The sequence below is a fragment of the Ornithorhynchus anatinus genome, chromosome 13 (assembly GCF_004115215.2).
Source record: "Ornithorhynchus anatinus isolate Pmale09 chromosome 13, mOrnAna1.pri.v4, whole genome shotgun sequence".
Taxonomy (NCBI): Eukaryota; Metazoa; Chordata; class Mammalia; order Monotremata; family Ornithorhynchidae; genus Ornithorhynchus; species Ornithorhynchus anatinus.
Window position 1 is genome coordinate 40,646,310 of NC_041740.1, and position 255,886 is coordinate 40,902,195.

Below are 255,886 nucleotides of genomic sequence, written 5' to 3' on the forward strand. Positions count from 1 at the left end.
CCCCGCTTGGCTTGCAGAGGGGCGGCAGGAAGAGGCTCCGGCTGGGACGGGCAAGTCCGCGCCGTTCCTCCTTCAGGCCGGGAGGGGGCGCCAAAGCGCAGGGGATTTTTTTTTTCGGAGGGGAGGACGCCGCTGCTCCTCCGGGCCGCGAGGGGGCGCCAGAGGGAGCGGGCCGGCAGGGCGGAAGGAGGGGGAAGAGGCGGGCGGAAGGGGAGCGGAAGTCCCGCCTCCGCCGGGGCGTCATTTCCGGCGGAGGGAGCTGGAGCCGCTGCAGCCATGGTCCTGCTGGAGAGCGAGCAGGTAGGGCTAAGGGCCTGGGGGAAACTGAGGCCCAACCCCTTTGACCCTTTACTTCTTTTGCTGTCTTTGCTTCCCCCCCCCCCCAAGAGTAGGAGCCCACTGTGAGCAGGGATTGTCTCTCTTTCTTAATAATAATCATAATAATGGCATTTTGTTAAGCGCTTACTCTGTGCCAAGCACTGGTCTAAGCGCTGGGGGTGGGGGGGGGGCACAAGGTCGTCAGGATGTGGGGCTCACGGTCTTCATCCTCCTTTGACAGATGAGGGAACTGAGGTTGCATTGTACTTTCTCAGCGCGTAGGACAGTGCTCTGCACCCAGTAGGCGCTCAGTAAATCCGATTGAATGATTGAATGCATTTCTGTCACCCCTCCATCTGGATTGTAAGCTTGTTGTGGGCAGGGGTCGCCTCTCTCTGTCGCTGCATGGTACTTTCCAAGCGCTTAGGGCAGTGCTCTGCACACACAGTAAGCGCTCAGTCATTACGATTGAATGAATGTCTTCCCTCCATCTGGATTGTCAGCTTGTTGTGGGCAGGGATTGTCTCGTTGTCGCAGCATTGTACTTTCCAAGCGCTTAGGACAGTGCTCTGCACACACAGTAAGCGCTCAATCATTACGATCGATTGAATGTCTCCCCTCCATCTGGACTGTAAGCTTGTTGTGGGCGGGGGTTGTCTCTCTTTGTCGCTTGCATTGTACTTTCCAAGCGCTTAGTACAGGGCTCTGCGCACACAGTAAGCGCCCAATAATTACGATTGATTGTCTCCCCTCCATCTGGACTGCAAGCTTGTTGTGGGCGGCGATTGTCTCTCTTTGTCGCTGCATTGTCCTTTCCAAGCGCTTAGGACAGTGCTCTGCACACAGTAAGTGCTCAATAAATACGATTGAATGAGTGGATGAAGGTGTCTTCCCTCCCTCTAGACTGTAAGCCTGTTGTGGTCAGGAATTGTCTCTCTTTATTGGTGTATTGTAGTTGCCGAGCGCCCGGTACAGCGCTCTGCGGACAGTAAGCGCCCACTAAATAGGATCGAGTGACTGAGTGAATGAATGACCGGGCCGCGGGTCTTGTCTTCCAGTTCCTGACGGAGCTGACGAGGCTCTTCCAGAAGTGCCGGTCGTCGGGCAGCGTGTTTATCACCCTGAAGAAGTGTAAGGACCCCCCCTGACCCCCGGCTACCTCTTCTGTTTTGCCGTCTCCCCCTTTTAGACCGTGAGCCCGTTGTCGGGCAGGGATGGTGTCTGTCTGTTGGTGAGTTGTTCATTCCAAGCGCTTAGTACAGTGCTCCGTACACGGTAAGGGCTCAATAAATACGATCGAATGAATGACCCTTGATCCCGCGCGGGGCCGCTGCTCCCGCCCTCCCGCCCGTTCCCCCCAAATCCGTTTGGGCCCCAGCACCCTCCTCCCCCACCACAGCCCAGCCAACGAAATGGGGCCGTGGTGCTTGAGCCGGACATTCATTCAATCGCATTTATTGAGCCCTTCCTGTGTGCAGGGCACTGTACTGAGCGCTTGGAATGTTCGGTACAGCAATAGAGAGACAATCCCTGCTCACGACGGGCTCGTTTCAGCCCTTGTGTAAAAGCAATCAGTGGCTCCTGTCGATCAGTGAGGGGCACTTATTCTCTGTAGACCAATAATGGTAATTGGGGTATTTGTTCAGCGCTTACTACGTACAAGGCACCCTATTAAGCGCCGGGGTGGATACAAGCAAATCAGGTTGGACACAGTCCCTGCCCCACAGGGGGCTCCCAGTCTTTATCCCCACTTTGCAGATGTGGTAACTGAGGCCTAGAGAAGTGACTTGCCCAGGGTCACACGGCAGATAAATGGTGGAGTCAGGATTAGAACCCACATCCTTCCGACTCGCAGACCCGTGCTCTATCCAGTAGGCCACGCTGCTTCTTAAACCTGGAACGTGCCTACCGGCTTTATATTATACTCTCCCACGCGCTTAGAGAAGCAGCGTGGCTCAGTGGAAAGAGCCCGGGCTTTGGAGTCAGAGGTCATGGGTTCGAATCCCGGCTCGGCCACTTGTCAGCTGTGTGACTTTGGGCAAGTCACTTCACTTCTCGGGGCCTCAGTGACCTCATCTGTAAAATGGGGATGAAGACTGTGAGCCCCACGTGGGACAACCTGATTCCCCTCTGTCTCCCCCAGCGCTTAGAACAGCGCTCGGCCCATAGTAAGCGCTCAACGAATACCCACATTACGATTATTAATACAGTACAGTTCTCTGCCGTGTGCAGAGCACTATATAAAACGCTCAGAATAGCCTTTGTCCCCGGGTGCTTCCTATCGAACAGAGGCGGCACGTGGGCACAAGCTACTAACAAAAATCCGGAAGGCCGAAATCTGTTAATGGGTAATTAATGGCAAATATTTAAGGACGTAAGGGGAGGCTGTGGGGAGGTGGGCTTTCAGGGGGCTGGTGTGTACAATGCTCTGCACACAGTAAGCGCTCGATAAATACCATTGAAGGGTCCTTCTAATCAAGGAGGAAGGCCAGGTGGGAGCCCTGGGTGAGGAAGGATCGGAGATGGGATGGACCCACCCCTTAAGCACCCAGTGGTCAGAGAACGTGTCTACCAAGTTGGTATTTCCCCAAGCATTTAGTACAGTCCTTTGTACACAGTAAGTGCTCAAAAAGCACTCGGGACTAGCCGTTGGGTGCCTACAGGGGGTTGTGCCCTCTAAGCTCCAGAGGCAAGAGCTGCGCTCGCTGCCCTCGAGGAGCCTCCGGTCTAGGCGGGGAGACAGGATGACGGGCCCGCGTCTCCCTGCAGATGACGGTCGGACGAAACCCGTTCCCCGGAAGGGCTACGCGGAGGGCTTCGAGCCGGCCGACAACAAGTGTCTGCTGCGAGCGACGGACGGGAAGAAGAAGATCAGCACTGTGGTGAGGCTGTCGGGACTGCGTTCCCCTCCCCGGGGCGGGCGGGATGTGCTGAGGAACGTACTCTATTACTAGAAGACAGCATCCCTTGCCCTCAAGGAGCTTAGACACGTAATCCCATTGCTGTTTTACTGGTCAGGCTGATGATCCAGACCAGGTCGTGGAGGAGAGATGGAGGGTGAAATTATTGAAGTATCGATGAGCTCACCACAGTTCTTCCCCCGTTGGAGGGTGGGGGAAGGCCGCTGCAAGTCCTAGAGATCCCAGGAGGTCTGGCCTAGCTGGAGTCCGGTCCCCAGTAGCGGGCCGGGAATGGGTCCGGATGACTGCCCTTGGGAAAGAGGTACTCTTTTTGCTCCGCTCTGTCCCTTCGGCTACTGAGGAGGCAGGCTTGGTGACCAGGGAGAAGGCTGTGATCTCAGCACGGGTAATGGTGCCCTTTGTTTTCCTCTGGGCAGGTGAGCTCCAAAGAAGTGAATAAGTTCCAGATGGTGAGTGTTTGGTGCTAAGGGTGGGGCTGACCATCGCTTCCCCCCGGGGATACTGCCCCATCTCCCCTGGCTCCCCCCAAACCCCCGGCTATTCCTCTGAAACGGTGCTGTCTGTCCCAGGCCTATTCCAATCTGCTGAGAGCCAACATGGATGGGCTGAAGAAACGGGACAAGAAGAGCAAAAACAAGAAGAGCAAAGCCACCCAGTGAGGGGCCCGGCCCCCGCCCCTTCCTGCCCAGAGTGTGGGAATGGCAAAATGGACTTCAGGGGCCGGGGTCCCCTCGCAGCTTGGGTTCTGAGCGGGGGTGGGGGGTGGGGAGGGGGTGAGGGCACGGTTTGGGAGTAGGGGGGGAGATCCAGTCTCTTCATTCCATCCCAGTGAAGGGGCTCACAGGTGAGGGGAGCCTGTGCTGGTCACACACGGGGCTGCAACACACCCCTGGCCCCCACGTTATCACGGTATTAAATTCCTCTAGCCATTACGGTGACGTTTCTTCTTGTGGCGGTGGGATGTATGGGGGCGGCGGGCGGCCCCCAGCGCTCCAGCCAAGCTGGAAACTCCATCCTGGGGCTGAGGGATCGGGCAGGGGGCCCCAGCCGAAATGGGAGGGAGGGAGGGAGGTGCGTGCTCCCGTTTCCACCCTCTTCAAGAACGGGTGGATGGGGACCGCTCGGCTCTCACATCCCTTTCTCTCGCCCCCGTCCCCGAAGGAGAGGTTTTTCACCCCATCCCCGACACGGGCAAGGCGGCACTTGACCGAAAAGGTTTACTCCGTAGTTCAAAAAAGCTCGCTGGCCTTATCTTACAGACCCCCCAGACAGTCCGTGGGGTTCGGCTGGGTCGGCTTTTCCGCCTTCCTCTGGGCGGGTGACGGGGGGATGGCTCCAAGGGCCCCGTTCTGGAGCCCTGCCGGCGTTGTCCTCTAAAACAAGATGCGGTAATAATCGTCTCGGTAGCTATACAGGAACAGCACCGAAACCCTGCGGGGGAAAGAAGAGGAGGAGGGGGAGGCTCAGTTCCCTTTTATGCTCCACGGGACAACAGAGCAGCAGGCCCCGGCTTCCTCTGGAGCCAACTGGCACGGGCAGCGTGGGGCTGGACCCGGGCCCCCTGGGGAAAGTCCGCGGCTCCGCCCCCGGCGCCCGGCTCCCTCACTTTTTTTCCATCTTGATGCTGTAGATTTCGTCACAGACGAGCTTGAGGTAGCGTTGTTTGGGCAGGCGGGACAGCAGCTGCTTCACGGTGGTGTTGAAGGCCTGTTCGTCCGCGTCCCACTGTGGGAGGGGAGAGGAGTGAACGAGCTGGGGGTGGCTACCGCGCCTGCTGGTTCGTTACCGCCCGTGGGCCGAGGGTAGGAGCCGGGGGCAGAACTGCGTGGCGGCCGGCTGGGCCCTGCAGGGGCCCAGAATGGGGTCGGGGGGGAGGTGGACGGGAGACCACCCCGCAACCTCGGGTGGTCAGCGGAGGCCCAGGACCTGGGTCCGAGTTCCTAGACTAGGCCAGGCCTGCTCCTGGCTCACAGGCTGTTGACTGGGGCTGGTAGTTGGCAGAGGGCGGCTCGCTCGCCACTAGAAGGGCTGGGTCCGGCTGATGCCATCTGCTGCCCTTTGCACTCTGAGCCTGGCCAGTGGTCAAAAGACACTGCCCTGGTTTGGGGGCTCAGGGACCACGCGGGGACACGTGGACGCGCACCCCGACTCACCTCCAGAGTTAAAAACTGTAAGATGGTTTCCTTTGGCAGGTCCACCTGGGAAGACACACGCATGTCATGCATTCAGTTGAGTCTGAGCGCTTACCGTGTGCACAGCACCGTACCGAGCGCACGTCGGTGCCGAGCTGCCCACATCCCCCAGCCCCGTGGCCCCTGCCGTGCAGGCTAAGTGGAGGGTCTCTCCCTTCCTCTGGTGGGTCCCGTGCTTGGCTTCACCCAGAGAAGGAGACCATCCCGGGGAGGGGCAGACAACCGCCTTTCCTGAGAGGGGGGCACCCTCCAGCCCCCCGGCTGGGGTCAGTGACCCCGCGATACTCACGGCCAGAATTTCGATCTCACTGCTTTTCTGGTGCAGGTTGGCCAGTGAGGACTGGAGCCTGGCTTGTACCTGTGAGGAGAGGCTGGCGATCAGGGTGGTGGGCTGGGCCCCCCGCCCTAAGGCCGACATCCATCACAACACCCCTCCCTCCCTTGCACCCGCCAGCGGAGGAGGGGCAGGAGCCAGCAGGCCCCATCCAGAATCTCCCGGGCAGGTGGACGGCTGGTTTTGGAGGCCTTGGAGGAAGGGAGATCTCAAAGCCCTCACGGGAGCAGGTTCAGCGCTCCGCCTTCAAATGCGCGTGGTTGCCTACAGGGCAGGAACTCGGGTTGGGGGTCCTCAGGCCTAGGTATGTTTGAGTGTGTCGGGGGGGCTCAGGAGAGAAGGGAAGACACGGCCGGCCCTCTGGGAGCATGTGATTTTTGACCGCGGAGCCCGTAGGAGAAGCCCTCCTGCCGGGGGGGGGGGGCGGTCCGGCCCGGGTCAGGTAATGATAAACAGTAATGATAATTGTGGTTTCTGTTAAGTGCTTACTATGGGCTATGTACTAAGCGCTGGGGATGGAATACAAGCAAATTGGGTTGGACACAGTCCACACTTAATCCCGTTTTACAGATGAGGTAACGGAGGCACCGAGAAATGCCGAGGTCACACGGCAGACAAGTGGCGGAGCCGGGAACGGAACCCATGACCTACTGACTCCCGGGCCCGTGCTCTATCCCCTGGGCCGTGCTGCTTCTCCAGAGGGAAGGGGGAAGGTAACGGGCGGCTCCGGCCCCCACCCCCAGGCTGCACCTGAGTCTCGCAGCGGCGCCTGGCGCTGGCCGACAGCTTCTCGGGCGCCAGGATGCTCACGCTGGGCACGACCGTGGTGCCGTGGATCTCAAATAGACCTGAAACAGAGGCAGGGTTGGGCTCTGGGCAGCTGGGCCACGACGGGCTGCCCCCACCCCGGCCCCTCGGCTTGGGTCACTGTCTACCCTAGGGAGTCGTTCACGCCAACGCCCCCTTCCCTTGCCCGCCCAGTTGGCCCGGAACAGGGACAGGGCTAAGAGCAGCCCCCCAACCCTTGGCCACACCCCCCCCCCCAATCCGCCACCAGGGCCACAGACCGGATAGAGCCCAGGGCCTGCCTCCTATCAATCAATCAATCCACCCTATTTAGTGACTGCTTACTGTGTGCAGAGCACTGTACTACGCACTTGGGAGCGTATAACAGAGTTGGTAAATAGGTTTCCTGCCCCCAGTGAGCTTAAAGTCTAGTCTAGAAGGGGAGACAGACACTAATACAGATGAATCAGTGACGGATATATCCACAGATGCCGAGGGAGGGTTGGATAAAGGAGCAAATCCTAGTGCAAGGGTGACGCGGAAGGGAGTGGGGGGAAGAGGAAATGAGAGCTTAAGCAAGGAAGGCCTCTTGGAGGAGACATGCCTTCCTTCAGGGAGCCTCCACTGCACCCTCTAGAAGGAGCGGTGGTAGGGGAAACTGATCCCTGGCCACGGGTTCCCCCCCGGGGCTCCACACCCCACACCTGACACGCTCTCCTCCGCCTCCGCTCCACACTGTGGCGCAGAGCAAGGCCCGGGGACGGTCACGATGGGGGTCTGGTGTGCTGGTGCCGGGCCGTACCTGAGGTGTTCGAAGACGGTCCCTTCACATTCTGTCCCACCAGGCTGTCGGGTGCTTCCCTAGGAACAAGCAGACAGGGGCAATAATAATAATGATGATGATCGTGGCATTCGTTAAGTGCTTACTATGCGCTAGGCACTGTACTGAGCTCTGGGGTGAATACCAGCACATTGGGTTGGACGCAGTCCCTGTCCCATGTGGGGCTCAGAGTCTCAATCCCCATTTGCCAGATGAGGTAACAGGCACAGAGAAGTGACTTGTCCAAGGTCACACAGCAGACAAGTGGCGGAGCCGGGATTAGAACCCATGTCCTCTGATCCTTCTGCTGCCCCGCAATGCCCCCCCCGCAACGTTCCCCGCCAGACCTACCTGAGACTTCTTTCATCGCACACTCTTGTCCTCAGCCTCTGGGTCACGTGGTCGACGAGGTCGGACTCCAGCACCCGCTTCTCCGTCTGCCGCTCCTTCTCGAAGTGCTTCACCTGGAAGCGGGGGGCCGGGGGTAGGGCCATGAGGGGGCTCCCGAGCGGGAAGTCCAGCGCCTGACCCTCTGCCCGCAAGGTCACCCCCGGAGCCGCTCTCACCTTCACGTAGCTCCCCTCCTTGTCGGAGACCAGGGCCGCGAAGGAGATCTCGTGGAGCCTGCAGTGCAGCTGCAGCTCCTCCTGGGACTGGCAAGGGAGGAAAAGACGTCAGCCGGGTGCGGCCGCGTGCTGCCCGTGTCCGAAGCTGCTGCGCTCGGGGGGGGCGGCCCAAGCTGTCTTTCGCCGCGGAAGCTGCCCTGCCCCTTCCGCGGAAACACGGATGGGTCCGGGGAGGGTAGGGGAACGGGCCCGAAGGGCAGAAGCTGGGCGCGGGCCGGGAGCACGATGCCGACCGTCGTGCCGCCGACCCCGCCGTGACCCGAGTGTAAAGGACCGGACGACGGGGGAAGGACCGGCCGCTCCGGGGAAGGGGAGCCAATCGGGGGGACGAGAAACGTGACGGCCGCCTGCCGCCGTCTCCTCACCTGGGACCAGTCGTACATGATGTCGGCCGCGATGCCCGCCGTCCAAAGTTTCTGGGTGATGCCGATGGCCCTCGGCATGGACAGCTGGCCGGCACTCACGACCAGGAGGTCGCAGGAGCTCACGGTGACCTGGGCCGGGCATGGAGGAGCTCGGTTTGGGCGGGGCACCGGAATGCCCCCCGGGGCCGCCACAGGGAGGGACCCCCATCCCCGATCACATCCGTAGCCCCCCAAGATTACACCGTCCACCGTGCTCTTTGACGACTGGCATCCCCTCCGAACTCCGTTTCTAGCCCACGGATGCAGATGGAGTCCCCCGGAGTCACCCCAGGGGAAACACTGGTTTCTCGGTGGCATTTTTAGCGGTGGGGCAATCCTGACTTCGGGGTCCCTAGGGGCAAGGGCACCAACTGAGCTGGATCAGGGGATTGCCCGCCCCGCCCCCGTTCCTGCTGTGTGACCTTGAGTAAGTCACTTAACTTCTCGGTGCCTCAGTTAACTCATTCGTAAAATGGGAATTACATCCTACTCCTCCCTACTTAGACTGAGAGCCCATGTGGGCCAGGGACTGGGTACAATCTGATTAGCTTGTATCTGCCCCAGTGCTTAAAACACTGCTTGGCACGGAGTAAGTGCTTAATAAGTACCATAATTATCGTTCTTCTTCTTCTTCTCCTCATAACTGAGGCCAGCCAGTCAGCAGACCGAGCCAGTCTGCTCAGTCAGCGGACCCTCGGCACTGAGTAACTCCGGCGGAAGCCCTGGCAGCGCAGGGCGGGAAGAGTATTTACTGAGCGCCCTTAGAGGGGGCAGCACCCCGTCCCGAACACTCCCAGGCGGCGGCGAGAGCCGGCACTTACCGACTCCTCCATGCTGGCGACGACAGCGGCCATCCGATCGATGGCCACGCTGACCCCGATGGCGGAGGGGACCGGTCCCAGGGCCTGGGGGCCTCGGAACTGGGGGATCTGTGGGACGAGAGCGGCCCCGGCAGTGAGGGGAGGCGGGCCGGGAGCGAGACCCTCCCTCGGTGGTGGTGGGGAGGACGGGGCGGAGGGGTGCCCGTGGGGCCGCTGCCCACCAGGTGGTCGTATCTGCCGCCGGCCGCCAGGATCTCGGGCACCGTCTTCTGTCGGCGCTTGATGAACGCCACGAACTGGAAGATCACGCCGTGGTGTTGCTGGACCTTGTACACCAGGCCCAGGTTCACAGACACCTGGGAAACCAGGGGCGCTCTGAGACCACCGCTTCCCCGCCGATCCGTCCGGGCGCCGGGGGTCTGCTGTCGGGGACCGGGCCAGCGCCAACCCAGAGCTCCGCTCGAGGGCGGACGTTCCCCTGGATGCTGGCAGGTGGGCGTGGGGCCAGGGTGGGAACCTCTGTGCCCCTGGGAGCCCCAGGTGCTCAATACAACACTCGGCACGCAGCGGGCAACTGGTACAGAGCTCAGCATACAGTAGACGCTCAAATCCGTTGGATCGATTCCTGACCACGGGGCAACTGGAGACCGTAGGCCCGTTGCGGGCTGGGAACATATCTACCAACTCGGTTGGACTCTCCCAAGCGCTTAGTACAGTGTTCTGCCCACAGCAAGTGCTCAATAAATACCACTGATCGATCAGGGAACCCCTGCTCAATTCACGGGGGCCAATCTATCTTTTTGATAGTTCTCTTTCTCTCCAGTTGAGAGCATAAGCTCTCCGTGGACAGGGGATGAGTCCCGCGTTCCTCCCGGGTCTCCCCAGCGTTTAGTCCAGCGCACTGCACCCAGGGGCCACTCAGCAACTGCCATCCCCACCACGGCACCCCAACCAGGAGCACAGCATGCTTCTCCGGGGACCCTGTCCCGGGGCAGGGTGACGGAACAGGTCCCTCTCTACCCCGGCCAGCTCTCCGGAGGAGACCGACCGCCAGCATCATACTGTCGTCAAGAGACCGGGCCCCCGGCGGCCCCGCACCTGCAGTTTTACTCCGAGCTTCTTCAGGAGCCCCACGACCTCCTCCAGATCCTTCACGCCATGCTTCACCAGCTGGGCCACCCCGCTTTTCTGGGTGGCCACCTGGTTAAGGGTCCGGCTCAGGTCCCGCAAGTCTCCCTTCTGCTCGATGAACGTGTACAGCCGACGCAGCTGGAAACCAAACGGCCCCTTCTCGGTCTGGCACCCGGGGCCCTCGGGCTCCCCGCTGCGGCCCGGCAAACGGCCGAGCTTCTGCCTCCCCCGGGGCCAGCCGGTCCCCCCACACGGGGCCATCGGCTGAGTTAACACCTCTCGCTGCAGGGTGTGCCCCGGCGGTTGGGTGACCCAGTCCCCTCGCCGCCCCCTAAACCTCTCTTCTCCTCCGGGCCGGGAAAACGGGTTATGGGTTCCTTTTGTTATTATTATTATCTGTGTAACGTTCATATAATTATTACTAAACGACGGTCCCGATGAAGCACGGCCGGCGTGCCAAGCACAATGCTAAATCTCTACCTGCCCGGCGCTGACTATACGGGACGTCGTCGCACCCCTCGGACCTGGGGTGCTGTGCGCTGCCGGCGTGAAGAGGGGGCAGAGGCGGAAATTGGCAAGGGGCAGGGCACAGAACACGGCAGGCCGGGGTAGCCCGCGCCCTTTCCACCCCGGCCAGGCCCGAGCCGGTGGGCGGCCAGGGCGTCGGAGCCGCTTGAAGGGCGGCCTGGCCCCAGAGGGAAGGTACTGTTGGGCCCCCGCTCCCGCCTGCGGGATCCAACTACTCACGCTGTTGGGAGACAGGGAGAGGTTGCAGAACTTGGCTTCCACTTCTCGCCGGGTCAGCCTCTCCGTCTAGGCAAAGCCCGAAAGGCCCCGTTCAGACTCACCCCGCCGGGCGGCTACGAGACCGGGTCGGAGCCCAGGTACCCTCGGCGAGTGCTACCGTGTGAGGTTCGGTAAGAACGCGCCGCGGGGGCCTCGAGGGGCCGGGCGTTGCCGCTGCCCATCCCGGCCGCCCCGCGTCCTCCCCGGGCAGGGCAGGGGCGCTCACCACCGCGTCGTTCAGGATGACGTAGACTTGACCGAGCTTGTCCTCCGGGACCCCGCAGTGCAGGAGGATGGCCCTGAGCAGGGCTGTGTGGTTCAGGAAGACATTGTAGTTTCTCTCCTACCCGTACGGGGGAAGACAAGTAAGGTGACGCCTGACCCCCTCCAAAGCCCCAGGCCTGCCCTCCTTCCCCTGGGCCGGACCCCGGCCGGCTCCTCCGTGGGGGCTCTGGCCTCCGACTGACAGCAGAGACCCCAGACTCCTCGTCTGGACAGCGTCGGGGAGCCGGGAGAAAGTTCCCGCCGCCAAGCGCTGTCTCGGGGAGGCAGACGCTCCCTGGGGCAGTAGCTGTGGGGGCCCTTCTGGCCGCTGGGGCAGGTCAGCGGCAGGGGTAGCAACTCTGCGAAGGGCCATGGGGTCTGGGGAGAATTCACACAGCCTCTTGAGCTAGCTGCCCGGGCAGCCGCCTGTGTGGCACAGGGGTACGCCGGCTAGGTCAGAAATGGTCTGGGAAATCCGGCAGGGACATTTCTGGAAGCCCGTGGCGTCTACCACCCGATCCTGCTACTCATGGTACCCCCCACTGCCCACCAGTACCCTCTTTGGGGCTCATCCTCTCTCTCTCTCTGCATGCCCTTGGCCGGGGTAATCTGGTGCCGGGACCTTACGCCACCATTACCCCCCAGGGGAAGACCTTCAGGCCTTTCCTGAACCTTTTCCTCAGTCCAGGGTTTCTGCTGCTTAAAACTTGAGAAGCAACTTCCTGTTTCCCTATTGCTCCCTAAATTTACCAAGGAGGAGAGTCTGAGTTACACTTCAGCATTCAGGAGGGAAAGAGGGGGAGAGGGAGAAAAGGAGAAAGGGAGGGGAGGAATTGGGCGGTGGGAGGAGAGGCGAGAAAGAAAGCATGCACGTGGCCAAGGAAAATAGTGGGGGAGGGTTCAAGGAAGTTGGGGAAGACAGGCCGGGAGGAAAGGACCTGCAGCCCTGGAAACTCTTGGATGATCTCATAGATGGTGTAGATGACTTCAGTGACGGGCAAGAAGCTGCTGGCCGTGCAAGTGACGACGTCGAACGCGCATTCCAGTAACTCCTTGGGGTGGCATCGATCTAGCTTGCGGGGTCGGAAGACCCGCTCTATGCAGTACCTGGAGGGGAGAGCCCGCGTTTCCAAGGTTATCGCTTCTTGGGAAGGGGAACTGGGCAGAGCGGAGATGGGGTGCCAGTTCCAGGTGCTTGGGCCCTGCATTCTGATGCCCAGTGTGACCTCTGACCAGGCAGGTGACGGCAACCGGTAGGGTCTCAGGGTCTCAAGAGGAGAACTGGGGGACGGTGGTTCTAGAGTAACTCCGTCTGCCAACGGGCGACCCCATGACACCAGACACCATCTCTCATGAGGCCCGTGGCCCCTGTCCCCTCGACAGCTTACCGGAAGGTGTCAAACCAGGCCCCGAGATGGCCCTTTTCCGGTCTTCCCAAAGCCCTTTCGTATGCGCCATCTCACTTTGAGACTCAGGACTGGCAGGGACCGGGAAAATGAGGACACTGGTTCAGCTCAGTCCTGTGCTCGCTCCACTAGGCCATACTAACACCCGGTTCCTTACCGTTTCAGGTTTGAGATGTTATTTCTTGCCACATATCTGGCAAAAGGGATCTGCAAAATAAATCCACAAAGAGCTCTGAGAATGATAAGCGGAGAAGCAGCATGGCGTAGCGGATGGAGCAAGGGCCTGGGAGTCAGAAAGTCACGGGGTCCTAATCCCGACTTTGCCCCTTGTCTACTGTGTGACAGAGGGCAAGTCACTTCACTTCTCTGTGCCTCAGGTCCCTTATCTATAAAATGGAGATTTAAGATTTTGAGCCCCATGTGGGACAGGGACCCTGTCCAATCTGATTTGCTTGTATTCACCCCAGTGCCTGGCACATAGTAAGCGTTTAAATACCATATAATAATAATAATTTTTAAGTGCTTACTGTGTGCCAGGCACTGTAGCTATAAGCCCAAACAACCAAAGCTGGTGAACTTTTGCCCTGTCGAGTTTTCTACTGCCCACGTAGCAGGGCCGAGGTACTCTGCCCTGCCAGTTAAGCATAAAGCTGGCGTCCAGCACGGCATTCTGCATACACCGGGCACCTGTCGCGTAGCTCTGCACACACTAGATGCCCAGCCCAGGCTCCGTTGTAGTAGGTGTGCGGTGATAAATCCCTCCAAGCAGTTTTCTGTGGGTCAGCGGGTGGGAAACTCACCCTGAGGTCATAGGGGAGCATCACCAGCGTGCCGCTGGGGTCCATGAACAAGGCCGCCTCGTTATGCTCGTAGATCTGCCTGTTGCGGGGCAACAGCAGGGGGGTGGGCAGCTCCACCGCTCCTACGCCAGACAGGCAGAGCCCCCGATCACCCGCTGGCCCCCTGGCACCCGCAGGTTCGGTGCCCGGTCCCGGGGGCCGCGAGAGCGTGGGGAAGCCAACTCGGGATCGGGGGGGGGGGGGGGGGGGGGGGGGGCGCGGCTCGGTCACCTTCTTCCACCGAACAGCAGACCCGGAGCCCCTTAAAGCCACTCCTCCAGAAGCTGATGGGCGGTGTGAGATTGGAGGCTGGGCCTTTGCCCTCCCATCTTAGTTGTCACCACGCCCCAGGGGGATGATGGGGAGGAAGAGGAGGGAGTTGGGGCTATTGGAGTGTCCTGTCGGGCCCCACCCCTGCCTGACAACAGCCAGACAGAATGGTTCGGTGCAGAGGAGGAGATGGGATCGGAGAACACTTTACCGTGTCTCTTAAAGATGCGAGCGACGGTCTCGCACACATGCTGCTGGATCTTAGCTGCGCGGATTGAGAAGCTGCCCTGCAACACAACCGCCGACGCCGTCGACACCCTCTCCGAAGGGGAGACGCGCTTCGGCTGCCTGTCCGGGGCCCCGCAGGGCTGGCTGCCAAGTCGGAGGGCCGGAAGACCTCCGCGAGTCCCCAGCCTGGCTCCTGGGCTCCCCCAGGCCCAGGCGCCGGGGAGCCGGGGTGGGTTCGGGGTTGACCAACGGGGAGGGAGACTGGGGGTGGAGAACCAGCAGGTTCGTCCGGACCGGTGGTGGTACCACGGCACAGAGCTGGACCACGGAGGGGATGGTGGAGGACGGTGGAGAGGGCGGGCCAATGCTGCTGTCCGGGCGGCCCTGGCCCCGCAGTCTCCCTCCGAACGCCGGTGGCTCCAGAACCAACCGCAGAATGAGGGGCAGCGGGGCGATGTTCTCCCTGAGAAATTCATCACTCTTGGCCGAGCCCGGGGGGGACCCCGGCGGCCCACGCACCCACCTTAAGGACGTCGCTGTCGTAGGTGTAGTCGATGGCGGGCGAGACGCGCTGGGCGAAGAGGCGCGCCAGCACGGTCCGGTAGGCCTTGCCGTCGGGGTTGGCCAGCGTGTGGTGCAGGACCTCGTGCAGCTCCGACTCCTCCAGCTGAGGCGGGGGCAGCAGCTCGCTCTTCAGCAGCTCCATGGCCGTCGGCCGCTTGGCCGGGTCGTGGTTCAGGAGCCAGGAGACGACCGCTTTCTGCCAACGAGAGCCAAGCGCCCCGCTGCCGCCGCGGTGGTCCCGGGGCTCGCGGTCGAGGGCTCCCCTCATCAAACTCCCTGTCGTCAAACTTCTCTGTGCCTCAGTTTCTTCATCTAAGATCTCTATTATTAGTGACCCCCCTCAGCACTGTACTCGTCTGCTCAACTGTATATATCTTTATCACCCTATTTATCAAAAGCACAACTTAGAGGACATTCTTTTCTTCCAGCCCCAGGTCCGAGTTGTATTCTCTCCCGCTCGCCGGCCTCCCGGGTTGAAACCCCAGCTAATCAATCAATGGTATCTGCTGATCGCTTACCGTGTACAGAGAACTGCACTAAGTCGCCGGGAGAGTACGATGCAACCGAGTCGGTAGAAACGTCCCCCGACCACGAGGAGCTTAGAGTCTAGAGGGCAGAGGGTCAAACCCTCCCACCGCCTCAATCTCTGGGTCGGAACTGGACCGGAAGCCACTGGGCCAGCTGCGGTCTGTCGCTCCCCTCCTCGGCCCCGCTCTGAGGAACTCTGAGAGAATGTTTCCTAATGTTTTCATCCCCTGCCTTCGCCTACGATTTTCCTCTCCCCTCTGGAACGGAACGGTGGGGAGGGGCTGTCGACAGAGACAGACCTAAGAGCGAAGACCTGGCAATTAAAACCTCGGGAAAATCACCTGCTTCGCGTGCTTCCCGTCGTCAAAATCTTCTGGAAACTTGGGAGAAGTAGGCTGGAGGGGAAACGACATTCCAATTAGCAGAGGAAGCCAGTCAAACTCCGGCAAGCCACCGGATGTGTCTTTGTCAGACGGGCTCAGACCGGCCGCATCAACACCTTTTTAAAAAATTTTTTCTTGAAAAGCGCTATGTGTTAGGCACTGTACTAAGCACTGGCTGAGCCCTCCCCACAACCTGACGACTCTCAGACTCTTGCGGAGTTCCCAAACGGTGAATCAGGGAGATGCTAGGCTCCTATGACTCTTGTGGTCTGGAGAGTGCCGAGCATTTTAAACCTTAACAGCCGAAGCATCTGTCCTGATTTCGGAGAGAGAGGCTCTGGGCCTTGTGGGCTTTGACTTTAAAAACATCCAAACCTCCCGACGAACGGCAGCCCCTCCCAACGAAGACCCAGCGGGAAACCCGATCTCTCTGGTAAAGAAGGTCGTGCTAGCCAGCGCCGCCGGCAACGGGCCGGGAGGCTGACCGACTGAGGCAGATGCAGCGGCTCCTCGACCCCGCGTGGCCCGCGACGGGCGCAGAGAGGCCGAGCTGCGGAGGGAACAAGCTAATGATTTTATGTCCTGGGGGAGAACGGAGGGAGGTGTCCGGCAGCCGAGCTGACTGCACGGGAGGGAGAGTGTTTGCAGACTCTCCAGGCCGAGGCAAGGCCCCTGACCCCAGAAGGCACAGAGCCGGAGCAGCCAGGGGTCCCGGACGAGCCTAGGTGCTGCTTTTCGAGGCCAGGGAGGAGAAAGGAGACGGGGATGAGGAGAGGCCGGGTTTCGTAGAGTGAAGAGCCAAAGGGCAGTCATTTTGAGTCCTTTCGGTCCTGGTGGGACACTGTCAGGCAGGACGCCGTCTCGCACCGTGGTGTAGGCTTCTCCACCGATACCATAACCAACCAAGAAATGAAATCCTCCCACTTGGAGGGGGCCTGGCTCGGTTTCCTGGTGCCAGTCCAGCTGCCCGGAGTAGGGTCAGGCCTATCGGCCCCTCCGATTACGGTAGCTCCACGCCGGCCATTAAAATGTCGCTGCCCGCCGTCGCCTAGGCTTCGAGACTCCCCCTCCCCGGGCACCAGGGTAGCAGCCCCTAAGTGGACACCCCCTCCCCCAGTCACCACAATTCACCCGCCCCCTTCCTGGAGCTTCCCGGAGGCAGAACTTCTCCTCGGGGCTCAACCCAGAACCCAAACCTCTGCCCCGGCTCCGCCCGACAAAGCCCGTCCCCAGGGAGAGGGCGCCTTGGAGGAGAGGGCCCCCGAGGGCGGCCATCGCCGCTACCTACCTCTCTGAGTCGGCCGAGGACGAAGATCCGCTCCGACGCCGTGGCCATGGGCCGATAGCACATCTCAAAGAAGATGATGCCGAGGCTGAACAGATCCACTTTCTACGGGAGGAGGAGGAGAATCACAAATGCCCTCTTTGGCCCGGGCCGATCTTCCCAGACTTCCATTTTCCGGGAGGCTGCGTCTGACCGAGCTTCCTGCCCCCGGGCCCGGGTCCCGTGCCGCCCCCCGGCTTCCCCCCGCAACGCAGTCACGAGCAAGTCGCTGAATTTCTCTGGGCTTCTGTTTCTTCACCTGGAAGAAGGGGCCTCGATGCCTGTTCTCCCTCCCCCTTCGACCGTGAGCCCCATGCAGGGACTCTAGCCGAGCTGATGAGCTTGAGTCCACCCCAGTGCTTAGCGCCGAGCTGATTACCTGGTTGTACGCCGACCTGGTGCTGCCCTGAACCTCCGGGCTCACATAGAGCGCCGTGCCCACCATCCCCGTCAGGTTGCCTGTCCGGACAAGGTCAGAGGAAGACGCCTTTTAGTGCCAGACCCTCCCCGGGGGTGGCGGAGGCTGGTGGCGAGGAAACGACCCACCGCCACCCAACAGTAGGATGAGCCAATCAAATAACAGTATCTACTGAATGCCTGCTGTGAGCACTGTTCTAAGCACCCACTGAAGGAAGGGCATTCATTATTTATTGAGCGCTTACTGCGCGCAGTGCACAGCACTCAGCACTCGGGAGAGTACTGTACTGGAAGCCACCATACACAGCACTATACTGAGCAAGTGCTATAGGAAGGACGCTTGGATCTGTGACCTTCAGACATGTGATATTCGCTGAATCCCAGCGCGGCCACTTGTCAGCTGGGTGACTTTGGGCAAGTCACTTAACTTCTCGGTGCCTCAGTTACCTCATCTCTAAAATGGGGATGAAGCCTGCGAGCCCCACGTGGGACAACCCGATTCCCCTGTGTCTACCCCAGCGCTGAGAACGGTGCTCGGCACATAGTAGGCGCTTAACCAATACCAACATTATTATTATCGCTTACGTATATATCTGTATATTAGAAATTATTTATATTAAAGCCTGCCTCCCCCTCTAGACCGTAAGCTCACTGTTGGCAGGGGACAGGCCTACCAACTCTGGTAGACCGTACCCTCCCAAAGCGCTTAATACAGTGTCCTCCAAACAGTAAGCGCCCAATAAATACCACCGATGATGACGATGAGTCTGTACTGTTACAGAGCTCTGGATAGAGCACTATTCTTAATACCCGCTATAGGAAAAGTTCCGTACTGGATGCCTGTGTACAGAGCATTATATTGAACACCTGCTGTAGGAAGGGCACTGTATTGGGCACCTGCTGCAGACAGAGCAATGTAATGGGGCTAATCCCCCAGCACACGGAGAGAAAATTTCATCAGCGTCTGCTCCCAGTCTGGCTTCCCCTTTCGGGTCCCCCCCGTTTCCGGGAGAGAATTGGCTCCCTGGACGTCGGCTCCCCAGGGACGAGAGGCATTTCCACCGTTACCTGAAGGGTCCGACTTGATCAGTCGATCGCCCGCCCCATCTTCCCCTTTGGCTTCTGCCTACGGTGGAAAAGAACCAAATTCCCGAAGTCTGAAGTCACGCCGTGGGGGAGCCGGGGGACAGTGCTGGTTTCTGGACTTCCCTTGGAATCCGAAGACTCACCGTGGAGAACGGGTGGTCCGTGGCCAAGCCAAAGTCCCCGATTTTCACATGGTCGTCGCTATCCAAAAAAATGTTCACCGGCTTCAAATCCCTGTGAATCATCCCCTGCGGGAAAGAAAAGTTGGGAGGATGAAATGACGGCCTTGCACAGCTTGCGCCTCTGGGGCGGAAAAGGGGTGGTCGGCTTCTCCGGCTGTGCGGACGGCACCGCGATCCACAGAGACCCAGGCCGCACGACCGGTGACAGAGATGGGCTTCGAAAGTAAGATTCGCGCTGCCCTGGGGCAATCGGAGTCTAGTTTGGGGGCGGCGAAAGTCATCAGGTTTTCTTGCCCTTTCTCCACCTTGACCTCATCCTTTGCTTTCATTGGCAACTGCACCAATTTTTTTCTACGGTATTTATCAAATGCTTACTACGTGGCACACACTGTACTAACAGCTGGGGTAGATAAGAGATAATCAGGATGGATACAGTCCCACGTGGGGCTCACAGTCTTAATCCCCATTTTACAAATGAGGTAACCGAGGCACAGAAGTGAAGTGGCTTCCCCAAGGTCACGCAGCAGACAAGTGGCGGAGCCGGGATTGGAACCTAAGTGCTCTGATTTCCAGGCCTGTGCTCTTTCCACTAGGCCATGCTGCTAGCCAATGTCTTGGTCTTCATGGCCCCATCTCCGAGGCTCTTATTATTTCTCTGAGGCTCTTATTATTAGTAGTATTAATAATAATACTCCAGTACTTGTTAAGATGAGATTTCTTAGATTGGAAGCCGCCACTGAGGGCAGGGACTATGTCTAATTCCCACCTGTGTATTCTCTCCCGGCACTGAAAAGCGCTCTGCCCACAGTAAGCGCTCAATAAATACTATTAATGCTACTTACCGAACCACTCTGGCCCTCCGTCTGGTGGGGGATAGGAGTTCCTCCTCTCCCCGGGAGAACCCTCCCAATTTGGGCATCTCAAAGTTCCCCTGCACTTTCCCCCAGGACCCACACCCGGGAACGGAATGGGCCCAGCAGGAGCAACTGGTCCCCCGAAGGTAAATGGCATCAGTGGGACCACTGACTTTCTCATGGATGTACGTTAATCCGTCCAGGATTTCCCGGAAAAGCCTCCAGAGTCGGACAGGATCTTGGTACAGGCCCTGGTCGATGGTGTCCCGGAGGGTGCTCTTCTCACAATACTCCATCTGTGAACAGGAGGGGGGAAAAGGTCAGAGCCGTGGGCGCAGCCCAGGGGCATCATCTAGACTCTGTTCAATTATTATTATTATTATTATCAGATTGTTAAGCGCTGTCCGAGGCACCAAGGTAGCTGCAAGTTAACCAGCGGCCAACCGAGGTTTGTGGATTTCCCTCCCCTTAATGCTTTCCCCCTTTTTAGGGTACCTGTTAAGCATTAACCCTGTGTTAGGCACTGGGGTAGATACAAGTTAAAAGACTGGATACAGTCCCTGTCCCACATGGGGGTCACAGACGTAGACAGTCTACGTAGGAGTCTTTCACAAGGGCCTCCGTCTGTCACCCTGTTGCCCCCCGGTACTCGCCTGGATGTAAAGGTAGTGGACAGTCTGCGTCACTGAGGACACACTGCCTTTGTGGACGCCGTTCTTTTCGGCACCCTCTTCTTCCTGGGCCGTGAGGAACACGACAAACGCATTATGTTAATTATATTATCACGTGCTATATTAATTATACATTTTTTTACAACTACTCTATTATCATTTCCATCAGTGTCTGTCTCCCCCTCTACTCTGTAAGCTCTAGGGGGCAGGGAACGTGTTCGTTGTTGCATTGTACTCTCCCAAGCGCTTAGCACGGCACCCTGCCTTCATTCATTTCATCATACTTATTGAGCACTTACCGTGTGCAAACCACCGTACTACGCACTTGGGAGAGTACAATATAACGACACATTACTGCCCGCAATGAGCTCACAGTCTAGAGGGGGAGACAGACATTAATTTAATATAATATGTGCTGTGGGGATGGGAGGGAGGATGAACGAAGAAGCAATTTAAAAGCGGCGCAGAAGGGAGTGGGAGAAAGGAGGGCTTCGTCAGGGAAGGCTTCTCGGAGACGTGCCTTCAATAAGCACACGGATCTGCACACCGTAAGCGCTCGATAAATACGACTGACCGACGCTCGGTGGGTTTGCGCCCGCAGAATTTTCATCCAAGGCCTATACGAGCGAATGAATATACGCAAACACTGATGGGGCTGGGGGAGTCCCAGACCAGGTCCCTGCCAAACGGGCACAGTCCCCTCCCCGGGGAGATTACCATCCCAAACCCAGCTCCACACGACACCATTTGGAGATCGTCGCCGTGTCCCCGCTGCTTCCTCTCAGATGGCTGCAGCCCCCGGGGCCCGGCCAGACCTGCGGCTTCCACCTGGGCTCACTTACCGGGCTGGCGCTTTTACTGTTCTCGTCTTCGTTGTCGAAGATGATGTCGCTATCAGAATCTGTGGCGGGGCTGAGAAGCAGGGAAAATGACAAAAAAGGAGAGCTAAGTCATATATATATTTTTTAAAATGGTATTTATTAAGCGCTTACTATGTGCCAGGCACTGTACTGAGCCTGGGGTAGCTACAAGCTAATCGGATCGGACGCGGTCCACAACCCCCCGTGCAGATCACGGTCTTAATCCTATTTTACGGATGAGGGAACTGAGGGACAGAGCAAGTGAAACGAGTTGCCCAAGGTCATCCAGCTGACAAGTGACGGAACCAGGATTAGAACCTGTGTCCTCCTGCCTCCCAGGCCTGTGCTCTGTCCACTAGGCCACACTACTTCTCTGCCAGTTTCGATGCTTTGACCTTACAGACCACTCTGCTTCTCTTTCCCACAGCGCTTTCACATTGCTGGTGTCATTTCTGTCCTCAAACACCCCTGCGAGGAAGGGAGAGGTGGGTAGAGAAGCAAAGTGGATAGAGTTGACCTGGGAGTCAAAGGACCTGGGTTCTAATCCCGGCTCTGCCACGGGTCAGCTCTGTAACCTTTGGGCAAGTCACTTCACTGGGCCTCAGTTACCTCATCTGGATTAAGACGGTGAGCCCTGTGTGGGTTCAGGGACTGGGTGCAACCTGATTATCTTGTGTCTACCTCAGCGCTTAGTACAGTGCCTGGCACATAATAAGTGCTTAACAAATACCACAATTATTATAATTATTAGCATGATTATTATTATTATTATGCCCGTCTGACGGAGGAGGAAACAGAAGCCCAGACGGCTTAAGTGACTCAGAAGGCAGGCCAGTGGCAGAGCCGCTTCTAGGACCTGGGTCCTCTGACGCCCCGTCCCCTGCTCTCTCCCCGCCCCCTCCCTCTAACCATCCCTCGTCAGAGAACTCACGGCTCTCTGGGCAATGTCGACTCCCTGCCAAAGCGCCTGGGGGGTCGGGCACGGTGCCAGACGCCCCGGGCTGCGGCCCCGCCAGGCCCCCGCGGCCACCAGGCCCAGAATTCATCTCCACCACCCAACCGGCGGCTCGATCCGACTCCCCCGACAATCGCCGATTGCCATGATGGGACTCGGTCCAGGTGGGATATATCGTGTTACCCTAGTCCCGGCTGGATTCCACTCATTCGGGATCGCGAATCCGCCTTGGTTCGCGATCCCGTCTGTCACCTTGGGAGTCGATTTGGGAGCCTGCCCTGGGCCGTGAATCCTCCCGATTCCACTCCTGTCATCCGGCTCGCCCGACCAGGGGCGGGCAAGGGAGGCCCCTCTCGCTATGGCCGCTGGGCCAGCCACACGGGCCCCAAGCAGACTCACAGAAACGACTGGGAGAAGACGCCGTCCCGGCCGTCTTCATCGTCATCGTCCTCGTCCTCGTCGCTGGACTCCGGGCCGGTCCCCGCGAAGGCCCCGGGGGACCGCTCGCACGAGGTGCTCCACTCCACCGAGCTGGTCAGCACCGGGGGCGGGGCGCTGGTTTCCACGTCGCCCGCCGGGAGCCCCATCCCATCCAGGTGGGGCCCGGGGCGGGCCGGCTTCCCCTCCGCCGGGGCGGGCCCCGGCGAGCCGGGCAGCGGCCTCTCGTGTCTCTCGATCCAGGCGTTGTAGTAGCGCACGATGTTCTCATGGTTCAGGCGGGAGAGCAGCGTCACCTCCCCCTTGATGCGCCGGAACTGCTTGCTGGCGGGGCTGATGGAGACGCGCTTCACCGCGTAGCAGCAGCCGTCCAGCTTGTTCTGGACCTGCCGGGGGGCGGAGACAGGGACCGATGGGCCGCCCGTGCGGACCTCGCTCCCTCCCCGCCTCGGACTAGGACAACCCGCAGGCAGACCCCATCTGCGGAGAGAATGCCCTGTCCCGACCTCGGGCAGGCAGGGGAAACCGATGCCACTGGGAAAAATAATGGTCATGATAAATGAGAATGGTATTTGTGGCATTTGTTAAATGCTTACTACGTGCCAAGCACTGCGGTACGTACGAGATAAGCAGGGCCCACATGGGGCTCACAGTCTAATGGAGGAGAGGGAGAACAGGTTTTGAATCTCCATTTTGCAGATGAGGGAAACAAGGCATAGAGAAGGGAAGTGACTTGCCCGTGGTCATGCAGCAGGTAAGCGGCGGAACGAGGACTAGAACCCAGGTCCTCTGACTGCAGGGCCCGGGTTCTTTCCACTAGGCCACGCTACTTCTCCATAATAATAATTACCATTATTGTTACATCCAGCACTTAGCACTACGCCTGTCACATGGAAAGCGCTTACAAGTACCACGATAATGAGGATAATGATGACGGCACATTTATTAAGTGCTGTTTACGCGTCGATCACTGGGCTAAGGGTCGGGGCAGATACAGGATTATCTCATCAGACACAAGGGGCTCGCAGTCTAAGAAGGAAAGAAGAGGCACTTAAGTCCCATTTTACAAATGAGGAAAGCGGCACAGAAAGGTTAATAGAATCGCTCAAGATCACGCAATGGCCAAGTGGCACAGTGGGGGCTCGAACCCACGTCTCCCGACTCCCGACAGAGTGCTCTTTCCATCAGGCCACGCTTCTTCATCAATCATCATCATCGATGACATTTACTGAGAGCTTACTGCGTGCTGAGCATTGAACTGAGGGCGTGGGACGGCAGAAAACGACAGGGTCGGCAGACTCTCCCAAGCGCTTGGTCCGGTGCTTTGCACACAGAAAGTGCTCAGCAAATACCGACTGATCGGTTGACTGACATCAGGTCAGTCACTGAACCTCAGTAAAACGCCCAGGCAGGTGGGCAGGATGACGCGCCACCGGCTGGGGACTGGACCACCGCCCGCCCGCCTCACCTTGATCACGGCGCCGAACGCTCCCTTCCCGAGGAGCTGCAGCTCTTCGAACTCGGTGAAGTAGCGAGAAAACTGGCGCTGCGTCTCGCTGAGGCAGGCCGCGCTGGGGAGAAGGCTCCTGGGGATGACGGTGTCGATGCAGTCGACCTCTGCCGAATCTGGGAGGCGGAGGGCGGGCGGGGATGTCGGGTCAGAGTCGGGTTCCCCTTCCCCTCCGGGCCCCGTCCTGCGGCAAACAATGACTCTCCCCTTCTGCTTCGAAGCCTTCATGAAGGCACATCTCCCCCACTTTCATCCTTTCCTCTTCTCCCACTCCTTTCTGCATCCCCGTGACTTGCTCCCTTTATTCATCTCCCCTCCCAGCCCCACGGCATTTCTGTTCATATCTGTAATTTATTTATTTTTATAAATGTCCGATCTCCCTCTCTGGACTGTAAGCTCACTGTGGACAGGGAATGTGTCCGTTTACTGTTGCGCTGTACTCTTAAGGACCGAGTACACTACTCTGCCCCCAGTAAGCGCTCGATAAATACGACCGTATGAACGAATGGATATACGAATGGCTGAGGCCTTTACCGTCGCTGTCTTCCACCGCGGGTGTGTTCGGCGGAGGGGGGTTGAGGAAGCGATGTGTCAACAGCTGCTGGGGACTCCACCGCTCCTTGTCCTCCGAGCAGACGCACCTGGAGGGAAGACTCCCCGGTTGGCCACAAGACACCGTCGGGGGGAGGGAAGGACTGCCGTGCCATCCCCGACCCTTGCCCCGCTTCCCCAAAATGGCGCCAGCCGGGACTCCCCCCCCCGCCGCCCCCTCTGGCTATTGAGATGGAAGGGGGCCGGCCCGGGGAGTCGCGTACTTTTTCAGGAAATCCCGGAAGTCGGCCGGCAGGTCTCGGGGCACGGTGACTGGGAACTCCTTGGCTTCCCGGCCCTGGCTGAGCGAGAGCAGCAGGAGGCCCAGCTGCCAGATGTCACCCTTCTTCCCGGGCCGGCCGGGCAGGGGGTCCTCGCTGAAGCGCACCCGGGCCGGCTCCGGCGCCCCGTCCCTGCAGATGTCCGCCAGGCGCTTGGAGATGCTGTGGTCCGTCATCCTGACGTGGCCCTCGGGGTCCACCAGGACCCGCGCGGGGCCCAGGGCCTTGTGCACCACCGAGTTGCGATGCAGGTAGTCCAAGCCGGCCAGGAGCTGGGCGGCGTAACGGCGCAGCCGGTCGCCGGGTACCGGGGTCCCGCGGCTCAGGGGGGCAGACAAGGGGAGGCCGCCGCCGTGCTCCACCAGGACGGCCACCACCGTCGCGTCGGCCTGCTCCCGCAGCGACATCGCCAGGTAGCGCACGAGGTTCGGGTGGCTCAGCTTCACCAGCGAACTGAACTCCGTCTCCGCTCCCTGGATCTGGCGGGAGAGACGGGACGTGAGCGACGGGGGGGGCCTCCCTCCCCGCCCCGGTGATCCCGGGAGGAGACGCCGCACTGCGACTTTTCACACGGCGGGAGCCCGGGCGGCCTCTCTGCCCCGAAGAGCCAGGCCAAGGACTCCAGGATGTGTCCGGCTCTGACCATTCGGGTCTCGGAGTGAAGACCGGGTCCCGTCTTCCCTGCCGGAGTCCCCGTTTGCCCTCCCCTCTCACTCTCAAAAGGGCAGGGGTCCACTCTCCCCGTCTTCAAAGCCCTTCTGAAATATCTCCTCCCGGATGCCTTTCTGGATTAAGCTTTCGTCCCCTCCCCACCCTATTTTTCCCTCCCTAAGGCCCCTCTCATGCACTTGGCCCCACAGCAGTAACGTACGCAGCGGTCGGTTTTTTTTTATATTAATACCTGTCTAGATTGTAAGCTTGCTGTGGGCAGGGAATATGTCTTTCATTGTTGTATTTTACTCCCCCAAGCGCTTACTACAGTGCTTTGCACGCAGTAAGTGCTCGATAAATATGACTGACTGAATGAAATTAGACACATTCTCCTCCTGGCCCCACCCCCATCCCCTCTGCTCTTTGGTCCATATCCCTATATTTGTTACTTCCCCCACCCGTAAATTTATTTTAATCAACCCACCAATCAGTGGTATTTACTGAGCGCTTACTGTGTGCAGAGCACCGTACTAAGCGTTCGGGAGTAGGATAGAACGGGTAGGTAGACACGTCCCCCGCCCACAAGGTTAAATGTCTGTCTCCCCAGTTAGATTTAAGCTCCTCGAGGGCACGGATCGTGTCTATTAACTGTACTGTGCTTGCCCGAGCGTTTAGTACACAGTAAGCACTCAATAAATACTACTTTTTGTCTGATCGAAAAGCCTCCGGCCACTTCTCCCCCAAAATCACGCAGGCACGAGGGAGAGCCGTGTCCTCAGTTCCCCTGAACGGAGGCATCACCAAATTGGACTCCTTGTTTGGCTCCCAGAGCCCTCTACCCCCAGTTCTCCTTCCCCTCCAAGCCCCTCTGGATGCCCACCCTGAGGGCCACAGTGGGGAAGATGGCCTGCCGCAGGCGGAGAGCTGCGACGTCAACTCCCACGCCTCTCTCGCAGCCCGCGGGGCGGGAGGGGGAGGACCGGTGTTGCCTCGGCAGGCCGGGGCCGCCGAGCCGAGCGGAGAGATAATAACGATGATGATGATATTTCCTTCATTCAACTGTACTTATTGAGTGCCTGCTGTGTACAAAGCATTGTACTAAGCACTAGGGTGGATACGAGCTGATCAGGTTGGCCAGAGTCCCCGTCCCACATGGGGCTCATAGTCTTTATCCCCATTTTACAGACGAAGCCCAGAGAAGCGAGGTGACTTGCACAGGGTCACACAGCAGACAAGTAGCAGAGCCAGGATTAGAACCCAGGTCCTTCTGATTCCCAGGCCCGGGTTTTTTTCACTAGGCCACGTTGCTTCTAGGGACCAGTGACCCCAGCGTCACCCACCCCAAGTTGTCGGGGCCCGGCCAGGCTGGCCTCCGCCTTCCCAGCCCACGGCCCGGTCTGGGTGGCTCCAGTCGTCTCGAGAGACCGACCCCACCCGACCCGGCCCAGAAACTCGAACGCTTCCGACCTGCTTCCGGTATTTCTCCACTTTCTCCTTCTCTTGGCTCGTGAGGAACGGTCCCTTGGTTTTGGGCCACCGCAGGACCCACTCGTAGACCAGGACGAAGTTCCCCGTGGTCACTTCCAAGGCGTTGTAGACCTGCTTCTCCAACTCCGCGTCGTTCTCTGAAGGCAGGGCGACAAACGGAGAGAGAAAATTCAGTTAAAACTCCCCCGAATGGGAACGGCCCTGGTATTTTTCCCAAGCGCTTTCGTGTTCCTTACCTTATTTTATCCTCACCACGTCCCTGTGAGGTAGGGAGAGGCAGGTATTAAAATCCCCATTTAACAGCTGAGGAAACTGAGGAACAGAGAGGTCAAGCGATTCGGCCGAAGCCGGCCGGGGGCAGAGCTGAGTTTAGAACCCGGGTGTCCTGACTCCCAGACCCGTGCTCTTTCCCCTTGGCCACACTGCTATTAGATCGCCCTTCCAGGGACCAAACAAATGATCTCCAAGGAAAGAAAAGGAAAGGAAAGGAAAGGAAAGAAGAGGGGAGATTTGGGGAGCAAGGAAAGACAGGTTGGTTCCCCTTTTAAGCCATAAGCCCTCTGTGGGCAGGGAAAATATAGTTAGCGTTTATTCTTCTTTATTCTGCCTTCTCAAGCACCTAGTACAGTGCCCTGCTTTAAATGGGTGCTCAATAAATACAACCACCACCACCTTTATCCACGATTCGTCTGTTTACTCCCTGCCTATCCGACCTCTATCGTCCTCTCTCCCCAGCACACAAGCACAGTGCTCTTCACACAGTGACCACTGAGGGAGGAGTCTGATGCGCCGCATCATCATCATCCGTCATCATCTTTTCAGGCTGCCCCCGTCGAGGGAGGGTGCACAGGGTGAGGGTTAACGGGTTACAGCTCCGCCGTAATCACTGAGAGGTCTTTGAGCACGAGGGGACTTTTGAGTTGGGAATTTTTACGCCCTCGCCCGAGGACAGAGCCAGCCCCTCTCCCGGTTTTCCGGGCAGGCACAGTCGGCCCCACCGGTGGTGCCGACCGCCCACCAGATCTGCGGCAGAGCTGGCCCCCGGGGTCCTGGTTCCGATTCCGCCGGGGTTCCTGTCTTGACAGAACACGGGGCACGCGGCATTCCACACCCCTATCTCCTTCAACCGGGCGGACCTCTATGCCCATTTCACAGACGCGGAAACCGAGGCGCGGGGACATGAAGAGTCTCGACCGGGGAAGGCCCGCGTTAAAGGCTGGGACGGGGGCCCGAGTCTGCCGCCTCTTCCCAGCGGACTGCTCCACCCCGCCCCGCCGGGCCCGGACTTTCCCCGCTCCTCTCGCCGGGACCGACGTCCCGTCTCTGGAATTTCGGAGACGGACGCGGCGCGCTGACTCACCGATACATTTCCCTTTGTGCACGGTGAGCTGGCAGGGGGAGCCCGCGTTGAAATACAGGACTTCACCGCAGCCCGGGGAATCTTCACTGCTACACACCGAATGATGCCGGTCTCGCCTGAAGAGAACGGGGACAGAGATTTTTCTTCGATTCAGAAGGACAGACACCGGCGGCCCTTTAGCAGCCTGAAGGATCCATTCAGTCGATCAGTCAGTCATCGATTGGTTGATATTTACTGAGCGCCTACTTGAGCGGAACACCGTACCCGATCCTTGGGACAATACAACAGATTAGGTCGACATGATCCCCGACCATAATCGATCAATCGGTGGGATTTCTGTGCGAGCCCCATGTGGCTCAGGGATCGCGTCCAACCTGATTAGCTTGGACCTACCCCGGCGCTCAGAACAGTGCTTGACACAGAGTAAGCGCTTAACAAATGCCATTATTATTACTCAGAGCTCGGAGAGCACAATACAACAGAGTTGGTAGACGTGTTCCCTGCCCACGACGAGTTTGCAGCCCAGAGGAAGAGACGAAGAGCTTTCGGCGTAGAGTTCAGCTCTCTCAAATCCTGCTTAGCTCCTCTGGGCCTCAGTTTCCCCATCTGTCAAACGGGGTAAACTCAGAGTGGGATGCCAGGACGGCGTCCGATTATCCCGTAGGGTTTTCCGAGTTTACCCCGGGGAGCTGTGCTCTACCCGGCCGTCCAAGGAACACGTACAAATAACAAGCACATAAATACTGTGAAAAATAATCCAAGTGAGTAATGGGGGCTCAGAGCGAGCAACCAAGGGAGCGACGGAGGGAGCTGAACTGGAGGTACACCTAGGCAGGGACCATCACCAGTCTCCCGGGGGTGAAGAGTGTGAGCCTCACGTGGAACAACCTTGTATCTAACCCAGGGCTTGGAAGAGTGCTCGGCACACAGTAAGGGCTTAAAAAATACCAACATCATCAAACTGCTCCTCGTCGGCTGCCGAGAGACCCTGGGGAGATGGACAGGCACACGGCTGGGCAGTTCTCCCCAGAAGGAGGCCCCGAAGGGCCTCATTAATGTTCCTGCGATTTAATTAGCCTTTGCCAGTGGCTCCCAAGAGACCGTTCCGTCCGCTCCAGGGGAACCCCGCCTGGTGGGGTGTTGGGACCCGAAGGAGCCTCGGGGGCTCCCTGTTTCCCACCCAGCAAAGGCTCAGTTACGCGGGGCTCTCCCTGCACCCCCTACCATCCGGGGACCATAAACTGTGAGCTCGATGTGGGCAGGAAATGTCACTGTTTATTGTTATAAGGTATTTTCCCAATTGCTTAGCACAGCGTTACGTACAGAGTCGGTGCTTAATAAATACAACTGAATGAATGAGAGACTCGGGCAAAGACAGCCCCAATCTGGGCTCAGAGCCCTGGGCCTCCCTCCGAGCTCGGTCTTCCCCGGGGCCCTCATCGTTTCTCCAGACAGACGCTAGGGCGTCGGCAACAGAAGCAGCGCGGCTCAGTGGAAAGAGGACGGGCTTGGGAGTTTGAGGTCACGGGTTCTAATCCCGGCTCCACCACTTGTCAGCTGTGTGACTTGGGGCAAGTCGCTTAACTTCTCTGGGCCTGTTACCTCATCTGTAAAACGGGGATTAAGACCGTGAGCCCCATGTGGGACAACCTGATATCCTTATATCTAACTCCGTGCTTAGAACAGTGCTTGGCACGTAGTAAGCGCTTAACAAATATCATCATCATCATTCTGGAATCGATTAGCTTCTCTACTGAGTCGGAAAGTACTTCTCGAGGGGCAGCACGGCCCAGTGGAAAGAGTCCGGGCCAGGGAGGCAAAGCCCCACTGTTCTAATCCCGGCTCTGCCTCTTGTCAGCTGTGTGACCTTGCGCAAGTCGCTTGGCTTCCCTGCCTCAGTTTCCTCATCTGCAAAATGGGGATCCAATACCTGTTCTCCCTCCCACTTAGATTGGTGAGGTCCGTGTGGGACCTGATGTTCTTCTTTCTACCCCGGCACTGAGTACAGTGCTTGACACACAGTAAGCACTTAACAAATGCCACTGATATCATTATGTTCTCCTCCACTGCGTCACGGATGAAATCGAAAGGAATCATCGCGCTGTGGATGAAATCCAAAAGAACCTTCTGTTCTCACTGCATTTAATGTCCTTGTTTCTCATGTTGGCTTTATGGTCTTTCTGTCTCATTTTTCCCTGCATGTCTATCGCCAATCCCCTTTCCTCTCCACTCTTGGAGTTGGGAGCCCCTCGAGGGCCAGCGACCGTCTCTAAATCTCACCCGGATACGTTTTTTCCCAGCACCTAAAACGACGCTCTGCGCAGAGCGGATGCTCAATAAATACCACCACTATGGCTACTAGAGTGGGCAGCTGGAGGGGCTCGGCTTCCACAGCTGCCCATCACCTGATGCCTCTCACTCCCGGGACGGCAGTGTTCACCGGCCACCCCCACCCCAGGACAGACCAAGAGCTTCGTCTCGCTTTTTGGAAGAGCAGATCTTGGAAGGGAAGTTTCGAGAAATGAAACAGCGGGAGAGGGACCCCGCATGAGACATTTCCGGCCGCTCGGTAGAATTTCCCAAACTAGCGGGGGCATCTTAAAGACCCGTGTGATCTGCCTGCTTCGGAACCCAAGCCGGAGCCTTGGTCATGTCAGTGGATCTTTAAAATCCCAAAGCAGTAAACCAGTGATCTGGATCCAGCTTGGGGGAGGGCAGGCCTGGGGACCACTGAGGGGACGTTCCTCCTGGGGCCGAACAGAGGGAGGGAACATTCCCCTTTCACGTGACTGTACCTCAGTCTTGTCTATCTTGCCACTGAGCTCTCGTCCACAGCCTGCTCCTGGTCTGGAATGCCCTCCCTTCCCATATCCGACAGACAACTGCTCTTCCCCTCTTCACAGCCTCACTGAAGGCACGTCTCCGCCAAGACGCCTCCCCTGACTGAGCCCTCCTTTCCTCTTCTCCCTCTTTCTTCTGCATCACCCTGACTTACTCCCTTCACTCATCCCCCTCCCCGGCCCCACAAGATTCTTGTACATATCCGTAATTTATTTTTATTAATGTCTGTCTCCCCCCACGGACTGGAAGCTCATTGAAGGTGGGGAATGTGTCTGTTTATTGTTATATCGTCCTCTCTCAGGTGCTTAGTAAGGGGCTTAATAAATACGATAAAAATGACCGACAGATACTGCTAGCAGCGTGGGGCTCCCAGACTCAAGAGACGGACGGACTGGCTTCAGGGTGGATTTTCCAGGCCCCGGATGATGCCCCCGGCCCGTCCCAGAAGCAGAGGCATCTCCCGCCTCCGGGGCCGAAGGGCCACACCTTGCACGCACCTGGATCGCCCGGTGGAGTTGGCCCGGTGTTTGACCTGTCCTCCCTGCTCCTTAGTTCCGCCATTCAGGTTCACGCCTGCTCTGGGCCTTGCCGGCTCTTTCCTGGTAGTGGCATCTTGGTGCGTGGAACTGGCCACCTCCAGACGCTCCTGTTGGAAAAACGGTCAATCGTATTTATTGAGCGCTGTGTGCAGATCCCTATACTAAGTGCTTGGGAGAGTGCAATATAACAATATTACAATATAACAATATAATTGAATGAATAAATATTACAGACACATTCTCTGCCCAGAGCGAGCTGTCTTGAGGGGAAGACAGACATTAATATAAATAAATAGATTACAGATACCAATTAATCTGATTGCAACCCTCCCATTCCAACCTCTTATCAAAGCTCAGAGATTCTGGCAAGGGGAATCGCCAAAGGGGGCAATTTTCACAGCTGGCTCTTAAACGTGTCCGACTATACGCAGGCTAAACGTTCGTACGCCCACATTACCTGCTTTGCCATTTCCTTCCTTTTTTTTTCTTCTCTTTTCTCCTCTTCCCTTCTCTGAATTTCATCAAGGATTTCCCGTTGCTGCAATAAATCAAACTCCCGTCACCTTCCCTGTTTCCCCAAGCCCGGAGGCGGAACATCCACAAGATCAGATCCAATGTGTGGGTGGGCACCAGCCCCCTTCTCTGGAGGAGGCCCTGCTCGAAAGGGCGGCGACTTCACCGGCCCCGGCGGGCGGCGACAAGGGGTAGCGTATCTCCGCCCTCCGGCTTAGGGCTGCCGGGCTCACAGATGGAATACGCGGCTCCAATCTGGGCAAGCCATCTGAGGTTGAGGGGCGGCAGAGCCGCTCACCAAAACGATAGAGCTCGGCGGGACGGCGAGGAACCTGGGACCTGCAGCTTCACACCAGGACGGGGCTGACGGGGAGCATTACTAGGGAGAGAGGCCGCTCACGGGTGAGGGTAAGGGATAGGAGGGTCTCCTCCGCCCTCCGCAAAAGTGATCCAAGGGTCAGACAGTCAAGGAAAAGCTTTAGGGAACTGCACGGGGCCACTTGAAAGGAATCTCTGTTCGGGGTCAGATGGAGTTTCAGATTCGCTCAGGGGCCGGGCCACCACTGACTCCGTCTCTTGCAGAACCTGGGGGGGGGGGGGGCACAACCCTGAAAGATGCCAACTGGGCGCTCTGAGGAGCGATGCGGTGGCGGTCTGGAGCCAAAGACAGGGCCTCAGGCTGAGAGGGTCTTGGGGAGGCCCCTTCCGTGGCTACTTCTCTCTTCACCCACCTCCCTATTCCCCTCACCCCTGAGTCTTGCCTCTAGTTCATTCTAAACACTCTTCTAAGCCCTGCGTTAGATATCAGATACCCAGCTGGGAGATAGATACCCAGCTGGGACCCAGCCCTAGTTCCCCTGGGGGCTCACAATCTGAGAGGGAGGGAGAGCAGGGATCTGACTCTCCAACTGACAGTGGAGGAAACGACGGCCCTGCGAGGTCGGCTGATTTGCCCGAGGTCACGCAGCGGGTGAGCCGCGCTGGAAATACCATAAACACAACTATTTTGATACCTTGGTGGGGAAGAGATGCACAGTGGAGAAGATGCCCGCGTGAAGGGCAGGGGCAGGGGCCAGGAGACAGAGCCCTAGAGCCTGGGAGGCGGGGCGGCAAGCGGAACGTCTCTTACCCTCTGCTCCTCTTGCCGCTCGGCTTCCAGCATCCTCTGTTGCTCCTCCCAGGCCTGTCTCTCCTGCAGCTTTTGTTGATTCTTCAGCATCTCATCATGGAAAGACTTGGAAGGCGGCTTGTTGTGCTCGCTGAGGAACGACTGCACGTGATCGGCCAACTCAAATATCATCACCTGCGGGGCAGAGGGGGACGGGGAGTCGGCGGGAGGAAGGGTGTCGGTGGAAATGAGCCTCAGAGCGGGGAACCCCGCCCGCCCCCCCATCTGGAGAACGGCCCGGTGGCGGAACAGGACAGCCACCTGATGACTGAGGTCAGGGGACCCTTCGTTTAAAAAAACATCCCTTCACTGAGGCTACAGACTAATAACGGGGATGTTTGTTAAGTGCTATGTGCCAGGCACTGTACTAAGCGCTGGGGTGGGCACAAGATAATCGGGTTGGGCAGAGTCCTTGTCTCACCTGGGGCTCACGGTCTGAATCCCCACTTTACAGACGAGGGAACTGAGGTCCAGAGGAGTGAAGAAGTGAGTTGCCCAAGGTGAGCCAGGAGACGGATAGCCAGGTCTGACTCCCAGGTCCGGGCTCTATCCACTAGGCATCGCTGCTTGTCATACGAAAAGCAAATGCCTCTCCATGGCCCCAAAATGCCTCCCTCGGTTTCCTGTCCTTTCTCTCTTTCCTGATCCAGCTCCTTGCAGATATAAACTCTGAACCGCTGGCTCACAGTTCCTAGAGGACACAGCTCTACCAATTCTACGGTGCCCTCCCTAGGGCTTGGGACAGTGCTCTGCATTCAGTAGATGCTCACTAAGGACCGATTACTGTGAGCTCCTCAAAGGCGGGGGATCATGATTTCTCAACTCCGCTGTCTTCTGCCGAGCACCTACCACAGAGCCCCACGCACAGTAAGTGGTCCGTCTATCCTCCCGACGGATAGATTGGCCAAGCTGTTGGAACGGCTGTCTAAAGTCGCTTTATAGCTTTTCTCACTCAACTGCAGGAAACTCCGCCAGGCATCTCTTCCGGGCCTGCCTCGTTTCCTGTGGCGGCTTCCCAGTTCTGAAAAGAGCCCCCGGGGACCCAAGAAGCGGTCCTGGAGTGTTTATGTCTCCTGAAGGTGAGAGAAGATCAGTAAAATTTAATTCTGCTCGGGCCATTCCTCAGGATTTCCTTTCGTGAAACACACCCAGGCGCCGGGTTATTCTGGAAGCAGAATCCAATTGACAAATCCTCCCTAGGATGACGTGTCACACCGGGCTTCGGGACCCCAGCTGGATGTCTTCCGAGCCCAAGGAGAAGAGGTCGCTCTGCGGGGCCCGCTGTCCTGCTCCGGGGAAGCCCTTTCTCGCCCCATCCCCTGAGAGACACCCGATACCCTCAGTCTCCACCCCAAGACTCTGGGCCGGGAGCCACGGTCACAGAAACACCGGTCATTTTCCAGCCTGGCGTGGGAGAGGAGCCGGCGGGAGTAAACAATTTTCCTTGCACCGTGAGGGACGTCGATCCCTGGAGTTTTGAAATCCCCGGCCAGGACCAGGGAGGTGGTGCCCCTTTCTCCTGCCCCCAAAACGATATGATCTTGGGCAAGTCATTTCACTTTTCTGTGCCTGAGTTCCCTCATCTGGAAAATGGAGATTAAGTCTGTGAGCCCCATGGGGGGAAAGGAACTGTGTTCCACCTGATTAGCTTGGATCTGTGCCAGCGCTCAGAACAGTGCTCGACACATAGTCAGCGCTTAAGAAATACCATCATTATCTACTCCCGCCTCCGCCACTTATCTGCTGGGTGACCTCGGGCAAGACATTTCACTTCTCTGTGCCCCAGTTACCTCATGTGCAAAATGGGCATTAAATTCATTCAACAGTATTTATTGAGCGCTTACTATGTGCAGAGCATTGTACTAAGCACTTGGAATGTATAATTCCTACTCCCTCCTTCTTAGACTGTGAGCTCCGCATGGGACAGGGACTGACCTGATTTGCTTCTATCCACCCTACCGCCGAGCACAGTGCCTGGCACAGGGTAAGCTCTTAACAAATACCAGGTATTACCATCTCCAAGTTTTAAGAGCCTAGAATTCAGCAGTGGTTGACTCACTTGGGCCAAGCTCAAAAACCTTTCCTACTACTTCAACATCGTGTTTCCCCGCCCCTCTCAACCGGTGTCCCCTAATTTCCGCCAACGCTCCGGCCCAAATGTGCTCTGGGGGAGCTCACTGGTTTTTTGCCGGCCTGTTGCTCTCCAATCCGGCCCAGAGGCCGGAGAGGCCCGTCACAAGGCCTCTCTAGGAGTCTTGCACGTGGACCGGGCGGACGCTTGTAACGGCCCTTTGATTTACGCCTGCCGTGCCCCCGGGAGGCTGATCCGAGGCACCATGGTTTTCTGACTCGCCGCTTTTATGCAGCTGGTGTTCTGTCTCGCCGATGATTTTGGGAGACAGCTGTTCCTCAGCTGCTCTTCATACAGAGGCCCCTCAGGGGCCTCAGGCCCCAAGGCTTGGGACTGAGTCCGGCGGGAACCCGCGAAGCAGCCGATAAGGTCCCCTTGGATGAAGACGACCGCAATCTACCCCGAGGGGAACCCAGGCTTGGGGCTAATATGGAGAACCTTCCCCATTTCCAACCTCCCAAAGGCCACCTCTCCGGCGTCCGCTCGTTGCAATGTACAACTCGAGGACGCAGCTACTGGTAACCCCACGCCCCGTCCCGCCCGGTAGCGTGGAATGCCCGCACGGGTCACTGCCCAGCTGAGGCGTGACGGAGAGGAGGAAGGTTCCTGAGGGGGAGCCCGAAGGAGGCTGCGGGTTCAATGGCAAAAAGGTCATCCCCCAACCCGTGGAGACAGATTCCACGGGTTCTCCCGAAATGACAAACTCCCCACCTCTCCACAGCGCTCCTTGGCCAGTTCTTCCAAGCTGGATTTTAATGCATTGATGCTTTCATTGGAAAGACCCTTTGTGTTCTCCAGCTCGATTTCGGGGACTCTGGAAGGAAGGAAAGATGGGGGGGGTTAATATGGCATGCTCCGCGTAGCAGTAAAAATAACAATAATAACTGTGATATTTGTTAGGTGCTTACTATGTGCCAACCACTGCGGTAGGTACAAGTAATCGTGTCAGACACAGTCCCTGCCCGACATAGGGCTCTTAGTCTAAGTAGGAGGGAGAAGAGGGATTGAATCCCTATTTTACAGATGAGGAAACTGAGGGGCAGAGAAGTGAAGTGACTTGGCCAAGCTCACGCAGTAGACAAGTGGAAGAGTTGGGATTAGAACCGCGGTCCTCCGCCTCCCAAGCCTCCCCCTTTCATTTCCGACAGACCCCCAGTCTCCCCACCTTCAAAGCCTTATTAAAATCACGTCTCCTCCGAGAGACCTTTGCCGTCCAAGCGCTCCTAGTGGGAAGAGCCCCAGCTTGGGAGTCAGAGGACCTGGGTTCTAATTCTGGCTCCGCCACTTGTCTTTCTCTCTGTCTCAGTGACCTCGCCCGTAAATGGGGATTCAGACTGGGACCCCCAAGTGGCTCTGCCATTTGTCTCCTGGCTGGCCTTGGGCAACTCATTTCTTCACTTCTCTGGACCTCAGTTCCTTTGTCTCTCAAATGGGGATTAAGACCGTGAGCCCCTGGAGGGATTGGAACTGTGTCCATCATTCATTCATTCATTCAATTGTATTTATTGAGCGCTTACTATGTGCAGAGCACTGTACTAAGCGCTTGGAACGGACAATTCCCGATTAGCTTGTAACCACCCCAGCGCTTAGTGCGGTAAAGGGAAGGAGCTCTAGGTCAGAGGGGAGATGTGGGCGAGGGGTCGACGGCGAGAAAGACGAGATTCAGGTACAGTGAAGAGGTTGGCATCAGAGGTTTCTGTTATTATCGAGGGGTGATTAACATTAACAACAGCATGCTCCGCTCTATGTCGTCACCCCGTTCATTCATTCGTTCAGCAGTATTTATCGAGCCCTTACTATGTGTGGAGCACTGTACTAAGCGCTCGGAATGGACAATTCGGCAACAGATGGAGACCATCCCTGCCCAGAGACGGGCTCACGGTCTAAACGGGGGAGACAGACCGCAAAGATATAGCAACTGTAAAGATGATGCTCAACTGTATATATTTTCATTACCCTATTTATTTTGTTAATGAGATGTACATCCCCTTCATTCTATTTATTTGCTATTGTTTTAATGAGATGTTCATCCCCTTGATTCTATTTATTGCTACTGTTCTCGTCTGTCCGTCTCCCCCGATTAGACCGTAAGCCCGTCAAAGGGCAGGGACTGTCTCTGTTACCGATTTGTCCATTCCAAGCGCTTAGTCCGGTGCTCTGCACATAGTAAGCTCTCAATAAATACTATTGAATGAATGAATGAATAGCAGGGAGAGGAGGGGTTCACACTGCTCGTATCCGCCCCGGAGCTCAGAAGGGCGCCTGGCACATAGTAAGGGCTTTAACCAATACCAAAATTATTATTCTTAAATTGTTCCTTGCAGTTTCTGTGGCTCAGGAGAAAGCCCCTTTACAACCGTTACTCACACATCTGGATAGTTCTGCGGACACTTGACCCTCAGGTCCACTTTCACGTAGATTTCGTTGTCGCCGGTCAGCCCTTGAGGGCGGAGCACTAAATTGATTTCGGGCGGCTCCTTCGCCTGGGAGTGAAAAACAGAAGGTTGTCCTAAAAGGCCACCTTGTGAATGAGACCGTGCTTTTTAATTCTCTAATAATTATAATATTTGGAGTACTGGATAAGCGCTTACTCTCAATCAGTCGGTGGTATTTACTGAGCGCTTACTGGGTGCAGAGCATTAGACTAAGAGCTCAGGAGAGAACAATACAACACATGGTAGACATGTTCCCCGCCCACAAGAAGCTCAAAGTCTAGAGCGGGGGAGACAGACATTAAAATAAATTACAGAATAATTAATAATAATTATAAAAAAGATAATTACAGAACAAATTAAATGCAAATAAGCGCCATGGGGCTGAGGGTGGGGTGAGCATCAAGGGTGCCGAGTACTGTATGAAGTGCTGGGGTAGACGCGAGATAATCAGATGGATCGAACACAGTCCCCCTCCCTCACGGGGCTCACGGTCTTACTGCCCATTTTAGAGATGAAGGAACTGAGACGCAGAGAAGTGAAATGACTTGCCCGAGGTCACACTGCAGACAAGCGTTGGAGGCGGGATCAGAATCCAGGTCTTTGTGACTCCCAGGCCTGTTTTTCTACTAGGTCCCGCTGCTTCTCTGAACAGGGCCACCTTCAAGCTTTACCTGCGCTCCCCTCACCCTGATGCTGGGGGGTTTGGTGGGGTCCTGCTCCCTCCTACCTGGACTGTGAGCCCTCTGTGGGACCGGGTTCAAACTGATTAACTTCTATCTACCATCTATCTTATATCTATTAACTTATATCTAGAACAGTGCTTGGCACACTGGAACCACTTAAACACAACAATAATAATAAGAGAAATTCCATATTTGCCCCTGCCCACACCTCCACCCTTCCTGGTTTTGTAAACTTTGAGCCCCTCCTCCTCTCCCCTCGGCGTCTTTCCAGGCGTGGAGGCCATTTGGCCCCAAGACAGGCCCTGGGGCCGGGAAGACTTTTGTCCTGGGGATTTATCATTTTCTGAGCAGGGGTGTTACAGCAGTTTGGCCTAGTAGAAAGAGCCTGGGAGTCAGAGGACTGGCTTCTAATCCCGGCTCCACACCTCGTCTGCTGTGTGACCCTGGACAAGTCACTTCACTTCTCGGTAACTCCGCTCCCTCACCCGCCGAGTGGGGATTCGATACCTCTTTTGCCGAATTCCATACCTTTTCTGCCTTCTACTGGAACCGAGTCCCATGGGGGACCTGATGATTTTATATCTACTCCAGTGCTTAACGCATAATAAGCGCTTACCAAATACCGCAATAAGCATGATAATAATAATAATCAGGAAGATGAGAATGCATCTGCACCACAGTATTTCCCTTCCAGTTTAGAAGCAGCTGTTGGAGGGGTGTGGGATCAGGGGATGAAGAGAACACGCTCTCTCTGCTGCCGATCTCACTGGAGAAAAAATGTGGTTCAGAGGATGGGGCCGGCGAGGATGGATTTAACAACTTTTTTTTACGACAACGCCCAGAGGGAGCTAAATTTGGCGGCTTCACCTCCTGAGGTGGAGTCAGACCCGCCAATCCCAGAAGATTGAGGCGGCCCTGGAACCCCAACCCTCGCAACGTGGGCCAGGTCACTGTTCCAGGCGGGGGAAATTAAAAAAAAACCACCGAAACTCGACTTTGCTCTCAGCTTTTCTAAAGGGAACGCTGGGGGAAAGGGGCTGGCTGGGGCAATGTCCTCCGGAGGACACTCCCATGCGCTTAGTATAGTGCTCGGCGCTCAGTATATGCTCTGATTGAGGGGGGAGAGGAATATCATCCCATGAGGAGGGGGACTGGGGAAGTGTGATGGGGAACGCGGGGGGAAATCGGGGCTCGGAGAGGGGACGAGGAAGATGCTAACCTTCTCACCGTGCCTCGACCTCCCCTGCCTCGCTGACGACCCCTCGTCCACGTCCTGCCTCTGTCCTGGAACGCTCTCCCTCCTCAAATCTGACCACTCTCTCCCCCTTCAAAGCCTTACTGAGGGCACATCTCCTCCAAGAGGCCTTCCCAGACTAAGCCCCGATTTTCCTCATCTCCCGCTCCTTTCTGGGTCGCCGTGACTTGCTCCCTTTGCTCTTCCCCGTTCCCAGCCCCAAAGCACTTATGAACACATCTCTAACTTTATTTATTTGTATTGATGTCTGTCTCCCCCCACGCAACTGTAAGCTCATTATGGGCAGGGAATGTCACGGTTTATTGCTGCACTGTACAGAAGCAGCGTGGCTCCGTGGAAAGAGCCCGGGCTTAGGAGTCAGAGGTCCTGGGTTCTAATCCCGGCTCCGCCGCTTGTCAGCTGGGTGACTTTGGGCAAGTCACTTCACTTCTCTGGGCCTCAGTTACGTCATCTATCAAATGGGGATGAAGACTGGGAGCCCCACGTGGGACAACCTGATTACCCTGTATCCCCCCAGTGCTTAGACAGGTGCTTGGCACATAGTAAGCGCTTAACAGATGCCAAGCCCGGGTTTGGGAGTCAGAGGTCATGGGTTCGAATCCCCGCTCTGCCACCTGTCAGCCGTGTGACTGTGGGCAGGTCACTTCTCTGGGCCTCAGTTTCCTCGTCTGCAAAAGGGGGATTAACTGTGAGCCTCCCGTGGGACCACCTGATGACCCTCTATCCACCCCGGCGCTTAGCACAGTGCTTGGCACATACTAACAAATACCAACATGATCATCATTATTACTATGTGCCAAGCACTGTACTGAGCGCTGGGAGAGATCCAAGGGGTTAAGGTTGCCCCGCGTGGGGTTCCCACTCTCAATCCCCATTTTACCGAGGAGGAAGCAGCGTGGCTCAGGGGAAAGAGCCCGGGCTTGGGAGTCAGAGGTCATGGGTTCGAATCCCAACTCTGCCCCTTGTCAGCTGTGGGACTTTGGGCAAGTCACTTCACTTCTCTGGGCCTCAGTTGCCTCCTCTGTAAAATGGGGATGAAGACCGTGAGCCCCACGTGGGCCAACCTGATGACCCCGTATCTCCCCCAGCGCTTAGCACAGTGCTCGGCACCTAGGAAGCGCTTAAATACCCTCTTTAATAATAATAATGCGCTTAACAAATACCGACGTTATTATTATTAAGGAGGGTATTTAAGCGCTTCCTAGGTGCCGAGCACTGTGCTAAGCGCTGCGGGGGGTGCAAGGAGATCGGGTTGTCCCGCGTGGACAGGATCTGCAGGAGCCTCACGAGGGACAAGGTGATGACCCCGGGTCTGCCCCAGCGCTTAGCACAGTGCTCGGCACCTAGGAAGCGCTTAACAGATCCCAAGGTTATGCTGCTTATTACCTGTGCCGGGCAGCCCCGCCTTAGGTCTCGGAAGTCGTGCCCGTAGATGGCCTCCAGCACCTGCAGCTCGTGGCCCTGGCGCAGCGCGTAGGACTCGGCCTGCTCGGCGTCGCGCGCCCCGCCCGGCCCGCTCCGGCTCCCGCCGCCCGCCATGCCAGCGGGACGGGGGGAGGGGGGAGGGGCAAGGTAGGGGGGGAGGAGGAGGAGGAGGAGGAGGAGCCCCGGGCGATGACGTCACCACGCACGCCGCGCAGACACGCCCACTCGCGGTGGCCTCGCCCACTCCTCGATCCCGCCCGGTGACGTGGCCCCGCCCACCCGCGTTGGCCCCGCCCACTCCCTGCCCATGTGACGTAGTCACGCCCGCCCCGTGACGTGAGCCCGTCCCCTCGCTGTGGCCCCGCCCACTCCTCGATCCCTTCCAGTGACGTGGCCCCGCCTAGTGACGTGGCCACGCCCACTCCCTGTGACCCCCCCGCCCACTCCCAGGCCCACGTGCGGTAGCCCCGCCCACTCCGCGATCCCGCCCAGTGACGTGGCCCCGCCCATCCCAGGCCCACGTGATGTAGCCCCGCCCACTCCGCGATCACTCCCAGTGACGTGGCCCCGCCCATTCTCCCGATCCCGCCCAATGACGCGGTCCCCCCAATGACGTGGCCCCGCCCACCTGCCGTGGCCCCGCCCACTCCCCTGCCCACGTGCTGCAGCCCCCTCCCCACTCCTCGGCCCCGCCCAGCGCCGTCGCCCTATGGGCAGAGCATTCATTCATTCATTCATTCATTCATTCATTCATTCATTCATTCATTCGTATTTATTGAGCGCTTACTATGTTCAGAGCACTGTACTAAGCGCTTGGAATGGACAAATCGGTAACAGAGACAGTACTAAGCGTTTGGAAGAGTACACTATAACAGTTCAGTCCTTCAATCGTATTTATTGAGCGCTTACTATGTACAGAGCACTGGACTAAGCGCCTGGAATGGACAATTCGGCAACAAAGACCAGCCCTGCCCATTATGGGCTTTTAGTCTAATCATTCATTCAATAGTGTTTATTGAGCGCTTACTATGTACGGAGCACTGGACTAAGCACGGAGAAGCAGCGTGGCTCAGTGGAAAGAGCACGGGCTTTGGAGTCAGGGCTCATGAGTTCGAATCCCAGCTCTGCCACTTGTCGACTGTGTGACTGTGGGCAAGTCACTTAACTTCTCTGTGCCTCAGTTCCCTCATCTGTAAAATGGGGATTAAGACTGTGAGCCCCACGTGGGACAACCTGATTCCCCTGTGTCTCCCCCAGCGCTTAGAACAGTGCTCGGCACATAGTAAGCGCTTAATAAATACCAACATTATCACTTGGAATGGACAATTCGGCAACAGAGAGAGACCAGCCCTGCCCATTATGGGCTTTCAGTCTAATCATTCATTCAATAGTATTTATTGAGCGCTTACTATGTACGGAGCACTGGACTAAGCACTTGGAATGGACAATTCGGCAACAGAGAGAGACCAGCCCTGCCCATTATGGGCTTTCAGTCTAATCATTCATTCAATAGTATTTATTGAGCGCTTACTATGTGCGGAGCACTGGACTAAGCGCTTGGAATGGACAAATCGGCAACAGATAGAGACAGTCCCTGCTCACTGAGGGGCTTACGGTCTAATCGGGGAAGACAGACAAAAACAATAGCAATCAATAGAATCAAGGGGATATACATGAAATGACTTTGCCAGGGTCACACATGTCTTTTTTATTTAATCGGGGGAGACAGACAAAAACAATAGCAATCAACAGAATCAAGGGGATATACATGGAATGACTTCGCCAGGGTCACACATGTATTTTTTATTTATTTAAGACATGTGGCAGAGCTGGATTTCAAACCCAGGTCCTTCTGACTCCCAGACCTGGGATCTCTCTGTTATGCCACTCTGTTTTACCCCTGCGGGGTCTTGCCCGCTTGAGCAACTTCCCTCCCAGTTGCACTGGAGCAACAGGGACTGGTGTGTGCCCACTGCCACCTCACTGGCCCAGCTCTGAAGTTTCAAGGAGATGCCCTTGGCCCACAATAACAATGTTGATATTTGTTAAGCGCTTACTACGTGCAGAGCACTGTTCTAAGCGCTGGGTTAGATACAGGGTGATCAGGTTGTCCCACGTGAGGCTCACAGTCTTTATCCCCATTTTGCAGATGAGGTAACTGAGGCACAGAGAAGTTCAGTGACTTGCCCAGAGTCACAGAGTTGACAAGCGGCAGAGCTGGAATTCGAACCCATGACCTCTGACTTCCCAGCCCGTGCTCGTTCCACTGAGCCACGCTGCTTCTCTGAGACCGTGTGCCAGTGGCAAATGCATTTCTGGCAGTCCTTCTGCACCGGGAGCTGGCACTTGCATCCTTTTAATTCCCAATTAAGCTGGATTGGAACCATTCTCTTCATTCTGGGAATCTTGCTTCACATTCAACTGCTCCTCTTAAAGTCATTTTGCACTTTGGTTTGCCTTTTTCCCCAGTCATTGGTGGGAGTTTAAAGGGGTGTGTTACGATCCTCAGCAAACCTGCCACCCCCCTCCTTGGTGTCCCTTCCTTAGGTTGCTTGGGTCACGTTAACCTGGGTTATCTGACACCCAAATTGCTTCTCGGGGTGTTAAAATGGACCCGTGGACACTTTCAGGCTTTGAAAATCCCTTACGTACTTGTTAAGGGCTATGTGCCAACCACCGTTGTAAGCATTGGTGTAGCTATAAGCTTAGTGGATAGGGCACAGGCCTGGAAATCAGAAGGACGTGGGTTCTAATCCCACCCGTCTGCTGTGAGACACCGGGCACATCACTTCAGGTCTCTGGGCCTCCCTCACCTCATCTGTAAAATGGGGGTGAGAGTGTGAGCCCGGGGGGGACGGGGACTGTGTCCGACCCGGTGAACTTGCATCTACCCCGGGGATTAGGGCAGTGCTTGCCACACAGTGGAAGCTTAAGGACAATGCGAATAATAACACCGACAATGGTGGAAACCGTGGTTGTCAGCCAGGATGGCGTCGCTCGCGTCAAGCTCTGGCTTCGGTGCGGGGGTGGGCGGGAAGCAGAAGGAGTCACGTGATCCCCTAGGCGGTGGGCGCTTAGGTGTGGCCTGCTGCTGCCCGCCCCCCGGCCCTCTCTAATAATAATGATGATGATGATGACATTTGTTAAGCACTTACTATGTGCAGAGCACTGTTCTAAGCGCTGGGGGTAGATACAGGGTAATCCAGGCTGTCCCACGTGAGGCTCACAGTCTTCATCCCCATTTTACAGATGAGGTAACTGAGGCACCGAGAGGTTAAGTGACTTGCCCACAGTCACACAGCTGACAGGTGGCGGAGCCGGAATTAGAACCCATGACCTCTGACTCCTAAGCCCGGGCTCTCTCCACCGAGCCACGCTGCCCCCCCTCCCTGCTTCTCTCCCCTGTTCTCCCTTCTCCTCTCCCCCTATTTCCTCTCCTCTTTCCTGCTCTTCCTTCTCCTCTCCCGTCTTCTCTGTTTTCCTTTCATTCATTCATTTGTATTTATTGAGCACTTACTGTGTGCAAAGCACTGTACTAAGTGCTTGGGAGAGTACAATATAACATCAGACATATTCCCTGCCCATAACGAGCTCACAGTCTAGAGCTCTCTCCTATTCTGCCGTCTCCTCTCCCCTCTCTCCTGTTCTTTCTCTTCTCCACCTCCTCTGCTCTCCCTTCTCCCCTGTTTTCTCTCCCACTCTCCTTTCTTCCCATTCCCTCTCTTGCTCTCCCTTCTTCCCTTTCTCTCTCCCTTCTCCCCTACTCGCTCTCCCCCTTCTTCCCTATCCCCTTTCCCCCTATTCCCTTCTCCCCTTTCTCCCCTATTCCCTCTCCCGCTCTACCTTCTCCCCAATTCCCTCTCCCACTCTCCCTTCTCCCCAGGTCTCTCTCTCCCTTCTTCCCAATTCTGTCTCCCCCGCTCCCCTATTTCCTCTCCCTTTTTCCCCTATTCCCTCTCCCCCTTTCCCCTATTGTCTTCTCCCCTTTCTCCCCAATTCCCTTTCCCCTTCTCCCCTATTCCCTCTCCTGCTCTCCCTTCTCCCCACTTCTCTCTCTCCCTTCTCCCCAATTCCCTCTCCCCTTCTCCCCTATTCCCTCTCCCCCTTTCCCCTAGTCTCTTCTCCCCCTTCTCCCCAATTCCCTCTCCCCTTCTCCCCTATTCCCTCTCCCTCTTTCTCCTATTCCCTCTCCCCCTTTCCCCTATTCTCTTCTCCCCTTTCTCCCCAATTCCCTCTCCCCTTCTCCCTCTCCCCCTTCTCCCCTATTCGCTCTTCTGCTCTCCCTTATTCCCTCTCCCTTCTCCCCACTCCCTCTCCCCCTTCTCCCCTATTCCCTCTCCCCCTTTACCTCTATTCCCTTCTCCCCTTTCTCCCCAATTCCCTCTCCCCTTCTCCCCTATTCCCTCTTCTGCTCTCCCTTTCACCCTATTCCCTTTTGCCCCAATCCCTCTCCCCCTTCTCCCCGATTCCCTTCTCCCCCATTCCCTCTCCCCCTTCTCCCCTATTCCCTCTCCCACTCTCCCTTCTCCCCCATCCCCTCTCCCCCTTTTCCCCAATTCCCTTCTCCCCCTTCCCCCCCCTTCCCTCTCCCGCTCTCCCTTCTCCCCTCCCCTTCTCCCCTGCTCTCATTCATTCATTCATTCATTCATTCATTCATTCATTCATCCATCCATCCATCCATCCATCCATCCATCCATCCATCCATCCATCCATCCGTATGGAGCGCAGACTGTGCGCAGAGCACTGTGCCCCGACCGCTGGGGAGACCAACCTAGCCCAGCGACCCGGCCCATTTTCCCTGCCCGCAAAGAGCGGCTGGTCCGGCGGTCTGCCTCCTCCTCCCCCGGTGGGCGACGCCCCCCATCCTTGGGCGGACCCCTCCCGGGGTGGGGGGGGGGGAGGAGGACCCAGGCGGGGGAGGGGGCGCCTCGCCGGCATCCACCGTGCCCCCTTCTTCTTCTTCTTCCTCGTCGTCGTCGTCGTCGCCTCCCCCACGTGGGTGTCCTCCTCCCGTCCCGGGCGGGCCCGGGGACCCCGGCGTCCCGGTGTCCCACCCCTCCCGCTAAGCCGGGAGGCCGGAGGGACAGGAGCCACCCTCGCCACCAGCCTCGCCACCCTCGCCACCAGCCTCGCCATGGGGCACGACGAGAGCTGGCTGGGCCGGCCCCCCGGCGATCGGGGCTTCCCCCGAGCCCAGGCCGCCTGGGGCAACCGCAGCGGGCCGGGGGGCGACCCCGAGTCCAGCGAGGCCCGGACCTACCGACACTTCACCACCATCGTGCAGGTCGTCATCTTCGTCGGCTCCCTGCTGGGTAAGGAAGGGGGCACCCGCCCCCCCCGCCCCCCCCGCCCCCCCTGCCCCCCTTGGGCCCACGCTCAGCCGGCCCCGGGTGCCCCTGCACCCCCAGCTGCCCGCCGGCCGGGGGCTGGGGAGGGGGAGGGTCTTCGGAGGCTCCACCGATGGGGGGGTGGGCTTCCGAGTCTCGGACGACCCGTTGGGGGAAGCCCCCACCCCCACCGGGGGCACCGGGCGGGGCTCACCCCCCCCCCCCCCGGCCATGCCATCCCCCACCCTCGGGGATAATAATAAGAATAATAATAAGGATGACATTCGTGCAGCGCTCACTAATAATAATGCTGGTATCGGTCAAGCCCTTGATAATAACGTTGGTATTTGTTAAGCGCTTACTCTGTGCAGAACACTGTTCTAAGCGCTGGGGGAGAGACAGGGGAATCAGGTTGTCCCACGGGAGGCTCACAGTTACCATGTGCCCAACACCATTCTAAGCGCCGGGATGGGTCCGAGGTGAGCTCGTCCCACGCGGGGCTCACAGTCTTCATCCCCAGGAGGTCGCCGAGGCACCGAGAAGTGAAGTGACTTGCCCAAAGTCACGCAGCCGACAGGTGGCGGAGGAGGGATTAGAACCCACGACTTTTCACTCCCAAGCCCGGGCTCTTTCCACTGTGCTAAGCGCTGGAGCGGATACAAGGTCGTCAGGTTGTCCCACGTGGGGCCTGCGGTCCCCATTTGAGGTAACTGAGGCCCAGAGAAGCGAAGTGGCTTGCCCGAGGTCCCGCGGCAGACAAGTGGCGGAGCCGGGATTAGAACCCACGACCTCAGACTCCCAAGTCTGTGCTCTTGCCGCTAATAATAATAATGATGATGGCATTTGTTAAGCGCTCACTATGTGCAAGGTACCGTTCTAAGCGCTGGGACGGGGATACAAGGTGATCAGCTTGTCCCACGTGAGGCTCACAGTCTTGATCCCCATTTTACAGGTGAGGTAACTGAGGCTCGGAGACGTGAAGTGACTTGCCTAAGGTCACACAGCAGATAGGTGGTGGAGCTGGGATTAGAGCCCATGCAGAGCACTGTACTAAGCGATTGGAAGAGTCCAATATGACAGTAAACACATTCCTTGCCTAAAATGAGCTTACAGTCTAGAGGGTGAGACAGATATTAATAGAAATAGATAAATCACAGATATGGACATATAATAATAAGCGTGGTATTTTTTTCAAGCGTTTACTATGTGCCAGGCACTGTACTAAGCGCTGGAGTAGATACAAGCAAATCGGGTTGGTCACAGTCCCTGTCCCACCTAGGATTTTTCAGTCTTAATCCCCATTTTACAGATGAGGTCACCGAAGCGCCGAGAAGCAAAGTGACTCACCCGGCAGACAAGTGGTGGAGGGGAATTAGAACCCAGATCTTCTGACTCCCAGGCCTGGGCTCTACCCACTAGGCCACGCAGCTTCGCTAGTGTTGCTCGACCGACCTGCTGGCAAGTTTGGCGCGGAATAACAACCGGGGATTTGGGATGGTGTTTGAAAACAACCCAAACCAACGTCTTCTGACTTGCTGTTTCGTAGGTTTGCCTTCTGCCGAGGAAGGAGAGCCACTGGCATGTGGGTCGGGGGTATTTATTAGCCTTATTGGCCCCGCAAACAAAAACAGATCAATAACTGGAATTCTGCTGGTAGTTTGGCTAATGAACGAACTGCCTCTAGACTATAAACTCTCTGTGGGCAGGGAAAGCGACTGTTATATTGTTATATTGCACACTCCCAAACGTTTAGTATAGTGCTCTGTACGCAGCAAGTGCTCAGCAAACACAATTAGCCGACTGACTGAAACACATCTCCCAACTCTGTTATATCGTACCCTCCCGAGGGCTTAGTACAGTGCTCTGCACATAGTAAGCGCTCAATAAATACTATTGAACGAATGAATAAGACGTTGAAATGCATTGTTGGCCTGAAGGGCCCGGTGACGGCGTTGTGAATTTCGGTGCTGCTTTTTGCCTTGAAATCTTTTTCCCTTTGGGAAAACAACGTGCCCCTTTAAATGTTAATACCGCAATGGATGATTTACAGGGACCTGAGGGTGTGTGTATGAAATGGAGTGTGTGAGTGTTTTTGTGTAGCTGAAGCAGACAACATCTTTTCGTCTTGAAGTTTCAAGGCGGGGAAGGTTCTGAGTTTGTCTCTTGATACTTGACCTGCTTTTTTTTTTAAAAAAAAAAAAGGAAAAAATCTTTTATTCCAGGTACCAGAGACAAGGCGTTAGTATCGCAAAGATTCTGAATGATACAGCGTTTCCCTCCAAAATATCATTAATCATCATCTCCCATCCCCTAGGCTAGAGGCTGGGCAAGAAAAGCCTTCCTTTTTTTTTTCAGCATAGGAAATATTAAAAATCCACATGGATTCTTATGTAAAGCAGAAAATGTCAGACCGTGTACAAGTGTGATTAGTAGGTGGGTAATTAGATGGACAGTGAAGGGCTATTGTTTAGGGTTTTTTTTTCCTATCAAACTTGGTATCATCAACTTGCTCAATTAGATTGTAAACTAGAACTTGGAAAGCTGGGGATTTATTGGCTCAGAAAGTATATGAGCTCCATTTCCATTTCTGAGAGTGTCTCTCGCTAATTCTCTCCGTTCAAATCCTAGTACTTTATTATCCCGTATTACCCTGTTTTATACCATAGTGATGAGTAGAACTGAAATGGAATTTGTTAAGGTCATATTCTGTGCTGTCGCCCTGACTTGCTGCCTTTATTCATCCTCTCTCCCAGCCCCACGGCACTTATGCACGTATCTTTCAATTATTTATGTTAATGTCCGTCTTCCCCTCTAGACTTTAAGCTCGTTGTGGGCAGGGAATGTGTCTGTTATATTGTTCTTACCCAAATGCTAGGTACAGTGCTCTGCATTCAATAAGTGCGCAATAAATACACAATTGATTGATTGTGCCCGATACGGTACTAAGCACTGGGGTAGATCCAAGCTAATCAGGTTTTTCTTTGCAGGGGGCGGGGAGGTGTGCCGTATTTGTTAAGCTCTTACCCTGTATCAAACACTAAGCGCTGGGCTAAGTACAAGTTAATTAGATCAGACACAGTTCTCATCCTAAATGGGGCTCTCAGGCTAAGTAGGAGGAGAATAGGTATTTAATTCCCATTTTACAATTGAGAAAACTGAGACATAGGCAAGTTAAGCGACTTGCCTAAGGTCACCCAGCAGACAAATGACAGATCCAAGATTAGAACCCAGATCCTCCTGACTCCCAGACCCGTGCTCTTTCCACTAGGCCACCCTGCTTGGACAAAGTCCATGTCCCACAGGGAGCTCACAGTCTTAATCCCCATTTTACAGATGAGTTGACTGAGGTACAGAGTAGTAATAATGTTAATAATAATAATGTTGGTATTTGTTAAGCGCTTACTATGTGCAGAGCACTGTTCTAAGCGCTGGGGTAGACACAGGGGAATCAGGTTGTCCCACGTGGGGCTCACAGTCTTCATCCTCATTTTACAGATGAGGTAACTGAGGCACAGAGAAGTTAAGTGACTTGCCCACAGTCACACAGCTGACAGGTGGCAGAGCTGGGATTCGAACTCATGAGCTCTGACTCCAAAGCCCAGGCTCTTTCCACTGAGCCACGCTGCTTCTCAAATGACGTGAAATGACGTGAAATGACGTGACTTGCCCAAGGTCACGCGGCGGACTAGTGGCAGAGCTGGGATTAGAACCCAGATCCTGCTATCTCCTAGGCCCATGCTGATTCCACTAGACCACACTGCGGTTCCTCTTCAAGGAACCCTCCCAAGGTAAAAAGTGGGGCTAATTTGTGAGAAATCCACCATTCCTTAAAGAAACTTTGGCTGTCCAAAACCATCCAACTTTGCAGAGGGGCAAAAAAGCTGGAAGCGTTTGGCCAATTTTCTTCAGTCAATCGATCAATCATATTTATTGAGCGCTTACTGTGTGTAGGGGACCCTATTAAGGTCTTGGGAGAATACAAACAGCAATAGAACAGACATATCCCCTGCCTACAATGAGCTTTACAGTCTCTTCGGTTCTTCCCGTCGTTACCGTTACAAAAGTCCTTTTGGCAGTGCGATGAGAACTGTGAATTGGGAGCCCGAAGCAGAAGCAGTCGGATGGCTGAGGGACGGCTCTCCAGTTCTTGGAATAATAATGTTGGTATTTGTTAAGCGCTTACTATGTGCCGAGCACTGTTCTAAGCGCTGGGTAGACATAGGGGAATCAGGTTGTCCCACGTGGGGCTCCCAGTCTTAATCCCCATTTTACAGATGAGGGAACTGAGGCACAGAGAAGTTAAGTGACTCGCCCACAGTCACACAGCCGACAAGTGGCAGAGCTGGGATTCGAACTCATGAGCCCTGACTCCAAAGCTCGTGCTCTTTCCACTGAGCCACGCTGTGGAATTTCTCTGCAACCCAATTCCTCGGAAGTGCTACCGTGAAAATCCAAGCGCTTATCCTATCCCGCCTTCATTACTGCATCAGCCTCCCCGCTGACCTATCTGACCCCTGTCTCTCCCCACTCCTGACTATGCACTTGGCTGTGTACCCCTTAAGCACTCTGATACTCATCCCAGCACTAAATGTCCATATAATAATAATAATAATGGTATTTTTAAGCGCTTACTACGTGTCGGGCAATGTACTGGGGTGTATTCAAGCAAATCGGGTTGGACACGGTCTCGTCCCACATGGGGCTCACAGTCTCAATCTCCATTTTACAGATGAGATAACTGAGGCCCAGAGAAGTGAAGCGATTTACCAAAGACAAGTGGCAGAGTCGCAATTAGAACCCATGACCTTCTGACTCCCAGGCCCGTGCTGTAGCCACTGTGCCGTGATGGTTCTCTTTTCATAGCCTTATACTCCACTATTTTCCCCTCTCTGTAATTGGTTTTAATGTCCGTTTCCCTTACTAGATTATAAGGTTCCGAGAGCAAGGATCGTGGCGACCGGCTCTATTGTATCGAACTGCCCCAAGTGCTTAGTACAGTGTTGTGCACCACAGTAAGTGTCTCTATCTGTTGCCCACTTGTTCATCCCAAGCGCTTAGTACAGTGCTCTGCCCATAGTAAGCGCTCAATAAATACTATTGAATGAATGCTTAGTAAATTGATTAATTGACTCAGCCAATTTGGGGTAGATTCCAGGTCACCGGGCTGGCATTGGTCCGGATCTGTCGTCCCAAACGGAACAGGGGGTTGGGTCTTGTGGCACCGATTAGACTGTGAGCCCGTCACTGGGCAGGGATTGTCTCTATCTGTTGCCGAATTGTTTATTCCAAGTGCTTAGTACAGTGTTCTGCACATAGTAAGCGCTCAATAAATAGTATTGAATGAATGAATGAATCATCTTTTACATCCACTCAGCTCCTTCCAAGCTGGACATGGAAACATTTCACAAGCCTCATCCCGTTTATCATCCCACCCCTTAGGGTCAGGGGAAGGGCAGGAGGAAGAGAGTGTGGCCCAGAAGCAGTGTAGCCCAGTGGAAACAACATGAGCCGGGGGTGTCAGAGGACCTGGGTTCTAATCCCAGCGCCACCACTTTTCTACTGTGTGACTTGGGGCACCCCCCTCTATCCTTCAGCTCCCACATCTGTAAAATGGGGATTAAATCCTCAACCAGTCAATCGATCGTATTTATGGAGTGCTCATTGTGTGCAGAGCACTACCGTAAGCGCTTGGGAGAGTGCAGTAAAACAGAGTTGGAGTTCCCTGCCCAAGGTGAGCTTACAGTCCCCACCCACCATCTTAGACTGTGAACCCCAGGTGGGACAGGGACCGTGTCCAACCAGGTTATCTCGTATCTTCCTCAGGGCCCGGCATATAGTAAGCGCTTAACAAGTACCATTAAAAAAAGAAAAAGAAAAGGGGCCTCACCATTTAGTACAGTGGACTGCACTCAGTGAGAGCTCAATAAATACCATCAACTGAATGACTGACCCTCCACTTATCCCAATGCTCCTCGAACGCCAGCTTCCCCCCCCCCCCCCCCCCCGGCCCCTCCAAGGTACCACCGAGGCAGGGGCCGACTTCCGAGGCCTGGCAGTGAAGCTGACTAAATGGGAAACCAGCAGGAGTCACTCTCCGAACATCACTGGGTTTCTATCGCCATGGAAACCCCCTCTTTCCCAGGAGTTTTCTACAGGGCTGCCTTATTTAGAGCTTGGCTGGAGAGGGATTCAAGTAGACTCGTGCGAGGAAGCAGCAGGGAGGAAAATCGTTTCCAAATTGACCACAACACAACAGACCTGATTACCTTGTTTCTACCCCAGTGCTTAGAACAGTTCTAGGCACATAGGAAGCGCTTAACAAATACCAAAATTATGATTATTTTTATTAATAGCAGAGATGACCCTCACCACACCAGAGCAGGGCAGACTGCACTAAAATCCTGGCTGAAGAATGATGCCGGGAGCCTAAAATGGCACCTCCAAATGGACCACTGGGTCCCCCCTCACTCTTCCCGCCCACCGCCCCAGGGAGTTTGGGGTGCCCGGGGAGCTGGGAAGCTCCCCCAAAGCTGGTTGGGTTTAGGAGTTCCTTTTCCTGGATAGTGAGTCTACCGCGGTCCTTATTTTGGGCTCTTTGGCTCCAAGTAGTGAGATTTTCGTAGTTGTCAGCCATTCAATCAATCATATTTATTGAGTACTTACTGTGTGCAGAGCACTGTACTGAGCGCTTGGGAGAGGGCAATATAACAAACCCATTCTCTGCCCTCAGTGAGCTTACAGGCTAGAGGGAGAGACGGGCATGAATAGAAATACATTACGGATAGGTACCTAAGTGCTGTGGGGCTGCGAGGGGGGGATGAATAAAGGGAGCAAGTCAGGGTGACGCAGAAGGAAGTGGGAGAAGGGTTGGGGGGGCTTAGTGAGGGAAGGCGTCTTGAAGGAGATGTGCCTTCAATAAGGCTTTGAAGGGGGAGAGAGTCGCTGTCTGTCGGATATGAGGATGGAGGGCGTTCGGGGCCAGAGGCAGGATGTGGGCGAGAGGTCGCGATAGACGAGGCCCTCCCTGTCCCCGGCTTCCCCAGCCCGGGGTGCATCGTGGCTGACTCCATGCCTACAAACTCCATTATATCGTTCTATTCTCCCAAGCGCACAGTACAGTGTTCTGCACACCATAAACGCTCAATAAATACAATCGATTGGTGTCCGGGTTGGGGGCTTCTCATACCCCAGGTTGGCTGACGGATTGGCACAAAGGTAAGCATTTCACTTCTGCCTCTCAGAAAAGAGGCCAGCAATTATCTGCTGTGCACAAAGTTGGGAGCTTCGAGAGGAAGCCGGGAGAGAGGAATACTCAGTTTTTCCTACCGGAGGCTCCTGGGTGAGGGAAATGCCAGCTCCTCCATGCCAAGGGAGAGGTGTGACATGCTTTCTCAGACCATCGAGAGACCAGATTCAGACCTGGACTTGATGAGCCCTGCATTTATTCAGGATTAATTACTTACTGTATGCCAATGGTGTGGCAAAGCCCACAGTCAGTCAGTCGTTTGTATTTATTAAGCGCTTCCCGTGTGCAGAGTACTGTATCGAGCACTCGGCAAAGTACAATATAACACAGTGTAAATACAATCCAGGATTTGTGCAATCGTACAAATAGTGATAAAGGATGAATGAGAGTCAATCCTGGGCCCTCACGGGCCTGGCAGTCAGAAGGACCTGGGTTCTAATCCCAACTTCGCCACCTGTCAGCTGTGTGACCGTGGGAGAGCCACTTCACTTCTCTGTGCCTCAGCTACGCCGTCTGTCAAATGGGCATTAAGATTGTGAGCTCCATGTGGGCCAGGGACTACTTCCAATCTGATTACCTGGGATCTACCCAGTGCTTAGTACAGTGCCCGGCACGTAGTAGGCGCTTAACAAATACCATTAAAAAAATTTGCATGGATGGGGCACCCGGGGCCCAAGGGTCTCGGTGTCCTTTGGTAAAAGGCCCAGTCCAACCTGGACAGGTGGGGAGGGGATGGGAGTAGAGTTGGTCGTTGGGGGCGAGAGAGGGGGTGGGGGTCAACTGCATTCAGCCTTCAGGGGAAGGAGGGTGGCCGGGGCTCCCTCTGTGGCAAAATTCAGACCCCTGGACAACAGTGGAAATGCTTCCAGGAGCTGAGTTTGGAACCAGAACCCTCTTTTGGGGCTACTAAGATGGCCCCCAGAATGCAATAACTCTACTCCTGCCTACCTAGACTGTGAGCCCCATGCGGGCAGGGACTGTTTCCGACCTGATTAACGTGTATCTACCTCAGTGTTTGACACCACATAATTAGGGTTAGTTAGGGTTAGAATTGAACGTCTCTGAAGATGGCATCTTGGGGCCTATGCACACCCCATTCCAGAGCCGGGGAGGGGGAACTACAGCCATCGCCACGGCGACGGTTTTTAACTTCGTTCAGGGCCGGGAGCTACTGGGAGCTGGGGGAATGCGCCGTCTGTCTGTCTGGAGAGCGGGTGGTCCTGGGGGTCCTGGGCGGGGTTTGTAGACAGGTGGCCCTCCTTATTGTGATATTGAACTCTCCCAAGTGCTTAGTTTGGTGTTCAGTACACAGTAAGGGCTCCATAAATAGGACTGACTGACAGACATTTCGGAGGGGCTTGGCTGCCCTCATCCACCCTGGAGTCTGGCAGGGGAATCATTGCCCGTAGGTCGGTAACTCATTTCCTGACCCTTCAGGGTAGGTATGTGGCTCAAAGTGGGTTTTTCATTAACACCTATCTGTGTGGGGAAGGACCCAATGGAGATCATGAGGTGAGTTTGAGCTATTTTGGATTTCTGCCGGGCAGGGGGGACGAGGAGTGCCAATTCCGCTCCAGGTAAACACGGAAACCATCATTATCATCGAGACACAGAGTCGCAGCATGATACCTCAGAGAGCTGAGCTGGGGAAGGGGGCTCGTTTGGGGGTGGGTGTCCCCTTGCCGCAGCTGAGTTGGGGAATGTATAAAAGGGACATAAATTAACACCCGCTTTTTAATGGTATTCGTTAAGCACTTATTATGTGGTGTTAAGCACTGGCGTAGATACAAGGTAATCAGGTCGGATACACGCCCTGTCCACGTGGGGCTCAAAGTTTAGGTAGGCGGAGAACAGATATTGCATCCCCATTTTATAGATGAGGGAACCGAGGCGCAGAGAAGTCGTGAGACTGTAAGCTTGCTGTGGATAGGGAATGTGTCTGTTTATTGTTGTATTGTACTCTCCTTCTCTGGGCCTCGGTTTCCTCATCTGTAAAAGGGGTTTGCGATTATGAGCCCCACATGGGACCGGCTGGGTCTAAGCTGGTTAGCTTATACCCGCTCCAGCGCTTAGTACAGTGCCTGGCTCATAGTAAATGCTTAACAAATACCACAATGATTATTATTAGCCTCCCAAGTACTTAGTACAGTGTTCTGCACACAGAAGCACTCAATAAAGACATTTGACTGACCGAATGACTTGGCTCAGGTCACCTGGTAGCAAGCGGCAAAGCCAGGACTAGAACTCAGGTCTCAAGATTCAGTCCTATGCTCTTTCCATCCGGGCTGCACCGCTCCACCGTTTTCTTCTAGCCAAGTGAGAGAATCCCAATTTCTGCCCTCAAGGCACTTGCAGGCAAAGGGGGATGACAAGAAATTGCAGGAGACAAATTCATGTTTTCGAGTTAAAAACATGAAGCGCTTAATGAGAGCGAGGAGGGAAACGTTCACAAGGTGAACAGTTGGCACGGAAGCGTCCGTGCGAGAGCTGGGGACTCCTCTGGGTCTTTGGTTTCGGCTGGATAATTAAAAAATGCTGCTTTGCATTTCACTGAAACCTTTCATCAGGTTTCTCAAGGAACTTAGTGTGTCTGCCCTGCCAGGATCAATCGATCAATGGTATTTATTGAGTGCTTACTATGTGCAGAGCGCTGTACTAAGCGCTTGGGAAAGTACAATCTAACAGGATTAATAGACGCGTTCCCTGCCCATAATGAGCTTTCAGTCTAAAAGGGGAGTTCTGTGAGTTCAGGGCCAGATCTCTGGCTTCTTTGACCCTTGGGATAATGACAAGAGTTCGTTTTTCCCTCCCCGCACAGCTCCTTAGGATGAGACACAATTTATTTTATGGTATTTCTTAAGTACTTACTATGTGCCAGGCACCGTACTAAGCCTGGGGTAGATAGAGGCTAATCAGGTTGGACACAAACCACGAGTCCGACCCAATTTGCTTGTATCCACCCCAGTGCCTGACACATAGTAAGCGCTTAACAAATTCCAAGGTTCTTATTTTGGCGGGGTGACGATCTTAAACCTGATCTTACGGAGGAGGTAACTGAGGCACCTCCTGAAGAACTGAACTGAAGAAGCAGCGTGGCTCAGTGGAAAGAGCATGGGCTTTGGAGTCAGGGCTCATGAGTTTGAATCCCAGCTCTGCCACTTGTCGGCTGTGTGACTGTGGGCAAGTCACTTCACTTCTCCGTGCCTCAGTTCCCTCATCTGTAAAATGGGGATTAAGACTGTGAGCCCCACGTGGGACAACCTGATTCCCCTATGTCTACCCCAGCGCTTAGAACAGTGCTCGGCACATAGTAAGCGCTTAACAAATACCAACATTATAGAGGCACAGAGCACAGCAGGCCCAAGGTCACATGGCAAAATGGTGGAGCTGGGGTTAGAACTCTCTGTCTGGGAAAGCAGGAAGGAGAGAATGACTCTTCCAGGTGTCGGGGATCGTGAACCTCATTTCCAGGAACACACAGCGCAAGGGAGATTCAAGCGGAGAGGAATAATCAAATTTCCCTTTGCAGATCTCATCAGAGTTTGTTATAAACAACGTGTTGCCTCTGGATCCTGCTGTCTTAGGCTTCCGGCTCTTATGGGGGCCTCAAAATTCCCTTGAAGGATGGGCTGCGGACCGAGGAGTTAACAGCTCGGTCTCAAGAGGTGGGGTGCTGGGGGTGGGATCATCATGGCAACTCCCACTCCAAGGGCTGTTGTCCAAATCCCCCCCAAGTCTGTGGCTCTTGTTAGTGATGGATCATTGGCTGTGCCATCTGCCTGCCGGGTGACCTTGGCCAAATCACTGAACTTCTCAGGGCCTCAGTGTCCTCATCTGTAAAATGGGGATTCAATACCTGTTCTTCTCTCTTACTTAGACTGTGAGCCCTCACTGGGTCAGGGATTGTGTCTGACCTGATTATCTTGTATCTATCCCAGTGCTTAGTACTGTGCTCGGCACAGAGTAAGCACTTAATATTATTATTATTATCAAAAGGCATCTGGCTGTGGGTTTGGGAGGGTGAGAGAAGGAGTTTATCCTCTGCCCTGTCGTTGGAGGAGGTTACAGGAAAGAATTGAGGGCTTAGCTGTGGAAGGGAAGATGGAAGGGGCCTGAATTACCTCCTGATGAAGGGGAGCATGGGGATAAGATAATAATAATAATAATGATGTGCTTACTCTGTGCCAAGCACTATACTAAGCACCAAGGTGGATAGTATAGATAACGATTGGATACAGCCCCTGTCCCATATGGGACTCACAGTCTAGTGGGGAGGGAGAATAAGTATTTCAGCCCATTTTATGGATGAGAAAACTGTGGCAAGGAAAAGTCACGTGACTTGCCCAGTGTCCCATGGCTGTTAATTTCCCGAACCAGGATTAGTACCCAGGTCCTCAGACTTCCAGGATGGGCAGACCTCAGACCTCAGAGACCTCAGCTCTGCCACTTGTCTGCTGTGTGACCTTGGGTAAGTCACTTACCTACTCTGGGCCTCAGTTATGACACATCATAAAGGCTTAATAAATACCATTACAAAAAAGCGTTCTTCCCCAGCCCGCCATTTACTAGCCGTTATCTCTCGTCTTCCCCTGGCACTGGCTTCCTCCGGGGCTTTTAGATCTTTCATGCTAGACCCCCAGTTGTCCCCTTGTCCTGGAGGAACTTGATCTTTCTTTTTAATGGCCAGTAAGGGAAGTGATTTGCCCAAGGTCACACAGCTGAGAAAAGGTGGAAGATGATCCTATGTCTCAGAACCCCCAGAATGTAGATATCATCATCATCATCATCAACGATATTTATTGAGCTCTTACTATGTGCAGGGCACTAAGCACTTAGAGGAGTGCAGTACAACGGAGTTGGTATCCCTCTGACTTCCACCAGCTCGACAGACCCATGACCCCAAAGCCTTTTTTTTTTTAACAGCATTTGTTAAGCGCTTACTGTGTGCCAGATACTGTACTAAGCACTGGAGTAGATGCAAACTAATCAGTTTGGACACATGGGGTTCAAAGTGTTAACCCCTACTTTACAAATGAGGTAACTGAGGGACAGAGAAGTGAAATGACTTGCCTAAAGTCACACAGCAGACAAGCGGTGGAACTGGGATTAGAACCCAGAGCCTTCTGACTCCCTGGACCAGGCTTAGGTGATGCGGAGCTAAATTGGGAAAAACTGGGCAAAAGGGAAGGGGACCTGGAAGAGAGGGACTGACTTTTCTCTCTTACGCCTTTTATTGTCTGGCTTTTGGGCTCGTTGGAAATTTCTCCAGCTTTATTTTCCTTTCTGAGAGCCCAATTACAGTTAGTAGAGCAGAGTTAGTAGAGCAGAGGCAGTAAGAAAGGAACAGCGGAGCACCGGAGTACACCGTGTGCATTTTGTAAACTAATTACAGTATAATGTGCCGTGGGATCATTAGATTCAGTAGCACCCCGGCTGCCTTGCCGTGGTGTAAAGAGGGGGGAATGTACACGTCGCCGATAAGTCGACGGACAGATTGTCGGCACGAGCAAAATGTAAAGCCAGAGGCGGAGGGGACAGATAGAATGTTTCTACTCCGCCATGCAGCTGGCTAATATGGGCAAAGACCAACAGGCACTTTGAAAGTGGTGGCATAATAATTGTGGTATTTATTAAGCATTTACTACGTGTCAAGGACTGTACTATATACTGGGATACATGATAATCATGGTGGGAGGGAGAACAGGTATTAAATCCCCACAAAATAATAATTGTGGATTTGTTAAGCACCTACTATGTGCCAGGCACCGTACTAACCACTGGGGTAGAAGGGAGGGTGAGAAAAGCTCGTCAGGATATTCCGGCACTGCTGTGAATTTCTTCGTCAATAATCAGTCTCAAATTCTTCCCCAGAGCTCCGATGGTTGGGCTTCTTCTTTAACAAGGAGTCAGTTACAGTTTCTTTATAGCTTAATGTTCCCTCCCGGGTATCTCTCAGCTCCAAACAAGATACCTTTCCTTTTTCTGCAAAGGAAATAGGTCTCCGACTGTGATCGCACAGTGAATAAGTAACACACATTTAATAGAAAAAGGCCTCTTTCCATTTCTTCGGCAATAATAGCCCTCCAACTCAGAGCGCTTGATGTATTTTGTCTTAATAGTTTCCCCCAACATCCCGGAGAGAGAAGTGATTTGGTGTCAGGGTGTCAGTAATTTCACAGGACCTCTACAGGGGGACCAAAGAGATCCAAATCCGGCACAAGATGGAGAAGGGGGGACGGGGAGGTGTGCAGAGATGGAGAGGTTGTGGGGAGCAGAGGGGATGTTTCCAGAGATGGAGAAGCGAGGCATATAGTAAATGCTTAACAAATACCACAATTATTCGGCGGGAACCGGTTCAGAAAGGTCACCCAGCAGACAAGTGGGACTAGAACCCAGATCCTTCTGACTCCCAGGCCCGGGCTCTATCCACTAGCCCACGCTGCGTCTCTGTGAAGGTGAATTAGCTCTTTAGGTCACCAAGTGTCTAAGGCAGGGAGTTCTCCTCAGCCCAGGAAGCCCTCCCCACTCCAGTCCATACTCCTTCAAAAACGTTCAGCCCATGTTTCCCCCACTCCTCAAGAAACTCCAGTGGTTGCCCATCCGCCTCTTCATCAGACAAAAACTTCTCACCATTGGCTTTAAAGCAGTCAATTCCCTTGGCCCCCTTCCTACCTCACCTCGCCACTCTCCAGCTACAACCCAGCCCGCACATTTTGTTCTTCTAGTGCTAACCTTCTCCCTGGACCTCGATCTCATCCATCTCACCGCTGACCTCTTGCTTGCATCCTACCTCTCTCCTGGGACGCTCTCCCTCCCCATAGCAGACAGATAATTGCTCTCTCCCACATCAAAGCCTTATTAAAGGCATATCTCCTCCAAGAAGCCTTCCCTGACTAAGCCCTCCTCTCCTCTTCACCCACTCCTTTCTGTGTCGCCCTGACTTGTTGCCTTTATTCACCCTCCGTCCCGTTCCCACAGCATATATGTAATTTATTTATTTATGTTATATTAATGTCTGTCTCCCCCTCTAGACTGTGAGCTCATCGTGGGCAGGGAACTTGTCTGTTTGTTGTTATATTGTACTCTCCCAAGCGCTTAGTAGAGTGCTTTGTACACAGTAAGTGCTCAATAAATACGATCGAATGAATGAAAGAATGAAAAGATTCATATCACCTATTGGTCCTTTGAAACCGTGGAGTTAATTGAATTGGAAAGACCACCGGGCGGAAATCGTTACTTTCCAGCCTCCTGTTTTTTCGCGCTGAAGCCCCGCGGAGGCCATGGATTACTTTTCGATTTTCTGTCCCCTTGTGGTTCTTAATCCACCGTGACTCCGTACGAAGATGTTTAATGTCGGACTGTTGCAGCGGGGTGTTCATTTTATGTTTTAAATTAGTCCTGGCATTGTAATAACCGGTGGTGCCAGAACCGGATGGGAAAATAAATGAAGTACTTTGCTCCGCTAAAATTGCAGATTCTTAGCCTGCACTGAGATTTACGAAGGGCACCTAGATCCTTTTGGGAGTCGGACAGAACGGGTGGTCCGTAGCCCACAGTTGAGCCTCCCTGCCTCCTTAATGCCCCGGGACTTTGGCTACTGTATGCCTTTCTGGGTCACTCTCATCAAGTCCCCAACAAAGGAAAGTGAATAATAATAATAATAATAAGTGTGGTATTTGTTAAGCGCTTACTATACGCCAAGCACCATACCAAGTGCTGGGGTAGATACAAGTTAAACAGGTTGGGCACAGTCCCTGTCGCACATGGAGCTCACAGTCTTAATCCCTATTTTACAGATGAGGGAGCTGAGGCACAGAGAAGTGAAGTGAGTTGCCCAAGATCACACAGCAGACAAGCGGGGGAGCTGGGTTTACAACACAGGTCCTTCTGGCGACCAGGCCCGTGCTCTATCCACCAGGCCATGCTGCTTCTCGTTACTAGGTCCCAGCTCATCCATGACCTACCCTTCAAATACGGTGTCCCCGCCCATCTCAGACTCTCTTTATGGACGATCAAACTGGTCTGGTGCAATTTTGCGTTGCCAGAGGTGTATTGCTTGAGAGCTCTATGCCAGGGCCTTCTGCTCCCCCTATTTAAGGGCCTATTATTTTATCAGAAGAGTAAATGAGGTTTGTCCATCATTAATTATTTTGGCGTATTTGTGTTGGCACTTCTTTATACCTCATTCTCCCCCACATGTGTACAAAATGTTCTTTTTTCATCAACTGCTCTCGAGTCTTTCTAGGCGCCGTTAAATAAATGGTGCTCTAATGTCCTGGGGCAACAGTGCCGTATTTCATTAAAAACAAAACAAAAAAACAAAACACCACAAAATACACTTCCCTTTTCCATTTGGCTGTGAGCTCCTTAGGTCTCTTTTAAATCTCCCAAGGTAATTTTTAATGCCACCTTGTAAATCCATACCAAAATTTGACAGAACACCAGATTCTTTTTTTTCAGCTCTGACTCTAGCTCTTCCTTTCCACAAAACGGAAGTGAATTCACAATTGAAAACTTAATCGGTTCCTCATTTTGCTCACCCTCCAATGACTCTCTTAGTTTGTTCTTCCCCCTGCCTCTGGCTTGTGCATTAAAAAAAAAAAAATGTTTTCTTGTTAACCTTTAGGGCCCTGGCTAATTTTAACTTGTTTTTTAACCATGACCTGTCTGACCTCTCAGTCTGCATGTACAGTCTGTTCTTAGTCCTTCTTCTTGCTAATTTGCCAGTGCTTTCAATTTCTAAATGCTTGTGTTTTGGAATTCAGAGCTTGGAATTTTCCAAAGGGATTGTTTTAGTTTTTGTTTCCCCCCGACTCCCCCCACAGTGGCCACAGCCTTCTGATTACTAGTGGTAATCAATGGTATTTATTGAGTGCTTACTGTGTGCAGAGCACTGTGCAAAGCCTTCGGGAGTGTACACTGCGATAGAGTTGATAGACTTGTTCCCTCCCCACAATGAGTTTACAGCCTAGAAGGTAGCTGTAGTATTTTATTAAGCTCCCACCGTGTGCAAAACACTGGAATAAAGAGATGATAAAAATACTCCGTGGAGAATCGAACCCAGTCCTGCTCCCCGCTCCCCTCCAAGAGGCTCACAGTCTAAGAAGATTGGAGAGGAGGGGATTGGAGGCAAACACAGGGAAAGACAGATAAAAACACAAAACTAAAATGTCAAGGCCAAAGATAAATAGATTAAGAGCAGTAGGGTCTAGAGTCTTATAATCGCCACAGACACAGCTGTGACCTTTACCGTGTTTGAAAAGTTTAGAGGAATAGTGTGCCTCAGGGGAGAGGACACGAGTCTGGGAGTCAGAGGACCTGGGTTCTCATCCCAGGTCCGCCCCATGCCTGCTAGGTGACCCTGGTCAAGTCATTTTTTAAAAAAATGCTATTTGTTAAGCACTTACTATGTTCTGGCCACTGTACTAAGTGCTGGGGTAGATACAGATTGATCAGGTTGGACACAGTCCCTGTCCCATATAGGGCTCAGAGTCTTAATCCCCATTTTACAGATGAGGTAAGTGAGGCCCAGAGAAGTTAATGACTTGCCCAGGGTCACACAGCAGACAAGTGGCAGAATCGGGATTAGAACCCAGGTCCTTCTGACTCCCAGGCCCATGCTCTATCCATTAGGTCACACTGTACTTCACTTCTCTGGGCCTCAGTTTCCTCATCTCTAAAATGGGGAATTCAATATCTGTCCTCTCTTCCACTTAGATTACTTAGTCCCTCCTGTGTGGGATGGGATTGGGTCTGACCTGATTATCTCGTATCGTCCCCAGCACTTAGAACAGTGTTTGTCACATAGTAAGTGCCATATCAGATTCCATAATTAATAAGGCCCCACGCTGCAGTTGGCTTCTCTTTTTATTTTTTTACTGTATTTATTAAGCGCTTACTATGTATCAAACACTATTCCGAGCCCTGGGGCAGATACAAGTGAATTAGGTCCGACGCAGTCCCTGCCCCACATGGCGCTCACAGTCTAAGTAGGAGGGAGAACAGGTATCGAATCCCCATTTTACAGTTGAGGAACTGAAGCACAGAGAAGTAAAGTGATTTACCCGGGGTCACACCGCAAGCAACTGGCAGAGCTGGGATTAGAACCCAGGTCCCCTGGCCCCCAGGCCCGTGCTCTTTCCAGTAGGCCACGCTGCTTCTCTTTCTTTCCGGGCGGGAGCGGGGGCCGATGGCCAGTTCTGAGGATGTGGGGGCTGGGCCGCTTCTCCCATCAGCATGCAAACTGGCATTCCTCGAAGGAAGAGAAAGTCTGTTCTAATAACAGATTTCTCCTGGGCCCATTATCTGCCATCATTCCATTACGATGTGTCTGACTTTTTAGTTATTAGACTGCTCAGCTTACCCAGATTATCACCCTTAGCAGTGCCAAGCCGATAAACCAGCCGAGAAGCGATATTCTTCCTAAACCCGCACAGGGTCAGAGACGTGACCGTTGCCAAAAGAGTTGACTCTCTTTCATCGGAGAGTAGGTATGGAAGTGACTAGTCCTGGCTCCGCCATTCCCCTGCTGCGTGACCGTGGGCAAGTTGCCGAACGTCCCTGGGCGTCAGTTACCATATCCGGAAAATGGGGATAAAGACTCCGCTTGCCCCCTCCATCTCACCTAACTGATTTCCTACTACAACCCAGCACACTCGCCTTTTGTTTCTAATGCCAACCTGCTCACGGAACCTCCATCTCGTCGACCACCCCTCTCCCACATCCTGCCTCTGGCCCCGAAGTCCCTCCCAGTCCATATCTGCCGGACCACCACCCTCCCCGTCTTCAAAGCCTTTTTAAAGCACATCTCCTCCAAGAGGCCTTCCCCGACTGCGCCCTCATTTCCTCTTCCTCCACTCCCTTCTGTGTTGAATTTACCCCCTGTGTTCCCCCCTCAGTCCCCCAGCACTTATGTACATATCCCTAATTTATTTCTTTTAAGGTCTGCTTCCCCCTCTAGACTCCAAGCTCCTTACGGGCAAGGAACGTGTCTACCGACTCTATCATATTGTACTCTCCCGAGCGCGTAGTACATTACGCTGCATATAGTAAGCACTCGATAAATATTATTGACTGAGCAGGGATCATTTTTACTCTCTTGTCCTCTTTCAAGCACTTAGAATGGTGATCTAGGCACAGTAGTTATTTATTAAATACCAGGACTTGCTTAATCCACTGATTGACCTAGCCAGTAAATCACAGAGAGAGTAAAAATCAGAAGTCTGGTCCCTCCGATTTCTTTGAAATATGCCTGTGGGTCGCTCTGTGTTTGTGTGTGTGTGTATTTTTTTGATTTATTCTTAGAGTCTTTTTGGTGTGGTTAGTACAGCGCTCTGCACACAATAAGTACTCGATAAATACGATCGCATGAACGAATTAATGAGCTGCAATGTCCAGCACATCCTCAAGAGTCCCGTTTCACTAATGCAGATTCGAACCACTATGAATGTATAATTTTCATACCTCTTTTTTATTTTCCCTCTTCTGTCATTTTATATTTTTGGTCCCTGGCCAGGCAACGTCATGGTTTTGTGGTCGACCTGTCGCACAACCGTGTTCAAAGCCGTCACCAACAGGTTCATTAGAAACCTGGCCTGCTCGGGCATCTGTGCCAGCCTCGTCTGTGTGCCTTTCGACATCGTCCTCAGCACCAGCCCTCACTGCTGCTGGTGGATCTACACCGTGCTCTTCTGCAAAGTGGTCAAGTTCTTGCACAAAGTCTTCTGCTCGGTGACCATCCTCAGCTTCCCCGCCATCGCCCTGGACAGGTAAGATCGGGGTCCCCAGGGCCCGGCTCCTGGGCCACGGCGGGAGGCGACGGGAGATGGGCGGGGACCCCCACCCTGCCGGAGCGCCGTGGCATCCGCGGGTCGGTTGGCGGGATGGGAAGCGTCGTGGGAAACCGTGTGCGGATGAAGGGAAACGCGGCGTGGACGGAGGGGAGAGAAGCGCCCAGAACGGTGCTTGACACGTTGTACGTGCTCCACAGATACCTTGAAAGGAGAATGAAGAGGCTCTTGGTGTCCCAGTCCAACAGGTTAGGTGGGACCGCGAGATGGCACAGTTAGGATAACGGAGGGCACCCCAGCGGGCGATGTGGGGAAATCACGTCAGTCAGGTTGTGCTTGGCCGATGAGCCGCTCTGATTTGATCCATCAATCCATCGATAGTACTTATTGATCGCTTACTGGGTGCAGAACACTATACTACGCGCTTGAGAAAGTACAATAGGACATTTTATTGTAGCATAACAAGATAATACAACAGTGATGACTACGATTAAGGAATTAGAGAAGTAGCATGGTGTAGTGGAGAGAGCACAGACCGTGGGTTGTGATCCCGCCTCTGCCGCTTGTCTACTGTGGGTCCTTGGGCGAGACGCTTCACTTCCCTGTGCCTCAGTTATTTCGCCTGTAAAATGGGAATTGAGACTGTGGGCCTCACGTGGGACAGGGACTGTGTCCCACCCGATCTGCTTGCGTCCACCGCAGGACCCCAGCGTACCAAATACCACAGTTATCGTTATAAGGCTGGAATGCCGTGTCTCACAGGATTTCCGTGGGGAGGAAGATGATGGAGGGAGGTTTAAGCAAATGGGTGGCTGGATGTGGCTAGACCCGGCTGGAAACTTGGGCATCCCTCGAATGGCTTTCAGGCCCGACTCCGCAGAGCTCGGTCAGACGAGGTGGCGGGCGCTGCAGCCGTGACGGCGGCCGGAATGATTCACTCTTGCCAATGCTGTCGACCTCCGATGCCCGGGTTGGATGAGACCCCCGGGCACAAATGAACAAAGTCGGGGCAGAACTTCTTTTATCTTATGGTATTCGTTCAGTGCTTACTACATTCCGGGTACCGTACTAAGCGCTGGGGTAGATACAAGCGAATCAGGGTGGATAGAGTCCCACAAGGGGCTCACGGTCTTAATCCCATTTTACCGATGTGGGAACCGAGGCACTGGAGCAGTTAAATGACTTGCCCGAGGTCACACAGAAGGCGAGTGGCGGAGCAAGGATTAGAATCCAGGTCCTTCTGACTCCGAGGCCCAGTCCGTCCACTAAGCCTCACTGCTTCTCAGCAGACTTTCCTATAAGATTCCTAGAGCTTTGGAAGCAGCCTCCATGGGGGCTGCCCGCGTTCCACAAAGAGGGATTGGTGGCAGGGGAGGGGGAAGAGGATTCCCCCTTCCTCGCCGGTGACGGAGCCGGTGTGGAACCCAAGAGTTCGGACTCCCAGCCAGGTTCTACCAGAGGTTCCTCATGGCACACGACTGATTTGGCCCTAGCTGCCTTTACAGCTGTTTGGTTAGGGTACGGATTCAGCGCTTCCTCTGCGCCCAGCACTGTGTCCATCCAAAATATTGAGACCGGTCACAGTCCCTGTCCCTCTCGGGAAACCGAGGCCCAGGGAGTTTCAGGGACATGCCCGGGGTCCTGAGCTGGCCAGGGGCAGATCTGGGTCTTCTAGACTGTAAGCCCGCTGAGGGCAGGGATCTTTTCTCTTTGTTGCGCTTTGCACACAGTAAGCACTCAATAAATATGATCGAATGAATAAATGAACCCGGGACTCCCGACTCCTAGCCTCATGCTCTTAATAATAATAATAATAATGGCATTTGTTAAGTGCTTACTGTGTGCAAACACTGTTCTAAGCGCTGGGGAGGATACAAGGTGATCAGGTTATCCCACCTGGGGCTCACACTCTGAATGCCCATTTTCCAGATGAGGTAACTGAGGCCCAGGGAAATGAGGCGACTTGCCCAAAGTCACACAGCTGACAAGCGGCGGATCCGGGATTTGAACCCATGACCTCTGACTCCCCAGCCCGGGCTCTTTCCGCTGAGCTACGCTGCTTCTCTTCCGCTAGGGACCACCCCCGCCGAGCCACCAAACCTCCCCCGTTCCCGAACCTGGCCACAGGGTCGAGGGCGGAATCCGGCCCCCTCCCGCCTTAGCGTCAGTCCTCTCTGGCCTCTGACTGCGAGAGGACTGTGACGTGCGTGTTTGCGTGTGTGTGTCCGTCTGTCTGTCCCTCGCAGGTACTATTCCGTCCTCTACCCCCTGGAGCGGAAAATCTCGGAGGCCAAATCCCGCGACCTGGTCATTTACATCTGGGCCCACGCGGTGATGGCCAGCGTCCCCGCGTTTGCCGTGACCAACGTGGCCGACATCTACGCCACGTCCAGCTGCACGGAGGCCTGGAGCTACTCCCTGGGCCAGCTGGTTTACGCCCTGGTGTACAACGTGACCACCGTGATCGTGCCGGTGGCGCTGGCCTTCCTCTTCATGGCGCTCATCCGCCGGGCGCTGAGCGCCAGCCGGAAGAAGAAGGTGGTGATGGCGGCCCTGCGCACGCCGCGCGACACCGTGTCCATCCCGTACGCCTCGCCGCGGGAGGTCCAGCTGCACGCCACCCTACTCTCCATGGTGCTGGTCTTCCTCTTCTGCAGCGTCCCCTACGCCACCCTGGTGGTCTACCGGGCCGTGCTCCGCGACCCCGACACGTCCGTCTTCCTGCTGCTCACGGCCATCTGGCTGCCCAAGGTCTCGCTCCTGGCCAACCCCGTGCTCTTCCTGACGGTCAACAAGTCGGTCCGCAAGTGCCTGGCGGGGAGCCTGGCGCGGCTGCACCGGCGCTACAGCCGGCGCAACGTCGTGGGCTCCGGGGTCGGGGCCGCGGGGGCCGGGGCCGGCCCGGACGCGGGCCCGGACGTGGGCCTGGAGGCGGGCCTGCGCTCGGGCAGTCAGCTCCTGGAGATGTTTCACATCGGGCAGCAGCAGATCTTCAAGCCCACCGAGGACGAGGAGGAGAACGAGGACGAGGCCGCCGACCCGGCCCCCTCGCCGGCCCGGGCCCCCGTCGCCCGCAGCCCGGACCCCCGACCGCCTCCCGCTCCCTGCCCCCGGCCGGAGGGGCCTCCCGCCACCGACCGCTACGCCCTGCAGTTTGGCTTCGGGCCCTTCGAGCTGCCCCCGCAGTGGCGCTCCGAGACCCGGGGCAGCAAGAGGCGGCTGCTGCCCCCGCTGGGGAACACCCCCGAGGAGCTCATCCAGACCAAGCCTCCCAAGGCCGGCAGGGCGGAACGCAAGATCAGCCGCAACAATAAAGTCAGCGTCTTTCCCGAGGCGGAATCCTAGCCGCGGTCCGACCCTTCTCCGTCCACCCGTCCGCGGCCCATCCCGCCCCCCGCGCCCTGCCCCGCGCCCCGCCTCCCGCGCCGCCTCCCCGGGGCAGGCCGGGCCCAGCCGGCGGATCGACCGCGCACACTGTTAGGGGCTGAAATGTCGGGGACCAGATTCAGATTCCCAGAGAGGGAAATGCGTAGAACCAAGTGCTCCTTATGGCAGGGTTTGCCCCTCTTTCCCCCGAGACCGCCCCGCTGCGGGGGCCACCCTCACCCCCCTCCCGTGGCGGCTGCTGGGGAGCAGTGGCCTTAGCATTTCCCGAGGGCCCGCCGGGGGCAACCCACTGTTCCAAGCCCTCGGGAAGAATGAAACCAGCAGGACAAATGGGAATCAACGTATGTTTCTCCCGGGATTTCCTCTTCTCCTTCTCCTCCTCCTCCTTTCCCTGTTTCCGGCAGGGAGTTCTGGGTTCCTGGGGAATGGGCTCGGACCCGTTAGGGGGAACAGTAAGAGAGCCGACAGGAACAAACCCCAAAGTGAAGAGGCGGCAGAGAGGTCGTGAAGAAGCGGCCTGTTCGTTACCCCCAGATAAGACTCTGCCCAGCTGGCACCGGCCCCTCAGGCACAAGGAAAAGATTTACAGGGAGGGAGTGTCTCTTGATGATCCTTCTGTCCCGTGGCCACAAGGTAGGTGGTAGAAAAGCCTTCGCTTCCGGTGGTACAGACGGGAGAACTGAGGGTGACGGAAGAGGCAGGGAGATGACCAGTCAGTCAAATGAATTTATTGAGCACTTACCGTGTGCCGAGCACTGGACTAAGCGCTCGAGCGAGCGAAATACCACGGAATGCAACGATTCAGAAGGAACGGCGAGAAGAGAAGCAGCATGGCCTAGTGAGAAGAGCACGGGCTTGGAGTCAGAGGACACGGGTTCTAATCTCAACTCTGCCACTAGTGTGCTGTGTGACCTTGGGCATGTCACTTAACTTCTCTGTGCCTCAATTATCTCATATTTAAAATGGAGATTAAATCATCGTCCCTCCAACTTAGACTGAAAGCCCCACGTGGGGCAGGGACAGTGTCCATCCTGAAAAACCTGTATCTATCCCAGCGCTTAGGTCTGTAGTTTATTTATTTGTATTGATGTCTGTCTCCCCTCACTCTAGACTGTAAGCTCATTGTGGGCAGGGAATGTGTTTTATTGTTATATTGTACTCTTCCCAAGCGCCTAGTACAGTGCTCTGGACACGGTAAGTGCTCAATAAATACGATTGAATGAATGAATGAACAGTGCTTGACGCAGAGTAAGCGCTTAACAAATATCATAAGCTTCCAGTCTAGAGAGGGAGATAGACATGAACAGAAATGAACGAATTGTGGATAGGTATGTAGGTGCCGGGCTGCTAAGGCTGGGGCGAGCATCAAGGGAATGGGTGGGAATGCGATGGACTGGGAAATGTGTGACTGTCAAAGTCAGAGCCCACCACTCTCCCGTAGCCCAATCCCTGGAATGTCCCAGTAACATCCATTCGGGACACAGATGGAGACCGAGTGCAGAGTCTCTCCGAGAGAAAAAATTTCCAAGGGCCCAAGGTCTCTCCAGCTGGGCCCTCTCCTCTGCCAGCGCGGCCCAGAGCCCAGATGCTAATCAAATGCCAGTTTAAAAACATTAAAAATATATCGAGAAATAAGAGGAATTCTTTTAATGGTTTTTATGCAGGAACGCCAGCTCCCCCGGGCCACAGGCACAGGATTCCCTGAAAACGAGAAGGGACAGACCTCGGCCCAGGAACAGTCGCTTTCCGCAGAGCCGGGATGAATCAGAGGGGGAAGAGGAAACGCAGGACCCCGAGGTGCGGATGTCCTGCCGTCAGTCTGTGTGTCAGTCTGTTTGTCCGTCCGCACGCTCAGAGTTGTCCCTTTGCACAGCCGGACCGGGGGAAGGGAAGGGGAAGAAGCAAGCCCTGACTGTTGGCGGTGTGGAGCCGTGGGGTCCGGTGGCCCCCGAGTCCTGGGGCGTTGATCCCCATCACCTCCCGGGAGGGTTTCGCCACAGGGCTGAAGAGGTAGCGGGCGCCCCTGGCTTGGCCCCGGTGTCTACACTGGAGCCCTCAGATCATCTCAAACAAGGGGCCTTTTGGCAGACTCCAGCAGGCCAAGGGCCCTCTCCTCCATCAGAGGGCCAAGTTTGCCCACCCAGATGCCTCCTGAGGTGCCACCGGCTCCCATTAATGCTCCCCAAATCCCCTTGGGTTCCTCGAACCGATCGACTCTCCACGTGATGGCACTTGGCAGACCCAAGACCCAGTGCCTCCACCCCTCAGACCTCCTCCCCCTGCCCTCTCTTGTTCCTGTCTGCCTGAGGCAGGACTGTCAGTCAGCACCCCGGGCCCCCTCCTTCCCTTCCTGGGGTTGTTTTGTCTCCTGTGTATCCAAAGTATGACCTCGAGGCCTTCAACTCTCCATCCTCCAGAATCCAGCCCTCACCCGCTTTTGTCCTCTTCCCCTTCACCCAGGCCGGCGCCTTGCCCGGAACCCAAACCGATCACCCGCATCTCCCGGCGGGGGCTGTCTAAACCACTTGACCCCCCGCTACTTGCCCGTCCCCCAGTTGAATCGGATCCCTGGATGTAGCTTCAAAAAAAATCCAAGCCAGGAAGCTGTCGAAAAGAGGCAGGGAGTTGGCCGACCCAGCCGGCATCGGCTTTCCCAACGTTGCCCGGGTACGAATGTGTGGACGACAATTCGCTCTGCTGAGGCAGAGTCCGGTTAAGGCGGCCAATCCATCACTGTGGTTCCTCCTAAGACGTGCGGACTGATGGCTTCTGACCGGTGGCTTCTGACCGACGGCTCCTGATGGGTCTGGGGGCAGGATGCGTTTCTCCAGGATCTTCAAGAGAAGCATCTCCATGAAGACATGGAAGCAGTTTCTAAACCCAAGCAGAGCACTGTGGGCTTTCAGGTTTCCTTTCCTTCTCTCGTGTCTTTTCCAGTGGAGTTTTGTGACCAGATTCACTTCTGGCCCCAGGGTTAGGAGCCTGGTTTTAGGCACTGTTTCCTGGCGGTGTTTGCTGCCCAGGGAAATGCTCGAGGAAGAAAGAGATTTAGAGCAGAGCCAGTGGTGGAAGGAGAGGCGGGAGGCGTTGGCTACGCTCAGATTCTCTTTCCTCCGAGCCTCTAGGCCCCCCAGTACCACTCTCCCCACCCCCTGAAGCACCTTCTGCTCACCCAAGCAAGCAGGAAGAGAAAGCTCAGTCCATAGCCAGAAAGGGCCTCTAATTCTGGGTTCTGATCCCAGCTTCACCATTATTTTACATCTGTAAAATGGGGATTGAGATCGTGAGCCCTATAAGGGGCCGGGACTGTGTCCAATCTGATTAGCTTTTATCTACCCCAACACTCAGTACACTGCCCGGCAGATAATAATCTCTTAACAAACACCAAAAAAGGGGTGTTCCCTTTTTGAGGGGCGTCAGTTTCCTCAACTGTAAAATGGGGATGATACTAGCTGCCTTTCCCTCTCTCACAGCAGTGATAATAATATTTACATTTACTCTGTGCTGAGCACTGTACTAAGCCCCGGGAAAGAATACACAGTTGAGAATTACACACAATCAACAGTTATTGAATCCCCATTTTGCCATCGAGAAAACTGAGGCACAGAGAAGTGAAGTGACTTGCCCAAGGCCACACAGCAGGCAAATGGTGGAACTGAGATTAGAACCCAGGTCCTCTGGCTCCCAAGCCAGTCTGTATTCCTGAAGTTGTGCTACTTCCCTACATCATAACGATGATGATGATATTTATGAAGTCTGTGTGGAAAGTCCTGGCATGGTTACAGGATAATTGGACCAGATATCATCCCAATCCCACACAGGGCTCCCAGGATAACAGGTGGGCAAGCAGGTGTTTTAACCACATTTTATAAATGGGGAAACTGAGGCCAAAAGAAGTTAGGTGACTTGCCCAAGGTCACACAGCAGCCCCGGGTTAGAGGTTGGACTACAGGCTGGGTCTTGAGTTCCAATCCCAGGTCCTTTCAGTTAGGCTACTCTGCCCCCCACCATGGTAGTATTATTTAATGGACAAGGGGACAGTTTGAGAGAAACAGGAAAGGCTAGGTCGTCCCAGAAAAACAGACACCGATTGTATGACTATATATTAAAAATTATTTATTTAATGTCTGTCTCCCCTCTAGACTGTAAGCTCACTGTGGGCAGGGAACCTGTCTACCAACTCTGTTGTATTGTACTCTCCCAAGCGCTTACCATAGCGCTCAATAAATACCATTGATTAGCCGATCTACTGATTGATGACTCCAAATTTGGTGTGCTGGACAACGGCCATCTTGCTTGTGGGAAGACCAGAAATACTCAGAGAGCAACTGAGAAGGGAAAACTCGGACCATGGACTCTCCCACCTCTTTTCAGAGGAAATCCCAGCAGGATTTGGTGGAGTTTGAGGAAAAACTCAAACTGCAGGGAACTAGAACAGGCAGCCACGAGGGATGTTCGAGTCCGAGCACCTTTTGTTTTGCGTCGTTTGGTCGTGAGTTGAGTCTCATCCCGAGTGGCATGGAGAGGACCAATCGTTTTGGTGTCCATGGAGACTAGATTCTAATCGTGAGTTCTGTCTCAGTTTGGCGTGACGAGGACCAGTGAATTTGGTCTCCGAGGAAACTCTGTTCTGGTTGTGAGTTCTGTCCCGGTCTGTGTGGTGAGGACCAATGAATTTGGTCTTCACGGAGGCTAGATTCTGGTCGTGAGTTCTGAATTTGGCGTGGCAAGGACCAATGAATTTGGTCTCCATGGCAACTCTATTTGGGTCGTGAGTTCTGTCTCGGTTTGGCGAGGCCCGATGAATTTGGTCTCCATGGAGATGGATTCTGGTTGTGAGTCGAGTCCCAGTTTGGTGCGAAGAAGGCCCAGGAATTCAATTTCCATGGAGTCTAAATTCTGAAAAGCCCCTGAAGACGTGTATGACCATGTCCTAGTGATAATCTAACCCATCATTTAGTATGAAGGGCGCATTTTGGAGTGCTCTCGTTTTTGATGGCTTGACAAAATAAGCCTTGTCAAATTAACTTCCTCTTCCAACCACAGCCTTGCCTCTCTCTGGCAGGTCGCGCTGTTTGCAGCCGAAGCAAAAAATTCTCAGAGCAAAATAAGCATTTCCTAATCCAGACTGGCCTGGTAAAGCCTGGAGACGATTGTTTGGATCCCCCCATCTAGACTGTAAGCTAGAGGATGAGTTTACAGCCTAGTTGTCTTAGTATTACTATTTGTGACCTTGGGCAAGTCACTTAACTTCTATGAGCCCCACGTGGGACAACCTGATCACCTTGTATCCTCCCCAGAGCTTAGAACAGTGCTCTGCACATAGTAAAAGCTTAACAAATGCCATGATGATTAATTATTATTATTAAATCTCTTAAAAACCAAGTAAGGTTGGCAGGATTGGAGTTTATTGGGAGGTAGACACCACCATCTAGTGAGTAGAGGGAATTCGCAACAAGTTTCATTCGACTAAGCAGAGCACTCTCTATTCAGGACTTTCTCCAACACGGTCCTGGCTCTTGGGCAAACATCTGATGCCAGCCCCAAACAGAGCCAAAGAAAGATCCTTACTCTTCCTTCCTCACGGACTCGGAGTCCTATGTGTGGGACCAAGACTGTTCAGATCGGATCGGGTTATCTCGTAGCTGTCGTAGAGCTCGGCGCCGAGTAAGTGCTTGCTATCATCATTATTATTAATAATACTAAATGAAAGTATTCGGTAAGTGTTGACTCTGTGCTTTACGCTCAGTAATCAGGTCCGGACAGAGGTTCTCACTCTAACCCAGAGAGAGAACAAATAATTGTAAGTAGAAGGGACAACAGGTATTGAATCCCCCCTTTACAGTTGAGGAAGTTAAGGTTCAGAGAAGTTCAGTGATCTGTCCAAAGTCATTCAGCAAACAAGGGGCAGAGCCGGGTTTAGAACCCAAGTCTTCTGACTACCAGGCCCCCACTCTTCCTACTAGGCAACACCGCTTTATCATATCCTTGTCGTCGTTATTATTATCAACAACAAATTAATACCATTATTATGATAATCACCTTATGATCATTATTGTTATTTGTCATTATCAATTCTGTTGTTAATAATAGTCGATGATAGTATCAAATCTGTTTACTCAAGAAGAGAGACTCTTGGTAGCAGTTAGTTTTTAAACAAGTATAAGGAGATGTTCCCTGGCACTTGAATATGAATCTTTTCGAGCGCTCACCTTCCACAGGAGCTGAAATGGAAAACGTTTTTGAAAATTATGAAATAAATACCTGAAAAGTGTTTTATTAAAGCTTGCCCTGGGGTCTCACACAGCCTCTCAGCAGAGGCATGAACAAAAGCAGAATGGCACAAAAGGCAGAAAAGGAATCAGATGGGAGTTGTGTTTTATGAAAGGAAAAAAACAACCAAAAACCCCGCTCCTTGCAGAGCAAGGACAGAGAGGCAGGCACACCTGGAGTTTCTTTAAAGCAGAATGAACAAGGAACAAAGGCCAGAAACGAACAGGCAAAGAAAAATCTAGTGTGGGAACAACTGTTCAAGGAACAGGGAGTGCGCGCAGAGGATAAGCAGCCTAATGGGGGCTCACTAAGATCTAAAAACGAGCACGTGTTCAACGTCGCCGGAAAGGTAGTCGGCAATTTTTATCCTGCGGTGTTCTGGGCCCGGGTAATTAGCCTTCAAAAAGGCTGGGCAAATGTCAAGAACAGCCCGGTCGTGGGACCTGGAGAGAGGACAGTGAAAGAGATCCACATCCCGTCTACCCAGTGCAAACGATGGAGCGTCCAGCGTGTCGGAAGGCCGTGGGGGTTTGGGGGCTGCGCGCGGAGCTGTGTCCTTGGGATCGAAGGCGACCCCATCGACGGTGAAGCTACAGCTGGGAGTGTGAGTATCTCTGAGGGAGAATCTCTTGCACACCTGTGCACATGGTCCCTCAAATATGCTAGGACCCCATTCCTGGGCTCTTCATTCGGGGTCATCACTACTCAGACCCCGCTGGTTAAGCGGGACACGGGCTTGAATGGCTTTTGCAGCGGCGGAGACTGTTTGCTGTGAGCCATCCACTCTTAATCGATCAGTCAATCAGTGGCTAAGTCGATAGAGCACGGGCCTGGGAGTCAGAAGGACCGGCGTTCTAAACTTAATAATGTTGGTATTTGTTAAACGCTTACTATGCGCAGAGCACTGTTCTAAGCGCTGGGGTAGACACAGGGGGATCAGGTTGTCCCACCATTGGACAGATGAGGGAACTGAGGCACAGAGAAGTTAAGTGGACTTGCCCACAGTCACACAGCTGACAAGTGGCAGAGCCCGGATTCGAACTCATGAGTCCTGACTCCAAAGCCCGTGCACTTTCCACTGAGCCACGCTGCTTCTCTAAACTTCATTCCTTTGGTCGCTCAATCGTATTTACTGAGCGCTTACTGTGTGCCGAGCACTGTAATAATAATGTTGGTATTTGTTAAGCGCTTACTATGTGCAGAGCACCGTTCTAAGCCCTGGGGGAGATACAGGGTCATCAGGTTGCCCCACGTGAGGCTCACGGTCTTAATCCCCATTTTACAGTTGAGGTAACTGAGGCACAGAGAAGTGAAGTGACTTGCTCACAGTCACACAGCTGACAGGTGGCAGTCTGGATTCGAACCCACGACCTCTGACTCCCAAAGCCAGGCTCTTTCCACTAAGCCAACGCTCTTTCCCAAGCGCTTAACACAGTGTTCTGCGCACAGTAAACGTAAAGCAGCGTGGCTCGGTGCCTTAGGGTTTGGGAGTCAGAGGTCGTGGGAGCCCGGGCTTTGGAGTCAGAGGTCATGGGTTCGAATGCCGGCTCGGTCACTTGTCAGCTGCGTGACTTTAGGCAAGTCACTTAACTTCTCGGTGCCTCAGTGACCTCATCTGTAAAATGGGGATGCAGACTGTGAACCCCAGATGGGACAACCTGATTCCCCTGTGTCTACCCCAGCGCTTAGAACAGTGCTCGGCGCATAGTAAGCGCTTAACAAATACCAACATTATTATTATTATTATTAATCCCGGCTCTGCCACTTGTCCGCTGTGTGACTTTGGGCAGGTCACTTAACTTCTCTGGGCCTTACTCTTTACTTCTCCGTGCCTCAGGTCCCTCATCTGTAAAATGGGGATGAAGACTGTGAGCCCCACGTGGGACAACCTGATCACCTTGTATCAACCCCAGCGCTTAGAACAGTGCTCGACACCGAGTAAGTGCTTAAGAAATACTATTATTATTATCAATAATAATAATAAACTATCAATCAGTACGATTAAACGAATGCATACAGGGCTTGGCACATAGTATGCGCTTCACACCGGCCTCCCTGCCAGGCCCGCACGTGGGCGCGCCCTCTCCCTGCGCGCGCTCCCGCCGCTCACGTGGACCCGCCCCGCCCCCCCTCCCACAAGTGGTCGCGTCCGCTAGGCGCCGCCCCCGACTCCGAGCCGCTGCCCCCCTCCCGCCTTCACTTGGATTCGCCCGTCCCCGCCCCCCGGCGCGCGACCCCGCCCTCTCCCTCGCGCTGGGCGCGCGACCCCGCCCCTTTCCCGCCTCGGGCCGCGCGCGGACACGCCCCCCCCCCCGCCCCACGCCGTTTCCCGGGCGACGCGGCGGCGCTCCCTGCCGCCCCCTGCCGCCCCCTGCCGCCCCCTGCCGCCCCCTGCCGCCCCCTGCCGCCCCCTGCCGCCCCCTGCCGCCCCCTGCCGCCCAGGTGAGCGCTGCCCCGGCCGAGCGCGGCCCAGGCTGGTCCCCCACTGACCCCTCGTGCCACCGGGGAAAAGGCTCCCATAGCCCTTCCCGACGGGAACGAGATCCTCCTCCGGCCCCTCCCTTACCCTCCTGCCTTCTCCTCCTCCACCCCTTCTCTTCCCCTCATGGGTCAGAGGTCATGGGTTCGAATCCCAGCTCGGCCACTTGTCAGCTGTGTGACTTTGGGCAAGTCACTTAACTTCTCGGGGCCTCAGTTCCCTCATCTGTCAAATGGGGATTAAGACTGTGAGCCCCACGTGGGACAACCTGATTCCCCCTGTGTCTACTCCAGCGCTTAGAACAGTGCTCGGCACATAGTAAGCGCTTAACAAATACCAACATTATTATTATTATTATTCCCCCTCTCTTCTCCTCTACCCCTTCCTTCGCCTCCCCTCTCTCCTCCTTCCTTCTCTTCCTTCTCTTCCCCTTCCTTCTCCCCTTCTCTTCCCCTCTTTCCTCCTCCTCTACTCCTTCCTCTCCTCCTTCTCTGCCCCCTCACCTCCTTCTCTACCCCTTCCTTCTCCCCTTCTCTTCCCCCCTCTCCTCCTTCTCTACCCCTTCTCCCCTTCTTCCCCCCTCTCTCTTCCTTCTCTTCCCCTCTCTCCTCCTTCTCTACCCCTTCTCCTCCCCTTCCCTTCCCTCCTTCTCTTCCCCTCTCTCCTCCTTCTCTACCCCTTCTCCCCTTCTTTCCCCCCTCTCTTCCTTCTCTTCCCCTCTCTCCTCCTTCTCTCCCCCTTCTCCCCTTCTTTTCCCCTCTCTCTTCCTTCCCTTCCCCTCTCTCCTCCTTCTCTCCCCCTTCTCCCCTTCTCTCCCCCTACTCTTCCTCTCTCTCCTCCTTCTTTTTCCCCTCCGTCCCCCTTCAATTCCCTCTCCTTCTCCCTTTTCTTCCCCTTCCTTCTCTTCCCCCTCCTCACCATCTCTTCCCCCTTCGTCTCCTGCTTTCTCCACTTTTCTTCCCTCTCCCCTTCCCCTTCTATTCTCCCTCCTTCTCCCCTTCAACCTTCCCACTTCTCCCCTTCTCTTCCCCCTCTTTTGCCCCTTCTCTTCCCCCTCTTTTGCCCCTTCTCTCCCCCTTCTCTTCCCCCCTTTCCTCCTTTCCTCCCCTCTTCTCTCCCCCCTCCTTCCCCCTTCTTCTCCTCCCTCCTTCCCTTTCCCTTCCTTCCCCTTTCCCCTCCCCTTCCATACTCCCCACTCCCATCCCCAGGACCCCCAGGCCAGGCGACCACCCCTGTGCCGGCCGCCCCGAGAGTGGGGCAGGACTGGGCAGAATTTGAGTCTAAGCCGCACACCCACGTCAGGCATTGACCAGTGAGGAGCAGATGGGGATGATGGAGACGCAGGTACCCCGAGGAAGACCGTCTGCCTATCACGGGGTCTCACAGAGTCTCACGAGGCTGCCTCCTGGCACCTTCAGGTCTGGTCACCCCCACTCAAGACACCATCCAGGGCCGGGGTAAGACCTGGCCTCTCGGAAGCAGGGAGTGTATGTGTTATATTGTTATCTCTCCCAAGTGCTTAGTACGGGGCCGTGCACTCAGGAAGCACTCAGTAAATAGGATCGACTGCCTTTCTTTCTCCACAGCCTATCAATGGACATCATAAGGGGGAGTCTGGAGGAAATTTCACGCCCCGCGTCCAGCGCCAGGGTCCATCTTGGGACCCCGGGGTCGAGCACTTCCTTGGAGGTGCTGACGCCGGAGCCAAGTCTGCCCAAGGTAACTCCCAGCCCCTCCGCCCCCACCAACTCCTCCCCATCCTCCAGCACTCCACCAGACAGACAGGCGTCTGAATTTGGATATCGTTTGCAGGCCATCGCCACGGTTGAGTCTCCCCCCGCTGACCGACGCCTCAGCCCTGAGAGCCGTCGGGCAGAGGGAAGCGGCGGGAGCGATCAAGGCGAGAGAGAGCAATGCTCTCGTCTCAGTGGCCCGCACCAAGGCTGTTCAGAGGATGGGACTGGCAGCGATTGCCCCCGGCTGATCCAGAGTCCTCGTGAGTGTTGGGGTGTGAGGACGGTGATAAATAATAATGATAATAGTAATTCTGGTATGGGTTAAGCGCGCACCGCGTGCCGAGCGTTGTACCGAGCGCCAGGATGGATATAAGATAATCGGGTCAGAGTCAGTCCCGGGTTGTATGGTAATAAATAGCATAAAAAATTAACGATCTAAGGGAGAGGGCTGTCCTGGGCCCCCCTCCATTCTCATCGACAGGAGAGGTCCTTGGGGCTCCACCGGGGCTCGCTGGAACCCCCCCGCACCATCCCAACTCTGCGTGGCTCAGTGGAAAGAGCCCGGGCTGGGGAGTCAGAGGTCGTGGGTTTGAATCTCGGCTCCGCCACTTGTCAGCTATGTGACTGTGGACGAGTCACTTGGCTTCTCTGGGCCTCAGTTACCTCATCTGGAAAATGGGGATGAAGACTGTGAGCCTCATGTGGGACAACCTGATTACCCTGTATCTACCCCAGCGCTTAGAACGGCCTCCTACCCATCAGGGAGGGTCACGGGAGGGAGTTCCAGGAAGCCCCGGCCCGGCAACCCAAATCGGTTCTCCCTCCAGCCTAGATTGAGCTCCCCTTGCGGGATAGGGACTGTGTCTGACCGGTTCACTTGTACCTACCCCAGCGCTTAGAACAGTGCTTGACATCTAGTAAGCAATTAACAAATACCACAATAATAGTAATAATAATGAAAATAAGTGGAAATGACCCCGTGGGGATGTCAAGGATGGACCGCCCTTGTCATGAGAGGGCAGGCCCAGGTTATCCCAAAGCTATGACTGGTGGTGGGAGAGAGCAGAAGCCCCTCCAGGCCGATCTGCTGGGCTTGCTGGTTTGGAGACGGTAGTTGTTGAAATGAACCTTTCTGTCTAGTGCCCTCGGACTCCGGTTCCAGCCTGGGGGACTCGGAAGACGACTGCGCCACCGTGGCCTCGTCCACACCCAGGAAGCCGTCACCGGAGCCCCGGATTCACGTGGCAGAAGGTGCCGGGGTCGGGTCTGGCTTTGGGCCTCAGTGCCGGCCAACGGTTTCCCACTGCATTTGTCTGGTTGTTTTAACGACTGAGTGAGGGGAGGCTCACGTGGCTACAAGTGGGACTGCTTGAAACTGAGGGTCTGAAGCGGTGGATTAGGCAATAATGATGATAACAAAGATATTAAGCACTTACTGAGGGCCAGACACTGGGGTAGATGCAGGGAGTCAGATCGGACACAGTCCCTGTCTCACCTAGGCCTGAGAGTCTGAGGGAGGGTGAGTGGAAAACCGAGGCCCAGGGTCATACGGCCAGGTTTCAAACCTAGATTCATTCATTCACGGATCCTCTGACTCCCAGCCTTGTGCTCTTTCCTCTGCACCGCGCTGCCTCCCAAGCGAGGGACACCGCCCAGCGCTCCTCTTTCCACCACCGCGGATGTGCATCAAGGAAGAATAAACCCTCCCCGGACCTGACCCGAGAGCTAACAGAGCGCTTGGTTGCGCTCCTTTGGGCTTTTCCCAGGTTGTCCAAGGGCCTGTCCTGCCCCAGTCGATTTGTGTCAGAGCTGCTTGCTTGGTATCTGGCCAGAAGCACTCTTGCAGGGAAGCCCCACATCCTAGAATGCAAAGCAATCAATCGATCGTATTTATTGAGTGCTTACCATATGCAGAGCACTGTTCTAAGTGCTTGGGAGAGTATAGTATAACTATATAACAGACACATTCCCTGCCCACAGTGAGCTTAGAGTCTAAAGGGGGAGACAGATATTAATATAAATAAATACATTTCGGATATGAACATAAGGGCTGAGGAGCTGAGGGCAGGGCTGAATAAAGGGAGCAAATCCAAGAACAAGGGAAGCGCAAAAGAACGTGGGAGAAAAGGAAATGAGGCATAGTTGGGGAAGGTTCTTGGAGGAGATGTGCCTTCAACAAGGTTTTGAAGGTGGGGGAGAGTGACTGTCTGTTGGATATGAAGAGGGAGGGTGTTCCGGGGCCGAGGCAGCATGTGTGCGGCAGGTCGGCGGCGAGATGGACAAGATCGAGATACAGTGAGTTGGCATCAGAGGAGGGAAGTGTGCAGGCTGGGTTGTAATAGGAGAGCAGCTAGGTGAGGTAAGAGGCGGCAAGGTGATTGGAGGCTTTAAAGCCGATGGTGGGGAGTTTTGTTTGATGCGGAGGTGGATGGGCAACCACAGTCATAATGCAAACCTCGAGGGGAAGGCTTTGGAACTTCTCCCTCTGCTCTTACAGTTCATTTCTTTTCTCCCCTAGGCACTCTCAAGGTCAAAGAGGCAGACCCTCGGCTCCAGGCGGCCATACAGAAGATGAAGAGCCTGGATAAGCTGCTGGTGAAGAGACTGTCTCAGGAAAAGGAAATCAAAAAGCAAGGCCAAGAAATGAGGATAAAGCTGTGGGCAGATCTTCGGGTAAGATCATCTGGGATTGAGCCTGCGGGGTAGTTCACGCAGTTGAGGAGAGAAGCATTTTGGGCAAACTTGCAATCAAACCGGCAGTGGTATTTATTAACGGCCTACTGGTGCAGAGCATTGTACAACAGAGTTGGTAAATACATTCCCTGCCCACAAGGAGCTTACAGTCTAGAGGGGTAGACTGATGTTAAAATAAATGATGGATATGGGGCAGGAGGGACAAGGTGATTGAGTGCCTTAAAGCCAATCCTACAGAGTCTGCAGAAAGTCCAGCTCAATTTACCAGCCTGCTACATTTCACCGAGGAGGAGATTGCCCAGGCATAGGCACTACTACTCTCCTGCTCTCCGCTCCTCTCTAAGGAGATTCCTGAGGTCCTTCGGTAGGACTGGGGGACCGGAACTCTGTGTCACAGAGTCCTCTGGATCGGGTAAAGCTCCCCATAGTTTCAGCAAAAGAAGCCTCATTTGCCTGAAAATGACGTGCAAAAATATGTAAACTCGGAGCAGAAAGCTGCTCCGAAAATCCTCCCAGGTGCCCAGGGACACGTCTTCGAAGCCGTCCCAGAAGAAAATGGCAGATAGAGACTCCGGGCAACTCAGCACTGCCGAAAGACTTGCTGAAACCTCATGGAGTGTCGGGCAGGGGGGCCTGTGGCCGATGGGGCTGTGCGCCGATTTTCAATAAGATCTTGCCGCGCTGGCTTCAAAATGATCAGAAAGTCAGCTTGGTAGGGCACTCCAGATTCGTTACTGGCCGCAGGTAACTTACCGCCGGCCACAGAACTCTACTCCACCCCGTAAGATCCCATCCTTCACATCTTCATCATGAGTAGAATTTGCAGAGCACTGGACCGAGCACCTGGGAGAGTCCAGTAGGGTTAGTAAACATGATGCCTGCCCTCAACGAGCTTGCGCTCTAACAAGGGAGACTGACACTTAAATAGCAGATAAGAAGAAATAATAGCCTAAATAAGGGGTTTAGGGTTGTGAGTACTTTGTGAGTACTCTCTCACACACACATTCTCTCTCACATTTTCTCTCTCCCTCCCTCTTAATAGTTGGTCACATATCCAGGAGATTTAGGAAGAAATGAGGAGATAGAAAATACAAGAAAGTTTTGGGCTTTGACCGCATCATCTGAAGAAGCAGCAGCAGCTGGTGAGTGTGAAGAAATGGTCATTCTCTCTCCTGGCCTTTGAAACCTTCACTTACTCAGTCACAGAATTCCCCCAGATGGATCTGCCTTCCGTGGGCTTGGCACTGGTGTCTGGCCGGTTTGGCCTCACCGGGGCCCTGAAAATTGGGAGCCATTTTCCAATGTGGGAGGGTTAGAGGGGAGAGTTGCTTGTGGGTGTCTGGTCGAAAGAGAGATTAGTCATAGCTGTTGACGTTCCCCAGCGCTGATCTTTGAAAGGGCCTCTGTTTGTTATCTTCTGGCCTCCCTGGTGTTCTCCTCTGGGCAGAATTCAGGATTTCCCCGAGACGGGGCCAGCAGCCGATAGGGGCTTGGAGAACCGAGCTCTACTGTGGGCCGAAGTAGAGTTCCTTCCTCCACCAGGTGGTTGCCCCTACCCACGTGACAGATGGATGTCCCTTCTGAGGGGGAAGGGACAACCAATCAATCAATCAATCAATCGTCTTTATTGCGTACTTACTCTGTGCAGAGCACTGGTAGTGAACCTGTCCCCCGCCCACGAGAAGCTTACAGTCTAGAGGGGGAAACAGACATTAATGTAAATAAATTACAGATAAGAATTGTACATTCCAAGCGCTTAGTACAGTCCTCTGCACATAGTAAGTGCTCAGTAAATGCTATTGAATGCATAAGTACTTAAGTGTGGAGGAGCTGAGGATGGGGTGGATCAAGGGTGCACAGACAAGTGGCGGAGTCAGGATTAGAACGCAGGACATTCTGACTCCCAGGCCCGCTCTCTATCCTCTGTGCCATGCTACTTCTATATTAAAAAAAAAAAGTTGATATTTGTTAAGCGCTTACTCTGTGCCGAGCACTCTTCTAAGCTCTGGGGTAGATACAGGGTCACCAGGTTGTCCCACGTGGGGCTCATAGTCTTCATCCCCATTTTACAGATGAGGGAACCGGGGCCCAGAGAAGGAAGTGACTTGCCCAAGGTCACACAGCTGACGAGGGGCAGGGCGGGGATTAGAACCCACGACCTGTGACTCCCAAGCCCGGGCTCTTTCCTCTAAGCCTCGCCGCTTCTCAGCCTTGGTGGGGCCTTGGGTTTTGCCTCGTTCTGGTGGCCCTGGGCATCAGCAGGACCGTCACGGGCCCTCCGGCACCGTTTTCCAGCCGATGGAAATCTTCCGGGGGAGGGTGTGAGGAGAATGAATCCTCCAGTGCCCAGTGCCTGCTGGGTTTGTGAATAAGAGGTGCTCAATAGGTGGCAGCAGACAACTGGATGACTCTCGAAGCTGCCGCTTATGGAACAGGGCACCCTCGGCTCTCCTAGAGAACCCCGAGCCAAGGACCGTCCTATCCATCCTGCTTATCTTGCACCTACTCCAGCGCTCAGTACAGTGGCTGACGTGGTAAACACTTAACGGCGTGGCTCGGTGGAAAGAGCCCGGGCTTGGGAGTCAGAGGTCGTGGGTTCTAACCCCGGCTCCGCCACTTGTCAGCTGTGTGACTTTGGGCAAATCACTTGACTTCTCTGGGCCTCAGTTACCTCATCTGTAAAATGGGGATGAAGACTGTGCGCCCCATGTGGGACAACCTGATGACCTTGTAACTACCCCCGCGCTTAGAACAGTGCTTGGCACGTAGTAAGCGCTTAACAAATACCGTAATTATTATTAGTATTATTATTAAGAAGCACCGCTATTTTTAAAATAGGAAGACGCGCGCTTGGATTTGATGCCTCTCGTCACCTCTCCCTCAGCCCCACTTACCCGTAATTTATTTCTATTAATGTCAATCACCCCTATAGACCGTAGGTTAGTTGTGGTCAGGGAATGTGTCTACGACTCTCTAGTACTCTTCCAAGTGCTCAGTACCGTACTCGGTGCACTGTAGGTGCTCAATAAATGGCATTGATTTATTGCCGTCACCGCCCAGGTAGAAGATTTTTTCTTCTCCCACGCTCGATCCGCCGTGTCCAGACGTCGCACGTCCAACTCCGTAACCTCATTCTAGCCGGGGCTTGTGGCAAACACTCATGCCCTGGAAGAACTGTGTGACTGAATTATTTGTCCAGTGAAGGGACAAGAATGGTTCCTTTCCCCTTCAGCCAACTGACCCGCTGTTGGGGCCTTCTCCTGGCCGGGCTGCTAGGGGCCACGTGGTTGCAGTGTCTTGATCGCGTGCTCTTTAATCGACAGCTCCTTCCCGCTGTGAGGAAGACGGTGCTGTGTTCCACTCAGTGTTCCACACCCAGCTTCCTCCCGGAGACTACGAGAACAGAGGAGGAGGAGGAGCCGGGCTGGGTAGGTCTCCGCACGGGGCCGTTTTGATCGCGTGGCTTCGACTCCCGGGGCACCCTGCCCTCATGGCCTCAGCCACATAGTACCATCAGAGCCCCCTCCTTTGGCTGGGCGGCCCGTTAGCAGATTTGGTAGCCCTAGGCTCATCCTGGTTCAGCCCTGGCTGTAAGCCGGGATCACGGCCTCAGGTTGGGAGAGGCACTTACCTCTCGAATGCGGGACAGCAAGAGCATTTCATTGCATGTCCAAGGGGCTTGGTCTCCTCCCTCCCCCGTCCCACGCCAAATGAGTTGTTAAAGGAATGAAGATTCTGTGGTTTAGCTGGGGCGGGGAACAGACCCTCCCTTTCCCTGCTGGCTTCTGGTATGGGGATCCCTCTTCCCCCCAACTCAGCCTCTGAAAAGCAGCCTCTGCTCTCTTCCCCACCACCTCTCACTCCCCATTTCTATCAAGGAACCCTCCCTTTCTCTTTGTACTCCAAGGCCCGTGCATTTCTTAGTGCCGAGGTAGTGCCCTTTCAGGAGTGGCTGGCACTGGGCAGGCAGGCAGGGATTTTTAACTTTGCCCCTACCTTTGGGCAGGCCTTCCTCCGCCCACCCCCCCGGAGCATCTTTGGAGCCCGGCCTGCCACTCTGGGGACGGAAGGTGCCGCCCGATGGGGCGGCGGCCCGGGCAAACCTCCTAGCCTTGTATCGGCCACACCTATGGAGGGTCGGTGGAAGGGCCTTCTCGGAGGGTTGGTGACGGGTGGGGTGGGATGATGACCAATGCATCTGTGAGGTGACCAGAAACCGTCTGGATGTTGGAGCCAAACCGAAACCGGCTTGCGTCGGAGCGGCTTGAACTGAAACATCCAGGCCGTAAAATCCGGGCGCTCCTGTGGTCCGCCGAGGGTTCGCTTGGGGCCCTCTTGGCCCATATTTGCATAACAAGAGGGTTTACATGAGCCTGATTTGGAAAGTCCTGGTAATGCTTGTAATGTATTTGTAGAGAAATCTGCCAGCGGAACAATTTAACCTTCCAGAAACGCAAATCTGGGCGCTCTTTCCTCTCTCGGTATTCTGACGAGCCTTTAAACTTGTATTTGTTTGAACTTCCCATTAAGAATAGCTCCTTCTATTTAAGCAGAGCGGGCTCTAATTGTATTTAGTGACTCTCTTGGGATTTGAACTTGAACCCCAGATCCCGAAAGCGAAAGGGAAGCCGGCGAGTCTTCAGACAAAGCCGGAGAGAAGCCGTCATCCCGAGGCGAGAGCGAGCTCAGGGCAAACACGTGTCAGGATTTCATCAAGAGGAACATCGAGGTAAGAGCTCTTAAGGCAGCTGGCGGGAGCCACGGAAGTTGCAAGAACGGTTATACGCGGACGTTGCAACAATGTGAAGTCACTTTGGCCGTGACATCCTGGCAACAGACAATTAGTGGATGGTATTCATTCATTCATTCAATAATATTTATTGAGCACTTATTATGTGCACAACACTGTACTAAGCGCTTGGAATATACAATTTGGCAACAGATAGAGACAATCCCTGCCCACAGAGGGGCTTCTTGACTGAGTGCCTACTGTACAGAGCACAGGAGAGAGTTCAGTAGTGTAAGCAGACCCCATTCCTGTCAGCAAGGAGCTTACCGTCTACTGTGTGCTGAGCGCTTGGGAGAGAGTATGTTAGTTCATAGACCCGATCCCTGCTCTCAAGCTTACAGTCTACTGTGTCCTGGGCACTGTACTGAGCACTTGGGAGAGTCCAATAGTGTTCGTAGAAATGATCCCTTCCCTCAAGGGGCAGTGTGGCCTAGTGGATAGGCCCCGGGCCCAGGAGTCAGGTGGACCTGGGTTGCAATCCTAGCTCCACCACCTGTCTGCTCTGTGACCATGGGCAAGTCATTTTTACTTCTCTGGGCCTCAGTTACTGCATCGTAAAGTGGGGATATGAGACTGTGAGCCCCAGGTGCGATGGGGACTGTGTCCAACCCGGTTTGTCTGTATCCACCCAAGCGCTCAATACAGTGCCTGGCACGTAGTGCTTAATACATACCACAATTATAATTGTTATCATTACAGTCTACTGTGTGTAGAACACTGTATTGAGTGGTTGGGAATTCCAGTAGAGAGAGCCGACGTGATCCTTGCCTTCAAGGAGCTTAGGTCTGGGAAATCCACATTTCCTTTCCTCCGTTTTCCAAAACATTAATCAAACCGAGAGATGTGGGGCTGAAAAATCTGAAGCAGCTCAGTTCCTGGAAGTGTCCATTGGGAGCATGTGGCTACAGAAGCTTCCCTCACCGGGGCCCGCAGAGAATTGTCGCTCTCCCTAGCTGGAGGACGCCCCCACCCCCGCCACAGCTCTTTTCCCTCCCCGAAGGCTCCAGGCCTCCAGCCGCTACTGGCAGATTTGTCCCCCTCCAGCTCACTGGATGAGGCCGGGGCGGAGTTTTGAGGTGGGGGGTCCTCCCCTCCCACTCATGTTTACGTGACCCGTTCATAGCCCCGGCCACTGAATGTTTTCCATTCACAAATTCTGCAGCTGGCCAAGGATGCAGGGGGCCAATTAGTGATGATGGATGAGGAGAAGAAGAGGCTGGTTGAACTATTGAAAGCCAGTGAAGACGAAGGCGGTGACTTTCCGGCCACGGAGGTAAGGGCCCTCCGCCGCTCTCCGTGACCCCACGGCCAACTCCTCCAGCTCCAAGTTGGAACCTCATTCACACCTCCGAGGTCTTCCCGGGAAGTTATGGTAACCTCCTAGATGCGGTTCGGGCTGGCCCCGATGATGAGTTCCGCAGGGCTGGAGGTTCTCGCCGTTTGGACGGGCCCGTTCCGGTTTCTTGGGAGCAGAATCTGGAAGTTCAGGCGGGATTCTGGAAGGAGCCGGTGGCAGGTGCTCGGACCCCGGGTCGCCGACTGGACGGGGACGGATCTGGTTCTGGACCCGCTTCGGCCCTCGAGCTGACCCTAGTCAGTGTCTGCCTCAGTCGCTTGACCTCAGTCAGTCAGTGGTATTTATTGAGCACTTACTATGTGCAGAGCACTGTACTAAGTGCTTGGGAGAGGACAATACAGCAGAATTAGCAGAGACGTTCCTTGTCTCTATTGATCTTACAGTCTAGAGGAGGAGAGGGGAGAGGCAAATTCTCCTCTCCCAATTCGGCGAGATGTCACCGTGCCTTGATGCACACAATGACCTCATTCAGCAGTCCCCCTGTACCCCCACGCCTAGAGCAATTCTTTGGGGAAGCCCCTGCCATCCGCCTCCCCAACCCAGGTGTCACAGAGCCGATGGGATTCCCCTCCCTGGCCCAGGTTCCCCTGCGGGTTCAGTGCCCACTTGCCCTCCAGAGCCGGGTCTGGCTCTGGGGCTGCCCTGTGCCCCCACAGGAACTGGGGGCGGTGAGTGGGCACGAGAGCCTTTCTACTTCCTCACCCTCTGCTCCTTTATCTCCGTGGCAAAGAGGAGGGAGGGGTGCGGTTCAGAGGGGGGCTCCGGGCTAAGGGTGTCCTCTCCCAGAGCTCCATTTCTCCACCTGCCGCACTGGTCAGCGAGGAGATAAAAATAGGGAGCCACGGGAAGCACTTTGAGCTATTCAGCAGAGTGGGCCTCGGGTATCCATCCCTTGGCTGAGCACTTCTTCTCTGCAGAACACCGAACTAAGCACTTGGGAAAGTACAGTACAATGGAGATGATAGACACAATCCCTGCCCACAAGGAGCTTACAGTCCAGAGGGGGAGATGGACGTTAAAATATAAATGAGCGATGGGGAGAATGGGAGAGTATAGGGATGTGCACATCAGTGGTGAAGGGGAGGTGAAGATCAGATCTCAGGTCACATAGAAAGGAGATGACAAAGAGGAAATGAGGGCTTAGGGAAGGCCACTTGGAGGAGTTGTGATTTGAGCAGAAGCAGGTTGGCCTAGTGTAAAAAGCACGGGCGTGGGAGTCAGAAGACCTGGGTTCTAATCCCAGCTCTGCCACTTGCCTACTCTGGGACCATGCGCAAGTCACTTCACTTCTTTGTGCCTCAGTTACCTCCTCCTTAAAATGTGGATCAAGACTGAGCCCCATGTGAGACAGGCACTATGTCCAACCTGATTACCTTGTACCTACCCCAGTGCTTAGAATAGTGCTTGGCACGTAGTAAGAGCTTAAATGCCACAGTTATTATTTATTATTATGCTCTGGGCCTCATTTTCCTCCTCTATAATATGGGGATTCAATTTTTGTTCTCCCTCCTCCTTAAATTTCCCTTGTGGGACAGGGACTGTGGCCAACCTGATAAATTTGTAGATCTACACCTGCACGTAGAGCAGTGTTTAGCACCCAGTAAGTTCTTAACAAAATACCACTATTATTACTAGGAGGACTTTCGAGGTGGGGGACGTGGTGAACCCTGGGAAGCCGAGGGTTATGAGGGGGAGACCCTTTACCACAGTTCCCTTTCGGAGCAGGCACGCGCCTGTTGGGCAGGAATGCTGAGTGATGCCAAGCAAGGGGCCACTTAAGGGCCATGAGATACCTGGCATCTATACTAGGTCTGGACACCTACAGGTGCTAATCAATAAGCATTGATCAGGTGCTTACTATGCGCAAAGTACTGTGGTAGATACAAGGTGATGAGATTGGGCATGGTTTTTGTCTCCCCACAAGGTTCATGATTTATTTTCTCCCCATTTTGCAGAGGACACTGAGGCCCAGCGAGGTTCAGCAGCTTGCCCTAGTCACCCAGCAGCCCTATGTTGGAGCTTCCTGCCTCCCAGTCCTGTTTCCTTCCCACTAGCTCACACTGACTCATTGCTGATAATAATAATAATGATCATAATTCCGGTACTTAAGTTCTTACTGTGCGCCAGGCACTGTACTAAGCACTGAGGTGGAAAGGAGCAAATCAGGTTGGGCACGGTCCCTGTCCTACATGGGGCTCACGCTCCTCGTTCCCCATTTTACAGATGAGGAAACTGAGGTACAGAAGTGAAGTGACTTGCCCAGAGTCACACAGCAGAGAAGTGTGTACTGTGTGATTGCTGCTTGACCTCAGCAATCATTTTGGTGGTCATAGTGTATATTAAGCGCTTTAAGCTCATGTGCAGAACTCTGTACTGAGCACTGGGAGAGAATACACAGGGGGGAATTAGACACGGTTCCTGTCCCTCAGGGGGCCCCCAATCTCAGCGTCCAAGTGGGGCGGAGGGATTGGAGACGGACACTTTAGGGATGAGGAAACATCAAAAGACAACACAAACAAATGGTCCACCTGAATTTGAGCGCGACCCAATCTGACAGGCATTCTCCTCCACGTGACCGTTCTCTGTGGGAATTCCGGGGGTGGGGATTTATTAGCTATTTGCGGTGGGAAAGCCAAAATAGCAGAACATCTCTGGCAGTAAACTGAGGTTCTGTGAGGGGCCAGCGGATACCATCGCGGGCTTTCCCACAGAATAAGATTTGAAGCTGCCCTGCCTCATCATCGTTCGGTGCTCCGATCCGGTCCCCGCAAAGGCGCCGAGCGGAGGCTTGCTCCCTGGAGACGTGGCTGTCCGTTGCCAGCTGGCGCCGGTGGCCCCGTGGGGCGCAGGGTAGTTTTCCAGAGTGTTCCTGCTGAGTCCCCCTCGGTTTGGGCTCTTTCAGGAGGAGGGGTCTGGCTGGACCGTGCCGGGAGAAGGCTACACCCCCGAGCCCACCGTCTGCCGGCAGCTGGCGGAAATAGACGCCAAGCTCCGGGAAGTCGTCTCGGAGACCGTCTCAGAGGTTCCCAGCTTTTCCTCAAGACTCCAGGGCCACCTGGACCAGGTTTGCAGCTTGGGAGATTTGTTGCCTTAATTAAGCCCCCGGGGAGCTAGGCCCAGGGCGCTGAACCCCTCCCTCCTTAGCACCAGCACCCATTCCCACTCCTCCGGCCTGACTGCTGTTGCCAGGCTCCAGAATCAGGTGGTGAGTGGTCCTTCCTCTCCTCCCCTGCTGAAAACAGTGGTGTAGGCGGGGGAGATGGAGGAGAGGAAGGCGGACGGTGAATCTGATTTCTGCCCAAAGGCCTAGCCAGCTGCGAATGTGGAGGTGTGAAGGTTTTCCGTTCTGAGCATCCGGGCACCCGGGGACTCCGCGTGCTTCTCCCCTCCCCACCATACGAGTGTCAGATGCTGGCTGAGGAGCCGAAGGGACCGGAAAGCCCCTCTGGATGGTCTTGTTTGAACAAGGCCCTGGGTCTCGGGCCTCTGGCCGGGGCCCTGCCGCCCATATCGGTGGGTAGCTAGAGCCCACGGCACCAAGATGACCTACGGTCACTACCTCCGAGGAGCCTGCAGTTTGTTTCCTTAGCGGGCAGCCTCCTGTGAAACTGACCCACGTCTCCCTCCCTCAGAGAGTCTCGTGCTTTCCTCCTCCTCCCTCGTGGCCTTGGTTAAACGGGGTTCTTCGAAACCCACCGCTCTCGGGGACAAAAAGAACCGAGCCGGCTTTCGGGCACTATCAGGGCTTCTGTGAACCTGAGGATGCCTCCTTGTCCCAGCGATTTCGGGCACTTCCGCAGGGCATTGGCAGTATCTGCAGACTCCCCAGGTTCTGTCACGTTTCAGGTGGAAGATACTTCCCTGGCCTTTCCTGGGGTTTAACCAGTAAGCGGGTCAGCCTCCCATCTCCAGCCACGGAGTCCCATCTAGGGGCAAGGCGGAGACCCTCCCTCCGGAGAGTCCTTGGATGAGGGTTGCCTAGGAGGAGGAGAAAGAGAACATCAAGCACATTGCCAGTCCACAGTATTGGCTGGGCCAGAAGCAGCTGAGGGAAGTTCAGCGGAGTTGAGACGGGACCCCCAGCTGAGGACTGGTCCAAGCACCCTTCCCTTCTGGTGGGTGAGCTGGGTTCCAGGAGCCCGGGAACTGGGCCCCTGGTACCTGTCGGGGTGAGGATTGGGGCGGGAGGGAGGCACCCCTGCAGGTGACTTTCAGGTGGGCAGATTTCCATCTTCGAGCGTGCTTTCCTCTGGAGGCGCGGGAGAGGGATGTTGCTCGGCGAAGGCTGTCTTATCACCGCAGCCTCCCCTGCCATCATCTTCTGGCAGCGGGTCCGGAGCCACTCACTGCCGCGGTAGCGACTTCAGTGTATTCGGAATAACCCTCCTCAGTAATTCAGCGAGTGCACTCTTGGTGGATTGTCCTGCTGAAGGCCCTGGAAAAGTTCTAAAGGACCTGGTCCTACCCTCAAAGAGCATATCCTCGGAGGAGGAGAGTTGTATTATTATTACTAGTAGAAATAGCAATACTACTCTTAATATGCTCTCCCTTTTCATATCCAACAGGCAATTACTCTCCCCCTCTTCAAAGCTTATCAAAAGCACATCTTCTCCAAGAGGGCTTCTCTAAGCCTCCTTTTCTCTTTTCCCTTCTCCGTTGGCCTGTCTTGCTGCCTCTATTCACCACCCCGCCCTCAGCCCCAAAGCGCTTATGTCCATAGCCGTAATTTATTTATATTAATGTCTCTCTCCCCTCTAGATTGTAAACTCGTTGTGAGAGGAAAATGTGTCTGCTATATTGTCTTGTTGTATTCTCCGAATTCCTTAGTACAAAGCCCTGCACACCTCCTAAGCTCTCAATAGATACTATTGATTGCTAATGGTATTTAAGTGCTTATTATGTGTCAAGCACTGTTCTAAGTGCTGGGGTGTTAATACAAGTTAATTAGGTCAGACTCAGTCCCTGCCCCACATAGGGGGCTCCGTCTAAGAGGGAGAACAGGTATTGAATCCCCATTTTCCAGGTGAGAAAACTGAGGCTCAGAGAAGTGAAGTGACTTGCCCGAGATCACATAAACCCAGGTCCTTCTGATTCCCAGCCTGTTCTTTCTCCACTAGGCTGCTCTGCTTCCTCTGTTATTAAAAGATTCATTACACAGGCATCGAGAATAATTAAGGTTGTTGAAATTCAAAGCCCCGGCAAAGGACTCTGGAGGGCAACTGTTGGATTTTTTTCTTGTCAAAAACCCACAAAAAATTCAGCCTTTCAGGATGCAGGGCCTGTGGGGCTTGGCTCTCCCTCTATCCCAGCATTTGAATCCTAGCTTCAGAAATCACTTTCACAGTCTAGCTAAACCACTGTGCATCCCGCCTGTGGCCGAAGAGAGCAAACCGGCCCCTTCCTGTTTGTGTTTAAAAGTCTCTGAGCCCCGACACGCTGAGAGAGGAACCAGCTGCGGGGTTGAGACGCTCCTGGCCGTGGCCCTGCGGTGCCGCGTGGCCCTAGCGGGGGAAATCTGACCCTCCTTGGGAGGAACTGAGATGGACTTTGCAGGCACTGCCCAGCCGTCTCCCGGCCTTCCCGGCTGAAACCAGGGAGCTTCTGAAGCCAAGTCCTCGACGGCAGTGAGGCGGCCTCTTCCCCGGGCCCTCGGCGCCCTCCGCCCCGGACCGGCGTTCTGACCAGGCGGCCGCTGGAGTGGGAACGGTAAAGGTGGCCGGGAGGGCTCACTTGATCCGACTGGCTGCCCCCCGTGGTTCTCTTCTAGCTAGCCAGGCGGCCCGGAAACGGTGCCTTTTCTGTCTCTTTCAGTCTCTGGACTGATGGAGGGAGCCCTGGCTAACCTGTCAGTATGGCAGGGGAACGAGTTAACAGGTGAGGGTGACCTCGGGTCATGACTCACGGTGCTGAGGTCAGAACCAAAGCCTCTTCACTAGGTGGTCTATCGCCCCCGCGCCACCCAATTCTCCCAGTTGGCTCCTTGGCTACAGGACCAGAGGAGAACTGGGGCTCAGCTAGTTCCTCCCCTCCCAGGGTGGACCCAAAGCAAGGGAGCAGGCTGAGAAGATAAAAGATGCATTAATGTACTGCAGTAGGGCAAATAACATCACTGGTTGTCCAACAGCTCTTTGTTCTCATCTTATCTTCGAGAACCAGTTGAAGCTAATTATCCTCGAGCTGTGTGGCACGACTGCTTTTTGTACCAAGCCCTCTCAACATAGTCCACTCCCTCCTCCCCCGAGCTCCCCCTCCCCACCTCCATCCAAATGGGTCGGGGTCCCTAATTGAATAATAATATTTATTATGACATTTGTTGAACATTTACTATGTGTCAAGCATTATTCTAAGCACTGGGGTAGGTATGAGCCAGTCAGATTGTAAACTCTCCCTGTCCCATGTACAGCTCACAGTCTAGGTTGAAGGGGGACCAGGTATTTAATCCCTAATTTACAGATGAGGGAACTGAGGCCCAGAGAAACCAAGTGACTTGTCCACAGGCCACTCAGCAGAGCTGGGATTAGAACCCAGGTCCTCTGACTCCCTGACCCTTGCTCTCTCCGTTAGGTCACGCTACTTCTTCGGTTCCACGTGGTCCGTTGACAAGTGGCTTGGATTCCAGTCCCTCCCAGCTGAATCGGAGGGAATGGAGAAGCTGCACTGTGAAACTGTTTCTCAAAGCCGTAGCAACTGGCTTTAACAAATTCCACTCCAATTTGGCTGTCAGAGAGGCGGATAATTTATTAATCTTTCTGGCAATCCATTCAGCTGGGTCCAGAGCGCCAGCCCCCGGTGGGTTCTCGCTTGGACTCAGAAACGCTCATCACCCGCACCGCTATCGAGCAGAAGCGTTTCTTTGTTCGTGCGCCAACCCTCTTAAATATTTATATGAATGTCCCCCCTAACTTGATTTATTTGGTCTTCCTGTCAGACGATGCCCCGTCAGTCGTGTACAGTTTGGGGAGACTGAAAAGCGGTCCAGTAGATTCCACGACAAGGAGACTGGGTGAGAATGAGCCCGGTCTTGGACAAGCGGAATGATTCGTTCCTGACGTCTCCTCCTCGCCTTGCATCGGGCCACCCCCCGACCGGTGGGACCGCATCCTGGGCCTGGTCGGGATGGGGGAGACTGGTTCCAGTGGGCCTTGGGTCCCAACATCTGAGAGAGGAGGTGGAGTCCTTCCTTGGAAAACCGTCCTCTAGTCCCAATTGTCCCTGGGTCCGGAGTGCGACCTGTTATTAGGCACAAGGGCCTGCTGGACAGTGAAGCCTGTTTGATATAAGCCCGACCGTTCATGGCGGTGGCTTAGGTGTAGGGAAGCCCCCCTCGTTCCCCTACACCCAGGAATTTGCTGGATCTCCCCAGCGGTGGTTGGGAAAGGGGTGACCCCTTGATGGCTTGGGTGGAGAAGGAAGCAATCAGGTTCCTGTTGCTTGGCTCCTGTGACCTGAAGAGGCTTCTGGCCATTCCCAGGTTCCCCCTGATGCCAGCGCTTTCCCTGCTCCCCTCGGAGCGTCCAGACCAATCGCCTTTGGTCGGATCCATAGGGACAATGGAGCTGCTGGCGGATATCTTCTGAGAGACATGGCTTTACATCCAGATACCCCATTTCTTCTTTCTTCTCCCCACGGGCAATGTGACGCCCCGATGTTTTGAGGCTCCTAAGACATCTCTCACCTGGGCCTGTGAAAAATTCCAAGGATTAATGAAAACCGGTTGAAAGTTTTCATCCGCAAGGAGCTTGCCTCCAGAATGAAACCGATTTGAACGTTGCGTGGGGGCCGGGCCAGTTCCCACTGCCTTTGGGATCCCCGCTGAGCGTTCAGTAAATCCCATCATCACTGCACACATCCGGGGCAACCCTCTGGCCGACAGGCTGGATGCGGCAGCAGATGCGGAGGGAAAATGAGGGCCGAAATGGAGTTGGAGCGAGAGACCCAGTTCCCCCCAACAGCTTGCTAGCGGCAAGAGCACTGCCCTCGGAGTTAGAGGACCTGGGTTCTAATCCACCACTTGCCTACTGTGTCACCTTGAGCAAATCACTTAACTTCTCTGTGCCTCAGTTTCTTCATCTATAAAGGCCAATACCTGTTTCCCGCCTACTTAGACCGTGAGCCCCGTGTGGGACCTAATTAAATTGTATCCACCCCAGTGCTTAGAAATGCTTGACATAGAGTAAGTGCTTAACAAATACCATCATCGTTATTGTTGTTATTATGGCTAATGGGGGCCGAGATCCACCGAGCAGAGCCGGATGAGGGAGAATTTGAGGGTCACCTCCCTGGCCAGCGAGGGGATCCCCTTGGACCTTTGATGTGGGTTGCCTGGGTTATAGCGGCGATTGTCCATCCTCCTCAGTGTTGGAAGAGGATGTCGCTGAGAGGGTGGCCTGCGGGTGGGCCGCTCCTGATCCTCCTGGAGCGGAAGCTCCTCATTGGCATCTGCTGTACTTTCCCAAGCTCTTTGTACCAGGCATTTCCCTTAGTAGGTGCCCGGCAAACGGCCACGACGATGACGACCGCAAATTCCTTGCCTTAGCCGAGCGGATGATCCCTTCTCTCGGGCACGTTCTCACAGGCTTCATTTTCCCGGTTAGATGTCTTCCTCCCTAATCCAAGCTGCCGTTGAGACCAGAGTGTGTGCTTGGGGGCTTTGTTTTGAAAACGCAATAGGTGATTTGGCTTCTAAACATTGGAGAAAGCAGAAGATGATAAATCACATCATGTGTTTTCACTGAGGATGCTCTCTGCTTCCCTTTTAATGATTAAAACAACCATCTTCCTGTAACGGTTAGACCATACTTGACCTTTTGTTAATTTTCGGTTGCCAAATATTAATTGACTCGCTCAAGGAGCTCCAGCAGGAATGAAACAATAACAGGACTAGAAGAAGGAGAGCAAATCCATTCACCCTCACAGTGTTTTTCTCCTCTCCACCAAGTAACCTTTTCCCTCAGCCGGGAGCAATGTGTCTTGTCTCTCTGCCATTTTTCTCTCTCCAGGCTCTAACCCAAGCCTTCTAAAGGCTCTGGATCTTGGCTCGGCGAGGCACCATTCTAAAGTACTGGGGCAGAGACAAGCCGATCGGGTTGGACGCAGTCCCTGTCCCGCATGGGACTGACAGTCTTAATCCCCAGTTTACAGATGAAGTAACCGAGGCAGAGAAAAGTGCAGTGACTTGCCCAAGGTCACGCAGCAGACACGCGGCGGGGCCGGGATGAGAACCCAGACTCCCAGGCTCGAGCTCTACCCGTTAGGCGACACGGTTTCTCTGCGCAGTGACGGTGGAGGGGACCCAGTTGATTGGGGCTTAACTGGGTGGAACGAAGGGAAGGAAATGGAGAGTGGGAGGTTTTCAAGGCAAGATTGGTAGATCAGTTTGAGAAACACTGCATTTGGCACTTGGAAGAAAGGAGCAGAGCAAGAGATATGACTCCTCCCCTCCAGGAGCTTGTACTCTAGTAGGGGAAGACGGTTTGGACCAGTTAGCCAATTCGGAGCTGTTGCCCGCTAAAAGACATCAGGTAGGGGTTTGAGCCGTTTCATCTGGGAAGGGCTCCGGCCGGGCTTCCTGATCAAAATTGGTCACTCACGGATCCACTGGAATAGCAGTAGAAATCCCTTGAAAAGGCATGGGGGGGGCCCCGGCTCAGGGGTTCAGGATCGTGGTCCAGATTCCGACCGGCCTGGCCGAGGATCCCGAGGACCTTCCCAGCCCTGGGGAGACTCCGGGGTCGGTAGCGATCGTGGGACTGTGAATGGACGCCAGGCAAAGTCAAGCCTTCGGGGCAGAATTTGATAAGCTCTCCAGCTGCAGGGGACTGGAATTGGCTTTCTTCCTTTGACGTAGAGTGGCCTAGTGGAAAGACCCCGGGCCTGGGAGTCGGAAAGACCTGGGTTCTAATCCCGGCTCTGCCATGTACCTGCCGTGTGACCTCGGGCAAGTCGCTTCACTTCTCTGGGCCTCAGTTCCCTCATCTGCAAAATGGGGATTCATAATCTGTTCTCCCTCTTATAGACTGTGAGCCCCATGTGGGGTTGTGAGCCCACGTGGGACAACCTGATTACCCTGTATCTACCCCAGCACTTAGAACAGTGCTTGGCACATAGTAAGCACTTAATAAATACTGTAATAATACTAATGATCTTATTATTTTGTATCTACCCTAGCACTTAGTACAGTGACTGGCAAATAGTACTTAACAAATATCACAATAATTATTATTATCATTTTTATTATTGTAAGCACTTAAATACTATTATTATTTTTATCATCATCATCATTAAGGGACTAGGACCGTGTCTAATTCCCACCTGTTTGTTCTTTCTCAGTGCTTAATAATAATAATAACGTTGGTGTTTGTTAAGCGCTTACTATGTGCCGAGCAGTGTTCTAAGCACTGGGGTAGATGCAGGGTAATCAGATTATCTCACGTGAAGCTCACAGTCTTAATCGCCATTTTACAGATGAGGTAACTGAGGCACTGAGAAGTGAAGTGACTTGCCCAAAGTCACACAGCTGACAGAGGGTGGAGCCAGAATTAGAACCCACGACCTCTGACCCGTAAACCCGGGCTCTTTCCACTGAGCCGTAATAATAATAATAATAATAATGTTGGTATTTATTAAGCGCTTACTATGTGCCGAGCACTGTTCTAAGCGCTGGGGTAGACACAGGGGAATCAGGTTGTCCCACGTGGGGCTCACAGTCTTAATCCCCATTTTACAGATGAGGGAACTGAGGCACCGAGAAGTTAAGTGACTCGCCCACAGTCACACAGCCGACAAGTGGCAGAGCTGGGATTCGAACTCATGAGCCCTGACTCCAAAGCCCGTGCTCTTTCCACTGAGCCACGCTGCTTCTCCGTACTGCTTAATACAGTGCTCTGCACCCAGTAGGCATTTAGTCAAGACTATTACTATTATTTTTGGAACCACCATATTGTTTCAATGGTGGAAATAGTACAAACTCATCAAGTCTTCCTCTTCCCCCTCCCCCCACTCATCCCATTTAAGCAGGACTCATAAATCTCGCCCTGTTTTTAAACATGCGTCCAGCTCTTCAGTCTTGAGCTGTTTTTGGTTTTGGACTTTGTCTTAATGATGTTTTTGTCTGTAGTAAAAAGAAGGGCTGGAGCGTTCCAGAATCCATCGGTATTTTCTGTCCAAAGAGAGGGACGGTTCACTCGGCCTTCTAGCCAGATGGCAGACTGGGGTGGGGCGGGGACGTCGGCCGGCTTTAGCCGGCGGGTCTGGCAGGAAATGGAGTCGTGGCCATGCAGAGCTGGGTGAGCGACTTGCCCCGGGTAGGAAATGGAGCCACGGCTGTCCAGAGCTAGGTGGGTAACTTGCCCCTGGTAGAAAATGGAGCTACGGCCATCCAGAGCTGGATGGGTAACCTGCCTCCATTTTTATTTATTTATTGGCATTTGTTAAGCGCTTGCTATGAGCCAGACGCTGTACTAAGCACTGAGGTAGATACAGGTTAATTATTTTGGAGACAGACCCTGGCCCACAAAAGGCTCACTGTCTTAATCCCCGGTTTACAGATGAGGCAACTGAGGTCCAGAGAAGTGAAGTGACTCGGCTAAGGTCATCCAGCAGACATGTGGTGGAGTTGGAATAGAACTCAGGTCCTTCTTACTCCCAGGCCCACGCTCTATCCGAGAGAGAGAGAAAAAAAGAAAGAGAAAAAGAAAGAGAAGGAGCCGGGTCGGGGTGGGAGGACAGGAGACCCGGCCCGACTTCTTGGCCTATCCCTGACTCTCTGGGTGAACTGCGGTATCTCTCCTGGGCCTCGGTTTTTCCGCATCTAAAAGGGGAGGGGAAATCACGTAGCCCTTCTCGACCTCACAGGACGAGGAAAAAATGGGGTAAAACTGTGAGAGGTGTCCTGGGTCCTTGGAAGAAGAATTCAGGGACTTCCGGGCTTTTCTGTAGTTGGGAGGCCCAGTTGGGAAGCCGTTAATCCCGAAGTGGCAGGCGGTGTCCCAGGGCAGGCAGCGGACAACTTGCAGGTAGCGGTCGGTGGAGTTTTGTAGCTTCCGTTGTCCTTGGATCGTAACACTTTTCATATTTACGTCGGTAACCTTCCGTTGATTTTCACACTAACCTGGGGAGGGGGCACCTTCTTAGTCTCCATCGGTGGAGTCGACAAGTCCGGAGATGGAGAGCAGGAAGCCTTTCAGGAGGTGTGGTTGGGGGGAAAGGTGCTGGAGGCAGGATAAGGTAAGAGAGGGCAAGTTGATGGATGAGAGAGCCCCGCGGGAGACAAAAGGAGCGGGTTATGGGCGTCCTCGTTTTGGGCTTGTGGTGGGCGGTGATTTACGACAAGTCACGGTGCCATTGTCTTTTCAACAGGGCGACCCGACTCCGGGTGTGGTTCCCGGGGACAAGGCCCTCCAACGCAATAAAGAGGAACGGGACCAGCGAAATCGGCTGAGAGAGATAGACCGGCAGCTGAGAGCCCTGAAAGGAGACCCTGTAAGTCTTCTCTTTTTTGTAACTCGGGGAGCCCAACGACGCGGGCCTGTACGGGGAACTCCAGGGGCGGACACCAGGCCGTTCAGGGTCTGAGAACCATCGGGGGCCAGCCGCACGAATAAGTGTCGGGGGTCAGCCTTGGGACCTCCACGGCGTCGGGATTGGTGGTCTCCCCAGGGGACACTTGCCCCCGGGGCTGGTCCCAGTGCCAGCTGCGGGTTGACTGGCACCAGGGAGTCCGGACCTCCGTAGTGGCTTGGCTCCGGGGTGCCGGGGCCGCACGTGGGGCAGGGGGAGGTTTGCAGGTTGGTAAACAGTCAGACGAGGTGTTTTTTCTGATGCAGGCCACTCAGTTCCCAGGCATGGAGATGTCTAAGCTGCACGGCCCAAATCCATCCAATCATTTTTATTTATTGAGTACTTTGTGCAGAGCAATAACAGCGTGTGCGAGAGTACAGTATAACAGAGTTGGTAGACACGTTTCCTGCCCACACGGAGCTTACAGTGTAGTCGGGGAGACAGATATTACTATAAATAAGTTACGGATACGTACAGAAAGTGCTGTGGGTCTGACGGTGGGGTAAATATCAAACTCTTAATGGATGTAGATCCAAGTGCCAAGATGATGCAGAAGGGAGAGGGAGCAGAGGAAAAGAGGGCTTAATCGCGGAAGGCCTCTTGGAAGAAGTGTGATTTTAATAAGGCTCTGAAGGTGGGGAGAGTCGTGATCTAACATATGGATGGGGAGGCGTTCTGGGTCAGAGGGAGGGCGTGGGCATGGGGTCAGTGACGAAATAGACAAGATCGAGCAACCGTGAGTAGGTGGCTTTAGCTGAGCGAAGTGTGCGGACTGGTCGTGGTAGGAAATCGTCAAGATAAGGTAGGAGCCGCACAGCCTAATGGATAGAGCACGGACCTGGGAGTCAGAAGGTCATGGGTTCCAATCCCAGCTCCACCACTTCTCTGCTCTGTGGCCTTGGGCAAGTCACTTCACTTCTCTGTGCCTCAGTTATCTCATCTGTAAGATGGGGATTAAGACTGTAAGCCTCATGTGGGACAGGGACGGTGTCCAACCCAATTTGCTTGTAAGCAACCCAGCCTTTAGTACAGTGCCTGGCACAGAGTAAGCACTTAACATATACCGTAATAATAATAAGCGAGGGGAATAGCGTCTCGAGGGCTTTGAAGCCAATGGTAAAGAATTTCTCTTCGATGCGGAGGTGGATGGGTGACTGGAAGTTCTTGAGGAGTGGGGAAGATGCAGCCTGACCCTTTTTTTTATAACTTGCCCCGGGCAGCAGAGTGAAGTACGGACTGGAGTCGGGGATTCAGACCAAACCCTTCGGAGATGTGTTGGCTTGTTCGGTGTGGGAGGAGACTACGGCATCTGAGCTTCATTGTAGTTTCCAACAAGCCCCTCCCTCTCTCCCTCATTCCTCCCCCTCCCTCCTCCTCCTCCTCATCCTCCTTCCCTCATGACGGCTCCCAGAGGAAGAGTGGGAGCCAGAGGAGTGGGGTCAGAGATCAGCTGGCTCTGTTGCTATCTTGGCAGTGGCCAGAAAGAGGGAAGGCAAAACCCCGCTGCATCTTCTCAGATTTCTGTCCTTTGAGGGGCGCTAGAAAGCAGGCCGAAGGAACCCGAATGCCTGGGACTGTGAAGGCAGAAAGAAGGGTCTGGCTGGCAGAACGGTGATTTTTTTCACCATAGCCTGAAAGTGGTTAGGGTTGCCCAGACCGCCACTCTCTGTCTCAAACCCTGGCGAGCCAAAAGGTGACCGGAATGCCACAACCTTTGAAAAAGAGGTTGGAGGCTGGCCAAGCCCACCCATCGGACCATTCACCCTGACGGTAGCCCACGGAACATTAACTCATCACTCCGAGACACCCAGATCTTCCAGGGTGAGCGTAGGATTTCTCACCACCCCTAGCTTGTTGGATTGCAATACCACATCCAGAATGCCTTGGTGACGATTGTAAACGAGCACGGACGAAGCAAAGAGTTCTGCTCCATCCACTGTGGGCCAACGACGGCCAACGCTCACTGGGCGTGAGCCCTTCACCGAAGGGTATGTCCGGTCGTTGAAGAGCGGAGCTGGATTTGCCCACCGAATGTTGGTTTGAAAGGCCTGGAGCCCAGTTCCAGGCAGCCATCGGGAATACCGGCTTCTATGGGCCAGGAAGGGACGCAGTCGATGGGGCGAATACCAGATAATGGCATGCTGATGGCCGTGGCCCCCAGCTTCGGGTGCACCGAAGGCTTGGTGATTAAGTCCGGGGGCAGCCCGTTGCAAAATGGCAGGACCCAGGGCTGAGGAGGAAGGGGAATCTCGGCTTAGCCTCTCGCTAGACCCCCCCGGCGTACGGCGGCCCCTGAACGGCTTGAACCTGCTCAGCACCATCTTGGATTTCTTTGACAGTGCTTTGAGATCCCCGGAGGGAAAGAATTCGGAGAAGCAGCGTGGCCCGGTGAAAAGAGCCCAGGCCTAGGATTCAGGAAGTCCTGAATTCCGATCCCACCTCGGTCAAGTCGATTATCGTCTCTGGGCCTCCATTTTCTCCCCGTAAATGGGTATTAAGTCCGTGCTCTCTCCCTCCCACTCAGACAGTGAGTCCCGTGTTGGACAAGGGCTGGATTTGATTGTACTGAATCTACCCCAGCGCTCAGTACAGAATTTGGCAGAGTAAGCACTTAACAAAGACCACAGTTGTAAAGCAACCTCGGGAATTCACTGTTGTCAGTCGATCGTATTTATTGAGCACTTACTGTGTACAGAGCACTGTACTAAGCACCTGGGAGACTCCAGCATAACAATATAACGGACACATTCCCTGCCCACAACAAGCATTCAGTCTAGAGGGGGGAATCGGGGAATCAGCTGGACCCTGGAAGCGGGGGTCCTTCGGTACAGTCCTCAGCCTCACCGAAGGCTGAACTCTTTGGTTCAGATCTCCAGGACAGGAGATTTTCCAAGCCCTCCTTGGACCCCTCTCCTGGGTTTGGACAAGAATGTCTGTTGCACACACACACATACACGCATACATATACGTATGTTCGGTCTGTTAGAGTTGGCCGCCCCTGGTTGAAGCTATTCCAGGACCGGAGGGTGGTCCGTGTCAACGCGTTGAGCTGTGGAACGGATCCAGGCCCCCGTCCAGAGGTTTTGGATGCTGATGGGTTGGGGCTAAGGCTTGATCAGGGAGACTGGGCAGGACTGTGGGGACTGTGGGTGGCATCTCACTCATTCCCCTGCAGCATACCAGGCATTTTTCTGGGGCTAGACCATTTGTGCCCAAGACCTTATATGGAGCGACTCGCTCCCCTGCCGTAACGGGCTGGGTTTTCTGAGGGCAGCAAGAGCCGCAGAGAAGGAAGATTTCGGCGCGGAACGGGCTCCTTGTGGAGAAGGGAGAGTTTCATTCATTCATTCTGTAGTACTTATTGAGCGCTGACTATGCGCAGAGCACTGTATAAGCGCTTGGAATGTACAATTCAGACAATCCCTGCCCCGTGTTTTCTCCGCATCCCAAGCTCCGGCAGAGGCCAGCTTCTCTTGAGCCATTTAAAGGGCCCCTTCGTGTTCATTTTCAAAGGGCTTTAACCCCGATGAACATAAGATGTCCTTCATGTTTTTCCAGGCCCCGCCCCCCGAGTTCTGAACAGACTAAACGTGACCAACTCTATGGCCCGTTTGGAACCGAGCTCATTTCGGGAGGCGGGAGAGCGGCCCGGGACTCCCGGGCCCCAGCTCTGCCACGGAGGTGGCGTTCAGGGATGTCGCTCAGACCCTGCTCCGCCACTGGCTCAGAGAGCGGGCCCGGGAGCTCCCCTCAGGCTTGTAGTTTTGCACTCAGAGGGGAAAGGCTATGTGTGCTTTGATTCACTTGAAGAACAGGGGCTCTCTACACGGTGACATTCCGAGTGCACCTCAGTTTCCCTCAGTGAGCTGAATTTCCTCGTTGCCCTTAAAGTCCCAGATATTGTGGAAGGCGCTAGCCAGAGTCAGCAGTCCCAGGAATGGGCTACAGCCCCCAAGGGGGAGGAATGCTGCGTCTTGCCCAGGACCTGATTTTCTTGGAGTCTGTCGGTCAGTCGGACCCGGTGGAGCACGGACTTTGGGTGGCTGGGGGTAAAAATCCATCCCGAGAACTGGAAAAATGAACTTGGCCACCCCTCGGGGCCAGCACCTCTCCTGATGGCAAAAACCAGAGGGAAGCCTTGGTGTCAGGGAAGGGCCACAGTGCATGAAGGCTCAGTTATGGTCCCTGAGGGGAGCCCCAGAAGCCCGGTGATCAAGAGCGAGCAGAAGGCCGAGAGCAGTTCTCCGTCCACCTCCACAGCCGCGGCAGGCCGAGGCGTCCGGCGATCGATGCTGCCGCCACGCCGGGCCTTTGGTCTCCACTGTGGCCTCAGGGCTTCCGGTGTGGCTCGGTGAACGGTTCAGATGCCCTCCCCGGGATCGGCCCCAAATGAGAAGACTCGTCAAACGGGGGGTCATCCCCTCCCGGGCCTCGGTGACAGCAGACTCCGGGGACCGGGCCTCTCGGCCCCTCGGGGTTCCTCTTCGGGGCCCGCTTTGACCTCCACTCCCTCGCCCTGCACCCAAAGCCATTGCTGCTACTGCTGTCCACATTCCTTCCCCTCCAGTTTCCTGGAAACCTCGGAGCCTCGCCTGGCTGGGCGGCCCGCACCGTCACCCTTGCGTCAGGACGGGCAGCTTCCGCAGGCCTGGTTGCCAAGCGCCGGGAGCAAGAATTTTGTGTACAAAGGATGATCCATCTGCCGGGGGCCAGACTGGGGCTCAATTCTCCTCTGGAGATAGGTCTTCCGCGAGACCAGCCAGCCGGGTATAATAGCCCCCGGGCCCTAATGGGGAAAGAAGGTGGACAGGTTTCCCCTCCTCCATGTGCGACGGCTCCCGCTTCCACGCCCTGACGGACCCTCCGTTAATCACAGTCGACTTCCTGTCCCGCTCGGTGCCCCACGCCCATCTTAAACCGTTCCATGCTGCCTCAGGGGCTGCATTTCCACCCGTGGCAACCTATAGGCTGGTGGACTGTGCCCACCGGGTGAGGTCCGGCTCCCTGAGGCCCCGGGCGGACCGTGGGGCTCGAGTTTGACTCGGTTTCCTTCTCTCCTCGGAGCACTGTCCGGACACCCAATTGGCAGACCCGGAGCGGCGTCTCCCTGAGGGGGGCTCTTAAGGAGACCCGGGAAAGGAGGGGTGAAGGTGCTCAACCCGCTCTGGTTCCTCTAGGAAATTCAAGAAAACATAGTAGTTCTTTCCAAAGCCATACAATTATGGGATCAAAGAGCAATGTAAATATGTGCCAGTAATAAGCGATTTTTGCAGCAAACGGTTTTGTGTGTACCTCTGTAAATACCCGATTGTCTCATAGCCGATTCAGCTACAAGGCACCTACTCCTAACGGACTAGTTACCCGCCCCTGTCTGTGCTAAATTGAGGTGGGCTTTGATCATACTCTTCCCGTCAGAGGTTGAAGAGGAAAAGAAGGGTGGTGTTTCTGAGCCAAAGTGCACTCTGCTTACAGGGTCACCTCAAGGGGAGATGATCCCGTAAGAAGTGCCGGTGGTCAAAGTTAAGAGTGCTATCGGGAAAGGATGCTGAAAGGAGAGCCGTGTAAAAGGGAAGGTTGCGAGTTTTTCTCCGGAGCGGGGCGGGAGCTCTCCTGGGTCTCTTTCAGGGAAAGCGACAACAGGAGCCCGGATGGTGATCTAATAGCTGCATCCATCCCCTCTTCCCTTGCCTCCCACCACTTCACCCCAGACCCTTGCAAAATCAGGGGCGCCGGCCGGGCCACCCGAAAATGCTCCAAGTGATGACCTCGGAGTGACCCTCCCATCACACCAAGCCTGCTTTTCCCTCTTGACCAAGAAGTGGCAGAACAGGGCTGCGGCGGGACCTCGAGCCTAATATAAACCTTGGCCCCGCTGTACCGGTCCTGGCAGAAGCCCTGGCCACGATGATTCACCGCCCAGCGAGCCAGCAGCCGAGCCAGTGGCCTTTCATGGTCTCGGAATGGCCCACGGACTCCGGCCAAAAGCACTGGGCGAACGCGGCCGTGGAGTCCCGAAACCCGTCAGGCCGGTTATCAGCCCCCCGCCCCCGGACCCGGCCGCATCCCAGATAACGTCGACCTGGGGCAGCGGGATGGGAGAGGAGGAGAGGCCAAAGAATGGGATTCTCCTTGGGAATGTTATCGTTGAAATATCCGAGGAAGAGAATGTACCAGACAGAGTTTGGTCAAGAAGAAACCGATTATTTTGTCTAGGGGGGACCCCGCGCTGCATCTTGGGTAAAACCCCAAAAGGGACCGATTGGCTTTGGTCCCGTGAAGTTAGAATGTTTCAGTACCCTCGCTCGGGGGCTGTCATGGCTTAGCGGAAAGATCCTGGGCTTGGGAGTCAGAGGTCATGGGTTCCAATCCCGCTCCTCCACTTGTCAGCTGTGTGACTTTGGGCAAGTCACTTAACTTCTCTGTGCCTCAGTTACCTGGAAAATGGGGATTAAGACTTTAAATCCCACGTGGGACAACCTGTTTACCTTGTATCTACCCCAGCACTTAGAACGGTGCTTGGCACACAGTAAGCACTTAACAAATACCATTATTATCATTATTATCATTATTACTAAAAAGTGGCACGGGGGAAGCGGCCAGGAGGTGTCTTGATGTTCACAGAGCTGGTCTTTTTTCTTTAATAATGTTGGTATTTGTGAAGCGCTTACTCTGTGCAGAGCACTGTTCAGAGCGCTGGGGTAGATACAGGGTAATCAGGTTGTCCCACGTGAGGCTCTCAGTTAATCCCCATTTGACAGATGAGGTAACTGAGGCACAGAGAAGTGAAGTGACCTGCCCACAGTCACTTTAGAAGAGGCAGTCATCTTTCCCTTTGAGCAAAGGGGGCCCTTGGGTCTGTACCTCTTAAATACTTTGGTCGTCACCCCACCCACCCAGGACTTGTTTCCGAACCCTGATACTCCGGCGCTTCCCCTAGGTGCGCACTGCCTGAGGGCAGGAACTGTGTCCACCAACTCTATTGCACTGTACTCCCCTGCACTCTGCACACAGGAAGCGCTCAGTAAATACCATCGATCGATCCATCGGGGCAACCGGGCCCTGGTTTCCTCCCAGCTCGGTGGGGTCCCTGCCGGAACCCTACGGCTGACCCTGCATGGTGCTTTAAAGCCCTCCATCGCCTTGCCCCCCACACCTCCACTCCCTGATTTCCCCATGCACACTTTACTCCTCTAACGCCAGCCTTCTCGGTGTACCCCAATCTTGTCTCTCTCACCGCCATCCTCTCGCCTACGTCCTGCCTCTGTCCTGGAACGCCCTCCCTCTTCATATCAGGCAGACAATCCATCTCCCTGCCTTCAAAGCCTTTTTGAAACTCTTATGGCCGTATCCGTAATTTATATTAATGTCCATCTCCCCGCTAGACTGTAAGCTCATGATGGGCAGGGAGTGTGTCTACCGACTCTCTTACATACTACTCTCCCAAGCGCTTAGTACGGTGCCCTGCACGCAGTAAGCACTCAATTCATAAGACCGAGTGATTGCCCACAGAAAGCCTCCCGGGAAATTCCATGAACATCTTGGGAGAAGCCGCTACTGCTTTGCTTTTCAGCGATGCCTGCGAGTTGCAATCCACAGATGCTACACGGCGTCAGATGAGTCTGGACTTTCTCACTGAGAGGCTCAGTAGAGCTTCGCGCCAGTAAGGTTTCTTACATTCATTCGTTCAGTCGCATTTATTGAACACTTAGCGGGCGCAAAGCATCGTACTAGGCACTTGGGAGAGTCCAATATAAACAGACACGTTCCCTGCTCACAACGAGCTTCCAGTCTAGCGGGGAAGGCAAACACTAATACAGATCAATACGTAAATTACAGGTACGGACATAAGTTTCTTATCCCGTCACCCTGGTTTCAGGGAAATGTCATTTTTCCAACTGCCCAGTTCCCAAAAGGCTTCTAAATGAGCACGTGCTCCCCCCCAGAAATCGTCGGGTGAGGAGCCGGCGGTGCTTTGAACAAAGAGCCGGTCTTCCAGGCTGGGCCGGGGCACGGGCTTCCCGCCCGACGGGACGCGCTCCTTGTTTACGGCCTGGCGTTCCAAGCGCTCCCTTTTAACTTTCAAGTGGCCCATGCAGGACATTTGGTTTTCGGTGAAAGTAATTGCTTCCAGGAGGGGGCCCCTCTCGCTGCCGCCTCCGATTCTCAAAACGCCTCTGCGTGCCACATGAAGGCGAGACCGGCCCGGGGTTGCATAACCCGCCCAGAAATCTGGCAGGAGCATTCCCGGCTGTTGATCGGACCCCGATTCCCGCGGGCGGGGCGAGATGGGGGTGAGATCAAACGCGAGGCAGGAAACGGCTCACCGTCTTGGGCAGACGGAGTCGTTCTCCCCGGCTCGCGGAGCGAGGCACCGAGGGGGAGTGATGATAATCGCCCCCTCCCCAGGAACCTCTAAGCCGAAGTGGGCCTCTCTTAGGATTCCAGATGGTCCGTGTGCCTGGCGTCTTGGAAGGTGATTTGAAAATAAATGGTAGCCACCTCCCAAGTGAGGGGATTATGCATGTGGAAAGCCCGTGTCCAGCCAACCTTCAGATGCCCGGAGGCGGTGTACCACTCACTGGCCATAGCAGTGGTAATGGTATTTATTGGGCACCTAGGGTGTGCGAGGCGGTGCTGGGAAAAAAATTGATTCCACATAGAAAGCTCGGGCAAATAATAACCCATCAGTGGTATTTATTGAGAGCTTATCACATGCAGAGCACTGTACCAAGCGCTTGGGAGAGTACAGAATTGGTAGACACATCAACACCGTGGTTTCCTATGGTGCTTTTATTCCCAAAGCACTCTCATCTGAACTCACTGTAACTGCAAGGTAGGAAGGAAAAGCAGGCATTATCATCCCCATTTTGCCAATGAGGAAACTGAGGTACCGGGAAGTCCCGGCCCCGTGGCCGGTTGGTGGCTTCTGGTGGCCTCCGCCCCCCAGATCGGCGCCTTGCCATTTTGCCACTCTGCTTCCCCAGTCTTGGCTGATCGTCGAATGGATTCAGTCGATCTATGGGACTGATTGAGCACCTAGTTTGTGCAGAGCACTGTACTGACCGTCTTGGGAGAGCACGCTAGATTCCACTGCCTAGGGGACAGGAGGTGGCTCGGCCGCACCCGGAGCTTAAGGTGCAGCAGTCTGAGGCTCTCGGGCCCCTGGGGAGACTGACGCTCCCAACCCTGGCCCGGGAATCAGCCCTCTCCTTTGGGGCCAGCTCAGGATGGCGGAATTCGGGATCGACCGAGCCAAGCAGCTTCTGCGGGAATTAGGTGGCGTGTGGTGCTTTAAGGAATGGCGTCGTGAGTAGCTTTGGCCATAAAATAGAGCCCCGAAGTCTAGGGAGAGGAGGAGGAGGAGTATTAATTGAGCGCAAACTGTGTGCAGAGCGCTGTCTTAGGCGCTGGGCGAGAATACACAAGTGGGAGAGGAGACCCGGTGACCCCGAGGAAGTCGTTTTCAAGGAGCTGAGAGATGCATCGTGCCTACGTGATTCACAGGGTCACTACTGTTCCCTCCCATTCCCGCACCGGAGGACCTCGATAAAAATAAGATGAATCATGGTGGTATTTACTGAGCACCCACCGGGTACCCGGTACTGTGCTAAGCACTGGGGTAGCGACAAGATAATCAGGTCAGACGCAGTCCTAGTTCCACCCGAGTCTCCTAGTCAAAGAAGGAGAGCAGGGTGTTTAATCCCTATTTTCCAGATGAGTACACTGAAGCCCACAGAGGTGGAAGTGACTTGCCTGAGGTCACACACCAGGCTGGTGGCCGAACTGAGACTCGAACCTGGGTCCCCTGACTCCCAGCCCCGTGCTCCATTCATTGAGCCACGCTGCCTCCTTTTCATTCCCCCTTCTCTTCTGCACCACTTTCACCGTGGTACCAAGCCCCACTCGGCCCCCCGTCCTCTGGGGATCTGAGCGTCCTCCCGCTCTGCCCCAGCAGCTGACTGGCCACCCCCGCTCCATTCCCTCACCCCCAAGCTGACGTAGCCTTCCTCGAGCGGGCGCACTGCCCACTCTTCCCACCAGCTTCCGGTTTCTTGGATGGAAGTCTCTGCCTCCCATCGTCACGCTGAGCCCCAACGGCCTGCTTCCTCACCCTCACCTGGTCTCCTTTTGTCTGCGTTTTGCGTGTGGAGTTTGCCGTCCGCCACACACCCCCACTCTCCCACCCCCCGCAACCCAGAAGAGAACAACTTGGCTAACCCCACCTCGGCACGGCTCCGGGTTTCTGTGGGGGCTTGACGGTATTAAAGATGGTCTTCTCTCAGGCCTTGGAAATATCGGGTCTGTGGCGAGCTTTCCTCACGCCTACCCTGAGCCGTCTCTGAGCTCTCCCCGTAACTGGAAGGAGGTCTGTCGACTTCCTACGGCAGTTAGCTTTTCCTCTTAAGGCTGGTTGTCACGCCTAATTCCCAAGTAAAATAAGAGCTCCCAAGTGAACCATGCTGCAGGCTTTCAAGGAATTCTTCCCTTGTTTTTTGCAACGTGATCTGCTGCTGACCTCTGTCTCTCCCCTCCGGGGGGAAAACACGAACTCCCTGACCTGCTCTTGGCGGGCGGAACCGACATTGACACACAGCCCACGACCCGGGGTTACGTTAGCTCCCGGGACCGCCGCGAAAGCGCTTTCCCCTCTGGAGTTCTGCCATCCAAAATGGCGGAGCCCTGGGACAGCCAAGCCCCCCAGCCCCGTCATCCCCACCAAGTTGGGGGTCTCGAACAAAGCGGTTACTGGTTCCTCTGGACCTTCCCACAGGGTCGTAGGCCAGAGTTCCGCCCTGGAGTCCCATCGGCGCTCGGTGTCACCCTCTTTATTGTTGTTCAAATTCAGGGATGCTTTTCCCGGGTCGAAGCCCTGTACGTCTCGCCCTGACTGGCGCCTCCCTCCCACTCCAATCGCTTTCGTCATGCGGAAGTGATGAGGCGGCAGGAGGGAGGGTATATGTGGTGGGGAGATGAGAGATTCAGCGGGGAAGGCCTCGTGGAGGAGATGGGCTTTCAGAAGGGTGTCGAAGATGGGGAGAGCTGGAGACGGTCGGATATGAAGGGAGAGGGAGAGTCAGTAAGCTCTCTGAGGGCAGGAAACGTGTCTACCGACTCTTTTATGTTGTACTCTCCCAAGCGCTTAGTACGGTGCCCTGCACACAGTGGGTGCTCAGTAAATATGAACGTTTGATTGATCGATTGAAACTGATCGACTGATTCCGGGCAGGAGGGAAAGTGGGAATAGGAGGCTGGAAGAAGTTGAGCCAAAAGTCGGGCTCAGGGAATAGGTTGGCTTGGGAGGAGTGAAGAGTGTGAGCTGGGGTGTAGCGGGACAGGAGCGAGGATAAATAACGGGGTGAGAGATAACGCCTAGGTGCTGGGAGAGAATACACAGGTGGGAGAGTGGGCCTGGTGAGCCGGAGGGAGTCGCGTTCAAGGGGTGGAGAGATCGGTTGTGCCTATGTGATTCGCGGGGTGCATCAAAATAAGAATAAAATAAGGAAATGAGAATCACGGCGGTATTTGTTGAGCAGCCACTAGGTAGCAGGTGATGTGCTAAGCACTAGGATAGAGACCAGCTGGGTTTGTATGACTGAGAATGGGGAGCAAACCAGAGCGCCGCCCCCCCCCCCCCAAAAGCCCCCGGGAGTGGGGCTTTTCCAGTGCGGCTGCAAAGGGAGGGAGAAAAGACACTAGAAGCCGATGCCAAAAAGCGTCGGATCCCACCCCTTTCCCTCACAATCAGAGTTCTTCCCATGAGCTCATCCTCTAGGCCCTAAGCTCGTTGTGGGCCGGGACTGTATCCACCAACTCTGTTGCACTGTACTCCCCAAGTGCCGAGTACAGTGCTCTGCCCACGGTAAGCGCCAATAAATGCCACTGATTGATTGATGTAATGGGAACGTGGTGGCCAGGAGATGGAAATCAAACATTTAGTGGAACCATATGCGCCGTCTTGGAAGCGGAAAAGAATCGTCTAAATGACACCTCTCGGGGTCGGCCGGGAACTGGGAAAATATTTGCGGTTCTCGGAATTCGCCATTTTTACTTTAAAACGGTGAAAATGCGTTCCATTTGAGCGGCCTTCTGTAACCCGACTCCTCCCCGCCCTCCGGGACGGGGTGGGGGGCTCACACGGTCTTCGGGGCGGGGGAGGGAATTAGCAGTCTCATTTTACAGCCGTCCGTGCGGCTGGCCGCTTTCCACGAGCACCGCGCCGGGCCTCCCCCTCCCTTGCAGGCCCAGGAAAAAGCCTTCCTTCCGACCGAGTGGGCTTCCTCCCGTGGCCACGCGGGTCCTGGCTGTCTTCGGTTCTGACCCGGCAGCAGCCCGAGCTGACCAGCGCTCGCTCACCTCGGGCCCGCCACCTCTGGAACAGGCCAGGGGAAGACGTGCCTCTGGGTGTGACTGGCTTTGTGCGAGAGGAGCTGGCCACCTGGAAAGGTTGCCCCTGAGGAGACCGGGAAGATCTTGAGTCTGCTGGTCTGTCCTTCTGGGAGCTTCGGGCTCCAGGCGGGGTTGGCTTTTACTGGGGCCCGGCGGTCCCGGCAGGGGGTCCAGGGTATCCTGGGGTCGGGGAGGGGGTTCACGTTAATGGTGGTTCTCATCCCGCCCCCTGAGCCAGACTGTGAGGTGATATTACTTAATGGTGGGCGAGGAGGCAGGGGACGCTGAGTCCTCGGAGGAGGAGATGGCAGGAGGTGGGAGGCGGTTCGTTTCGCTGCTGGAAATGCCCATTGGCACCCCCGCCCCGGCGAGCAGGCGGAGCCGCCCCAGGGGACAGGCCTGGGGGGTTGCCCAGAGCCAAGGAGCCAGTGGCCTCTGAGAAGCAGGCTGGGTGACAGTTCAACGGTGGACAGAGGTTCTGGTCCCTCCCAGGGAATCCTACTGAGGGCCAAACAGGCCACCGGCGGGAGCGATAGTGGAACACGTGACGCTCCCACTGGCTACGGAGCACCGTACTGGGAAAATACCACAGATGCACGAGCCACCTTCCCATCCCAGAAGGAGCGTTCATTCTCCGATGCGGGGAGATGAACCTGAAAATCTCTCCGCATATCATCATGTAGATAGATTGCAACAGTAGAGATGTGACAGGGAGAGCGAGGGAAGTGGTGGCGGGCGCGGCCTCAGCAGAGAGCCGGACTTGGACCGCCACGGGATTTGGTGCCTCAGGCTGCGACCCGCCCTGGGCCTCTCCCGGAGGGAGCCTGGCCACCAGCATACTTGAGAATCCAGAAGTGGGCCCGGGTCTTCGCGTCTTTGTGCCCCAGGACTGTTCCAGGCGAGTGTCGTCCACAACGCCGAGCATCCGGGGGGAAAAAAATGCGTTCCTCTCTCGGTAGGCGCTTTCCAACATTTCCCAAACCGGGGAAATATCTTCCCTGGAGTCTCTGTTAGAAAGGTAAAAAGACAAGATGAAATGGAGGCCCTCTGGAATGAAGAGAAGCAGCCTAATGGATAGAGCACAGACATGGGAACCAGAAGGATCTGGGTTCTAATCCCTGCTCCGCCATTTGTCTGCCAGGTGACCTGGGCCAAGTCACTAATCTGTGCCTCAGTTACCTCGTCTGTAAGATGGGGATAAAGACTATGAGCCCCATGATGGACAACCTGATTAGCTTGTTTCTACCCTAGCTCTTACTAAGTGCCAGACTCTGTACTAAGTGCTTAACAAATGCCATTAAAGCAAACAAAGAGGGTAGAGTTAGCAGAATCACAGCCTCGTCAGCAAGCGGGCCATTTCTGCCCCCTCCCCTGGTAGAAGAAGCGCTTTCTAATGGTCCGCGATCACAGGCCCGGGTGGCCGGCCCCCGCTCCTTCACTCGTTCTGCCCGGGCCCACAGTGAGTTGCTTCTAGTCGTCTTTTCTGCCGCTTTGGTGTTTGGTGTCCTTGGCCATTCTGGAGGTCAGATGGAGCTACCAGACCATAAAATCCAGCCGGTGAGGGGGGCTGGGGCTCAGGAAGCCGCAGGATTTATTAAGCGATGTGAAACGCTATTGTTCTGCACATGTGTTACATAATTGCAGTCCACGAATGGCCGTTAGAATGCCCGGCTTGTCATAACACGAATATGCCACTCTCTGGGTGCTGGGGGAGAGAGAGAGAGAGAGAGAGAGTTTCTTAGTCAGCACTTGCCCTGTCTCCAAACACAGGGCAACTGGGAACCGCGTGGCCCCGGTGGGGCCTGGCCCTTCCGGCTGCAGTGGACGAGGGCAAAGTCGGAGGCGGGGGCCGTCTCCTCCGGCCTCCTGTCCCCGGGCCAGGAGGCCCAGGTGCAAGACTGGCTCGATGCAGGCCGCCTGGGTGCCGAAGGGCTCTCGTTCAGCCTGACCGGAATCGATCAGGAGTCAACTGAAGCGCTTTAGCGGCCGGGCGTACAGAAGGATCATTCTCTCAGCCCAGAGGAAGTCTTCCGGGAATTAAGTTAATCCGCTCAGTCTTAATTCTGAGGTGCTAATTACCCTGCCCGTACATTCTTTAGCAGGAAATTATATGTGTCCTCGCTTTAATGGATCGTAAGGAGCCCCTGAATCGGAGGCTGCACCCCTTCCTTTCGGGCACGACGTCATCCGGGGGGTTTGGCTGGGGTAACTGGGTGAGGACGGGGCTGTTTCAGAGGTGGGGTCAGAGTGGGAGAGGAGATGAGTCTCTGGCTGGGCATTAGCAGGGGTGACGGGACTGGCACGGCCGGGTGCCGAAAACCACATCCACGCGGGTGTCGTGCACGGAGAAGGGGGTGGTGGCGGGGCCGGGGGTGGAAAAACTGGACCGGAGCCGCTCCGGTCAGCCCTCCGGCCCCGTGAGGAAATGGCAGCTGGAGCGTGGGCCGGCTTGCCCCCGCCTGCACCCCAGAGCCGTGCCAGCTTGTGGCCGGGGCCGACTGGCTGGTTGGCACCGTGCAGCCCGGGCCATGCCCGAGTCCGCTCGTCGCAGAGGCGAGCAAAGGATCCCGAGGAGTTGAAGGAGGAACCCTTGTTTCTGACCGTCCTGCGGCGTCCTCCCTCTCTGTGTCGGACAGACCATCGCTCTCCCCTTCAGAGCCTTATTCAAAGCACATCTCCTCCCAGGGGCCTTTCCCTACTAAGTCCTCATTTCCACTTGTCCCACTCCCTCTGTGTTCCCCTTGAGTTTGGATTTGCACCTTTTATTCACTCCTCCCACAGCCCCCAACACCTCTGGACAGAGCCATCATTTATTTACATTAATGTCTCTCTCCCAATCTAGACTGGAAGTTGGTTGTGGGCAGGGAACTTGTCTACCGATTCCATTACGTTGTAGTCTCCCGAGCGCTTAGTACAGTGCCGGGCACACCGTAGCACTTAATAAATACCCTTGATTCCACCTGGCAGAGGGTCTGTGCTTCCCTTTCTTGGGCCCCCCCGGCCCTGTGGGATAGGGCCGGGGCCGGGCCAGTGTTCGCGGGTTTTCCCAAGTCCTGAATCCGGTCCTTGGCACGAGATTATCGTTTAGTTGATTCATTCATTGTCAGTCCTATTTATTGAGCGCTTACTGTGCTCAGTACTCCGTACTACGTGCTTGGAAAGTACACTTTGGCAATAAGTAGAGACAATCCCTGCCCACAGTGGGCTCACGGTCTAGAGGACAGCCATCAGACGGGCATCAGTGGCAGCGTTATAAATGAATAGAATTATAGATATGTACACATCGTATTAATAAAAATAAATAGAATTATCATTATACATATGTACCTATATGTGCAAGTGCTGTGGGGGGGGCGGGTAGAGCAAAGGGAGCGAGTCGGGGCGATGGGGAGGGGAGGGGGAGCAGAGGAAGAGGGGGGCTTAGTCTGGGAAGGCCTCCTGGAGGAGGTGAGCTTTCAGTAGAGCTTTGAAGGGGGAAGTGTGCTAGTGTGGCGGATGTGAGGAGGGAGGGCATGCCGGGCCAGAGGTAGGACGTGGGGCAGGGGTTGACGACAGGACGGGCGAGAACAAGGCACAGAGAGAAGTTTAGTACCAGAGGAGCGGAGTGTGCCGGCTGGGATGTAGAAAGAGAGAAGGGAGGTGAGGTAAGAAGGGTCAAGGCGATGGAGAGCTTTGAAGCCAAGAATGAGGAGTTTTTGCTTGATTGCTCTTTACAACTCCTGTCTCCTTTTACTAGCTAGTGGTCCTTTTTCTTGCCCACTTTATTTATCTGGTTTTCAAATCCTCCAAGATGCCCCTTTAGGTGTCAGTGTTTCAAAAGGCCAGGGGCTTCATAAATTATGTTTCACCATTAGAGTGGAAGGTCCTTGAAGGCAGGGCATGGGTGCTTTACCTCTGTCGCACTTTCCCCAACGTTCAGTATGGTGAGGTAGGCTCGGTAAAAACCATCACCACTACCGGACCCGCAAACTCATCTGGGGAGGAAAAAAAGCAGAGGCTGCTGACTTTTTCCTTCCATCGACCGTATGTCGGAGTTCGGGTTATTCACCTTTAGCGTTGGGAGTGAGTGTTTTTAAGTATTTCTCAATGAAGCTTTGGGAAGTAGGGAATCCCAGTTTTCAGGCCCAGTTCGAGGATCAGAGAGGCCCAGTGGTCTGCCTCAGGGCCCCCAGCAGGGCCCCGGCCCTTTGCTTTCTCCTCCTCCTTTGTTCCAGGGCTTGTCTGCTAGACCCTCCTGAGGTCTTTAAGCTGTGAAACAGGTCCCAGACGCCCCGGGCCCAACTCGGCCGGCCTCTTGTGGCTCAAGCCCTCCCCCATTTTGCCGAGAAGAGTGCCCCGTTGACAGCCAGATCCAGCCAAATAGATTTTTAAATATGGGCCCATCCGACTGCCGGAGGGAGCTCAGGTTTCGTGGCGGCTTTTAGTACTCTCAAGTAGGAGCGTGGACGATGCCCAGGCCAGACCGCCGTGGGCCCGGGTCCCGATGGTTCGAGCCGGGGACCGTGCGGCCTGTGAGATGGGGGAACTCAGTTGATGCGATGCCTGCCCTCGAGAAGCTTACGATCCAATCGGGGAGACAGGTGAGAGAAGGAAAAAGGGGCGTGGATAGGAGATAGCGGCTAAGTGATGGGGTGAGGAAGATGCAGCCGACTGTGGGTGCATCACGTCTCCTATGGGAGGGTTTCTGAGCCCCCTGGAGACAGCGACGCTGTTAAGGCATGACTGCCTCTGCGGCCTCCGTAGAAAATGTTTCCGATCCTGGTCCTGCAGGCCCTCTCTGTGCACTACGGACTTTGCCGGCCCCCGGACGGAGCCGAGAGATGGCCGGAGCGAGATCTCGGCGACGCTCCCGCCCGAGTTCTCCGTTTCCTATCTGGAAACGTGGAAACCCCACTAGGACAAGAAGGGCCAGGGCCCGGAAAGGCTGGCGGAGAGTTGGCCGTCCGGCCCCGCCGGCTCTGAGCCGAGTTTGGACGCTGCTGGGTTTGAATGGATGAATGGAATTGGAGTCGAGGCTCTCAGGAAGTCACACCCACCCACTCTCATTCCGTTACCTATTTTTTTTTTTTAATGGTTCTTTTTCTCCCCCCTTTTTCTTTTGTCCCAGAGGAACCCTGGTGGGCCTTGCCTCGTAGGACAGCGTAGCGCGGGGTTCGGATAATCGGTTTCCCGCCGCCCCGCAGGGCAGTGCCATCTAGTGGTGGTTTCAGTAATACCGGGTGAGGACCGAGCGAGGCAACTGGGCCGACCCCGAGAGGAACATGCAGGGAATAATAATAATAAAAATAATCATAATGATGTTGGTATTTGTTAAGCACTTACTATGTGCAGAGCACTGTTCTAAGCACTGGGGTAGATACAGGGTCGTCAGGTTGTCCCACGTGAGGCTCACAGCCTTAACCCCCGTTTTAAAGACGAGGTAACTGAGGCCCAGAGAAGTGAAGTGACTTGCCCAAAGTCACACAACTGCCAAGTGGCAGAACCTGGATTCGAACCCATGGCCTCTGACTCCCAAGCCCGAGGTCCTTCCACTGAGCCACGCGCTCATCCCGCACCCCGAAGCAGGTCCCCAGGTAGGGGCTTTCCACCTCTTTGTGGCCCCCTCTGACGTCAGTCCAGATGGGGACCCTCCCCAGACCTCTTTCGTGCCCGGAGCAAGTTTCCCCCAAGCCATGCCCGCAGCCGGGGGAACCGGAGCCGGCTCCAAGGGGCAGAGCGGGGACAGAGAGGTCCTGGGCATCCCGGGTTTGCCAAGCGGAAGCCCGGGGTTTCGGTGTGGGTGAGCTCCGGTGCCACAGCCCTTCCTAATGGCTGAATTGAGCGACCACGGGTCCCCGGGGCGGAAATGAAGGGTCCCAGTCGGGGTCTGGTACCACAGCTGGGGACCAGGGGATGTTGCGTTGACCCATGTCCCCGAGGGCCCCGGTGTGCCCAGGTCCGAGAGGGTGAGTGGGGTCTCTCCGGTTCTTTTGTGGGGGCAACCTCCCCCCAGCCCCAGGTTCAGGTAGCGTGCTTTTCAAGAGAAAATCGGCTGGGTGGGAAAGAACAACGGCAGCTATCGTCACGCTGTTCTTCCTCCTCCTCAAGTTTCAACCCGGCTTTTCCTTGTCTGACCCCGGGAGGGATGGCCACAGCTGGACATTGTTCTCCACCCAAGGCCCACCCCCTCGGATGCTTCCGGAGCACCAGTCCCTTCTCCAGATCCCAGGCCACTAGTCCCCATGCCCGTCGCCCATTGGCCGGCCCTCTAGGCTGGGCTGCTGCTGCCCTCCAGACCCTCATCGACCCCTAGTCCGGGTCCCTTTACTGCCGGACCCGTTGCTCTAGCGAGAGGCAGTCGAGGGCAGAGGTTCAGGCGAGGGGGTGTCCGTCTCGTCCCTTCAGGGCTCCTGACCCTGATTGTGGCCGGAGCCATCGGAAGGCGGTGGGGTTCAGCTAGAAAACACATTTGCTCACTGGAAAACACGGACCGGCGGGGGGGATGGAAAAACATTCGCCCGGCCTGCCTCTGAGACCGCCTTCCGCCCGATCAAAGGCAAACCAATGCGTGGCCCTCCCTGGCCGTTCTGTAAACACGCAGGCTTTTCAGGCGGGAGACGATTTCACACTGCTGAGATTCTGGAAGCCAACCGGGAACCCGCTGGGGAGCAACGTAAATGTTTTTACTGTCATGACTGGGATTTGTTTAGTCCACGTTCCAGAAGGACCGAGTTTCCAGAGGATCGTGGAGCCGGCCCGGGGACGTCGGCCGACCCCGGCGGCTAAGCGAGGGGGCCCAGGGGTCTCTGTCAAGTGGGGGGGGGGGGGGCGCAGGGACGCCCGCCCCCCTCCCCGCCAGCCTCCCACCCCCGGCCGGCCTAGGCCTCCAGAGGGCTCACTTCCACTATCAGCCCTGGAAAAGTCCCTTTGAGCAGGCCGGGCTGGTTGACGGGTTTGATTTCTTGGCTTGGGCTCACGCTCGGTGGTTAAGTAAATGTGTGGGGTTTTGTATTTCCAGCTAGCATATTTCGGTGAAAATATGTGGGCTTGGTTTTCAGCAGGCCGCATTTCATTTAATAAAAATAGATGGAGTAAAATGTGTTTTTATGAGCACATCAAAATGTCAGACTATAATGATTTCAGCGATGCACTGTATTTAAAAAACATCCCCCGAGTCTGCAGGATCCCAGCAAGTGAAGAACCGTGGGCCAGTAGAGGAAATGACCTGCAGGGAGCAAATAACTGGATCTGGTTTGGTTGTTGGGGGGTTGTGGGGGAGAGGAAGCGAAGGGCTCATCGTGTAGGTTTGGGACCAGAAGGAACGGGTCCAGACAGCGAGAGGACGGTCAGTGGTGTTGACTCATCTTGGGGAGTGTCCCCTTCACATCAAGGGGATCAGTCAGGGACCGGGCCCAGAAATGGGCCATCCTCCGGAACGCGAGATTTGAATGGATCGGACGTGGCATCCAGAGGTGGTCCTGAGGGGTCCAGGTGGCTATATCAGCCCGGTCTCCCTCCCTCTCTAGCCCCCTTAGACTGGAAACTCCTCGAGGGCAGGACTGGCTCTTCTCTCTCCAGTTGCCCACAGCTTTAGTACAATCCTCTTCTCGCAGAGGGCGGTGTCAGTTAGATAAGCAGGATTGAACCTTGGAGCCAAAGAGCAGGGAACGGCTCAGACCCGAGACCTTTTCTTTATCTTCCTGGGGCAACGGGCAGTGGCCCCGGCCATCCCTCCGTGGCTCCAGACACCCCTTTACTCTAGGCACGAGGCCTGGAAGGAGTCGGGTTATCTGAGGTTCTCAGGGTCTGAGCCGGGCACCCCTGGAGTAACAGAGGACCAGTTTCTCACCGGATCCTTAAGGTCTATTGGATTATCCATGTGATGGACGGGGACCCTGCCCCAGTCAACAGGTGTGGACGAAAGGCGTTGTCCAATGAAGAACTCTTGGCCCTGTGGAGTTACAGCCACCATGTTTTTCAGGGTAGCGGTGGTCATCAATCCAGGGTGGTGGGGTCAACTGGAGACTTTACAGGGGAGGCTGTTTCCTTGCGACGCTTCTGCACAACTCCAAGATAGTGTTCATTATTACTATAACTTAAATAGCAACGCTCCTGTAATTTAAACAAAATATTCCCCAGAGTGTATTTTTCCAAGGGGATGTGGAATGCCAATTCCTGTTTTTCAGCATTTGCGTGTTCAGAGGGTGAGGGGCTGATGGGATTTGCATGTTTGCCTTTCCCCTCCGAAAGCCGGTTTTCTGGCTTATCACTGAGAGCAAACTCAAGAGGCTTGTAAAATGATTTTTTGAGCAAAGAGGAAGAATGCGCCCCGGATGATGGGGAAATGAGGCAGAACGGCCCTTCAGAGGGGGCTAATTAGGGTTTCATTTGGAAGATGGGTAAGGCAGAGTAATTGTGCTACGCCTCCCCACCTCCAGCTGATGAGAAACGGTTAAAGGAGGCTTGTTCCAAGGAAGCGGGGAAGGAGGAACTCCAGCAAATTGGCCTGAAAATAGCTTGTGTAACGTTCCTGGCGAAGAAACTGCTCACCGCTGCACAGGGCAGGGGGCGAGGAGATCGGGCACCGGCTGGATACCTGGATGGCAGCTGAAGGGTCAGCTGGAGTGGGGGTCACCGGAGGTCAGGAGCGAAGAGGGAAAGTGTAAACACAGTCCCAGACAATGCTGCACCCCAGCTGACTACGGAGAATCAGATGCCGTGGGTAGACCAGCGTGGCGTGTGGCGATGGAGAAAAGAGCGGCCGCTTTCGAGCAGAAGCCCTGTAAGGACCATGAGTTGAGGAGGCAAGAGCAAAAACAGTGCCAGGCATTGTGAACAACAAGCGCGTCAACACAGTGGAGGACAGTCTGTGGGAGTTTGTGTGCACTGTCGGGACCGGGTGTCCTGAAATGGCCGTTACAGTGGCACCTGCATGCATGAAGAAATTGCACCATCAGTGACGCCTTCTTGGACTAGACAGTCATTCAGTCGTTTTTAAGGCGTCTCTACTGTGTGCAGAGCACTGTACTAAGCACTTAGACATGTCAGCTACATTCAGTCCATATGGAAGTCACATTGAGAAGGAGCGTGGCTCAGTGGAAAGAGCACGGGCTTGGGAGTCAGAAGACACGGGTTCTAATCCCCGCTCCGCCACTTGTCAGCTGTGTGACTTTGGGCAAGTCACTTCATTTCTCTGAGCCTCTGTTCCCTCATCTGTAAAATGGGGATGAAGACTGTGAGCCCCATGTGGGACAACCTGGTTACCGTGTATCCCGTCCCCCAGCGCTTTGAACAGTGCTTGGCACATAATAAGCACTTAAATGTCATTATTATTATTATTGTTTCTCAGTGTAAAGCACTTTTCATTGCATGAAATATCCATGCTCCTTCCCCCTTAGTCTAAGCCCTGTGTGGGACGTGGACCACCTCTGACCTGACTGGGTTGAATTTACTCCAGCGCATCACGTGGTTCAGTGGTTGACAGGTACGAGGTGCTTATCAAATACCCCAGTTACTACTGTCGTTCTTTTTAGTAGGGGGTTGGGAGGCAGGGGAAATGGAAGGTTGGTCATGTCGCTGAGGGCTTCTGAGTTGCTAATTTTTTGGTTTATTTATGGTATCTGTTAAACGTTTACTATGTACTGTACCGAGTGCTGGGATAGAATCAAGGTAATCAGATTGGACCCAGCCCGTGTCCCACATGGGACTCACAGCTTTAATCTCCATTTGACAGCTGAGGTAACTGATGTACAGAGAAGTGAAGTGACTTGTTCCAGTTCATGCAGCAGATGAGTGGTGGAGCCAGGATCAGAACACGAGTCCCTCTGACTTCCAGGGCAGGGCTCTTTCCACTAGGCCACGCTGCTTTTCAATGGGCTAATGTGCCAAATCGGGCATTCCCGGAGCAGGTTTCAGACTGAGGTGTCGGGCCAGGGTCTCGGGGACCACCCCGGTCCTTAGCGTGATGTTCCAGGTCGTAGTTGTCCCGGGAACATCAGGTTTCCATATCCCGGGGGAATCGGTGGCTCCGGTGTCCTGGTACCGACAATATCCGGAAACTGCGGGGCCGGCTATTTGTCAGCAAACTGCCTCGAGGGCTCCTGGAAAGGAAGAACAAAAGCCCATTTCTAGTCCACCCGGGCGAGGGAAAAGCCTGAGGCTGTGGCCACGGGGAGCCCGCCCCAGGGGGCGCACGGCAGAGCCCGGGCCCGGAGCGCCGCCCGGGCCCAGGGAAGAATCGGCCCATTCATCGCGGATTGTTTTTCCACATGTGCAAGCTGCCGCCGCTCCTCCGGACTCGGATCGGGAGTCAAAGGGATTTCCTTCCCCGGCTCAGAAAGCAATCTGGGCGCGAAGCCTCCGGCACCTCCGTCACTCACAGACCGTGAATGAGTGGATTCAGGCCTCGGGCTGACGTGCCCCCGCGGGGGCTGCTGGGATGACAACGAGCGATGTCACCTACCACTGCCCGGCCTCTCCCGCCCCGCCTCTGTCACTTCCCTGGCCCGCCGGACCCTCGCGCACTGGGGACAGCTCCAACTCATTCCACTCCGACCGAGGCTTCGCGGGGCGGGTCTTCGGAGAACTAAATGCAAGTGGTGTCCGCGGCGGCATCTGACTCTCGGGAGCCCGGGGGGGCTGGGGCGCCCCCAGAGAGCCCGCTGTGCTTCTGGTTCCGCTCCACGCTGAGGGAGGCAAAGCACATCCACCCGCCCATCTGTGAAGAGATCAGTGGGCTAAGGACGTTGGCTGCTGGATCGGCCCAAGGGCGGGGGGCAACCCGTCCTCTGCCGGGACCCCACTCGGGTCCCAGGGAATCGCGCCCCGGCCTCTAAACTCTGAGGACACTGACTTTGCGGCTGCAGCCGCAGTCACATTTTTTTCGTAGTAAGCCTCTGGGGCAGCTGCCGCCGGGGGAAGGTCTTGCCCATGGGGGCCAAAGGCAGGCCCGGCTTGGCAAGTCCAGCGGCTGAGAGAGGGGCCATGCTTGGTCTCATCTGGCTTTGCTTGCCTGCAGGGCTCAGGGGGCAGGAGAGGGAATCCCAATGGGGACACACTCCCGGAGTCAAGGTAAGGGATCCCCTCTGCCTTCCACTCTGCCCATCCTGCTCTCAGGTATCCTCCATGCCCACAAGACCCTCATCTCTCCCAGGTTGCGTGAGAGTGAGAGGAAGCCGTGCCTTGAGCTCAGGAAGAGCCCTCGAGGGTCGATCCTTTGACCAGGGGTGGTCCAGAGACTCTGCAGCCGCCACGGCCTTGCTCTTGGCCCTCTAGATTGAAAGTTCATTTTGGGCAGGGAATATGTCTGTTAATTCTCTTGATCGTACTCTCCCGAGTTCTTAGAACAGTGGCCTCTAGTAAATGCCTAGTAAATGCCACTGATTGACCGACTGGCCCTGCGCCGTGGCCACCTTGACGGTGGGGTTTGGTTGCCGAAAAGCTTGGGCAGGGTCGGGCCAGGCCACTCTAGCCTAGGGATTTGTCCCCGAGGACTTTTCTCCGGGGTGAGCTGCGTCACCCTCGGAATGTGGCGGGGAGGGGAAGGATTCCACCAGGTGTTTTTCCCCACAGAGGGGGCCAGGCCCGGGGCCTTAGGAGAGGTCATTAAACATCCCTCCCCGCCCCCATGCCTGCCCTCCCCCGCCCACTTACCCCCTGCGCTGCTCCGGTTAATAGAAAATGCCTGAAAAGCAGTCAGCGTGCACCTCCCAGCTCGGTGAACACGTCCATCCCCCGGAGAGGAAATCTGGTCGGCCGGTCAGTGACTCAACGCGGAGCAGAACAGTGGAAAACGAATCCGCGCCAGCAGCTCCTCAATCGGTCGGCCGGCCGGCAGGGGACGCGATTGGACGGTCCGCGGAGCGTTGCCGGCCCGATCTCCCTCGGACCTCGGGAGCAGCCCGGTGGGTCCGGTTCGGGAGAGCAGCGGGCCTGATGTGCTCTGAGAGGCAGGAGGACGGCTGAGCCTCCGGGTGCTCCACCGGGCTCTGGTGCCCCGTCTGCCAGTCGTCTACCAGCATGAGAGAACCACACCCCAGGCCCGGGCGGGCGGCACTGGGATGGTGGCGTTGGCACCAGCTTCCACTCTCCTCTAGACTGTGAGCTTGTTGTGGGCAGGGAGTCTGTCTGTTATATTGTGTTTTTCTCTCCCATGCGCTCTGTACAGTGCTCTGCACACAGTAAGTGCTCAAATAATAATAATAATAATGCTATTTGTTAAGCGCTTACTATGTGCCAGGCACTATGTTAAGTGCTGGGGTAGATACAAGATAATTGGGTTGGACACAGTCCGTTGTCCCACGTAGAGCTCGGTCTTAATCCTCATGATTAAGGAAATGAGGCCAAATGAAGAAACTGAGGCCGAGAGAAGTGAAGTAGTGAAAGCGTATACTCTCCCGGGCGCTTACCGTAGTGCTCTGCACATAGTAAGCACTCAATAAATGCGATTGGATGAATGAACGAATGAATGAAAAGTGACTTGCCCAGGATCTCACAGCCGAGAAGTGATGGAGCTGGGATTAGAACCCAGGTCCCTCAGACTCCCAGGCCTGTATTCTTTCCACTAGTAGCTCAGGCTGCTCCCGACCTTTCTTCAGGCTCCAGGTTGGGAGGCAGCCTGGAATGGGGTGAGGGACCTCTCGGAGAACCTTGCTTTGATGCCTCTTATCCCGCGGAGCACAATTGGCCGTTTCCCATTTCACTGACCGGGCAGCAGATTCTCGATCCATTTTAAATGCAGGTCCTCGTTCCCACTGATGTGGTGTGGGGATGACATCACAGAGATGGCAGACTCCTCCCTTTTCCTCTCGGACTCGATTCCAGGTTCTCGGGCGTCCTCCAAAGCCATCTTTTTGGAGTAAAGTTTCGGCTGCCCGAACTCCTCTTCGAGTTGAATCTTTTCAAAAGCGTCTCTTAAAAATCAGGCGACTCTCGCGTCGCTGAAATGGGATAGAAGAGCCGCGCCGTCGTTGTCTGAGGTCCCCAGAATATGCTCACTTGGATTGCCGCAGCAAGATTTCCTGGCCTAGAGCGGGAAGAACACAAGGAGCTAGGGAAAATGCCATAGAGGAATCTTGAATGATTCCTTCAGCGTGCCGTCAGGGGATTGGAACGTGGAGAAGAGAGCGGTCTGTCGGTTGTCCGAAAGGCTTGCCGGTCGCTTCTCAACAGCTACGACAGCTCAGGGTAGAAAGAGCCAGCAGGAGAGGAGGAGGAAACTCTTTTTGATACTGTGCAGGCTTTCTCCATTTGACATTTCCCCGGGGGCTGAAACTATCTCCTAAAGCCCGGGGTTCTAGGTGTGGGCTGAGGACAGGAGAGGGAGCGGGAGACAGGCCTGACAGACCCTCTCCATCCTGTCTCCCGTGCCCCGATCGAGGGGAGTCCCCGATGGTCATGGGAACTCTGCGCATCAAGGCGATCGGTTCCCTGGGTCCGACGCGTTCTCCTCCTATGGCTCTCAGTCCCCTCTTTCACCCCACCCCCCGGGTGGCTTCCGGCGGGGTCCTGCATACAGGACCGAGATGAGGACGGGGTGAGGGTCCGGCGCGGGGGGCGCCGGGGGTGTTGGTGGCCAAGCAGGGATGTGGACCCGCTCAGGAGTAGGGCCTTTCCAGGCTTCCTTCTGTGGGCAGGATGCTATGCTGGCTCCCTTCCAAACTGACCGTTTTATGGGAAACAGACGGAATGTCTGGAATTCTACTTAGAAAAGGGAATCTCTGTCCTCCCTCTCTCCCTCCCGCACGGCAGTAGCGGCGGCGGCGGCCTTCCTGCTCGGTGAGGGCCCAGACTTCCGCGGCCAGGCCCCCGGAACCCCCGGGACCCCCTCTCCCCGCTCCCCCCGCGGCCGGGTTAATTCAGCCGGAGAGAGGGGCTGCTGGGGGCCGCTGGGGGAGGAGGGGTCGACTTTCCCACATGAAACCTCGGGCCGCAGTCACGTTGAGCCCGCACGGTGTCCAGCAGGCGACGCGTCGCCTTTGCACTCCGCTCGCGTGCGCTCTGCGGCTTTTCCCCAGCTCGTGCCGAAGAGCGCCGACGAGACACTGGCCTCCTCCCGCAGTCATCTGAACCGACGGGGTCGTGGCCGCCAAGTTTCGCTCTCTCCCTGCCCGCGCGGTGCTCCCCTGGCAGTGCTCCCCCACCGGTACCCGCCAGTGGTGCCTTATGTGGGGTTCTGGATGGTGGCTAGCTTCCTTCCTACACTGTGCCCAGGGTAATGAGGAGGAGTTCTCTCCCCTCCCCGTCAAGTTCACGAAATGACCGGTGCTCAGTCATCGGGACCCCACACCTCCACGAGCAGGTCGGGGGGGCGAGCCAGGCTCCAGGTTAGCAGGCGAATTCAAGGTTAGTCTGGTTCGGGTAAATTCTAATCGTCATTTCTTCCCTTTGCTACTCTGAAGTATGACCTTTGTGACCTCAGTATGCTACGGATTGAGCATTTACTTTGCACCAAGCACCGCGCTAAGCCCTGGGATAGATACAAGACGATCAGATCCAACACAGCCCCTGTCTCCCCTGGGGTTGATGGTCTAAAAGAGAGGAAGAGCAGGGATTCGTTCATTCATTCAATCATATTTATTGAGTGCTTACTGTGCGCGGAGCACTGTACTAAGCGCTTGGAAAGTACAACACAGCAATAAAGAGAGAAAATCCCTGCCCACAATGGGCTCACAGTCTAGCTGGGGGGAGGACGGGGGTGGTACGACAAACATCAATACAAGTAAACAGGCATCACTATAAATAAATATAATTATAGGTATCTACATATATACCTAAGTGCTGTGGGCCGGGGAGGGGGGAAGAGCAAGTCACGATGAGGCACTAGAGAATGGGAGCTGAGGAGAGAGTGGGATCTTCGGAGGTCGTGAGTTCGACTCCCGGCTCTGCCGCTTGTCAGCTGTGTGACTGGGGCAAGTCACTTCTCTGTGCCTCAGTTACCTCATCTGTAAAATGGGGATTAGCTGTGAGCCTCACGTGGGACAACCTGATGACCCTGTATCTACCCCAGCGCTTAGAACAGTGCTCTGCACATAGCAAGTGCTTAACAAATGCCAACATTATTATTATTATTATTATTATTATCTTCTCCCCCTTTTATAGAGGAGGAAACCAAGGCCCAGAGAGGTTGGGTGGCTTGCCCCAGGTCAGGCGGCAGGTCAGGGGCAGAGCTCAGGCAGAAACCCGGTGCTCCTGTCTCCCAGACCCTAGGCTGTTCCGCCGCTAACCAGCTCTGAGCAGGGGCTGCCTTTTGAAACTCCATCTCTCCAGGTGAAATGTGTGCATGCTTGCGTGTGAGTGAGTGTGTGTGTGTGTGTGTGTGTGTGTGTGTGTGTCGGGGGTGGTGAACATTCCCATGCCTCTCTCAGACCCCTCCCTCAGTGAGGTGGTGCAGGATCAGCCTCGGCCATGCCCAACCTCCGTTTGGGATCCAGGAGTTTCCAGAAGCCAAACTGACAGGGAACAGACTGTACCCTCTGGCCGGCGTCTCGCGCCAGCACGTGGTCCCGAGCGGGGCCGGACGCTGGACGGGTCCGCTCCCAGGCTCCGTCCGCCTCCGTGGAATGCCCGCTTCTGTTTTCTCCATTGCCTCTCCTGGCCGGCGCATCTCGTCTCGTCTGCGTCTCGTCCGCCGACTCCCCCGGTGGGTTCTCGGTTGGCTTCCCGCAGGCCCCGGAGCCCCTCGCCTGACCCACGCCGAGCTCGGGCCTCTTCTGAAAACAGAGACTGCTCAGTGGGCCGCCCTCCGGGAGGGGCAGGGGCAGCCGAGGGGGGACCGGGGCTGGGTTCATGATGGGGACGGGCGCACCTGGCTGGCGACTGGAGGCAGATAGGTGAGGTGGAGTGATGATGCGGAGAGAACACAGAGGGGAAGGGAAGGGAGGTGGGCGGCCGGGGGTTCCAGTCCACTCGGTGTGTCAGCTTGTCGGGAACTCTGTCCCGCGGACCCCCGGCCAGACGCAGTGACCCAGCCTCAGAGCAGCCGTCTTTTCTCTTCCCTGTTGGCTTTCCCTCCCAGGGCTGGGGCCAGAGAGGACATCCGTGGGCCAAGCACCATCAGAATGCATGCTTAGCTGTGGGGCGGCAGTGTGGGCAGAATGGCCTTCGGGCGTGGGGTGTCCCCTCGGAGGACTGAGGCTTTGGGCAGTTCCGTGTCTGGATCAGTGGGATCAGGAGTCCTGGGCCCAGCGTACAGCCCAGCCCGGACTCCCTCTGGTCTTGTCCGTCATGCGCTCGTCTCCTCCTCCGTGCCCGCCGGATGGCTAGGGTCTCCGCTTCAGTGGGGCCCATCTCAGACCTCCAGGGCAGCTGGCTGCAGCTCTACCCAGAGCAGGCCCTTCCAGGACAACCGCTAGTCCTGGTTAGCCTTGGCACTCTGGGAAAGAGAGCCTGATTGCTCAAGGCCGGTCCCTTGGGGACACGCCAGCTCGAACCGGGGAAGGTCCCACTTGCTGAGGTAGTCAGCTTCAGTGCCGGCCACAGGGCTTGGCTCCTGCTCCTCAGAGGGCTCTTCCGGGGAGCCCGGCCACCAACCTCCCTTCTTCTCCCGCTCGTTTCCTCAAGAGGCCCAGGGAGGGTCTGGCCGGGAACCTGATGGCACGAGGGATGCCGAAGGATTTGAGACACAACTTTGGACTTCGGGGAGCCCAAAGCCCGTGGCCAGGAATCACCCCCTACAGCCTCTGGGCGGCCTCAGCCTCTCCTTCCGATGACGGTCCTCGTCGCTTTCCCTTCGGAGGAGTGAGAGTGTGAGTTACCTCTCCTTGCGCCTTGCCGCGCACACCCAACCTCAAGCAAGTTCCGGCTACGTGCAGGGGCCTCGCCTCACCCACCGTCCCCTGGCTTGGACCGCAGCACTGTGCTATCCGGTCCCAGCCGCTGACTGGCACTAGATGGGACACCAACCAGGACCTCCACCGAGAGCCTCCGTCAAGAGCCTCTGCATTCCCCGGTCCTGACCAGGGCTTCGGGCACTTACTCCTGATCTGGCCCCCGGGGCCCCAGAGCGGCTGCAGAATTTCTTCCTCCCAGGATGGCAGGGCAGAAACTGGCCCGGACGCCACCCCCGCCCCCATGCCTCATCCCAGAATCAGCCGCAGGCCAGTGGGGGAGAGGCGCAGGAAAAAAATCTGATTTCCTCATTCTCCTTCCGAGACCCAACGTGGTGATGAGTTGACCAGAGGAAAGGAAGTGTCGTAGAAGCCCTGCCTAGCTCTCTCTTCTCTTCTGGATCGCTGAGACCTCTTGGTAAATCCAGGTCATACTGCTGGCTCCTTGTGGCATTCGGGGGGAGATTGTCCCCGAGCTGGATCAGGACCTGTTGGCGTTTGAGCCGAGGAGCCGAAGTCCTTCATCGTGAGCCTGGAGATGGAAACGGTCCCAGAATTTGGTTTGTGCCGGGGGTGCAGGGAGGGGACAGGTTTCAAAGAGGGAACGTGCCAGAGACCCTCCATTTGGGTCTTACTCTTTGACGATCGAGCAGATCGATGAATCCCCCTCAGCACCGTTTTCCACCCCGTGAATCTGAGCCCTCTCTCGGGAATCTCAGGAATGCAGAAGAAAAGGAAATGAAGGCTTTTTCTGGCATTATCATTCTCTCTTCAGAGTCTCTGTCAAAGAATAGCCACCGCCTGCCATCTCAGCTGTGCAAGGGGTCTCTGGTTCCCACTGCTCCCTCGCTCTGCCATCACCCTGGCCGAGTGACCTCCGGGGAAGAAGCAGACCCTTCCTTGTATCTCCGTGGCTTCCTCGCCCGGAGAACGGCAGTGTCTCTCGTGTCGGCAGCCGAGGCGAGTTCTGGGAAAGTTCAAGGGGAGTCGCCCTGAGGTGTCTTAACTTGCAGTTAATTAAAACCCAAATCTTCCACCCCGCGTGTTTACTCGGTGAGAGGATTCTGTGGCGCAGGCCGGGGCACGATAGCAGCCGTCTTGGGGCTGGCCGTCGGTCTTTTGAGCTGGGCTGACTCTGCTCCTTGGTTCCTGCTCGCGAGAGGGCTCTTCCAGGGAGCCCACTCACCAGCCTGGCACCATGCCCGAATGACTATCCCCAGTCTGACTTTCTTGGAAAACTTGAAGCGCTTTCCAGAGCCTGCTTCCCAGGGCCTTGTGCTTGTCCGAGGGAGATAGGCCTGGTCGGATTCCGTGCCTCACCTGACGTTGATGGAGACGAGGTGTCCCCAGACCTGACCTGCCTGGTCACACCACCTTGGAGTGATGGTGGAATCTCCCCTCCCCCCGGCCCTTCTTCCTCTTCCTCCTCCTCGCTTTCCCATCACAGCTGCCGACGCTACCGGCAACTCATCTTCTTCCCATACCTCGTTCTCACCTCTCCCACCCACGCTGTCCCCTGTCCTGGAACTCCCTTCCCAGATCCGACAGACCACGGCATTCCCCACATTCTGTGCCCTCCTAAATTCCCTCCTTCCACAACAAACCTTCTCCAATAAGTTTCCAGCTCCCCAGGTCCCACGAGCCCGCCATCCACGGGAAGCAGCATGGCCTGCCTGGGAGTCAGAAGGACATGGGTTCTAATTCTGCCGCCCCCACTTGTCTGCTGCGTGACGTTGGGCAAGTCACTTCACTTCTCCGTGCCTCAGTTACCTCATCTGTCAGATGGGGATTAAGACGGTGAATCCCATGTGGGACAGGGACTGTGTCCAACCTGATTAGCTTGTATTTACCCTAGGGCTTAGAATAGTGCTTGAATCATAGTAAGCACTTAACAAATACCATTATTATAATTATTATCCATCTCTGGCCCTTATGCAGCCACTTATTTCCACACCCTGCCCCCCTCGCCTCCCCTACCACTCCCAAGCACTTGGTCTTTATTTTGTTTGGCACATGGTAAGCGCTTAACAAATACCATCATTATCATTATTATTATTTTATTGAATTATTTACTTACTGGGATTACTCCGTAACTCAGCTTATGACCGTCTCTAAACCTTAGCCCTCTAGACTGCAGCTTGTTGTAGGCAGGGAATGCGTCTGCCAACTCTGTTATATTGTTGTGTTGCACTCTCCTAAGCACTTGAAACAGTGCTCTGCACACGGTGGATTCTCGTAAATAAGACTGAACGATTGATTGGTTGTTTTCCCCATTAAAGTGGAAGCTCCTTATAAGCAGGGAACGTATGATATCGCAGGGATTTTTCCAAGCTTTTAGTACAGAGCCCCACAACCACGGGGTGTTCGGTAAATACCGTTACTCGTCCCCCCGCCCCTTCCTCACTCCCTACGCCAGCGTCCCGTGGTCTGAGTTTCTCCTCCCCGTGTTTGACTCTGGCATCCCATCAAGCGCCTCTGAGAGAGTCTTTCGAGACCATGGCTCCCCGGTGGGAAAGACCGTGGGGTGGAGGCTGGGAAGAAGCCAGTGCCATGGGGGGTTGGCTACTTGCACGTTGGTACGGGTCTCTGTTTCGTGCTCCTCCACCTCCCCTTCCTCATCCTACCACCTTTCGCCCAGCACTGATCGAACCCCTGCTAGACCATCTGAGAGAGAAAACGCTCCCACCCCAACCAGCGATGCTGATCCCTCCTCATTCCTGGCCCCAGAGAGCCCCCGCCGGCCCGACTCAGGTCACCTCGGTGTCCGGCTGAAACCTGGGATGCCAGCACCCCGCCATCCCGCACTGCCGCTGGCGATTCCCGGGAGGGTTTCCTCCCGCTTCCCAGTTTCTGGCTCGGAAAGAACCTGGACACAATTGCTGCCTTTATCGCTCTGCTTAGAGCGTGGTCGAAACCCGAGCCAGCCCTCGGGCCGACCCAAAGAGATAGGAAATTCTTCTTGTCCCCAGAATGTTTGATAAGCACTAATGACCCTGTGCTCAGAGAAGGGAGGGGAGGTCGATCCCGGCCAAATAGTCTGGATTCCCGGTCTGCGGTGTGGATGGAAAAGTTCAGGTCCTGCGGGGGACCAGGGGAAGGGTGGAGGTGGGCAAGAAAGACCTGGGGAAAGGAGAGGACCCCCCGCCTCACCCAAACCCAAGCAGGAGTGGGGACTGGGATTTGGATGCTCCACGGACTGCCGTGGGGACGTCTGAGACTCCTAAAAGCAAGACTTGCCATCTCACACTTGCCCTTTAGACTGTAAGCTTCTTGTGGGTTGGGAATGTCTTTGTTTATTGTTGTACTGTACTCTCCCAAGGGCTTAGTGTAGGGCTCGGCACATAGTTAGCGCTCAATAAATACAATTTACTGACTGACTGGAAGAACTTAGAGTAGATGTGGGACGAGTGGGAGGCAGAGCTTTTTCCTGGCTGTCTTAGGTGAGGGAAAAGAGTCGCTTTTCAGAACGAGGATGGAGCATGTGCTCTTTCTCCTCTGAAACCTCCTCAGGATGGTGTGACCAGGGTGGACCATGCGTTCTTTCCCCTTTGAAGCCTCCTTAAGATGGTACTTAGACTGTGAGCCCCGTGCAGGACAGGGACTGTGTCTGACCTGATTAACCGATCCTGGCTCCGCCCCTTGTCAGCTGTGTGACTTTGGACAAGCCGCTTAACTTCTCTGTGCCTCAGTTACCTCCTCTGTAAAATGGGCATTAAGACTGTGAGCCCCACGTGGGACAACCGGATCACCTTGTATCCTCCCCAGCGCTTAGAACACTGCTTTGCACATAGTAAGCTCTTAGAAAACGCCATCATTATTATTACTACCCCAGCGCTTAGAACAGTGTTTGACCCATAGTAAACACTTAAATACCATTTTTAAAAAAAGAGTAAAAAAAAATCACTGCACTAAGTGTCGGGGTAAATCAAGTGAGTGAGCATTGATTTCTGAGCCACTGAGCTTTCCCCGAGCCCTCAGGGAATTTGGCTGGGGCTTCCTGAATTGTGGGGAGTTGATTTGGGGCAGCTGAGGGACTGTGGAGGTGCTGATAGACAGGGCTTAAAGTGGAGGCTCAGACTCTAGCCCTGTATATCTCCTCCCACCGTGTCCAGCTGGGCAGGGCCAGCCCAGGGGGTCCCTGAGACCCTCGGCAGACCCGAGCTGTCAAACACTCCCTGTCTCACTCGGACGAGAACCCATCTTGGAGACACCCCCTGGCCCTGGGCTGGAGGCGACCTACCAGCTCTGCAAATGACAAGCGCCCACGCGTGAGCCCCCAGAGTCCTGCTACCTCCAGGCTGCTGGAGGCCAAACTGGGGCACAGACAGGTGAGGTGACCTTCAGAAGCCACCCAGCAGGTCAGGGCCCAGCCTGGATTGAGGTGCGCAGCTCCAGCCTCCCTGCAATCCATTACTGATGGCAAATGAAGAATGTCTAGAGAGACATTGATGGCAAGGCCGTGGAGATGCTGGCACACATGTGGGGAATCAGTTTCAGTTGGATCAGGCCTTTGCCGGATGCCATCGAGGATGCCGTGTTTAGGCCCCAGGCTCCTGGAGAAGTTCCTTTCCCCATGGCTGTGTCCCGTGAGGTGCGGAGGTCGTTCCTTGAATTGTCTGTGGGCTTCAGATTCCCCCCTCAAGCTGAGTGAGGCAGGATGAGGAGGGGGCAAGGGGCAGTGGTCCGCGAGGGTGAGCCTGAGTCCAGCAAGGATGACGGGAGAGGCAGGGGAGGGTTTCGGGGTTGGCCTCCATGGAACAGCTCAGAGACGGAAGCCAATCAGTTCACCGGTGACTATTTTGCAACCTTGCCGTGGACCGAAACTTGGCCGACCTCTCTGTTTTGTGCTGAAAGGCCGTAGGGAAAACCATGGAGCCAAGTTTTCCTAAAAATCTGTTTCCCTCATAGCTCCTCTTAGCCATTTTTAGCCCTTAGGACCAGACACGCTAATTTCTGCAAGCGAACAACAGGCAAACCACCTGCAGTATGAGAGAGCACGAGCTTGTCGTCCCCTTGGTCCCTGTCAGAGTGAACTTATAGCCAACTGCCTTCTCTCTTCCTGTAACCCCCTGTTTTGACCGGCTTCCCGTATCCTAACATTCACTGCGGAGGCTTCAGATGCCCCTCTTAGCTGCTGCATATTATTGCTATTATTATTTTTGTATTTAAGCGCTTGTCCTATGCCTCAAATCGGGGGCACTTTATATCACGTCCCTGTTTTTGACTTTTCTTCTCCTGAATCTCCGTGCTCTACTCCTGCCTGCCTGTTGTCTCATTGGACTCTGGGCCCCAGCGGGCACAAAATGGGCAGGAACGAGAGTGGGAGTGAGGCCGGGCCAGCCACCGACTCTAGAATCAACTCCTCTGCGTGGGGTCTCGGAGATGTGAAGCCTCAGGCCGAGGCTCCTCCACCTCTCCCGCGGGCCGGCTCCATGGAAGACACCCCATGTTCCTCGCCCGCCTGGCCAATGAGCAGGAGCTCCCATTCTCCATCCAGTTGGACGGGAGGCTCGGGGAGGTGGTCTCGGTGCAGTTTGGATTTCGGGCTCTGCCCTGGCTGATGGGAGCAGAGGAGAGACCCCCAGGTGAACAGAGAGGACAGCATTGCCCTCCTGCTCCTCAGGTCGGCCCGGCTCTTTAATCCAGCCACGGGGTCAGAAGCGCACAACCCCCAGTGCCGAGAGCCGACGTCTTCAGGGTCCAGACCTCTGGGGTGTTTCCAGAGTTCAGATTCTCCCTCGAGCCGGGTTAAACTCTCCAGCCTCAAGCCGCCGGGAGGTCCGCGGGAACGAAGCCACGGCAGCTCCCAGGTTCGAGCCTCCGAAGGCCAGTCCCTCCCCGACAACAGACCCGCTGATCGCTTTAGAGAGCGTCTTGGGAGAGATATTCACCGAGAAGGGTTTCGGTTTGAACATTGGATCCATCATCTACATTACTCAGTTGACGTGGAAGGCAGAGGTTCTTTAGCGGAAGAAAGATGTGAATTTGGAGCGAGAGGATGATCCGCCAAGCCCTAGTTGGGCCCGCTCGGGGAAGCGAGGGCTAGGTTCAGGGTCAAGCACAACTAGGGGACCTATCGCCGAGGTCTGGGCGGCCCGTAGACGACAGAACCTAGCCGAGATCGCTGCCTCACCAAGAGATACGGGAGATAGGCCCACGCGCCACACCAGGATCACCTCTGCCACCACAGAGACTCAATACGCTTCCATCCCCTTCTCTGCTGCTTCGGTTGCTTCATGCTGCCCTCCTTCCCTGATTGGGCTATTGCCCCCTGGGGCTGCCGTTGCCCCCATCAGATGCCTGGGGGGGAGGAGTTGTGGGTCCCTGTCGATCAGTTACTGGTGTGGACTCAACACCTGCCATACTGAACTCTTGGGAAAGCATATTGGGGATAGAAGACCGTGTGTGGTGCTTACAGTCTAATGTGGGAACAGACACCTGCAGTCATTTCCAGAGAGGAGGGAATGTGCTTCGCGCTTCCGCCGTGCTTTCCCGAATGCTTAGAACACTATGTGGTGCCAGCGAATGCTCAGTGAACTCCGTTAAAGCTGTAGGAGGAAGAGCTACATTACAAACAGAGTATGGGGGCGAATGGCCTGGTCCCCGTGATCGCTCAGAGGACACGACCCCAGGGAGAAGAAAACGTGGAAGCCCCACTGGCAGATTCCTCTGGGGGGTGTGCCATGGGAGGTCACGGTGGGGGGCCGCGGTAGAGAAGGGAGGTGATGTGGCCGCTTTCGCCTCCCCCCAGCTCAGACTTCGTGCTCGAGCGGGGAGGGAAGGGCTCTCGTTTCAGGCCGTTATTGGGCAAGGGCCGAGCCAGCATCAGCCGTTTCTCAGGGCTGAGGGCGGCCCTGCCCTCGTCCTGGGTGGGGTGTGCGTGTGTGTGTGTGCGCGTGTGCGTCCACGGGGTCCTGAGACCGAGCTGAGATTGGCAAGGTCTGCCTCATCCCAGGATCCCGGGGGAGTTTTCCGAGTAGCGCTCCCTCCTCCCCACCTCCCTCCAATAGGATCACTCACATCGCGATGATCAAACTTTCTCCTTCTGCTCCTGAGAAGCGTATGTTTTAAAGATCCCTGCTTCCACCCAGGGGTTGGGCGTGATCTCATCCTCCAGTCTTCCTCCATTCCACCCCTCCCGGAGCTGGGGGGCTAGGCAGTGTCCATTTGTTGGGAGGGCGGGAGCGGCTGAGCTGGGACAGGAGTCCCCCCGGTAGACCCTCGGCCCTGGCCGGAAGCTGGGAGCTGAGGGCTGGAGGGAGGGAAGGAGCCAGGGGTCCAGAGCTCACGGCCATTTAGCCCGAACCGGGCAATCCGGCCTGAAGCCAAGTTTTCAGCTCCTTCGGCCAGATCCCTCCGCGATGGCTGGGCCCTGGACCTGCCCTCCTCCTCTCTCCAGCCGGGCCGATCCCTGAAATCCTAGACGTAGGGGGGTGGGGAGCGTGAATCCAGCGCCGGGGCTGGGGTCGGCCAGAAGCAGCGGGACTCGGGCATGGCGGGCAGGGGCCGAGCACCGAGCAGCAATTCTGAGCACTGCTGGGCCTTCCTACTGTTCAGCAAGGCCTCCACCTTAGCAGCCCCTGTGGCCCCAGAAACCCCAGAATGAGGTGAGGCTCTGTTAGTGAACAGAGGCTGTTCCTCCTTTGTCTCACCCTGCTGCTCTGCTCATCAATAATGGTACTTATCATCAATAGTATCTATTGAGTGCTTACTATGTGCAGAGCACTGTTGTAAGTGCTGAGGAGAGTAAAATACAACACAGTTGACAGTCGCGTTCCCTGCCCACACAGGCTTACGGTCTAAAGGGGGAGACAGCCATTAATAGGACTGAATAATTTATAATGTAAAATTTATAGATGCATAGATATGTACCTAATCTAGCTGTGAAACATCCCGCCGGGGGCTTAAAAGGAGAATAACCGGGGACCACTCCTCTGGGGGGGGCCTATCTTGTTCTTGTCTGCACCCAGGGTGGGGTAACTTTCCACTCCCGGTGCCCCCACCATTAAGAGGCAGGGCAATTGGAAGAGAAGGACTCTTGGAGGCTTGTTTGGGGGGTCTCCAAGCTCTGAAAAGCAGGAGGCCCATCCCAATCAATCAACTGTAATTATTGAGCATTTACTGTGTGCAGAGCACTGAACTAAGCACTTGGGAGAGTCCACTATAACAGAGTTGATAGATGCGCATCCTGCCCGTAATGAGCTGACAGTCTAGAAAGGCAGGGGCCTGGATCAGATGAAGCTCAGGCATCACTCAGACCTGTGATTGGAGAGTTCTTTGGAAAGACGGTCTGTGAGCCAAGCCGTGAAGAATTCCAAGCGGCCGGAAAGCTGGGAATGCTGCCCGATGTCCGTACAGCGGGGATGGGAGAGGCAGACGGCAGGGATTGGAGAGGGGGGCCGAATTGCCTACGACCGTGTGTTTCACCTCAGGGGTGTGGGCAGGTGAGGCTTCCCCATCGGACCCGGGACATGTGCACCCTGACCTCGTGGGCGTCAGGGAGCCACCGGAGCCCCAGAGTCCCCATCCATTTCCTGCGCCGGGTCTCAAAACAACATGGTTTTCCCTTGCGGGGGTGGGGGGGGGGGGAAGCTTCCAGGTTCGTTCCAGCGGCCTGGAGTGTTCTCTGTCCATCAGAGGGGACCGCACTGGAAAAGCGGGGGCGGGAAATGGTCCCGGAGTCCTTTAACGAGGCCGTTGTCACGGAGACGAGCGATGTCAGGAATGGGAGGAATGCCGTCCGCTCTTTTCCATCCGCCACCCAAGTGACTTCACCTGAACGACGGCATTGTCCTCCGAACAGCGTGCCCCGGTGCTGGGGCTCCTCGTCCTTTCAGCCGCGAGTTTCCCGAGGGCTCCGCTGGGTCTGAGCTCGACTCGGCCGACGGTTCGGGGTCCGCCCGAGCTCACCTCAAGGCCCATTTTTGGTTCGTCGACTCCCCAGGGGGCCCATTCAGCAGGACTGATCTGAACCGGTCCTCGGGCTCCCGACGGCGGCAGCGGGGACGGCCCGAAAGCTGCTTCTCTCCCCCCTCCCCTCAACCCCCGGCTCCCGTCAGCCCCGCGAACACTCTCTGGCACAGTCAGAACCGGGGCCAAAAGTGCCCGGCCCTGGACCCGGCCCGGAGAGACCCGTTTGATCTGCAGAAAAGTAATGGGATTGGAGGCAAGATGGCTCTTGCTTCTTCTTGCTGCCATGGGAGAGGATGGGGACCCCCACAGAAGAAAATGCCAGCATCCCAGGGCCTCTGCATCCACTCAGACCAGGGGCCGGAAGGAGGGCTCAGCTTCTAAATTCTCTGGAGGCAGGAATCGTGTCTCCTATATATAATGCGTTCAATCAACCAGTTGGTGGTATTTAGGGAGCCCTTACTGTGTGCAGAACATTGTCCTAAGCGCTTGGGAGAGTACAATACCTAGAGTTCTGAAACTCATTCCCTGCCTACAGTGAGCTTACAGGCTAGAGGGGGAGAGTTTTCAGAGTTTAGGAGGGGAGGGACTGGTTTGTGGAAACGAAGGGAAGGAAGACAAAATAGTCATCATCGTAATAATAATAGTGGTATTTGTTAAGTGCTTAGTATTAGAACCCAGGTCCTTCTGACTTCCAGGCCAGGGCTCCGTCCACTAAGCCACGAACCTGACCATTCTGGGGGAATTCCTCAGGTAGCAGAATACAACTGCTGCTCTCAGTTCTTGAGGGAGTCTGGGTACTGAGCCGGTTTTACCCGGAACGGGCTGGGAAGGAGCTTCGGTCACCTCCAGACCCCTGGTCAGCTCGTGGCCCCAGACCTGAACGCAGAGCGATTGATGACGTCCCGTGAGTCTCCAGGGGCCCAGCCCACAGAGCAGAACCGTGGTCCTAGGCTCTCTTTCCCCTTGTGTGCTGCTCACCCTGAGTCCCCTCCCTCACGCTCCCGCTTTCCCGCATTCAGATCCAGCCCTACCTGCCCCAGTCCCACTCCCCCGAGTCCCCGGGTCCCATGCTGACCGCGGATCACTCGTCAGAGCAGCCCCCCCCGTAGCCCAGAGTGAGAGCCAAATCGTTCCTCCATAAGGTTGTGCAGGGAAGGAGTCTGAACCTTCGGTCAGCACAGCCGGGCCGCGAGGCGTCATTCGTGGTGTCCGGTGCCAGGTTGCCTGCTTTCCCCATGTCGGACAGGGCTCGTGCATTCAGAGAGTGCAGAGGCCACAGTTCTGTGCTATTGTTTTTCAACAGGAAACCGTGAGGTCCCTCTAGTCCTGAAAAACACGGGCCGCCGGGCTCACGGCACGGTATAGGGTTTCTGTCTCACCCAGGAGAGCAGTCTGACGCAAATTCCTGCTTCGGGGGCGGCGGAGGTGGCTCTCGGCTGTCCTCCGGGCTCTGCGGCCCGCGGTCCGGAGGCCCCACGCCACAGAGGGAGTTAGCCCGGCCGGAGGCCTCGCCGACCTTCCCGGCCATCCGTCATCCGGCATGGCGGCTCTGAGGTTTGCTTGCTGGTTAGTTCGTTACGGTAGCAAATCTCTTTGACCGGTGTGGCGGGAGCGTTTGCCGTGCCCGGAAAGCCCCCCAGGGTCTGCGATGGGCCAATACGGGGGTGGATTGATGGCCTCGGGGCTCTGGCTTTGTCATCTGATCTTCAGCCCTCCAACAGGTCAAGGTCTGGTGACCGGGCTGGCCTCCCTTCCCTCAGTTTGGACACGCACACCCCTCCACCCCCCGCACTCTGCTACCTAGAGCAGGCCAGGTCGGCGGCGCCACGGCGATCGCCACCCGAGCAGAGGCACCCCTGGGCATTTCTTCCGGCCCTGCTGGCCTCGGAGAGTCCGGAGTCGAAACCGCTCCCCGGGAGCCCAGTGGGCGATCGGGTCGGCTCCGGCCACCGTGGCGGGGCCGGCTCTTGGGCTCGGCCGGAGCCCCGGGGTGAGAGAGGTCTCCTCTCCCAGCCCCGACCTGCCCGGGGAACGGGAACGTCTTCCTCTCCCACCCACCCCATCTCCGCCCGGTCCCTGGGAAGGCGCTCGGCCCCTCGGCCCGACGAGGCTGCGCTTCCAGCCAGCAGAGCCGCTGACAGTTACCCAGCATCCCCCGCACAGATGTCTTTATTGATTTACAGAGCGCTCCGCTTCCAAAGAGACAAAGTCCGTGCCAGCAAGGCTGGCAAGCATCAGCGAGGCTTAATGCGGCCCAAGTATGAAAGAAGGGAAAGGAAAACAAGAAGCCTCGTCTTCCCTGCATTTCCACTCGTTAATCTGCACGTCCAGCTGCCTGGCCCTGGCCAGAGTGGGTACTTGATTTCTATGGCAGCTTTCTTCCAAGGAACCAGTCAGACTTCCGTTTGTGGTCTCTCTGACCCCCCTCATCCAAGGCGGGGAAGAGCCGGCCACCCCCACGCAGCACCGGGGAGTCCCGGGGCCCGGGATCGCGGGGACCCCTGGCCCCGGGCTGTGCGACCCATCAGTAGTGAAGCCCGGTACCCTTGAACGTTCTGGGCTTTCCCTTCTAGGCTCCACGTTGGCTTCTCGGGGGTTTCGGCCCAGAGGGTGAGGGAGATCTCGAGACCGGCACCTTCCCCCCACCGAATGTTGCCTGCTTGCAGCTTGGCGTGGGATGAGCCTGCCGGCTGGTTGATACGTGGGTGGGTGGGTGGGTGGGTTCTCATGCTGTAATCTTGCCTCGGCCAACAGCTCCTGCTCGGGACAGGTCAAGGCCTGAGCGAGGCAGGAATGTGGAAATGGTAATCCCATCCCAGATCCGGAAGAGCTGGGCCATGGGTGAGGGTGGGAGGTCGCTTATTCGGGGCTAACCTCTGCTAGGTTTGTTGGGTGTTGGGAGGGCCCAAGCCTGCAGAGGAACCGGTATGGAAGAGGGCTCTGCCCTCCCCTGGGGCCCAGGCGGGCCCCCTATCTGCTGTGTGACCTTGGGGAAGTCACTTCACTTCTCTATGCCTCGGTTGCCTCATCTGTAAAATGAGGTTTAAGACTACGATCCCTACGGGGGACATGGATTGGGTCCAATCTGATGATCTTGTAGCCACCCCAGCACTTAGTACAGTGCCTGGCATTTAGTAAGCCCTTAACAGATGCCATAAAAAAAAGTGGCTAAGGTCCTGAGTCCTTCTTCCTGAGTATCTGAGACCCGCTCTCCCCCAGTACCTCCGCTCTTCGAATCCCCTAACTGTAGCTTTCTGAAAACGGGAACTCCTTGGGCCATTCCCGGGCATCGTCGAGGAGGAAGGAAGGCTATGCCGCAGGTGCTGTGGAGGGGCTCCGGGCCCGCGTGTCCTCTCTGTCTCTTGAAGTCTGTGTCCGGGAGACCGTGGGTTCCTCCTACTCTGGTCAGTAAGGTGGACCCCCGTGAGGGCACTAGAGAACCCCCAGGCAACGTGGGACCGGGGGAGATAGGTGGCTCATCGCAGACACGGGGACCAGGTGGGATGGGGGCGACGGGAAAGCGGGCTCCGGGGAGTGGGCCGGTCTGCATCGGCACCATCCATCGACAGTGACCCATAGCTACTCCCCACCCTGTCCTTAGGAGACAGGGATCGTGCATCACCCTCGGGGGCAGGCCTGGAGAGGTCTAGTCAAAGGTTTTCCAGAAGTAACAGATGGGGAGCGAGAGGAGAGGTGATCGGGGCCCGAATCTACGGCTTCCCCCAGCCTTCGTTGGGAGAGAACCTCCCCATCATTGCCCTCTTCCGGGAGTCATTCAACCGTGACGCTGAGATGTTCGGGGAGCCACTCTTCCCCGGAAGCTGCCAGAGCCCAACCGTCACCACCGCTTCCCTCGCTGAACCAGCGGCAGGGGTGACCGCGTGGGTGCAGAAGGGAGGGCGGCAGCCGGGTGGGAGAGACACTCCGGCGGAGGGGATAAGGCAGAACCTAACGATAATAGCAAGGGACTGAGCAGCAGGAGATGGGGATTCTAATCCCAGCTCCGGTGGCTGGCCTGCTGTGGGTGACCTTGGGCAAGTCGTTTCAATAGGCTTCAGTTTCCTATCTGGGAGGGGGAGAAAATGCCTGTTCCCCCTTAGGCTGTGGGAGAGGGACCGATTGTATTTCGTTTATTGCAGATCCCCGATTAAGCCCTCTTCCCCCAACGCCGACTCCTTATACCTTCTGCGTAATCTTTGCACATGGATCTGTAGCCTTTGGGCACTTGGCATTCACCCCATCCTCGGCTCCACGGCCCTTATGTACACATCTGTGATTTATTCATCATTTATTTATTTACATGAATGTCTGTCTCCCCCTCTAGGCTATAGCTCATGGCTGGTAGGGAACGTGTCTCCCGACTCTGTCTTATTATACAATCCCAGCGCTTCGTATGGTGCTCTGCACCCAGTCAGCGCTCAGTAAATCCCCCTGGTCGATAACAGTGCCTGGTACATAATAAGCACTTGACCGACACCGCAATCATTATGATTACTACTGTTGGACAGTGGGGACCTGTCAAGGAGGCATTGGAGCCCAGCGGTTCAGCAGGGGGCTACTGGCCGGCAGCAGCGGGCTACTGGCCGGCAAAGGGGCCGACCGGCCGAGAGCAGAGGTTTGGAGGAGATGGGGGGAGGAAGAAGCAGGATCGGATGGTGACGGAGCTGGGGGTGTCAAACCTATGAGTCGGAGCAGAACCGTGGTCCCCGGATCCAGCCCTCTTTTCGTTTTCTCCCACTCAGTTCTGCGTCACCCTGATTTGTTCCCATTCTTCATCCCCCGGCTCCAACCCCACAGCCCGTATGTCCACATCCATCATTCTTTAATTTCTAATTAACGTCTGCCTCCCCCTCTAGACTGGAAGCCTGTGGCGGGCAGGGAATGCGCCTGTGACATTTTGACGTCGTACTCTCCCAAGTGCTTAATACAGTGCTCTGCACGCGGTAAGACGCTCAATAAATACGACCGCTTCACTGACGGCACCGCGGGTCGGCCGCTACGCCGAGCTCTCTGGTCGTGCGGCGAGCGTCTCCCGGCCACGGCGCCCGCTTTGAGTTGGGAGGTCAGCTCCCCGTGTGTCGGCCTCCGAACCGCCACGCTCTTAGAAAGCCAGCGGCCCATTCTTCAGTGTCAGTCGAGGACGCTCACTCACCTTAACCTCCCAAACTTGAAACTCATTTGGCAGGCGTTTCTGGGAGCCGGCCAGCCGCCGTAATTAACTTCTCAATCGTGTCTCATTGTTCGCTTCCCAAATGCACTCGGGGGAAAGAACGACCTTCGGGAAGGGCACAGGTGGGCAGACGGGTGCGTGTCGAGAAGGTGATGTATCGTGCGGCGTGGCATCCAACGGGGCATTTGGACTGGCGGTGCCCGGGGAGGCCGGGCGGCACCGCCCGCCCTGCCCGGGAAACAAAGGAGCTGTGTGAGCGAGGCCGGTGCCACGTCTATCACCCGGAGAACGGCCGGGGAAGGGCCCGCGGGCCGGCTCAGGTGGGCCCAGACTGCTGCTGTCGCCACGGGTTAACGCAGTCCCCTGATCCTGTCTGTTTCTGCAGGTGGGAAGAGGAGGGGGGGGTCTAGGTCCCCAGCCCAGAGGGACCCCGGCGGGCACCCCAGACTCCCTGGTGAGCCTGCCCGGGCACCTCTCCGAGGCCAGGAAACCTGGGCACCCGCTGAATTTTTCACCTTCTCGAAGCCCCAGTGAAAAGGAAAAAGATTTGGAGCGCATTTTGCAGACTGGGTTTGAATGCCTAATGAGCTAGAGTGAAGACCAATTCCTCCCAACCCCCAAGGTTTTAATCCCGACTTCTACGGTTCCAGGTGTGATAGGTGGGGGCAAGCAGGGGCCCGATGGCTCACGTGACTTGTCCCGGCTCTGCAACCTCAGGCACCGTCTGATTCTCAGTCAGTCCCCTCTACCTGGGCCTGATCCATTCTCCTGTCACCCCTCCAAGGGGCCCAAGAAGCTGAGAGCTGCCATCTCTCCCCCAGGTCCGCCTAGGTGACTGGCCTTTCTTTTTGTTATGACATTTGTTAAGCACCTACTAGGTGCTAGGCACTGTCCTAAGTGCTGGGGTAGATGCAAGCTGATCAGGTTGGACACAGTCCCTGTCCCACAGTGGGCTCACAGTCTTAATCCCCAGTTTACATATGAGGTAACTGAGGCCCTGAGAAGTGAAATGACTTGCCCAGGGTCACACAGCAGGCAAGAGGTAGAGCCAGGATTAGAACCCAGGTCCTCTGACTCCCAGGCCCATGCTCCGTCCACTAGGCCACGGTGCTTTTCGCTCCCTCACTCATGAAAGAACCCTCTTGGCCCGAATCACAAAACCAACCCTGTTTCTGAGACTCCAGGAGAGGGAAGAGGAACTAGTAATAATCGTGGTCGTATCTGCAAAGTTCTTACTCCCTACCAAGCACCGTGCAGAGCACCGGGTCACATGCACGTCCATCGGGTCGGACGTACTCCTCGTCTCACTTGGGGCTCAAAGACTACGCAGGCGGGAGAAAAGGTGTTTAATCCCCACTCTAATCAAGCAGTGGTATTTATTTAGCACGCTCACTGTGGGCGGAGCGCCATACTCTTGGCTCCGGAGAGTACAGATACAATAGAGTTGGTAGACTCGTTCCCTGCCAAGAGGAAACCGAGGCCCAGAGAAGTGAAGTGACTAGCCCCAGGTCACGCACGGCAGGCAAGCGACGGAGCTGGGATGAGAACCCGGGTCCTGTGACTTCCAGGCCTTTGTCCCTTCCCGGAGCAAGTTGGCAAGTCGGGGTGGGTAGCAGAAGACCCTGAGAAGTTGCCTCTTGAGCCCAGGGAAGTCAGAGGGACCAGAGAAAGTAGTTACGAGGGTAACCCCGTCGGCCTCCTCGCCCCCAATTCGCTGTGAAAAACAATGGACGCTCTGTTCCCGTAGGGCACCTGGGAACAGAAATTCTTAGAGGGCCGGCTGGCTCCTTGTGCAAAGAATCTGTTCCCGCAGAGAGGCGTTTTATTTTGTCTCTCAAGCTCCCCGGTATGAAATTACAGTCGGAAAGGACTTTAAAGGGAGGCGGGACTGGCTTCAGTGTCACTGCTGTGGCCGCAGACCAGAGCCACTTTCCAAAAGAAGACGCGTAAATATTATTTCTCCTTTTATCCTCACCTAGGCAGTGCCTTTCGCCTTTTTTTCCTTGAGTCTCCACACTCTCCGAATCATTTGGAGGGCGGCTCTTACTCGGGAAAGAAAAATCTAGGGCTTGCAGACCCTGGCAGGTGGGCCCATTTTGCCCCAGAGCCGCGGGTCCCGGCAGACGGGGATCCCCCTGAGGAGAGCAGTCCCAGATGCCCATCCCTCGGGGCCAGGAAATGGCTCAGGAGCCCAGCGGCCAAACTGGGTTGCCGAGCGCCCCCGGAAATCGCCAGGGCTAACTGGGGGTGCCCCTCTTCCTGGAGGAAGGCAGGCTCAAGAGCTCCATTTACCTTTCCCATTTAGCTTGTCGCTTTCTGGCCTATGCACGGCTGGGATATTATGCACTGGTAAATCACCCAAGCGTGAGCCCCGGGTTCATGAGCCGTGGCGGGGGCGGGATCGAAATCTCCGGGGAGGCCCCGGGACAGCGTGCCTAGATGCCGGGCCCCAGGAGGGAGGGGGGAGAGTTTGAGTGTTGAAGCCAGCCCCCCTCCCAAGCCCCCGCGCAGCGGTGAGAGTGGTCATTATCGCCGTCCACCTGGCCCCCTTTTCGGAGCCGCCGTCCACAAGGGACCCGGCCACAGGGACCACCTGCGGGCTGGTGGCCGAGGGGCGTGCTCCCCGCTTTCTGCCTCTCTCGGGTTCCCGTGTCTGGGCACAGGACACCTTATAGGAAGAGGGATTCGGTGGGAGCCACTGGGTTTTCGCCGGGAGGCCATTTTGGAATCGCTCCGAGGGGGCTCTTTAAATCAGGGCAGGGGTGGCGCTGGAAACAGATGGTGGAAATCTGATTCACAATCCGTCCATTGAAGCCCTCAAACAACATTCCTTCAGTGAAGCCCAGTGAGCAGCTTTGGCCGGAAGAGGGAATCCATCCATTACTCGGCCAATTCTGTATCGTGTATTTATTCCTCACAGACACACACACGCCTCCCCCGGCTCCCCCAGCCCATGATTGGTGCGCATTTATACGGTTCTATAAATGTACGGAGTGCAGAACGGTAATTTGGGGGCGTGCCCCACGTCGGTGGTTTATTGTTTTCCCGGTCTGATTCCTCCCGCTGACGTCTTCTGGTCCGTACACGTACCCGGGAAGAACTGGTTCGAGCGCCTCTTTGCGTCCAAGTCCTCGGCCCAGCGGAGAGCAGTCAGTCATTACACGGGCTCCATTTCTCCGGCTTCCTCCGCAGGCAGTGATTCTGCCCAGGGTGATGAGAGGGTAAGGGGGCAGATGCGTCGGCCCAGCGGGGCCTGACTTGGGATAGCCACGGCTCAAAGTCACCAACGCTCAATTTGACTTCTAAAAGGAGTCCAAGAGCTGTGGTCTCAGGCGGGTTGTTTGTTGCCGGAGGGAGAGAAGTGGCGGTCCCAGCCCTGGGGACTTCAGGCTCCTCCAGATGGGGAGGGAGCATTTCCTCTCTGTCCCCTCAGAGGGGTGAACCTCCACCTCTCCCCAGGGTGCAGAGCACAGAGCAGCCTTCCCCCGGCCCCGGCCTCCCCGTGCTCTTCCCGACCTCCTCCTACCTCCCCCTCCATCTCTGGCCTCCCTCCTCTCCCAGTTCTCTCCGACCTGCCCTTACATCTCCAGACTCCCTTCTCCCCCAGTCTCCCCTCCTATTCTCCCCAACCTTCTCCTATAACCCCACCTCCCTACCTCTGTCCTCCTTCCTCCCCGAGTTTTTCCCAACCTTCTCTTACATTCCCCCCATCTGTGGCCTCCCTTCTCCCCCAGCCTCTCGCCAACCTTCTCCCACACTCCCCACCCCTGACTTCTGGCCTCCCTCCTCCCCAAGCCTTCCTCTCCTCTCCCAGTCCCATTGTCTGATGGAGCTCCCCAGGCTCTAGAGGGGCATCTCTGTCTGGGCCCACGGGGCCGGGTTGGGTCTATGCCATCACAGGGGACCGGCAAGGCCACGAGGACGATGGAGACATCTGGGCGATCTGACCCCTCGGAGCAGGCGTGCCCGGGGCCGCTCGGCCCCCTGATGAACCTCAAGTCCTTTGGGGGCAGGAACTTTGTCTTTGCCTTCTTCGTGGCTTGCTGGAAAAAGCCTGGGCCTGGGAGTCAGTGGACGTGGGTTCTAATGCTGACTTTGCCACCTGCCTGCTGTGTGATGTCAGGCTGGTCACTTCATTTCTCTGAGCCTCAGTTTCCTCATCTGTAAAATGGACAGTCAGCATCTGACCTCCCTCTACTTAGACTGTGAACCCCACATGGAACAGGGTCTACATCCAACCTGATTAATTTGTTTCTACCCCAGTGCTTAGTACAGTGCTTGGCACACAGTAAGCGCTTAAGTACCATCATCATCATTGTTATTATTATGGTGGTTATCATTATTATTCCCAAGCACTCGGGGCAGCACAGTTCGGAGCGCTAGGAAAACTTGGAGAACAGACGGCTGCAGCCGCTGTCCCAAAGACTCCTCTCGGGCTATTCATGGGTCCTGAGAGCAGGACGTCAGGTCTCCGCTCCCTCCCGAGAACCCTGCGCATGCTTTGGAACCAAATCTGGCTTTTTAAACGGTATCTGTTAAGCACTTACTATGAGCCAGGCACTGCCCTAATCACTGGGGTAGATAAAAGCGAATCAGGTTGGATTCAGTCCCTGTCTCACTTGGGGCTCACCGTCTTAAACCCCATTTTACAGATGAGGGAACTGAGGTACAAAGAAGTGAAGTGATCTGCCCCAGGTTACACAGTAGACAAGAGTCCCCTGACTCCCAGGCCTGGGCTCTATCCACTAGGCCATGCTGTTTCTCAAACTTAGGCTTTTCCTTTGAGGCCCACCTGCCAAGAGGAGCCGGAAGTGAAGCCACCCCCAACTCACACCTCTCATCCCAGGCCAAACTTTAAGCTCCGCTAACAGGGCAGGACAGCACCGAGCCTGTGGAAGGAGCTCTCAATGGATTAACTGATCAACACCTAGGAAATGAGCGGCGCTCAGGTTTCACAGCTCTTTCCAGACCCTTGCACTTGAAGGAGGCCTCTGCTTTCCCTACAAGAAAGTCTGCCTTCTCCTCCCAACTCTGAAGAACTGGGCCAGTGGCTCCTCTCCCCAGAGCGGGTCACCGGGAGAGCGTTTTCAGGAGAAAGTTGTTCCGTGGCCTTGGACCTTAACCATTCTGGGGCCGTGACATTGCCCAGTCGGTGCCTGTGGAAGGATGTTTGCAGTCATTCATTTAATCCTGTTTATTGAGCGCTTACTGTGTGCACGGCACTGTACTGAGCGCTTGGGAGAGTACAATATAACAGTAAACAGACACATTTCCTGCTCACGACGGGCTTACAGTTTAGAGGTCTAGAGCTTACGATCTAGAGGCCGGACTGTTTCCGGCCTCCACTTGCCCACTGTGAGGATGCAGGGCAACGTGGGAGGCCGAGAGACGCTTAGCAGTGGTCTCGAAATAGAGACAGATGTGGATCGACCAGTCATTCGATTGTGTGTGCTGAGCGCTCGCTGTGGGCGGAGCTCAGTGTCAACACCTGGGAGAGCACAGGAGATGGGCTCCCTGCAGGTAACAAGCAGGGGAAGACAAACACTAAAATAAACTACACGTAGGAGGACGCGATAGAGTGTGCGGGTATGGTAAGCGGCTCTCCGGTTAGGAGGCGTTGGGGCAGGAAACGGGGAGGGAAGGTGGGAGTGCCCGAGGACTCCAGTGACACGGAAGTACTGAACAAGCAGTTGGGGAGGACATAGGGTGGGGAGACGATGTGATTTCAGAAGGGCTTTGAAGATGGGGAGAGTGGTGGGGTTTGGAAGGAGGCTGCAGGCAGGAAGTGGGTGGGGTTGGCGCGTGAAAAGGAGGTTGCTGGCAGGAGAGATGAGAACGAGGCCCACTGAGCGGGACGTACGGATGTTTCACTGGAAGTGGGAAGTCGGGGAGGCCGGCATCCCTGGGGTTTGAAGGCCCTTTGACAGCATCTAGGCCCGGGGGAATAGTCAATCATATTTAGTGAGAGTTTACTGTGTGCAGAGCACTATACCAAGCGGTTGGAAGAGTATAATACAACAGTGTAACAGACATATTCCCCGCCCACAGAGAGCTTACAGTTTCGGCTCCGAGGAATGTGTGACCCGTCCTGCGACTGACTATCTGGGCTCTGGATGGACCAAAAGCCCCCTCGATGAACTGGGTGTTCTGCGCACAAGGCTGGAGGTTCCAACCAGAATATTTTCAAATTGCATAGTGGTAGGGGGGTCCAGTCATCCCTCAGAGGCGTAGAAATGGCCACCATTTTGTGCCCTAGAGAACGTTAGCCCCTTGAAGACGGGGATTGTGTTTCTTACCTCCGTTGGATGCTCCCCAGTGCGCAGTACGGTGCTCAGCACACAGCAGGTGCTCGGGGAAGTCCTATTGAGAGCCGGGCTGGGGTGTGGTGGTGAAGAGTGCAAACCACGAAGGGGCCCCGCAGGCTGAAGAATGGAGTTGGGGGCTGGGACCGGGGGCAGGAGGAGGCGTGGGGGACCCCCCATAAGGCCTGAAAACCGGCGGGCACCTGAGGCTGAACTTTGAGTCTCCTACCTCTCCTCACTACTCTCCTATTCCAACCCAGCCTTCGCACTTCACTTCTCTAATGCCGACCTTCTCCCAGTACCTCCATCTCATCTATCTCGTCGCCGACCTCTCACCCACATCCTACCGCTGGCCTGTCTACTTGTACTGTAAGCGCGAAGCTGTAAGCTCGATATGGGCAGGGAATACGTCTGTTTTACTGTTGTATTATACTCTTCCAACCACTTAGAACAGTGCTCGGCACATAGTAAGCGCTCAAGAAATACGACTGAATGATTGAATGAATGAATGGAACACTCTCCCTCCTCTCATCCGACAATTACTCTCCCCTCCTTCAAAGCCTTATTGAAGGCACAAGAGACCGTCCCTGACTAATCCCTCCTCTCCTCTTCTCCCACTCCCTTTTGCGTCACTCCGACCCTTATTCATTCCCCCTCCCAGCCCCACGGCACTTCTGTCCGTATCTGTAATTTATTTCTATTCACGTCTGTCTCCCCTTCTAGGCCGTAAGCTTGTTGTGAGCGGGGAATGTGTCTTTTATATTTTTATACGGTACTCTTCCGTGTGCTTAGTACAGTGCTCTTCGCAGAATAAGCACTCAATAAATAGGATCGACCGACCGACTGTCCGGGACGGCTCAGCTAGCTTAGACAAGGGGGGGGGGGGGGGGGAGGAATTGACCTGAGCCGCCGCCCCTCAGCCTGGCAGGAGCAGCGGGCACAAGCTTGGGCGGTGGGAATCCCTCTGGTTTCCTTGGCAAACGCTGAGTGACTGTGACGCCAGGCACTCTAGTGGTCCCCGCGGGGCCCCAGGGGGCTGCCGAGGATTACCCGGCCCTTCATAATAAGCCCATTTGGCTCACTAATTAATCGTTTAGCGTAATGAACTTGTCAGAGCAGATTAAGCCAGAATTCCATCCGCCCGGCTCCCTCTTGTATCTCGCTAATTACGTTGGAGTCATGGAACTCTCCGGTGGCTGCAGTGATGGACGGGGCGGTGAGTCAGCGAGCGGTCCGTTGCCAAAGAAGCGCTCACGTTCGCCGCGACCTATGTCCCGACGCGCGGCGCGAGGCCCTCGATCCGGGAACACCGACTGCCCTGTCCCCGGGCTGCTCGGCCTCTGTCGCGTTGGGGACGAATGAATCTATTATGAATTGATCATAAGATCCTAATGATAGTAATTATAACGACAATTGTGGTGTTGGTTAACTGGCTACTGTGTGCCAAGCACTGCACTAAGCGCTGGGATAGATACAAGATAATCAGGTCCCACGTAGAACTCACAGTCTAAGTAGGAGGAAGGAAAGGGAAAGAATCCCCATTCTGAAGACCCTTCCTCTTCATGTCCGACAGGCAATCAACTCTCCCCACCTTCAAAGCCTTATTGAAGGCACAGCTCCTCCAAAAGGCCTTCCGTGACTAAGCCCTCATTCCCCCTTCTCCCACTCCTTTCTGCATCATCCTGACTTGCCCCCTTTATTCATCCCCCCTCCTCGCAGCCCCAAAGCACTTGCGATCGTCTCTTTACTTTATTGATTTCTATTAATGTCTTTCTCCCGCTCTAGACTGTAAGCTTGTTGTGGGCAGGGAATGTGTCTACCAACTCTGTTATTTCGTTATATTGTGCTCTCCCAAGCACATAATAATAATGATAATGTCGGTGTTTGTTAAGCGCTTACTCGGTGCCGAGCACCGTTCTGAGCGCCGGGGGAGATACAGGGTAATCAGGTCGCCCCACGTGGGGCTCACACACTTTTAATCCCCATTTTACAGACGAGGGAACTGAGGCACAGAGAAGTGAAGTGACTCGCCCACAGTCACCCAGCTGACAAGTGGCAGAGCCGGGAGTCGAACTCATGACCTCTGACTCCGAAGCCCGGGCTCTTTCCGCTGAGCCACGCCGCTTGCCGTCCTCGGCTTTACAGCAAGCACTCGATAAATACGATTGCTTGATTGATTGATTTTGCAGATGAGGGAAATGAGGTACAGAGAAGTGACGTGATTTGCCCGAGGTCACACAGCAGACAAGTGGCGGAGTCAGGGTTGGAACCTAGGTCCCCTGACTCTCAGGCCTTGGGCTCTTTCCATTAGGCCACGCTGCTTCTGAATTTGCGGGTAGAGAGGCACCTCGGGGGTGATCTTCCCCAGTGGGCTGGCGGAGAGTTGTGGTTTTGGAGCCCAGGGATACCCAGCCCGGCCCAGCTTCCCGGCCCACGATGTTTTGTTCGTGGAGGAGCGGAATCAGAGAACCGTCAGTAACCGCGCTGTCGGCCTCCTCTGCCTAGCGGCCTGAATTCTTGGCCCCAGGTGAGCGGGATACCCGGGTCATTCCGACTCCCGGAGCCCGTTCCCCCCAATCTCTGATCGAAGTATGACAGGAGCCTGGGGAGACCGGAGCCTCGGGTCGGGTGGTTCAGCCTCCGACTCAGCTGGTGGAAAAAAAAGGCCTGGCTGAGGCGGGGTGCCTCCCTCCCCGGGAAGCGGAGCTGCACGTTCCGTACACACTGTAAAAGCCTAATCAGATGCACCTGCGGGGCCAAGGCAAACACTCAGCTCCATCTACCCTGGGTCAGCCGCCCGCAGCCAGCCCCCCGGGCCGGGAGGACGCTCGCGGCCCCAAGATTGCCTCCTGGGCGGGCGGTCGGCGAGCCTGGTGAATTTTCCCCAAGAGGCAGGGGGCCGGTGGGTGTCTGGGGCCCGGCCCAACGAGGCAAGCTCACGTCAACCGCCGTGGGAGCCATCTTGAGAACAGAGGCATCGGGAGTCGGGTTGAGGGAAGGGGCCGATTTCGGAGAGAGGGCCGAGGAGGACGTGTCGATCTGACCCCGTGCTCCTGGAACGATCGATCAGTCGACGGCATCGACCGAGCGGCTGCTCTACACAGAGCCCCTGGGGGAGAACGAGTGAGTTGGAAGGCACGACTGCCGGCCTCCAGGGGCTTACGGGCTAGCAGATGGAACGAGCCGGTCGAAACGGCCCGTCGGCAATTCGAGACCTTCTCTGGCTGCGGGGTCCCTGAGGAGAGAGTAGAGTCGGCAGCACGTGCGGGCTGAGTTCCGAATACATTTAGAGGCCGTGCCCCCTGCCCAGGCCCGAAGGCCTTGTACCGGCAACCACATCCCAACCCTTTCCTTCCCTCACTGAGGGGCAAAGCCCCCACTCCTCACCCTGCCCACACATGACCCTCTGCTGACCCTCGACTCCCTCCCCACTGCCATTCGGGGAGCGCCCGACCCTGAGCCCCTTGCCGGGGGTGCCTGTCTCCGGTACCTTTCCCAGGGGTGACAGTGTCTGATCCCCCTTGGGGGTAGCCGTCTCTGAGCCCCTCCACTGAGGGATTCCTGTCTCCGGGCCCCATTCCTGGGGGTCCCTGTCTCTGAGCCCCTCTCCACGGGTGCCTGTCTCTGGCTCCCTCGCCGTGGATGACAGTCTCTGGGCCCTTCCACAGCGGTGCCCATCTCTAGGCCCCACTCTGAGCCTGGCACCAGAGACTCTACGAGCACACTTGGATTTGTGCCAGTTAGTCCGTCCCAGAGAGTGTCGGTTCTGCATTGCGTCCCATCCAGATCTCCACCGAGCTCAGCGACCCCCACGGCGGATTCCCTTGTCCCTCGGGCACAGAGCGGCCTCTCCGCACACCCAGCCGGCGCCTCGCCTCCTAATCGGCACCATCCATCGCGCCCGCAGCCTCGTTAAGCTCGGGCGGCCGGAACCGGCCCCCTCCCAGTGCCCCCGCCCCTCCGCCCGGCTCCGGCCCACTGAGCCTATCTCCACGCCCTCGTGCCCCCTGGCAGAAGCGGCCGATTGTTCTCAGCCCCGAGGCCCGGTTCTGCTCGGGAGGTTCTGCCCGGGACGTGCTCATCTGTGAATCCTTTTGTGTTTCCCCAGGTGGAGGGCCTGCCGGGCCCGTCGGAAGAACGGCTCAGGCTCCCGCTGGGCAGAGGCCGCCTGGCTCCAGGGCCGGCGAGTGACCTGGTTCCGCCCAGTCCTACGGACCAGCCCCTCCTACCCTCTGGCTTGGACGGACCCGCCACCGTCGGGTCGGTGGCCCCGGGCCCTCCCGGCTTGGCAGAAGAGGTGGAGGTGGCGGCTCCAGGCGACGCTGACAACAACGATGATGTCTTCACGGTGTCAACCCCCCGGGGGGCTGGAGGTCTGGAGAACCCCTCTTTCCCAGAGGAGGAGGGGTGCCAAGCAAGCTGGACCAACGATCCCGATCTGTCAGCCGGAGCCCCCCGGCCCGGCGTTCCCAGGACACCCCGTACAGGTGAGCTCTGCAGGAGGGGCCTCAGAACTGAGCAGAGGGAAGGGTAGAATGGTCCAGGGGACTGAGGATGGGGCTGGGAGTCAGGAGACCCGAGCTGAAATCCCAGCTCAGGGTCACAGTTCCGGGGTGACCTCAGACAAGTCACTGACCCTGCCCACGCCTCAGTTTCCTCCTCCGAACAGTGGAGACAGAGCCCCTGCTCTCACTCCATTTTAGATTGTGAACCTCGTGGGGAACAGGGACCGCGTCTGGTCTGACGAGTCTGTATCTGCTCCAGCGAGTAGCACAGTGTAAGCATTGGACGACAGCACCGAGATAATTATTAGACTCCTGCCATTGCTTTGCTAGGACAAGGAGTGCCTTTGATAAATCACTAAACAATGGTAGAAATGCCCCCTCCCCCCCCCGCCGCCGCCGCCTTGGCACGTGTGGGCCAGACCTGACCTAGGCCAAGATGGGCGCATGCGGGCGGGAAGCCGGTCCCGGGGTAGACGGTCCCATCCTCGTGAAACAATGTGGGGAAGGCTGGGGCCTTTTTCCATGAATCTGGCTGAGGATTTGGGGGGCCTGGCACCTCGCCCCGGTTTCAACCACCAGTGAGGGTGACCTTGGGGTCAGGCCGGACCCGGTTTGGCTTCCCAACACCCGGTCAAGTCGCGTCTCGGTCGACGCCCCGGTTCAGAGCAGCTGACCCTCGTAGCCGACGCCGCTCCGGGCCACAGGCGTCTTCCTGCCAGGGCCCCAGGGGTTCCCTGACACCAGCCCCACTGGCACCGTGGACAGAAGCAAACACGGAGCCCCAAGTTGTGGAGGCCCGGCAGAGTCCCCTCTCGTGGTGCGAGCCTCCCAAGGAAGCCCGACATTAAAGTGAAACGGGTCAGAAAGGGCCCGAGTGCGGCTTCCCCTTCCAGGGGGGCCGAGGTTGCCGTGGGCGGACAGAGCCACAATTAGCTAACCAGACCCGGTTAGCCTCGACCTTGTCTTCCCGCAGCCTCAGGGGTGACCCGCCGGGACCTGCTTGGAGTCCCCCTCCCACGAGAGCTGGTAGCCTCCAGGTAGCGTGTAAGGGCCCCACCTCAGAGGGAGCACGCAGAGTCTGGACAAGGGCACTCGCCATGCTCGGTCCCTCCGACGTCCCCCAGACGACTTCCCTGCCTCCCGGGCTTCCCGGTCCCCCCGGACCCCCAGCTGCTGGGCAGCGGGTTGGTTCGGTGGAAGAGAGCACGGGCTTTGGAGTCAGAGGTCATGGGTTCGAACCCCGGCTCTGCCGCTTGTCAGCTGTGTGACTTTGGGCAAGTCACTTCACTTCTCGGTGCCTCAGTTCCCTCATCTGTAAAATGGGGATTAAGACCGTGAGCCCCACGTGGGACAACCCGATTCCCCTGTGTCTACCCCGGCGCTTAGAACAGTGCTCGGCACATAGTAAGCGCTTAACAAATACCAACATCATCGTCATTCGGCTGCCTGGCCACCACTCTCCAGGACGATTTTACGTGTCCCCGCTCCTAAAGGCGTCTTGCAGCATCCGGTGGCTCGCCGCACACATGTCAATTACACGGGTGTAGGCCGCCCTGCCCCCAGATCTCGATCTGGGACTCCGTACGACCATGGCCGCACTGCAATTACAGCTGCCCGCTTTTCCAGGATCACAGCAGCGGTGACTGTCCGGTTGCATCACCCTCTAGCTGCCGTTCCCCTCACTAGATTAGAGGGAATATGGCTGGCTCGGGATAGAGAGAACCTCCAAAAAGGCCTATTTTTGTTCATTCGCTCAGTCGAGTTTATTGAGCTTCTACTTTGCGCAGAGCACTGTACTAAGCGCTTGGGAGAGGACAACGCAACAACAAACAGACACATTCCTTGCCCACAACGAGCTTACAGTCTAGACGGGAGAGATGGATGGTAGTATAAATAAATAAATGACCGATATGGACATAAGTCCTTTGGGGCTGGGAGTGGGAAAGAACAAAAGGAGCAAGTCAGGGGGTCGCAGAAGGGAGTGGGAGAAAAGGAAAGGGGGAGCTTAGTCAGGGAAGGCCGCCGGGAGGAGATGTGCCTTCGATAAGGCTTCGAAAGGGGGGAGAGTAATTGCCCGTCGGATTTGAAGAGGGAAGACATTACGGGCCAGAGGCAGGAGAGGGCAAGGGGTCGGCTTTCTTTCCCTGCCCACGAGGAGCTGACGGTCTAAAGGGGGAGGCGGACATTATTATAAATAAGTAATTTACAATGTATAACATAGATCTGTACGTGTAGGTACGTACGCAGTATATAGGTAATAGAGCTGGGATTAGAACCATTTTACAGATGAGGATCCCGAGGGCCAGAGAGGTTAAGGGACTTGTCCGGTCAGAGCGGGGCCAGGACCGAGCCGAGGCCATCAGTGGACTACAGGAGAAGCCCCCAGGGCGGCCCGGCTGAGCTCACGTTTAAGTAACGAACTCAGCAGCCGCCCCTCCTCCGATTCATCAGCTCAGGCTCGACAGCCAGGCCTCCCGTCCGGCCGGGTCTGAGCCGCGGGCCTCGTTTGTCCACCTGTGGCCTGCCAGACGGCGGAGGCGGGGAGGGTAGAAACGCCGGGACAGAGGATCCCGGGGCCGGCTCAGAGCGGGCTCACCTTACGATTCCAAGGCGACCGTGAGGCCCCTCATCCCGCGTGGGCCGGCCGGCTCACCCCGTCCACTTGGGATCAGGTGACCGGCCCGCCCCGCGGCACGTTGCCGTGAGCAGCCGGACGAGACGTCTAACGTTTCCTCCCCGGCTGTGGGCATCACTGGTGAGCCATCTAATCCTATCGACGAGCTCAAGGCCGGGAAGCTCCATTCCCCCTCCCCAGGGCCGCTCAGCCGGACCTGGGACAGAGCGTGGGCCCGAGGCTGCCCCAGTCCCGGCCGTGAGGGTGCTGGGAAGTGATGAGGAGGCTCGGTGCCGAGAAAACTGTGTTTGCGCTCACATGGCTCACATTTGAATAACGCTCGGAAGACGTGGCCAGTGGATTTCCGAAGGCGGAGGTCAGACTAGCCTGTTTCCACTCTTTGGGAAGGGCTCTCGGGGGACACCGTGGTCCCGGTGTGAGGACGCGGAGACAGCAGACCTGAGCCTGTTGAAGCCCGTTGGAAGGAATCCCTGAGGCCCAGTGGGAAGGGAAGGAGTGCTAAGGCCACCCTGGGGAAACCTGCCAGCCACAGGCACCCCCGCCTTGTGTCCACACCCAGCTCCAGCCCCACCCAGCCCCAGCGCACCCGGATCTCTCAGACTCCCAGGGTGGCATCCTCTCAAGGCCCTGGGGCGGGCGAACTTGTACCATGACACTCTCCTGTTCCACCACACCCATGCCATTCCTGGGAAGCAGCGTAGCTAAGGGGATAGAGCACGGGCCTGGGAGTCAGAAGGACCTGGGTTCTAGTCCCGGCTCTGCCACGTGTCTGCTGTGTGACCTCGGGCAAATCGCCTAACTTCTCTGTGCCAAGGTTACCGCGTCTGTCAAATGGGAATAAGAGTGTGAGCCCCATGTGGGACGGGGACCGGGTCCAACCGGGTTAGCTTGTATCTACTCCAGGGCTTAGAACAATGGTTGGCACAGAGCGTGCACTTGATGAGTACCATGAGGTACTCATCGGGCCCGATCGTCTCTGTGCCAGTCTGTGCCCGTCCCCCTGAAGGCCCGCAGCTGGAGTCCCCGCTCCCTCCAGGGCCCCCGAGCACCTCCCCCGGGGGCCTGGAACCCCTCCCGGTTCCCCCAGGGTCATGCCCGCTGCTGGAGGCCTGCTGAGGGCCTCTCCGGCTCTTAGATAAAGAAACCGCATATTTGAGATAGTCATTAAAGGCCCTCTCTGGCCGCCTCTCTCAACAGTCTCTTGACATCAAAGTCATTCCTCTCGAGAAGTCCTCTCGCTGGCAAGTTGGGCCAGGAAGCTCTTCAGCTTTCTGTGTTTCGGGCAGCCCCCACCTCGTACGGTGGGGCAGTCGGGACAGCGGCCTGCCTGCCTGTTTCTCCTGAAGCCTAGGTGGAGTCCTGAGTCCCCGGGAGAGTCTGGCCCCCAAAAGACACACTAGGAAAGAGGAGAAAGAGAATGTCAGGGAGTCCGTGGCTGGATTCCCTACCCCAAGCTCCCCTCGAGCACCTCTGGGTATGTACTTATTTAGTTGTCCATCCTGTGATTTATTCTGACTATCCTGTTTTGGGGGAGGGGGTTGTTATGGTATTCGTTAAGCACTTACTACCTGCCAGGCACTGCACTATCCCGACACGAGTTAATCAGTCCATGTCTCACACGGGGCGCACAGTCTTAATCCCCATTTTACCGATGAGGTTCAGAGAAGTGAAGTGACTGGCCCAAGGTCACACAGCAGACGAGTGGCAGAGTTGGGATTAAAGGCCCAGGCTCTATCCACTAGGCCTCTGCTTCTGTATCTTTTATATTTGTCTTTATTCTTTATCCTACGAGCGAATGTTTTTATGTTAGTTTCCCCGTTAGAGCGGAAGCGTCTGGCGGGCAGGGAATGTGTCTCTTCTCTGTACTATGCATACCAAATACTTAGTCCTGGGCACTGCTCCCATTGGGAGCTCAATAAATAATGCTCTGCCTGCTCCCGCTCTTCTGGGGCTGGACGCTCCTCTGGTACCTGTTGAGGGCAGCTGGCTGGACCCAAGTCGGCAGTGGACCTGATGACGTCTACCCTTCCCCTGGGTCGCAGGAGGGACTCCTGGAAGATCTGGTGCTCCTGATATCACTCTCTTTTGCCTGGGACATCCAGGACACCATGCATCCAGGAACTGGGAACCTGGGGTCTTCACGTATGGGTGAACCGGCAGTGGAAGATGAGCTGGGAGAGGAGAGTTGTCATGACTAGACCCGAGCGACAGTCAGGGGTCGGGAGACCGGGCAGCCTCCAGAGTGCCAACCAGGCCGATGAAGCAAGGAGCCTCGAGGGCTCGCCTGGGCGAAAGAGGCTGGGTTTCTGGATGGAGGGGGCGGGGGGCCTGGGAGCTCCCCACCACACCCCTAGGCCGAGGGTTGGGCCCGCAGCCCCAGGGCAATGTGGATTTAGGAAAATAAGCCTCCTCTGGGGCTCTGGGCCTCCCGGGGCGGCTCACGGAGGCCGCGTCCTTATGGGATGTTTGCCGTGGTCCGCTTCCTCCTCCACGTTTTTCTTCCTGCAGAAGGGGAATGTAGGAGCTTCAGGCCCCCGGAGGGCGACGCGGCCAAGAGACGTGGAGGTGGAGGGAAGGGCTGACTTGTACGGCTGCCTTGCTGTCTCTCTTCATCCCCAGTGCCCGCATTTGGATAAACAGGATCCCGGCCTAATTCAGTCCCCCACCCTGTCCCTTTTCCTGCTGCCTATCCAGAATGGAGCAAGTGATTCCCTCAGGAGGGCATTTTAAGAAAATTCTGGACTAAGATGGTCACCTGGTCTCCTGGGTGGACTTTGCGTCTACGGTCCAATGCCGCAAGGGGGGTGGGTTGGCTTTAGGCCAGCCTCTTTCCACCACAGGCACCGCGCAGGCCATCACCCACCACCGTGGAGGAAATCCCGAGGGTGGCATGCAGCGTGGCATCGGTGCTCCGGGCCAGCGTTCGGGAATGTCGCGGGGCAATGGGTGTGTCTCCGTTGGATTGGATTCCCTGGCTGCCCTCCCGGAGGGTGTCCACAGGACAACTCACTGGGTGGACCGGCCCCCACAGGGCGCCAGCTGAGCCGAACCGCCTCAGGTGCAGCCCAGCCCAGCCCAGCCCGTGGCATTAGAGCCAAAAGCTTCTCCTCTTGGAGTGCCGGCGCGGGCAGCATGTACTGCCAGCGGAGAACGCCAGCGGGGGAAACCCTGTGGGTTGGGCACAGGGAGCGGGCCCAAATCACTGCCCTATCCAGCCGGGGAGAGCTGTCTTGAGAATATCTGTCCCGCCGGCCGATCGGGGGGAGGTCCCACGGGAAGACCTGGATGAGGTGGAGCGCGGAAGGGGAAGGGGACCGAGCCAGCTAAGGCCGGACGAAGTAACCCCGGTTGGGGCTTTAGCTGCAGAGGATTTCCATTCCTTGTATGGGAGTGCCAGCCAGCACCAGCTGCCGCCGGTCCTTTGTCAAATGGGGAGACTGGATTTCCCCACGGGTTCCTGGTGAGCTTCACCGGAAAGGTCACCTTCCTACAGATCCCTCTCTGTGGTTTGGCCCAAGCTCCTGGGAAAAAAGCCCGTTGGCGAACCGATCGATCTATTATATTTATTAATGGTGACCGTGTGCGGAGCACTGTATTAAGTGCTTGGGAGAGTACGATATATTAGTGTTGGTAGACACGTCCCCCATCCGCAGGAAGCTTACAATTCCAGAGGGGAGACAGATGTTAAAATAAATTATGGACATCCACGAAAGTGCTCTGGGGCCGAGGGTGGGGTGAATCGAGAGTACAAATCCGAGCGCCAGGGTGATGCGGAAGGGAAAACGAGGGCTTAGTCGGAGAAGACTCCTGGAGGAGATGCGATTTTAGTAAGGCTTTGAAGGTAGGGAGAGATGGTCGGTTGGATATGAAGGGGGAGGGATTCCCAGGCCTAAAGGAGGATGTGGGCAAGGATTTGGTGGGGAGATAGAAGAGATGGAGGTACAGTGAGTAGGTTGTTGTTAGCGGAGTGAAGTGTGCGGGCTGGGTTGTAGTAGGAAGCAGCATGGCCCAGTGGCAAGAGCCCGGGCTTGGGAATCAGAGGGCGAGGGTTCTAATCCCGGCTCTGCCACTTGTCTGCTCTGTGACCTTGGGCAAGTCACTCCACCTCTCTGTGCCTCAGTGACCTCATCTGTAAAATGGGGGTTAAGATTGCGAGTCCCACGTGGGGCGACCTGATGACTTTGTATCTACCCCGGGGCTTAGGACAGTGCTTGGCAGGTAGTGAGCGCTTAACAAACATCGTAATTATTTATTATTTATTTATTATTTCGGAAATCAGGGAGGTGAGGTAGGAAGGGGCAGCGTGAGAGGGACAGCGGAGGAGGGGAGTGGGACGTGTGTATGTGCGTGTGCGTGGGGTCGGGCACATGCGTGCACACAGATAGGAGAGCTCTGGATCTAAGGAAATCCCTGTTCTGAAGTTCACTGGAGGAAGAGGTGCACAAGAGCCTTATTAAAGTCCCCTGACCGCGGGGACAGTGCTCGCTCCCCTCCCCTCGGGGACCGTGGTGCCGCCGAACCCTGCCAGGCCTAAAGCTTCAGTCCCCCAGACTCTCCAGCCTGAGCCTCACTGCTCACTCAGGAAAAGGTCATCCGGGCTGGGGGCTGAAACCAAGACGTGCCTGGTCCTCTCCTCAGGTACTACCTGGGCCCAGGTGACTGCCCCAAAACATGATGCCCAACCCCATCAGGGAGAGGGGCAAGCAGAAGCACTGGTCTTTCTAGATCTTGGGGCATTCATTAATCCAAATGCCCGGCCCCTCTGACCCTCTAAGACCGCCTGGGCTTCGGTGCCATGCAGCCTGGTCTGCCTCGGCCACCCCACTGAACCCATTGCCCAGCTCTTTTCAGAGTGAATCATGTGCAGATGTGAGGGAGAAAGAAAGGGAGAAAGAAAGAAAGAGTGGAGTAGGGAACCTGGCTCATGGCTCCTCTTTATAGCTGATCATCGGAGAGAATCATGTGTGAATGTGAGGAAGAGAGAGAGAGAGAAAGAGTGGAGCAGGCTCATGGCTCCTTTTTAGGGCTCATCATCATCTTCGTCACTCCACATCCAGTCTTTCTGACATGGCCATCTCACCTCCTCTAAGCCTCTGTCACCCCAGAGAGCTCCGCTCCCCATCGGCCCTGCCCTTGCCAGTTCTGCCTCGGGGCCTCTCACCTCCACGCCCATCCTCTTGATGCAGACCGAGTGTGCAGGGGTCCTGCCCCTTTCCCCCACGGATGGCGGGGGTGACAGCAGCGAGGAATCACCGAACGCCTGGGGCGGAGGCCACACGGCTTAAAGAGGGCCGAAAGACCCCCACCTCACTCCCCCTCTTCGTGTTCCATGTATCTGTCCCCGGAACAGGACCCAGAAGAGGTGACCTAGCAGGCTCCCCATTCCAGTGAGGGGGAAAAAGAAGGGGACTTCCCTGGCGCAGTAACCGCCCCCCAGTCCTGGACTTCTGTCATGCCAGGGACCTTCCTGGCATGTTCGTGGTGCTCAGTGGGCAGTCTCCTGACATCCCTGCCACTTTCCGCCACCTACTCAGGCAACCAGTCGGTTGCATTTATTGGGCACCTACGATGGTCACTTGAAAGAGTGCATAAGTAGAAGACAAAAAAAAGCCTCAAGGAGCAGGCAATCTAGCCGGTGGCGAGTAAACTGATTCCCACGAAGGTCCCGGAAATGCACGAGAGACAAAAAAGGTCCCCTCGTAAAGAATCCTCGGGCCGCTCGCAGGCCTCCCACGTGTCATCGAATCCGTGCCCCTAGCCTGGCTCGACACAAAAGCATCCGCGAGGCCAGCGCTGTGGAGGTCAACTCCTCCTGGCCGTTCAAACCCCCAACATGAAGCACGCGGCGCCGGCTGAATTTAGCAGCAAAGGTTGGAATGACCACAGACCCGGCCACCCCCTTCCCGCTCCTGTCCCGGGCGACCTCCGGCCAGGAGTGGCCGGCCAAGAGAGGACTCCGGGAGAAGATTCGACACATGCAGACATCAATTTCCATATTGGTTTATTGTTGGTTGTGGGAAAGAGTCCATTATACAGCTTACACTGCCTTAAATGGAAAACGGTTAAAAGTGTACAAAAAGCACGTTCTTAGGAGAAAAAAAAGTATATGCTCGTAGTAAAAACTTGGGGTATGAAGCAAAAAAAAAATCTTCAATTCAGTGTGCAAATATCTTATAAAAATAGAAATACTAACTCTACAGGTAGCATCTTCTGATAAATTATTTTAAATAGCCACTCTAAACCGTACGAGATCTATCCCAATGATAATATGAAAAATAATTTATAAAAATAAAGCGACGGTATACAAATTGGCCGACAAAGTCACACACTTCTAGAAATCAGATCAGACATCTAGCCAAAGCCACGTATGTGTTGGGTTCACACCCAAGGAATGTGTTTTAGACTATGTACAACAGCAAATGGTTAATACTACAGTAGCTTTAAAGTTCATTAAACACTTAAAAAAAAAAACTTCTGCTTAATCCAAAGATTTTTTTTTTTTCTCAGCCACACAACAAATGAGGTAATATTTGTACATACGTTTCACCTTTGTCATTTTTTTTCTCTTTTGGAAAAATGAAAGATACTAGGTGTAAATAAATGCCTTTCCCTGGCTCAGACTGCCCGAGCGCAAGGCTATCGGCATTGAAGCCACTGGCCACTCAGGGCCACCTGAAAGTTCACCTGCTAGTCCACATCAAACCGCAAAAAAAAAAAAAAAAAGAAAAAAGGACCAACAGGAAATAAGACCAAAAAATGTAACCCCAAAAAAAAAGTAAAATCACTCACACAAAGCACAAACTGATAAAATTCACATCCCCATTCCCACCCCTGCTCCTTTCTGCATGGTGGGGTAGGATCGCACCTCAATCCACTGTCTCTTCTAAAACTAACACATCTCAACAGACTGGTCCAAACCCAGTCTAGATTCAAGGGAGAGCCAAGCGAGTTAATAAATTAATCTATATTTACAATCTTTCAGTCTACGGACTCCAGTCAATGATTAGGGGGAATCTTCTGGATGCCTCCTTCTTCCTGATTCTTGAATGGTCTTTCAGTCTCGAACACCCAGGATAGGTAGAAAATAAATATTTTACTTTTTATGGTCGGGGGTAGGAGGGGCGCTCCCCCATCCCCTACCCCCTGCAATCTATAGCCCCGAAAGGTGAGATTCGAAAGTCCCAAAGTTAAAAAAAAAAAAAAAAAAAAGGAATGTTTGCATTCGGGTTGCGATCATTTGTGCCTCTGTAACCATCGGGGGAAAGAGCGGGGGAGTCCGGTGCCCTCGGGGGTGGCCGGGGCCGGCTGAGAAGGGAGGAGGGGCTGCCCAATTCTGCTGCTACATCTGCGCAAGCTACTTCCGGAACCAAACGATTCTCTCCCTCCTCGACCCGGCTGGGGCCGCCTCGCCCGGCGGGCGACCCGCTGGCTTTGCGGGGGTCCTAGTTCTGGCCTGGAAAGGGGCAGAGAGCGGGGGGCGGGGACAGAGGGAGAGCAGAGCCAAGAGGGCGTCAAGCGGGGTCTCTCCCTCGAGCCGTTCGGCAGCCGGCGGTCTCTTCCTCCGTCCTCCGGAAGTAAACTGGGTAGCAAGCCTGTGACCGTTCCCTTGTGGTCCGTCCTCGCCGGCCAGCCCCCCTGCCGGGGTCCGGCGGAGAGCGGAAGGGAAGGGAAGGGCCCCGTTTCCCTCTTGGAGCCCATCGTGGCCTGAGGGATTTGAACTTGGGCAGACTGGATGTGGTGGGTCCCCAAGGCACGAGGTGCCAGGCCGGGGGCGGTCAGGGCAGCCGGTAACGGGCGGACGGCAGCGGGGCCTTGCGTGGTCAAGAGGGACGAAGCTGGTTCCGGGGCCCGCCCCTTGGGTGGGCCTCGCACCCACGTTTTGGCAAGCAGAGGGAGAGGAGTAGGGGGAGGAGGAGTAAAGAGAGGGTCCCGTGTCTCAGAAGGGGCGGGGCCGGCGTGCTCTGTCAGTCTCCTGGCCCTTGGATCGGTGATTAGGAGTCTGAGGAGAGAGAGACGAGATTTTCTTTGAGCTCGGGGTGGTCTAGCCGAGTCCGTGGAGTCAAGTGGTCCCAACGAGCCCTCCCTCCCCGCCCAGGACCCCCAGATCCAACCTCCAGGACCCTGGATCCAGCAGCTGTCCAAGCAGAGCCTGCCTGGCCCCAGAGTCCATGCGCTAGGGCAGGATCTGGAGCAGGATCTAGGGTGGGATGGATGCCCAGTCGGCTCTTCCACTACCAGGGTTGGGTCAGACCTAAGGAACGGGATCTACTCCCGGCTCTACTCCTTGTCACTCTGTGACCTCGAGCAAGTCGCTTCGCTTCTCCCTCATCTGTAAAATGGGGATTGAGACTGTGAGCCCCACGTGGGCCGGGGACCGTGTCCAACCTGATTTACTTGTACCCACCCCAGTGCTTAGTACAGTGCCTGGGACATAGTAAGCGTTTAACAAATACCATTAGAATAGTAGTGATTATTATTATTAAACGGCTCTCGGAATTCCATTCCCAGACGTCACTCTGGCAAGTCAGGCAGAGCCTTCTCTCCTTCCCTCCATCTCTCTCTCTCCGCTGAGAGTCTCCCTCACCTTTGCACTCGTATTTGAGGTCGGAGAAGAAGACCATTTCTTGGGAGAAGACGAACAGCCCCAGACGGCCCCCGGCGTAGGTCTTGTCGTAGATGGCCCCGGAGTCAGCCATGATCTTCTTGCCCTCGTACATGACCACCCTGCAAGGGCCAAAGCCAGTGAGTCTTGTCCCCTCCGGGGCCTCCGAGCTCTCCCCACTGACCGGTCCGCCAGCCCTCGCCCCAACTGGGACCCAAACCAGAGCTGGATGTTTACCTGATATAGCCGGTCTTGGGGCGGTGGCTGAGACGCCATCTGTAGGCAGTGAAATCCTTCCAGCCAATGTGGCGGGGGTCGTGCCACAGGGTTCGCACCTAAGACACACAGAGTGGCAACCGGGGGTGAGGATGACAGAGTCCCCCCGAGCGAAGATGCCGCCGAACAAGCTCCAAGCCAGGCCCGAAGGCATCGGGGCCGAGTTGGGGAACGCGGCCCCAGCCCGAAGGTGTGTGACCCTCTGACGACCCTCTCGCGTCTCTCCCCCGACCTGACTTTGGGCGGTAAGGGGTTTAACCTGCTCTGAGCACCTCCCGACACCGAAGACCACTAAGAGTCAGGCCCGGGGTCCTTCAGCCTGGCAGCAGGCCCTTGGGCCCACAGAACGCTGCCTCGTGCCAACTGGGTCTCCCGGACCAGGGTTCCTGGAGGGCAGGAGCCAGGTCTGCTCTTAAATCATAATAGGAACCTGGACACTATGGGCCCAGCGCTGGGGTAGACACAGGAGAATCAGACCAGGCACAGTCCCTGCCCCAAGCTAACAGGGCGGCAGAGCAGCTTATTGCCATTATACAGTAGGGAATCAGGCCCAGAGAGGTTAAGGGGCTCCCTCTAGGTCTCACAGCAGGCTAGCAGCAGAGATGGGACAAGGAACCAAGTCTCCCAACTCCCCACATAGGCCCAAGCCCCCTTGGCACCCAAGGGAAGCAGCAGGGCCTAGTGGATAGAGTATGGGCCTGGGAGTCAGAAGGTCATGGGTTCTAATCCCAGTTCTGCCACCCGTCTGCTGTGACCTTGGGCAAGCCTCAGTTCCCTCATCGGTAAAACGGGGATTAAGATTGTGAGCCCTATGTGGGACAGGGATTGTGTCCGACTCCATTATCTCGTTTCTCCCCCGGCGCTTAGTGGAGTGCCTGGCACATAGGAAGCAGGTAACAAATGCCGTAATTATTATTATTGTTATCATCGTCATTACAACGGCGTCCTACGACTTGCCGAAGCACCCTTCCCGAGCCGAGGGCCGACGGTCAGCCCACGCTCGGTGTGGGATCCCCCGGATCCCCTGGGTGGGCTGGGCCCCTCCGCCCCCGCCGACACCCACCTGTCCGGTTGTGTTCCCGGTGTGCCACAGGGCGTTCCGCAAGTGCTCGCCGGGCCCGGTGGTGGAGTTGACCACCTTGACCGAGAGGCCGGAGTATCCCTGGGCGATGGTGGGGGTGCTGTCCCAGTAGGACTGGGTCACCTGCTTCCACATGACCACATAGAAGCGGCTGCTGGACTGGTAACCAAAGACGAAGCCGGCGTAGTCATCATCCCTCTCGGTGTTGATGAAGAACGTGCCACTGAAGTCCACGGCGTTGAACTCGTCGAAACCTGGCCAGAGCGAGAAGGCAACCGGTCACTCCTCCTGGCTCCCACGGAGAAGGGGCCACGGGACCCCTGAGGATCTTGCCCCGGCCGACGGGATGGTCACCCGGCAAGGTAGGGAGGGCGGGCAGCCTTTGTTCCCGGGGATGGGATCTACTCACCCACGGCCAGGCCGGGATCGCAGTTGACGGTCTGGACCAGCTCCTTGCCCTGGTGACGCACCACCCAGTTGGGGTCGTTCTGGGATGTGCCCTTGGGGTCGAGAGGGATCATCTGGAATCGGCGGAAGTCGGTCTCGCTGATGTCCACGTTCTCGGGACAGATGTCATCGATATCAGGCACGTTGTCGTGGTCGAAGTCGTCTTTGCAGGCATCGCCACGGCCGTCGCCTGAGGGGAAACGGGGCAAGATCGAAGGACCTCGGACGTCCGGAGAGGCGCAGGTTGGAAGTTGCAAGGCGTGTGACTGGGGGTAGGTCCCAGAGGATTTTGGAAAAGCTCAAAGGGTGAACAGTTGGGAGAGGGGAGTCAAAAATGTTGGACGGTCTGTGCTGGGTCACTCAGGGAGAGTCAGTGGTGTCGGATGGTCAGCGCTGACTCACTGGGGGGAGACTTGGGTGGTCCCCGTCTAACCACGAGGGCGGGGGTCCAGGAGGGCGGCCGGCCTATGTTTCCTCCAAGCATTTTGGTGGCCCAGTTGGAGACGGAGCCTCAGGCTGGGCAGCACACGGTGGGGTTGAGCCAAAAATGATGCTACTCAAGGCCCGATGGTGGAGACCCCAGGGATAAGGGAGAGGTCACCTGGCCAGATGCCGACGGGCCACTGAAACCACGTAGGACTTCAGCCGTCCTTCCCCCGGCAGGAGGGAGAGGTTCTTCGCCTCGCCCGGGGGCCCGCGGCCCTCCAGGCACGGCCGAGCCCACTCACCGTCCGAGTCCTTCTGGTCAGGATTGGGCACCAGCCGACAGTTGTCCTTGTCGTCGGGCACGCCGTCATTGTCATCGTCGTGGTCGCAGGCATCCCCCTTGCCGTCCTTGTCGTGATCCGCCTGGTTGGCATTGGGCACGTAGGGACAGTTGTCCAGGTTGTTCTGGTGGCCGTCCTCGTCGATGTCCTGATTGTTGTCGCATTTGTCGCCAATGCGGTCTGAATCGGAGTCCAGCTGGTCGGGGGGAAGGAGGGGCGCGTCAGAGTCCAGCTCCCAGGCCGACCAGCCCCACAGCCACGGGGACACCCGGACATCCGGGGGCGGGGGGGTGGCGACGGGCCCCTGGAGAGGCACAACTACCTTGGAAGCAACCTTCCTGCCCTCCCACCCTACTCTCCCTCCTTCCTCCCCTGTAAGGGGCGGTCAGGACCTCTGCCTGGGGAAGAGCCGGGCCTATCGCCCCGGTAATCCAACTTCCTGAAGCCATCCTCCTCTGCATTTGGGCCCAGGGCCTGCCTGGTGGTCTGTTTGGACCTTCCAAACAATAGCAGCTTTGTTCACGTCCAGTCGCGGCGGAGGAATCGGGATGAGACCTCACTGACAGGAGAAGCGGCCCGAGAGTTTGTGTTGGACTTCCTCGGGGACGTGGGCTGTGAAGCCCGCCCTTCGGGGCAGGGAAGGCCCGCTCGCTGCCCTCCCTCCGCCTGACTCGGTTCCGGGACAGAACCAGTCGAGCCGCCGGCCGGGCCCTGGGGCTCGGACCCTGCTGCCTGACCGGTCGATCGACCGGCCGGCACGAGCTCCCACCAGGGCGGTCAGAAGGCCTGCAAATTAGCCACGAGGAGGCTGGGCGTCCTTGGGGGGCTCAGCAAGAAGCGGAGGAGGGGAAGGAGGATGTCTCCCCGCGACTTGGGACCGCGACTCTTCCCTCGCTTTTACCTCCAACCTGGCTAAGCCCAGACCCGTTCCGGCTTCCATCTGTTCCTCCCCCGCCTCGGGATGGGCGGGAGCGCGCCTTGTTTCCGTAGCAACGCTTAAGTGACACCCCGATCGCAACCCCCAGCTCGGACCCGTTCCCCCAAAACTGTCCCGGCAAGGTGCGGGGCTCCACCCGATCGGGGAGCCCCACCCCTGCGGTGGGCCGGGGGTCGTGGGCGAGATCTCGGAGGAGCCACGGCTCCCGTCGGGGAGGACGGGTGGCCGGAGGCCAGAGATCTGGGCGGGGCAGGGGGAAGTACCTGGTCGGGATTGTGCTCCATCGGGCAGTTGTCGCAGTGATCTCCGACCCCATCCATGTCAGAGTCCTTCTGGTCCACGTTGTACACGTACTGACAGTTGTCCCTCTCGTTGCGGATGCCTGTGGGGAGGAGCGAGAGGGTCGGAGGGGGTGGAGGCAGGGGGAAGAGCCGGGCAGGGGGAAGAGCCAGGGCTGGGTGGCGCGAGCTCGTACCGTCCCCGTCGATGTCCACGGCACAGGCGTCCCCTTCGCCGTTGTTGTCGGTGTCGGCCTGGTCCGGGTTGGGGCTGTAGGGGCAGTTGTCGCAGCGGTCACCCACGTCGTCGCGGTCGTAGTCGTACTGGGCCGGGTTGTAGTGGAAGGGGCAGTTGTCCTGAGGAGAAGGGAACGGGGCGGGTGGGATTACACTTCAGCCAGGGGCCCCGCCGGCCCCAGCCCCCCCGCCTGCTGCCGCCGCGGGGAGCTGCAGGAAACCGGTCGTGTTTTCACTGGACGCGGGAAATGGGGCCGGGTGAGTGCAACAACGACGGAATTGATTCAGGGCTCGCTAGGGGCCGGGCACCGGGCCAAGCACTGTGCTCTGCCCTGGCGAACGGGGGCGGTGGTCAGTCCCTGGCCCCTGTGGCCCTGGGCTCGCTGTCTAAGGAGGGAGGGGGAGCGGGGATCTTATCCCCATTTTGCAGAGGAGGGAACGGAGGCCCAGAGAACCCAAGTGACTTGCCCAAGGACGCGGAGCAGACCAGGGCGGAGGCGAGGCTGGAGCCCGGTGACTCCGAGCGCCAGCTGTGTAACGGCCGCGTGCTAGCCGCATCCCAGAGAAAAGAGACGAGGAGTAGCGTGGACTAGTGGATAGATCCCGGTTCCGCCATTTTTCGGCTGTGTGACCTCGGACGAGTCACTTCACTTCTCTGTGCCTCAGTTATCTCGACTGTAAAGACCCTGAGCTCCGTATGGGATATGAACTGGGTCCGACCTGTTTACCCTGCATCCACCCCGGTGCTCAGAACGGTGCCCGGCACGTACTAAGTACTTAAGGACCATTTAAAAGCAAAAAAAGAGCAAAGGGGACCCGCCGGAGTCTCGGGTCCGGGTGAACGGAGCTCCGCTTACGCCTGAGGCTCGCGCCCGAGACGCTTCCTCTAGGAGGCCGGGCCACCTGCAACCTCGCTGCCCTCCGGCCTTCCCCTGGGCTGGGCCAGACTGGGCCGGGCCGGGCCTCGTCCCGGGCTGCCGTTTCCCACCATCCAGGCCGGGGCGCTCACCCGATCATCCGGGATCTTGTCGTTGTCATCGTCACTGTCGCACGCGTCTCCGATCCCGTCCCCATCGTAGTCCTCCTGGCCGGAGTTGGGGATGTTGGGGCAGTTATCCTGGAGCAGGGAGAATGGAGACGCTCATTGCAGATGGTCACGTTGGGCCTGTCCTCCCCTCCGCCGGGGGACTGCCACGGGACAGCGGTCCCGGCCGCCAGGAAAGGGGAACCCGGCGACTTCCGGGTTCCACCCGGGAACCCCATCGCCGAGCGGGAGAGAGGCTCGGTGGCTCCCGGGGGCCAGTCCCCACCAGCGGACCCACCGTCCTCCCGGGCGGCGGGCCGGGCTCAGCCACCACTGGGGAGTTCGGCGGCCCCATCCCCGCACGTGGGGAGGTTTCTGGCCCGTGACCGCGTTATCGGGGGGGATCTCATCGGTCGAGCGTGCAGGGGGCGAGCGCCGCCGCTCCGCCAGCCGGCTGCAGCAGGGGCCACTCACCTTCTTGCAGTGGTACGTGGCGTTGGCCACGCAGACGAGGTCCTCGTTGGGCCAGCCGTCCAGGTCCGTGTCCTCCCCGCAGATGATGCCGTTGCCGGCGTAGCCCGGCTTGCACTCGCAGCGGAACATGGGGTCGCTGAAGTGGCCCAGGTAGTTGCACTTGGCGTTCCTGTTGCAGTCGTGGGTCCCGTCCGTGCACGGGTTTCGGGGTTTGCACACCTGAGAGCCGAGGGGAGGCGGGTCAGGGGTCCGGCCTCAGAACCGGGGAGGCCCGGGGATCGGGTTTCCGTGGTCGAAAGACTGGCTCCTCGTGGGTGGTCCCACCCTCCGGCCCCGTGCCCGAGTCCCACGGTTTCCCCCGCGCCGAATCGGCACCGGGTTCTCTCTGCCTCCGACCTGGGACCCAGGAGCCAACGGGGAACAGACGCCGCCATCGCACCGGCGGCCCCGGCGGCCGGAGAGCACCTGCACCCCCGCCTCCTCCCGGGGGGGATCCCCACCCGCCTGCCGCGCCCGCCCACCTCACCTGCTTGTTGGCGGCGGCGAACTCGATGCTGCGACCGAAGGGCCGCGGTCCCGCGAAGCGAGGCGGGCAGGGCAGGCAGTTGTAGCCGGGGTCCGTGTTCTCGCAGCGATGCTCGCCGTTGAAGTGGAAGCAGGCGTCGGGCACCTCTAAGCACTGCGGCAGGAGGGGGCAGGGGGCCGGCCCTCAGCCTTGAGCCCGGAGGCTGCCCCCGCGGCATCCTCGGCCCCCCCCCCCGGGGCCTGGTCTGGCCCAGCCCACTGCCCACGGCCACCCCCACGGGGTCACCCGGGGCCGCCCACCTCGTCGATATCCTTGCACCGGACGCCGTCGCCGGTGTAGCCAGACGGGCAGGCGCCGCACTTCCAGGTGCCGTCGGCGAAACTGGTGCACTTGGTGCCGGCAAAGCAGGGGTTCGACAGGCATCCGTCTGCAGGGAGGGCAGAGGCGGCGGGTCAGACGGGGGCGGGAGCCGGGGTGGGGGGAGGCGGCCCGGGCTCCCGCTGGCCGCCCGGGAGTCGGGCCGATGGCGGGACGGTGGCACGGCCCAAGGGGGGCGCCGACCTACCGATCGGGCAGTCCTGCTTGTTGCAGGTCTGGCTTCCGGTGGCATCGCCGACGCAATCCTTGCCGCCGAACTGGGGCTTGGGGTTGTTGCAGAGCCTCTTGCGCTGCTGCAGGCCTCCCCCGCAGGTGGCGGAACACACATCCCACGGCGACCAGGGCCCCCAGCCGCCGTTGACTGCGGGGAAACGAGATCCCGGTCAGCCCCCGCAAGGGGCCGGGGACCCCGGCCCGGCGGCGACGCCCCCTCCCCTCCGGCGGCGGCCGCGTCCCCGGGGGTCCACTCACTGGGGCAGGCGTCCTTCTGGCAGGCCTTGGTCTCCCGCGCCTCGCCCTTGCACGGCTTGCCGTTCATCTGGGGGCTGGGCGAGTTGCAGAGACGGATCCTGGTGATCACCCCGTCGCCGCACGTCACGGAACAGGACGACCAGGGAGACCAGTGGCTCCAGCCACCGTCCTGGTTGACTGGAGGGGGAAGGAGGGAGAGGGAGAGGAGGCGTCACCGGGGCCGCTCGCTCCCCGGAGCCGGTCGGGCTTCCCCGAGGGCAGCTCTGGTGACACTCACATCTCTTGTCGCACTCTCGGAGGTGGCAGGTGCGGGTCTGCACGGAAGAGCCCTCGCAGCGGTTGTTGAGGCTGTCGCAGGATCGGCCGCGCTGCTGGATGCCGTTGCCGCAGGTGGCCGAGCAGGTGGTCCATTCGGACCAGGGGGACCAGCCGTCCTCTGCCGAGTCGCTGGCTGGACGGGGGACACGGTGGCGTCGAGCGCAGGCCCCCCACAAGCCCGACGTGCCCACGCCGGCCCCGCACCCTTCCCGGATGCCAATGCCCTCGGCCCCAACACTGAGAGGTGAGGCCCCACAGAGACCCAGATCGGCAGGGAGGAAGGGGTGTCTCGGGGGGCCTCCGTCCGGGGGCCCACTGGGACCGCGAGGGCGGCCCTGCCGTCGGAGGGATACTCACGCCAGCACCGCGGGCAGCATTCGCCGTCGGGAATCGTGGCGTTGGAGCAGGGCATGAGCGGGCAGGAGACTTTCTTGCATATGGTGACGGAGTTCTGGAGGGAAGGGAGAGGGAGGAGGGAGAGTTGGTCACTCCCTCGGAGCCGGCGGGCACCCCCAAGGGGGGCGGGGGCGGGCCTGGAGGGGTTTGGGGGTCCCGCTGAGGGAAGCCGAGCCCGGCGGGCGGCCGTTCCGCAGGTCCCCGATCGCTGGACGCTGCGGGTGGAGTGGACCGGACGCCTCCAGTCACCCGTTCCTCGGCCCCGTCCCCCGGCCGGGAAACAGAGACCCCGGCGCCACTCTCCCTCACCCAGCCGGGCACCAAACTGGTCCCGTCAGGAAGGGCCGGTGCTCGGCGGAGTCGGTGCCAAAGATCCAGTCAGCCGTAAGCTGGGCCGGACCGCCGAGCCTTGTCGGGAGCCGGGAAACCGGACTCCCCTGGTTCCGCGGCCCCCGCGGGGAAACCCGAGCCGAACCCAGCCGCGGGAGGGGTGCCGGGAGTGAGCCGGTCAGTGCGCCGAGAGGACCCGCTTAGGCACTGAAGGGGGAGTGAGCCGGGGCGGGGGGGGGGCGGGGTCCGGGGCCCCACGGGGATACGGAAATCCCAACGCCGAACGTTAAGGCTAGTGAAGTTGGACCCGATTCAGTGTTCATCCTGAGCCAAGACAGATACGGGACATTCGGCTCAGGCCCAGACCCTGACCCGCAGGGGGTTCCGGCTGGGGGGGGGGGGGGGGGGCGGGCGGGCGGATGAGGGTAGCTGAGGCCTGGCGAGGCCCTCACCTGGCAACGGCACTCGGTGCAACTGTCGATGGTCCACTCCTCGTTGTTCCTGTACTGGACGCCGTTGTGGAAGCAGATGGGAGGCCTCTGCACCTCCCCGTTGATCAACAGTTCGTTCTCTTCCGTCTGGTGGGCGGACAGGGGAGGGGGACGCGAGGCCCGTCAGCGTCCACCCCGGCTCTCCCCGCCCGGCCCCGACCGGCCGCCGGCCCGTGGGTATCCCGGGCCCCTTACCACTTTGCGGATGCTGTCCTGCAGACCGGTCACGATGGTGCGCAGCCCCTTTAGCTCCATGAACATGCCGGTCAGCTCGTCGCAGGAGAAGCCGCAGACACCCTGCGTGTCCTTGGTCTTGTGGCCGATGAAATCGGTGCGGATGGCCGGGCTGGAGCCGTTCACGGGGTTGTCGAGGGTGATGACCGCGCTGGTGGCTGCGGGGAGCCGGACAGTCAGGGGAGGTTTGAGGACGCCCACACCCGGGCACCCAAACTCCAGCCCCGCTGCCCAGGAGGCTCTGCTCCGTGTGTGTGTGGGGGGGGGGGTGAGAAAGGAGAGAGGTTGGCCCCCGTCTCTTCTCTGGATCCATAAGACCACCCCCTCGCCGTCCGTCAGCTATTCTGGGTCGAACACCCGCGCCCCCCTTGGTCCTCGGGACCAGGCCCACTCACCCCTTGAGCAGCCCTTGTTTCTGAGGATGTCCTCCGGGGTGGTCCCAAAGACGAACCGCACGTTCTGGAGACCCCCCTGCGGGCAGAGGAGAAAGACGGCGTTCAGGAGCCAGCTCGGGGGATCCGGCCAGGCCCGGTGGACCCGGCCCTCCGGTACCAGCGGGGCCATTCCAGATGAGCCACCGTGAAACGGGCCGCCTGCCCAACTCCGGGGCTTTACCGCTCTTGCCCACCAACCCCTTTAGACCCGCCAAGCCTCCGCGTGCCTCCCCGACGGGCCCGGGTGGCCCCGCAAGGGAGTCCGATCGCTGGCCGGTCAAGCATCCGTGGCCCAAGGACACCGCGGCCGGACCACCGGCTCCGAGATCCCAAGGTCTCGGGCAGGAGGCCCCGGGACCCGCATTTCCGGAAGCCGAGGGCGCAGGGGAAACGCCCCTGCCCGCCCCGCTCTCAACCTAGGGCCAGGCCAGAGAGCGGTCACTTCTCCCGAGCTCCCTGGCTGTCAAGGAGCAGACCCCGGAAGGCTGGCTGCAGGGGCAGGGGCAGGCCGGGGCTAGCGAACCCCGGGCTGTTGCCTCGCCCGCCCCAGAGCCGGGCCGCCTCCTCTCCCCTGCGACCCCCTCTCCCCACGCCCAAGCCCCCCCGGCACGCAGCGGCGGGCGAGGGGAAGGCGGGCTCACCTGGAAGTTGTCATTGACACCCCCTCTGGCTACGTAGAGCCGGGCGTGGCCGGCCAGGTCCCGGGTGAAGACGCTCTGAATGGGCACGTCCAGCTCGGCGTTCTCCATCTTGTCGCAGCCCACGTAGAGCTGGGCCCGGTCCTCCTGGACGAACAGGGTGAGGCTCTTCCACTGGCCCGTGGCCAGCTGAGCCTCCTCCACCGACACCACCTGCTGCTTCCCGGGCACGGCCAGGCTCAGGTCCAGCGTGCCCGCCTTGCCGTTGGACACCAGGCTGAAGACGTGGCCCGAGCCGTCCGCGCGCTCCACGGCCAGCAGCGTCCCCCGGGTCTTCTTCAGCTGCCGCAGGGTGGCCAGCAGGATGAAGCCCTTCTCGGTCCGCACGGCGTCCACCAGGTCCTGGAACTTGTCGTCGGGCACGGCGGGGATCAGGCCGGCGTCCTCGATGCGGTAGGCCGGGCTGGACGGGTCGGGCCCCTTCACCAGGCGGCGGCCGGAGCCCTTGCGGGACGCGCCGATCAGTTCGAAGAGGTCGAACACGCCGTCGTCTCCCCGGGACCCTGTCGGGGGGAGGGCGGCGGGAGCCGCCGCCGCCGGGCTCAGCGCGGAGCCCGGCGCGTAGTCGGCGCCCAACGGGTCCCGCGATCGTCACTGCGAGCCCCGGGCCGGGGAGGCGGCGGGACCCGGGTGTCCGGCCCGCCGGGGGAGCTCCGGGGAGGAGGAGATGGTGGGCGCCCCGGGGACCCCCCGGCGGGGCCCCTCCAGCCGGGGAAGCCCCCCCCGCTCCGGGGATAGGGAGGGGAGGTGGCCGTCCCGGGCACCTCTTCCCCGGGCGGGACGGGGGGGAAGGGGGCACCATCGGGCGGGAGGAGGGGAGCCCCCGGCCCGGCCCCTTCTCCAGCCCGTCCCGGGACCCCGGACGGCCAGAGGGACCGGACGCCACCCCTTCCTCCTCCTCCTCCTCCTCCTGTCGCTTCGCCCCGGACTCACCTACGACCCATCTGGGGGCCGAGGCTCCCAGCAGCAGCAGCAGCAGCAGCAGCATCGGCAGCGGAGCGAGTCCTCGCAGCGGCCCCATGGCCGAGTGGACGGGTGGGGGCGAGGGGACGGAGGCTGCAGGCGATCCGGGGGACCGGGGAGCGAAGGCGGGAGGGACGGACGGAGGGTCGGTCGGGGGCCGCAGGCTGCTCGGGACCGACCAGCGCAGTGCCGGGGGACGCGCTCGCTGCGCGCTTTTAAAGCGCTCCTTGCATTCCTGGGGAGGTCACCGACCAATCAGCGGCGGCCGGGCAGGAAGCGGGGGGGGGGGGGGGGGGGTTTTTTTGGGGGGGGGGGTCCTCTTGGACCCCGCCCCTCCCCCCCAACTCCCCCCCCTCCCCCCCCCCAGGGGCCGAGCACAACTTTCCAACTCCAGAGAGCTCGCGGTCGGAGGGGCGCAGCGTCCGAAGCCCGCGGAAGCCACTTAGAGGCCAGAGCCCGCCTTCGGGAGTCCGAGGTCCCGGGTTCCAATCCCGCCTCCGCCCCTTCGCTGCCGGGTGATCTCGGACCGGCCGCTGGCCTTCTCCCGGCCCCCGGTTCGCCTCGCCTGTAAGATGGGGACGGAGGCTGTGAGCCCCACGTGGGACGACCCGATATCGACCCCGGCGCTCGGAACGGCGCTTGGCACGTAGTAAGCGCTTGAGGGATGCCGTCATCCTCGTCGCTGCGATTCTTGGGGTTAGAGGGCTCCGGCCCCGGGAAGAAATAGTGACGATCAGGTGGCTCCCCCCGCGGCCCGAGGCTCCATTCGATGATCTTTACTGAGCGCTTACTCTGCGCGGCGCGTTGCCCCGAGCGCTTGGAATGTACAGTTAGCGTGGCTCGGTGGCCGGAGCCCGGACTTGGGAGGCAGAGGTCGTGGGTTCTAATCCCGACTCCGTCGCTTGCCAGCTGGGTGACTTGGGGCGAGTCACTTTACTTCGCTGTGCCTCAGTTCCCTCATCTGTAAAATGGGGATTTAAAAAAAAAACCAACTGTGAGCCCCACGTGGGACAACCTGATCACCTTGTATCCCCCCCCCCCGCCCAGCGCTTAGAACAGTGCTCGGCACCTAGTAAGCGCTTAACAAATACCACCATTGCTATTATTATTATTACAATTCGGCAACAGGTAGAGACCCTCCCTGCCCAACGACGGGCTCACGGTCTAAAGTGGGGATTAAAAGTGTGAGCCCCACGTGGGACCACCTGATCACCTGGTATCCCCCAGCGCTTAGAACAGTGCTGTGCACCTAGTAAGCGCTTAACAGATGCCAGCATTATTATCGTTATCATTATCCGCCCCGGCGCTTAGAACAGTGCTCTGCACCTAGTAAACGCTTAACAAATACCAACATTATGATTATCATCCCCCCCGGCGCTTAGAACAGTGCTCTGCACCTAGTAAGCGCTTAACAAATACCAACATCATTATTATTATTATCCCCCCCAGCGCTTAGAACAGTGCTCTGCACCTAGTAAGCGCTTAACAAATACCTACGTCATTATTATTATTAAACGACTCCAGGCTCTGGCCAAATGACCCCCCCCCCAACCCGCTCTCTCCTGACCTAGCCGTCGTCCGGCCTCCAGGCGCTCCCCCGAGCGTTTAGCACAGTGCCCCGCGCGGGGAAGGGGCTTGGCCGATGGTCTTGAGGGATGGAGGTCACCGGCGGCCCGTCCAAGCGGGACACCCGGGTCCGCAGAGACCTGCGCCGCTCGGCTCTGTCCGCCGGGGGGCGATGGCGAGCTACCCCCCCGGGACTGAACCGCTGTTTCCCAGCATGCTCCGGGGCCGGCCTGCCCTTTTTTTGGGGGGCAGCTGCTCGAGGGTCACCCCCCCCCCCACCCCTCCCCCGGACCACCCTTCCCAAACACCCTCCTCCCCGTGAGCTCGTTGGGGGCAGGGAATGGCACCGTCGATCGTGGTAGTGTGATGGTGTTACTCTCCCCAGCGCTTAGCACAGTGTTCTGCCCCCAGGAAGCGCTCAGTAAATACGATCGACTGAATGGATGAAGCCCTCCCGGCAGGGTCCGGCCGGGGGCCCGGCGTCTCCGCGCTACGGCGGGCCTCGGCCGGGGTGACCGCAGCACCATGGAATCCCATTCATCCTCGGGCCGGTCGGGCCGGGGGGTGAGGGGGCGCTGACGCTGAGCCTGGTCGGGGCCCAGGACACCCCCTCTGGGGCCCAGAACCGCCCCCACGCCTGACCCCGGCCCCCCCCTCCCCATCTAGGGTCCTCCCGGCCCGGTCCCCCATCCCGGGGCCAGCCCGGTCCCGCCTGCCGCACGTCCGGCGACCCCTCCTTCCAGGCCCCCGAGAGCCAGGAGTCCCCGAAGAGGCGCAGGTGGCGGAGCTTTGGCCAAATAAGGGTCTGAGGGACGGACTGCGTCATCCCCCTGTCTCCGCTCCCACCCCCGGGCCTGACACCGGGTCAGATTCGTAACTGGGAAACTTCCCTCTCCCACGAATCCAACTGAGGATTTCACTTTGTGCGTGGGAGGGCGACGGGGACCGAACGGAGGCGTGTGCACATGCCTGTGTGTGTGTCTGTGTGCGCGCCTGCCTCCGAGCGTGTGTCTGTGTGAGAATGTATTTATGGGCCCGCCTGTATGTGGGGGTGCCTCTGCATGTGTGTGTGAGTGTGTCCGCCTTGACGGGCCTGCGTGCTACGTGTGAGAGAGTGTGTGTGTGTGTGTGTTTGTGTGTATGGAAAGGCGGTAGTGAATTCCAGTTACACAACACGTGGATGAAATTCCAGTCTGGGGGACGGCACATACACACACACACACCAACTGGACGCATATTTGCCGCTTCAGTTCTGAACCGAACCCTGACGCTGTCCTCCAGATGGATCTCAGATGCTCACGAGGCCAGAGCGAAAGTTTCTCCAAGGTGACCGGTCAAGCCAGGTCCCGTCACGGCAGTCACAGAAGGAAGATCTGTCTCAACGGGAATGACGCGCCCGGGCTCCTCAGGCCCGACTGGCCGCGGGCCAAAGGGCAGACGGATTCCTGGCTCTGGTCCTTGGAGCTGGCCGGTCCGGGCCTCGCTGCCCCCACGCTTTCTCATGACGACTCTCCGGCTCTCCGGGGAGGAGACGCCTTTCCCAGGTCAAGGCTGCCCGGGGGCTAACTCGGCCCCAGCCGGGGTCACTGGGGGACAACAGGACGCCCTCCTCGTCCTCTGCCCCCAGACGGAGGTTGAAGCTGATCAGCCTCCGGCCCGACGGATAACCTGGTCATCCGCAACATAGGTAGAAATCTCCTCCCAGACTCCGCTTCTCCTTGCTCAGCCTCTCAACCGCTCAGCCTCCCTCGGCCTCGACCCTCCGCCCACGAGGATGGGTGGAATCAGAGCCCGTCTGGGAAGAACTCGGAGTTCCCGAGACACAAAGAGGAAAGAGGGACGGGGGGGGGGGGGGGCGGGCGGGTAGCTGGAAGAGAAGCGGCATGGCCTAGTGGATAGAGGACGGGCCTGGAAGTCAGAAGGACCTGGATTCCTGTGCTGTGTGGCCTTGGCCAAGTCACTTCGCTTCTCCACGATTCAGTTACTCCATCTGTAAAATGGGGATTAAGACGGCGAGGCCCACGTGGGACACGGACTGTGTCCGACCTGACTAGCTTGTATCTATCCCAGCACTTGGTACGGTGTCTGGCACATAGTAAGCCCTAAACAAATACCGTCACGAGAGAGAGGGAGAGAAAAGTTTAGACTGGCTTCCGTGAGCCTGGCAGTGATCCTCAGATCACCCTGGCCTGGGATGCTGGGGGGGGGGGGGGGGGGGGGGGGGGGCAGTTAAAAATGGGAAAGTCCCCGACTGTGGGAAGCCTCTGTCCCGTTCAAAAGGACCTGGAAGAGGAGACTTTTTAGTATTATTATTACTATTTTGATATTTGTTAAGCGCTTATGTATCAAGCGCGGCGCTAAGTGCTGGAGTAGGTAGAAATGAATCAGATCAGACACAGCCCCCGTCCCACATGGGGCTCACAGTCTAAGTAGACAGACTCTTACAGCTGAGACTCAGTTTAGAGAAGGAAGTAGCCCAGAGGTGGCCACGGAGCACAGTCTCTCCCTCCCGATCCGCCCCGCCAGACCCACCCACCACAACCCTGACCGGGGTCCGGCAACCAGCGGCAACCTGGGCGAGGGTCCTGGTCTCTCAGGCCAGCATCTCCTCTCCAAGTTCCCCGGGTTGGAGGCGGGTCCCACGGGGGTCTCCAGCAGTCAGCTTGGAGGCCCAACCAACTGATCAATCGGTCGTATTTACTGAGCACTTTCTGCGTGCTGAGCACTGTACTGAGTGCTCAGGAGAGTACGGTACAACAGAGTCGGTAGACATGCTCTCTCTCCACAGAAGCTTACGGTCGAGAGGGGAAGATAGGCATGAATAATAATAAATGACACAAATGTACATAAGTGTTGGGGGGCTGAGGAAGGGGCGAATAACGAGAGCAAATCAGGGTGACCCGGAAGGGAGTGGGAGAAGAGGAAATGAGGGCTTAGTCGGAAAATGCATCTTGGACATGTGCCTTCGATAAGGCTTTGAAGGTGGGAAGAGCGATCTGTCTGTCGGGCGGGTAGAGGGAAGGCATTCCAGGCCAGAGGCAGGATGTGGGCCTGGGGGTCCCAGGGAACATCAGCCCTCTTTTTTCTGGTGAAAATCGCCCAGCGGTCCAAGCCCCTTAAGGTGAGACGTTTTAAACGGTTGAAAATCTCATTTCCTCAGAGTTTCTCACCTGGCGCAGCCGGCACCACCGAGTCCCGAGGTTCGGCCGCTCAGGTCAGTGGGCGCTCCCAACTTCGGCTCCGTTGCTGGGGTTCTTGTGCCCGCGGGCTGGAGGGTCAGGCCAGCACCAGGCGGGTGGGTGCCTAGGGACACATCGGGGTGTGCGGATGGGGGCGGAGCGAGCCGGCTCTGAGGCGGGGATGCCCGGAGCGGGGGCACCGGGAAGGGCGGGCTCAGAATCCCCCACGCTGCGGGAGGTGAAGGAGGGGCCAGGCGGTACCAGGGAGCGGGAGGGACACGGGACCCAATACCGCACCCGTCCAGGGTGGGGAATGGCCGCCGACTGACGTGCTTCATCCGCCAGAAAAAGATCCAGGGGTCAGAGTGGCCGGCGAAATGGGCACAAGGAGGCTGGGGGGGAGCTGGGTCCGCGTGGCCATCGGGGGCCCCGGAAGGTACCGCTCCAGAGGGCAGGGTCGAGGGTGGGCACAGAGGGAGGAGGCAGTGTGGCCTAATCGAGAGAGCCCAAACTGGAAATCGGGAGTCCGGGGTTCTAGTGCCGGTTGCGTCCCCGGGCTATTTGGTGACCTCGGGCAAGTCCCTGCAGGCGGTCTTTCAATCGCTCTCTGACCCTCTCTGCTGCTTATGTTCCCAGAGAGGCGGGCAGGCCCGGGCCCAGAGAGGCTGCTAGCAGGGTTTCGGGGTCCTGAGCGGAAGACCGGCAGAGGAGCCCGTGCCCACGGCCGGCCTCTCTCTCAACCCAACCCATTCCCGGGCACGGGAGGTAATTAGCCTCTCCTTGACCCCCCACTCTGGCCCCAGGGGCAGCACGACCGATGCATCGATTGCAGCAAGGTGCCCCTCCTAAGCCTTGCGCCTCCCCAGCCTCCCACTGACTCCCCACCCGCCTATGGGAGGGGGTGAAGGCCAAGGCACATTTGTTTTCTCCCAGCCTCTCACCTGTCCCCCTTACCCTCGGGCCTCCTTGTTGTTACAGCGTTCCCTCCCAAGCGCTCAGTCCAGTGCTCTGCACACAGTAAGCATACGTCAACTGACTGGCTGACGGAGACCCAGCCCCGATCCGGAGCGAGAGGGGCGACGGCCGACAGCGCCCGGGCCCGTGCGGATAAGCCCGCTTCGGAAAACAGGCCATCAGACCCTCCGAAAACAACACGTCTTTCTCTGTAGCGGCTTAAGTAACAGGCCCGACCACGGGCCCGGCCCGGCCGCGGAGGAGTCAGGGAGCCCAGATCACAGCAGCCGGAAAACACGGCTCCTTCCAACGGGCCTGGCAGCGGCAGCCACGACGGGCAGGTCCGGGCAGGGCAGGGCTCTCCTGCCCGGGTGGGAGGGAGCTCCACGGCCCAGGTGCAGGCGGCTCCCGCCCGGGGCCCCCCTCAGCTGCCGGGCGCACCGGCTGGGCAGCAACCGCGGGGGGATGGAAGCGTGCCGGGTCAGAGAGAGGCCCGAAGACCGGCACGGGGCGTCTCGACACTCAAGCCGGGAAAGGGCAGGACGGAGTCAGAGGTCACCACCGGCCACCCTACCTATCGGGATCTAGGCTTCCGCTGACCAGGGAGCCGCCCCTGGGGGGAAACGAAGAAGCCCAAAACGGGAGCGAGTCCAGCCCCCGGCGGAGGGACCTCCGTGCCGCCCGTCTCCTCCAACCGGCCGCCACGCCACCGCCAGGGACGCCGCCGCTGTCCTCTGGGCGCGTGCCGTTCCACGCGGCGCTGGAGGCTGCCTCGTAAAACCCCGCTTAATTGGGTTTTCAGTGAAACCGAGGGAAACGCCTCCTTCTCTCCGCCGGGCGGGAGCGGCGAGGACATAGAGGAACGGCTCGACACACGCACCTCCTGCCCCGGGTGGCTGGCAGACGTCTCCGGCTCTAGCCCGGGGGGCGTTGGCGCCGACGGCTCCGGGGGGCGCTGGCATTGCCAGTTCCGGGCCCGGGGCGGGGCGGGGAGCTGGCACCCACCACTGGCTCCGGGCCCGGGGGCCGGGGGGCGGGGGGGGCGGCGCTGGCACCCGCCGCTGGCTCCGGGCACTGGGGGGGGAGGCACTGGCATTCACCTCTGGGCCCCGGGGGGCACTGGTGCTGCGGGCCACGGGCTTGGCCCACCTCGTCCTTGTGGTTTTGCAGGTTTCGACTTGGGTTCCGGTTGGCCAAGATGGAAGCCGGAGCAACGGGGGAGGAAAACACTGGCCTGTCTGTAAGTTTGCCCGTCGGGGATCGGGCCTCCTGCCCTCCCCAACAGTGTGTCCACCCCAGGCGGACTGTGGCCACCACAACTGGTTTGGGCACAGGTGGAAAGCAAAGAGGAGGCCTAGCGGAAAGACCCCGGAACTGGGAGTCGGGCCCTGGATTCTAATCCCGGCTCCGCCATCTGCCTGACGTCAGTCAGCCAATCGTATTTATTGCGCAGTTTCTGGGTGCAAAACACTCTACTAAATGCTTGGGGGAGTACAATAAAACAGACACGTTCCCTGTCCACAACGAGCATGCGCGATCTTAGGCAAGTCATTTCACTTCTCCGTGCCTCAATTTCCTCATTTTTAATGGGGGATTCAATGCCTGTTCTCCCTCCCGCTTTGACTGGGAGCCCCACGTGGGACAGAGATGATGTCTTACCTGGTGATCTTGGATCTACCCTCGGCACTTAGTACAGTGCTAGGCACAGAGTTAGCTCTTAGCAAGTACCCCGATGACTACGATCATTACTTGCCGGAGCCTTCCGGGGTAGAGGGCCGCTCGCTGGACGCCGAGAAGCCTACAGGCCGATGAAATGGTGGCCCTGGGCTGATGCGAGGGAAGGGAACGGACCCCCATCGGGCAGACGGGGCCGACCCCTCACGTCCCCACAACGCAGCTCGCCGCCTGTCCCCCCGCCCCCCGCCCCCCGCAGCTCACCGCCCACCCGTCCAGCTCGCCGACCATCCCCCCCACCCCACCCCCGGCTCTCAATTCATCCCCTCCGGTCGCCTTCTCCCCTTCGGGGCACGACCCCGACCCCCCAAAGCCCAGTCCAGGTTCAGCCCCCTCCCGGCCTTGGGCTACCTCTCCAAGTCGGCTGGAGCCAAGTTTGCAATTAGCTTTTCGTGAGGCAAGTGCTGATTCCCGTCCAAACATCTGCCGCTCCCCCTCCCCACCTCCCTCTCCCTGCCCCCTCCTCCCTCCGTCCCACCCTCCCGACCCTCCGTCATCCTTTCCAGAAAGAGAGATGGCTGAGCAGGGGAGGGAAGGTGGGGGAGGTGGCCCGTCTGGGCCCCGGAGGTGTCTGGCGTTTCCGCTTTGCTCAATTGGCCGGTTTCCTCCACGATCTCAGAGCAGGCCGGACGGCGGGGGCACAGGAAACACCCCTTTAGGGGCAGCGGGGCCGTCTCCCGTCCCAGCCCGGGAGCCGGGCCCCCGGGATCCCTATCGGGAAACCCCTCAGGATCCGAGAATCAATTAAGACCGTCCAGTTCTTGCCCATCCACCACCCTGGGCCCTTGGCAACTCAGACTGGACCCAATTTGGCACATGCCAGTCTGGGCTGCCCATTGCGAGCAGTGAAAGTGGCCCCGGGCTCAGACTTGTAAGCTCACTGTGGGTAGGGAAAAATAATTACGGTATTTCTTGAGCGCTTACTATGTTCCAAGCACTGGTCTGTTATACCGAACTTCCCCAAGCGCTTAATACAGTGATCTGTATACAGTAAGTGCTCAATGAATACCATTGATTGATTGGTTGATTGATAGGCTACCAGTCCTAGTTTTGTTCATCTTGGGTGCTGAGCACTGAGCTAAAGTCTGGGAAAGATGGGATTATCAGATCAGACAGGGACGGGCTCACAGTCTAAGGGAAAGGGACAGTAGGCATCTTTTCGCCATGGTATAGAGGAGGAAACTGAGGCCCAGGGAGATTCGATGACATGCCCAAAGTCACACAGCAGGCCAGGGGCAGAGCTGGGAGTAGAACCCAGGGCTCCCGACTCCCAGCCCTACACTCGGTCCAACAAACCACACTGCCTCCCATTTGTAAATAATTTACGCGTGTCCATCTCCCAGTTGGATGGTTAATGACTGGGCGGAGGGTTCTGTCGTACTCTCCCAAGTGCTTAGCCCAGTGTGCTGCACACAGATGCCACTCAGTAAATGTTATCAGTGCATGGATTGGCTGGGGGCTGGAGTGGGCGGGGAAATGTCTGCAGGTTGACGTTCCTCCAGGAGAATTGGCACCGGGCTTGTCATCCCACCTTCTCGGGCTCCATCTGCCCTGCCTGCCTTGGCCAACCTCGCCCGAGGCGGGGAGTCTCTGCCCGGCCCACACGCCCAGGTTCCTTTCAGATCAAACGTATTGTCCTCTCCCAAGCGCTCAGAACAGTGCTGAACCCACAGTTAAGGGCTCAGTAATTACCACTGACGATGATGAGGTTGAGCGTTGGCTTCCTCCCTCCCTCAGTCTGCCCTGACCTCGCCGGGGGCGAGACGGCTGGCACCGCACCCTGGAGAGGGCCGGGGCTGCTTCCCGCTGCCTCCTCCAGACCCCGGGTACGCTGAACCCCACACAGATGCCCTGTCCCCCGACCCCCCTCCCCGAACTCTACCACGGAGGCACTGACCCCTTAAACCTGCCCTGGGGGCAGGGGTTAGAGGGAGGAAGGGGGACGGGGACACCAGATCTCTCTCCCGCCCAGGTGGGGATGGGACACCCTGCCAGCACAGACCGCTCTGGCGCTGGGAAGCAGGCTCGCAATCAATCAGTGGTATTTAATGAGTGCTTTCTGGTTGCAGAGCACTGTGCTGAGCGCTCTGTTCTTGCTGCTGCCGCCCCCCGCCTAATGACTCGGGGCCCCGCTCACTGAGACAGACAGAAAACTGAATTCGAAGAGCATCATCGGCCCCTCCGGTCAGGGACCTCAAGGGGCTGGGAGCTGGCTGGGCCCTGCCACGAGGAAGACGCTCCCCCTCGCTCCCCGGTCCGGGGTCGTGAGGACTCACGACTGGTTCTGTCCCAACGGGGCCAGCCAGAGGAACGCTATCGGAACACGCCGCCGCGTTTCGGGTGAAACGCGTCTCTGCTCGTGGGTGGGAGAAAGCAGAGAGCGAGGTTGTTTACCTTCCAGACGTTCTTCCAGCTGGGAAGCCTCCCCCTCCACTCCCCCCTCCCTCTCCTCCTCCTCCCCCCACCCCCATCTCAGCGGCCCAACCCCTGCACGCGCCGGAGGGAACCGGAGATGATTCTTCCACCGAAAAATCACCCCAATTAGACCCCGAGCCCTTGGCATGCTCCTCTAGATCAACCTTGCGGATAACCGAGCAGCCCACTGGGTTTGCCAGCCTGCCTGGCCGCCCAAAGATCCCCCCGGAGGGAGAAGTGAATGGAATCAGACTCGCCGGCCGCTCGGCTGGGTGATTTTTTTCTGGGCCTCACCGGGTGGGCCCACCGTGTGCCAAGCACGGAGCTGATCGCACTGGAGCTTGTAGACCCGTTCCCTGTCCTTAAGGAGCTTACAGTCTGCGGAGCACTGAACGCTTGGGAAATGACTACAGAGTTGGTAGACACGATTCCTGCAGCTAAAGAGCTGACAATCCACTTCCGTTTCTCTTAGGAGGAGCGGAGAGGAGGGCAGAAGCTGCTGAGCGGGGTGACCAAGCAGGCGGAGGGAGGACAGGTGGGTGGTGGGCGTGGATCCGAGCCAGGTGGGCCCCCAAGTTCAATGGGGCTGAAGGAGCAGGCAACCCCCAAGACCCGCTGGACTTGGGACGGCACCATCCCCATCCCCATCCCGGGCTTTGCTCATCCCGGATCCGGCTTGTCCGGGGGCTGGCGGGGAGGGCCGAGGGGCTCGGGACGATGTTGACCCCGGAGTCCACCCCCCTGTGTGGAGGGAGAACACGTCTGCACAGCTCCAGGTAGCACAGGCGGCGGGACGGCGTGGGTGGGAGGTGGGACACGGACGTGCACACGACACGTGTATATGTGCTCCTGCAGGCGGCTTCTTTGCCCCACAACCACCCCCCAACTCGGCCAGGATGGAGACTGTGGTGGAGGGAGCCTCGTGGGGGTCTGAGCCGGACGGGGCCGGGACACAGTCTCCGGGGCTCTGAATCACCCTCCTCCCCTCCAGGACCCCTCTTGGCGAGGGTCCGTCGTCTCGCACCGGGGCTGGGAAGGAGCCGAGCCCCCCACGGGTCCAGCCGGGACAGGATTCGAATCCAAGGCCCGAGTGTGAACCCCGGGGCGGCCGCCCCTGCCCATCACCCGTCAGCCCGGGCCCAGTCTCCGTCGGTAAACGGGGAGCCTCGGCCACCCCGGCGGAAGCAGCGGTGGAGTTGGGTGGCGTGCTGACTTCGGACTCATCCCGCCGACCCCGCGCGGGATCGGAACTCAGGCTTTCAGGGGGTGAGGCTGTGGCGGGGAGGGTGACGTGCCATCCCCATTTTCCAGATGAGGTCACTGAGGCCCAGAGAAGTGACCGGTCCGAAGTCACCCAGCTGACAAGCGGCGGAGCCAGGATTAGAACCCACGACGTCCGACTTCCCGGCCCGGGCTCCTTCCACCGAGCCAAGCTGCTTCTGTCCAAGCACTCGGTACAGTGCTCTGCACACAGTAAGCACTCAGTGAGGGTTAGCGTGGCTCGGTGGAAAGAGCCGGGCTCGGGAGTCAGAGGTCATGGGTTCAAATGCCGGCTCTGCTACTTGTCAGCTGTGTGACCTCGGGCAAGTCACTTAACTTCTCTGTGCCTCAGTTACCTCATCCGTAAAATGGGGATCAAGACTGTGGGCCCCACGTGGGACAACCTGATCACCTTTTGAGAAGCGGCGTGGCTCAGGGGAAAGAGCCCGGACTCGGGAGTCAGAGGTCATGGGTTCAAATCTCCGCTCTGCCGCTTGTCAGCTGGGTGACTTTGGGCCAGTCACCTCACTTCTCTGTGCCTCAGTTACCTCATCTGTGAAATGGGGATTAAGACTGTGAGCCCCAAGTGGGACAACCTCATTACCCTGTATTTACCCCAGCGCTTAGAACAGCGCTCTGCACATAGTAAGCGCTTAACAAATACCAACATTATTATTATCATTACTAAAAGGGGGATGAAGACTGGGAGCCCCACGTGGGACAACCTGATGACCTTGTATGGAGCCCCACGTGGGACAACCTGATGACCTTGTATCCCCCCAGTGCTTAGAACGGTGCTTGGCACATAGTAAGCGCTTAACAAGTGCCATCGTTATTATTATTATTATTATTATGTCCACTGAATGATTGAATGAATGAATGAATGAATGAATGAGGCGGGGAAGAAGAGGAGCGGACAGCGATGACGTCACCCGGCGCTGCAGGAGCACGAGGCCGCCGCTGGGGGGCGGGGCCGGGGCCGGGGCACGTGGCCCCGTGATGCAGCCCCGCCCTCGCGGCTTCTCTGCGCATGCGCGCTTTGGGGCGAGGCCCAGCCCCTCTCCCCCCCCTTTGCCCATCACTAATAATCACAACGTTAGGACTGGTTAAGCGCTTATTATGGAGCTGTATTCATTCAATCAATGTATTTATTGATAGTTTATTATTATTATTGACAATAATAACCGCATTTGTTAAGCGCTTACCCTGTGCCAAGCACTGTTCTAAGCACTGGGAGAGATGCAAGGTCATCAGACTGTCCCACGGGGGGTTCACAGTCTTCATCCCCCATTTTAGAGATGAGAAGTGAAGTGATTTGCCCAAGGTCACACAGCTGACAAGGGGCGGGGCTGGAATTAGAACCCATGACCTCCGACTCCCAAGCCCGGGCTCTTTCCACTGAGCCCTGCCCCTTCTCCATGCCGAGGCGGGTTCCCCAGGTATGTACTGGTCGCCGTCCTGGGCTGTTCTAGCGCTTAGAAGAGTGTTTGGCACATAGTAAACGTTAATAATAGTGTTGGTATTTGTTAAGCGCGTATTAAGTGCAGAGCACTGTTCTAAGCGCTGGGGGAGATACAGGGTCATCGGGTTGTCCCACGTGAGGCTCACAGTTGATCCCCATTTTACAGATGAGGAAACCGAGGCACAGAGAAGTTAAGTGACTTGCCCACGGTCACACAGCTGCCAAGTGGCAGAGCCGGGAGTCGAACCCATGACCTATGACTCCGAAGCCCAGGCTCTTTCCACTGAGTCACGCTGCTTCCCAGTTTAACAGTTACCACCGTTATTAAAACCCGTCAGATTTTCCTGCACAACGTTCCTCAGACCCGCCCACCTCCTCTCCAACCAGGCCACCACCATCCTATCAGTGGTATTTATTGAGCGCTTTCTCTGTGCAGAGCACTGGACTAAGCGCTTACAACAGTCCATCGATGGTATTTATTGAGTGCTTACTCTGCAGAGCAACCGGACCAAACGCTTGGCAGAGTCGTTGACCTCCCTACCTCCTGTCTCTTCTCACAACAGCCCATCGATGGTATTTATTGAGCACTTACTCTGTGCACAGCACTGGACCAAGTGCTAGGGAGAGTCGTTGACCTCCCTGCCTCCTGTCTCTTCTCACAACAGTCCGCCCTTCACTGTATTGCCCGGATTATTTTTCTTCAGAAACACTCAGGCCATGTTTCTCCACTTCTCAAGAACCTCCAGTGGTTGCCCGTCCACCTCCACATCCATCAGAAACTCTTTTCCTAACTGCAGCTTCGTTCGCTCGCTCATTTGTTTGTATTTATTGAGCGCTTACTGTGTGCAAAGCACCGTACTAAGCGCTTAAGTACTTATGCCTCACCTGAGCACTCGGGCACCTTCACCTCCCCTCCTCCAACACCTGCCTCCTGCAGCACTTACGTCCATATCTTCATCCTCTACCGTTCCCCCCTACCTCTAATTTATTTTAATGTGTGCTGCATACATGGGGGTACTCAATAAATACCATCGATTGCATCCTGCCTCTGAGGTATTTACCATTTATTCCTGGAGATGATGAACCTAGATGGATAACTATCTCACAGTTAAGAGCGTGCATGTAGCTATCAAGGACCAAGTGGATAAAGACACCGATAACATATAAACAGAGAAATCCTCGATGTTGGAAGCAGTTGAGGGCATCGGGGAGAGCCTCTCGGAGGAGGAATTGGCTTACGGGGAGGCTTTTGAAGAGGGGAGGGGTGAGGGTTGGCAAATGTGATGGGGGACGGGGGTCAGGGAGGGGGAAGAGGTGGGCGGAGAGGAGAGGATGGTGCAGAGGATGGTTTGGGAGGAGTCGGGGGTGCTGGCTGGGGAGGAGGAGTATGAAACACAGGCTGCAATATGGTGAGAGTAATAATAATAATAATTATGATATTTATTAAGTGCTTACTAGGTGCTAGTCACTCTACTAAGCGTTGGGTTGGATACAAGCAGATGAAGGTGGACACAGTCCCTGTCCCACGTGGAGCTCACAGTCGCAACCTATATTTGACAGATGAGATATCTGAGGCACAGAGAAGTTAAGTGGTTTGCCCGAGGTCACGCAGCAGACTCATGGCTGAACCGGGATTAGAACCCAGGGCCTTCTGACCCCCAGGCCCATGCTCTATCCACTACGCCATGCTGCTTCTCTGTACATGGGTACAGAGCGGAATGAGAGTGTGGTGAATCTGGGGCTAAGCCCGAGGACTCATTACTGACTGTGAACTGATGGTTGGGCAGAAAATATGTCTGTTTATTGTTGTATTGGCCTCTCCCAAGTGCTCAGTACAGTGGTCTGCACAGTAAACGCTCCATAAATATGATTGAATTAATAAACATCTATCTTTATGTCAACAGCACGGGCAACGCAGGCTGCCTCGGAGCGGGCTGACCGGCCCCCGGGTCGGGATCCGGTGTCCATCCTACTGGAGAGCCTCCGTCTGCAGCGTGGAGGAGCCTGGGAGGTAGGCGGAGCGTCCGGGCCGGGACCTTGCCCGGATTGGCTGCGGGATGGGAGTGGTGGGATGAGATGGTGTCGTGAAGTGGATCCTGGGATTTCAGGGGGACACCTCCTCCCTTCGGCCCTCCGGGAATGGGGACTTCGGTTGCGCCGAGGAGGAGACCCCATGCACTGCTGTGCCGGCGGGGCTCAAGGCCGCCGGGGAAGACCCCGGGGGACTCGGGGCGCCCACCTGGATGGCGCCAGGGACCCCGGGTATGCTCGGCCGCTCGCGAGGAAGGCCCCTGCGTCACTCTCCCAGAAGGGAGTCTGGCGAGCTCTGAAATCCGCCGCTTCAGGGGGTCCCTCCCTAGAGAACTCCCCCAGAGCCCTCCACCCCCACACAGGGGGTTTGACTGGTCCCAACACACTGATGATGCGCTGAGACTTCAATAATGCTGATTCCTCATATTATCCTCACACGGATGACCTCTTCTTTGGCTCCTCCGTGGCAAGAGTTCTCCGTAATACAATAATAATGATGATGAAGATAATAATAATGATAATTGTGGTGTTTAAGTGCTTACTACGTGCCAGGCACTCTATTAAGCGCTGGGGTAGATACAAGGCAATCGGGTTGACCAACGTGGGCTCACGGTCTTAAACCCCATTTTACAGATGAGGTAACTGAGGCACAGAGAAGTTAAGTGACTTGCCCAAAGTCACACGGCTGATAAGTGGTGGAGCCGGGATTTGAACCCACGACCTCTGACTCCAAAAACCTGTGCTCTTTCCACTAAGCCACGTCGACGTGGGGTTTACGGTCTTAATCCCCATTTCACATATGAGGAAACTAAGGCACAGAGAAGTTAAATGACTTGCCCAAGGTCACACAACAGACAGCCGAGCCGGGATTAGAACCCAGGTCCTCCGAGTCCCAGGCCCGTGCTCTTTCCACTAGGTCTCGCTACTTCCCTGCTACCAACGGAGAAGGTAGATGAAAGCTGTGAGCCCTACATGGCAGAGGGACCGTGTCCAACCCGATTTGCTCGTATCCACCCCAGCGCTTAGTAAACGCTTCGCAGATAGCATAATTATTATATTATCATTATTATCCCTGCCCTGGAGGAGCTTATGTAAGGAAATGTATAGAAGTGCTGTGCGGTTGAGGGTGAGGTGCTTAAACGGGAGAGATCCAAGTGCGTGGGTGACCCGGAAGGGAGAGGGGGAAGGGGAAATGAGGATTAGTTAGGGAAGGCCTCTTGGAGGAGATGTGGTTTCAGGAGGGCTACGAAGGTGGGGAGAGTGGTGGTCTGTCACGTGAAGGGGGAAGGAGTTCCAGGCCGGGGAGAGAAGGTGGGCAGAAGGTCAGTGGTGAGACAGAGGGGAACGAGGTTCGGAGAGGTTGGTATTAGAGGAGCCAAGTGGGCGGGTTCGGTTGTAGTCAGGGGCTTTTCCTTGATGCCGGGCGGGCGAACCAGCCCCGGAAGGGTTTGAGGCCTGGAGAGTCGTGGGGCAAAAGGCTCAAACCGTGCTCAAACCGGAAGAGACCCGGCGAGGTCGGTGGTCGGACCTACGGCGGCGGTCCTCTGCTCCCGTGAGAGAAGACCGTGTGGCCTGGTGGAAAGGCACAAGCTCCAGAGTCGGGGGACCCGGGTTCCGATTCCGGCTCCGCCACTTGACTGCCTTTTGACCTCGGCCAAGTTGCTTACCTTTTCGGCGTCTCAGTTTCCTCATCCGAAGAAATGGGGAGTCAATATCTGTTCTCCGTCCTTAGACTGTGAGTCCCATGTGGGACAGGGATTGTGTCCAGCCTGATTATCTTGTATCTCCCCCAGTGCTTGACCCGTGGTAAGCGCTTAAACCAATATCCCAATTATTACTTTTATTCCCAACTCCCCTCTCCCTCCCCTGCCCCCCGGGCTGCTGCCTCCTCTGCACCCCCTTTGAGCCCTGGGGAGCCCCTCAAATGAAAACTCGTACAGATCCGGGCAGATAGGAACAACGGAACCAGCAACCCGGGGCGGCAGCTGGCGATCAGGCCGACCCTGGACCGATCGGTAGCCACCTCTCGGGGAGTTCTGTCGCCGTGCCCCGCAGAGAGGCCAACGCCACTTCCGCGCGGGTGAAATGTAGGCTGCTGTCGGCGAGGCAGATCCTACGGTTTCCTCCCCGGCTGGACGGCGGCCCCCTCCACCCTCCACACGTGCGTGTGGTCACCGTGCGAGAAATCCAGGGGACGGTCCCCTCTCCCCCGCAGCATACACACAAGCACACCATGCAGTGACTGTGCAAGAGACCCGGGGGGCAGGGGATGCCATCTCGCAGTCAGGGGGCGGCTCTCTCTATCAGGGCTCCGGCCAGCTGGGCCACGGACGCTCTCGACCCGCTGCTTATCGGGTGTCCCCACGGAGCCCGCCGAGCATCTGGACCGCGCTCCTTCCTGCCGCTTCCCGCTGACTCATCCTCCTCCTTTCATCCCAAGAGTTTCTGGCCCCAAGCCATCTCCGGCCCGGGGTCTCCGGGGTCTCTTTTTGGCCCACCCCCTGCTGCTCCTCCCCTCTGACTCTCCCCCAACCCTGAAGTCTGGAGTGAGCAAGGGATCGATCTTGCAGCATGATTCTTCCCGGGGAGAAGATTCTTCCCGATCCTTTCCGGGACCGGTGGCTCTCCCGGGTCCGTGGACTGGGCCCGGTCGGCTTCCTAGAAACCCCCGGGGCCCTCCCGTGACAGTCACGGCGGGCCAGAAGCCCCGGCACGGGTACCTCTCGGCCCCCGGGGCGCCGATACCAATGAGGACATGCCGGGGTCCGAATATCCACGACCCTGTGCCCGTCCGCCGCTGTTGTCCGTTCAGGTAGCCGGTCTGGTGGATGAGGGTTGGGCTCGGCCCAGGGCTTACCGGTTGCTCACGTGCTCTGGGCCTCGGTCTCTAAGGGGCGAGGTGAGGAATGGTGGGATTCTCCCAGACTCTGGGGCGACCTTTGGTCTGGAAGCTATGTCTGGGGCCTTCGGGGCGGGACTAGGGGATTCATCCGTGTGCCCCCATCCGTGCCCATCGGGATCGGAGCCGCCGACTCCAACCTCTGCAGGAGGGGTTGGGAGGGGAGGAGGCGGCAGAGGGCTCCGAGTCGTCCATTGCGCCTAGTCGAGGTGACGCATCCCCCCTCTGGACCCGGAGCCCGTTGTGGGCCGGGGACGTGACTATCAACTCTGTTAGAGTGTACCTTCCCAAGTAGTTAGTACGGTGCTCTGCACACAGTAAGTGCGCAATAATCAGTCAATCGATTGATTTCCCCACACGGTCCCGGGGGTGGCCGTTTTCCGGTTCCGGTGGAGATTCCGCGGGGGCAGGCGGCCTTTAGAGCCGGTGCTGGGCAGGGAGCCAGAGGGCCGTGGTCGGGGGGGGCATCTGTTTCAGGGGTCTTCTGAGATGACCCTGCCTCATTCGGTCCCCTCCACCCAGTTCTTAGGGCAAGTGCCTGCCCGGGACAGCAGACCACTCACTGAGGGGCTCAGTACCGTGCTCCGCACTCAGTAGACATCTAGTGCAGTGCTTCGCACACAGCAGGCGGTCGGTACAGTGCTCTGCATTCGGTAGGCACCCAGCATAGCGCACTCAGGGGATTCCCGACGCAGGGCCGTGCCCACAGCAGTCGCCCGGTACAGCATCGTGCACCCAGCGGGTGCCCAGGACCGTGCCGGGCATCCGGCTCGTGTGGATCCGGGGCGCCGCGTTTTTCCGACAAGTGCTTGTCCCCGACCCCCGGCCCCTGGCTCACCCCGCACGGGATGCACCGATGCACGGGAGGCCCGCACCCACCGTGGGGCACGAACAGGGTGAGGCCCGGTGCCGGCTGGTGGTCTCCGCAGGGGCCCCGCGCCCCCCCTTCTCCGCCTCAGCTAAATCTGTTTCCGATGAAACGGGGAAGAGGACCGGCGAGCGTGTGTGTTTGTAAACGGCGCTGGGGTGTAAGCAGCATCAGGGTGGCTGCGGGCTCGGCTTTCTCTCGCCGCACCGCTGGGGACTGCCGGGAAAGTCCCGGAAAGAGCCCGGCCCCGCGCCCGTGGAGATCTCTGTCACCCTGGGACTCGAGGACGGGCCGTCGTAGGAGTCGCAGGGCCGGCCTCCCCGCCGCCGCCCGTGGTCCTCCCGCGGCCGGGCCTCTCTCCGCCCGCCGCCGGGGTCAAGATCCGCTCACGGGTCCCCACGGAGGTCTCCGTGCCGCCGGGCCGGAGGCCGAAATCTCCGCGAGGAGGCACGGCTTCTTGGCCCGGCCGGCTCTGGCCGGGACTCCGCCGGGCACCTGCTGTGTTGCCAGGGCTGTACTGGACGCCTGCTGTGGGCCCGGCGCTGTCAGTCAATCGTGTTTATTGATCACTTACTGTGTGCGGAGCACCGGGAGCACTTGGGAGAGTACAATATGACAGAGTTGGTAGGCACATTCTCTGCCCACCACGGGCCGTCCTGGGCGCCTGCTGTTGGCACATCAACTGTCCTGAGCGCCTGCTGTGTGTACAGTGCTGTACTGGATGTCTCCTCTGTGCACAGAACGTATTGGGTAATAATAATGTGGGTATTGGTTAAGCGCTTACTATGTGCAGAGCACTGTTCTAAGCGCTGGGGTAGACACAGGGGAATCAGGTTGTCCCACACGTGGGGCTCACAGTCTTAATCCCCATTTTACAGATGAGGTAACTGGGGCACAGAGAAGTGAAGTGACTCGCCCACAGTCACACAGCTGACAAGTGGCAGAGCTGGGATTTGAACTCATGACCTCCGACTCCAAAGCCCATGCTCTTTCCACTGTGCCACACTGCTTCTCTGTGGGTACCTCCTGAGTGCAGAGTTCCAGGGGAGAGGCTGCCCTACGAGACTCGAGGCGACAAGCCCACTGCCCCGTGGGGAAGCTCTGCCAGCCAACTGGGCAGAGGGGCGGGCGTAGGGGTGATGGGTGGGGGGACGCGGAGGGAGGCGCGGAGGGGCGGCGGGCGGGGGTCTCAGCGCGGCTCTCGGCACGGCATGTTCTGTCTGAGCGGCCGAGGGGCGGAACCCGATCCCCAGCTATTTCCTCCTCCGCCCCCCGGCCCGGCCCCGAATGGAACCTGGCCCCCCAGTCCCCTCCCCAAGAGCTGGCATGCCGGGGGCTCACGGGCTGGAACGCTGGGGAACGGCCCGAGGGGTAGCGTGAGGGGGGCGGAGCGGCAAGTTCGGCGACCCGGGCCCGGGTCCCCTCCCCACATCTGGACCTGGAGAGGTCTCTGCGCGCTGGCCGCACGGCCTCCCCGCCAGCGGTGTCCACCCCGGCCGCCCCGTCCACTCTGCGGACCGACGGCCCCCCACCCGGGCTGTCTTTGGGCCCAGCCCCCGGGTGTTGCCGCCAGCCCTCGCGGACTCCAGAGGCCCAGAACCGAGTTTCTGTCCCTCCCGGGCCCTCGGGACCTGTTCGCTTACTCCACCCGACCCCCGACGTCCCTCAGGAGAGCTCTGGTTTCTTTTCGTGTCAGTTGCCCCTAATTATACCGTAAGCTCTTGGAGTTCAGGGATCACGTCTACCAACCGATCCCTAAGAACAGGGCTCTGAAGTTGGCCGGCGGGCAGTCAACACCACTGATTGTTTGAATACTCGCCTCCCCGTCTCAAGAGCTGGACTCCCTCTCCCCGAGGCTGAACCTTTTCCCTCGGGGTTCTCTTGCAAAGAAGGAAGAGGAGGCCCAGGGGCGAGTTTCTGGTCCCGTTCTGCTCCTGCCCTGCTGCGTGACCTCGGACGAGTCGCCGAACCTCTCTGGGCTCGGATTTCCTCATCCGTAAAGCGCGGTTGGGATAGCCGCCCTCCCCGCGTCCCCCACGGTGCGTGCGGCGTGGGGCAGGGATGCGGTCCCATCGGATTCGTATCTCCCCCGGCGCGTTAGTGCGGCTCGCCGCGTACGGGCCAGTCGATCGATCAATCGATGGTATTTATTGAGCGCTTACTGTGTGCAGAGCGTTGCGCTAAGTGCTTGGGAGAGGACAGCGTAACGGAATTAGCGGGCCCGTTCACAACGAGCTTCCAGTCTAGAAGGGGAGGCGCCTCCCCTCTGACCGGGGCAGATAACGCTCGCGGAGGGCTCCCCGCGACGCCCGCTCCGGGCTTCCGGCCCGTTTCGACCCGGGGTTGGGATTCAGCGTGGCTCAGTGGAAAGAGCCCGGGCTTGGGAGTCAGAGGTCATGGGTTTGAATCCCGGCTCTGCCACTTGTCAGCCGGGTGACTGTGGGCGAGTCCCTTCACTTCTCTGGGCCTCGGTGACCTCATCTGTAAAATGGGGATGAAGACCGTGAGCCTCACGTGGGACGACCCGATTGCCCTGCATCTACCCCGGCGCTTAGAACAGTGCTCTGCCCACGGTAAGCGCTTAACAAATACCAACATTATTATTATTATTCGGGGAGTGTGGGGGTGGAGTAGCCCGCGAGGAGGGGAGAGTTGCTCTGAATGTCCAAAATGAGAAGTTGGGCAGGGTGTGCTCAGCTGGAGAGCAACAGGTTGGTGGTCCCCGGCAGGTGGACGACCCCCCTCGGAGCTATGACAGACCGTGGACATACAGACTGTCCACACACAACACAACGCACACACACACAATCCACAACACACACAGTCCACACCCTCCCTCCAAACACACACGCACACCACGTGGACGCTCACACACTCGTACACAGACTGCCCACGCTGCGCACATGCAGAATCCACGCTACCTGCGTGTACACACCCAGAGCGGCCGCACCACCTGTGTGCGCGGGCGGGCGGGCGCGCGCGCGCACACACGCTCTCCCACAGCAAACACGACCCCCTCCTCCCCGTGTTTCCCGCCTGCAGGAGAGACGTTCTGGAAGGCCGGGCACAGAGAGGGCCTTGTCTCCAAGGGTTGGCGTGGAGAGGGGCACGGGGGCGGAAACCCCCTCCCCCGCCTCTGTTTACCCAGCGGGGGGCCGGGGTCGGGAGGCGGCATCGGAGGACAAAGCCGGAGCCGGGAGAGCAAACGGTCTCCCTTCCACCTGCCCTCCGGCTCACTTAAGAGCCCCGCCGTAGGCGGGCCGGCAGCGCCCGGGCTGCCCGGGGAGCCGGGGTGCAGTCCGGCCATCCCGGGGGGTGGAGGGGCGATGCCTTATCTCCAGACCTCCTGGACCGGGATCAAGCTGAGTCAGCCCCAGCGCTCACGGGCCCTTCCTCCGTCTAGACGGCCCCTGGGTTTCCCCCCCTCCGCTGCCCCCGATGACTCCGCCGAGGGGGCTCACCGGAACATCGGGCCAGGGGCCGCACGCCGGGTGGGAGTGGGATGCCCCGGGCGGGCTTCGGGGTTTTCAGCCCCCGGTAGAAATCGGGGCCGTCGCGCCCTGCAGGCGCCCGGGTTGTTTCCCGGCTCTGGGGTTTGTGACCGTGACGGTGGTGGTCCGGATAGCGCTAGGGGCCGAGCTCCGTGGTCGGCGCTAGGGCCGACCCGACCGGACCGTGCCGGACGCCGTCCTCGCCGCCCCCTTGGGCTCACGGCCTAATCGCAAGGGGGAGCGGGGATCTTATCGCCGGCCTACCGAGGGGGAAACCGAGGCCCAGAGAAATTCAGTGACTTGCCCGAGGTCACCCAGCGGGCCGAGGGGTCGTCTGCACCGGGCCTCGAGCCCCGGTCTCCCGGCTTTCGGTCCGGGGCCCTTTCCCGGGACCGCGAGGTCTCGGCCTGGATATGGAGCAGTTCTGACGGGGGATGGGGAGCAGGGAGCGCCCCACACCCAAGGCGGGCCCCGGTGCCCCTGGGGTTTCGGTTCCCTTTCCTCCGGGAAGCGGGGGGCCGGCTTCCCCACCCGGGGGCCGAGTGGCCAGGTTTCTGAGACGTCACCCACCTCTTACCCAACCGCTCCGTGACGGCACTCGCCAGGAATCGGGACACCGAAGACATTTCTCTTCAGATCCGCCCCGATCGATCCCCCAAAAGGTCCCTGGGGCCGGGGCTTCGTGGGCCTGGGCCTTCCCAGACGTCCGTTCGGCGCCACCGGACCTAACCCAGTCGCTAACTCCACCTCCGCGGCCAGCCCTGCCGGGGGTCCCAGAGAGAGAGCACGGGGGCTCCGGGGATGGGGGAGACACGGGTTCTAGTCTCGGCGCTGCCCGCGGTTGGAGACGGTCTCCGGCCGAGGGGCCACCGGGGCGCTCCACAAAGCGGACGGGCCCAGCAGGAGTCCGGTGACTACCAAGGTCCCCCCTTGTCAGGTCACGTGCATTGGCCCTGTGCCGAGGCCGTCAGTGGTCCTGCACGTGCCAACCTTCGCTACGTGCTGCTCCCTCCCTGCCCTCTCACTTGCCGTGCTCCGGGCCCGTCGGGCAACCGGTGGGCAGGACAAGAGAGCGTGGGTGCCACCCCACTGGCCACCAGCTCTGCAACCAGCTCCACCGCGTGGGGTCCCGGCCTCGCCGCCTCAGACCGAGGCTCCCCCGCCGCTCCCGACCGCACCCTCCGTCACCACGTGGAGTGTCATGATGAGGGAGAGTTCAAGGCCCGGCCCGTCTCCTCAAACATCTCCCAGTCTAGCAGACCCACATAACGTACGTTCAGTGGAACAGAAGGAAGAATGTCGTACGGAAAAGGTGTGAAAAAGCTGAATGATGGACCCCTGATCGATACGCAAGTCCTGAGAGTGGGCACTGGGTTGACGGGCCCAGGGGTGTGGGGATTATGAGAAGCAGCAAGGCGTAGTGGGTAGAGCACGGGCCTGAGAGTCAGAAAGTCCTAATCCCGGCTCTGCCATTTGTCTGCTGCGTGACCTTGGGCAAGTCACTTCACTTTTCTGGGACTCAGTTACGTCGTCTGTAAAATGGGGATTGAGACTGTGAGCCCCGCATGGGACGGGGCCTGTGTCCAACCCGATTTGCTCATATCCGTCCCAGTGCTTAGAAGAGTGCCTGGCACATAGTAAACGCGTAACAAATACCATCGCTGTTATTATTAAGGAGGAGTAGCTTCCTGGAGGAAGGTGTGGACTGTGGTGCGGCAGATGCCGCGTTCCCTGCCCCGGTCGGTCCTCGCCCGGGCAATGGGAGCAGCGGGGCCTCAACAGGTCATCCCCGACCCCCTATTTCCACGGAGCCCCGGCGGCCCGGCCAGGCCCCCGGGACGGGGAAGGGCCCCAGCGGGCCCGGAGGGTGGTGGGGGCGGTCGTTGCAGAACAGCCGTGTCTGGGGATCATTGCCCAACACCTCTGCCCCCCACCACCCGTGGTTTCCCAAGAACCCGGCCCTTCTGCAGGCCCCTGCGACCCAGCCACGGTGGACACTTCCGTAAACAAGGGCCGGGGCCCCGGGGAAGGGGGGAGGGTCGGGGACCGTGATCTCCTCGCGGCTGTCTAGTCCGTCCAGCCCTCCATCGGCCCGTCGATGACATTTATCGGACGCCTACAACGTGCGGAACAACGTGCAGGTCATCCGACTGTGGGCCGCATGCTGTACTAGGTACTCTGTGCCGACTGTACGCAAAACACCGTCCGAGTCACCCACTACATGTACAGTGCTGTACTGCGGGCTTGGGAGAGAACAGAGTTAGAAGATGTAATCCCTGCCCTCGGGGAGCTTACAGTCTACTTGATGCACAGCGCCGAACTGAGCACGTGGAGATTTCGATAGAATTAAAAGACATAATCCCTGCTCTCGTGGAGCTTACATGAGAAGGAGTGTCACTTCAGTCAGTCGGTCAATCGGTCAATGGTATTTATTTGCCCTGTGCGGAGCACTGGACTAAGCATTTGGGAGCATATGATGGGACAGAGTTGCTAGTCGCAATCCCTGCCCATAAGGAGCTCACACTCTGCGGGGGGAGATGGACGTTAAAATCAGTTACATTGAAATCAATAACCAAGAGCAGATCAGGATCCTCAGACACCGTGACTCTCTAAATCCCACTGAATCAATCAATGGATAGTATTTTTTGAGCCCTCGCTGTGAGCAGAGCATTATACTAAAGGCTTTGGAAAGAACATGACAGTGTTAGACGTGATTCCTTGCCCACAGGAAGCTTACAGTCTAGTCGGGGAGACAGGTGTTAAAATAAATTAGAGATGGGGAAGGAGACGGTATTAGGAGATGGACATAACAGCTGTAGGAGTGGGGTGAGAATCAACAGCTTAGGGTACAGGAGGGGAGAATAGGGTGGGGAGGCGAAGAGCGGCATGGCCTTAGCCGAAAGATTATGTGCCCGAGAGTCAGAGAACTGGAGTTATCATCCCGACTCCACCTCTCGTCCGCCGGGTGATCTTGGGTAAGTCACTTCACTTCCCAGTGCTCCAGCTTCATCAGTTTCCTCAATCAATCGGTCGTATTTTTCGAGGGCTTACTGGGTGCAGAGCGCTGTACTAAGCACTCGGGTTGAGTACAGTATAACCGGGTTGGTAGACACGTTTCGTGCCCACGACGGGCTCGAGAGATGAGTCAAGGATGATGCCAAAATTTGGAGCTTGTGAGACAGGGAGGATGGTGGTGCTGTCTACGTTGATGGGAAAGTCTCGGGGAGGACGAGGTGAGGGTGACGAGAGCAGCTCTGTTTTAGACATGTTAAGTTTGAGGGGTCGGGGGCCCGTTCACGTAGAGGCGTCCCGAAGGCGGGAGGAAGTCCGAACCGCAGAGATGGAGGGAGGTCGGGGATGGAGAGGTAGACGGAGGAATCACCCCCGTAGAGATGGTAGTTGAGACCGTGGGAGCGAATGAGTTCTCAAGGGGAGTGGGTGAAGATGGAGAATAGAAGGGGACCCAGAGCTGAGCAGCAGCACCGCGGCTAATGAGAAGAGCCAGGCCCTGGAAGTCAGAGAACTCGGATTCTAATCCCTGCTCCGCCACTTGCTTGCTGTGTGACATCGGGCAGGTTGCTTCACTTCTCCGTGCCTCGGTTTCCTCATCTGTAAAATGTAGATGAAGTCCCCCCTCCTTCCTACTTAGACCGGAAGCCTCGAGGGGGTCGGGGGCTGTGTCCGGCCCGGTTGTCCTGTGTCTACCCTAGTGCTTGTTACGGTGTTTGGCACACTCTGCTTAACGTACCTTAAAAAAAGAAAACCTGAGCCATGAGGCACCCACACAATCAGGGGTTGTGAGGCAGAGGAGGAGCCTGCAAAAGAGACCGGGAAAGAGCGGCTTAGGGAGCTAGGAAAACTAAGAGAGAGAGCATCAGTGAATCCGAAGTAAGATAAGCGTTTCCAGGAGATCAGTCGGTCATATTTATTGAGCGCTTCCTGTGTGCAGACCACTGTACTAAGCACTCGGGAGAGGTCAGAATAAGAGTCGGTCACCACATTCCCTGCCCACAACGAGCTTACGGGCTAGAGGGGGAGACAGACATAAATAGAAATAACGGAGACGGTGTCGACGGCGGCCGAAGGGATTAGGATGGAGAGGGTGCCGTTGGAATCGCCAAGGAGGAGGTCGTGGGTGTCCCGGAGGGGGCCGTCTCCCTGGAGCGGAGAGGACACGGATCAGAGCCCGGCCGGGGCCGGGTCAGCCAGGTAACGCCGGCCGGCCAGATCCGCTGTTCTCCGAAGGCTCGTGAGACAATGGAAAGATTCAAATTCCACGGATGAGGTCAGGTCGGAGCCGAACCGTTTTGCAACCTCCTCGGCAGGGCCGAGCGGCCCGGCGTTCCAAGAGGGAGCCGTGGGGCTGGAACGCCGGAAGATTCCTTCCTTGGAGCTCAGCCGTCACTGGGATGGGAACAGTGGACGTCCGGGAAAGGCTCCTGGAAGTGGATGAGTGGGACTGAAATCATTCCCTCACATGTGTCAGGCCGCTGAGGCGAAATCGTTCCCCACGCGATGGAGGGGAAAGAGCGGGGCGGGAGGTGGTGGGGGGCGGGGGATGGGAGGGCCCGGAGCTGCCCAAGGCCCGCTGAAGGCTGCTCGCTCGCTCGCTCGCCTGACAGAGGCAGCGTGTTTGACTCAGGCCGCCCGTCGGAAATGCCGAGAGGATCAGGGGGTTGGTATGCGGGAGAGACGTGGTGTCAGGATTGCTTGAGGTTAGAACGGAGAAAGGATGGGGAAAATTTACACAACACCGTGAACACCCTCCCCCCTCCAGCCTCCGCCACCCCCGACACTCCAGGCACGGCTCCCACCGACCCACCCGGCCCAGGGCTCGGTCCCCGGCCGGGCCCCAGGGCGCGTGGAAGGACCGTGTGGCCGTCGTACGCCGAGACACCTGCGTCCTCACAGTTTCGGGTGGGCCATTCGACACCCCTGACTCTCCACTCTCGATCCCTGACCCTCCCCCAGTGACCCAGCGTGGACCATCCCATACCCTGACTCTCCCCTCTCCATCCCTGACACTCTCCCCAGTGACCCAGCCCAGAACATCCAACCCTCGCCACTCTCCTCTCTCCATCCCTGACTTTTCCCCAGGGACCTCGCACGGACCATCCAACATCCCCGACTCTCCCCTCTCCATCCCCGCCTCTCCCTCAGTGACCCGGCACGGACCATCCAACCCCCGTGACTCTCCCGTCTCCATCCCTGCCTCTCCCTCAGTGAGCCAGCACGGAAACTCATCCGTGGTTCTGTCCAAACCCCCTCCGGACCCTCCGGTATTTCAGGCTGCACGGGGTCTTCTGTTCCCTGCTCTTTGTTCTGAACCGCCACCCCCCCCATCCAGCTACGGTGGAGGCCCCTCACCCTGGCGAGGTGGGATTTGGAGCCACTATTCCACATTCACTGCGGTCTCTCCTGTCCCCTCCCAGCCCACCGCTCCACAGAGTTCAGAGTTCTGACCGTTGATAATGATAGTATTTATTAAGTGCTTACTCTTTGCCAAGCACTGCGGTAGATAGATCATCGGGCCAGATACAGTCCCATCCAAGGCGCACAGCCTAAGTAGGAGGGAGAGAAGGGCTCTCACTCCTATTTTGCAAATGGCGAAACCGAGATCTAGAGAGGTTCGGTGACTCGGCCGAGGTAATCCAGCAGGCCGGGGGCAGAGCTCGGCCTCGGACCCTGGAATCCCGGCTCCCGACCCCGCGTTCTCTCCCTCAGACCCACTCTGTTCTGGAAGAGAAGCTGCTCCATCCCCCTGAAAGTCCTGGTGAACCCCTCCCTCAGCCTGGGTCCCCAGCTTCCAGAAGACAAGGCCAAGGAGTGGCTGAGGAGGAGCCACTGGGCACCGTGCCCCCTCCCCGACTCTCCCCTGCCCTTCGGGGTGCAATCTCGGGCCCAAGCGTATCTCCTAATCCCGCCCCCTCTCGTGTACGAACCACCCCCTCCCCCGGTCCCGAGCCTGCCCTGTGGCGCAAGGCCTATCCGGGCCCGGTTGACGCGCGATGGGGCCGTATCGTGGTGGCGGCTGGAACATCTGTCGCCAGCCGCCGCAGGGGAAGGAAGTGCCCGGCCTCGGCCACCGCGTGACTGGCAGGGGGCGGCCGGACGGATGGCAGCCTCTCCGCTCACCCCGGGGCGCCTGCCCGCACCGGGTCCCCTCTGTTTCCGCCCAGATCGACTCCGGCAACCTTCCCCCGCCGTGCCCCCGACAGCCGGAGACGTGGCCTTGCCCGACAGGCCGGAGCCCGGGGCCCCGTCTTGGCCAAGACGTGCCCGCCACTGCCCCGGCTCTGGGCCGACTCCGGTGGCCCCCTCCGCTGCCCGGCACTGGGCTGGCTCCTGCCGCCTCCACACTCTCCCGTCGGCCCCCTTCAGACCCGCGCACCTGGCCCGGGTCCAGGCAGGTGTCGGGGGCGACGGGGTCTTTGGTCATCTCATGGCTCCTCGGTCTTCCGCCCGGCCCCGGGGAGAGCAGTTCAGTCCCAGCGGTGGACGACGGGCAGCGGGCCCCGGGCCCGGGACCGATGGAGCCGTCGGAGGGGCTGCCCAGGGCACCCCTCATAGGGACCACCTCCCCGTCCGCCCCCGCGGGAGCCGCCCTTGCTCCAGGTGACCCTCCCTGGCCCGCACAGACACCTCGCGGACGCGTGTCATGGCGTGGACGGGTGTGGGTGGAGCCGACGGGGTCCCGGGGCTCTGAGATTCCATGAGGGCCGCACATTCTTAATTACTTTTTATGAAACATGCTAAATTCCCCGAGCGTGCCAGACCACAGAAATGAAAATACGATCCCAGGGAGAGAACACGCCAGGGTGACACTGCAACACATGTGGCATGCAAGCTCACGTTAGCATACACACACGCGCGCGCTCATGCAGACACACCCACTCCTCCCAAACACAAACACACAATCATGTCACAATAATAATAATAATAATAATAACTGTGGTATCTGTGCAATACTTACCATTTGTCAGGCACTTTACTGAACGCTGGGGTAGAGACCAGTTAATGGGTTGGACACAGTCTCTGTCCCACATTCCAAGCGCTTAGTACAGGGCTCCGCACATAGTAAGCGCTCAATGAATACTATTGAATGAACAGGGCTCACAGTCTTAATCCCCATTTTACAGATAACAGTTACGGGTAACTGAAGCCCAGAGACGTTTAGTGACTTGCCCAAGATCACACAGCAAGACAAGGGGCACAGCAGAAATTAGAACCCAGGTCCTCTGACTCTCAGGCACTTACTCTTACCACTAGGCCACACTGCTTCTCATAAACACACACACCTCCCCCAAGGAGGGAGGTAGTGTGGTCTAATGGAAGGAACAGGTACCTGGGAATCTAGAGACCTGAGTTCGAGGGGTGACTCTGCCCCTGATCTGCTGCGTGACCTCAAGCGACCTCTCTGGGCTTCATTTTCCCCATCTGTAAAGTGGAGATGAGGGCCCTGCTCTCTCTCCTCGGACCGTGAGCCCCACGTGGGAAAGGGACCCAGTTAGCCGGTATCCATCACCGTGGTTGCCCACGCCCATTTTGCCCCATTCCACTCCACACCCTCACGACGCTGTGGGTCGATCCCTTTCCTGTGGGAATGAAGGCCCCCCCTCCCCACCCCAGTTTTCCATGCTAAGCGAACGACTGATCGACCGAGACCCGTGCGGTCCCAGCCCCTTCCACTCCTTTTGTTGACGGCGGTCTGGCAATGTTGAGAGGGGGGCGGTCACCCCACGGCGCTCTAACTACCCGCTGCCCGTCCCTGTGGCTGGCACATGGGCATGGGTCTGCTCCCCCGATCCCCCCCCAACAGCCCCAAACCAGCGTGGCCGGGTTTAGCCTCGCGACCAGGCAGGAGCTTTGCCGTCGTCCTCAGCCGGAACATCGGCGCCGGCACAGCCGGGCTCCAGGGCAGCATGGATGGGGTGCCCGCTGTGCGCGGGGCACCGATCAGGTGTGGAATACCGAACTGGTGACTAGCCGTCTGCAGAGCCCTCCTCTGGTCGTCGACTGTGTGCAGGGTGCCGAACTGGGCGTTCCCGTCCATCCGTCGGTGGTATTTATTGAGCGCTCACTGAGGCAGGCGCCTGGGAGAGAATAATGCGGTAGAGTCGCTGCGGCTGCTGTTTGCAGAGTACCGTACCGATTATCGGCTGTGCGACAAGCAGTCTTGTGGTGACCAACGGTGCCAAGCGCTGTATTGGGTGCCAGTTGCCCGAGGAGACCTGAACCAAGCACCTGCTACATACAGATTGCTATTCTTGAGCGCCTACCGCGTACAGAGTGGTGTAGTAGTCGTCTAGGAGAATGCAGCAGAAGCCAAACATACCCACCCTGCCTTTAAGGAGTTTGCCGCCTAATGGGGAGCAGAGCCAGGCGCACATTATTCATTCCATCATTCGGTCGTATTTATTGAGCGCTTACTGCGTGCAGAGCACTGTACTAAGCGCTTGGAAGGTGCAATTCGGCAACAGAACATTAGGTACGTTACATTGTTAACAAGTAGCTGGAGTAGAAGGAACAGACAGTCAGTCAACCACTGGTTTTTATTGAGTGCTTACTGCGTGCAGAGCGCTGTACCGACCGCCCGGGAGAGACCAGTACAGTAGAGTTGGTAGACACGATCCTTGCACCGGCAAGTATCGGAGAGGATGCGTCAGGATGAATCTGTCCGGGACAACATTGAACGGTCAGATAATTTCCTGTGCCCCGGACCCGGAGGGTCCCAGAGCTCAGGGCTGTCGTTGGCTTCCCTGCTTCCCGGAAGGCTTCCCGGAGAGGGAGGCGTTCCAGGAGGACGTGGAAGTTGGGGAGTGCCGGGCTTTGGCGGATCCGAGGGGTTGACGTGAGGATTGGAGAGCAAGGAAAAGGGGAGTTCGGGAGGGATGCGGGGAGAGGCCGGAGAGCTGTCAGCCCGGGGCTCCCACCGCTCCCCCTACCCCGGGCCTCGCCACCCGACCGCCCGAGGAGACACGCGGTGCCTGGCCCCCGGCCACGGACTCCGGGGTCTCCGGCCCGGGTCGGCTCCGGGCCACCTCCCTGGCGCTGGGCCGCCGCCGTGCAACCGACGGGCTGCGGGGAACCAGAAGCGGAGCCGGCTTGTCCCGTGTCAGAAGTGGTGGCGGAGGTGGGGGGGACGAGGAGGCGGCAGAGGAGGGGGCGGCGTGTCAGGGCTTTGGTCTGTTTCGGAGCAGACGGAGCCTGAGGAATCCGGGGCCGAAGGGGAAGATGCTTCCCAGATGACTCAACCGGTGTTTTCACTCGCATGTGCACGGCCGACCAGGCGTGGGGGGGGGTGGGGGCTGTGAGTCACCGAGCCGGGGGTGAGCGTACCCAGAGAGCACGGCTGATTAGGGCCCTCCCCGGAGCCCTCCCCGGATCCTCCCCCGGCCGCCGGACCGGGCCGTTGCCCTCCTGGGCCCAGGGCGGAGCGGGGGGGCGAGCGGGAGGATGGATACGGGTCTCCCGAGCGTGGCACAGACTGCAGGACGTGTTCCCTTGAGACCACCCCGCCCCGGTTCACCGGGCTGTGCCCCGGCTCCCTCGGGTAGAAGTGGAGCAGAGGACAGGTCAGGGCTGGCGAGGAGGGGACACGGTATGCGACGTGTTGACGCTGGGGCCCGGGGATGGAGCGGAGGCTGGATTTCTGAGCAGAGCCAAGTCTCGGCCCACTTCTGAGCCCCTCGCCCCTGTGCCTCCCGGACCCCGGGGGTTTATGCCTAAATGGCTTGGGGCCGTGGACGGCCCAGGTTGCTGCATCGTGCCGGCTCACGTGTGACCGGCTTCATCCGTGGGAGCCTCGCGTCTGCCCTCTTTCGGCCCCGAGTCCACCCCGAGTACCTCGCGAGCCGCTTGTGTGCCGACTCCTCCCCTCCTCCCCGATGTGGGAACCTTTGGCTGGGGTTGCTGTTAACAACATTCTGGTACCAGTGGATCCACGCTGCAAGCTGCGCTGTCACTCCTTGCGCACATGTGCTCTCACACGTACATACACACACACACGCAGGGACACACGCACAGTTACACGGAAGCCTGTGTACCGGACAGGGGACAGAGCAGCCGTCAACCGGCCCAATGTCCGCCTCAGACGGTCGGGGCGCAAGTCCCGCTGCAGTGTCCAGTGGAGCTTCACCCCAAAGGCCCGGCTCACCCGTGTCGGTTCAACGGGTGCAGCTACCCGCTTCCGGCTTAGATGAGGGAAGGACGAGGGGCCTGTCCCGGGCCTGGAACTCAGACCCAGCCCGGCTTCATTCGCAGTGGACCCCGGGGGTTATCGGGGTGCAGGGGGTGGGCCGGATACCTGGGGAGTTCCCACTGGAGATCTTGGATCCGCATGATCCTTGGTCGGGGCCCCGGGTGGGTCCTTGCTGGGACTCCACGTGAAGGGGCGACAGGCCCCGACTCTGTTGGCGGCGGGAGGGAGGGGACCCAGGGGCCTCAACAGAGAACCAGCAGGTGGACGCGCCTCCGGTTCGGCAGGCACCGGGGGCCGGCGGGGGAATAAATCCCCACGTCCCAGGCCTCAGCCTTCCTCCTGTGACCCGTGACCCGCGGCCCGAGCAGCTGTTTCCTCCTGGGATGGTGGGACCACCTAGGCCAACCCAAAGGCTCAGCTCGGAGCGAGCAGGGAGGGAGGAAAGAAGGGAGGAGGGAAACAGGCGGAAGAAGAAGAAGTGACGTCCCCCTAGGGCGGGCCCCAGGGAGGCCACTCTCCCAACCCTGATCATCCCTGCTCCAGCATTTCCCAGAGCAGGATCTCTACCCCATACCTCCCCCCAGCCTCAGGCCCTCCCCTTTGTCTTCGTGGGCCCTCCCCCGGGCCTCCCACCTCCCGCCCCGCTGTTGTGTTCAGACCCGATCGGGTCTGGTGTCAGAACAAGCTCTGGAGATGAGAACTGCACGTTCCCTGGCACCTAGTTCCGGGTTGCGGACCCGCGGCGAGAGCTGGGCCTCCTTGAGGGCGGAGGAGAGAGAGGGCACTGTTGGGGTGAAAGGCCGGGCCGGGGTGCACGCCCATTAGAGTGGAAGCCCCCTGAGGGCTGGGACCTTGGGACCTGGACCTGTGCGGTGCTCTCCCAAGCGCTCAGTGTATTGCTAAGCACGTAATGGGCACTCAGGAGATGCCAGTGATGGACGCTGGTGGGATGAGGGAGGCGAGGAGGCGTCCCACGCCCCCTTGGCCTTCCACCCGCTGTGGCCCCGAAACCAATGTCAACACCAGGCCCTCTCACCCCGGGTCCCCAGGCGGACCCGAGAGTTTTCGAGCCTGATGGGGAAGACCCCAGGTCAGAGCTCTCTCTCTCTCTCTCTCTTCATTCTCAATAACCCCTGCGGGTTGTCGAGGTGTGGGGTGCTGGGCCGGATCTCAAGGGAGCCCCCCACTATAGGTCCCACGCTCCAACCCTCCCAGCCTCTGGAGTCTCTGGTCTCCAGCTGCAGCAACAGCTGGCATGCTTGGTGGGGGCGGTACGTTTTCCTTTCCATCGGGAAGGGCCCGGGAAGGAGAAGGAAGGGGCAGGTAGGCCCTGGAGCGTCCGGAACGGGTGGAGAGCCCTCCTTTCTCACCTCCCGCTGCCCTGATCGGCCGAGGCCCTCAATCAGTCAATCAGTAGTACTTACGAAGTGCTTGGTTTGGCAGGGCACCGTACCCAGCTCTGGGGAAAATGTACAGTAGAGATGGCTGACGGTCTGGAAGAGGAGACAGACCCGGAAAAACATGGTCGGGAGGGGGACTTCTATAATCTTTAAATTGTGTATTATAAATTAGTTATTTATAGTAACGTCTGTCTCCCCCTCTAGAGTGTGAGCTCGTCGTGGGCAGGGAACGTATCCGGTAATCCTGTTGTATCGTACCCTCCCGAGCTTTTAGTTCAGTGCTCTGCACATAGTAAGTGCTCGGTAAGTACAGTTGATTGATCGGCTCACAGTAAACACGTAACCAATACCCGTACGAGGTCCGCCCCGTCCCACCTCGGTGAGCTCATCTGCCGAAACGGGCGCCCCCGTCGTCTCCGGTCAGTGGCAGCTCCCTAACGCGGACGGAGCCAGGCCAGGGGGTCCTGCCCCCCTCCCCGGGCCGCCTCCCTCAGCTGGGACCCTCAAATTCAAGAAGGAGCAGAAGGCCCCTTCCCCCTCGCTACTCGAGGAGAAGCCAATTCAGTGCCGGGGGCCTCCGTGACTAAACAACCCAGGAAAGGGAGAAACCCAGATGGTGTTCAGGAGTGAGGGGGTGGGGGAGCGAGGGGGATGAGCGAGCGAATTCGGGGAGATTGTCACATCGGGGTGATGAAACCTGTTCTGTTCTGCCCCATCCCGTCGGCTTCTGCTTCTCCTGGGCTTGGGGACGCAGAGTCCGTGCGCATATCCTGTGCCCGAGGCGGGTGTCCCAACCCTGCCCCTCGCGTGACTGCGGGGTGAGAGGCCAGAGGGGCCGTCGGAGGGGAGGGGTCCCGGCCCAGCCCTGACCCGCGAGCCACCCCCACCCCCCCAGCCGCCGCAGGACTGAGCTCCTCTTCCCCCTCTACTCCCTCTGCCATCCCCCCTTTACCTCTCCGCAGCTAAAGCCTCATTTTCCCCTTTTCCCTCCGCTCCTCCACCTCTCCCTTCCCATCCCCACAGCACTGTACCCGTCCGCTCAACTATATATATTTTCGTTACCCTATTTATTTTGTTAATGAATTGTACATCGCCTCGATTCTATTTAGTTGCCATTGTTTTTACGAGATGTTCTTCCCCTTGACGCTGTTTAGTGCCATTGTTCTTGTCTGTCCGTCTCCCCCGATTAGACCGTAAGCCCGTCAAACGGCAGGGACCGTCTCTATCTGTTGCCGACTTGTTCATCCCAAGCGCTTAGTACAGTGCTCTGCACATAGTAAGCGCTCAATAAATACTATTGAATGAATGAATGAAAGGACACGAGAAGCCACAGTCGTCTGTGAGGAGGGGCCGTAGGGGGACCACTGGACCAGGCAGGAGCAGGGATCGGTGGCGGGGGGCGGGAGGGCGCATCCCGGCAACCTGAGCAGAAGAAGAGCGGTCTCCCAGAATCAGGTGGGCTCGCCGGCCCGGCCACCGGGCCGAGCAGGGCGGCAAGTTGCCGGCCGGGCCTGGACCTTGCTTTTTTCACCAAGGAGCACCGTGGAGTTTAGTAAGCGCCCCCTCTGAGCCGAGCACCGTGCTCGGCGCTGAGGCGGTAACGAGGTAACCAGCCCAGATCCAACGGGACTCACGGTCCGGCCGGAGAGGGCAGGGATCGCGTCCATCAACTCGATTGTTTCAAACTCTCCTAAGCACTTAGTACGATGCTCTGCGCCCGTCGAGTGCTCAGTAAATAGCATCAATTGATTGAGAGCAGGGATTATTGTTATTATTGCGTTTCAGAGTTCATCGTGTGTCGAGTACTCTTAAGCGCTGGGGTAGATGCAAGATAATCAGGTCAGACAAAATCCCCGTCTCACGTGGGATTCACAGTCATCCCCGTTCTACAGAGAAGGAGACTGAGGCTCAGAGAGGTTCACTGGTTGCCTGAGGTCACACAGCAGGCCGAGGGCCGAGTCGGGACCGGAACCCGGGTGCCCGTGCCCCGGATTCCGTCCGCGAGGCCAACCTCCGTCCCGCTGACGCTCTGAGCCGTGGGCAGGAGGAGAGGGTGGGCCGCGGAATCGGGGTCCTGACGCCATCACCCCGTCCCGCTTCCTCCCCGGAGCCCCTGCCCCGCGTACAGGATGTCCGTCCGCCCTCACGGAATGGGAAAGGGGGAACCCCTCTGGTCCCCCGCCCGCTTGGGCCGGTTGAGCAATGAGGCCTTTCGGCAACGGGTGGCCGAGATTGCTCGGCCAGTGCCTGGGGGACGAGGTACCCGGTCGGGGAAGGAGGAGACCTCGGCGTGACTCCCCTGCGGCCGGAGCCGCCGGGGCCTCCCCTACTGGATGAAGCAAGAGCGGCAGTGATTTGTGCGGGCGATGGGCAGCGGTGGCCGGCGAGAAAGGGGAAATGGTCTTGGCCCGGCCTTTGGGGACCAGAAAGTTTCTCAATTCGGAGCTGCGGCATTTGACCCGGGGCCTCCCGGCCCGTGTAGGCCTCCCCCGGCTTGCACGGCCCCAAGGCCGCTCACCTGGCCGGTCAGTCAGGTCGTCTGGTGAATAGCCACAGCGGGGTGAAAGCGGTGGGGAGGTTTCGGGCGGCGGGGGGATCGTCACCGATCCGTGTTTCTCCGGGTGAACTGTGTCCTCGAGCCGCCCCTCCCGCTGGTCCTCCCAGCTCCGACTCCCGCTCCCGGCTGGCTGACACACTCCCACTTTCCTACTCCCTTCCGTCTGGCGGCGCCCACAGCGGTGCCCGCGGCAGTGGCGAGCGGAGCGGCTCCTTTCTCTTGCGGCTGAGCGCCGGGGCCCAGGCAGGAGAGCCGCTCGGTTTGCTGGGGAGGAGCGGGGAGCGCGAGCTGGGGCGAGGCGGGCGGGGAGGGCGGTGGGTGGGGCAGAGTCCCCCCAGGGATGGGCCAAGGGCCCAGAGAGCGGGGCCTGGCGACGCTGGGGGCCGGAGCCCCCGGGCGGGCCGGCAAGAGGACGTGAGGGGCGGCGGGCCCGAGCCGGCAAGAACCGTAGAGCCATGTTTACGGCGTGAGCCCGTGACTCAGGAGAAACCCGGAATCTGACTGGGAAAGCGTGATCGAGCGGCGAAAGCCGGGAGGGGCGGAGGCTCATTCCCCCCCTCCCGGCCGGGAAGCCGCTCTGCCACCGGGAGTGCCCCCTCCTCCGCCTTGGCCCCCTGCCCCCCGCTCCTCCCTCTGCGGTTGGAGAGGCGTGGAGGTCCCGGACGCGGCCTTCCAGCCCCCCGGCGTTTGGGCTGGGCTGAGGGGGTGGGGGTGACGCTCCCATCGCAGGTCCCCGTTCGGGGGAATCTCCTTCCGGCCGAGGGTCTTCCCTCCCGTGGCAGTGACATCCTGGGGTCTGACCTTTCCGACCTTTCCCGTACCCTCCCAGAACCGGGCCCCCGGCCTCAACCAGATTCCGCCTTCTGTTTCAGATCCCTTAGGGGTGGGGAGTAGCCCTCTGGCTGGTCCGGCCCGAGGAGGAGACGGGTCTCCCCCTCGGGCCCCACGCACGCGGGTCACAGGTGGAGGGGCCGCGCGGACGGCTCTCGGCCGACCCTCGGCTCCCCCGAGCTCCCCGAGGGCAGGCGAGGGATGACCGTCCACCCCCCGCGGCCCCTCCCGGGCCAGCGCCGGAGAAGCCCTTCTGGGAGCGGTTCCGGTGACCCCGCCTTCGGGCCGGGGACCCGCCAGGAGGAGGGCCGGTGGGCCGGGACACCGAAACCCCCCTAGACTCTAACACCGCCCAGAGGAGGATCCCCTGGCAGGGTGGGAGGTCTCACCCACCTCCAGGAGACCGTCTCGGGTGGTGTTGATGGAGGGAACGTGAATTCTGCAGAGCACTGTACTGAGCGCCCGGGAGAATACGAGAGAGAGGCTTCTGACTTACGGACTGGTTTCAGAACCAAAGGGTCAGCCCTGGGGAGCCCCTGGGCCCCCTCCCCACCCGTGTCTCCCTCCCAATCCCCCCTGGGCCTCCGTGGGCCTTTGGCCGTGCGACGTTTCATTATCCCAGGGAGGGGCAGGTAGCCCTGTCGCCCCCTGCTGGCCGCCCGGTGGAACGTCGTGGGGCCGAGGCGTCCCCCGCGACCACCAGGCCCCTTCCTCTTCCTGGGGGTTTGGGTCTCACCACGGGACATAATGATCGTAACGATGGTATTTGTTAAGCGCTTACTATGTGCCAAGCGCTGATCGAAGCGCAGGGGTAGATGCCAGGTAATCAGGTTGTCCCACGTGGGGCTCACAGTCTTAATCCCCACTTTACAGATGAGGTCACCGAGGCCCAGAGAAGCGACTTGCCCGGAGTCACGCAGCTGACAAGTGGCGGAGCCGGCATTAGAACCCACGACCCCGACTCCCGAGCCCGGGCTCCTTCCACTACGCCACGCTGCTTCTCTAAATAACGGCATTTGCGAAGTGCTTACTTTGTGCGAAGCACCGTTCTAAGCGCTGCGGGGGCGGATACGAGGCGATCGGGTTGTCCCACGCGGGGCTCGCGGTCTTCGTCCCCGTTTTCCAGATGAGGTCACAGAGGCCCAGAGGAGCGAAGTGACCGGCCCAGAGTCGCCCAGCTGACAAGTGGCGGAGCCGGGATTAGAACCCATGACGTCTGACTCCCGAGCCCGGGCTCCTGCCCCTGAGCCGCGCCGCTTCTCGGCGTGTGGACGTACGTTCCCACAGCCCCCTCTGCTGCCTCCCGCCGAGACGGAGCCAACGACCCACCCCGCCAAATGGACGGTGAAGTCACAGCGCCGCCCGCAGAGCCCCCCTTCGAGGCCCACGGCCTGAGAAGCGGCGTGGCCTAGTGGGAAGAGCCCGGGCCGGGGAGTCGGACGACCTGGGGTCTAATCCCGACTCCTCCGCCCGTCTGCTAAATGGTGTTGGTTAAGCGCTTACCGTGTTCCGGGCCCCGTTCTAAGTGTTGGAGCAGATAGGAGCTCATCGAATCGAACGCGGCCCGTGTCCCACCCACGTGGAGCTCACAGTCTTGATCCCCATTCTGTAGACGAGGAAAGCGAGGCACGGAGAAGTGATGCGACTCGCCCAAGGCAAGCGACGGGGCCGGGATCAGAAACCAGGCCCTGCTGACTCCCAGGCCCGGGCTCTCTCCGCTAGGGTCTCTTGGGGTGCCCTCCAGATCTGGGGGTCCCGAGCACAGCATGGACTCGGGGAGGGCCCCGGGGCAGCTGGTCAGCGGGTGGGTTTATCGGTTGCCGAGGGCCGGGAGGAAGGACCGGGGGGCCCACGGGGGCCTGGCGGAGCCCTCCCCGCGCCCCCCCGGCCGGTAAGTCCGCTTCCACCCCGAGGTGCGGGGCTCCCAGCCCCGCCGTGACTGGCAGCGGCCCTGCCGGCGGATTGTCTCCCGGGCCTCACCCACCCCCAGCCCGCTCTCTCCGAAACCCGACCGGTCGATCGGTCGATCGGTCGAAGCTATTTACTGAGCATTTACCATCTGTGGAGCAGTGGATTAAGCGCTGGGGAGAGGACAGTCCAACAGAGTCGGTAGCCACATTCCCAGCCCACCAGGAGTGAACCCCGGCCGGGCTCTTCTTCTGGACCCCGGGCTAACTGGCGGGCTGGACTCCGGCCCAGGCTTGACCAGCGTTTCAGCCAGGAAGCGCCGCCGGCCAATTGCTCACTCTCCAGATCTGGCCCCGGCCCCGGCTCCGGCTCCCGCTCTGGCCCCGGTTCCGGCTCCCGCTCTGGCCCCGGTTCCGGTTCCCGCTCTGGCCCCGGTTCCGGCTCCCGCTCTGGCTCCGGTGCCGGTTCCCACTCTTGGCCCCGGTTCCGGCTCCCGCTCTGGCTCCGGCTCCTTCTGACTCCAGCGACGGCCCCGGTTCCGGTTCCCTCTCCGGCCCCGGTTCCGGCTCCGGCTCCGGCCCCAACTCGGGCACCGGCTCCTGCTCCTTTGGCTCCTACCCCCTTGCCCCCGGACCCGCCGGCGGCCGAGTGAGGCCAAGGGTCACCGGCTCATCCCTCCTGATGGCCTGGAGAGCCAGGAACGGAGAAGAGCTGCCAGAGGGATTTGGGGGCCGGGGCGGCTCAGCCGAGGTTGGGCATCGGGCAAGGTGGGACGATGAGTTGGTGCCGGCTGTGGTCCCGGTTGGAGGTGGTGCTCCGTGCCCACGAGAGGGGATGTTCTGGTCCAGCTTGGGGGGCGTCACCAACCACCCTCCGGGACACCGGACACGCAGACGCTTGTGGCGTGGCGGTCAATCCGTTGGCCCCGCGGCATCATGTAGTGAACCAATACCGCTATTATTATTATCGCGACCCGGTGAATTTGTGTAAATGAACCAAATGGAGAGCGTGTTTCTGGGGGTCACCTGTCCCCCCGGCCACATCACTCCAGAGCCGGGCACCCTCCTGCGGGAACCCCGGAACACAGGTGCCGTGTCCAAGCCGCCCGCAAGGGTAGGCCGAGCGCCGGAAATCGAAAGGGCCGACAGGCGGGAGTCCGCTGCTCTGCTCGTGCTGGACGGGGGACGGAGCGGAAGGATACTGGGCGGTCCTCGAGGGGTCGAGCCGGACACTTGGCTGCACTCATCTGTCCTGAAGGGACCACCAAAACTGAAGCGCTGTACTGGGCCCCTACTGTGAGCACAGTGCTGTTTGGGGTGTTTTCTGTGTGCAGAGGGCTGTATCAGGCACCTGCTATGTACAGAGTGCTCTGCAGGGTGTCTTCTGTGTGCAGATGCTGTGTACTGGGCATCTGCTGTGTTCCAAGTGCTGCAGAGGGTACTTTCTGTGTGCAGAGCGCCGTGCTGGGTGCCTTCTGCATGCAAAGTGCTGTATGGGGTGCTTTCTGTGTGCAGAGTGCCACGCTGGATGCCCACCGGGTCTGCCCCCGGCAGGCGGTCAGTGCCTGCGGGGCCGAGGCCGTGGGCTCCTGCTCTGGCCCGGCCAGCGTTGTTTCGATTCCCCTTTCCTGATCGGTGAGGCCCTCCCCCGCGGCGGCCCGGCCGGTCGTGGGGCTGATCCGCGTCCCTGGCGGCCCCCGGCCTGTTCCGGCCTGGCCCGGCAGCGAGGGCCGGGGCCCGGGCATCTGGAAACACTTAGGGGACCCGGCGGCGGGTCCGGGAGGAGGCGAGGGATGAGCTCGCCGCCGTTGCTCAGCCTGGGCGGCTCCAGGTGGAGCAATCGCCGGACCGACCGCAGGACCCTCGGGCCTCGACCCCGGAATCGGGAGGAAGTCAGAGCTGGAAGAGGGTGGGGGGCCCGTGGGAGGAGGGGCGAGCTCTCCCCCAGAAAATCACCGGACTGAGGCCCGCGACGTGTAATTTCTTGGGTTCTGTCTCCCCCTCTAGACTGTAAGCCCATTGTGGGCAGGGAAGCAGTTTGTTTATTGTCGTATTGGACTCTCCCAAGTGCTTAGTACAGTGCAAGCCCTCCGTAACTACAATCGAATCAATGTATGTGTTTATTATTGTAATGGACTCTCCCAAGCACATAGTAAGTGCTCTGCACACAGTAAGCGCTCGATAAATAGGATCGGATGAATGACCCCTACCTGGCTCCGGCACCGGCGGGGAGGACGGGAGCGGGGCGGAGTCAGGGGAGGTCACGGGGGTCGTCAGAGCCGGGTCAGGCCCTCGGACACCCTGTGGGAGCGGGGCTCCAGGTTTCTCCGTCCACCTCCGCTGGCGCTGAGCCTCCCTCCCCTCATTCCCCCCGGGGCCACCGAGGGTCCGAGGGTCCCTTCCCGCCAGTGCCCAGCGTGGGACCGCGGCTGCGAATGGCCGGCCCCCCGGGTGGACTGGCACCCCGAGAGGGTCCGGCGAAATAGGGGGAGGGATGCAGGGCTGTTTACCTGGAGAGGACGGGGTCCAGGGCTGACACGTCCGTCTGGTTTTGTGGGGAGGGGCGCTGGCTGGCTTCCAAGGTCTGGGGAAAGGGCCGGGGGCAGCTTCCTTCTCCGCCGCCTCTCCTGAGCCCACTCTCCTAAGAGACTGGGCCCGCCGGACACATTAGTCCAACAGATCGATAACATCATCTCCTCCGATTGGTTGATGGATCGGTCGGTTGGTTGGTAGCATTGACTCCACGCCCTCTGCGGGCCGAGCACTGTGCTGAGCCTCTAGGAGAAGGCAGTCGGGTCAGTAGGGCCCCAACCCTGCCCTCAAAGAGCTCCCAATCCCTAGCATTTATTAAGCGCCTTCTGCGGGCCCAACACCGGCCCGAGCACTTGGGAGGGGGCCTCGGAAGTTAGACGAGGCCCCCGCCCCCCGCTCCCGCCCCAAGTAGCTGACCATCTAGCCGGAGAGCCAGGTGAAAGACAGTTTCCAGCCAGGAGGCAGGAGAGAATGGAGAGGTGGAGCCACTCATCTGCTCTGTGACCCTGGGCAAGTCACTTCACTTGCAGGGAAGCAGTTTGGTCTAATAATAATAATTTGGGTATTTGTTAAGCGCTTACTATGTGCCAAGCACTGTTCTAAGCACTGGGTAGATACAAGGTAATCAGGTTGTCCCACGTGGAGCTCATAGTCTTAATCCCCATTTTCCAGATGAGGTCACTGAGGCACAGAGAAGCACCTGGTAAGCGCTTAACAAATACCAAAATTCAATGGTATTTATTGAGCGCTTACCGCGTGCAAAGCACTGCACTGTACGCTTGGGAGAGTATAGCGCAACAGCAGACACGCCTCTTGCCCACAGCGAGTTCACAGTCTAGAAAGGGAGACAGACATTAATATAAATGAATTCATTAATTGATTACGGATATAGGCAGATCTATACATACGTGCCATGGGGAAGGGAGGAGTGATGTAAATAAACAGAAAAATACAGATACGCACAGATCTGTCCATACGTGCTGTGGGAAAGGGAGGGAGGAGTAATATAAATAGATAATAGATATACACAGATCCATACCTAGGTGCTGCGGTGAAGGGAGGGAGGATGAATGAAGGAGCAAATATGCAAGGAGCAAGCGTTAATAATAATTATTACCATTAAAAAAATACGGAGTGAGCGTTGGCGACACGGTCGAATACCGAGTCGTTAGGAACCCGAGCGCCACGACTGCTCGGCAGCGAGGGCCGGAGTGCCGGGGTGGACGTGGATCATAATATTCATAAGGATGATGGTGTTCGTTAAGCGCTTACTATGTGCCAAGCACTGTTGTAATCATAATGGTGATGGTATTCCTGAAGCGCTTACTATGTGCTAAGCCAGGGGTAGATGCAGGGTCATCAGGCTGTCCCACGTGGGGCTCAAAGTCACTCATTCATTCAATCGTATTTATTGAGCGCTAACTACGTGCAGAGCACTGTACTAAGCGCTTGGAAAGTACAATTTAATAATGTTGGTAATGTTGGTATTTGTTAAGCGCTTACTATGTGCCGAGCACTGTTCTAAGCGAACAGCGAATTGGCAACAGAGACAATCCCTACCAAACAACAGGCTCGCGGTCTAGAAGGGGGAGACGGACAACAGAACAAAACAAGCAGACAGGCATCGGTAGCATCAAAATAGATAAATAGAATTATAGATATATACACACATCATTAATGAAATAGAGTAATAAATATGTACAAAAAATACAGACAAGTGCTGTGGGGAGTGGAAGGGGGTAGAGCAGAGGGAGGGGGTCGGGGCGATGGGGAGGGGTGGAGGAGCAGAGGAAGGGGGGGGCTCAGTGCAGGAAGGCCTCCCGGAGGAGGTGAGCTCTCAGTAGGGCTTTGAAGGGGGGGAAGAGAGCTCATTTGGCGGCTGTGAGGAGGGAGGGCGTTCCAGGCCAGAGGTGGGATGTGGGCCAGGGGTCGACAGGACAGGTGAGAGCCTCCTAATCCCCATTTGACAGATGAGGGAACTGAGGCCCAGAGAAGTGAAGTGGCTTGCCCAGGGTCACAGAGCAGACCCGTGGTGGAGGAGTGATTGGAACCCACATCCTCTGACTCCCAAGCCCGAGCTCTTGCCACTAGACCACGCCCCCACCCCTCCCTCTGCCCCCGGGCCCTCCCCCCCCCCCCCCCCCAGCCAGCCTGGCGACCTTTGACGGTCGAGGCCTGTTTCCCCGGGCCGTGCCAGGGGGCCCGGGGGAGGGTCCCGGGGGGCGGAGGGCGGGTTGAGCAAGGCCAGTTTTGGTCCGGGAGCTATTTGTAGCCGAGCCTTTTTCGGTTTGGGCCGCCGGACTCCGCTGGCCCTCCCTGCCCTCCCTGTCCATCCCGCGGCCCGGCGTCGCCCATAGCCGATGTCCGGCAGCCGGCCAGGCGCACAATAGTTTTGCGGTGAATTGGCCGGTGGCGCTCAGCCCGCTCCCCCTGGCCCCGACCCCGCCCGTCCCCCCCGGGGGGGCCGGGACCGGCCACAATAATAATAATAATGAAGTTGGTATTTGTTAAGCGCTTACTATATGGCGAGTACCGTTCTAAGCGCTGGGGGAGATACCAGGTCATCAGGTTGTCCCACGTGAGGTTCACAGTCTGAATCCCCATTTTACAGATGAGGTAAATGAGGCCCAGAGAAGTCAAGTGAGTTGCCCAGAGTCACACGGCTGATCAGTGGCAGAGCAGGGATTAGAACGCACGACCTCTGATTCCCAAGCCCGTGCTCTTTCCGCTGAGCCAAACCCACCCGGTCCGGTCCGGTCCCGTCCGGTCTTGCCCGGTCCGTGTGGGAACCACGGCGGGATTGGCCCTGCCCTGGGCCCGTTACCCTAAATGCGGTGCAGCCCCGCGCCGACCTCCGCACCGTCCAGCCGCAGGGGCCTAGAGGACCCTCGGAGCTCCCGCCCTAAACCCCGGGGACAGTGACCCGGCCCCCCCCGGCGGAGTGGATAGAGCCCGGGCCTGGGAGTCAGAAGGTCGTGGGTTCTAAAACCGGCTCCGCCGCCTGTCTGCTCTGTGTTTTGTTTTGCTGTCTGCCTCCCCCTTTTAGACCGTGATCCCGTCGTTGGGCAGGGATCGTCTCTATCCGTGGCCGAATTGTCCATTCCAAGCGCTCAGTACGGTGCTCCGCGCACAGTAAGCGCTCAGTAACTACGATCGAATGAATGAAACGAAGTCACTTCGCTTGCTCTGTGCCTCAGTGACCTCTTCTGGAAAAGGGGGATCGAGACTGCGAGCCCCAAGTGGGACAGATTTGCTTGTACGCACCCCAGCACTTAGTACCGTCCCTGGCACATAGTAAGCTCTGAAATACCATAATTATTACTATTATTATTATGAAACCTCAGGGCGGGGGGAGGGGGCGGGGGGCATCTCCCTAGGGACAGGATGTCCCAGAGGCGGCAGAGTCCAGGGATGTGGGGGAAGGGGGAGGCAGCATCCCTGGGATAGGGCGGGAACAGTGTCCCAGGGTTGAGGGATGGGGCGGGGGTGGGTCTCTGGCGCCGAGTTTGCCGTGGTCTCAGCTCCCCGCGGGGCGACGAACCGGGGCCCATCAGCCACCGGCAGACTCTGTTCCGCGCTCCAGTTCCGGCCGCCACCCTCCCAGTATCGCACCCCGCCCGTCCGGCCTTCCCTCTGTCCGGCCGCCCGCGGCCGAGAGCCGACCCGGGGCAGGGGGGCCCAGGGCTTTCCTTGCCAAGGAGCCCGTGGGGGAGCTGCGGCTCCCTGACTCTCTCGGGCTCACTCCGTGTCTCTGGGAGCATCTCTTTCTGTTGATTCATTCAATAGTATTTATGGAGCGCTTACTATGGGCAGAGCACTGTGCTAAGCGCTTGGAATGGACAAGTCGGCAACAGATAGAGACAGTCCCTGCCCTTTGACGGGCTTACGGTCTAATCGGGGGAGACGGGCAGACGAGAATAATGGCAACAGTAGAGTCAAGGGGAAGAACATCTCATAAAAACAATGGCAAATAAATAGAATCAGGGTGATGTACATCTCATTAAACAAAATCAAATAAATAGGGTGATGAAGATATATACAGTTATAAGATATACAGTTTCTGTTGCTCACCCCGCCTCCCCATCTCTCCCCGTCTCTCTTGGCGTGGTTCTCCGGTGCGTGTCTGTGGGCGGGGTGTGTGTCTGCGTATCTCTCTGTCCCTGTGACTTTCTCTCTCTCCCTCACGTTTCCCCCGAACATCTGACCACAGACACGTGTCCACAGTTGTTCCGAGGACTGGGCAGCACCTGCCGGGCACCCGGGCGCACCCCAGGACCGTGGGGGCCATCCCAGACGCCCACGTCCTGCCCAGCCGCTGCCCCTCCAGCGGGCTCCCCTCCTCGGTGGGCCCTGCTCCTCGGTGGTGGCGGCAGCGGCGGCCCAAGCGGGCTGTCCGGAGCGAGAGGGGAAGAGCCGGAGTGTCCGCCGGCGGCCTGGACCCCACTCCCAACCCCACGACTTTGTCGTCGTCGACACGGTTGTCGTCGTCTGTCCCGCAGGCTTGTGCTCCGCTTCTGCGCAAGTTCTGTTCTGCGGACCAACTCTACCCCCCTCCCCCCCGGGGGTGCCCCGGCCCGCCCCTTCCTCCAGCAGGGAGGTTTCTGGGAGAGCAGAGCGGTGCCCCTGCCCAGGGCCACATCCGTCCGTCCGCCCTCCTTTCTTCTTGGCAGGAGGAGAGCGTCGACCCCCAGAAGCGAGTTGTCTCTCTTGGGTCCCGGGCCCCGGCCCCAACCCCTACCCTCCACCAGGCTGCCCCGGGATCTCCAATTCTTCCACCAGAATGGCTTCCCGGTCCCCTTCCCCCTCCCCTGGCTGAGCCCAGATCCTTCTTCCCCCTACGGCCCGGGCACCGCAGCGGCCTCCTCTTGGCCTCCCTGCCTCCAGCCTGCTCCCCTCCGCCGCCCCCGGCATTGAGAACCATCTTCCCTTCTCTTCCTTCGGGAACGTTTGTTGAGCACCTGCTGGCGTTAGGGACAGTGGATGAGCACTGCCAGGCTCACACACGCCCCGGGATTGGGGGCCGGCAGGGAGTTCTGGAGGGGCCCCGCCCGGGTTTGGACACGTCGGGACCTGGACCCCCGACAGATGCAGCGGGACCCTGTCTGCCCGGGCCCCGGGGTCACGGCAGGAGGCCAGCCTCCGAGGGTCAGTCAGTCATATTTACTGAGCTCTGCACACAGTGCTTGGGAGAGTACAGTATATCAGTATAACAGACATTCCCTGCCCCCAAGAAGCTTACAGTCCAGAAGGAAGCACAGCCTCGGCCGAAGGACACTGGAGGAGCTGGGAGGGATAGGGGGTCCGACTCCCAGCCGGACGGCCTCCGCACCGGAGCCTGCCCGAGTGTGAACCCCTCATACCCGTGCAACACGTCATACGCGATGGCTGCCACACCGGAGGCTGTCCCAGTGTGGACACGTCATAGCCAACAGCTGCTGTGCCAGAGGTCCCCAGAGCGTGGACCCGTCATATCCCACAGCTGTCGCACCGGAGGCCGCCCGAGCGTGGACCCGTCACACCCGACAGCTGCCGCGCCGGAGGCCGCCCGAGCGTGGACGCGTCATACCCAACGGCCGCCACGGCGACGTTTTTGTGGATAGCCAATGTCACTCCTGTGCAGGAAAGCGTTCCAGATGTGATCGGGTGAATTAGAGATCAGAATCTCAGAAACCGAGGTGTGAACGGAGCCAAATCCCAATATCGCCGTTCCCCAGATCGCACTCAAACAGGGCGAGGGGCCCCCGCCGGAGCCAGAGAGCAAACTACAGGAAACGCTTCTTCCCCCCGGCGGAGGGTGAGCCCGGGACCGTGGTTCCCGCTGGAAGTCATGCAGCCGGAAACAACAGCAGAGCCGGGGGGGTTTGGACAGATCCATGGGTGAAACTCTCTGCTTCGTCACTGGGAGTTTGGGATGGAGAGGGGAGAGTTAGGGGTGCGGGGTGGTCCGTGCTGGGCCACTGGAGGACGAGTCAGAGATGGAGAGGAGAGAGTCAGGCGTGGGTTGGCCTGTACTTGTCATCTGAGGGAGATTCGGGAACGAAGAGCGGAGAGTCAGGGGTGTTGGATGGTCCCTGCTGGGTCATTATGGGAGAATTAGGGATGGTGGATGTTTCGTGCTGGATCACTGGGGAGAAGCAGGGATGCAGTGGGGGGAGTCAGGGAGGTTAGATGACCCGTGCTGCATCACTGGACGGAAAATCAGGGACGGAGACCGGAGAATCAGGGGTGCCAGATGGTCCATCCTGTGTCATCGGGGGCAAGTCAGGGGAGGAGAGAGTCGGGGGTTGGAGGGCCTGGTCTGGGCCACTGATGAGTCAGGGACGGAGAGGGGAATCGGCGGTCGGATGTTCCATGTTGGGTCACTGGAGTAGGGTCACGGACGGGATAGAGAGAGCCCGGAGCATTCTCCACGGAGAGTGTTGTTGAGCCCCCCACCCCTGCTCGACCTGCACCCCCCTCTCCATGTCTGCAGGCAACGTCCGTCCAGGTGCCCCCTGGAGCTGGAGCCAAGCACACTAGGTCTCTAAACCTCTTTCTCCGCCCATCCCGCTGGCGTCCGCAGGCCTCGGCTCCGGGGTTCAGGTCCGAGCTGTGCCGGTCTGCCTCCCCCAGACACGCGGGGGCTCTTCCTTGAAACCGGTCTCTGGGCGGCTTTCCGGGAACCGTGCACCTTGGGGCGGAATCTGGGGTGAACTGCGCAAACACACGACTCAGGGTGAGCCAGAAGGGGCCCCAGGAGGTCAGCGACACCATCCTCCTGCCTCTGCACTGACTTCTCCCACATGCCCCTCGGCCGTGCCCACGGTAGGCACCCAGGACACAGGGTCTGGATCTTCATGTGCGATGTCGTCGGCGGGGTGGTGGGGCTGGTGAACTTAGGGGTGTGAGATCGTGTGTCTGCGTCTACAGTCGTGACTGCGTTTAGGTGTGCTGTGCCTGTGTTGGTGGGTGTCGCTGCCCTGGTATCGCTGCCCTGGTATGCTCCAAGAACTCCAGCCCACCCGCCATCTCCCTCCCCGCTGTGGCTGGGCCCACACCCCTGCCCAGCCGGCAGAGGCCCAGAGCGGTGCACACCAAAGTGGGTGGGGAGGACCAGCGTCCCGAGGCCACGTTTCACGGCCGGGGAAACCGAGGCCCGGAGCGGCCCGGGGGCTTTCCCCAGGTCACCGGGCCGACCGGGCAGATCTGGGCCCGGAGCCCGGGTCTCCTGACTGTGGAGCCGTAAGCGCTAAACTATGCAATGCTATTTGGCTTGGCAGCGGCCTCGGACGGTGAGCGGGGCGGCGGAAAGACCTGAGCCTCAGTGACCCAAGGCCCGGGAGCCCGAGGCTCAGGGGCCCGAGGCTCAAGGGCCCCAGGCTTAGAGACCCGAGGTTTGGGGGCCCGAGACAGCAAGTTGGCAGGATCCAGGTCCCTCTCCCCACCAAAGTGCCCCGCTGGCTCATTCCCAGAGGAACCAACCGCTGGGCTGAGCTCCCCCAGGCTCCCCTGGAGACGCCATTCTCCATTCAGAGGGTCTTTGAGCCCCGGGCATACAATGGGATTGTCAGTGAGATGGAGTTAGTTGTGGTGGTTGTCACCACCTCCACCGTCCCTGCCGTCCACGCCGCCGTCATCACCACCACCGGCCCCGCCATCCTCGTCGTCCGTACCGCCATCGCCGCCGCCCCCCTCCCCGCCGTCCCAATCACCGAGGCCTCCGTCTTCACCACCATCTAGGCCCCCGGCTTCGCCGCCGTCCCCACCATCGTCTCCACCATCGTCGCCGCCGCCGCCCTCCATCGGCGGGGTTTGCTGAGCTCTGTGCTCGGCGGTTGGGAGGGTCCAGTAGAGGGAAGAGACACACGGTCCCCGCCCTCGAGGAACCCGGGGTCCCGTGAGTTCTGCCACTCGGAGCCCCTCCGGGCCCGGGTCAGGGACCTTTGTCCCAAAGACCCCCGAGAGGGGCAGGAAGGCAGGGGCGGGGAATCAGTCGGGGAGCTTCGCCCCATCCCCAGCTGACTGCGGGCCCCCCTCCCCCGCCCCTCGCCCCCTCCCCCGCCTCTCGGGACTCCTGGCTGTCATCTGCCGTGAGGCTGAGGTCACCTAATCCCTCTGTTTGAATATCGATCTGGCTTCCCGGCACCGATACCGACCCTTTCCGCCCTCCTCGCGTTCCCGCATTCCTGTGGCTTCTCTCTTCCTCCTCCTGCAGGAGAAGCTCGGGGAGCCTCACGTCCACTCTCTCTCCCGGCCCGGTGACTCTCCGGACAGTTTCGGTGGGGACGAAAATGCCAAGTCCAGAGGGATCACGGGAAAGACTCTGTGCCCCCCAGGCTCAAGAGGTCAGCGGTGCACCCGCCCAAATTCTATCTCGGGGAAGCTTGGCTCCCCGCATCTGCTTGTATACCTGTTCTCCCTTCTCTTTAGACCGTGACCGCCCTGTGGGACAGGAAATGCGTCTCCCTCTCCGGGGACATGGGGCCCATTGTACGGAGGAGAAAATGGAGGTCCACAGAGGTTAAGCGACCTGCCCGAGGTCCCGCAGGAGACCAGGGGCGGAGCGGTCACGGTAACCCGGGACTCTGGCCTCCCAGTCCCGGGCTGTCTCCGCCAGCCCGAACTGTCCTTCCCAGAAGCCCGAGTCCTAACATGCAGCCAAAGCTCCATTCCATCCCGGAAATTCCTGCAAGGAACAGCGCTGCGGTGCCACGCCGGTGGACACTCCAAACATCCCAACTATGGGCCGCAGAGACTGGGGGGGGGGCGGGGGGGGTGTTGGAGGGCAGGCGGCAGCCCGTTAACGGGGAGAGAGATGCTCCGGGGAAGGGGAGGGAGAGCGGGAGGAGCACGATGCTAGCCGGTTCCTGTGATGGCAGGGGCTGCGGCAGTGAGACCCTCTCATCTGCAGTGATTCATTCTCCTTAACCGTTTGTGGTCTCGAAGGCGGATGACAGCAACACTCATCTACACAGCCGGAGCCTCCGGCCTCCCCGAGGAGACCCCTCCAGGGGTCATTGAGTCCAGGCCCCTGCCTTCGGCCCAGATGGCCCCAAACGGTTTGGGGCCTAGAGCGGTCTTTCCGGAAGGGACTCTTGGAACACTGAGACCCTCCCTCACCCTTGGGTTCCGTGGGCTCCTCCCGTCTTTCCCGGGAGGGGAGGAGTGTCCCAGTCAGCCAGATCCGCCCCTGCCACTTCCTCCGCCGTCTGCACCGCTAACCCTGCCCCCACCTCTCTACCTGCCCCCCCCCCCCGCCCCCCTGGTCAGGGACACTTGGCCGCATGGGAGCCAATTTCTCCTGGAAAACAATGACCTCACCTTGGTCAGGGCCTGCAAGGGGGCGGGGGGCGAGGAGGGAGGCGGAGTGTGTGTGGATGTGTGGGTGGATGTGGGTGTGTGTGGGGATGTGTGTGACAAGCCTACCTTCCTTCCCGATCCGACCGAGCTCCGCTGCTCGAGACAGCCTCCTCTTTGCTCAGTGCCCAGTGGCCTTCTCCGCCTCCTCCTGGCCTCACCACTCCCTGCCTCCTGGCCTCCTCCCTACCCTCCTGCCTTCTCCCTTCCTCACCACCCCTCTGCCTCCCTGCCTCCTCACCTCCCTGCTTCCCCATCTCCTCCCCACTTCTCTACCTCCCCGCTTCCCTATCCACTCCCCGCCTCCCCATCTCCACCTCACCCTTCCCCCCCCGCCACATCTCCCCACCTCCTCGCTTCTCCAACTCTTCCAGGTGGGAAGGGCTTCTGGAAGAGGCACTGGGGGTTCAGTAGTTTAGTTCACAGGTCATCCGGGACCTGCTGGGACCCTCTAGGACCCGGTGCCCTTTGTTCCCTTTCCCTGAAGGTGAAAGCCCCGAAGCTGAGGGACATGGGCTCGGGCCTCGGGGCTGTGGGGGTGAGAGGGGTTTGCGTGGGTGGGCTTGCGGCCATGAGAACGGACTTGGGGCTCGGGGCTCGGGGCTTTGGAGGACGGGCAGACCATCAGGGTGGCTTCAGTCGCCGGTCGGTCAGTAACCGTGTCGGCGTTACCGTTGTCGGTCTCGGCCGGTGGCTCCACGAGGAGTTTTCAACGGGGCCGGGGCCGCCGGCTGGATGGTGCCATGGGGGATGGTGCCGTCGTCCTTGCTGGGGGTGGGAGGGTGTCACGAGCCCGGGGAGGGGCTAACCTCCGGGTGATTTCAGTTCTGTTTGCTCCTCCAAGGGAACTGTTTTCCTGCCCTTGGATCAGATCTGCACTTACTAACAGAGTTGTAATTCTGACACCTTGGGTTGTAAAGCTCCTTGAAGGCAGGGTCCACTTCCCTCATCCTGGTGCAACTCTTTACATGCTCTGCACGCACTAGGTGCCCAGTAGAGCGCTCTGCATGCAGCAGGCACCTCGTACAGTGTATATATAGAGAGAGAAAACTGATCGATGGGTATCGTGCAACTTGAGAAAAGTCGTTTTTGTGGAACAGGTCTATATTCAGCAGGGAGAACGACTGCTGTGCTGTCTGTAGTGCTCTCCACGTGCAACTCTCTCCAGTGTGCTCGCTCTGCTCCGCTCTCTGGACAGTGCTCTCTCACCAGTGCTCTCTTGGCAGTGCTCTCAGCAGTCTCAGTACTTCTGCTGGTCCACTTGAAGCACCCCTCCAGCCACCTCTCGACCCTCCCTGACCCCCCCCAGGGAAGGCATTTGCCCCCCCACCCCCCCGTCCCCAGGGAACCAGGCCGGGCCGGGCCAGGTGTGTAGGCTCCATCACTTCTCTCCAGCCGAGGTCGGGGGCAGGGATGGACCTCTTCCCAAGAGTGGGGCGTGCTTGTCCCCGCCAGCCTGGCATAGCCACCCATTTTGCTCGGGCCCCTGCCTGGACTCTGTGTGGCACGACGGGGGTGTGGCGTTCTGGAAAGTCAGGTGGTCCCGGAGGGCCCGGGGGCCCAAGAGGACCAGGAGGCCGGGGAGCCGGGAGACCCTGTCTTCTGACACCCACCGGGATTGGCAGAAAGGTTGATACCTGGATGGTTAAATCCTTAAATGGCATCCAGTATGATTCTCCTGCGCCTACCCTAGCATGTAGCTGGTGTTCGGCCCGGATAAGAATCGTGGTGTTTGTTAGGTGCTTACTATGTGCCAAGCACTGTACTAAGCGCTGGACTAGACACAAGATCATCAGGTCCCTCCCGGGGTTCACGGTCTAAGTAGGAGGGAGAACGGGTATCGAATCCCCCTTTTGCCGATGAGGGAACTGAGAAGTGCAGTGACTTGCCCACGGTCACCCAGCAGACAAGCGGCGGGGCTGGGATTAGAACCCAGGGCCTCTGACGCCCAGGCCCGACCTCCTTCCACTAGGCCACGCTGCTTCCCAGAGTGAGAGCTTCATGAGTACCATATCACCGACACTATTCACGGTGATGGCACTGTGGCCCGGTGGAAAGAGACCTCCGGTTCTCGTCCCTGTCCCGCTACCGGCCTGCTGTGTGAACTTGGGTCGGTCGATCGGTCGGTTGTATTTATCGAGCGCTCACTGTCCGCAGAGCGCCCTATTCAGCGCTCGGGAGAGTACAGTGTAACGATATCAGACACGTTCCCTGCCCACAGTGAGCTCACAGTCAGAAATAAGTAAATCACGCTTCACCTCTCCGAGCCTCAGACGCTCTTCTCCTCTGTACGCTGGGGATGAGCTCCCTGCCCTTCCTTCCTCGTAGACTCTGTGGAAAAAAGCCGGTGGCCAGTTTAGGTCTCTCGCATCTCCCCCGCTTCCGGCGGTGCTCTGCACAGAGTAAGCACTTGATGATGAATATACGGCGAACAGTAACAGTAGCAACGGGAGCGGTAACTAAGGGCGACTGGGCGGTAACCGGGCCCCGGTCCCGCACAGCGGCGGCGGCGGGAGGAGCAGAAAGGGTAGTGGCCGCAGTGGCCGTGCCCTCCGGACCAGACTCCGCCTAGGAAACGCAGCAAACAGAGCAGAGTTTGTTCTCCTGGGCCTCACTGGTCTCTGTCCAGCTGCCATTCCCGGGATTAAGGCCCATGGGATGTTTCTGGGAGGTGCCCGGGCGGAGGGCTGGGGGCAGGGTGGGGCGGGGGACGTGCTTGCCGTCTTTGCCCACCACTTGGGACGAGAGAGAGAGAGAGAGACTGCCTCCAACTATCCGACGGGAGAACCCGGGCTGCTCCCCCGACCCCGGCCGCCTCCGGAGACCCCCATAGACGGCCTCGGGGATCCATCCTTGAGACCTCCCCGCCACAACTGCCACCGGGGATCCAGAAACCTCACCTGAAAATGTCCTCCAGGGACCACCCGAGACTCCCTCCCCCCCGCAGTAAACTGCCCTGGGGACTACCCCCAAGGCTGCTGCCAGGGGTCCCACCGGGAATGCCTCCCTCAGAAAACCCCCCAGGGATCCGCCCCCGAGACCCCCTCCAAGATGCCACCAGGGATTCCCCGAGATGGTCCCGGGGACCCCACCAGACACCACGGTGCAGGCCCGGTCCAGGAGGCCAGAGGCCACTTAGATCCAAATCCCCCTCCACCCCCATCCCCACTGTGGGGCCGAGGGAGCGGTCGGAGCCGGGACGGGGCGCGCAGGAGGGGTGAACCGGGCCGGATAGGGGCAGACGCCGCACTGTGGTGGGGTGAGCCACGCGGAGCTGGTGCCACCACGCAGCCGTGGGGATGGGAACTCCGCTACCTCCAGGGGGCTGATCCCGGGCAGTGAGGGCCACGGGGAGCAGGGAGAGGACCATGGGGTTAGGAGGCTTTTCTTCTGGCCCCTTCCTCAAGCTGTCCTGGGCCCAGTGTCCTGCCAGAAGCTCAGTGCCCGTGAAGCTGTGGTCCTGGGGCTGTGGGTCGGGGGGGTGGCTGGAGCGGCCTTAGGCCCAGTTTTGGGGAGCCGTGGGGCTCAGGCTTCCCCCCGCAGCTTTAGCGGGGGCTTGCGTCCAGCTGCATTCCCGGGGTGGGGGGATCCGTGAGGACGATGTGGGTGAGCGGCCTCTGACTTGATTGTCCTACTGCCTAGGGAAGGGAAGTCTGGGCCGCCTGCCAAGAGGAGCGAGCCCCCCCCCCCCCCCGCCCCCAAGAAGTGAAATAAGTTTGCCCGGCTCTTCCCTGAGCTGTACCTGCCCTCTTCCTGCAAGCGACGTGGACGCACCCAGCCCCGGTGCCTTTGGTCACTGGCCTTCCTGGGCAGGGCGTCCACGGGAGAACAGTCTTACATCCGGGAAGCCCGGGGCTCCGGCCCCATCACCCTCACAGCCGAAACCCTCAGGGTGGGGACTCCAGGGGCCCCTTTCCCATCCCACCATCACCCCAGGTGACTGGTCGGGACCATCCTCTTCTGAGGACTCCAAGACCCAGAGAGGGCAGTAACTTTCCTGATGTCACCCAGCAGGCCAGGAGGCCGTCCGGGACTGGAACCCATGTCCCCGGCCTCTCCGACCCCACTGCCCCATCTCCCGAAGGCTCCATCGGGGTCTCCCCGGGAGACCCGGCGGGGATCCGAGTGACGCCGGGGCCCATCGGGCAACGTTTCCCCACGACCCACCGACCTCCGTCAGTGCTGCGAAGACCCGCGCTCTCCCTCCCTCCCCCCTGCTCCAACTGCCTGGGGACCTCTGACCCCCTGGAGCAGGCCCCCCCGTCCCCGCGGAGTCTGCGCCCGTCTGTTTAGTCTGTTTAGAGATGGCGGTGGACGGAGGTGGTCCCGGCCAGCCGCCAGGCCCGGGTGCCCCTGAGGGCATGGGTGGAGGGACCCGAGCCCTGACTCGTGCGTGCTGGTAGACTGAGGTGGGGGCAGCAGGGGGTGCGTAGGAGTGGGACCAGTGCCAGAACCGGCCGAGGACGGCGATGCCCTGTGGGGCCCGGCTCTGGGAATGAGAACAGGGCAAGACGTGCGCCCTCCCTCCTCGTCCTCCCCAGTGTTTTGCTACGGACAGGAGCCCCAGCCACGGTTTTCAGATCCCCGCCGGGCCACGGGAGGCTCCCGGGGCAGTCTGGGAGGGCATGGTGTAGTGGATAGAGCATGGGCCTGGGAGTCAGAAGGTCATGGGTTCCAACCCCGGCTCTGCCACTTGCCTGCTGGGTGGCCTGGGGTAAGTCACTTCACTTCTCTGGGCCTCAGTCACCTCATCTGTAAAATAGGGAGTGAGACTGTGAACCCCACGGGGTCCACCCTGAAGCTGCTGAAGCTGCACGTCTGAGCCCTGCCAGGGGTCCCCCCCACCCACAGAGCCGGCCCCACCCCCACCTCAGAGGGTGGGAGCCGGCCTCTGGGTAGGGAGAGAGGGGTGGCGCGGCCGGTGACACCGTGGGAACCACAAGGCTGCCTAGTCAATCAGTCTTGTTTATTGAGTGCTTACTTTGGGCAGAGCACTGTACTAAGCGCTTGGGAAGGGCACTACAACGGAGTCGGCAGACAGGTTCCCTGCCTACAATGTGCTTACAGCCTAGAGGGGGAGATTGGCGTTGATAGGAATAAAAAGAAATTCCGGCTATGTACCTAAGTGGTGTGGGGCCGAGGGGTGGGGGGGGGTGAATAAAGGGAGCAGATCCAAATGCGAGGGTGATGCAGAAGGGAGTGGGAGAAGAGGAATTGAGGGCTTAATCAGGGAAGGCCTCTTGGAGGAGACGTGCCTTCATTGAGCCTTTGAAACGGGGGAGAGTGGTGATCTGTTGGATATGAAGAGGGGAGGCGTTCCAGGCCGCGGGCAGGACGTGGGCGAGAGGTCGGCACAGTGTCTCCCCGCCATGTGACACGGTGTTGTCTGGATCCCCGCCCTCCTCCTGGCCCCTGCGGACCCCCGAGATCCCCAGCCTTCTCCGGAACCCCCGGGCCCAGACTGCCCCCCGAGCCCCGTGCCGTGGCCGGGCCCACGTAGACTTGGGAGCGACTGCCCAAGGCCTCTGGTTTGTGCCCCCGCTGGCACCTGAGGGTGCCTGGTCTGGCCCGGGCTAATAATGGTGCCCGCCTCTGGGCCCGGGGAGTGGTGCATGGCTGTGGCTGGGAGAGAAAAGGGGGCCGCTGCCCTGTTTACCTCAGCCGGATCCACCGCTGCTCCACCCCGCTGCCCGCGAAACTTGATCCAAGCGGCGGCAGGCAAGAACGCGGCCACGTTCCGGAGGCCGGAGGAGACATTCCGATCCCCGTCCCGATCCTCGTCCCGGTCTGCGGCGCTCAGCAGGAAGCCCAGCCGGGGCCAAGGGCTCCGCCAGGCTGCAGGCTCGGGCCAAGGGCCTACCCCCGGGCTGAGGCCGGGCATGAGGGCGGGCGGGCGGGCGGGTGGGAGCCGGCGGGGCCGGAGGCAAGAACGCTGGCCGAAGATCACGTCGACGGAGGAAGAGCAGGAGGAGGAGGAATAGAAGTAGTAGTACTGTCATGGAAGGATTTCTTAGGCCCTGACCACTGTGGGCAGAGCACCGTACTGCGTGCTGGGGAAGAGTACGCAGGGGGAAATTAGACTCGTACTGTCGATCCGGATTTTGGAAGAGCGAGGGATGGGCAGTGGCATCTCCACGTACCCCCCATCGGGATGACAGGCTGCTTCTACTGGGGATCAGGTCACCCGGGTCTCCCCCAAGTCCCTTCCTCAGCATACTGGAGACCCCTACTCTGCAGCTCCGCGTCCGTGGCCGCGGGCCAGAGAGGGGCACGCAGAGAGATGGACTTCCGGACCCATCCCCAGCCCCCCCACTTCTGGATTAACAGGGGTCCGAGTCTCCCCTCCGGGTTCCCCGGCTTTCCACAGCTCGGCCGGCCGAGTGTCCTGGCGCTGATCGCCGGGGACACCAGCGGCGGGACATAAGGATGACTGGGGCAGACCGGGGCACGGGGGCCGCCCGCCGGCCCTGGGGCAGAGGTCACCTCGGCGACCGTGCGGAGAGAAGCATGATCAGTGCCGCGTTTCTGGGCCGGACCCAACCCCGGACCGCACGCTGAGCTGCCAGACGGGACTCGAGAGCCAAGCGTTTGGGCTGGCCGGGACGGGCAGGCGGGACTTGGGTTCGCTGGGAGAGGGGTCTGTGCTACAGTGAGGTGGGTGGGCCAGACCACGGTTACGGGGGGGGCCAGGCTGCGGTGGAAGGGTGGGAGTCCAAGTCAGGGGGAAGGCCGGGCCACAGTGGAGGGGTCGGGGGCGGGCCTTGGTGGAAGGGAGGGTTAAGGTCACGGGGCCGGGGGGAGGCTATGGTGGGAGGCAAGTCCAGGTCACCGTGCGGGGCAGGCCGCAGTTCGGGGATGGGGGAGCCGGGGTGGAGAGTCGCCGCAGATGTCATCGGGGGAGCTGCCCCCGCATTATCTCCCAGAGGGCCTTGCGCAGCTCCCGTGGCGGCTACTGGAGGGAGACCTGCCTGGCCCGAGCCGGGAGAGGCTGCCCAAGGTCCTGGCGGATGAAGTGGATCAGCAGGTCAGCCGGTCAGTCAGTAGCTCTGCCTCGGCCCTCGGGAGAATTCAGTACGTTGGGCAGACTGGGCTCCTGCCCTCCCAGTAAGGGAGCTGTCTACCCTGAGCCCTGGAGAGCCAGACTATCATACAGTACAGTAGGCACACGTGACCCCCGCCCTCGGGGAAGGGGAGGGTGACCATCCGACCCGGTGCCCAGCCCGCAGTGACCACCTGGCACAATGCCCCGCATATAGTGAACACCCAGTGCAGGGCCCTGCCCATGGTGACCACCTGCCACAGCGTCCTACCCACAGTGACCGCCTGGCACAGTGTCCTGCCCACCGTGAGCCCCTGGCCCAGCGACCGCCCCGTTCAGTGCCCTACTCATGGTGTCCGCCTGGCATAGCACCCTGCCCGCGGTGACCTCCGGGCACGGTGCTCCGCCCACAGTGACCATCCAGGACGGTGCCCTGCTCCCAGCGTCCAACCGGCACAGTGCCCTGCCCGCAGTGACCGCCCGGCACGGCTCCATGCCCGCAGTGACCGCCCGGCACAGCGCTCTGCCCTCTGTGACCTCCCGGTGAATACTCGATGATCTGGTATTGGCATGTGGAGCTGGTCACAGTGGTGCTGGCAAAGCCCCGTGGACTCTGAGGGTCTGGGCCGGACAGGTCCGGGGGCCGGGGCGAGTGGGGGCAGGGAGGAGCTAGCCGTTCGGTGGCCCGAGGCTGGGGGCCTTTCCTTCCTACACTCGCCTGCCTCGACCTGGCTAACGGGGTCAGAGCGCTGCCCTCCCCCACGCCGCTCAGCTGGGTAAATATTGACTTCCCCTTCTTCTGCGCCAGGAAAATGAGGCTTTCAGAGGGCGGCTGGGGCCATGTGCATCGCTGACCGTTCCGTTGGTGGACGGTTCCAGCCTGGCCATTGGGGGACTGTGGCCCAGCCCTGCCCTCAGACGACGAGGGAGAGGAGGAGGAGGACGACGAGGAGGGAGAGGACGAGGGAGAAAGAGGAGACCTCTCCGAGTTTGCATGTTCTGTGACAAAAAAGAAAGGAAGGCCGGGGTTCAGAGAAACTGGGGGGAAATGATCTAGGGAAGATGCTGAAGAATGTTCCGTATCCTAGAGAAACTGAAGTAGCCTCCGGCCCTGCAGACCAAGGGCTAGTCATTGTGTCCTGCGGGGCTAGTGTGTTCCCCATGGGCTGGTCTGTGTGTCCTGCAGGGTCGGCCAGTGTCTCCCGTGGACTGTTCGGTGTATCCCGTGAGGCCAGCATGTTCCCCGTGGGTTGGTCAATGTGTCTCGGGGCCACAGTCTGTCTCATTCCGCCCGTTATTATCAACTGGGGTGAGGCGTCGGTGGGGGCGCCGCGGGAGGGGAAGCGGGTTCCTGGAGTGCGGGTGCCCAGGAGGAGGAGCGGGGAACGTTGATGGGTGGGGGCTGGCCAAAAATGGGGTCTTAGCGCCCTCTGCGCGTGGCCGGCCCCGGGAGGCCCTGGCATCGGCTCTGAATAACCCCATTCATCCCCGGGCTTTTCCTTGGCAAGGCTGCGCTGGTCTTTCCTTCTCCTGGGCCGGCCCGGGGACTGAAGTTGGGGGCCGGGGCTGGGGTCAGCAGACCTGGCTTCTGGTTTCGGCTCTGCCTTTCCTCGGGCAAGTCACTGACCCTCTCTGGGCCTCAGTTTCTTCCTCTACGTTGGGTGTTCTTCTGCCTCCTTCTCCCTCTTTCCTTCTTTCCTGCTCACTCCTCCTTCCCTCCCTCCCTTCCCTCCTCCTCCCTCCTCCCGAGAGATTTTGGGGGATGAGACGATTTTGTTGATCAGAAAGAGTTTTGAAAAGAGAAAAGCGGCCGTTCAAAGCGCCCAAGCCAAAACAGCCCGAGGCCCAGACCGGCGTCGTCCGGCCACTCGTCCGGCCGCCACGCCCGGCGCTCACCCCGGGCTTTGCTGCCCAGCACGAGAGCCGGCAGTCAGCGGGCTGAAAAGACACTCTGTGGTAGTGACTGTTTGCTCAGGGAACTGTGGGGTTAGGGATCGCCTGGGGCTCCGGTCACACCCTCTCGCTGGATTCCTCGAAGCTTCGTCCTCTTCCTCCTCCTCCTGTTCTTCCTCCTCGAGCTTCCCTATGGATTGATCGATCGTTCATTAGATCGGCCCACCACTCCTGGTTCCTGGAGTCCCAGCTGGGGCCCAAGGACGAGCAGACCGGAGGAGTCGGGGTGGAGGTGAGGGGAAGGTGGGAAGTCGGACAGAGGAGGCACCGAGAAGGGGAGCGTCACGTGCGACACTCACTGTCCCGCCAGCAGCAGAAGTCCGGTGTGACCGACACGCTGTTCCTCGCGGGTGTGCGGGAAAGTGGGATTTCTTTGTTTGTTTGTTTTCTCGTGGCATTTGTTAAACACTTACTATGTGCCAGGCACATAGTACATACAAGTTAATCAGGTTGGACACAGTTCAGGTCCCATATGGGTCTCACAGTCTCAATCCCCGTTTGACAGATGAAGTAACCGAAGCACGGAGAAGTGTGAAGCGACTTGCCCAGAGTAACCTGGCAGACAAGTAGTGGACCTTCTGACTCCCAGGCCTGTGCTCTATCCATTAGGCAGCCCTGCCAGGCAGCTCCTTGTGATACCGGCCGCCGTTTTCTGATCCCCCTTGCTGGGTCTTTCGGTCTCCAGTGCCTCTGCTCCGGAAGACCAATCCCCCTCCCACCCTCCAACCGCAGGGTTGTCTCCCGCTCCCCCTCTGGTCCGTAAACTTGTGGCCAGGGAATGTGTCTGTTATATTGTTCTGTTGGATTCTCCCAAGTGCTTAGTACAGCGCTCTGCACCCAGGAAGTACTCAATAAATATGATTGACCGAGTGCTGCCGCTACAGTTGCTGGTGTCCTGCTGCGGTCTCCCAGCAAGCTGTCCCCAGGAAAGCCGCCGCAGCATTCGAACGGAAGCCCCCCGCGGGCAGGGACTCTGGATTTTCCTTCTGGCGTAGCTTCCCAAACACCTTCCGGCTTTCAGTGCCCAGAGTGGGACTGGGTGTCCAGACTGGGGCTTGACAGCGTGTAGGCCTTCAGTAGATGCCATAGATTTATTATTATTGTTGTTATTATTATTAATAAGGAATGATAATGAAAATAACCACAATTGTGGTATCTGTTCAACTCTTGGTATGTGCCAAGCACTGTACTAAGCACTGGGGTGACTACCAGCAAACCGGTCCCTATCCCACAGAGGGCTCAGTCTCAATCCCCGTTTTACAGGTGAGGTATCTGAGGCCCAAAGAAGTGAAGTGACTTGCCCAGGGTCATAAGCAGACAAGTGGCAGAGCCGGAATGAGAACCCAGGACTTTCTGACTCCCAAGCCCGTGCTCAAGCACTTACTGTGTGCAGAGCACTGTACTAAGCGCTTGGGAGAGGATGTACAGCGGAGTTAGAAGATGTGTTCCCTGCCCACGTGAATTGGGTCCCGTCAGGCCCAGCCCCAGCCCCAAGCCCTCACCCTCCCTTCCGTGAACCCGTCCCGTCTGCCCCCCGCCGCTGAGCAGCAGCTCCCCAACAGGCAGCAGCGCCCTGAGCCCTGGCGGGAGACGCGGTGGGCCGGACCCAGCCACCGTCCGGTCAGCCGGCCGCTCTCCCGACGGTGATCGCCGGGGCCAGGAGCTGGGGTGGGCTGGGGTGGCATCGGCCGCTCCTCCTTCCTTCCGTCCCTCCCTCCGTCCCTCCCTCCGTCCGTCCTTCACCCCCGGAGCGCCCCTCCATCCGTCGGTCCTCCCGCCCCTCCGGTCAGCCGTGCCCCAGTGCTCGGGTCTCTTGGCCCGTGGCTCGGGCCCGGAATCCGCAATAACAGGAAAGAGGAGGCCAGCGCCATCTCTCCGGCCGGCCCTGGCACGGGCCCCGCGGCGGAGGGTTGGGGAAGATCTGTCTGGAAGGATCGGATTGCCCGTCCTCAGTCTGGACAGAGGAGCATTGTCCCCTCGGCCGGGCGGCCCTCACGGGGCGGACTCCGGCGTGCGGGGCAGGGCCGGAGGGGCCTTATCCCAGACTCCCCCGTCCCCCTCCCCCGGGCCTCTCCTCGCCGCTTGCCATCCCGCCCCAGTCCACCACCCTGATGCATCTCGGTCTGCTCCTGCCTTCCTTCCCCCTGGAGCCTTCAGTCCCTGCTCGGCCCCCAGGGTCAGTCAGGGCCACGCGGGCACCGGTGACCCGGCCACTGGACGCTGGGCATGACCACCTGGGTGCTAGTGGTCTGGCCGGCCCTGGTTTGCGTGGGGGCCGGTTATGCAGTTTATAGGTGATCTCGGTCGAGCGACGTCCCGCCCCCCTACCCCTCGCCAGCCGCCCTTCTCTGGCCGCTGGATGGACCGCTCTGGGGCGTGGGTGGCCGCGGGGAGAGAAGGTGGAAGATCAATCCGCTGACGTGGCTACTAGGTGGCCAGCAGCACCCAGGAAAACCTGGGCGTAAGAGATACTGAACCTCCGCTCAGATGGGGCTCCTCCGAGCGGCATGGTGCCGGGGGGGCGGTCCCTTAATTTGCCAGGGGGTGGGTGGCAGCGGCTGAGAACCGTTGCCTGAGGGCATCCGTCAGGGGTTGAGCGCTTGCCCGGGAGTCCCCGGGCTTTTCTCTGCCCACACGCTAGCACACTCCAGGAATCGGAGAGAAAAAGTCTGTCCTTTCCCTCGGCCTCCTGGATGGAGAAGGGAACACGAGGCTCCTCCTTCTCGTGGACCTGAGGACCAGATGACCTGCCCCCAGACCCTTGCTGGGGGTCCCCTGCTGCCCTCCCGGGACCCCTTCTTAATGTTTAATGTTGGTATTTGTTAAGCGCTTACTATGTGCAGAGCACTGTTCTAAGCGCTGGGGTAAACACAGGGGAATCAGGTTGTCCCACGTGGGGCTCACAGTCTTAATCCCCATTTTACAGATGAGGGAACTGAGGCACAGAGAAGTGAAGTGACTTGCCCACAGTCACACAGCTGACAAGTGGCAGAGCTGGGATTCGAACTCATGAGCCCTGACTCCAAAGCCCGTGCTCTTTCCACTGCGCCACGCTGCTTCTCCTTCTTGCCTCCTATGCTCACAGGGAAGACCTCAGGCAAGCTGCATTCCCCCTTCAGGATGCGGGGTGGGTTCTGCACAGGCTTCCCGAAAAATATCTTGGATGAGGTCAGAAACCGGTTTGGGAAACCGGTTTCCAGAGCGCGTCAACACCCGCGGGGCTTTGGCCTCCTGTATCGAGGCTCTCCGACAGTGACCTCGGGGGATGCGTCCGGCCCCCCCGGCCCCAGCCCCTGCCCTCAGCTCCTGGCCTGCTCCCAGCCCCAAGGCCTCGACACCTCCCCCTCCCCGCCCCCACGCCCGCCCCAGCCCCCGAGCCTCGAACCTCTTGGAGTTGGAGCTCCAGGGGTTCCAGGCAGGCCACAGGTCCGCGGCGGGCCGGGCGGGGGTCTCGTTCCATCCCCCCCTCCAGGGCAGGTGGCAGGAACACAGTGGGCGGTGTGGGCGGGAGCCCGATCAATGCCTAGCCGTGTGTTGTTTTCACCTATTCACACCATTAGCCTATCTGCCACCCACCACTGAAGAGTGGAGGCCTCGAGTCACCTTCACACAAACACACACGTACACACAAACCTGTGAAAGAGTTGCCCCCACGCCCCGCGGCCTTCTCCGCCCCCACAGGACATGGTAGGCTCGACCTTTGTCTTTCCCTCCCTGTAAGAACTCCAGAACCGGTTGGTGTTGGATTCTCAGCGGGGTAAGGTCTTTTAGGGGAATGGGAACCTGGCTTCCCTCCGCCGCCTGTCTCCTCCCCCGCCACGCCCCCCGATGTGGGCCCTCCAGGCCCCGATGGTGGCCCTCGCCCAGTCCAAGCCACCCGACGCTTTCCATCGCCCGACGGCACCGGGCCCGGGGCTGGCGCACCCTGCCTTTGGGTCCTCTCCCGCTCCCCTGCCTTCCTCCGCTGGTGCGGGTGAGCGAGAGGCAGTGGTGCGTGGGCTCTGCCAGCTCCAGCCGGCCCTCCCGGACAGAGACGGAAGCTAGCAGGCCTGGCCCCTGGTGGAGGGCAGAGTTCTGGCCACCAGGGCCACCTGAGGACAGGACCTGTGGTGTGGTGCCCGGGGTAGCCTGGGGGTGGGGAGCTGGCGGGGGGTCTTGTGGGATCATCTTATCCAACCCCTGCCTCCGGGCCGCAGGGGCCCAGCCGGCAGTGGCCATCTCATCCTCTGATGTTGTCTGGTGGCGGCCGGGTTGGGGAGAGAGGGCCTCGGAGTGAAGGAGATAGTTTAGGGGGAGCTCGAGGGTGGAAGAAACTTCTCCATCTCCCCACCTGGCCGGGTACAGGAGGTCCAGGGGGTCATCCACTCTGTGAGCTGTTGGGAGTGTGAAGAGGCCACCTGGACCATCCCCTTGCCGCCGGACCCATTCCTGAAAGGCGGCCGCTTTTTCTGACTTGCCCTTCCTCTGAGCGCTGTGTGATGCGGGGAGTGGGGGGAGTCGAGCTCTCGTCATGGGGGCTGAGAAAACCCATTCTGTGGCTGGTACTTATCTGCAAGGCTAGTGACTACGGTCCTGGGCCAGGTGGCTGTGGGGTTCATCATTACGATTAGCAATAACAGCAGTAATAATAATGATAATAAAATTTTTGTATTTCCCAAGTGCTTACTATGTATCGAGCACTGTTCTAAGCCCTGGGGAAGACGCAAGATAATCACGTCAGACACAATCCTGCCTCACACAGGGCTCACGGTCTAAGAAGGAGGACAGGTACTCCGTTCTCATTTTATAGATGAGATAACTGAGGCGCAGAGAAGTGAAGTGCTTGCCCAAGGTCACACAGCAGGCATGTGGCAGAGCTGGGATTAGAACCCAAGGCCTCTGGCTTAACTCTTTCCTCCAGTTGAGGCAGTTGTCCTGTGGGGCCCTGAGGATGGGGGGCGGGGGACTGGGTGGGCGGGGAGCAGAAAGACCGGGGGGACGGTTCTCATACTCCCTCCACCCCCGCCCCCGAGCAAGACCCCTTTTGCAAGCGTGAACTCCTCAAGGGCCAGGGTGGAATGAGATGAATCGAGGATAACGCCTCGGTTACCGGCTCGTGAGACGGGGAGGATGGTGGCGTTGTCTTCAGTGGTGGGAAAGTCAAGGGCCGGGCAGGGTTTGGGCGGGAAGGTGAGGAGTCATGTTTTGGACCTGATAAATCGGAGGTGTCGGCGGGTCACCCAAGTAGAGACGTCCCGTACGCCGGAGGAAACGTGAGAGTGGAGAGGAGGAGGAGGAGGGAGGGAGAGGAGGAGGCAGCGGGTGTCGGTGCCCGGATCAGTGCCCGGGCTGGCCGACCAAGGGATCAGAGCAGCCTGGCAGAGTTGGGTGAGTGCCTGAGCTTCTCGGGGCTGGAGCCGGGGCCAAGGGCCGGAGCGGGGGGGGGGGGGGGGCGCGATCCGTGCCTGGAGATGGAAAAGCAGGATTGAGCCCGTTGGGAAGGAGCCTGGGCAGACGGAGCCTGCGCGTGTATGTGTGTGGGTGTGTGGAGGGGGGGGGCGTGTAGGTGTATAGGGACGTGTGTGTCTGGACATCTGTGTGCGTATCAATGAACCCTCGTCCTGGGGTGTGTGACGGGGCGGGGGCAGTGACACGTGGGTTGGGACATTTGCGAGTGCATCAGTGGATAGTTGTGTAGGTGTACGTTTGTGTGTGTGTGTGTGTGTGTGTGTGTCTGAGTGCGCGCCCTCCACACTGCTCTGCCTGGCCTCCGCTCCAGGGGTGAACCCGGAAAGGGGATGTTGGAGGAGGCCCCGGCCGGCCCTGTCCCAATAATAATAATAACAATGATGGTATTTGTTAAGGGTTTACTGTACGCCGGGCACTCTACTAAGCACTGGGGTGAATGCAAGCCAATTGGGTTGGACACAGTTCCTGTCCCACGTGGGGCTCAGTCTCAAATCCTCATGTTGCCGATGAGGTAACCGAGACCCAGACAAGTGAAGCGAGTCGCCCAAGGTCACACAGCAGACGAGACACCGCTCCGTGGCCTTAAACTCCCTGTCCCCACCTCCCCCACCACTTTGAAGCCTCCTGAATCCCCTCCTCCTCCAGGAAGCCTTCCCTTATGGCAGCCCAGGCCTCTCGGCCTGCCCAGTGGGCGTCCTCGCTCCCGGGGACCCCGTAGCTTGTCCTCACCGCGCGTCCTGCGTCCGGGCCGGGCCGAGGGGAGCCGGGGCGGGGCCTCCCGCCGGAGCCTTCGGCCAGCGGAGCCGACGGTTTTTGCGGCCCGGCACCTCCCCGTGCCCGGTCCCCGTGCCCGGTCCCCGTGCCCGGTCCCCGTGCCGGCCCAACATGCCGGAGGGTTCTCCCCAACCCTCCACCCCACCTGGCGGGCGCACGTGGGCCGCCCTGAGGAGGCTATTTATAGCCGTGGCCTCGGGCCCCTGTTTTCCTCCAGCGTCCGGCTCGCTCGGATTTCTCAGCTTTACAACTTTGTTTCCTACGGTCGGTCCATTTGACGCCCCCCTCCCAACCGGCCGCCCGCCCGCCGCATTCTTGGAAATCCTCTGTCTGCGGCACCAGCACAGGACGCTGCCAGCAACTGGCCGGCCACCTGCTCCCAACCGCCTTCCCTCCCTCTCTGTCCACCTCCCTTCCTTTCCGTCTCTCCTCCTCCCTCCTTGCCTCCCTCCCTTCTTTCCGCTCTGCTTTTCTCCCCCACCACGAGGCTGGGAGCCTGCAGGGGCAGGGGGCAGGGGCCAGGACCCCACGTGGAGGAGCCCCCTTGCTCTCTGATCCTGCCCGCCAGGTGCCCGCTGAGCCCAGAGTGCGGCTGGACAATAGACAAGTGGGGTGCAGCATGGGCGGCCCACCCACATGCACCCCCCCCCACCGGGCCGAGGCACCGTGTCCCACAGATCCACCCTGGACCCCCACACTGCTTCCCGCCGACCACCGGCTCCCCCATGACCCATCTCCCTCCTCGGGCACAGGGAGACGGCCGGCTCCGGCTCGGGTCTGCCCGAGCCTCTCTGGGCCTCAGTTTCTCCATCTCTAAGAGGGGGACCGGACCCCTGCTTGAACGGGAACCCCAAAGGGAACGGGCTCTTCCCGGGCACTGAGCACAGTCGACTCTGCCACTTGTCAGCTGTGTGACTGTGGGCAAGTCCCTTCACTTCTCTGTGCCTCAGTTACCTCATCTGTAAAACGGGGATTAACCGTGAGCCTCACGTGGGACAACCTGAACACCCTGTATCTCCCCCAGCGCTTAAAACAGTGCTCTGCACATAGTAAACGCTTAACAAATACCAACATTATTATTATTATTATTATTTGGCATGGAGTAAGGGCTTAACCTGTGCCGTCGTTCATTATCCCGGAGTCAGCCGTGGGACCTGCCCGGTCCCAGCTCTCCCGATCCTGTTTTCCGAGAGCATTCCAGGCCGCGACTGCCCAGGAACGGGGCACGACCCCGAACCCAGGGTGCCTGAGCCAGATCCCGCCTAGCAGCAGGGTCCCAGGGGTGGGGCAGCAGGGATCGGGCAGGTTGGTGGTGCAGGGGGCGGGGGGGCCGGTGCCCTCCCCGGTCTTCCCCTCGGCCGCCGGACCCCTCCACATTCCTGTGTCCGCTGCCGTTTCCCGTCGATGGCGTGTGAGCAGGTGAGCGAGCCGATCCCCGTCGCCTGGCACACGGGAACAGATTTGTTTCCTCCCGACTCATCATCCGCTTCTGGGAATTGCCCCCCTTCCCGCCCCACCCCCGACACCCCCCCAGTTCCCATCCCATTTGCAGGGTCGGCCGGGTTCTCTCCTCCCTCTTGCCGTAAACAGCTTTGTTTGTGTCTGACCATCCATCCTGCTCCCGTGCGAGACTGTCAGCTCCTCAAAGGCGGGGATCGTGCTCTACGTTTAGGGGCCCGTAGTACGTAGTAGACTTTAAATCCCCGTGGGACAAGGATGGCGTCTACTAACTCTGTTGGACTCTCCCGGGTGCTCAGTACAGCGCTCTACATACGAGAGAATCTAAACTCCTCGAGGGCGGGGATCATATCAACTCTCTGGTCCTCTCTGTCACCACTGACCCGCTCGGGGTAACAGAACTGCCCCCTCCCCTCAAAGGGTAACCGTGACCAAGGGATCGTGATGGGGGATCATGCTCATAATCAGTCAACTAATCGTATTTATTGAGCTCTTAGTGTGTGTAGAGCACTGTACCGAGCACTTGGGAGAGTAGAGTGTACCAGAGTTGGCAGATGACATTCCCTTCTTACAGCGAGCTTTCAGCCTAGAGGGGGAGACAGGCAGTAATCTAAATAAATACATTATAAATATCAATCAGCCATTTACCGAGCGCTTCCCGTGTGCAGAGCACTGTCCTTAGCGCTGGGGAGAGAACAGTTTAATAAGAGATGGTAGACACATTGGTAGATAGGAGCAGCGTGGCTCAGTGGAAAGAGCACGGGCTTGGGAGTCAGAGGTCCTGGGTTCGAATGCCGGCTCCTCCGCTTGTCAGCTGTGAGACTTGGGGCGAGTCACTTCACTTCTCTGTGCCTCAGTTACCTCATCTGTAAAATGGGGATGAAGACCGTGAGCCCCATGTGGGACAACCTGATCACCTCGTATCCCCCCTAGCGCTTAGAACGGTGCTTGGCACATAGTAAGCGCTTAACAAATACCATCGTTATCATTATTTTTATTAGATAGGTACCCACATGCTGTGAGGCTGAGAGAGGGGCGAAGAGAGAGTGCAGATCCAAGGGCAGGGGCGACACAGAAGGGAGTGGGAGAAGAGGAAATGAAGGCTTAATCGGGGAAGGCCTCTCGGAGGAGGTAAGCCTTCAATAAGACTTTGAAGCGGAGGAGAGCGGCGGTGTGTCGGGTAAGAAGAGGGAGGATGTTCCAGGCCCGAGGCAGGACGTTAGGCAGCGAGATAGATGAGACGGAGGCACAGCGAGGAGGTTGGCACTAGAGGGGCGAAGGGTGCGGGCGGGCCTGGAGCGGGAGAGTAGCGAGGTGAGGTTGGAGGGGGGCGAGTACGACGGAGGGCCTTAAAGCCGACGTTGGTTGCGGAGGTGGATCACGACAGGCAGGACGTCTCTACTAAATGTGGGACGAGACCCCACAGGCCCGGGTGCCCCGGCCCGGCATCTTCAGCTTGACGCTTCTTGGGGTTTGTGGCACAGGCACGCGTTGTCTTTTGTACTTAAAGAGGTCCACTCCAAAATACTTCCCAGACCCCCTCCCCTCCCATCCAAGAGTGGTGCATGTGTGCGTGCGTACTGAGCGAGTTCCTCCTTCCTTTAGATGAGTGAGGGGGTGCGGGAACACGCAGGACTCCTCTGGCAAAGGAAATTCCTCTCGTGATGAGGTAAACAGCGCACATTCCTCCGTCTTTTGATGATGCCGTAAAAGGGAAACCCTGTCCACGAGAGAGCTCGGGGTGTTGACGCTGCGATACGCTGGAACTTTTCCCTGAGCGGTTCCGCGGGTGACCGCGTTGTCCACCCTGGACCGACAGTGATTATAATTATAGTAATAATAACAATTGTACCGGTTAAGCGCTTACAGGGTGCCAAGCACTATTCTGAGCACCGGGGTAGGTACGAGTTAGTCAAGTTGGACGCAGTCCCTGTCCCGTATAGGGCTCACTGTCTAAGAAGGAGGAGGATTTAATCCCCATTTACAGGTGAGGAAACTGAGGCCCGGAGAAGTGAAGTGACTTGCCCGAGGCCACACTGCAGACAAGTGGCAGAGACGGGATCAGAACCCAGGTCCTCTGGCTTCCAGGCCCGCGCTCTTCCCACCGGCCCACACATGCGGGCTCAGAGCGGGTGTCTCCCTGCTATTATTTTGCAGTGGGCAAATGGGTACCCAGGAGTTCCCGGGACTATTGGCAGCACTCCTGAGGAATCGGGGCAGAGCTCTGCCCGCAGTAAGTGCCCAGACTAGCACTCTGTACACAGTAGATGCCCAGCACAGTGCTCTGCACCCTGTGGCATTCAGCGTAGTGCTCTGCCCAAAGTAGATTCCCAACACAGCACACATAAGGTGCCCAGTACTGTGCTCTGCTTGAAGTAGGCGTCCAGTACAGTGCTGTATAATAATAATAATGTTATTTGTTCAGCGCTTACTATGTGCAGAGCATTTTCTAAGCACTGGGGTAGATAGAGGGTCATCAGGTTGGCCCACGTGAGGCTCACAGTTAATCCCCATTTTACAGATGAGGTAACTGAGGCCCAGAGAAGTGAAGTGACTTGCCCGAGGTCACCCTGCAGACAAGTGGCGGAGACGGGATTCGAACCCCGGACCTCTGACTCCCAAGCCCGGGCTCTTTCCACTGGGCCACACTGCTTCTCTCCCCAGTAGGGAAACAGTACAGCACTTTTCACACAGTAGGCATCCAGCGCAGCGGTTGGAGCCAGTTGGGGCCCGGCAGAGCCATCAGCCCCACCGGTCGGTCGCTCAGTAAATATTCACCGAATCATATTAAGTGCTTACTGTGTGCAGAGCACCGTACTAAGCACTTGGGTTGTTTGACCACTCTGGACCTCGCTCTCCCCGTCTGTAAAATGGGGACGGGACCATCTTATGCCGGGAGCCCCACGGGGACGGGGACTGGGTGCCGTCCGACGGTTCCGGATCTACCCCGGCGTCTAGCGCAGTGCTTAGCCCAGAGCGAGGGCGGAATCGATGCCGCCGTGAGCTGTGGTGGTTGGGGGGGAAAGCCGGAGGGCTCGCTGGTCTCTAAGGGGACCACCCTGGGGCCTGGGGAACGGATCCTGCCCTCTCCCAGGAAACAGTTCCCGCCCCGAACTGTGCACATCCAGAATGCCTTCCCACCCGCCCCCCCACCCCTTCCTCCCCTCTATCTCCTCTCCCCTTAGAGAAGCAGCGTGGCTCAGTGGAAAGGGCACGGGCTGGGGAGTCAGAGGTCATGGGTTCAAATTCCGGCTCCGCCGCTTGTCAGCTGTGTGACTTCGGGCAAGTCACTTCACTTCTCTGGGCCTCGGTTACCTCATCTGTAAAAGGGGCATTAAGACCGTGAGCCCCACGTGGGACGACCTGCCTGATCACCTTGTATCCTCCCCAGCGCTGAGAACAGTGCTTTGCACATTGTGAGCGCTTAACAAATGCCATCGTTATTATTATTATTATTACCATCCCATCCCCTCCCCACTATCCTCTCCCCTCTTCTCTCCCCCATTTCCCCCGCTTTCCCATCCATCCCCTCCCCTCTCCCCCATTCCCTCCTCTACCTCTTCCCCTCTCTTCCCCCCCCCCCCCCCCCCCGCTCAGTTTCCCGTGGCACAGTAGGGAAGCAGCGCGGCTCAGTGGAAAGAGCCCGGGCTTGGGAGTCAGAGGTCGCGGGTCCGAATGCCGGCTCCGCCACTTGTCAGCGGTGTGACTGTGGGCAAGTCCCTTCACTTCTCTGGGCCTCAGTGGCCTCATCTATAAAATGGGGATGAAGATTGTCACGTGGGACAACCTGATGACCCTCTATCTACCCCGGCGCTTAGAACAGTGCTCTGCACATAGTGAGAGCTTAACATATCAACATTATTATTATTGTTATCCCCTCCCCTCCTGCCCATTTCCTCCCCTCTCCCATCCCCTCCCCTCTCCCCATTCCCTCCTCTTCTCCCCTCTTCCCTCCTTTCCATCCTCCCCCCACCCCCAAGGGGGGGTGGGGGGCAAGTGGAGCCGATTACCTAGGCTGGGGGCGCCCCCTCGTGGCTGGCCAAAAGAGGCCCATCGAGGCCATGCTGCCCCAGGTTGACCACCACACACGTCCAAGCAGTTCTCCAGTTGGTTGCTATTTGGATTTGTTAAGCGCTTACTCTGCGCGGAGCACTGTTCTAAGCGCTGGGGGAGATACAGGGTCATCAGGTTGTCCCACGGGAGGCTCCCAGTTGAGCCCCATTTTACAGATGAGGTAACGGAGGCCCAGAGAAGTGAAAGGACTCGCCCACGGTCACCCATCTGACAAGTAGCAGAGTCCGGATTGGAACCCATGACCTCTGACTCCCAAGCCCGGGCTCTTTCCCCTGAGCCACGCTGCTTCTCTTTCTCTTCACCCTGTCTGACCCCGGACGCAGGGGTTAGGGGCAGGGGGCAGGGAGGCAAGGGGTGAGGTTCAGGGGAAAGCAGAGGAGGAGAAGGCCCAGGAGTCTTGGTGGAAGCTCCCCCTTCCCGCCTCTGCCCCAGCCACCGTCCGGCGGGCGACCCGCTCCGTCTTCGCCCGTTTCCCCCTTTTGCCCGTCCAAGGAGAGCCCGTCAGCGAGCGAGGGAGGTCAGCGTTGCCACGTGGAGAGGGCGGGCTGCCGAGGGGGCAGGAGAGCGGGGTCAAACCCACTCTGGAGGCCGGGGGCAGGGGCCTGAGCAGCGTGGTTTAATGACTAGAGCACAGGCGAGGGTTCTGATCCCGGGCTCTGCCGCTTGTCTGCCATGTGATCTCGGGCAAGTCCCTTCACTTTTCTGTGCCTCAGTTGCCTCATCTGTAAAATGGGGGTAAAGACCAAGAGCCCCATGTGGGACGGGGACCGAGTTCAACCTGATTAGCTTGTACCTACCCCGGCGTTTAATACGGTGCCCGGCACATAGCGCTTAACAAATACCGTAAAAAAAAATACAAGCCTGAAAAGCCCAAGGGCCCCAGGACAATCCACTTTCCCTAGAGGCCAGGGGCCCCGGGAGAGATTCTCGGTGGTTAGGTGTCTCGCCCACTGGTCGGGACCTTGGTCCGGCCTGTGACCGCCTTGGTCCGGCGCGTGACCCGCAGGCTCCCCGGGAAGGAAGGGGTCAAGGAGATGTGAACCATCCCCTCTTCTCTCTGCCCACAGTTGTCAGACGTAGCCCGCTCTTTCCTTCTTCCTCAACCTGTCCTCCCACCCCTTACACCCGGTGCCCTGCGGAAGACAGGGACCGGGTCCCTCCTGATCATCTACCCCGGCATTTGGAACGGTGTTTGGTGCCTAGCCTAGTGGAGAATGGAGAAGCAGCATAGCCTAGTGAGTCAGGAGGACCTGGGTTCCCATTCCGGCTCCACCACTTGTCCGCTGGGTGACCTTGGGTAAGTCACTTCACTTCTCCGGGCCCCGGTTCCCTTCTCTTTAAAATGGGGATTAAGACTCCGAGCCCCACATGGGACTTAGTGAGCGCTTACCAAATACCATAAAAAAGTAAGCGTCGACCAATCGATCAATCGGCCTTCCCTGACTAAGCCCTCCTCTCCTCTCCTCCCATTCCCTTCTTCATGGCCCTGACTCGCTCCCCAGCCCCACAGCACTTACGAACATATCTGTAATTCGTCTACTTATATAAATGTCTGTCCCCCCCCTCTGGACTGTCAGCTCCCTGTGGGCAGGGAACGTGTGTCTGTTTAATATCGTACTCTCCCAAGCGCTTAGTACAGTGCTCTGCACACAGTAAGCGCTCGGTAAATACAACTGCCTGCCTGACTGACTGGCATTTACCCGGGAGTGGAAGTGGGAAGGCAGAGAGGGAGACTTTCCAGGAGAACAAGAGCTTGAGGGGGTTGTGCAAGAGGAAGCTGTAGTTTATTTTAATGTGAGTCTCTCCCAGTAAGCTCCTTATAAAAATAATAATTATGGTATTTGTTAAGCGTTTGCTACGTACTGAGCCCCAGGGTGGATACGAGCAGATCGGCTTGGATACGGTCCCTCTACTGCAGAGGGCTCACGGTCTTAATCCCCACTTTACAGACGAGGATACCGAGGCCCGGAGATGTGACTTCATCTGCCCAAGGTCACCGGGCAGACGAGTGGCAGAGCCGGTAAGCTTGTTGTGGGCGGGGGGGTGCGTCTGTTGTATTGTACTCTTCCAAGCGCTTAGTACAGTGCTCTGCGCACAGTTTAAGAGCTCACCGAATATGATCGAATGAATGAATGGCCCCGGTCTTTCTGACTCTCGGGCCCGGGGTCTATCCACTAGGCCAGGCTGCTTCTTGTCCGGTTTCCGTCACCCCGGTAGTCGAAAGGCCCGGGGCGGGAGGAAGAGGGAGGGATGTGTGGGTCCGTCCATCTGTCCGTCCCGGTCTCTGCGTCCATCCTGGCTCCCCCGTCAGCCCAAGCTTCCCACCCCGCGCCCAGCCCGGCCGCACCGCCGGTTGGCACCCGGGGCGGACGGGCTGCCCCCTGACCCCTGGCACCGCCCGGCCCCGGGAGGAACGGGGTGGACGCCTCCGGGGGACGCCCGGGGAGGACGGGCCGAGCCACGAGGCCCGAGGAGGAGCGGGGTGGACGCCCCTCGAGGCCCCGTGCTTCGCCCGGGGAAGTGGGGCCGTTAGGTCAGGGTCCCCGTCCTTCCCCGAGGGTCTGCGCTGGTCCCCCCCTGCCTGGCCCAACGCGACCCCCGCCCAGCCCAGCCCCCCGACATGGAAATCTGCCCGAGTCCCACCCATCCCCCGGCCCGACTGCCGCCACCGACCGGGCACCGATGCCCGGGGGGGAACCGCCCTGCCAGGCCTCCCGTGGCGCTCCTCCCGGCACCCCCTCCACCCCCCGCGCCTCTTCCGGAGGGAGTTTCAAGGCTCCCCCGGCGCCGCCCCCACCCCCCTCCTGCCCCTTGGGTGAGTTTCAAGACTCCCCAGCGCCGTTTCTCACCTGGCCTCCCCTCGGGGGAGAGTTTCAGGGCTCTCGGCGCCACGTGGCTGAGTGGAAAGAGCCCGGGCTTGGGAGTCAGAGGTCATGGGTTCAAATCCCGGCTCAGCCGCTTGTCAGCTGTGTGACATTGGGCAAATCACTTCAGTTCTCTGGGTCTCAGTGCCCTCATCTGTAAAATGGGGATTAAGACTGTGAGCCCCATGTGGGACAGCCTGATCACCTTGTATCCTCTCCAGCGCTTAGAACAGTGCTGTGCACATAGTAAGCGCTTAACAAATGCCATCATTCATTCACCCTGACCCTTACCCCTTCAGCCCCTCTTGGATGAGAGCTTCAGGGCTCTCCATCCCTCGAACGTGATGATGGGGGGTCTGGCGCCGAGGGTCATCGGGGCCTCCGGCCGATACCGGGGCGCCTCCCACCCTTCCCACCCTCGCGGGGTCGATGCCCCCTTGCCCGGACAGGGCAGGACAGGGCAGGGCAGGGCAGAAGGTGGGGTGCTGAGGGCGGGCCCCGGTCCCTGGAGCGGCTGGGCGGGTGGGGCCGGGCCAGGATGAGCCACAAGAAAGGCCCCGGGCCCGGGCGGGGCTTGGAGGCGCCCATCCTGCCTCCCGCCCAAGTAGTGAGCCTCTATTCGAACTCGGGGCCCCGGGGACGGGGGAAGCATCGGTCTGCCACCCCGGAGGCTCGTTTTGTTTATAAAATGGTATCCGTTAAGACCTCACCGTGTGCCAGGCACCGTACCAAGGGCCCGGGTAGATGCAAGCTAATCGGGTGGGACGCAGTCCCCGTTCCACGTGGAACTCACTGACTTAGTCCCCTTTTTACAGAGGAGGTGACTGAGGCCCAGAGAAGTGAAGTGATAAGCAGCAGACAAGTGGCAGAGCACGGGATTAGAACCCAGGTCCTTCTGACTCCCGTTCATTCATTCAGTCATATTTATTGAGCACTTACTGTGTGCAGAGCATTGTACTAAGTGCTTGGGAGAGGACAATAGAACGGTAAACAGACACATTATCATGGCACTGTTGTCCGAATGTGATCAGGGAAACCCAAGGCAGGCTCATCCGGTCGCGGGGTGGAGAAAGATGCAGGGGAATGGCCCTGATGACCTATGAAGTCCACTCATGAACCACTGGCAATATGTAGTACGTATCCTCAGGGGTCACGTCACTGTCAGCATCTCCCCGGGCCTAACGAAATGCCGAGAGCGTCCACCTTCTCCCCCTCCCGCAAAAACTCCAGTCCCAGGGGTGCAGGGAGCTGAAGGAGAGAGTTCCGGCCTTCTGCATTTTGGGGAGATGCATCAGTGCCAGCCTTGGCTCACAGTGTGCAGAGCACTGTACTAAGCGTAGGGGAGCATAAAATACAACAGGGTGATCGCGTCTGGGAGACAGATCAGTTAAGAGAAAGGGGAACTGGCAGGTGTCAGGAGGTGTCGGGTCAGAGACCTGGGGCCGGGAGGCAGGACTCCGGCTCTCTCCCTGGCTTTAACCACTCATGGGCTAGATGAGCGTGGGCACCGGACGGCCTTTAAATATTATCTTCTGGACACGTCTCCTCCTGTCTCCCCCTCCCTCCACCCCCCACCTCCTCCCTTCCGTCCAGCCCAAAAGCGTGGGCTGTGCCCAAGGAGGGCCCCCAATCAATTCTCTTCAGCCCTGGAGACAGATAGTGGTTAGGCCCCGAGGAACCATTGATGAGAAAGAACCTGGAGTAGAAAAGCACCTAGTACAGTGCTTTGCACACAGTAAGCATTCAGTAAATACGATTGAATGAATGAATGAAAGTAATAGGGAGAGTGTGGGCCTTAGAGTCGGAATCTGGCTCGGACGCTTACCTGCTGTGTGACCTTCGGCAAGTCACTTCACTTCCCTGGGCCTCAGTTGCCTCGTCTGTAGAATGGGGATGAGCTCAGGTGCTGACGAGGTACTCTCGGGTCCCCCCAGTCCCGGCCTGGCCCCCCCAGTCGGTCTCCCTGGCCAGGCTAGGGGCAGAAGGGGAAGGAAAAAAGCTGGGAAGAAGCTTACGGTCCTCTAGGCTCTGAGCTTATTGTGGGCAGGGATGGCGTCTATTTGTTGTTATATCGTACAGTCCCAAACGCTTAGTGTTCATTCTTTCATTCATTCAGTCGTATTTATTGAGCGCTTACCGAGTGCTGTGCATTGTACTAAGCGTTTGGGAGAGTACAAAACAACAACAGACAACAAAAAGCTTGCAGTCGGTACCCAGTAAGCACGCTAAGCACTCAATAAATACAATTGAATGAATGAATGAATGACTGGAGAGTTGAGGGAGAGGAGATGGGGGGGCAGTGGGGCGGGGGGGAGGGGCGCGCACCCCGTATCGGGGCTCCCAGCTGGCAGCACAGGAAGCGGCCGCCCCGGCCCGGTGCCGAGGAGGACCGTGGTGAAGTCCTGGTCCGCCGGCGGCGGAGCGGGGATGTGGCAGCGGCTGGCTCGGGGCCCCGACGGGCCTCGGGGAGGGCAGGGAAGGGACGGGGATGGAACATTCGATAGTATTTGTTTATTCGGTAGTATTTATTGAGCGCTTACTATGTGCAGAGCACTGTACTAAGCGCTTGGAATGGACAAACGGGCAACAGAAACAAATCGGGAACAGGAGCCCACCCCTCCGGGGGCGAGCACCGAGGGATCAGAACAGGGAGGGACCGGCGGCGGGTTGCGGGGGAGCAGTCACCTTCCTTATAATAATAATAATGATGGTATTTGGTCAGCGCTCCCTGCGCGCCAGGCACTCTTGTTGCCGACTTGTTCATCCCAAGCGCTTAGTACAGTGCTCTGCACATAGTAAGCGCTCAATAAATACTATTGAATGAATGAATGAATGAACCCTACTAAGTTCTGGGGCGGCTGCAAGCCAACGGAGTGGCCCACAGTCCCTCTCCCGTACTTGACTCACAGTCTTAATCCCTGTTTTACAGATGAGGTAACTGAGGCCCGGAGAAGTGAGGAGACTTGCCCGACGTCTTTCGGCAGGTACGCACGGGGAAGACTCCTGACTCCTAGGCCCGTGCTCTATCCATTAGGCCGTGCTGCTGCCCATAAGTGCCGTGGGGCTGAGGGAGGGGTGAGGAAAGGGAGCAAATCCCAGTGCATGGGGGAGGCGGAAGGGAGTGGGAGAAGAAATGAGGGCTTAGTCAGGGAAGGCTTTGAAGGATAGGAATCCAGAATCCCCAGCTCAGGCCCCTCCCCGCCCGGGGCCCCCCACGCCCGCAGCCAGGCCCTCTCCCCCCCAAGCCCTCAAGCTGGAGCCCAGCACAGGCAGTGGGGGAGAGGACACCTGCCCCGAATTCACCCGTAATCCTCAACTCAGACAAGAAAGTGAAAGGGATTTGGTTGGGGGGCGGGGCACTCAGGGGCAGGAGAGGCGTCAGCAGCCCCGGATCTGTGCCCCCTCACCCCCCACACACACCTTCTCCATTCTCGGGGGGCACCCTGGGGGCATCAGACCACTTGTCGGCTGTGTGACCGTGGGCAAGTCACTTAACTTCTCTGTGCCTCAGTGACCTCATCTGTAAAGTGGGGCTGAAGACTTTGAGCCTCACGAGGGACAACCTGATGACCCTGTATCTACCCCAGTGCTTAGAACAGTGCTCTGCACATAGCAAGCGCTTAACAAATGGCAACATTATTATTATTATCAGATCATTCATTCATTCAATAGTACTTATTGAGCGCTTACTACGTGCAGAGCACCGTACGAAGCGCTTGGAACGGACAATTCCGCAACAGATAGAGACCATCCCTGCCCACTGACGGGGTTACAGTCTAATCGGGGGAGGCAGACGGAAAAAAGCAAGACAATTTAATCACGATCACACTGCCCACCTGCTTGCCCTCTGATTTTTCTCCATAATCAACCGCCCAGCCCTGCTCCATCTTCAGCCCCGGTGTGCTATACTGAATGCCTACTGTGTGCAGAGCGCTGCGGGCCTGGGAGTCAGAAGGAGCTGGGTTCTAATTCCTGGCTTTGCCACTTAATCACAACCTGATTACCCTGTATCTACCTCAGCACTTAGAACAGTGCTCTGCACATAGTAAGCGCCTAACAAATTATATTATATTAAATGGTGGTATTTGTTAAGCGCTTATTATGTGCAGAGCACTGTTCTAAGCGCTGGGGGGGATACAGGGTGATCAGGTGGTCCCACGTGGGGCTCACGGTTTTTAATCCCCATTTTACAGATGAGGTAACTGAGGCACAGAGAAGTGAAGTGACTTGCCCACAGTCACACAGCTGGCAAGCGGCGGAGCCGGGATTAGAACCCCTGACCTCTGACTCCCAAGCCCGGGCTCTTGCCACTGAGCCACGCTGCTTCACTTGTCAGCTGAGTGACCTTGGGCAAGTCACTTTACTTCTCTGGGCTTCAGTTCCTCCCCCTAGAAAGTAGGGATTAACACTGTGAGCCCCATGTGGGTCAGGGACCATGTCCACCCCGAATATCTTGTGTCCACCCCAGCATTTAGAACAGTGCCCGGCACAGAGTAAGGGTTTAACACACACCGCAATTAGGTCAGATTAGTAGAACAGAGTTGGTAGACACCTTCCCCGACCACAAGGAGCTTAAAGTCTAGAGGCGGAGACAGATTTTAAAATAAATCCGGATACGTACATAATAATAATGTTGGTATTTGTTAAGCGCTTACCAGAG

General features: G+C 58.0%; 5 protein-coding genes across 12 annotated transcripts; 3 read left to right on the forward strand and 2 right to left on the reverse strand.

The window, feature by feature from the left end:
• Positions 1-222: 222 nt before the first annotated feature.
• SRP14 (signal recognition particle 14) lies at positions 223-4,171 on the forward strand. Its single transcript, XM_029078037.2, has 5 exons — positions 223-300; positions 1,377-1,449; positions 3,088-3,200; positions 3,656-3,688; positions 3,809-4,171. Exons 1-5 carry the CDS (start codon positions 277-279, stop codon positions 3,896-3,898), a joined length of 333 nt encoding a protein of 110 aa, XP_028933870.1. The 5' UTR covers positions 223-276; the 3' UTR covers positions 3,899-4,171.
• Positions 4,172-4,440: 269 nt separating this feature from the next.
• EIF2AK4 (eukaryotic translation initiation factor 2 alpha kinase 4) lies at positions 4,441-41,393 on the reverse strand. 2 transcript variants are annotated; one of them, XM_029078020.1, is made up of 39 exons: positions 41,241-41,393; positions 37,849-37,964; positions 36,193-36,295; positions 33,312-33,485; positions 32,127-32,207; positions 31,628-31,776; positions 28,290-28,405; positions 26,909-27,066; positions 24,734-25,269; positions 24,453-24,559; positions 23,877-24,034; positions 22,370-22,794; positions 20,998-21,067; positions 20,138-20,221; positions 19,658-19,780; positions 18,592-18,696; positions 18,431-18,488; positions 17,325-17,404; positions 16,910-17,011; positions 15,580-15,633; positions 14,670-14,906; positions 14,130-14,205; positions 13,610-13,731; positions 12,967-13,016; positions 12,342-12,510; positions 11,366-11,482; positions 11,101-11,166; positions 10,321-10,491; positions 9,444-9,578; positions 9,223-9,330; positions 8,363-8,491; positions 7,938-8,024; positions 7,723-7,835; positions 7,354-7,412; positions 6,516-6,613; positions 5,721-5,789; positions 5,393-5,437; positions 4,846-4,964; positions 4,441-4,670 (listed from the first exon to the last, which is right to left on the reverse strand). In XM_029078020.1, exons 1-39 carry the CDS (start codon positions 41,391-41,393, stop codon positions 4,613-4,615), a joined length of 4,980 nt encoding a protein of 1,659 aa, XP_028933853.1. In that variant the 3' UTR covers positions 4,441-4,612. The 2 variants fall into 2 exon arrangements, with proteins under 2 accessions (XP_028933853.1, XP_007660208.1); XM_007662018.3 differs by lacking the exons at positions 36,193-36,295; positions 37,849-37,964; positions 41,241-41,393 and adding an exon at positions 34,200-34,399.
• A 4,913-nt stretch (positions 41,394-46,306) lies between these two features.
• On the forward strand, positions 46,307-72,296 carry GPR176 (G protein-coupled receptor 176). Of its 3 annotated transcripts, XR_005660728.1 has the most exons (5): positions 46,307-46,591; positions 65,368-65,620; positions 67,888-69,661; positions 70,693-70,825; positions 71,489-72,296. XR_005660728.1 is itself a non-coding variant. In XM_029078030.1 (3 exons), the coding sequence occupies exons 1-3, from the start codon at positions 46,414-46,416 to the stop codon at positions 68,984-68,986; spliced, it is 1,530 nt and encodes a 509-aa protein (XP_028933863.1). In that variant the 5' UTR covers positions 46,307-46,413; the 3' UTR covers positions 68,987-69,897. The 3 variants fall into 3 exon arrangements, 1 of the variants encoding a protein (XP_028933863.1); XR_003763919.2 differs by having other exon boundaries at positions 70,693-72,296; XM_029078030.1 differs by lacking the exons at positions 70,693-70,825; positions 71,489-72,296 and having other exon boundaries at positions 67,888-69,897.
• Positions 72,297-79,372: 7,076 nt separating this feature from the next.
• FSIP1 (fibrous sheath interacting protein 1) lies at positions 79,373-173,512 on the forward strand. 5 transcript variants are annotated; one of them, XM_039913839.1, is made up of 12 exons: positions 79,373-79,499; positions 79,593-79,776; positions 80,657-80,767; positions 82,035-82,189; positions 83,253-83,352; positions 85,534-85,638; positions 86,818-86,939; positions 88,162-88,272; positions 91,259-91,420; positions 100,714-100,836; positions 154,600-154,978; positions 173,429-173,512. In XM_039913839.1, the coding sequence occupies exons 1-12, from the start codon at positions 79,374-79,376 to the stop codon at positions 173,473-173,475; spliced, it is 1,725 nt and encodes a 574-aa protein (XP_039769773.1). In that variant the 5' UTR covers position 79,373; the 3' UTR covers positions 173,476-173,512. The 5 variants fall into 5 exon arrangements, with proteins under 5 accessions (XP_039769773.1, XP_028933859.2, XP_039769772.1 ...); XM_029078026.2 differs by lacking the exon at positions 173,429-173,512 and adding an exon at positions 160,140-160,385; XM_039913838.1 differs by lacking the exon at positions 173,429-173,512 and adding an exon at positions 158,983-159,204.
• THBS1 (thrombospondin 1) lies at positions 163,616-177,192 on the reverse strand. The gene is made up of 21 exons (XM_029078021.1): positions 176,964-177,192; positions 175,974-176,533; positions 175,294-175,369; positions 174,860-175,056; positions 174,626-174,751; positions 173,805-173,898; positions 173,407-173,580; positions 173,130-173,306; positions 172,846-173,019; positions 172,580-172,707; positions 172,281-172,433; positions 171,755-171,973; positions 171,266-171,373; positions 170,217-170,376; positions 170,005-170,123; positions 168,766-169,000; positions 168,000-168,227; positions 167,573-167,844; positions 166,471-166,568; positions 166,216-166,355; positions 163,616-165,630 (listed from the first exon to the last, which is right to left on the reverse strand). The coding sequence occupies exons 1-21, from the start codon at positions 177,049-177,051 to the stop codon at positions 165,623-165,625; spliced, it is 3,534 nt and encodes a 1,177-aa protein (XP_028933854.1). The 5' UTR covers positions 177,052-177,192; the 3' UTR covers positions 163,616-165,622.
• Positions 177,193-255,886: the final 78,694 nt, after the last annotated feature.

Excerpts from the sequence above, each read along its gene's own strand:
- SRP14 (XM_029078037.2), top strand. The coding sequence starts at position 277 with ATGGTCCTGCTGGAGAGCGAGCAG. Across the intron at positions 301-1,376 it reads TCCTGCTGGAGAGCGAGCAG|TTCCTGACGGAGCTGACGAG; the intron begins GTAGGGCTAAGG and ends CTTGTCTTCCAG. Across the intron at positions 1,450-3,087 it reads GTTTATCACCCTGAAGAAGT|ATGACGGTCGGACGAAACCC; the intron begins GTAAGGACCCCC and ends GTCTCCCTGCAG.
- EIF2AK4 (XM_029078020.1), bottom strand. The coding sequence starts at position 41,393 with ATGGCGGGCGGCGGGAGCCGGAGCGGGCCGGGCGGGGCGCGCGACGCC. Across the intron at positions 37,965-41,240 it reads GGCGGGGCTGCCCGGCACAG|GCGAAGGAGCCGCCCGAAAT; the intron begins GTAATAAGCAGC and ends TTTCACTCCCAG. Across the intron at positions 22,795-23,876 it reads CGTTCGGCGCCGTGATCAAG|GTCCAGAACAAGCTGGACGG; the intron begins GTGAGGCGGGCG and ends GCCCCCCGGCAG.
- GPR176 (XM_029078030.1), top strand. The coding sequence starts at position 46,414 with ATGGGGCACGACGAGAGCTGGCTGGGCCGGCCCCCCGGCGATCGGGGC. Across the intron at positions 46,592-65,367 it reads CTTCGTCGGCTCCCTGCTGG|GCAACGTCATGGTTTTGTGG; the intron begins GTAAGGAAGGGG and ends GTCCCTGGCCAG. Across the intron at positions 65,621-67,887 it reads CCCGCCATCGCCCTGGACAG|GTACTATTCCGTCCTCTACC; the intron begins GTAAGATCGGGG and ends TGTCCCTCGCAG.
- FSIP1 (XM_039913838.1), top strand. The coding sequence starts at position 79,374 with ATGGACATCATAAGGGGGAGTCTGGAGGAAATTTCACGCCCCGCGTCC. Across the intron at positions 79,500-79,592 it reads CGGAGCCAAGTCTGCCCAAG|GCCATCGCCACGGTTGAGTC; the intron begins GTAACTCCCAGC and ends TATCGTTTGCAG. Across the intron at positions 91,421-100,713 it reads TCCAGGGCCACCTGGACCAG|GGCGACCCGACTCCGGGTGT; the intron begins GTTTGCAGCTTG and ends TCTTTTCAACAG.
- THBS1 (XM_029078021.1), bottom strand. The coding sequence starts at position 177,051 with ATGGGGCCGCTGCGAGGACTCGCTCCGCTGCCGATGCTGCTGCTGCTG. Across the intron at positions 170,377-171,265 it reads ACAAGATCCCGGATGATCGG|GACAACTGCCCCTTCCACTA; the intron begins GTGAGCGCCCCG and ends CCTTCTCCTCAG. Across the intron at positions 166,356-166,470 it reads CCCAAGACCGGCTATATCAG|GGTGGTCATGTACGAGGGCA; the intron begins GTAAACATCCAG and ends TGGCCCTTGCAG.